The 240,968-nt window shown below is 44.0% G+C and overlaps 3 protein-coding genes across 7 annotated transcripts; all 3 read left to right on the forward strand.

The window, feature by feature from the left end:
• Positions 1-20,342: 20,342 nt before the first annotated feature.
• Positions 20,343-39,460, forward strand: LOC149440894 (class II histocompatibility antigen, M alpha chain). Its single transcript, XM_089658003.1, has 5 exons — positions 20,343-20,825; positions 25,133-25,390; positions 28,303-28,584; positions 32,656-32,784; positions 39,221-39,460. Exons 1-5 carry the CDS (start codon positions 20,738-20,740, stop codon positions 39,232-39,234), a joined length of 771 nt encoding a protein of 256 aa, XP_089514129.1. The 5' UTR covers positions 20,343-20,737; the 3' UTR covers positions 39,235-39,460.
• A 26,921-nt stretch (positions 39,461-66,381) lies between these two features.
• On the forward strand, positions 66,382-128,135 carry LOC149440895 (HLA class II histocompatibility antigen, DM beta chain). Its single transcript, XM_089658004.1, has 6 exons — positions 66,382-66,502; positions 72,960-73,247; positions 82,301-82,576; positions 86,608-86,724; positions 116,162-116,224; positions 122,632-128,135. Exons 1-5 carry the CDS (start codon positions 66,442-66,444, stop codon positions 116,194-116,196), a joined length of 777 nt encoding a protein of 258 aa, XP_089514130.1. The 5' UTR covers positions 66,382-66,441; the 3' UTR covers positions 116,197-116,224; positions 122,632-128,135.
• A 15,466-nt stretch (positions 128,136-143,601) lies between these two features.
• On the forward strand, positions 143,602-233,706 carry LOC149440896 (class I histocompatibility antigen, F10 alpha chain-like). Of its 5 annotated transcripts, none has more exons than XM_089658005.1 (8): positions 143,602-143,732; positions 160,803-161,063; positions 206,782-207,060; positions 214,303-214,581; positions 218,824-218,937; positions 220,470-220,511; positions 225,186-225,225; positions 229,921-233,706. In XM_089658005.1, the coding sequence occupies exons 1-7, from the start codon at positions 143,684-143,686 to the stop codon at positions 225,221-225,223; spliced, it is 1,062 nt and encodes a 353-aa protein (XP_089514131.1). In that variant the 5' UTR covers positions 143,602-143,683; the 3' UTR covers positions 225,224-225,225; positions 229,921-233,706. The 5 variants fall into 5 exon arrangements, with proteins under 5 accessions (XP_089514131.1, XP_089514135.1, XP_089514134.1 ...); XM_089658007.1 differs by lacking the exon at positions 143,602-143,732 and adding an exon at positions 147,151-147,287; XM_089658006.1 differs by lacking the exon at positions 143,602-143,732 and adding an exon at positions 150,279-150,416.
• The last annotated feature ends 7,262 nt before the right edge of the window (positions 233,707-240,968 follow it).

Below are 240,968 nucleotides of genomic sequence, written 5' to 3' on the forward strand. Positions count from 1 at the left end.
TTTTTGTAGTGCTGAATTAATGGACCTGGGTACCAAAGGACTTTGACTTGTTTTGTCATATGGTGTGAGACCATCTTCTAATCCAGGGGTCTCCAAACTTTCTAAACATAGGGCCAGTTTACTGCCCTCCCACACTTTAGGGGGCTGGAATGTGGCCAGTGGAAGTAGAAAATATCCTGGTGTCAGTGGGAGTAAATTGTGTCCCCTCTTTGGTAATAGGGGGAGGAATAGTGTCCCATGGTTGGTGTCAGTGGGAGGAATAGTGCCGCATATGTGTCAATAGGAGGAATAGTGCCACATCTGTGTCAATGGGAGGAATAGTGCCCCATCTGTGTCAATGGGAGGAATAGTGCCTCATCTGTGCCAATGGGAGGAATAGTGCCCCATCTGTGTCAATGACAGAAATAGTGCCCCATCTCTGTCAATGGAAAGAATAGGGCCCCATCTGTGTCAATGGGAGGAATAGTGCCTCATCTGTGCCAATGGGAGGAATAGTAACCCCATCTGTGTGAATGGGAGGGATAGTGCCCCATCTGTGTCAATGGGAGGGATAGTTCCCCATCTGTGTCAATGGGAGGGATAGTTCCCCATCTGTGTCAATGGGAGGGATAGTTCCCCATCTGTGTCAATGGGAGGAATAGTGCCCCTTCTGTGTCAATGGGAGGAATAGTGCCCCATCTTTGTCAATGGGAGGAATAGTGCCCCATCTGTGTCAATGGGAGGAATAGTGCCCCATCTGTGTCAATGGGAGGAATAGTGCCCCATCTGTGTCAATGGGAGGGATAGTGCCCCATCTGTGTCAATTGGAGGGATAGTGCACCATCTGTGTCAATGGGAGGTATGGTGCCCCATCTGTGTCAATGGGAGGTATGGTGCCCCATCTGTGTCAATGGGAGGGATAGTGCCCCATCTGTGTCAATGGGAGGTATGGTGGCCCATCTGTGTCAATGGGAGGGATAGTGCCCCATCTGGGTCAATGGGAGGAATGGTGCCCCATCTTTGTCAATGGGAGGGATGGTGGCCCATCTGTGTCAATGGGAGAAATGGTGCCCCATCTGTGTCAATGGGAGGAATGGTGTCCCATCTGTGTCAATGGGAGGAATAGTGTCCCATCTGTGTCAATGGGAGGAATAGTGTCCCATCTGTGTCAATGGGAGGAATAGTGCCCCATCTGTGTCAATGGGAGGAATAGTGCCCCATCTGTGTCAATGGGAGGAATAGTGCCACATCTCTGTCAATGGGAGGAATAGTGCCTCATCTCTGTCAATGGGAGGAATAGTGCCACATCTCTGTCAATGGGAGGTATGGTGCCCCATCTGTGTCAATGGGAGGAATAGTGCCTCATCTGTGTGCATGGGAGGAATAGTGCCCCATCTTTAGTATTGGGGGAAATATAATAACCAATCATTGGTGTCAATTGGTGAGAGGAATAGTGCCCCATTGTTGGTGTCAGTGGGAAGAATAGTGCCTCATTGTCAGTGGCAGGAACTATGTCCCACTGTTGCTGACAGTGGGGGGAATAATGACCCCCCCCCCCCAAGGGCCAGATAAAAGCAAGCAAGGGGCTGCAGTTTGGGGACCACTGTTCTAATCCAAGCATTCTGACGAAGTCTTTGAACTACACTGAATTCCAGTTCTGTTGTGTCTGATTCATACTGCAGTACCTACAGCTGCCACCAGATCGCCCTCAGTATTCGCTCATGACTCATTCCACTCCAGTAAATCCTCAATCCTCTCCTGGAAATCAGCTGATTCACTTACATATCACATCAGACACTTCAATCCGGATATACAAAACTAACTTACCAAGCATGCGTTAAAAAGTGAAACATTTGGTATTTTACAGACACACACATATCTGTAGGTTCAGCATCTTTTTTTTGTATCTATTTTCTCAACACAATCCCATCTTTTAAATACATTTGGGAATTATTTTGCCTTTTTGTGCACTAAAATTTGAGATTTGAGAGAATTTAAACTTAAAATATGGTGCTGTTGTGCTAAGACTGTGAAGCAAAAAAATAAACCCTTGCTTAAAAAAAAAAATCATATTTAAAGTCAAACTTCACTTTTATAGAAAAAAAAATATATCAAGCAAAAAAAAAATAATAATAATACAGAACATACAATTGCTGCACAAGTCATATTGTAATTGTAGGTTTTTAAAAATGACCTTTACAATCTGCAGAACTGCGATTTTCTGTAGAGAGTTTTTTTTTTTCTTGGAAGAGTACATGTGATCAGCACAGGGCCAATCAGCACTGTCCAAATGGAGGGTCAGGGGTTATGCAGCCTCATAGGACAGTCAGATCGGAATAAAAAATTCTCCTTCAAGCTTTAACCAGTGCTCTGCTGGACATCACAAGAATGCTCTAACTGCTGATCAGAAAAGGTATTTAGCAGTTTAGTATAGGAGTGAAAAAAAAAGAGGGAGGGGTTAGTGGTACAAAAGGAAATAACTGTGGGGGATGGACTGGTAGGAGGAATAGAAGATTCCATTAGCTGAGGGCAGGATAGGCTTCCCTGAAGACATATGTTTTCAGAGATCGCCTAAACGTGAGCAAAGAAGGCGATAGTCTGATAGATTGGGGTAGAGAGTTCCAGAGGATGGGGAAAGCTTTAGAGAAGTCCATGGGAGGAGAAAACAAGGGAGCTAGAGAGCAGGAGGTCGTGTGAAGAGCAGAGAGTACGGTTTGGGTCATATTTGGAGAAAATATTGGTGATGTAATTTGGGACACATGGCTGGTGGATTGAAAACGTGAATAATCCTTTTGCCTATTTGATATCATAAAGTGCATTTCCATGTGCTGTGAGGTGACAGTTCTGTGAGCACTGAGGTGGCACTATATGTCATGTGCACTATTTTACTTGATGGTGTTTGGGATATCAGCACAAGAAGAAAGCACAGGAATTATGGAAGAATCTTTATTACAAATTGATTGATTTTACATATATGGACTCATTATGGACGTTTTATTCAGCTATGTCACTCTTATTTTTTGGAGATATTATATAGCAGCACTACATCACTTATTTATGTTTAATTTTATTTAGCAGTTTATATTTACTACATTAATGTAATTTCCATGTTCTGTGTACTGTGGGAGACCAGATATAGTGAATGCAGGGTCCGGGGAGACCAGATATAGTGAATGCAGGGTCCGGGGAGACCAGATATAGTGAATGCAGGGTCCGGGGAGACCGGATATAGTGAATGCAGGGTCCGGGGAGACCAGATATAGTGAGTGCGGGGTCTGGGGAGACCAGATATAGTGAAAGCAGGGTCCGGGGAGACCAGATATAGTGAATGCAGGGTCCGGGGAGACCAGATATAGTGAATGCAGGGTCCGGGAGACCAGATATAGTGACTGCAGGGTCCGGGGAGACCAGATATAGTGAATGCAGGGTTCGGGGAGACCGGATATAGTGAATGCAGGGTCCGGGTAGACCAGATATAGTGAATGCAGGGTCCGGGGAGAGCGGATATAGTGAATGCAGGGTCAGGGGAGACCGGATATAGTGAATGCAGGGTCCTGGGAGACCGGATATAGTGAATGCAGGGTCCGGGGAGACCGGATATAGTGAGTGCAGGGTCCGGGGAGACCGGATATAGTGAATATGGGATCCAGGGAGACCGGATATAGTGAATGCAGGGTCCTGGGAGACCGGATATAGTAAATGCAGTGTCCGGGAGACCAGATATAGTGACTGCAGGGTCCGGGGAGACCAGATATAGTGAATGTAGGGTCCGGGGAGAGCACATATAGTGAATGCAGGGTCCGGGGAGACCAGATATAGTGAATGCAGGGTCCGGGGAGACTGGATATAGTGAATGCAGGGTCAGGGGAGACCGGATATAGTAAATGCAGGGTCCGGGGAGACCAGATATAGTGAATGCAGGGTCCAGGGAGACCGGATATAGTGAATGCAGGGTCCTGGGAGACTAGATATAGTGAATGCAGGGTCCAGGGAGACCGGATATAGTGAATGCAGGGTCCTGGGAGACCGGATATAGTGAATGCAGGATCCGGGGAGACCCGATATAGTAAATGCAGGGTCCGGGGAGACCGGATATAGTGAATGCAGGGTCCTGTGAGACCGGATATAGTGAATGCAGGGTCCTGTGAGACCGGATATAGTGAATGCAGGTTCCGGGGAGACCGGATATAGTGAATGCAGGGTCCGGGGAGACCGGATATAGTGAGTGCAGGGTCCTGGGAGACTAGATATAGTGAATGCAGGGTCCTGGGAGACCGGATATAGTGAATGCAGGGTCCTGGGAGACTGGATATAGTGAATGCAGGGTCCGGGGAGACCGGATATAGTGAATGCAGGGTCCTGGGAGACCGGATATAGTGAATACAGGGTCCTGGGAGACCGGATATAGTGAATGCAGGGTCCGGGGAGACCAGATATAGTGAATGCAGGGTCCTGTGAGACCGGATATAGTGAATGCAGGGTCCTGGGAGACCACATATAGGGAATGCAGGGTCCTGGGAGACCACATATAGGGAATGCAGGGTCAGGGGAGAGCAGATATAGTGAATGCAGGGTTCGGGGAGACCGGATATAGTGAATGCAGGGTCCGGGGAGACCGGATATAGTGAATGCAGGGTCCTGGGAGACCAGATATAGTGAATGCAGGGTCCTGGGAGACCGGATATAGTGAATGCAGGGTCCTGGGAGACCGGATATAGTGAATGCAGGGTCCTGGGAGACCGGATATAGTGAATGCAGGGTCCTGGGAGACCGGATATAGTGAATGCAGGGTCCGGGGAGACCACATATAGTGAATGCAGGGTCCGGGGAGACCACATATAGTGAATGCAGGGTCCGGGGAGACCACATATAGTGAATGCAGGGTCCAGTGTGTAGTAACACAATGGGCACTTTAAAATGTGTGCAAAAGAAAAAAAAGAAATTAAATAAGCAAACAGCAACATCAACAGCAAAAACAATAGTCTCCAGCAGTGAAAGGAATAATCCACATTTCATACCCATATATGTTTGCTATCTCCTATCTTGGTGTTCAGTATAATTCACCTATAGATATAGAGAACAATCTGCACACACATACATGAAACAATAGGAAGTAAATATTTACCATCAGACTGTACAATGCAGCCAATGATATAAGTACAGGGGTGTGAAGTATATTTACATATGTAATGAGATCACTCCCACAATGATCCTGGACTGCTCCAGAAAACTCTCATCAGAAAGGGGAATGGAGAGGATCTCTAGCTCCATCTAGCTGCCACCTTGAAATGCTGATTGTCTCCTTTCTCCTCCAGTCTGGCTGGATCTTTTGTGTCTATGGAGGAGCTGTGTGCTGTGTGTGCTGTGTGTGCTCTGGGCTGAGTGCAGCTGGCTCAATATCAAGAATTTCTGCATTTCAAGATTTTCAAGAAAAACCGCTCACCAGATAGTATTGGTGTAATAACAAGAGCCCCCGATGTATGTAAATGTAACCATTTATTTAGAGAGTGGAAAGGGTCAAAATAATGTCCAAATAGCTCAGGAAAATAATAAATAAAGTACGGGAAGGGAAACTGTACTAAATGGATTGTTGCACCCTCAGTACAGACTGCCCCCCTCCCCCCCAGTACAGACCCCTCAGTACAGACTGCCCCCTCCCCCCCAGTACAGACCCCTCAGTACAGACTGCCCCCTCCCCCCCAGTACAGACCCCTCAGTACAGAATGTGCCCATTAGCATGCTGCTTATTTTATGTTAAGGGGAACTCTGATGGGCATCTTTTATGTTAAGCGGGCACATACAGTGGAAAGGGGCACTCTGATGGAGAATATGATGGAAAGGGGCACTCTGATGGGGAATATGATGTAAAGGGGCACTCTGATGAGGAATATGATGTAAAGGGGCACTCTGATGAGGAATATGATGTAAAGGGGCACTCTGATGGGGAATATGATGTAAAGGGGCACTCTGATGAGGAATATGATGTAAAGGGGCACTCTGATGGGGAAATATGATGGAAAGGGGCACTCTGATGAGGAATATGATGTAAAGGGGCACTCTGATGGAGAATATGATGTAAAGGGGCACTCTGATGGAGAATATGATGTAAAGGGGCACTCTGATGAGCAATATGATATAAAGTGACACTCTGATGGGGAAATATGATGGAAAGGGGCACTCTGATGGGGAAATATGATGTAAAGGGGCACTCTGATGGGGAAATATGATGGAAAGGGGCACTCTGATGAGCAATATGATATAAAGTGACACTCTGATGGGGAAATATGATGGAAAGGGGCACTCTGATGGGGAAATATGATGTAAAGGGACACTCTGATGGGGGAAAATGATGGAAAGAGGCACTCTATTGGGGAATATAATGTAAAGGGGCACTCTTATGAGGAATATAATGTAAAGGGGCACTCTGATGGGGAAATATGATGTAAAGGGGCACTCTGATGAGGAATATGATGGAAAGGGGCACCCTGATGGGGAATTTGATGTAAAGGGGTACTCTGATAGGGAATATGATGTAAAGGGGCACTCTGATGAGGAATATGATGGAAAGGGGCACCCTGATGGGGAATATGATGTAAAGGGGAACTCTGATGGGGAAATATGATGTAAAGGGGCACTCTGAAGGGGAAATATAATGTAAAGGGGCACTCTGATGAGGGAATATGATGGAAAGAGGCACTCTGTTGGGGAATATAATGTAAAGGGTCACTCTTATGGGGAATATAATGTAAAGGGGCACTCTGATGGGGAAATATGATGTAAAGGGGCACTCTGATGGGGAAATATGATGTAAAGGGGCACCCTGATAGGGGAATATGATGGAAAGAGGCACTCTGTTGGGGAATATAATGTAAAGGGGCACTCTTATGGGGAATATAATGTAAAGGGGCACTCTGAAGGGGAAATATGATGTAAAGGGGCACTCTGATGAGGAATATGATGTAAAGGGGCACCCTGATGGGGAATATGATGTAAAGGGGCACCAAAAGAAAGCTCAATTTGTGGGGAAAAAAGGGACGTAAATTTCATTTGGGTGCAGTGTTGCATGACTGCACAAATGTCAGTTAAATACATGTCGCAGAATAAATTTTGACCTAAATAAATGACGAAATTTGATTTTTTAAATTTTTTTTTTACTGGGCATGTTTAATAGCAAAAAGTAAAAAATATATATATATTTTTTTTAAAATTGTTGGTCTTGTTTTGTTTATAGCGCAAAAAATAAAAACCGCAGAGATGATCAAACACTACTGAAAGAAAGCTCTATTTGTGGGAAAAAGGACATACATTTCATTTGGGTGCAGCGTTGCATGACCGCGCAATTGTCAGTTAAAGTAATGCAGTGCCGTAGTACAAAAAATGAAGGTGGGTAAATCCTCTGGAGGGCAAGTGGTTAAAATCGTGGCTTTCAGTGAAAAGGAGGTGTAGAGTCGGAAGAATAGCCAGATCCTCTTGTCGAAAATGTTTTACCATTACTATTGTACAAACACAAGCCCCACATGATGCAATTGGTATATATTTGTTCTTACTATCTTTGTAAAGAAGAACATTCGACCCACATGACCAGGCAGCTGCATATTGTTCCCATGATGTCATTCTGCAACCATTAATAAGTAACAGGGACGGTTCACCTTTGTATGGCGGCGTATGAAGGCGTCTCCTGGATTCCTGGCTCCTAACTGGCAGTTCTATGGAAAGCCCCTATGCTATGCTGAGGTTACACGGATATATTATAGAAGGACGCCTTGTTTTCTCTTAACCAGCCCAGTCTGGGGGAATATTCATCTTCTTTCCTTGTGGGTGAACAGAGAATTTTTTGTTTTTATTATTCTGTTTTCTGATTGGCTGCTCTGCCACTGTTCTTTACTATATACAAAAGCTTGGATCATTACGGTTAAGTCCTCCTGCACACAGGATGTTTTTACAGCGGCTGTTTTTGGCTTTTGACGTTTTTTTCTACAGCCAGTAAACCCCCCGACATGTTATCCTACGTGTCCATCCCCAGCATGTTATCCTATGTGTCCATCCCCAGCATGTTATCCTATGTGTCCATCCCCGGCATGTTATCCTATGTGTCCATCCCCGGCATGTTCTCCTATGTGTCCATCCCCGGCATGTTCTCCTATGTGTCCATCCCCGGCATGTTCTCCTATGTGTCCATCCCCGGCATGTTATCCTATGTGTCCATCCCCGGCATGTTATCCTGTGTGTCCATCCCCGGCATGTTATCCTGTGTGTCCGTCCCCGGCATGTTATCCTATGTGTCCATCCCCGGCATGTTATCCTATGTGTCCATCCCCAGCGTGTTATCCTATGTGTCCATCCCCGGCGTGTTATCCTATGTGTCCATCCCCGGCGTGTTATCCTATGTGTCCATCCCCAGCGTGTTATCCTATGTGTCCATCCCCGGCGTGTTATCCTATGTGTCCATCCCCGGCATGTTATCCTATGTGTCCATCCCCGGCATGTTATCCTATGTGTCCATCCCCTGGCATGTTATCCTATGTGTCCATCCCCGGCGTGTTATCCTATGTGTCCATCCCCGGCGTGTTATCCTATGTGTCCATCCCCGGCGTGTTATCCTATGTGTCCATCCCCGGCATGTTATCCTATGTGTCCATCCCCGGCATGTTATCCTGTGTGTCCATCCCCGGCATGTTATCCTATGTGTCCATCCCCCCCGGCATGTTATCCTGTGTGTCCATCCCCGGCATGTTATCCTATGTGTCCATCCCCGGCATGTTATCCTATGTGTCCATCCCCGGCATGTTATCCTATGTGTCCATCCCCGGCATGTTATCCTGTGTGTCCATCCCCGGCATGTTATCCTATGTGTCCGTCCCCGGCATGTTATTCTATGTGTCCGTCCCCGACATGTTCTCCTATGTGTCCGTCCCCGGCATGTTATCCTATGTGTCCGTCCCCGGCATGTTATCCTATGTGTCCGTCCCCGGCATGTTCTCCTATGTGTCCGTCCCCGGCATGTTATCCTATGTGTCCATCCCCAGCATGTTATCCTGTGTGTCCATCCCCAGCATGTTCTCCTACGTGTCCATCCCCGGCATGTTATCCTACGTGTCCATCCATCCCCGGCATGTTATCCTACATGTCCATCCCCGGCATGTTATCCTACGTGTCCATCCCCGGCATGTTATCCTATGTGTCCATCCCCGGCATGTTATCCCATGTGTCCATCCCCGGCATGTTATCCCATGTGTCCATCCCCGGCATGTTATCCTGTGTGTCCATCCCCAGCATGTTCTCCTATGTGTCCATCCCCGGCATGTTATCCTATGTGTCCATCCCCGGCATGTTATCCTACGTGTCCATCCCCGGCATGTTATCCTACGTGTCCATCCATCCCCGGCATGTTATCCTACATGTCCATCCCCGGCATGTTATCCTACATGTCCATCCCCGGCATGTTATCCTACGTGTCCATCCCCGGCATGTTATCCTATGTGTCCATCCCCAGCATGTTATCCCATGTGTCCATCCCCGGCATGTTATCCTGTGTGTCCATCCCCAGCATGTTCTCCTATGTGTCCATCCCCGGCATGTTATCCTATGTGTCCATCCCCGGCATGTTATCCTACGTGTCCATCCCCGGCATGTTATCCTATGTGTCCATCCCCGGCATGTTATCCTACGTGTCCATCCCCGGCATGTTATCCTATGTGTCCATCCCCGGCATGTTATCCTACGTGTCCATCCCCGGCATGTTATCCTACGTGTCCATCCCCGGCATGTTATCCTGTGTGTCCATCCCCGGCATGTTATCCTATGTGTCCATACACACATAGACTGGAATGAGCGTTTTTTGGCTGGAAAAAAACCCAGAACTAGTGGGTTTCTAGAGGAGTTATTTAGCGGTAAAACGCTGCAAACTGCCATTTTTGGATTTTTTTTACTCAAAAATATATATATTTTTTGGTAAAGAAATGCTAAAGTATGCAAACACAGCAAAACACAGCTAAACGCTAATGCAAAAACGCTAAAAAAAGCTTTTTTTGCTGGAAAAAAAACAGGACTAGTGGATTTCTGGAGGAGTTTCTTTAGTTGTAAAAACACTCTAGCGTTGAAAAACGTGGCAAAATGCTGCAAACCAGCATTTTTGCCAAAGACTGTTTTTGACTAAAAATAAAACTCTAGAAAACGCAAAAAAGAAAATACTGCTAAATGCTAATACAAAAATGCTAAAAAATCATTTTTAACATGATTTTACACAGCTAACATTACCAGCGTTATTAGGCTCCATGCGCACGCAACGTTTTTACAGCGGCTGTTTTTGGCTTTGATGTTTTTTTCTACAGTAGTAAACCCCCCAGCATGTTATCCTATGTGTCCAAGTACACACATAGACTGGAATCAACGTGTTTTTGGCTGAAAAAACCCCCCAGAACTAGTGGGTTTCTAGAGAAAAAACGCTCTAACACTGAAAAACGCTGCAAAATGCGGTAAAACATGGCAAACCAGCATTTTTGGACTTTTGTTCACTAAAAAAAACCCCTCTAATATATGCTATAAAACGCAAACGTGAAAAAACGAGGCAAAACGGCACTAAACGCTAATACAAAAACGCTAAAGTTGATCCAGGGAATATTCGATTGCCTCTCGGGGGATCAGGAAGGAATTTTTTTTCTCCTGCAGGAGCAAATTGGATCATGCTTTGCTGGGTGTTTTGCCTTCCTCTGGATCAACTGTGGGTGTAGGATTATAACTTTTTTTTTTTTTATGGTTGAACTGGATGAACTTGTGTCTTTTTTCAGCCAGACTAACTATGTAACTATCCTCTTCCATACAGGGCACTTTTACCCCCTTCCTGCCCAGGCCAATTTTCAGGTTTCAGCGCTCTCACACTTTGAATGACAATTGCGCGGTCATACAACATTGTACCCAAACTAAAATTTTATCATTTTCGTCACACAACTAGAGCTTTCTTTTGGTGGTATTTAATCACTGCTGGGGTTTTTATTTTTTGCTAAATTAACAAAAAAGTCAGAAAATTTTGAAAAAAAAAACACGTTTTTCTTTGTTTCTCAGCTAAGCATACTCTCCTGCCTGCATGCCTAAGCTAAGGGCAGATGGATTCCTGGAAGTAAATGCTACATGAATCCATCTGCCCTTACTCAAGATGACCAAGGCCAGAAATACTAGGGAGGTGTTTTCTAAGTTATTTCTCAGCAAAATAAAGCCTGGACACAAGGAGGGATGAGTGAGTTTGCGTTGAATGTTAAAAATGAATTAAATAGAGCTTTTGGTTTGCGGTGCTCAGATACAGTGTAGTTCCGCTTTAACAAGCATTTAACTCTTGCATTGTGGGGGTGGTACTGAATGGCTTTTGCTGTTGGGGAGCAGTAAAAATAGGTGCTTGAGCAGACCACCAACTGCTCCCACTTAAGATTCAAAGGCAGCTAGAAAGGGTTGTACACATTCCAGCTGCAATGCTTTGCTTTGGGGTATGACAAAAATGATCAGCTTTGTTGCATTCAACTGTCAGTACCTCTGCCAAAAATGATCCATTCAAGCAGGCGTGCAGTTGATGCATGATATTCCTATTCAAAACCCCATTCAGCTGTAAAAAACCCCCTAAAAAACAGGCATTCAGGAGGCAGCAACACTGACTGAGGATTGCTCTTCAGAGGGCAACACAGAGGCATGTGAGTCCCAAGGGTTTTTTTTGTGTAATTCTCAGAGTTGGTTCTAAAGCCTAAATATTATTTACTGTAGCACTACCCGCTTAGGAGTCACTGATGTTTTGGGTCCCCCTATAGTCCTGCACAGCCAGGCAACATGCATTCCTCACAGACTTGCATCCAGGAGACAGTAAACAGTCCTTGAGCTTGTTTTTTTTTAGTTTTTAGTTTTATTAGGGGATAAATAACTTGTATGGGGTAAGGGGTGTATGGGATGTCTAAGGGAATTGCAACTGAGGACAATTTCTTGGAACTATGTAGAAGTCTTTACACTGCAAAACTTCTTCTTGGAGAGCTCTCCAGCCTCTCTTGGTGTATCACCCCAGACCCCAGATAATCCTCCTCTATCCATGAACGAGGGGATCAGTGTCTGCCTCTTTAAGATAAACAGTCCTGGGTAAGGGTCTAATCAGGTTCACTACCAGAGTGTGCCTTTCCCCTTTAACCAGCCCAGGGGATGTAGAATTACTCACTCCCAGTCCTGTACCTATGAGCTGGTGGGTTGGCAGCTGCTTCAGGCCTTCCGCTGGGCTGGCTCCTTCCCCGCTGCACAGGTGGTCCTCGCTGTGGGCGCTGATGAGGTCTGAGCTTTGCTCCTTTCTAGCATCATTGCCTGGAGGTGGGCCTCTTCCCAACTGGGCCCCCTGCACCTAAGCCTTCTCATTCCATCCAAACTCTCCTGCTGCTGAACAGGCTCTATCACATTTAAGGGCTTCCCTGGCCCCATGCCAAGCCTCCTGCTTGGGCATTGTCCAGGGTCCCCTAAGTGTGCAGTTCAGTCCCTCCTCACTCTCGCCCGCTGCTTCTAGAATCTTCTCCAAGATTCTAGAGTAGGGGGAGGTATCAGAGAACTGACCTGCAGAGCCTCTCAGCTCTGACCTGAATTTAACCCTGCTAACTATTACACTGAGGCTGCTGCTCAGCCCTCCTAAATAAAAATTGAACACTAGCTCCCCCTGGGTGAATTCTCTGCATTAAGGTAAAAAATGTTTAGGTAGCAATATCTCCCCCTCATCCCCCCTTATACTTACCTGGGTCCTCACACGATCCAACACTGGTGCCTGTCCAGGGGTGGACTGACAACTCATGGGGCCCCCGGGCAATAGGGGCTCATGGGGCCCCTGTGTCCTAGCCCAAACTCAAAAAAGCCTATGAAAAAGGTACCAGAGGCATCTCATGGGTCCCCCTACTGACCCCGGGCCCTCGGGCAGTGGCCGAGTATCCAAATGGTCAGTCCGCCCCTCTGCCTGTCTGTACTGGCTCTGTCCTCTCTCCCCACTCTCACAAGCGTGGTGAGATAGCAGAAGCCATTGGCTCCCAGTGCTGGCAGTCAAATCTTGTGACGAGGGAGCTGGGAGTGGGGCTGAGCCACGGTCTGAGGATCGAGACCACAGGTGTGCCACAAGAAGAAGTGGCTTTCTGTGGTGGAACACCAAGAGGAAGAGGAGCCTGGAGAGCCAGCAGGGGACCCGAGAAGAGGAGGATTGGGGCCGTTCAGTGCAATTCCAGAGCAAGTAAGTATTTCATGTATGTATTTAAAAAAAATGACTTTACAATCACTTTCAGCTTTAAAGTATATCTAATGATTAATTTGTTTTTTACATTTTGGACAGACTAGGAAATATTTAAAAGCCGTGTTTTTTTTTTACCATCTGCATCCCATTAATTCCTGTCCTGTAGACAGAACTAGAAGGGAGAGGAAATCCCCTTTTAGACAGTGGCCACCAGAACAACCCCCCCCCCTTCCCCGGTTTAGATTTTCCTTTTATTTCTGTCTCATTGACAATGGTCACCAGAACAATTAGAATCTCCCCAACAGGGATACAGCCAGGAATAAAAGCTCAACAAGGGTTAGAACCCCTTCCTACTCTAGAAAAAATAAAGAAAAACTTTCTGGCTTTAAGAACAAGATTTTGTATTAAAGCAGTAGTAAAAGCTGTAAATAAAAAATCTTCACAATGGAATAATGTTCTAGTATGTACCACGTACTAGCACATTGTGGAAGACTTACCTTAAAATGAAGCCCTCCAGAGGCACATTGTCACCACTGATAGTGCTTCCATCTTCACCGGTCTTCCTTCTGGGTTTGCGGGCTGCGGCCATTTGAATGGCCAAGATGTGATGATGTCACTCCCTCGCATGCGCATAGGTGTCACGATCATGGCACGGTGGCTCACTATGCCATCTGTGTGGAGCGTCCTGCACATCACCAGCTGCAGCAATTGTGAAAATATCTTCTCAACGGTTTTGGAGTTATTCCTTGTACCTGCAGGTAAAGTCTTGTACGTGAGAATATCGGACAAATGATCGGTCAATTTTTTTTTTGCATGCTAGTCTCATATTGAAAACAAAGAGGTTACTAAAGTCACAAAAATTCTTGTACGACAAAATACAACTTCAGAAGTGATGTTATGTATTGTATTGTAATGTATTGTTTTGCAGTCTTGGTCACTCTTTTTTTTACGGACGAATACTATACTGATTAAAGGAAAATTGTTTGTTCTGGTATCGAAAAAAAAACATTTTCATGTATGTATCCTTCGGATAATTTTGCATGAACTGTCGTGATCCGCTTTCAAAAGCTGTGTACTAATGATCAGATTATCAAGCTATCTCTCCGAAAGCGGTGTTTATCGTGTGATTTTAAACAAAAAAAGACCAACAATTTTGAAAAACAAAACTATATTTTTGACTTTTTGCTACAAAACATATCCAATAACAAAATGTAAAAAATCAAATGTCTTCATAAATTTAGGCCAAAATGTATTCTGCTACATATCTTTGCTAAAAAAAAAAAGCCAAATAATTGTAGATTAATTGGTTTATTAGAAAGTTATAGCATCTACAAATGGTGGTATATATACTGGAATATAAAAAAAATGTTTATACTAGTAATGGCGGCGATTAGCGACTGCAGCGGGCATTCTGACACTAGGTGGGAGCTGAATAACTGTCACTGACATCCCCAGTGATACTAATAAAGTGATCAGTGCTGATGAAAAGCACTGATGCTGTACTAATGGCACTGGGCAGGAAGAGGTTAACATCTGGGGCAGGGGCGGACTGACCATTTGGAAACTCGGGCACTGCCCGAGGGCCAGGGGTCAGTAGGGGGCCCCATGAGATGTCCATGGTACCTTTCATAGGCTTTTTTGGGTGTGGTTTGAGTGTGGTTGAGGACACAGGGGCTCCATGATCCCCTGTTGCCCAGGGGCCCCATGAGTTGTCAGTCGCCCCTGATCTGGGGTGATCAAAGGGTTACCTGTGTGCTGTGTGTGTTTTACATAGTGCATTGAGGTCGGCTTGTAAATTGATAGTTACATAGTTAGTCTGGCTGAAAAAAGACAAAAGTCCATCCAGTTCAACCATAGAAAAAAAAAAGTTATAATCCTACACCCACAGTCGATCCAGAGGAAGGCAAAAAAAAACCCCCAGCAAAGCATGATCCAATTTGCTCCTGCTGGGAAAAAAATTCCTTCCTGATCCCCGAGGCAATCGGATAGTTTTACATTGTGTGCTGTTTTACTTGGGAGATATGCCACTTTGTATACAAAGCAGCATGTCCATGCTGACAGGAGAGAGATCTGTGTTGTCTACATACAAGTCTCTCCCCTGTAAGCTTTGCCAAAGATCACCAAGTGCCGGCCGTGACCCAGTGATTGACATCCTCAGCCACCAATAGCGGCGTGGGTATGGCGGCACGCGCACCCCCTACCCGGAAATGCAAATCACATATATACGTGATGCCGCCCTTTAGCAGTAGATGGCAAGTGGTTAAACTGCTATAGGAAGCAGAGAACAAGAACATGCAGATACGTAAATATCTAAAAAAAATGCTTACAATCTTCAGATATGAGTCATTCTGGCTACAAAAGCAGAAGAATATTTCCCCGGTGATTAAAGTATTAAAACTGATTAAAACAAATGTATATTGAGAAGTGTTTATTTCCTTATCACAAGGTATATGGCTCAATGACCTAATGGCTCAAGTGTTTAGACCAGCCAATTATCCCTGGATCCCTTATATATTATACAGAATTCTGAAGGTCGGATTGTTTTGAAAACCCATTGTTGAAAGTTCAGGGACTTCCCTTGGCTTCCTACTGCTTTCACTTTGAGTAAATTCCTGTGATCTGTCCTCTACGGCTGCTGAGATGGCTGCACACAGCAGTGGAGATGATCAGCAGCACCCAGCGGAGCTGTCACGCCTACAGTAGTAGCTCAGCCCAGGGGTTTGCCATCACCTCTGATATATAATGTTTCTACAGTTATGTTGTATGAGCAGACGGTGGCGCTATTTCCTGTATGTCTGCAGTTGTGAAAGGGGATTTCCACTTGTACAAGAAGTCAGGGAGGCCCCTTCTGTTATTAGTGACATGTATTGGGAATTCCCATTCTGGCAGCTCTCATGTTCTGTATATCCCGGTACGATATCCGGGATTCTGAGCTGTTAGGCTACGTTCACACTAGCCTTGTCAGCAAGCGGCAGACAGGCGTTTGGGAAGCGTTTTTACCGTTTTCCAAACGCCCTGGAAAATTCTGCACATTGCAGCACATAGTGCTGTTCACACGGGAGCGTTAGTGTCGCATCGTGGCAAAACGGATGCCTCTGGTCGAGTCAGGAGGAGTTGAAGTCTCCTATTCAAGTCTATGGTGTCGCTCCGCAAACGCCCGGCCGGAGTTTGCAGTGCAGTTGCGACGCGGTTGCGGAGCGTTAACACCATTCAAACTTCATTATAGGCGTTTGTGGGGTTTTTAACGCTTGGCAAACGCCTAGTACCCACCACTAAACCACGCATATGGCATTTTTGGAGTGTTAAAAACGATCCGCAAACGCCAGAACAAACTCTATAGGGGCGTTTGGCAAGAGTTGGAAAAAAAGTCAAGTGTGAACGAGCCCTTAGACCTTTACTTCTCATCCCTGCTAAGCAGGGCCGTGGATAAGGGGGTACTGTCAGTCCTCCTGCACGGGGCCCAGGCCAACAGGGGGGCCCAGGCAGCTGGGTGAATCAGATGTGGGTAGGGAGGCTGATCGGCATGGCGGGGGGGCAATTACTGGAATCGATCCCCTGTATGTCTCTCTGCAGCAGCTGAAAGCTGGCTTTTTCTCCTCTCCCTCCTGCTGGCTTTCAGCTGCTGCACAGAGAGTCATACAGGGGATCGGTTCCAGTAATTGCTTCCTGTTGCACCCATCACTCACCTTGTGCACCATACATTTCCCTCTGCTGCCCTGGTCCCCCTGTGTGCCCCCACCCTGCTGTCAGCTTCCCTCTTCTCCTTTTCATTGGCAGCTGCAAGCACACAGTAGGATGGAGAGTGGGGGAAGGGTCCTGCATATATGTCACATTTGCTAGCCCCTTCCTTTCCTGAATAAGAACAACGAGTGATTGGTACCAATCACTCACTGCGTTCATTCATAACTGAAGCATAGTTAACTGTGTTTATTATTGGGGGGCTGTCAGGTTGGCTGTATGGGGACCCGTAGCAGCCCTGCTGCCAAGTAGCACTGTATATAAAACTATGACATCTTCAGTAATTGGAAGAAAAACCAGACAGCCTACGGCAGCCTTTCCCATCCTTGAAATCATTTTCATGTCTTAGGGAACCCCTGCTAGAAATGTATAGTGTGATCACTAAGTCATTTATATAATACTACATAAAAAATAATGAATGATGCCCCTAGGCTTGAAACAAAGGTGGGGCGTATTTTACACTCCCCTGCTCTTTAGGCCCCTTTCACACTGACGGCCCGATCGGGTCCGCTTGTCAGTTTTTCAGGCAGACCCAATTGGACCATCCATAGCTCTCTATGGAGGGGCGGGTGTCAGCGGACACGTGTTCGATGACACCCACCGGCATACGATCCAAACAGACAGATGGGGATCCATTCCCCATCTGTCTGGTTGATTGAATCGGATGACAGTCAGATGGCCGCGATGGCTGCCCCATAGGAACCAGCAGGCTGTGTCTGCTCTGCATCAGAAGAGCGGACACAGACCTGTCATCTGCTTGCTCAGCGGGGATCAGCGAAGACAACCCCCCCCCCCCCATCTGAAAGGGGCTTTAAGGAAAATAATTAGAATTATTAACCATAAATGTTAATATAAAGGAAATAATATTAGGCAGAAAAGTTATTTTGTATTCATTGCAAACCTTACAGAGTTCCCCGCAGTTCAGATCAGATTGTTGTTCTCTTTTATTGCAATGTTTACACCTAAACTGTTGTTGTAAGGCTCCATGTACACGGGAAGTTTGGAAAACACTTCTGAATGGTGGAAACTGACTGCTGGAAAACGTAGGTTAAGAAACGTTTGTTTAGATGTGTTTGCATACTGTGTTTATGTGCGTTTGCGTTTAGAAGCATTTTTTAACCACTTGACCTCCAGAGGATTTACCCCCCTTAATGACCAGGCCTCTTTATGCTACTCGGCGCTGCACTAATTCAACTGATAATTGCGCGGTCATGCAATGCTGCACCCAAACAAAATTTACGTCCTTTTTTCACACAAATAGAGCTTTCTTTCTGTGTATTTTGATCACCTGTGCGCTTTTTATTTTTCACGCTATAAAACAAAAAAAAGGCCAAAAATTTTGAAGAAAAACAATATTTTTTACTTTCAGCTATAAAAAATATATAGTAAACTCAAAGTTGGTTATAAATTTAGGCCAAAATGTATTCTGCTCCATGTTTTTGGTAAAAAAAAATCCCAATAAGTGTATATTGATTGCTTTGTGTGGAAGTTATAGCATCTACAAACTATGGTATAGATACTGCAATTTACGCCATTTTTTTGCTATACAGCGCTGCGCTAGTTTAACGGACAATTGCGCGGTCATGCAATATGGTACATAAATGAAATTTACATCCTTTTTTTCCCACAAATTGAGCTTTCTTTCAGTGGTATTTGATCGCCTGTGCTTTTTTTTATTTTTTGCGCTATAAAAAAAAAGGCTGACAATTTTGAGGAAAAAAACACAATATTTTGGACTTTTTGCTATAAAACATGTCCAGGAAAAAAAATTTAAAAATCAAATTTAGTCATAAATTTCTGCCAAAATGCATTCTGCGACATGTTTTTGCTAAAAAAAAACCCCAATATGTGTAAATTAATTGGTTTACGTGAAAGTTATAGCGTTTACAAATGGCGGGAAAGATACTGGGATTTTTAGGGTTTTTTTTATACTAATAATGGCGGCAATCAGCGACTTATGGCGGCGATCAGGGACTTATGGCGGGTTCAGCAACTTATGGCGGGACTGCGGGACTGCGGTGGACATTCTGACACTGGGGGGGTACTGACTTGGGGTCACTGACATCCCCAGTAACACCAATACAGTGATCAGTGCAAAAAACAAAACACTGACACTGTACTAATGGCACTGGGGAGGAAGTAGTTACGTTTATTTTTCAGGGAAAGGGTTAACTGTGTGAGGGGGAGTGTTTTACTAGGGGGCGGGGGTGTGTACTGCAGGGGACACGGCTGATCGGGAGAGAGAAACTCTTCTGTCCCGATCAGCTTGTCCTGGAGCTGTCGGGGAACTGACAGAAAGTACAGCTACTGCAGCTGTGCTCTCTGTCAGCGATTGCCGCCGATCGCTGAGACATAGCCGGTAATGACCGGCTGTGACCCGGCGACTGACATCCGCGGCTGTGATTGGCGGGACAGGTAGGGCGGCGGCGCGCCTCATGCGCGCCCCCTACCTGTTTACAAAACACACGTTTTTGCCCAGCCGTGCCGCCCTGCCATCGTATTTATACAGGGGCTCGGCGGCAAGTGGTTAAAGATAACCTCAGGAGACCTTCCCAAATGCCCAGAATGCACTGAAAAATAGTAAAAATTAACTATTTCAGACATTTTGAGAGAAATAGAGAGAGCAGAAGCAGAGAGAGCAGTATGTGTTGAGATTTCCTGTCTTTTCTGATTGTATTCACTATGGATCCCATCATGAGCATAATGCGGCGCGTTCTACCATTCTTTCCTTCACGCAAAACCTGGAACTGACTGCGCTGGTGTACCAGGTCCATTTGAATACATGGAAAACGCTCTGCATGCATTTGTGACGATGTAAAAAGGCTCTGGACAGCATCTGGATATGGAACAGTTAAAAAACGCTTCTAAACGCAAACGCTTATAAACGTGGTTAACCGCGTTTACAAGCATTTGGTGTTTGAAACGCTGATAAAATCTACTCCTGAACGCAAGTTTGGTGCGTTAAAAAAAAACGACTGTAAACTCAACTGCCTGTAAATGACATAGTGTACATGGACACATAGGAAGACATTAGGGAGAGTTCAGGGGCTGCTGAAAAAAACGCAGAAAAGCTCCTAAACGTGAGTTTATCAGCTGCAGTGTACATGAGCCCTAACTCTGTTCTGAAAAAAATGGGCTTTGGCCTTTAATAAAAATTTACAATAATTAAAAAAAAAAATTAAGTAATCAAGAGGCATATGAATTTATTTCCAGCCTGGCTGCATCCCAGTTATCAATGAAGAGATTTCGTTGGGCTTTAATTCTGCACACGCTTGTTTAGTGGTAACTTCAAATAAACGTCTACCTAGCAACAAGTGACATAACAGCTAGGAGTTCTGCTATTGGCTAGAAGTTGTATAATATGTAGCAATGGGTGTTGCAGTTTGTTCCACTGTATCAGCTACAATAAAATTCTTCATTATAGAATATATCGGAGTCTGGACTGCTGAGCTCTATGAGGCCCTATGAATAACATTGGGGACTACTGCACACATGAAGGGAAGGAGAGCTGCTGCTGATCACATTGGCTACTCCATTGTTCTGGGATCTGAATGCTGGTGGTAGTTAGTCACATTCTACTGGACTTGTTCTGTAATGTTGAAGACGTTTCGTAGCTTCTCCAAGTCACTTCAGTTCTGGATGTCACCCAACCGGATGGGAAGAGACTCGTCTGATAGCAGCGCTCATCCCCGTGTTATGTCCTCCAGGATCTGAATAGAAGTTGGACTGGACCTGAAGATTCCTGCTGGAGAAGCTCCAATAATACCACTGAGCGGAACAAGTTCTGGAAACATGCTCACCCCGGGATATCGGCGACCAATCAGGATCATCTGTGCCGTGCTGCTAGCACTCCCCCTGCTGGTGGCACAGGGGCAAGAGGGTAATTACTAAACTGGGGCCATTGGAGGTACAGGCCTGCACACACAATGCACCTAAAGTTAGAATGCTAAATAGAATATTGGGGCTTATTCACCTCTTAAATTGTGTTAATCTGCCTAGATTGTGTAAATGTGTACAATATAAGGACACATAAATAACAATTGTTCTTTATGTGCCCTGTTCCCATACATGTGCGGTGGTGTGCATTGCGTAAAAATGACAGCTTGTGTGCCTTTTTTCACCAAGCAACTCAATGCGTGTTGTGCGCTGCAGCGCATTGCAATGGTGCTGTGTATAAAGTTGAATGATTTGTTTTTTTGGGACATTTCATATAAGCTGAAAAAGTATTGTTGTAAGGAAACGCTCCAACATTGCACACACCAGCATTGGTCCATTATCCGGAGCATAATCCATACCAATTGGTATGAATGAGCCCTTGGAGCAGGGGTCTCCAGACTTCAAACAAAGGGCCAGTTTACTGTCCTTCAGATTTAATGGGGTCGGACTGTGGCCAATGGAAGCTGGAAATATTGCCAATGGCTTGGTGGTCAGAGAGAGTACATAGCACACGAAGTCAGTAGGAGGGGGAATAGTGCCCCATCATTGGTATCAGTGGGAGGAATAGTGCCCCATCATTGGTATCAGTGGGTGGAATAGTGCCCCATCATTGGTATTAGTAGGAGGAATAGTACCCCATCATTGGTGTCCGTGGGAGGAATAGTACCCCATCATTGGTATCAGTGGGAGGAATAGTGCCCCATCATTGGTATTAGTTGGAGGAATAGTACCCCATCATTGGTATCAGTGGGAGGAATAGTGCCCATCATTGGTATTAGTAGGAGGAATAGTGTCCCATCATTGGTATCAGTGGGAGGAATAGTGTCCCATCGTTGGTATCAGTGGGGGGAATAGTGTCCCATCGTTGGTATCAGTGGGGGGAATAGTGTCCCATCGTTGGTATCAGTGGGAGGAATAGTGTTTCATCGTTGGTGTCAGTGGGAGGAATAGTGTTTTATCGTTGGTGTCAGTGGGAGGAATAGTACCCCATCATTGGTATCAGTGGGAGGAATAGTGCCCCATCATTGGTATTAGTAGGAGGAATGATGCCCCATCATTGGTATCAGTGGGAGGAATAGTGCCCCATCATTGGTATTAGTAGGAGGAATAGTGCCCCATCATTGGTATTAGTAAGAGGAATAGTGCCCCATCATTGGTATTAGTAAGAGGAATAGTGCCCCATCATTGGTATTAGTGGGAGGAATAGTGCCCCATCATTGGTATCAGTGGCAAGAATAGTGCCCCATCATTGGAGTCAGTGGGAGTAGTAGTGACCTATCACTGGTATCACTGGGAGGAAGAGTGCCCCACAGGGGTGTCCCTAGGCAGGTGTGGGGGGTGCGCGCCGCACCGGGTGACACCTTTTGCATGGGGGTGACACTGGACCCGCTCCACCAGGGGAGGACTGACCGAGGGCCCGGGGTCACTGCAGGGCCCCATGAGGGGCTCAGTCTGTCCCTGTAGGTACTGCTGCTGAAAAAAGCATGCATTGAGGGGACAGACAGTGAGGCAGGCACTTCGGACACCTCTCCTCCTCCGAGTTTCAGCAGAGGGGCGGGTCCTCATCCCTGCCACAGGTGCTGAAGACGGAGAGCTGGAGGGGTGGGCAGAGTATGCAGCAGGTCAGTGTGCAATCCCCCAATCCTAGTGGCAGCACTGCAGTGTCATGTAGTAGGTAGGGGGGAGAGAGAGAGGGGAGAAAGAGGGCAGAGAGAGAGGGGGTGTCACCAACCCTAAGGACTCCACTGGTGCCCCATCATTGGTGTCAGTGGAATGAATAGTGCCCCATCATTGGTGTCAGTGGGAGGAATAGTGCCCCATCATTGGTATCAGTGGGATGAATAGTGCCCCATCATTGGTATCAGTGGGATGAATAGTGCCCCTTCATTGGTGTCAGTGGGAGGAAAAGTGCCCAATCTTTTATATCAGTGGGAGGAATAGTGCCCCATCATTGGTATCTGTGGGATGAATAGTGTCCCATCATTGGTGTCAGTGGGAGGAAAAGTGCCCAATCATTTATATCAGTGGGAGGAATAGTGCCCCGTTGTTTTTGTCAGTGGGAAGAATAGTGCCTCATAGTAATGGGAGGAACAGAGCCCCAAGGGCCAGATAAAGGCAAGCAAAGGGCCCATGGGTCACAATTTGGAGTCCACTGCCTTAGAGAGTCATGTCATGGCCCATCCACATACCATTAGGTTTGTGTTATGTTTCATTGCTGTGGGTTTTGTGGGGGCAATACAATGCTGTAATACATCACATCTCTCTGTTTAATATTTAATTTTTAATACATTGAAATTACACAAATTGACATATGGTGCAAATTGGACCAGTAGGCACATTGCTTTGTCCATGCACTGTCCAATTGGGCTGGTGTGAATGAACCCTTAGTCAACAGCTTTAGGGATCAATCACGCCATACCAGGCATCATGAGCCGTGTTATTAGGCACCTTGATGCAACGCTCTGCAACACGTTGTAGATGTGCAGTGAAATGCAAAATTATATGCATCCCAGTGCATTTACAGTGCGCTGCTACACACCTGGGGTATACTGTACCCCAACACATACACACATATGCTGTGTGCATTGTTCTGTGCTGGAAAAATAGGGTAGGAACTTTTTTTCCTGCATTGATCATTTATTTTCAATGGGCCACCTAACGCAGTGCTTCTCATTGCACAAAAGGCTGTGCGTTGCAGTACGTTATAGTTAAAGCAGAACTAAATCTATGACCTAGGGATCAATCAGTGATCTAGGGATTCATCAATGATCTAGGGATTCATCAGTGACCTAGGGATCCATCAGTGACCTAGGGATCCATCAGTGATCTAGGGATCCATCAGTGGCCTAGGGATCCATCAGTGACTTAGGGATCCATCAATGACCTAGGGATCCATCAGTGATCTAGGGATCATCAGTGTTCTAGGGATTCATCAGTAATCTAGGGATCCATCAGTGGCCCTAGGGATTCATCAGTGACCTAGGGATCCATCAATGACCTAGGGTTCCATCAGTGATCTAGGGATTCATCAGTGACCTAGGGTCTCTTCAGTGAGCTAGAGACTCGTCACTAACCTAGAGACTCATCAGTGATCTAGAGACTCATCACTAACCTAGGAACTCATCAGAAACCCAGGAACTTATCAGTAACCTCTCTCATCTGTGACCTAGAGACTCATTGGTGACTCACCAGTGACATAAGGACTCATCAGTGACCTAGGGACCCATCAGGGGCCCAGGGACTCATCAGTGACCTAGAGGTCAGAGGATGAAATGACAAAGTACAGTGGGGGACACTCACAGAAGTTCTTAATGCCAAAGAGAATGATGAAACAAGGAAAGTCAGAGACACGGCCTGTTGCATAAATGTGAATAATGGCTCTTCTCTTGCAGGTCATTTCCAGTAGGATTTTTGTTTTGTGGAGACTGACAGGGTCTCTTTACCCCCTTTCCTACCAAGCCCCCACGCCCAGGGTCTTTACACCCAGGGGGCGGAAAGGACTGCCCCATCACGTGACTACTGTGATTAGCTGTCACAGTGGTCACATGATCAGGGTCAAGTTTAATAGTCAAAAGCTTACAGAGAATAATATGGTAGCTGTATGATGGTGAGCTGCAGAGACTCTTGTGAGCATGGTTGCTAGGATGAAAGTCACCAGGACAAGCACTATAATTTGTCATATTAACCCCTTTATGACTGTCCAACACATATGTACAGCAGCAAAGGGTGGGTTTGCATGTATGTATCAGTGGTCAGTCAATGTTCTCCCTGCACGCTCCCAGCACAAAGACCAAGCTGATGAAGCCAGCTCACAGTCCAGGCTAAAGGTCAGAAGCCACTCAAACACTCCCTGCACTTGGTGGCTCTGGACCATCTTTCTGATAGTGACATCAATGGTCTACATAATGTGCGTTGGTATGACCCCCTGTAGTCTCCATCAGGTGTGCATGTGACAGGGTGACAACGCAGGAGCCCAAATGAGAGTAAATGTCACCCAATAACAGGAAGTGCCTGAACCTCATGGCAGGATCATCAGGGATTATTTTAATGAAAGTTGATGTTCTAAAAAAAACTGAAAACAACTTATGAATTTATATTGACCTGCTACTGCTTATATGAGATTTATTGATTTGTTTTAGAATTGCTTTAGTTTGTAGGTTGGTTGAACTCAGAAAGTTTTTACTAATCTTAATTTTATATCACTTCATTTTTTCTTTGCCTGTGCCCCCTCCTTCTTTTTGTGTCTCCTAGCTGACCATGGGTTGAGTCAGGTGCTCTTCTGTCAGCCTAAAACATCGGCCCCGGGGCTCCTGAAGATGTTTGATGAGGACCAAATGTTCAGCTACGACTTCAGCAATCGGACCTCCTCCGCCTGGCTTCATGACTTTGACCAATGGAGCGATCAAGCCTTCCCTAGTGCAGCGAACATTTCAGCTAATTTGTTTCTTTGTAGCAACCTTCTTGATGCTTTAACTGAAGGACTAAAAGACATTATGCCGGAAGCCAGAGGTGAGTGTCCATACTGTCCTGTAGGCTGCATGTAGGCAGCATGTTCTTTGGGTCTAATAATTAGTCGTATCCAAGAGTGTATATGGGCTTCTGAAGTCAATTTTTCCTTTTATTCCTCAATACAGGCAGACAAAAAACACATAGAGGGGTAGTTATAATAGTGTCCCATAGCAATTCACACATTGAAAGTGCATGTACATTCATCCTGTGAATCGATATTTGGCCAGTTCAGCAGTAGCCATTCCTGTTTGACATAAGTCAATCCACTTTTGTTGAATGGGAATGTTGGGAAACTTTTGTAGATCAGGGGCTGCAGCCAATTGCTCGCAGCTGCTGATCAGTGCATGCTGACAGCGCCCTTTCTATCCCATCCAGGGGCGGACTGACAACTCATGGAGCCCCCAGGCAATAGGGGATCATGGGGCCCCTGTGTACTTGCCCAAACTCAAAAAAGCCTATATAAAAGGTACCAGGGGCATCTAATGGGGCCCCCTTACTGACCCCTGGCCCTCAGGCAGTGCCCGCGTTTCCAAATGGTCAGTCTGCCCCTGGTCCCATCCTTCATTTATAGAAACCATACTACAGCTTCTGTGAATAAAAAAAGAGATCTATGAATGGAGAAGGGAGACCTTTCATTCATCTGCCCATCCTCCATTTATAGATCGTATAGTATGGCTTCTATGAATGGAGTAGGTGGTCAGAAAGGATGGATGTAGTTAGCACTCTCGATGAGCGCACATGACAGGTCCCACATATCTATTAACCTCTGCGGCATTAGAAGATTAGAGCCGCATGGGTAGGGGCAGCTGGAGGAGGAAGATTTCAACTAAAGCAGGAGCCAGCAGCACAAGGGACACATCCCATTGATAGTAAGTAATGTCGCCTGTGCTGATTTTTTTTATTGCTGACTAAAATTAGGTGTTAGGCAGATCACATGAGGTGGGTCACTTGTATTATTCCTTTTATTGTTATTATTCTATTAAAGCAAAACTCCTTTTATAGGGCGATCTGCTTTAAAGTGCAACTCAAAGGTTTACCCACCCACTTTTCTACCATCACCTCCCAAAGCCCTTCTGGTATTTTTTATTAATGAAAACAAAACATACCCCTCCCTCCTAGATTGTAAGCTTCCAGGATCAGGGCCCTCCTATCCCTCTTGTATTGAACTGTATTGTTGCTGTATTGTCTCCCGTTATATTGTAAAGCGCTGAGCAAACTGTTGGCGCTATATAAATCCTGTATAATAATAATAATAACAATAAAAATAATATACAAACTTGTACCTGCCGTCATATAGCTGGTCTGGTGACGTCACCTACAGGAGCCTCCTCTTCTTTTTGCAGCAGAGGCAGGGGGTGGACATTCTTTCAGGACTGAGCAGCACTTTTTTTATTTAATACACTACGAAGAGGGTGGCTGGAATCTATAGAAGGAAAATTGTTCTACTTTAAAGTGATAATAAAGTCTTAAAAAAAAAAAATAAATAACAAACATGTCATATTTACGTCCTCTGTGCAAAGGTTTTGCACAGATCAGCCCTGATCCTCCTCTTCCCAGGTCCCCTGCTGGAGCTTCTGGCCCCTCCCTCCTGCTGAGTGCCCCAGAGCAAGCAGCTTGCTCTGGGGGCACCCAAGCAGGCACGCTCCTGAGCTGAGGCTCTGCGTATCCACACACAGAGCTGTGGCTCGGTTTCACCCTCTCCCTCTCCTGATTGGCTCACTGGTTGTGGTTGAAATCAGCGGGAGCTAATAGCTCCCGCTGCTGCCTCAGGCAATCAGGAGTGAGAGTCCCTGAAGAGCAGAGGCTCTCGTGAACATTGCTGAATTGATTGGGGGTTCAGGTAAGAATTAGGGGGGGGAGCTGCTGCACACAGGTTTTTTACTGTCATGCAGAGAATGCATGAAGGTAAAAACCCTTCAGCCTTTAGAACCACTTTAAAGGCCCAGTTTAAAAAAAAAAAAGTCATATTTACCTGCTCTGTGCAATTGTTTTGCACAGAGCAGCTCTGATCCTCTTCTTCTCGGGTCCCCTGCTGGTGCTCCTGGCCCCTCCCCTGCCAATTGTCCCCATACCACGCTACTCGCTATGGGGTCACTTGTGTGTGGTCGCTCTCTAGCCCTGCGCTCTGTGTCTATAAAACACACACAGTGCAGCTCAGCCCCACTTCCTCCTCTATAGTTGTGATTGACAGCAGTGGGAGCCAATGGTCCCCACTGCTCTGTCTCAGCCAGTGAAGAGAGAGAGAGACCCGGGAGAGCCACTGATCCTGTGCACATTGCTTTATCGAGATTGGCTCAGGTAAGTATTAGGGGTGGGGAAGCATACAGAAGGGTTTTTACGTTCATGCATAGATTGCAGGAAGGTAAAAACCCTTCGGCCTTTACAACCACTTTAACTATTAATGGCTAATCTAACTTCTCTATACATTGTTATTATTATTATACAGGATTTATATCGCACCAACAGTTTGCACAGCTTTACAAAATGAAGGCAGACATTACATTTGCAATACAATTTGGTACAAGAGGAAACAGAGGGCCCTGATCCTGGGAGCTTACAATCTAGGAGAATGTCATAGAATGTCAACAACAACTAGCTATATGTTGACACTGGATATATAGTATGTTAAGCAAAGATGACCGCTGTTAATCTGCTAGGGGAAGCATTGTGTATTGCTTGGTGCCATAAGAGCATGAAAGCCTCTTCCATCATGAAACATGATATGCTTTAGTTTTTTCATTGAGAGGGAAAAAAGAATCACTCTTGACATACGGCCAAGTTCTTACTCCTATTACTGTTCTACAACTACCCTGAATGCACCATTTTTGTAGTGGAAGAGCAGGAATTTCAGACAAAATGGATCCAAGGATGCAGAAACAAACAGCTCTTCATCTTCTATGCTTTATGTTTAGGTGGTACTCATACGATGGTGTTCACAGCACATCCCCTCCGAATCGGGAAGCCCAACACATTGATCTGTTTCATCAGTGACGTGTACCCCCCTGCACTGACCATCACTTGGAGGAAGGACGGGCAAGTTTTGTCAAGAGAGCCAGTCTCCCCTGGATACTTCGCCATGTTTGATGGGAGCTTCCAGGCCTTCTCTTACCTCAACATCACCCCTTACTATAATGATATCTATTCCTGTGCTGTGCAAGTGGCGGGTGATAACAGGACTATCGTCAAATACTGGGGTCAGTATAACAGTCATGCTATATATTATTTCAGCTTGTTGATGACGACTTACCTTTATGAAGTAATCTGTGGTCATCAGTGTCCGATTTATACTTGCTGTTCCCCTAGGTCAACTATCTTGTGCCGCTTCTCTTCTACCCCAACTGGCTAGTGTTATTATCTCACTAAAGAGATTGATGTCATAGTCACATAAATCAAGCCATGGCTGGCATGGTTGGGGGAAAGGGTGGAAAAGGACAGTTAGTGAGATAATCCTTTTTAAGTGCTCTATAGTGTACACATATAATCCTCCAAAAAATGAATAAAAATCCATAAAAAAATTCTACAATCTTTCATATATCACCTTTATGTGTCCATAAATAATAAAGTCAATCAGAAAAAAATCATCCAATAGAAAAATTCATAAATCCTTCCGCAGAGCCCTCCGTATAGGACAGGGGTGGGCAAACTTTTTGACTTGAGGGCCGCAATGGGTTCATATATTGGACCCGGGGGCCGGACCAAGAGTAGATGAATGATGTGTATGTGTCATCCATAGTAAGTATAGTAATATTCCCCCATAGTAAGCATAGTAATTAATCCCCCATATAGTAATTCATCCCCCATAGTAATTAATCCCCCATATAGTAATTCATCCCCCATAGTAATTCATCCCTCATAGTAATTCATCCCCCATAGTAATTAATCCCCCATATAGTAATTCATCCCCCATAGTAATTCATCCCCCATAGTAATACATCCCCCATATAGTAATTCATCCCCCATAGTAATTCATCCCCCATATAGTAATTCATCCCCCATATAGTAATTAATCCCCCATATAGTAATTCATCCCCCATAGTAATTCATCCCCCATAGTAATTCATCCCCCCTATAGTAATTCATCCCCCCTATAGTAATTCATTCCCCATATTAATTCATCCCCCATATTAAGTCCCCAAGTCCCCCCTGTGTCAATTTACTTACCTTTGCTCCGCGCGTTCCTCTCGCCGTGTTCCCGCTCCGTTCCGGTCTTCAGGGCGGACTGTGAGAGGAGCCTAGCTCCCCTCACGTTCGTCACGCTGCCCCGCCTACACACATCCTGACAGCCATCCTGACAGTATCACGCTCCGCGGGCCGGATTAAAAGGTCCGCCGGGCCGTATACGGCCCGCGGGCCGTAGTTTGCCCATTGCTGGTATAGGATGTGCACCTCAAAACAAAAGAGAACTCAATAGTGCATTATCCTTAAATAATAAATAATGCACTATTGAGTTCTCTTTTGTTTTGAGGTGCACGTCCTTTTTGGAGCTATACGGAGGGCTCTGCGGAAGGATTTATTAATTTTTCTATTGGATTAATTTTTTCTGATTGACTTTATTATTTAAGGATACATAAAGGTGATATATTAAAGATTGTAGAATTTTTTTTATGGACTTTTATTCATTTTTTGGAGGATTAAATGTGTACACTATAGAGCACTAAAAAGGGTTATCTCACTGATTGTTACTTTCAAGGGTGAAAGGAAGACCTTTTGGTATAGGTTTTATGGGATATGATTGTTTTGGATACCGAGTTATAATTATTTATTTGGAAAGGGACAGTTAGCCTTCTCAGTGTCAGTACATCTGGAACCTACAACTGGAAGTTCTGTTATAGGTATAAAGGACCCAATGTATCCCAACCACGGCATCACCTGCCTCTAGTTTGCATGTTCTCCCTGTACCTGCGTGGGTTTCCTCCGGATGCTCCGGTTTCCTTTCACACTCTAAAGACATGCTGGTAGGTTAATTGGCTCCTGTCTAAATTGTCCCTAGTATATCAGAACAGTAAAATAATTAACGAGCGCTTGGAGATAAATGGTAAGCAGCTGGCATAAAAGGTACAAACCCCAAACCTTCACACTATAAATAATAATAACATATGCAGCGCTAAAAAGAGATGACTCATGAATCATAAATCTGATAAAATATGAATATGAATAAAATCAAATAAGATGAGTGGTGGCTAAAGTGCTTAAAGTGAAAACAACGTCCTCAGATAATGGTTCAATTGTCCCAGTAAAAAGGTGCAAAAGTTGTCGACTCCGTGCTCAAAGGTGGGTAAATATTGTGCACTCACCAGAAAGCGCATAATGTGCGCATTTGAGTTGTTAGACCACTCCTGGTACTAGAAGGCTGAAGCAATGTGGGTCATCTAGCAGGCTGTCACTCTGGTAGGGATGCACCTTCCTCTAACCAGCAGGGGGACACCAGACATCCAGCAATAGTTGGCATAAAGCTAATCCAGACTCCTCAGACTAGGACACTCAAACAAGATATCCACCTTGAAAAGGGGGGGGCTCGACCAAACAGCCCACCCCAAAAAAGCACTGATAGTGTAGTAGGTTCATAAACTTTTATTAGAGCATAGTGAAATCAACTCACATAGGGTATCCCAGAAACAAAGATGGCCGCCGGCCTCCACGAGGTGCGGGGCGGCGTGACGTCACCGGCTAGGCTCCACTCTGACGCGTTTCGTGTGGACGAGCACTGGTCAAAAGTCACATGTTAGGATTAAGGGCTAGTGTTAGGGTGAAATGTTAGGGTTAGGATTAAGGGCTAGATGACTGCCAGAGAGTGTAAAGTTGCATCATCAAAGTTGCACTACATGAACGGAACTGTCATACTTTTCTATTAGCCCAAAAATGCGACTTTGGACACATAAAGGATCCTGCACTACTTTGATGCGACTTTGATGCTACATGAGTTCCAGAGAGTTTAAAGTCACATCAAAGTCACATTTCATGAACAGAACTGTCACACCTTGCATACCAGCTTTGAAAGCACACGTGGGCGGATGTGACGTCACAAAGGGGAATGCCTTCCGTATAATGAATGTGGACAAACCATGTCATGACAATAGCCCATGCTTTAAAGAGTAACTCCACTTTTGTCGAGAAAAAAAATTCCAAGAGACCTGTAGAAGGAGCAGTAAGCTCAGAGTGCATAAACTGCTGTAACATCGGTCCTTTTCCATTGTGACGTCACATCTGCCCATGTGTACGCTCCAAGCTGGCTCTGGAGATGTCTTCAAGGGTGTCTGTCTACACGGCATCCTGGTTCCATTCCTTCCATCCACAATGGCTAGGCGTTTCCTATAGGACGGGAAAGAGCGACGGTGTCTTTCTTTTGTGATGAGCAATTATTTCCACTACTGAGTTTTTGTTTCACTTTTTGAATAAAATTACTTTTACTACTGCACTTAGGTGGCGCTTCTCTTCTTCCTCTTATCTGCAGAAAAACAAACCGCTATTGCTTCAGAATAACGAAAGGAATCTGCAAAGTTTGTTAAAATCCCTACATTGTAGATGGATCATTCAGAGGGGAAGGCTTTTTCTCAACAAAAGAAGAGTTACTCTTTAAAGCATGGGCTATTCTTATGACATGGTGGGGTTCATTTACTAAACCTGGAGAGTGCAAAATCTGGTGCAGCTCAGCATGGTAGCCAATCAGCTTCTAATTTCAGTTTGTTCAATTAAGCTTTCACAATAAAACCTGGAAGTTGATTGGTTATTATGCAGACCTGCTGCAGATTTTGCATGCTCCAGTATTAATAAATTAACCCCGGTATGTCCACATTCAATAAACTGAAGCCATGCAAATATTTGTTGCCACCTATTCAATTGAGCAGAGAAGCAAGACATGCTAGGTGCTTCATTTGTTGTAACAAGGATTAGGATTAGATTAGAAATCCTGTAGAGTTTAATTCCTAAATAAATTAGAATTACCCCCCCCAATAATGTTTTATTGCTCTGGGGAAAACCCTTCTTTGGACTCTTCATAAAAGAAGCCATTGGCATGTCTTAGGAGCCCAAATGTCCTCACCCGAAAAATCAAATCCTTATTTTACATTTTTATTACAACTATCTTTATTAGGCGCCTGAATTTAGAGAACGTTTGACACCTTTTAAGTTCTACGTTATCCAACTGTTACACTTTTTTACAAAACGATCTTCTGTCTGTCCCTTTAAAAATCAAGGAACTCTCACTTGTACATGTAGAGTCAGATCCATCTCTATATCTGAACTTCACTTTTAATCTCTGTTTCTAGTTCCGGACTACCCCGTTCCCTCCGATGTACTGGAGAACACATTGTGTGGGTTAGGTTTCGCTCTTGGTATTGTCTTCCTCTTCCTGGGTTTCATGTTCCTCTGTCTTTCGAAAAAACTTCAGGAGACGGGTAAGTTGGGGTCTTCCCGTGCTTGTGTTCAGGAGGAAGAAATTTGTTTCATGTTTTTGAAGTACGCAAAAAATGCAGAGTTCTATCCCACATGGAAGAAAAATATATTTTAAATATATTTAAAAAATATTCTTTCCAAATATATTGACATATATTTGAAATACTATAATTTTGGCCATATTCAATATATATTTCAATAAATATATACTGAATATATATATATATATACACACACCAGGGGCAGGCTGACAACTCATGGGGCCCCCGGGCAATAGGGGATCATGGGGCCCCTGTGTCCTTGCCCAAAGTCATAAATGCCTATGAAAAAGGTACCAGGGTCATCTCATGGGGCCCCCTACTGACCCCGAGCCCTCAGGCAGTGCCCGAGTTTCCAAATGGTCAGTCCGCCCCTGATCAGGGTATAATGATCCCATGTAGCCACACGAGTAGCCACTGCTTCCACCAGAGGATCCTTGTATCTGGAGACATACCCATCCGGTTTGTTGAACCTGGAGGCCAGTTCCACATCCAGCTTCTCCAACCTGTGTCATAGATCCTTAAAAAACCTCCATCCATAGGGACCACTCTTCTGTGTCCTGGCACTGCCAGCTGAGGAAGTCCATCTGCCAATTTTCAACATCTGGAATGTACATGGGCAACAAGGCTGCAGTGTGAAGTTCTGCCCAGGACAGGATCTGATCTACCTAACTTGCCATGGCAGAATTCTAATTCCTCCTTAATGATAGATGTATGCCACTGCCATGGTGTTGTCCAACTGAATCCAGATCAGGAATGCTTCTGGTTCAGCGCAGTAGAGATGGTCAAACTGACTGAAGTTCTCCTCACCAACCCTTTTACAAATATATGTACAAATATATGTTAAAATGTTTTTTTTTTTACATGTTAAAAAAAATCTGAAGGATATATTTAAAAATATATATATTTTTAAAAATATTTTTCATATAGTTTGTAATATATAAAAAATGCATTTCAACATGCAGTGTGTATATATATATATAAATAATACAGCCAAAATTGTAGTATTTCAAATATATGTCAATATATTTGGGAAGAATATTTTTAAAATATATTTCAAATATATCTTTCTTCCATGTGGGATAGAACAGCAAATATAACCTATCAACAGTTATTGTTTTTTCTTGGATGTTGCAAGGTCTTGTTCATACTGGTCCTGTTAGCTTGTGTTCCACATTACAAACAGGGATATGTAGAAAGCAATGCTTTCAAATCAAGCGTGTTATCATATACAAGTCGCAGCACAGTGTGAAAAAAGTGTGACAGGCGTGTTCTGTGCACACCATCTAAATCCTTTCAAAATGCAGCACATACGGCAATATGGTGGCCTAATATACCTTAAAGTATAAGTAAAGGCAACATTTCTATTGTTGGTCAGAGTGGAGAGGATTAGAACACCTCATTTTTTATTGCTGTGTCCCCATTAAAGAGATTAATCGAAAGTGAAAGTAAAAGGAAATCCCAAATTTTGGGTTGATTCCAGAACAGTAATAGAGGGAGAAATCTTCCAATGGGGACCCTACTTCTAGTGACCTTGGGGTCCTCAAGGGATTCCCCTAGTTTGCAGGGATTTCCTCTCACTTCCTGTTTTGGCTGTGGGACAAAAAGTGATGCAAATCTTCCCAATGGGATGCAGATGGAACAAAAAACCCTCCCCGACTCTATTTTAAAATGAAAAGAAAAAAGTTTTGCCTATTGTTCTACTTTAACTGCTTGCCGATTGTATCACTAAGGCTCTGTTCACACCACTGCAGTTTGCTTTTTGTCAATTTTGCTGTGCTTTTCACACTTTTTTCTGCATTTTTGATGCATTTTTTTACGTGTTTTGGATGCGATTTGCATTTTGTTCAGCTCTTTTTTTTTTTTTTAGTGGAATTTTTGTTACTGGGTAGAATAGAAATCAAAATTCAGCAAAAACGCAATACCATGCATTTGAGCAGCTTCTTCATTGAACTCTTATGTAGCAAAAACGCTTCTTTTTCCTTTTAAAAAAGTCCCTGATTCTTTCCAAAAACACAGCAGCTCAAAAAAAGAATCATAGATGTGAACGTGTTCCATAGGAACCCATGTTAAATGGACTGTAGTGCGTTTCTGCAAAAAGCACTAAAAAACACATTTGTGTGAATGGAGGCTTAGATGTACAGCAGCAGCTTGGCATCCCTGCTCTGAATAACGTATCTAATATGTGATGCAGCTCTTTCGGGTAGCGGGGCATATGTGCCCTCCACCTGGCTGTGCTGTGAGTGGTTACAGCACAAGCCAGTTGGCGGGTCCTGGCCAATGATTGATTGCCGGTCGGCAAAGCAGTTGACAGGACAGAGCTCTGTAAATGTAAACACAGAGCTCTGTCCTGACAGCTAGGATGTACCGGTGTTTGCTTCCCTGCAAAGCAGGGTATAAAATCCGGCACATGCCTTAGTAAAAGCAGCACACTAAGCATTGTTAGGTACACAGTTAACCCTTTGATCGCTCCTAGATATTAACCCCTTTTCACCCAGTGTCATTAGTACAGTATCAGTGTATATTATTAGCACTGATCACCGTATTAGTGTCATTAGAGATGTCAGTGGCAGTTAGTTCCCACAAAGTGTCAGATTGCCCGCCGTACAATCACGATCCCAGTATAAGTTGCTGATCCCTGCCATTAGTATGAAAAAAAAAATAACAAAAATTCCAGTATACATCATATAGTTTGTAGACGCTATAACTTTCATGCAAAGCAATCAATATACACTTATTGCATTTTGTTTACCAAAGACATGTAGCAAAATACATTTTGGACACAATTTATAAAAGAATTAGATTTTTTAAAATGTGTTTATTGGACATGTTTTATGGCAGAAAGTAGAAAATATTGTTTGTTTTTCAAAATTTTCGGTCTTTTTTCATATAGAGTGCAAAAAAATAAAACACCCAGTGGTGATCAAATGCCACCAAAAGAAAGCTCTATTTGTGTGAGAAAAATTATATAAATTTTGTTTCTTTTCACCAGTTAAAGTAGTGCAGCGCCAAACTGCAAAAAATTGTCCTGGTCAGGAAGGGGGGTAAAATGTTCCAGAGCCAAAGTGACTAATATGTAAAATTATGTAAACTAAGGAGCCAAGATAATTTTTCTGTGTTCAGTCTGCTATGAGATCATTGGGGTTCAATGGTAGGCGTATGTTGACTATACCCACCCTCTTGACAAATATATATATATATCACAGTGGCTAAGTGGTTAGCACTTCTGCCTGGCAGTGCTAGGGTCACCGGTTCAAATCCCAACCATGGCACCACCTGCCTGGAGTTTGCATGTTCTCCCTGTGCCTGTGTGGGTTTCCTCCAGGTACTCTGGTTTCCTCCCACACTTCAAAGACATGCTGGTAGGTTAATTGGCTCCTGTCTATATTGGCCCTAGTATGTGTATGTATGAATGTGAGTTAGGGACCTTAGAGTGTATACCCCTTGAGGGTTAGGGACTGATGTGAATGTACAATATATATGTAAAGTGCTGCATAAATTGATGGTGCTATATAAGTACCTGAAATATATATATATACATACACACATGTATTTAATGTGTATGCTTAGATCTGTGTTTACCAGCCTACAGCCACATCCTGTCATTGATCTGTACAGGCAGCTGTACACAACACCTCTGACTCCCATGGCTTTCTTTGCCCGTATGAATGATCCCTAATGGTCATACTGCTGTTTTTTTTAAAAAAAAGCTTCCTGTTAGTTACAGAAGTGTACCACGCCTGCACTAAGCGTGTCAGCACCAGGGGCAGACTGACAACTCATGGGGCCCCCCGGGAAATAGGGGATCATGGGGCGCGTGTCCTTGCCCAAACTCAAAAAAGCTTATGAAAAAGGTACCAGGGGCATCTCATGGGGCCCCCTACTGACCCCGGGCCCTCGGGCAGTGCCCGAGTTTCCAAATGGTCAGTCCGCCCCTGGTCAGCATGGCTCCTTGAAGTCTTCATCAGGGTCACATGACAGGGTGACAGTGCAAAAACACAATAGGGAGACAGTTGTCACCTTCCAACAGGAAGTGCCTATACAAGGACATACATGGCAGGATCGCCTGTATTACAGTTTTGTCAAAACTGCAGATTTAAAACAACTTTTGAGATTTTTTTTTTACTGTCTGGTAAACACATGATAATGAGCCCAGAGCTCAACCAGCTTTCAGGGAAATAGTTTAATATAAAATATTTCATGTTTACCTGATGGGTAGTAAGATAAACATTTGTTATATTTTTCATTTTTTCAGTCCTGAACATAATAGGTACAACATGAAAATATATACAAAAAAATTAAATGGTTCCAAAACCAGAAACTTTTTATCTTTATTAAGGTGATAAATATCTTGTGTTTGTATAACCCCCTCATTCCCCCTATACTCACCGGAGTCCTTACTCGATCCAGCACTGTACATGCCTCTAGCGGCTCTCTTTTCTTACCCTGCATTCACAGGACAGAGAGGCAGCAGTGTCAGACATTTGCTCCTACTGGTGTCAATCAAATCCTGTGGGTGCGTGGGGCCAAGCTGGGCTGTGTGTGTCTACAGATACACATAGTCTGGCTCGGGAGCAAGCCCGCAGGTGTACCCCCATAAGAAGCTGCTTTCTGTGGTGGCACACCAAGAAGAAGAAGACTAGATCTCCTTTGGGGGACCCAGAAGAGATGGTTCGGGGCCACTCTGTGCAGTACCATTGCACAGAGCAGATATGTATAACACGTGATATTAAAAGTATTAAAAGACAGCTCTTTGGTCTTCACCATAGTGGAGTTTGGAGTGTGACTGTTTGAGGTTGTGGACAGGTGTCTTTTATACTGATAACAAGTTCAAACAGGTGCCATTGATACAGGTAATGAGTGCAGGACAGAGGAGCCTCTTAAAGAAGAAGGTACAGGTCTGTGAGAGCCAGAAATCTTGCTTGTTTGTAGGTGACCAAATACTTATTTTCCACCATAATTTGCAAATAAATTCTTTCCAAATCAGCCAGTGTGATTGTCTGGATTTTTTTTTCTAATTTTGTCTCTCATAGTTGAGGTCTACCTATGATGCCAATTACAGGCCTCTCTCATCTTTTTAAGTGGGAGAACTTGCACAATTGGTGGCTGACTAAATACTTTTTTGCCCCACTGTATGGGGGACTGTTTTACCTGCCAAAGAGTTTGCATTTCTGTCCAGCCATTCCTGAGATTTACACAGCTTTGCCATACAACACAGCCCTATTTGGCAGGGGAGGAGACCTGAGGTTTTTTTCCATTGCAGCTAAGTAACAGTTACATGTCTTGTCACTCCCCCAGCCTGGACTGGACAGTGGAAGAAGAAGCAGCACACCAATTAGCTCATCTCTCTGCCACTCTGCTCTCTCCTACTATTAGCATGCTCCTTGCACTGGGGCATAACTGAATGGCAAATTGGGCTGCTTCCCCCTGTTCTACTCTGAGCCCTGCTAGTGGCTGATGCCAAGTCGCATTCAGATATGAAACTGCTTGATATACAAAAAAAATTAACAACATATTAATAAAGAGAGAGCTTTTAATGCATGTCCTCATTTCATCCAGTACTGTGCCCATTTGCAGCACTTCTCTCCCATTACTTCCGGGTCTCACAGGCTTTGCCGAGGCAGCAAGAGGTATTGGCTCCCACTGCTGTCAATAAAAGCCAGGGCAGAACTGAGCTCCGCTGTCATTGTCTATGGACATAGGCAGCAGGGCTTGAGAGAGAGCCAGAACCAGTGCCCCCAAAGGAAGCAGCTTCCTATAGGGACACTAGCCAGAGAAGAGGAGCCAGGATCACAGGCAAGGAACCCAAGTAGAGGAGATTCAGGGCCACTCTATGCAATTTTATTGCACAGAGCAGGTAAATATGAAACTGTTTGTTATTTTTTTTAACACAATGTTTGCCTTTACAATCACAAAGAAACAGAGGAAGCCAAAAACTGTCTACATCAGGGGTCTCCAAACTTTAAAAAAAAGGGCCAGTATACTGTCCCTCAGAGTTTAGGAGGGCCGGATTAGGGCCAGTGAGGATAGAAAATGTCCTGGCCCTAGCATCAGTGAGAATAAACATGGCCTCAGGGTTGATGGCCAGTAGAAGTAGTGCCCCATCATTGGTATTAGTGGTAAGAATAGTACACCATCATTGGTTTCAATGGAAGAAGTGCTGCTCCATTGTTGGTTTCAGTGGAAGGAAGAGTGCCCCAAGGGCTGGATAATGGGTAGCAAAGGGCCATATCTGGCCCTCGGGCTGCAGTTTGGAGACCCCTGGTCTACTGGTTGACAGCCTTTTTGTGTCTTTTTGAATATACCACTCTGCTCATCTAGTTTCTAATCTTGGGAATGTTTATGATATGGATAATAAATCTACATTTCTCATAATTGTTCTCCATTCTTTTCCCTACAGATGGATCCAGTTGAATTCAGCAAAATTTCAAGTCATCTTTTTTGAAGATCAAATAGGGCTTGTGATGACTTACCTGCTGCAGTGTCATGATGTTCTCCAACCGTGATGTGGTGGATCTTTTAGTGTCAAACGTACATTTTATATTTAACAGAGAATAACTATGAATTTATGCTTTGCCTGGAGTATTCAACTGAATCGCAAGTGTTGACTCCCTGAAAATAAAAATATACATTGTTTTAATTTTTTTCCTTCCATCTCTTCTTGTTCTTATTTCCTTCACTCTGCTACAGAAGATACGTGTCGGAAGTGTACAAGACTGCAGGGAAATACTTTGTACTTTGACATCTGTGTGACTCAGCGTTTATTACAGCATATTAATACTTTGTTTTCACTCCATGTAGAAAGTGTGGGATTTAAAGAATATGCAGTTCAGTTTTGTGCACCAATTCACAAAAAGAACATTGGGGAACTGGAGAAAGTACAGAGAAGGGCAACCAAACTGATAAGAGGCATGGAGGAGCTCAGCTATGAGGAAAGATTAGAGGAACTGAATTTATTCTCTCTTAAGAAGAGGTGATTAAGGGGGGATATGATCACCATGTATAATACATAAGGGGGGATATGATCTCTATGTATAATACATAAGGGGGGATATGATCTCCATGTATAATACATAAGGGGGGATATGATCTCCATGTATAATACATAAGGGGGGATATGATCTCCATGTATTATACATAAGGGGGGATATGATCTCCATGTATAATACATAAGGGGGGATATGATCTCCATGTATAATACATAAGGGGGGATATGATCTCCATGTATAATACATAAGGGGGGATATGATCTCCATGTATAATACATAAGGGGGATATGATCTCCATGTATAATACATAAGGGGGGATATGATCACCATGTATAATACATAAGGGGGGATAGGATCTCTATGTATAATACATAAAGGGGGATATGATCACCATGTATAATACATAAGGGGGGATATGATCTCCATGTATAATACATAAGGGGGGATATGATCTCCATGTATAATACATAAGGGGGGATATGATCTCCATGTATTATACATAAGGGGGGGATATGATCTCCATGTATAATACATAGGGGGGGATATGATCTCCATGTATAATACATAAGGGGGATATGATCTCCATGTATAATACATAAGGGGGGATATGATCACCATGTATAATACATAAGGGGGGATAGGATCTCTATGTATAATACATAAAGGGGGATATGATCACCATGTATAATACATAAGGGGGGATATGATCTCCATGTATGATACAGAAGGGGGGATATGATTACCATGTATAATACATAAGGGGGGATATGATCTCCATGTATAATACATAAGGGGGGATATGATCTCCATGTATATCACATAAGGGGGGATATGATCTCCATGTATAATACGTAAGGGGGGGATATGATCTCCATGTATAATACGTAAGGGGGGATATGATCTCCATGTATAATACATAAGGGGGGATATGATCTCCATGTATAATACATAAGGGGGGATATGATCTCCATGTATAATACATAAGGGGGGATATGATCTCCATGTATAATACATAAGGGGGGATATGATCTCCATGTATAATACATAAGGGGGGATATGATCTCCATGTATAATACATAAGGGGGGATATGATCTCCATGTATAATACATCAGGGGGATATGATCTCCATGTATAATACATAAGGGGGGATATGATCTCCATGTATAATACATAAGGGGGATATGATCTCCATGTATAACACATAAGGGGGGGATATGATCTCGATGTATAATACATAAGGGGGGATATGATCACCATGCATAATACATAAGGGGGGATATGATCTCCATGTATAATACATAAGGGGGGATATGATCTCCATGTATAATACATAATGGGGGATATAATCTCCATGTATAATACATAAGGGGGGGATATGATCTCCATGTATAATACATAAGGGGGGGATATGATCACCATGTATAATACATAAGGGGGGATATGATCTCCATGCATAATACATAAGGGAGATATGATCTCCATGTATAATACATAAGGGGGGGATATGATCTCCATGTATAATACATAAGGGGGGGGATATGATCACCATGTATAATACATAAGGGGGGATATGATCTCCATGTATAATACATAAGGGGGGATATGATCTCCATGTATAATACATAAGGGGGATATGATCACCATGTATAATACATAAGGGGGATATGATCTCCATGTATAATACATAAGGGGGGATATGATCTCCATGTATAATACATAAGGGGGGGGATATGATCACCATGTATAATACATAAGGGGGGATATGATCTCCATGTATAATACATAAGGGGGGATATGATCTCCATGTAAAATACATAAGGGGGGATATGATCTCCATGTATAATACATAAGGGGGGATATGATCTCCATGTATAATACATCAGTGGTTCATATAGTGAACTCGTTGTAGAGCTATTCACCCTGAGGTCATCACAGAGGACAAGGGGGCAAGCTTTGCCTGGAGGAAAACAAATTTAATCTCCAAACACGGAAAGGTTTCTTCACAGTGAGAGCTGTGAAAATGTAGAATAGACTCCAAGAGTTGGTTCTTGCCAGCTCAGTGGATTGCTTTAAAAAAGTCCTGGATTCTTTCTTGGATACACAGAATATAACTGGATACTAACATTTATAGGTAAAGTTGATCCAGAGAATATCTGATTGCCTCTCGGGGGATCAGGAAGGAATTTTTTTCCCTGCAGGAGCAAATTGGATCGTGCTTTGCTGGGTTTTTTTTGCCTTCCTCTGGATCAACTGTGGGTATAGGATTATAACTTTTTTTTTTAAATGGTTGAACTGGATGGACTTTTGTCTTTTTTTAGCAAGACTAACTATGTAAAGCAACACTAAGCTCTGGTTTAAAAAAACCTATATGTCTGTGCTCTTAAATAAAAAAAATTCTATTGCTCTCATCCTCCTCCAAATCTCCATATCCTTTGCTACTGTGACCCTAATTCCTGTTAGAAGACGGCTACATTAAAGTGTTACTAAACCCCAGACCCTGCGTTCACTGTATCTGGTCTCCCACAGTACACGGAAATGGGATTATTTTAGTAAATATAAACTGCTAAATACCTTTTCTCATCAGCAGTTAGAGCAGTCTTGTGACTTCTATCAGTGTCCAGCAGAGCACATGTTAAAGCTTGTAGAAGGAGTTTTCATTTTGCTCTAGGAGGATGCAGAACAGGGGCGGACTGACAACTCATGGGGCCCCCGGGCGATAGGGGATCATGGGGCCCCTGTGTCCTTGCCCATACTCAAAAAAGCCTATGAAAAAGGTACCAGGGGCATCTCATGGGGCCCCCTACTGACCCCGGGCCCTCGGGCAGTGCCCGAGTTTCCAAATGGTCAGTCCGCCCCTGATGCAGAACCCCTGACCTCTGTCTGGACAGTGCTGATTGGCTTTGTGCTGATCTTATGTACTCTCTCAAGAGAAAAAAAAAAGAAAACCTCTCTAGCAATACACACCAAACTGAGTAAGTAGAGAGTGCCTCCTAGGGCTCTGTACTATCAGCAGATGGATTATGGACTGTGGAAGAAGGGGAGGATAAGAGAAGGCAGGATCACACAGCCTTTTTACGCAATGCAGAGGATTAACTCCACAGTGAGTATAACAAGCATGCTTTACTGCATATACAGACTGATTTTACCTGTTGTGGGTTTAGTAAGACTTTAATTCTCAATGGCCCCACTGTATATAGGAATGCAGCCACCCTCTCTTGCTCACTCCTGGGATGGACTATGGACTATGGGATGTGGAGTGTGCATAGAGCAGTGTACATGACCGCAACTAACATGCACTGCTCACTGCAAACAAATGGAAGTGAGGGGAAGGAGAGGTTTGGGAGCTCATGGAGGATGTTACAAGGAGACAGAAAACAACAGTAAGAAACGATTTAATGAAAGGTAGGTAACAGGGCCATTAAGAAGTAGATGTGTATGGATTATTTTTGGAGAATAAGGGTATCATTGAGCCACTTTAAGTGATGCCCTTTTACTCGTTAGCTCAGACTGTATCTATGGTAAAAAGTTAGCTCCATATATTCATTTCCACATTGTATCTCAGTATCAAAACCTTGGGCTAGCGCCAAATAGAAAATCAGAAGAACAGGATACCACGTCCTATCACTAGAAATCTAGTTTTTAATTCAAGTAGATCACAGTGTATCTCAATTATTTCTAGCCTACTCTTGGAACAAACATTTTTACTCAACTACTGTAGATGGCTGCAGTATCGATCTATTAATTTGTACCTTCATCGGCTCTACACCGAGAACTGAGCGATCAAAGACTGCTGATCGCTCAGTTCTCTGTCTTCAGTGAGCAGAGAAAAAGGAGTTTCAGGAGGCGGAGTCACTACAGGAATCACAGGCTGGCAGGCAGCAAGGTACCGTGGGGCACGTAGTCCTTAGAAATAGACAGTAAACAGCAGAGGAAAAGCTGCAAAGATTGCAGGGAATCCAGGAATTTGTGGATAGAGACAGCAACAGACAGGCAGGCAACATTCACAACATGAAACAAGATTTTTCAACTAAGCTCAGGGTTTTTTTTCTCAAAAACTCCCCCCTTCTGAGTCACTTCATGTTTCCACCCCCTACCCACCTCTGAGCACTGTCATTTAGTTCCACCCCCTACCCACCTCCCAGTACCTCTCCTTTTAGAAATACAGAGCCAAGTATCATTTTGTGGTGCTAAATAATTTGTATGGGATAACAAGTAAATCAGAAAAATAGATCCCTCGCAGCCAGCAACAATAGATTCCTCCAGCAACAATAGATTCTTCCAGCAGCAATGGACCCCAAAAACAAAATACCACCCCAGCAACAATAGACCCAACAGCAGTTACAACAGATCTCTCAGCAACCAGCATCAATAGACTATCCAGCAGCCAGCAACAGTAGACAATAGATCCCTCACTCAACAGTAGATCCCTTCCTGCGACAATTGACCCCCAACAATAGATCCCCATCCAACAACAATAGACCTCCGCAGCAACAATAGACCACCACACAATAATAGATCCCCTTCAGTGACAATAGATCCCCCAACAGCCAGCAACAATAAATCCTCCAGCAAGCCCCAGCACCCCTTGCTATTACATACATTCAGTGCTGCAGGTGTCGGAACTGCGTTCCCCCGTGTTCCCGCTTAAAAAAAGCCCTGAGTAAGTTTATTGTGGATTGTAAAATATAACTATATAACACCACAACTGTTGCATCACTAAAGAAGGGTATTCACTAACTAAGTGTGCCAAAATGTGCAATTATGCTGAATATACTATGCCATCAAAGCACCCCAAAAGCATTTGTCTGGACTCAGCTTTGAAAGTACATGGACCTTTAGAGAAGTGAAACAATATTTCTGCTTCTTAGGAAAGTATTGCAAGACCTTAATACATATTTTTAGATTTTGTTTTTAACAATTTCCTTTTGTTTGTAACAGATGTGACAGTTTTCATTTGAATGTTAGTAATACTAAATCGTTCCTTAAATTGGTACTAAGCTCTGGCAAGGCATTTATATGACCATTGATCTTTCAATTAAATGCTAAAAATGTATTCTGTGCTGCATCTGACTATTTTTATAAGACACTTAAAAGCAGAACTCTAACCAGTTAGAACCCTTGTCAGGTTTTTATTGCTATCTTCCCCAAATGGGGGGAAAGCAGGCTTACAATTTGCCACGGTCATCATAACACCAAACAGAACATGATGGGAATCCAATAAGACACCAGTTTTGATGACCACTTCTAAGGTGGCACTTGTATAGGGAACCTTATGCATTAAGCTAGCATCCGAAGAGGCCTTAACATCCACCTAGTAAAATGTAGAAAATGTGTTAACAAAAGAAGAAGACATCAATAGTTGCTCAATGCCAAAAAAGCCAAGGATCACTCACAATCCTGTAGAACATACTTCGATGGGAAAGGGTGGAACCTGATCCTTGAGACAATAAGCTGAGATGATGGTTTGCCTGAGCCACCTAAAAATAGTAGGGTTCATCCATTATTACCAAAAGTGAATCAATCTTTCTAAAAGAAGCAGTGGCTGAGAAATAGACCCTCATAGAATAAACCACATCCAGACAATGGCCAGAAATTACTTTTTGGTGAACTGGATTCAGAGAGAGTGACTGAAGAAGAACCTGGTTGAGGTGAAAGGCAGAAACTACCTTAGACAAAAAGGATGACCTGCATCTCAACTTGTCTTTATGCAAAACAAGAAATGGTTCCTTGTGTTGTTAGGCTACCATTTACGATACTCACCTTGCAGAGGTGATGGTTACATGGAAAACCACTTTGTGGGTGAGAATAGAGAGAGGTATATCTTTAATGAGTTCAAGCAGCAGTTTCTGAAGTGCAGGGAGAACCTGATTCAGATCCTACTAAATCACAGGGAGCTAAATGGGAAACCCCCTGTACAAAAGTCTTAATCAGAAAGTAAGAGGCCAGCAGTTTCTGAAACAGAGAAAATTGGTGCCATGGATAAACTCTTGAGTGGAAGCCCTGAGACCCATACCAAGTTTGCCTTCCATGTCCATGATAGACCTAGGAAGAAGTACAAGAAGTATATTTTCTAGCTTTTAGCATTGCAGGAATCATACTCAGAAATACTCCTCCACCTCAGAACCTGAGCTTCAATAGCAATGCCGTTTATGTGACTGCATGGTAAACAGATGCTTGGGACAAAAAATTCAAACAATTTGGTAGAGCCCAAAAAGCATCTGCTAAGAGTCATACCAGTTCAGTGCATCACATTAGTCTTGGTCAGTCTAGTGAAATGAGGATCACAAGAATGCCCTCCAATTCAATTATATGAAGTAGACAAGGATGAAGTTTCAGGAAAGGCATAGATCAGGGTCAGGGGCGGACTGACAACTCATGGGGCCCCCGGGCAATAGGGGATCATGGGGCCCCTGTGTCCTTGCCCAAACTCAAAAAAGCCTATGAAAAAGGTACCAGAGGCATCTCATGGGGCCCCCTACTGACCCCGGGCCCTTGGGCAGTACCTGAGTTTCCAAATGGTCAGTCCGCCCCTGATCAGGGTATAATGATCCCATGTATCCACACGAGTAGCCACTGCTTCCACCAGAGGATCCTTGTATCTGGAGACATACCCATCCGGTTTGTTGAACCTGGAGGCCAGTTCCACATCCAGCTTCTCCAACCTGTGTCATAGATCCTTAAAAAACCTCCATCCATAGGGACCACTCCTCTGTGTCCTGGCACTGCCAGCTGAGGAAGTCCATCTGCCAATTTTCAACATCTGGAATGTACATGGGAAACAAGGCTGCAGTGTGAAGTTCTGCCCAGGACAGGATCTGATCTACCTAACTTACTATGGCAGAATTCTAATTCCTCCTAATGATAGATGTATGCCACTGTCATGGTGTTGTCCAGCTGAATCCAGATCAGGAATCCTTCTGGTTCAGTGCAGTAGAGATGGTCAAACTGACTGAAGTTCTCTTCACCAATGCCAACCAAGTTCCCTGCACCAACACAGTATCCGGGACTTCTCCCTAGTTCGACAGACTGGTGTCCATCATAAGGGCCCTCCAAAAAACAGGGAAGGAAGACTTCCCTGATTCTAGAGCTGGATTCCTGTGCCACCAGGCATTGGAAACCTGGTGCTAGGTGAAAGACAAATCAGTTTGTCCAAAGATATTGTGATGTAGAGCTCTGGATTAAAACTGGTCAAATGGAACTGTTTCTAAAGAAGTTACCAACAGACCTAAAACTCACACAAAAGCAAAGAATGGGATGTCTCCTGGACTAGAGTATTCAGTTCTGAGACCGGAGTGTCTGAAGTTTCTCGTCTGGAAGGAAAACTCTGTCTTGCGCTGCATCCAGGACTAGATCTAAATATTGCCAAAGATTAGTTGGTTCCCTCAGCAATTTCAAATGATCCATCCAAATCACTGTAATGTCTGGATGGTCAACTTGAGGTTGTCCAGAAGAGCCCACAATGGGGATACTACAAGAATGCAGAATGCAGTACAACCAGTACAGGGGCCAGCATCTTGGTGAATACCCAGGGTGCAACTAGAGGCCATGATCATGGCTGGGACATGAACTGGTAATGCAGGAGCCACACAGCAAAGTGTAGAATTGTTTGATGCTCTGGAAAGTTTTGGACATGTAAGAAAGCCTCTTTGACATCCACAGAGGCCTGGTGAAATGAGGTGATTTTATAGACCGACTGGACTCAAATGAAGACATGCAGAGCTTTGATATCCACAATGGAGCAAAGGCCCTATTTGGGCTTGCTTATGGTGAACAGGTTGGAGCCATTCTATTACAGGAACTGAGGCAATGACTTCCTGATCCTGAATAACCTTCAGGGCTTGGTGGAGATCTGCTAATATGTATGGTAACACAGGAAGGTTGTGGGTGAGAAACTGAGGAGAAGCAGGGAGCTAAACACCAGTTTGTAGCCCTGAGAAACTACATTCAAAGTGTCTGAGGAGCATGCTGTCCAAGTGTCCACAAATGTTAACAAACATCCCTACACTATGGAAAGTGGAGCCAAACATTCAAGTAAAGGAAGGCTTGTCTGAAGATATGGCAGATTTTGAATAATGGACCTTGTGAGCGGATGAACTAAGCAAAGGATCAACCTCAGCAGCAGTCAGATCTGTTTTAAGGGACTTTGACCAGATACACATGGTTTGACAAAGTAGGGTCACAGCCAAAAACTGGTGAAGGGCTTTGTGGTTGACCATTTCTACACAAAAACCCTCTCTAAAGAGATACAAGCCTAATAAGCATATATAGGAAGCAACAGGTTGTCAGAATGTTTCCAATCTCCAAGGAGAAATAATCTGGAAAAAGGAAAGTCTTTGTGACCTTCAGAGTTTTAAATGACCCAATGCTGGAGTCAGTCTGCTTTAATTTGTGAGTATTAGCAGTAGACTGTAGCTTTTTAGGGGCAAGCTCATCAGTCAAGGACTGAAGTGACTCAGAATAGACAGATTATTATCTGTGGCTGATAGCTTGGAACCTGCTAAGGCCACAGGCCTGTGGCAAATCATATACAGTATAGAATCTGCAAGAGAGGGCAAGGGAGTATGTGTGTGGCCTCTGAAATCAGAATCAGCAAATAACTGGGTTATCTGGGTCATAAAATGTTGTATGACTGCAATATAAAGCTCAGCCAAGAAAGAAGAGGGCATAGCCACATCCGATGGAGCCAAGGAGGATTGCAAATATAGAAAAATCTCTAAGAGCAGAGTATGACATGATTTCAAGTTGGAGTCATTGGCACAGTCAGAAGACATGCTGCATTCTGCCCCAGAACCATTAGTAAACTGATCTGGGGGCCCAGTAAAATGGGACTGTTCCCTTATGTCTAAAATCAGACATGTTTGTGATCACTTGGTGGTAAGGCAATGTATAGGCTTGGGCAGCGCAAAGCCTCAGGTACTCACAAAACACAGACAGCTGGTGAGGGTCAGATGACTGGAGGCAGGGCTGCTGTTAGAAACCATGGGGCCCCATACAGCCAACCTGACCAGGGCCCACCCCCAAAAAAAAAATCAGTTTACTATGCTTCAGTTATGAATGAACACAGTGTTCATCGATACCAGTCACTCACTGTGTTTATTCAGGAAAGGAAGGGGCTTGTAAATGTGAAATATTTACTGGACCCTTCCTATTGTGTGTTTTCAGCTGCTGGTGGGAAGGAGAGGAGAGAAACACTGTGGGGGTTGCGATCACACAGGGATATGATGCACAGGGAGGGTGTTGTGTGCAGCGGAGGGGACAATTACTGGAACCGACCCCTTGTATGGCTCTCTCTGCAGCAGCTGCAAGCCAGTGGCATGGACAGGAGAAGAAGCCAGCTTTCAGCAGCTGCGGAGAGAGTCATACAGGGGATCAGTTGGAGGAATTGCAAATTGCTGTGCCAATCACCCTCCCTGCCCACATCTGATTCACCCAGCTGCCTGGGCCCCCCTGCTGTCCTGGGCCCCGTACAGGAGGACTGGTGGTACCCCCTTATCCACAGCCCTGGCCAGAGGTGACCAAATATCACTGTTGATGGGCAGCTGGAACAGATCAAAGCTTCATATGGTTCTTATTAGGCAGGAGCAGCAGCAGCAGGAAGATGCTTCCTCAATTATATATGGTGGAAAAAACAGTGCAGAGCATGAGCAACACTTTACGCAGTGGATAATGGCAGCTCTCAGTGCTTGGCGTTAATGCCTTCCATGGCAAAGCCAGTGGAGACAAAGATTAATGGTGTCCAACAACCTAAAGAATTGCATTAGCTACTGGTTCTTGGCCCGATGGCCTACTCACTAAGTGGGTCTTCAGATCAAGGTGAGGCATTGCCAAACGGTCTGGACCTGAAAAGCCTCCACAGCTAAAGTTTACCAGAACAGAGTCCGGAAAATGCCCTTTGCAGTACCCAAAAGTCACTTCCAGGCTACTCTAGCAATGGCCAGTATAGTGGGACCAGATGCAGTATAGTGGGACCAGATGCAGATGCAGTATACCAGATGCAAAGGCCAGGATAGCTGCAATCGAAGAAGCAAACCTCCAGCAGCAAATTAGAGCTGAGTCTAAAAAAATCCCAAAAAAACAAAAAAAGGAACAATGAAGAAAAATCAAAGTGCTAACAAAAAAAAAGTTAGTTTTTACACAGCAGGATTGTAGAAAATACATCTCCTGCTGAGGCATGCTGGTTGTGGAAGTAGTTATCCTGTTCTGGACTACAGTTTTTCTATTATTTACTAATGTCCAATCCCTTTGTAGGTAGCAATATAACCCAAAGGTTAAGTCTTCCTGTGTCTCTCAAAGGATGAGAAAGAAATAGAGATTTATCATGAAGAATACATTTTTGTTTCAAAAATCAGTTACACTAAATGGGCACTAAATTTCAGAAATAAATGATTGTCATTGAAAAGGAAAAAAAATCTTCTAGAATTTGACCAGATCAATCTTTTCCTTTGTGTCAAATGCTCGCTTTAAATGGAAAAAAATCATTTGATCGTTGTTACATTCATGGCCGGAATAAAAATATTGAGTTTCTGGAATACTAAGCTATAGGCCTGTTATCTGGTATCCAGAACACATTAGTAAAAGACGCATGTAGAATAAAGTGCACCTTACACTTTTAGTGACACTAAATGATATGCTAAGGCTGGCCATACATTATACAATTGTCTTGAGAATTTTGCTTTATATTTACCAAAAACTATATAATATGAGGTCAAACCTAAACAACAATTTCAATAGTATCCAATCAGGCAGGCCCTTGCACTACATAGTTGAAGTTAAATGTCATGTTTCACATGACTGTCATATGCCTTTAAGTGTTCTTTGTATTTTGTCTCTGCTCCTCCCTTTCCTTTGGTTTAGTTCATGCTGTATAGATAGCCCCACCCTTTTGATCATTTCCCAGTAATGCATTTCAGCTTCATGCCTCATGTCCTTTGGAAGTAGATCACATTATGATCTTTTGATCTATCTGATGTTCATTGTTGTAAGATTCTCTCAGTTTATGGAATAAACTTCACAAGATCTACAAGGTGTCCTCTGGATCGAGTCACTGCCTGTGATATTCAACTAAGATTGGAGTCATCGCTATGTCATCACAACTGCAAGTTACAGAGATCACATTTTCAATGCTTAGATTAGAGAGACAGAACAGTAAATCTATAGGAAATTGGGCAGAAATTGGAAAGAAAATTGTATAGTGTATGGTCAGCCTTAGTCTCCAAAAATGATTTATAATCATCAACGACTAAATGGCCCTGTAATCTATTTTTTATGAAATTATGTTTTTTCTGCCTCCTTTTAACAACCTTTGTGAGCGTCTGAACCTCTCCTTTCCTCTCTCACTTCTGTTTGTTTGGAAGAAGTAGTGCACTTTAGTTCATGTACACCAGTCCCTAGTCTAAATGAGCAGCAAGCAAGAGAGAGTGACTACGCTCCTACATACAGGGGGACCACAGAGAAAGAACATAGCCGCCCTCTAACAGGAAGTTGGATCACACCAGCAAAAAAAAAAAGGAATTTGGAGATTTAGAGGTGGTTGCGAGACATAGAAGGGACTTTTTTTAATTCAATGTAGCACTACCCCCTCAGGGGTTGCAGAATTTTTGGGTTCCCCTATAGTCCTGCATAGCCAGGCAACACGTATTTTGCAATAACTTGCATCCAGGAGACAGTAATCAGTCCTTGAGCTTGTTTTGAAGTTTTATTAGGGGATTTGAACTGCTTTTATGAACCCCTTACTCATTCACATAAGTAGGGTGCTGTATCTGCAGCCCCCTTTCTTCATTTTAAAAGAGGGCTTCTGGATTCCGATAAGCCCTCCAACTGCAGACCCCAAAACCACCAGGCTGGGGTTTTGAAGAAGAGGCCCTTGTCCTCAACAACATGGGGACAAGGTGCTTTGCCAGGTACCCCTTCCCCATGTTGAGAGCATGCGGCCTGGTATGGTTTGGGGGGGGGGCACATGCTTGCCCCTCTTAACTGGTCTGTCAGGTGCATGCTCCTATGTGCGTCTGGTATGGATTTTGGGGGACTGCTTACTTTGTTTTCTGTTTTTTTTGTGCGGGTTCCCCCTTAAAATTTATACCAAGCCAAGAGTCTTGAAAGCTTTTTTTTTTTTTTTTTGCGGGGTCACCCCTGACATGCATGCCAGACCTTCATCAAGGATAAGGATCTGGTATGTATTTTCAGGGGGAAACCTATATCATTTTTTTTTTTTTTTTTGTGGTGGTCGCACATTAACATCTATATCACACTATATCAGCCGGGGCCCAGTGATTGACAGCCGCAGCCGCAAATGGCCATACCCGGAAATGCAAAATCATGTATATATTTGAATATTTATATATTATCAGTATTTCTGCTATAGGGTGGTGGTAAAGCGGTTAAAAACTGCAACAAAAAAGGAGAACTTTCCCTCACCAGATCAAGAGTCCCCATTTAGAAGATTTACCCCCGCCTTCTGGTAACAACCCCAATATTTTGGATTTCCTGGCTTGGTCGCCAGGACAAATTGCGAGAGGACAAAGACAGAAATTAAAACCTGACAAAGTTTTTAACCTTTCCCACACCACCCAAAATTTTAATAAAATTGTTTTAGCTATAGGTGCACTTTATATACATTATAAAGAATGCAGTCGATTCAATTTTGTAATCTTTCCTGGTGCCGTAGCAAACTATGGGAGGTGGTTTCCTTCTAACCCCAGCCTCTACTTATTTCTCATTGTAGAAGGACTCATTCACATAGGCGTACTGATCCGCGCACCCATACAAAGGAGTCATCTTTACCTGTGTGGGGTGCACAGGTGTTCTGTGCAGGGCTGGTACTAGGCTATTGCACCCTGGGCAAGACCAGCTACTTGCGCCCCTCCAAAAAAAAGAATACAAATTTTAAAAACAGTAGAAAATATTAAATCAACAAAACATGAAACTGCTACATTTCTTTAAATTCGCAAAAATAAGTGCCATAAGATGCCACCAGCACCAATGTTAAAGATACAATCAGTGTCCCGGATGGACTGTATCTGTGGCTGGCAGTGGCAGGGTGAGAGCTGCAGTGAGTGAAGGATGATGGAGCCACACGCTGACAGATCCCACGCTGGAATTCCCCGGGCAATGGGGGGAGGTAAAACACTGACAGCAGGCAGCCCCAGGGGCGGACTGACCATTTGGAAACTCGGGCACTGCTCGAGGGCCCAGGGTCAGTAGGGGGCCCCATGAGATGCCCCTGGTACCTTTTTCATAGGCTTTTTTGAGTTTGGGCAAGGACACAGGGGCCCCATGATCCCCTATTGCCCGGGGGCCCCATGAGTTGTCAGTCCGCCCCTGGGCAGCCCAGTCCACACACCTGAACTGAGTGATCCCACACAGTGACAGATCCGACACAACAAACCACACCAACACTGACACAGATCAGCAGGCGCTAGAAGAGCATGCTGTGGGATCGTCATGATGTCATCACTCACTGCCACATTGCACATGGGATGGATGGCCGGTTGGCCGGGTCACATTCACACAGACACGAGATATCAGACATTACCTTCCTCCGTAGGCGCAGCTTCGTCTCCGCTGATGGATGGGAAGAGAAGGGCTTGAACTCCACAGTGATCAGCAGCAGTCAGCCGACTTGCTGTAAGAGACTGAGTCTGAGAGGAACACTGGAAGGACCAGCAGCTCAGCTGCTACACTGGCGCCAGACACCCGACATCTTCCTCAACTCTGCCACCCCTCCCCTCAGCTGAAAGATCATTCATGATGTGGCGGCATCCCACATAGAGAGTGACAGCCTGTGCTGCGCCCAGGTTGCAGTATGCCCTAGGCGGCTGCCTAGTTTGCCTAGTGGAAGCATCAGCCCTAGTTGTGTTCAGCCCATGCGGGTCACCTGTTCAACTAAATGATAAGCCGCACAAACCTGCATGGATTTCCACGCACATCACAGAGTCTACATCCATGTGGGTCCAATCCATGGATCAGAACGCAGTCTGTCTTTGTTCTGATGGTTGCAATGCACCCGCATGGATATACACTCCATGATGCCCATGGACACGTGTGCAACAGGCTGCCTGCAAGGGGCTGCTGGATTCATCTGTGCATCCCATGCGGGTGAAGATGGCCCTGCGCACAGATGTACAAATGGGTACGGTGGTGTGAATGAGGCCTTAGGGTACAACGTTTCCCATACAGGGGTAAAACTCTCAGTGTGTCTTATCTGCCTGCCACCTCTAGCTGGTTAGTAGCCTGGCAGTGCATAATTCCGATGACAAACCACGCCTAGATCCCTTTGGCAGTCTTCCATTTAGTGTCACCAACAGTTTACAAACTCTTCTTGAAGCAAACTAAAACCAGTTGGTCCAGATCCTCAATTTCCCCCACTCCGGTTATAACTTGTGATTTTATTGCAGAAGAGGAAGCAGAGAGCCATGTGCGATGAATAGACCGAACTCGCTTCCTCCTTTATACATAAGGTCCTAACCTACTTTATCACATTTTATTTAACCCCTTCCCTACCCTCCCTACTTTCACCCCCTTTCTGCCCAGGACAATTTTCAGCTTTCAATGCTGTCACACTTTGAATGACAATTGCGCGGTCATGCAACATTTTACCCATATGAAGTTTTTATCTTTTTTTGAGAGATAGAGCTTTCTTTTGGTGGTATTTAATCACCACTGGGGGGTTTATTTTATGCTAACAAATGAAAAAATACAGAAAATGTTAGTTTCTGTTATAAAGTTTTGCGAAAAAGTAATTTTTCTTCTTCACTGATGTGCGTTGATGAGGCTGCACTTATGGGCACTAATAGCCTTCACTGATGTGCACTGATGAGGTTGCAATGATGTGCACTGATGAGGTTGCACTGATGTGCACTAATGAGGCTGCACTGATGTGCGTTGATGAGGCTGCACTGATGAGCACTAATAGGCTTTACTGATGTGCGCTGATGAGGCTGCACTGATGGGCACTAATAGGCTGCAATGATGTGCGCTGATAAGGCTGCACTGATGGGCGCTAATAGGCTGCAATGATGTGCGCTGATGAGGCTGCACTGATGGCCACTAATAGGCTTTACTGATGTGCGCTGATGAGGCTGCACTGATGGGCACTAATAGGCTGCAATGATGTGCGCTGATAAGGCTGCACTGATGGGCGCTAATAGGCTGCAATGATGTGCGCTGATGAGGCTGCACTGATGGCCACTAATAGACTGCACTGATGAGGCTGCACTGATGAGCATTAATAGGCTTTACTGATGTGCGCTGATGAGGCTGCACTGATGGGCACTATTAGGCTGCAATGTTGTGCGCTGATGAGGCTGCACTGATGGGCGCTAATAGGCTGCAATGATGTGCGCTGATGAGGCTGCACTGATGGGCGCTAATAGGCTGCAATGATGTGCGCTGATGAGGCTGCACTGATGGGCGCTAATAGGCTGCAATGATGTGCGCTGATGAGGCTGCACTGATGGGCGCTAATAGGCTGCAATGATGTGCGCTTATGAGGCTGCACTGATGGGCGCTATTAGGCTGCAATGTTGTGCGCTGATGAGGCTGCACTGATGGGCGCTAATAGGCTGCAATGATGTGCGCTGATGAGGCTGCACTGATGGGCGCTAATAGGCTGCAATGAAGTGCGCTGATGAGGCTGCACTGATGGGCACTAATAGGCTGCAATGATGGGCGATAATGAGGCTGCACTGATGGGCGCTAATAGACTGCAATGATGTGCGCTGAGGAGGCTGCACTGATGGGCGCTAATGGGCTGCACTGATGTGCACTGATGAGGCTGCACTGATGGGCACTAATGGGCTGCAATGATGTGCGCTGATGAGGCTGCACTGATGGGCGCTAATAGGCTGCAATGATGTGCGCTGATGAGGCTGCACTGAAGGGCGCTAATAGGCTACAATAATGTGCGTTGATGAGGTTGCACTGATGGGCGCTAATAGACTGCAATAATGTGCGCTGATGAGGCTGCACTGATGGGCGCTAATAGGCTGCAATGATGTGCGTGGTGATGCTGCACTGATAGGCGCTAATAGGCTGCAATGATGTGCGCTGATGAGGCTGCACTGATGGGCGCTAATAGGCTACATTGTTGTGTGTTGATGAGGCTGCACTGATGGCCACTGATAGGCTTCACAGATGTGCTCTGATGAGCACTAATAGATTACACTGTTGTGTGTTGATGAAAGTGAATGTCTTGTGACACACCCAATAAACCTCCCTCCTGTGCTTGATTAGATTCTGAAAGACCGGTGGCACCCCGCATTACAAAAATATATTTTGTGGCACTGCAAGGGATGATTTCTTTATTTGCCCAGAGTTGGGCTTTTAAAGTGTTACTAAACCCACAACAGTATAATCAGTCTGTATATGAAGTAAAGCATGCTTGTTATACTCACTGCGGAACCTAAGGGGTTAATCCTCCACATTGTGTACAAAAGGCTGTTTGATCCTGACTTCTCTGATCCTCCCCTTCTTCCAGTGTCTCCTAAATATGTCCCGATAGAGCAGAGTCTCGAGGGAAAGCTGCACATGCTCAGTTTGGTGTGTATTGCTAGAGAGTTTGTTTTTTTTCTTGGGAGAGTGCATGCAATCAGCACATGGCCAATCAGCACTGTCCGGACAGAGGTAAGGGGTCCTGCATCCTCCTATAGGAGAATGAAAACTCCTCCTACAAGCTGTAACCAGTGCTCTGTGGACACTGATAGAAGTCACAAGACTGCTCTAACTGCTGATGAGAAAAGGTATTTAGCAGTTTATATTTACTAAAATAATTACATTTCCATGTTCTGTGTTCTGTGGAAGACCAGATATAGTGAATGCAGGGTCCGGGGAGACCAGATATAGTGAATGCAGGGTCTGGGGAGACCAAATATAGTGAATGCAGGGTCCCGGGAGAGCGGATATAGTGAATGCAGGGTCCGGGGAGAGCGGATATAGTGAATGCGGGGTCCGGGGAGACCAGATTTAGTGAATGCAGGGTCATGGAAGAGCAGATATAGTGAATGCAGGGTCCGGGGAGAGTGGATATAGTGAATGCAGGGTCTGGGGAGAGCGGATATAGTGAATGCAGGGTCTGGGGAGACCAGATATAGTGAATGCAGGGTCCGGGGAGAACAGATATAGTGAATGCAGGGTCCGGGGAGACCAGATATAGTGAATGCTGGGTCCGGGGAGACCAGATATAGTGAATGCCGGGTCATGGGAGACAGGATATAGTGAATGCAGGGTCTGGGGAGACTAGATATAGTGAATGCAGGGTCCGGGGAGAGCGGATATAGTGAATGCAGGGTCCGAGCAGAGCGGATATAGTGAATGCAGGGTACAGGGAGACCGGATATAGTGAATGCAGGGTCCGGGTAGACCAGATATAGTGAATGCAGGGTCCGGGGAGACCGGATATAGTGAATGGAGGGTCCGGGGAGACCAGATATAGTGAATGCAGGGTCCGGGGAGACCGGATATAGTGAATGCAGGGTCCGGGGAGAGCGGATATAGTGAATGCAGGGTCCGAGGAGAGCGGATATAGTGAATGCGGGGTCCGGGGAGACCAGATATAGTGAATGCAGGGTCCGGGGAGAGCGGATATAGTGAATGCAGGGTCCGAGGAGAGCGGATATAGTGAACGCGGGGTCCGGGGAGACCCCTGTCAAAGCATTTTCACTGTGACTGATTCTCTTTAATGAGATATCGGGGGTTTATTAGACCCTTGATGACTCCCTTGCACTCTACTGAAGCTAATCAAGCACAGAACATGCTCAGTTACATTCCTCCTTGACCAAAGCAGCTGGGGAAAGTGACTGCTGAGACTGGAAGTGATGAAATCTAGTCACCTCCGGGTTCTTACTAGCTAACGGAGATCAGCGAACTGATGTTCACTGGTCTCCCTACCCTCTGCCTGGCGCCACCCACCATCCTAAGGCCGCCATTTGTGACATCTCCTTCTGAAAATGCAGCATGCCTGTGAACTCAGAGCTCCTGATCCAGTGACCCAGGTCACTCATTCAATGTACTAAAATTACAAACCAGCATGAAAGCCAGGCAACCAACATTTTGGAAAGGAAAGTCCTCCCAGTACAGGGAATACGATATGGAAGCTGACATTGCTGACTGACGTTGGCTTTTGATACTTTTGGTTGCTAACCCTTTTTGGAGGAAAGTTCAGCAACGGCAGCCTCCATATGTTCAGCATCTCTTCATGTTTGTCCTCAGCTGCCCGTGTCGTCCACAGCCAGGTACATACAGTACATGTATGGCCAGATTTCTGGGAACAGAAGCAGACAACATCCAGTGAATGAATACACAGAAATATGTACATGTCTAGTATAGTGTGTAGAAATATACACCGATCAGCCATAACATTATGATGACCCCCCTAATATAGAGTAGGCCCCCCTTCTGCTGCCGGCCGAGGCATGGACACCACTAGACCTCTGGAGGTACGCTGTGATATCCGGCACCAAGACATTGACAGCAGATCCTTTAGGTTGAAGCATCCATGGATTGGACTAGACATGTGCAGAACAAAAGCATTCGCTTTGTTTCGTTTCGATTTGTCATTCAAATTTATTCTATTCAAAATTCAAATTTGGAAGACCGTTATATTCTTCCTATTTTGTTCTATTGTTGTTTTTTTCTATTCTATTCTTTTCATTTCTATTCTATTCTTTCCTGTTCTATGCTATTCTATTATTTTCTATTTTATGCTATTCTATTCTTTTCTATTCTATGCTATTCTATTTTTTTCTATTCTATGCTATTCTATTCTTTTCTATTCAAATCTATTTTATTAGAATTTATTCTATTTGAAATTTTAATTTTGGAAGACAGTTATAGTCTTTCAATTTATTCTATTCTAATGTTTTTATTTTTTTATTTTCTATCCCATTCTAATCTTTAATTGTCTATTCTAATATTATCTATTCTAATCTAGTTTATTCTTTTATTTTCTATTCTATGTTATTTTATTCTTTATTTTATGTTCTATTCTGTTTACTCTCTTGTATTCCATTCTGTTTTATTCTTTTCTATTCTTATTTAAATTTCAGAAGGCGACTATATTCTATTCTATTCTTTTCTATTGTATTCTTTTCTATTCTATTGTAATATATTCTTTTAGTTTCTATTCTATTATTTAATTTCTATAATATGCTATTCTATTCTATACTATTTGAAATTTGAATTTTGGAAGACAGTTATATTTTTTCAATTTTATTCTATACTCGTTTTTTTAAATTGAATTTTGAATTTTGGAAGATTATTATATTCTATTTTATTCTATTCTATTCTTTGTTCTATTCTATCCTATTCTTTTATTTCTATTCTATTATTTTCTATTTTATTCCTTTATTTTCTATTTTATGTTATTTTATTCTTTATTTTCTATTCTATTCTGTTTTACTCTATTTTTTCTATTCTATTCTGTTTTATTATTTTCTAAATTTGAATTTCAGAAGGCGTCTATATTCTATTCTTTTCTATTCTAGCTTATTCTCTTCTTTTATTTTCTATTCTATTATTTTTAGTTCTATTCTATTCCTTTATTTTCTATTCTATTTCATTCTATTCTATTATTTTCTATTCTATTCTGTTCTGTTTTGTGCTATTCTATTCTTTTATACTCTATTCTATTCTTTTCTTTTCTATTCCTTTATTTTCTATTCTCTTTTATTCTATTCTTGTTTTCGAATTAGGTTTTGCTTTCAAATTCGAATTTGATTCGAATTTCGGACAAATTTTGTTTCATTATTTCGGATTTGTTTAAAATTGTTACTATTGTTATTCGGGAATTTGGATACATCCGAATCTCTGAATAACAAAAAAAATGTCCGAATTTTGATTTGGAACGAAACGAACCTCACATGTCTAGATTGGACTTGTTTTTCCAGTACATCCCACAGATGCTCAATTGGATTGAACTCTGGAGAATTTGGAGGCAAAGTCAGCATCTTCAATTTATGGTTGTCCCCCTCAAACCATTTTTGAACCATTTTTGCAGTGTGGCAGGGCACATGGTCCTGCTGAAAGAGGCCACTGCCATCAGGGAATACCATTTCCATGATGGGGGTGTACTTGGTCACCAACAATGTTTAGATAGGTGGTATAAGTCCAGGGCGATCTTTAACCAATGCAATACCGGGCACTTTTTCCCCCTTCCTGCCCAGGCCATTTTTCAGGTTTCAGCGCTCTCACACTTTGAATGACAATTGCGCGGTCATACAACATTGTACCCAAACTAAAATGTTATCATTTTCTTCACACAACTAGAGCTTTCTTTTGGTGGTATTTAATCACCGCTGGGGTTTTTATTTTTTGCTAAATTAACAAAAAAAGACCAAAAATTTTGAAAAAAACACACGTTTTTCTTTGTTTCTGTTATAAAAGTTTGCAAATAAATAATTGTTCTTCATAAATTTAGGCCGAGATGTATTCTGCTACATGTCTTTGGTGAAAATATCCCAAATTAGGATGTATTATTTAGTTTGTAGGAAAGTTATAGAGTTCACAAACTATGGTATAGATCTGAATATTGATCAATCCTGAAGTACTGACAGCCAATCTAATTTCTTGAGGTCCAAGAATGTCAGGACAGTACAGATATCCCCCAAATGTCAGAACAGTACAGATATCCCCCAAATGACCCCTTTTTGCAGAGTAGACAGTCCGACGTACTTCATAAGAGGCATGGCGAGTTTTTTGAAGTTGTATTTTTTCGGAAAATGAAAAAATTAAAAAAATTAGTTTCACTATTTTTCTTTACATATTGTCACCAGTGCAGTACAGCGTCATCATATAACTGGCATGGCGGTGATCAGGGACACTGACTGGTGACAGTATGAAAAAAATAGATATATATATATTTTTTTTTTCATTATTTTTTATTAAATTTTTTTTCTTTTTTTTAAGATTTTTTTTTCATATTTCACTATGACTAAAGTAGTACAATGTTACCATAGTAACATTGTACTACTTTGGGGAAGTGATCAGTATTTTGTGTTTTTTTTTTTACACAATTTGCTTATAGCAATATAGCAAAGAATTACTTTGCTATAAGCAAGCATTTACCTGAATGACATCGATTCATTCAGGGTTTTTTTTTTTTTTCGTGCTTAGCTGTGATTTGGCCACAGCTAATCACATGACATGTGCATGTGATCGCTGTGACCATTCACAGCTAGACACTAGTATACAATGGATGGCATGAATGAAGCCATCCATTGTATACAACTGTCATGTGACCTGCTGTGATTGGTCACAGCAGGTCACATGGTACCGGCAACGGGGGCCGATACTCAGAACTGTCATTGGCCGTGTCCGAGGTACACGGCCGGTGACAGATTGCGCCGCTTCGCGGCTCTGCAGGAGCACAATCTGCGCATGTGCGGGAGGACGCCATATGGCATCCACCCAGAACGCTGATGACATTTGCCAGCCGCCATTCGGACATAGGGCGGGCGGCAAATGGTTAATATTGATGGGACCCTGAGCAAACATTTTCTTGGGCCCCCCTTCATGAAATTTCACTCTGCACCTGCTGTGAGACATACAATAAATAACAGCTAAAATGTACATCAGTGTACTCCGGCAGATCAGGCAGCAATTGCAATTGATTGCCGGAGGTTACAGCATATCATTACCGCTCACTGATTGGTTATTAGAGGTTACAGCACACATTACGACTCACTGACTCCTTGGTAGAGGTTACAGCGCATGATTCAGGGACAACATGTTCACTTGCCGTCTAATATATCCCACTGACTTTCAGATGCCATTGTAACAAGAATTGTAGAATGTAGAATTGTAATTCACTTTACCTGTCAGTGGTCATAAAACAGTTGTAAGCACAAAAGAAAACATTTATTATATTTCAGCATACCAGTTCTTCGATGTGGCGTCTGCATTAATTTTCTTTTTTTAGGGATTCTTTCTTTTGTTTTCATCTGGCGATCTGGCCTGTAAGTCTGTTGCTTTTCAAAAGAACAAGCTCTCCAGCAAATGTATCACTTAGGCTGGCCATACACTATACAATTTTCTGCCCAATTTCCTTTAGATGTACCTTCAACCATGTAGTGCAAGGGCCTGCCTAGTTGGATACAATTGAAAGTGTTGTTTAGGTTTGACCTCCTATTAGATGGCTTTTGGTAAATCTAAAGCATCCAAGGCTTAGGCTGGCCTTACATTATACAATTTTATTGAGATTTTTGGTTGATTTACCGAAAACCATATAATGGGAGGTCAAACCTAACAACACTTTCAATTGTATTCAATTAGGCAGGTTACAGGGTTTATTTATTTCAGGTACTTATATAGTGCCATCAATTTATGCAGCACTTTACATATATATTGTACATTCACATCAGTCCCTAACCCTCAAGGGGTGTACAATCTAAGGTCCCTAACTCACATTCATACATACACATACTAGGGACAATATAGACAGGAGCCAATTAACCTAGCAGCATGTCTTTGGAGTGTGGGAGGAAACCAGAGTACCCGGAGGAAACCCACACAGGCACAGGAAGAACTTACGAACTCCAGGCAGGAGGTGCCATGGTTCGGATTCAAACCAACAACCGGAGTACTGCCAGGTGGAAGTGCTAACCACTAAGCTACTGTGCCGCCCATAGTTGAAGGTATGTCTAAAGGAAATTGGGTAGAAATTGGAGAGAAAATTGTATAGTGCCTTACAGAGATGAGAGAAACCATTTACCACTGACAGGGGTGCTTACAATGATTACCTTTTATTTATTGATGTAAAACCTTTATCCCAAAAAAAAAAAAAAAACAGTTTGCTGTCCCTGATTTATAAAGTGTGAACTGGAGCTCAGGTTTAATTTGTTAGTGTATCTAAATCTGCTGTTACATTTAACACTCCACTCCCCCCAGACTGACAATGCTGCTGTCCAGAGGTGCCCATCTGTACTTCTTCATCCAGAGTGAAAGCCCTCTAAGACTGGCCATACACTATTCAATTTTCTGCCCAATCTCCTTTAGATTTACCTTCCACTATGTAGTGCAAGGGCCTGACTAATTTGATACAATTGAAAGTGTTGTTAGGTTTGACCTCCTATTATATGGTTTTTGGTAAATCTAAACCAAAAATCTCCAGACAATTGTATAATGTATGGCCAGCCTAATACAGGAGATGTGTTATTGGCCAGATCACCAGGTGAAAACAGAGGGGAAAAGAGCCTAAAAAAGAAAAACTAATGCAGCCACCACATCTAATGACTGGTAAGCTGCAATATATTACATTTTTGTAAATGTGATTCTTGTGAGCTACTATGGTGTATTTATTTTTAATGCTAGGTGAATGAAATAAATTAAATATAAATAATAAGTGACTAAATTAAAATTATTGGAGTAAATAAATTAATTACAATTAATTTAAAATTAAATAAGTGTGTTGCCTACACTGTACACATGCCCACGCCACTGTGTCTTAATCAAATAAAAAAACACTTTGTGTCGCGCTCCACTATCAATATACATACAAATCAATTAGTGCAAAACAATAAAATGAGTCCTAATATAATCTCACAATCACACTAGTGCTGCATGCATATCTTCACACAGAAAATCCTCCGAAGAAATCCTCAAAAACAGTCCGTGGTCCTATAGTGTCTTCTATAATGTATTACAAAATTAATAAAATACTGTCCACCAAATATATACAGTGGGGATCGAAAGTTTGGGCACCCCAGCTGAAAATTTGTATTAACATGCATAAAGAAGCCAAGGAAAGATGGAAAAATCTCCAAAAGGCATCAAATTACAGATTAGACATTCTTATAATATGTTAACAAAAGTTAGATTTTATTTCCATCATTTACACTTTCAAAATAACAGAAAACAAAAAAATGGCGTCTGCAAAAGTTTGGGCACCCTGCAGAGTTAATATCTTGTACTGCCCCCTTTGGCAAGTATCACAGCTTGTAAACGCTTTTTGTAGCCAGTCAAGAGTCTTTCAATTCTTGTTTGAGGTATCTTTGCCCATTCTTCCTTACAAAAGTCTTCCAGTTCTTTGAGATTTCTGGGCTGTCTGTCACGCACTGCTCTTTTAAGGTCTATCCATACATTTTCAATTATGTTGAGGTCAGGAGATTGTGAAGGCCATGGCAAAACCTTCAGTTTACGCCTCTTGATGTAATCCCCCGTGGATTTCGAGGTGTGTTTAGGATCATTATCCATTTGTAGAAGCCATCCTCTCTTTAACTTCAGCTTTTTCACAGATGGCATCAAGTTACCATCCAAAATTTGCTGAAATTTTATTGCATCCATTTTTCCTTCTACTCGTGAGATGTTCCCTGTGCCACTGGCTGCAACACAACCCCAAAGCATGATTGATCCAACCCCATGCTTAACAGTTGGACAGAGGTTCTTTTCATTAAATTCTGTGCCCCTTCTTCTTGAGAACAATCCATGACACTGGTAGGTCTCAGCTTTGCAAAGGGGGCAGTGCATGCTATAAATTCTGCAGGGTGCCCAAACTTTTGCAGACGCCATTTTTTTGTTTTCTGTTATTTTGAAACTGTAAATGATGGAAATAAAATCTAACTTTTGTTGACATATTATAAGAATATCTAATCTGTAATTTGATGCCTTTTGGAGATTTTTCCATCTTTCCTTGGCTTCTTTATGCACATTAATACAAATTTTTAGCTGGGGTGCCCAAACTTTCGATCCCCACTGTATGTGATGGGAGTTACTTTGGGTGGGGGGCCCATGGAAGCCAGCTCACTTTAGAGAGGTGTGGAGACCCCTGTCTCAGCTCCCCATATCCCTCTTATGTGCAAGTCACCCTGCGCCTGTTAGGGGTACAGGGTGATCTGTCCTAATAATCGGGTGGGGGGTTGTTGATTGTTTAATGCCATGTGGTTGCATCCCATTGTTCTATTGTGTGTCTTGCTTGGGAGCAAACTATTATAGGAGGTATGTGTTTGTGTTTTAGCTTAGTGGGGGGTGTCTCCAGCAGCCCTCCCTCCTGATGGGACTGTCTGCTAATGTGAAGTTTGAATAGCTGTGTGTCTCTTGTTGCTAAGTGTAGATTGCCCCGCCCTGTATCATTATCAGGGGGGGGGGGGATTGTCCCTGAGTGTATAAAAAGCCAGTTCGAGTTTCAAATAAAGAGTTCCATGTTCCGACAGACTGGTGTCGTCTAGTCTTGTATGGTCTGCTATGGTGCCTGTGATCGGTGTTCGGACGGAGAAGCGGTAGTCTAACGGAAGTACCTAAGTGCAGTCCGGGGTCGGTTCCGTTACAATATGCTGTGCTCCTTCACCAGTTGTGCTCTCACCTGATGTATCTGACCAAACCTTTAAGTGAGGTCATGCAAGCTTGTGTCCCTTTATTTTGCTCAGGATTTGGACAGATGGATGACTCCCTGTATCCCAAATGGATGGATGGATGAATGGAGTTTTTCCTTTTTCCAGCAGGGGGTCTCATCGTTATCAAGAGATCCTTTTCCTGGATGTGGATGGATGGATGGATGGAGTTATCCCTCTTCCCACTAGGGGGTCTCTTGGCTCCTTTCAGACTTTTTCCTCCATGTGTATATGTTACATGTAATTGAAAAGAAAATATAGTGCCTTATCCTCTTTTTTAAAAGATTTATTAGAAAAATATAATGAGCTTACATGTAAAACAAATAAAAATCGCCTTTGGTACAATTTTGCTTGGTTTTTAGTAAGTTTTCCACACTCCCATATACTTGCTGTGTGGTTTGCCTTTCAGCATCAGAGCCCCTCCCCAACGTGTTACGCCACCAGATCATGTGGCTTCCCCCTGATGATATTTTGATATTACATTTTTGGTTTTGGGTTAAACCCTGCTTTAAAGTTCTGACTGATCGGTGTATACATCGAAAATATGGTGCAGGTATAAATAAATACACAGACCTATAAATTCACGGCCTGACCACCCCAGAACATGGCGCAGGAAACCTGTGTTCCATGCCTGCATTTAAAATTGCGATCTGCGTTTGCAGTTGCGATCTGCAGCGGGTGTCAGTATTGAATTCAGTCAATATTGAGTCGCTGTGCACATGCCCACACCGAGTCACATGGTACAAAAGTAGCACGCGACAGGCTTTGCAGTGAATTCGCAAAAGTAGTGCATGCATTTCTATTGTGGCAGTGCGGTGCGATTTCCCCCCATGCAAAATGAATGGGCTGAAATCGCACCGCACATGCCTGCATATGAATCTCACACAGGGGCGGACTGACAACTCATGGGGCCCCCGGGCAATAGGGGATCATGGGGCCCCTGTGTCCTTGCCCAAACTCAAAAAAGCCTATGAAAAAGGTACCGGGGGCATCTCATGGGGCCCCCTACTGACCCCGGGCCCTCGGGCAGTGCCCGAGTTTCCAAATGGTCAGTCCGCCCCTGATCGCACAGAAACGCATTTCCCAGTGAGAACCGGCCCTGAAATATAATAATTCCCCGAACACACCTTTGGTTTGTCACTCATAATTGTGACATCTGAAACAAAAATTCCCTTACCAGTAGGAGAAAGCCTCTACCTAGTAACAGGCGATGTCACCTCCGCCTGATTTTCCATTGGCTGTCGCTTTCAGGATTGAGACGCAAACTTCTGGGTTTCAGTTCACCCCGAGGACTGAATTGGACGACTGTGCAGAGATGAGCGCAGCTTTCACCGCTCTGCTCCTGATATACGGCTCGGTATGGCCATCCATAACAGGTATGTATTTATTTATCTGGATTACCATCTGTGTAGAAGGAATACGTAAAGAAGAACGGGAATTTTCTATTTAATTCTGCCTTGCAAGTTACCCGTGTCCCTGAGTATTGTTGTGGCCGAGTCTAACCCCTTCCTGCCGCCGTAATGCAATGAGAAAAGTGAGATTAACCCCTTCACGCCTAAGGGTAAAACAAATCTTAATGCCTAAGTACAATTTTGCAACTTTGACATGTGTTAGTAAAACCGGCCATATCATCACAACTACTTTGTACACCCAGGAGGATTATACCGCGTTTTGTTTCAGGACAAATTGGGCTTTCATTTGGTGGTAAATGGTCATGAATATCCCTTTAATTTTTTTTTAATCAAAGGAAAACTGGCCCAAAATAGTAAAAAAAATATTTTTTTTTATTTAGCTGTGTGTTTCTTGTTATTACCATAACCTACCACCAAAGAACAACCCAAAATGCATTTTCTAGCTCTTGACGATCGCAGCGATACCATATATGTGTATGTTATTTGTTGTTTGTACCCGGAGTACGGCCCAGAAACAATAGAGCACATTTTGGGTTTTTTTTTTTACCTAAAACACACTGACACTGAGCCCTGGTTCACACTGATGCGGTGCGGAATTTGCAACATTTTCTGTGCGAATACAGCACTGCATCACAGTCGCACAATTGAGAACCGCTGTTAAGTTAACAACACCCCAAAAACGGTCCGCAAAACGCGGTGCGATGTGCAGAAATCGGATCGCATAGGTGTGACTACCCATGCGATCCGATTCTAGTGCAAACCCAAAAAAAGGGTCCTGCACCTTTTCGGTGCGGGTGCGGAGCGATTAGAGCCATACAAAATGTACGGCTCCGATCGCACCGCATACAAATTGTATGTTATTTGCACAGGAATGCGGTGCGGTTCCTGTGCGAATCACATGCAATATACCGCACTGCACATATGTGAACTGATACCAATTAAAAAAAAAAAAAACTGACCTTTGACCCTGACCTTGAGCCAAACACTAACCCTAGCACTGAACTAAATCAAACCCTGATCTTGGTATTTTTTCTTTATTTTTTCTTGTATATTTTAATATTTATTTCTTTTTTTAAACAGTTTTTTTTTCTCTATGCAAGGAGGGGGAGAGAGAGAGAGAGAGAGAAAGAGGAGAAAAAGAGAGGGGGGAGAGAGGGGGGAGAGAGGGGGGGGAGAGAGGGGGGAGAAAGAGAAAGGGAGGAACAAAGAGGGGGGGGGAGAGGGGGAGAGAGAGGAGAAAGAGAGAGGGGGGGGGAGAGAGGGGGGGGTGAGGGGGGAGAGAGAGAGGGGAACAAAGAGAGAGAGAGGGGGGGGGTAAAGAGAGAGGGGGGAACAAAGAGGGGGGGAGAGGGAGAGAGAGGAGAAAGAGAGAGGGGGGAGAGAAGGGGGAACAAAGAGAGAGAGGGGGGATAAAGAGAGAGGGGTGAGAGAGAGGGGGGAGAAAGAGAAAGGGGGGGGAACAAAGAGAGGGGGGAGAGAGAAAGATGGAGAGATAGAGGGGGGGAGGAGGAGAGAGAGTGAGAGGGGGCAGAGAGAGAGAGGGGGGGGGGAGAAAGAGAGAGACAGACAGACAATGTATCTCTCTCCTCCATTCAGAGAGAAAAAAAGCCAAGGGGGGCGGGCTTCACAACGACTGATCACTGTGATAGCCAATCAGAGGATATCACAGCAATCATGTGACCCAGAATCGGGGGGTCCTGATCATTAGAACAGGACCCAGGGACTCTCAGTGACCCCCTGGTGTTTGTGCTGGTAGTGCGATGTACGACGCGCTCCCAGCACAAAGACAGTTACGCAAATATGTTGCCCCACGGAAGAAAGCCCAGTTCTGTGAGGCCGCATATCTGTGTGACGTCGGCATTAAGGGGTTAGAGTGGTTGTAAACCTCAGATATGGAATATGAACAAAGCATATCCCTCTATAGTGGGGGTCAGCAACCAGTAGATGGCGGCCCGGTGACTAGTAGACCGTGATCTGAGCTTGCTGACCCGCCATCCCAGAGCATCAAGCAGAGGAAGGGTAGGCCCAATGCAAGGGGTTTTTTTCCTTCCAGCCTGGAGTTGAGCTTTAACTGCAGTGCACAAAAAAATGAGGCCTCCTCTCCTGCCAGACTGTGCTGTGTGATAGGGCTGTGTAAATCTCAGAACTGGATGGACAGAAATACAAGTTCTGTAGCATGTGAACCAGTTGCCTTATGGGTATTTTGTTCATGAATTTAAAGTCTATGTTAACCTGATTATTTTCTCATGTGTGTTTGTTCACATATGTGTATTTTATAAATCATAGTCCCTCATTTTCATGTTCTTCTTCCATTTGAAGTACCTGATTGATCCTGCCAGTCACCTTTCTTCCTTATATTAGATTGTATCATGGTTGTAGTATTAGATTGCACCATGATTGTAGTAATAGATTGCACCTTGACTGTAGTATTAGATTGTATCATGATTGTAGTATTAGATTGTACCATCATTGTAGTATTAGATTGCACCATGATTGTAGTATTAGATTGTACCATGATTGTAGTATTAGATTGTACCATGATTGTAGTATTAGATTGTATCATGATTGTAGTATTAGATTGTACCATGATTGTAGTATTAGATTGTATCATGATTGTAGTATTAGATTGTACCATGATTGTAGTATTAGATTGTATCATGATTGTAGTATTAGATTGTACCATGATTGTAGTATTAGATTGTATCATGATTTTAGTATTAGATTGCACCCTGATTGTAGTATTAGATTGTATCATGATTGTAGTATTAGATTGCTCCATGATTGTAGTATTAGATTGTATCATGATTGTAGTATTATATTGTATTATGATTGTAGTATTAGATTGTATCATGATTGTAGTATTAGATTGTATCATGATTGTAGTATTAGATTGTATCATGATTGTAGTATTGGATTGTATCATGATTGTAGCATTATATTGTATCATGATTGTAGTATTGGATTGCACCATGATTGTAGTATTAGATTGTATCATGATTGTAGTATTATATTGTATCATGATTGTAGTATTAGATTGCACCCTGATTGTAGTATTAGATTGTATCATGATTGTAGTATTAGATTGCACCCTGATTGTAGCATTATATTGTATCATGATTGTAGTATTGGATTGCACCATGATTGTAGTATTAGATTGTACCATGATTGTAGTATTAGATTGTATCATGATTTTAGTATTAGATTGCACCCTGATTGTAGTATTAGATTGTATCATGATTGTAGTATTAGATTGCTCCATGATTGTAGTATTAGATCGTATTATGATTGTAGTATTAGATTGCTCCATGATTGTAGTATTAGATTGTATCATGATTGTAGTATTATATTGTATTATGATTGTAGTATTAGATTGTATCATGATTGTAGTATTAGATTGTATCATGATTGTAGTATTAGATTGTATCATGATTGTAGTATTGGATTGTATCATGATTGTAGCATTATATTGTATCATGATTGTAGTATTGGATTGCACCATGATTGTAGTATTAGATCGTATTATGATTGTAGTATTAGATTGCTCCATGATTGTAGTATTAGATTGTATCATGATTGTAGTATTATATTGTATTATGATTGTAGTATTAGATTGTATCATGATTGTAGTATTATATTGTATTATGATTGTAGTATTGGATTGTATCATGATTGTAGTATTAGATTGCACCCTGATTGTAGTATTAGATTGCACCCTGATTGTAGTATTAGATTGTATCATGATTGTAGTATTAGATTGCACCCTGATTGTAGCATTATATTGTATCATGATTGTAGTATTGGATTGCACCATGATTGTAGTATTAGATTGTATCGTGATTGTAGTATTGGATTGCACCATGATTGTAGTATTATATTGTATCGTGATTGTAGTATTGGATTGCACCATAATTGTAGCATTATATTGTATCATGATTGTAGTATTAGATTGTATCATGATTTCAGTATTAGATTGCACCATGATTGTAGCATTATATTGTATCATGATTGTAGCATTATATTGTATCATGATTGTAGTATTGGATTGCACCATGATTGTAGCATTATATTGTATCATGATTGTAGTATTGGATTGTATCATGATTGTAGTATTAGATTGCACCCTGATTGTAGTATTAGATTGCACCATGATTGTAGCATTATATTGTATCATGATTGTAGTATTAGATTGTACCATGATTGTAGTATTAGATTGTACCATGATTGTAGTATTAGATTGTATCATGATTGTAGTATTAGATTGCACCCTGATTGTAGTATTGGATTGCACCATGATTGTAGTATTAGATTGTATCATGATTGTAGCATTATATTGTATCATGATTGTAGTATTAGATTGCACCCTGATTGTAGTATTAGATTGTATCATGATTGTAGTATTAGATTGCACCCTGATTGTAGTATTAGATTGTATCATGATTGTAGTATTAGATTGCACCCTGATTGTAGCATTATATTGTATCATGATTGTAGTATTGGATTGCACCATGATTGTAGTATTAGATTGTACCATGATTGTAGTATTAGATTGTATCATGATTTTAGTATTAGATTGCACCCTGATTGTAGTATTAGATTGTATCATGATTGTAGTATTAGATTGCTCCATGATTGTAGTATTAGATCGTATTATGATTGTAGTATTAGATTGCTCCATGATTGTAGTATTAGATTGTATCATGATTGTAGTATTATATTGTATTATGATTGTAGTATTAGATTGTATCATGATTGTAGTATTAGATTGTATCATGATTGTAGTATTAGATTGTATCATGATTGTAGTATTGGATTGTATCATGATTGTAGCATTATATTGTATCATGATTGTAGTATTGGATTGCACCATGATTGTAGTATTAGATCGTATTATGATTGTAGTATTAGATTGCTCCATGATTGTAGTATTAGATTGTATCATGATTGTAGTATTATATTGTATTATGATTGTAGTATTAGATTGTATCATGATTGTAGTATTATATTGTATTATGATTGTAGTATTGGATTGTATCATGATTGTAGTATTAGATTGCACCCTGATTGTAGTATTAGATTGCACCCTGATTGTAGTATTAGATTGTATCATGATTGTAGTATTAGATTGCACCCTGATTGTAGCATTATATTGTATCATGATTGTAGTATTGGATTGCACCATGATTGTAGTATTAGATTGTATCGTGATTGTAGTATTGGATTGCACCATGATTGTAGTATTATATTGTATCGTGATTGTAGTATTGGATTGCACCATAATTGTAGCATTATATTGTATCATGATTGTAGTATTAGATTGTATCATGATTTCAGTATTAGATTGCACCATGATTGTAGCATTATATTGTATCATGATTGTAGCATTATATTGTATCATGATTGTAGTATTGGATTGCACCATGATTGTAGCATTATATTGTATCATGATTGTAGTATTGGATTGTATCATGATTGTAGTATTAGATTGCACCCTGATTGTAGTATTAGATTGCACCATGATTGTAGCATTATATTGTATCATGATTGTAGTATTAGATTGTACCATGATTGTAGTATTAGATTGTACCATGATTGTAGTATTAGATTGTATCATGATTGTAGTATTAGATTGCACCCTGATTGTAGTATTGGATTGCACCATGATTGTAGTATTAGATTGTATCATGATTGTAGCATTATATTGTATCATGATTGTAGTATTAGATTGCACCCTGATTGTAGTATTAGATTGTATCATGATTGTAGTATTAGATTGCACCCTGATTGTAGTATTAGATTGTATCATGATTGTAGTATTAGATTGCACCATGATTGTAGTATTGGATTGCACCGTGATTGTAGCATTAAAGTATATGTAAGCTCTCACTTTGTAAAACAACTCATTCAGTTTAAAAAAGAAATGCAAGATAAAACATTTCTGTATAGATATAAAAGGAATGATAAACACCTTTCTCCCCCTTATAAGTGATCACATTCCCTCTGTTCTCAGCTACATAGAGAGCTAGGGGAGGATAAACAGCAATACACTGTTCTTCCCAGGGACTGTTCTTCCCAGTGAATGGCTGCACAGGGGGAAGCATGTCAGGACGAGCCTGATCATTGGAAGAGAGCGGGTTGAGTTCCCAGAACAGCTAGACAACTGACCACGCTGTGCTCTCATGCCTAGTGGGGTCAGTTTTTAATAGGAAAACAAGAGGGACTGGCAGGAACACCAAGGATTTCACCCAAAGGAAGCAATACAAAGTGAACAGGATAATGTTTTAAAAATAGGTACAACAGGCACATATCGGGAACATGAAATGTTGGGTTTCCATATTCTCTAAATGAGGAAAGTTATTCTTCTGTGACAATGCAATGGTTGTATCACTTGTTAGCACAGTCATTTGATACATTTCTCTTGCAGGTTACGTGATGCAGGAGATTTCGATGTGTGCATTCAGTGATAACAAAGAAGGAAACATTAACTTTTTTTATCGGTTTACTTTCAATCGACAAACGATTCTGGAGTATGATGAGGGACAAAAACAATTTCATGGGTGTACAAATTGCATTCCCCAACTGTCGTATTTCGCAGAACAAGTTGCTCAGCTGATTAATTCCAGTCCAAGGTTGATGGGCCTAGTTAGAAGAGATGAAGAACGGTGCAAGCAGGAGGTTGGGACCTTCTGGAACAAGACAGTGGAAAGGAAAGGTGAGTTCCTTTGGTAGCTGCTTGGAGACTGGGATCACTATATCCCTCTACATGGGAGCACATGTTATTATCAGAGCGGGATTTCGATTGTCTACCCCTGTGCCCCCCTGTACTTCTGCATGCAGTTCATGTTTTCTGCAAATCGGGCCTGTCAGTTGCTGATATCCATTCCTACAGCAAGTTCCCCTGATGAAGCAGACTTGATCCATGGAACGCGTTGAGAAATATTCATTATCACACCATATAGATGTAATGAAATTAGACACATAACTAACGTACGTGAATAAGATGATTATGGGCTAGCAGATCCAGATATAAAGTATATACTGGAATACAGAACACATGCTATGGGGATGCTATCATGCTGCTGTTACTCTTGTGCTTTTAACACCATAATAAAAAACACATTTAGGAACAGGGGCGGACTGACCATTTGGAAACTCAGGCACTGCCCGAGGGCCCGGGGTCAGTAGGGGGCCCCATGAGATGCCCCTGGTACCTTTTTCAAAGGCTTTTTTGAGTTTGGGCAAGGATACAGGTGCCCCATGATCCCCTATTGCCCGGGGGGCCCCATGAGTTGTCAGTCTGCCCTTGTTTAGGAATATGGAGCTGAATATAGTGTGCGCTACAGATAAACGGCAACCGATCACACACAGGACGCCGACTCACAGGCCAAAACTGAAGCAGGTAGTGTAAGATGGCTTCAGCTGTGCTCTCCACCTGCAGGAGAGATCCCTCAGACGCGTTTCACCCCCTAGTGGGCTTAATTGTTGAGGCAGACTAGGGGGCAAAATGCGTCTAAAGCAGGCCATAGACAGGTCGAAAGCCAGCCGCTTTTTAAAAAAAAAAAAACGAAAAATCGGCCGACGTTACCACCAACAGTACAAAAATAGTCTGATTTTCGTCCGATCTACGGCCGGCATTAAACCCCATCATTACATCTGTCCCTTGCAGAGAGCTCGGCTATTGTATTTTACATGAAAAAGTCTTGCGGTTGCAACAATGTATCCATTTGTATCCAAATAAAACCATCTGTATCTGAAATGGATACAAATGGATACATTGTTGCAACCAGGGGCGGACTGACCATTTGGAAACTCGGGCACTGCCCGAGGGCCCGGAGTCAGTAGGGGGCCCCTTAAGATGCCCCTGGTACCTTTTTCATAGGTTTTTTTGAGTTTGGGCAAGGACACAGGGGCCCCATGATCCCCTATTGCCTGGGGGCCCCATGAGTTGTCAGTCCGCCCCTAGTTGCAACCGCAAGACTTTTTCATGTAAAATATAATAGCAGAGCTCTCTGCAAGGGACTGGAATTCTTCTTCTTTTTCTTCTTATTATTTTTCTTATTTTTCTTCATCTCTTCTTCTTCTTCTTCTTTTTCTTTTTATTTTTCTTCTTTTTCTTTTCTTCTTCTTTCAGGTCACAGCTCATGCACATTTTTTTTTATTGATAAAACAATCGGCCGATTTGCCCATCATTGCCGGGCAATCGTCAAAATCGGCTGCGAATTTTCCAACATGCCCGATTAAAAAAAATGTGCAAAAACCCCGAAAAACGGACGACCAATTAACCCACTAACGGTGCGAAAATCGGCCGGTTTTTTTTTCGGCTGAAAAATCGGCCGATTTTCGACCCGTCTATGGCCGGCATAAAGCAGCCCATAGATGACTTGATTTTCATTCTTTCAATTTTCAAGAAAATCACTTGATTCCCCCAACAACACTGAGTGCCTCCTGCAGCTCTATTGTGTTCTGCCAGTGGGAGGGGGGTTCCCGGCTGGCAGAACACAATGATTACTGCTAGCGGCTATAGCTGCTGTCAGTAATCAAATGTATCAAAAGTAAAAACAAACGACAGCCTGGTTGTATCCGAATTAATTGATGGATGAGCCTGCCGATACATGGATCAAATCTCGCTTGTCCCTGCTTAACCGGCCGAATTTCGATCCATGTATGGCTGGCTTAAGTGGCCTCTCCTGCGGGTGGAGACAAGCTAAAGCCATCTTGCACTGCCTGGTTTAGTTTTGCTCACAGTGAGTCGGCATCCTATGTGCGATCAGTTGTCATTTTTCTGTAGAACACTGTAACATGACAAGCTGATTTACAGTTGCAAGAAAAAGTATGTGAGCCCCTTGGGATTTAGTGGAGTTTTGCATGAATTGGGCATAAAATGTACTCTGAACGTCATCTAAGTCACAACAATAGAACACAGTCTGCTGAACATAATACTACACAAACATCAGATGTTGCCATGGTTTAATTGCACATAACATGTAAACATTCACAGTGCAGGGAGGAAAAAGTATGTGAGGCCCTAGCTTAATGACTTCTCCCAGAGCTAATTGGAGCCAGGAGTGAGCCAACCTTGACTCCAATCAGTGTGATGATATTGGATGTGTTGCTGACAGCTGTCCTGCCCTTAAAAAACACACACCTGTTTTGGGTTTACTGGTTTCAAGAAGCACTGTCTGATGTGAACCATGCCTCAAAGAAAAGAGCTCTCAGAAGACCTACGATCAAGAATTGTTGACTTGCATGAAGCTGGAAAGGGTTACAAAAGTATCTCCAAAAGCCTTGATGTTCATGTGTCCACGGTAAGACAGACTGTCTACAAATGGAGAAAGTTTAGCACTGTTTGTGTAGTATTATGTTCAGCAGACTGTGTTCTTCTATTGTTGTGACTTAGATGATGTTCAGAGCACATTTTATGCCCAATTCATGCAAAACTCCACGTAATCCCAAGGGGTTCACATACTTTTTCTTGCAACTGTATATGATCTGTAACAGCTGATTACAAGGCATGTTGGCTGATATCAGTAATAGGAGCATGAGCATTACTTTTCTTTTTGTTTGAGATAATATGTAGTTTGATGAAGTAGCATCACTGGGGAAATTTCTCTTCACTTCCTGTCCCAGAGACACAACAGGAAGTTGGAAGAAACCCCCCAAAATGAAGAAACTTCCCCTCTTTGACAGTTATCCCCAGAACAGGTGTCCCCACTGGGCGATTTCCCCTTACCTCTTGTTCTGGGGACAATTCTAAAATTATGCATTTTCCCATCACTTTCATTCTTGGTAACAATGTGTGTGATATAAATGTTCCCTCACACAGGGCTGTAGATACACTATATTGCCAAAAGTATTGGGCCAGCCCTCCAAATCACTGGATTCAGATGTTCCACTCCATGGCCACAGGTGTATACTATCAAGCCCCTAGGCATGCAGACTGCTTCTACAAACATTGGTGAACGAATGGGTCGCTCTCAGGAGCTCAGTGACTCCAAGCGTGGTCCCGTGATAGGTTGTCACCTGTGCAATAAGTCCATCCGTGACATTTCCTGGCTACTAAATATTCCACGTTCAACTGTTAGTGGGATTATAACAAAGTGGAAGCAACTGGGAACAACAGCAACTCAGCCACCAAGTGGGTGGCTGGGAAGGGACATAAATAGTTGGAGGCCTGGATTAGATGGGTTTCTTGTCCCCGTCGCACCCCGATCGAGCGGTATTGCAAGATCATTTAACCCCGTATAGGTTGTAAGCCAACGATCCCCGCAATATTGATCGGATCTGCGGATTGGAGAGCATAATGGATTGGACTCCGATCCATTATGCTCCCCAATCCGCTGATCTGATCCATCTTGTGGGGATCGTCGGCTTGCAACCTATACGAGGTTAACTAATCTTGCAACACCGGCCCGGGGGGTGCGACGTGGACACAGGGAGGGGAAGAGCCGTGTGTGCACGACAGGGACCGCCCACCTCTGGAGGGGTGACACCACGTGTTACAGCAGATCAGATCCATCTTGCGGGGATCGTCGGCTTTACTTTTTAGTGTCACCTCATGAAATAGGTGTCACCCGGTGTGGTGCGCACCCCCCGCACCCATCTAGGGAGCCACTGAGTGGAATTCAACATTTTTAATAAAATTGTCCATATGGTCTTACTTGATGTTTGCTCTCCTGTTTCTTCCGGTCTAATTGAATACATACATTGGAGAGATAAAATAAGATGGGGATAGTCTGAAGGGATCCTTTCTGCTCATTATGATTGTCCAGCATCATTTCTCTGCTTGAGAGTTATGGTGGATATGCATCTTCAGGCCATTACATTCATGCGTTTCTGAATCCTATTACTTTAAGGGTCCACATGTTCCAGTAAGAGTCCTGCCATTACTTGGTGGTGGTGCACTCGGTTGATTTGAAGACACACAGTGTTTGATTACACATTAACAGAATATTGGGACTTTTTTTCTACAGTTTTTTCAGTTGGGACTTGATTATATTGATTTGATTGATTTCAGGTACTTATATGGCACCATCAATTTATGCAGTGCTTTTACATATATATATTGTACATTCATATCAGTCCCTAACCCTCAAGGGGCATACAATCTAAGGTCCCTAACTCACATTCATACATACACATACTAGGGACAATTTAGACAGGATCCAATTAACCTACCAGCATGTCTTTGGAGTGTGGGAGGAAACTGGAGTACCCAGAGGAGACCCACACAGGAACAGGGAGATCATGCAAACTCCAGGCAGGTGGTCTCATGGTTGGGATTTGAACCAACGACCCTAGTACTGCCAGGCGGAAGTGCTAACCATTTAGCCAGTGTGCTGCCCGTTGATATGTTGATGTTTTTTTCACACAACTTTCATTATTTATGTACTTATTTGTTAATAATGATGGTGAAGTGCAGCAATTTATTTATGTTGATCTGTACACAATTGATTGTTTTGCCAGCAACTTTTTTTTCATTTCATTTTTATTTCATTTTATTTTGCACTTTTTGCGTGACTTTTTTGCCATTTTCTTGCTATTCCACCAACTGGGGAAAGAACCTTGGGACCAAAAGAGCGGGCCCTTTAGGGGGTGAGTGCTATCATATTAATGAACGCTGTAGATGTAATACTGAAAACAACTTCTAAAATATGGGCAGAACAGTGGCAAAATGGTTAGCACTTCAGTCTGGCAGTACTAGGGTTGTCGGTTCTCCCCGTGCCAGTGAGGGTTTCCTCCAGGTGCTCTAGTTTCCTCCCACACTCCAAAAGACATGCTGGTAGGTGAATTGTCTCCTGTCTATATTTTCCATAGTATGTGTATGTATGAATATGAGTTAGGGACCTTAGATTGTACACTCCTTGAGGGTTAGGGACTGATGTGAATGTACAATATACAGTGGGGATCGAAAGTTTGGGCACCCCAGCTAAAAATTTGTATTAATGTGCATAAAGAAGCCAAGGAAAGATGGAAAAATCTCCAAAAGGCATCAAATTACAGATTAGACATTCTTATAATATGTCAACATAAGTTAGATATTATTTCCATCATTTACACTTTCAAAATAACAGAAAACAAAAAAATGGCGTCTGCAAAAGTTTGGGCACCCTGCAGAATTTATAGCATGCACTGCCCTCTTTGCCAAGCTGAGACCTGCCAGTGTCATGGATTGTTCTCAATCATCGTCTGGGAAGACCAGGTGATGTCAATCTCAAAGGTTTTAAATGCCCAGACTCATCTGACCTTGCCCCAACAATCAGCACCATGGGTTCTTCTAAGCAGTTGTCTAGAAAACTGAAACTGAAAATAGTTGACGCTCACAAAGCTGGAGAAGGCTATAAGAAGATAGCAAAGCATTTTCAGATGTCAATATCCTCTGTTCGGAATGTAATTAAGAAATGGCAGTCATCAGGAACAGTGGAAGTTAAAGCAAGATCTGGAAGACCAAGAAAAATATCAGACAGAACAGCTCGCAGGATTGTGAGAAAAACAATTCAAAACCCACGTTTGACTGCACGATCCCTCCAGAAAGATCTGGCAGACACTGGAGTTGTGGTACACTATTCCACTATAAAGAGATACTTGTACAAATATGGTCTTCATGGAAGAGTCATCAGAAGAAAACCTCTTCTACGTCCTCACCACAAAAATCATCGTTTGAACTTTGCAAATGAACATATAGACAAGCCTGATGCATTTTGGAAACAAGTTCTGTGGACCGATGAGGTTAAAATTGAACTTTTTGGCCGGAATGAGCAAAGGTACATTTGGAGAAGAAGGGGCACAGAATTTAATGAAAAGAACCTCTGTCCAACTGTTAAGCATGGGGTTGGATCAATCATGCTTTGGGGTTGTGTTGCAGCCAGTGGCACAGGGAACATCTCACGAGTAGAAGGAAAAATGGATTCAATAAAATTTCAGCAAATTTTGGATGGTAACTTGATGACATCTGTGAAAAAGCTGAAGTTAAAGAGAGGATGGCTTCTACAAATGGATAATGATCCTAAACACACCTCGAAATCCACGGGGGATTACATCAACAGGCGTAAACTGAAGGTTTTGCCATGGCCTTCACAATCTCCTGACCTCAACATAATTGAAAATCTATGGATAGACCTTAAAAGAGCAGTGCGTGACAGACAGCCCAGAAATCTCAAAGAACTGGAAGACTTTTGTAAGGAGGAATGGGCAAAGATACCTCAAACAAGAATTGAAAGACTCTTGGCTGGCTACAAAAAGCGTTTACAAGCTGTGATACTTGCCAAAGGGGGCAGTACAAGGTATTAACTCTGCAGGGTGCCCAAACTTTTGCAGACGCCATTTTTTTGTTTTCTGTTATTTTGAAAGTGTAAATGATGGAAATAAAATCTAACTTTTGTTGACATATTATAAGAATGTCTAATCTGTAATTTGATGCCTTTTGGAGATTTTTCCATCTTTCCTTGGCTTCTTTATGCACATTAATACAAATTTTTAGCTGGGGTGCCCAAACTTTCGATCCCCACTGTATGTATGTATGTAAAGCCCTGCATAAATTGACAGTGCTATAGAAGTACCTGAAATAACTATTAAAGATGATATATTTTAGTGGGTTTACATCTACTTTACTGGTTTTGTTTTATATAGTCAGGTCCATAAATATTGGGACATCAACACGATTCTAACATTTTTGGCTCTATACACCACCACAATGGATTTGAAATGAAACGAACAAAATGTGCTTTAACTGCAGACTGTCAGCTTTAATTTGATGGTATTTACATCCAAATCAGGTGAACGGTGTAGGAATTACAACAGTTTGCATATGTGCCTCCCACTTCTTAAGGGACCAAAAGTAATGGGACAATTGGCTTCTCAGCTGTTCCATGGCCAGGTGTGTGTTATTCCTTCATTATCCCAATTACAATGAGCAGATAAAAGGTCCAGAGTTAATTTCGAGTGTGCTATTTGCACTTGGAATCTGTTGCTGTCAACTCTGAAGATGAGATCCAAAGAGCTGTCACTATCAGTGAAGCAAGCCATCATTAGGCTGAAAAAACAAATCAAACCCATCAGAGAGATAGCAAAAACATTAGGCGTGGCCAAAACAACTGTTTGGAACATTCTTAAAAAGAAGGAACGCACCAGTGAGCTCAGCAACACCAAAAGACCCGGAAGACCACGGAAAACAACTGTGGTGGATGACCGAAGAATTCTTTCCCTGGTAAAGAAAACACCCTTCACAACAGTTGGCCAGATCAAGAACACTCTCCAGGAGGTAGGTGTATGTGTGTCAAAGTCAACAATCAAGAGAAGACTTCACCAGAGTGAATACAGAGGGTTCACCACAAGATGGAAACCATTGGTGAGCCTCAAAAACAGGAAGGCCAGATTAGAGTTTGCCAAACGACATCTAAAACAGCCTTCACAGTTCTGGAACAACATCCTATGGACAGATGAGACCGACATCAACTTGTACCAGAGTGATGGGAAGAGAAGAGTATGGAGAAGGAAAGGAACTGCTCATGATCCTAAGCATACCACCTCATCAGTGAAGCATGGTGGTGGTAGTGTCATGGCGTGGGCATGTATGGCTGCCAATGGAACTGGTTCTCTTGTATTTATTGATGATGTGACTGCTGACAAAAGCAGCCGGATGAATTCTGAAGTGTTTCAGGCAATATTATCTGCTCCTATTCAGCCAAATGCTTCACAACTCATTGGACGCCGCTTCACAGTGCAGATGGACAATGACCCAAAGCATACTGCAAAAGCAACCAAAGAGTTTTTTAAGGGAAAGAAGTGGAATGTTATGCAATGGCCAAGTCAATCACCTGACCTGAATCCGATTGAGCATGCATTTCACTTGCTGAAGACAAAACTGAAGGGAAAATGCCCCAAGAACAAGCAGGAACTGAAGACAGTTGCAGTAGAGGCCTGGCAGAGCATCACCAGGGATGAAACCCAGCGTCTGGTGATGTCTATGCGTTCCAGACTTCAGGCTGTAATTGACTGCAAAGGATTTGCAACCAAGTATTAAAAAGTGAAAGTTTGATTTATGATTATTATTCTGTCCCATTACTTTTGGTCCCTTAAGAAGTGGGAGGCACATATGCAAACTGTTGTAATTCCTACACCGTTCACCTGATTTGGATGTAAATACCCTCAAATTAAAGCTGACAGTCTGCAGTTAAAGCACATCTTGTTTGTTTCATTTCAAATCCATTGTGGTGGTGTATAGAGCAACAAATGTTAGAATTGTGTTGATGTCCCAATACTTATGGACCTGACTGTATCTGTTCTTATATGGTGGCATGACTCCTCTGTAGATTCTTTCGTCACATCACAGTACAGTCACCTAAAATAATGTAACACCATATAAAATATCCGTGAATATAAATATGCTAATACCAATATTCCCAAAAGTATATATCACACAAATATAAATAAATAAATAAAAAAAATTTAAAAAATAAAAAATATAATATTTTATTTAATTTTATTTTTTTAATTTATTTTTTATTTTATTTATTTTTTTATTTTTTTATATTTGTGTGATATATACTTTTGGGAATATTGGTATTAGCATATTTATATTCACAGTTTTTACACTTTTTGGGGAAAAGTGTATCTTCATGCTATTTATAGCCTTATTGTACTGAATTATTGAAGGGATACCGTAAAATTCACATATATCATATAAAATATCCAGTGAACTGAGCGTAGAAGTCTTTATTATTTTTATAAACATTTTATGCTATGTGTAATGTCTCTGCTTGTTTCCAGTAAAACCATCTGTGGAGGTCTTTTCACCAGTTCAAGTCCATTCTGAGAGCCTCCCGGTTCTGGTCTGCTATGTGTGGGGCTTTTACCCCCCAGACATTACTGTCGCCTGGTTTAAAAATGATGTTTTGGTCAGGAACTACACAGAGGCTGTGCGGACCGGAGACTGGACCTACAGTATCATGGCGGTCCTGGACATGAGGAATTCCCTCTCTGAGGACAACTACACCTGCCTGGTCGATTACCCGAGCCTGAACGTGACCATAGCCAAGCACTGGAGTGAGTGTGACAACCCCATTGATAGGAGCTTTCTGCATTGCATTCCCCACATATTTCTGTTCTCCACCTTATTAAAAGCTGAACTCCGGGAAGAATAAGCGAGTTTGCTATGTAACATTTGGGGGGTTGCTTGAGAGGCTCAAATTGTCAATGGTAGTCAATGCTACATACAGTCTGAGCTCTGAGCTTCCAGGCAGTGCTGCAACCAGTTCCTGCCTCTTTCAGGGAGTATAGAAGGTTCATAAATAAAGGTGCAGCGCTAATATAAATGACAAATTATTATTATTATACAGTATTTATAAAGCGCCAACAGTTCGCTCAGTGCTGTACATTACAAAGGGGGACAACACATGTGACAGTACAGTAACAATACAATGCAATACATGAGGGGATTGAGGGCCCTGCTCCTTGGAGCTTACAATCTAGGAGGGAGGGGATGGTGGCACAGGAGGAGATAGCTGTGGGGGATGGAGTGGTAGGAAGAGTGAAGGAGGTCGGCAGGTTAGCAGGGGGTGGGGTAGGCTTCCCTGAAGAGGTGGGTTTTCAGGGTGCGCCTAAAGGAGAGGAGAGTAGCTGATAATCTGATGGGTTGGGGCAGGGAGTTCCAGAGGATGGGTGACACCCTGGAGAAGTCCTGGAGGCGGGCATGGGAGGAGGAGACCAGGGAAATAGAGAGAAGGAGGTCTTGTGAGGAGCGGAGTGTGCGTGTTGGGCGGTACTTGGATATTAGGTCGGTGATGTAGTTCGGGGCAGTATAGTGGACAGCTTTGTACGTCAGTGTTAGGATTGTGAATTTGATCCGTTGCGCAATCGGAAGCCAGTGGAGGGATTGGCAGAGGGGGGTGGCGGAGATGGAGCGGTTGGAAAGGTGAATGAGTCTGGCAGCCGTATTCAGGATGGACTGAAGCGGGGATAGCCAGCGGTGAGGCAGGCCAGTGAGGAGGGAGTTGCAGTAGTCGAGTCGTGATATGATGAGGGAGTGGATGAGCTGTTTAGTGGTTTCTGGGGTTAGGAACGTGCGGATTTTGGTGATGTTGCGGAGGTGGAGTCTGCACGAGTTTGTTAAAGATTGGACTTGGGGCTGGAAGGATAGGTTGGAGTCCAGAATGACACCAAGTACTCTGGCCTGCGGGGCGGGTTTGATGGTGGCGTTGTTGGATGTGATGGAGAAGTCAATGGGGGGTGGTGTCTGGGCTGGGGGGAAGACAAGAAACTCGGTTTTGGAGAGGACAAATGTTTGGATATTATTCACTTTCATGCAATATTATAGTGTCCCAAAATGCATCTATGTATCAATGATGACCAGCAATGGAATTGTCTAAGGCATTATAAAAATCAAGTAGCAAATATGTGAATATTATTCACTTTCATGCAATATTACAGTGTCCCTAAAATAATCTGTGTGCCAATGATGACCAAAAATGAAAATGTCCAACGTATTATGTGAACCAGTAGTGATCAGTAATAAAAAGTGATTTCTGCGATAATCCTCCAGCACTATGCGCTCACTAGGAGCAAGAAGCAAACCAGCATTGAATGGAAATGACTCCTAAGAACACATCCATCCACTTGTCATCGCCAGTCACTGATCCATTAATCCCGGGTTCACACTGTAGTGGTGCGGCAAATCCCATGTGAGTTGCACAGGAACCGCTCCGCATGCCTGTACAAAGTACATGCAATTTTTGTGCGGTGCAATTGTGCATTTTGTATGGCTCTATTCGCACCGCACCAGCACCGGCACCAAAAAGGTGCAGGACCCTTTTTTGGCCTGCACTAGAATCGGATTGCATGGGTATTCACACCCATGTGATCCGATTCTGCACATCGCACCGCGTTTTGCAGACCGATGTAGGGGTGTCGTTAACTTAACATACACACCCGCATCTGTTTGTGTGAGCGGGGTGCGATTGTGATGCGGTGCGGAATTCGCACTGAAAACACTGCAAATTCCGCACCAAATCAGTGTGAACCAGGGCTAAAAGTGGAATGCCTCGGCACACTCCATGCAGTCAGCAGTCCTCTGTACTCCTGTACCGTGAGGAGTACAGAGGACTGCTGACTGCATGGAGTGTGCTGAGGCACTGCACTTTTAATGGATCAGTGACTGGCGATGACAGTGGACAAGTTAATTCAGTTTGTTTGCAGGCTGGTTGGCAAGCTGAGCTGGGAATTTTTCTTTTCTGAGTCTGAAATAAAGGGTGCAATGTAATTGGGAAAGTTTTATTTAAAAATGTCATTAGTGTGTTGATAGGGGAGGGAAGAACAACAGGAGGCAATGTAAGGCTGGCCATACACTATACAATGTTCTTACAATTTTCTGTCCAATTTCTGCCCAATTTCCTTTAGATTTACCCTCAACTATGTAGTGCAAGGGCCTGACTAATTGGATACAATTGAAAGTGTTTTGGTTTGATCTCCTATTACATGGTTTTTGGTAAATCTAAACTAAACATCTCAAGAAATTGTACAATGTATGGCAGCTTCATTACCCAACCAGCTATCAGGTGTGAGGAGCTCTGACGTGTAAAGTGGACAGACCCAAGCCATGATGTGCAGGTATGAACAGCATATTTCCACAGTACTGGTCCTCTTTAGGCCTAAATGTAGCTTTCCAATGGTTGCCTGGTGCATAATGGGCTTGTTTTAACCCTTTTGCTGCCACAGACATATAAGTCCTACACACTTCTGTAAATCTGACAAGACAACCGTCAGCCGTGATACAGCCGCTCAATATCTTCCACACACGCCAGAAACATTGCCATCCCCGCAGTGCTTCCCAGGTTCTGCACTCCTAAAAGACTAATAGGTGTCTAATAGACCTCCGATGTCTTGGTAAAGAGAACCTGTCTCAAGAAAGTATCACAAATGAAACGTTTTGCCCCCTATGGGATAAAAAATACTCTAGTGTAAAAAAAAACATAAAGGTATAACCAAGTATTTAAATCCCCCCCCAAAAAAATGATACACACACACCCCCCTCCCCCTGTGAAAATGTGGAATAGACTCCCTCAAGAGTTGGTTCTGGCCAGCTCAGTGCATTGCTTTAAAAAAGTCCTGGATTCTTTCTTGGATACACAGAATATAACTGGATATAACATTTATAGGTAAAGTTGATCCAGGGAATATCCGATTGCCTCTCGGAGGATCAGGGAGGAATTTTTCTCCCCAGCAGGAGAAAATTGGATCATGCTTTGCTGGGTTTTTTTGCCTTCCTCTGGATCAACTGTGGGTGTAGGATTATAACTTTTTTTCTATGGTTGAACTGGATGGACTTTTGTCTTTTTTCAGCCAAACTAACTGTAACTATGTAACACATGTGTTGGGTGAGCCTATGCATGAAACATTGATTGCGCATGATATCAGTCAGCACTTTTAAGCTGAACTCCAAGCAAGCAGCAAAATACATGAAATACATATCATGCGCAATCAGCGTTTCATGCATAGGCTCACCCAACACATGTGTTACATAGTTACAGTTAGTTTGGCTGAAAAAAGACAAAAGTTCATCCAGTTCAACCATAGAAAAAAAGGAGCTGTTTTGCCTGTCAGTGGATTTGTTTTTCTGTCCATCCAGTTCTGACATTTACACAGCTCTGTCTGACAGGAGAGGAGACCTACTTCAGTTCCGTAACACTTACAGGTCTTGCCCTTCCCTGCGCCTGTGATTGGACAGGGAAGAAAGAAGCAGCAGACTGATGAGCACATCTCTCTGTCACTCTGCTATCTCCTCCAAACCAGTATGCTCATTGCTAGCATATGAGCATGGCAACACTACTGATTTGCTCCTTTTCCTGCTTCTCCCTGTCCTAGTCTGAGCTCTGCTGTACAGGGGATTGCAAGAGGCTGACGCCAAGTCAGTTAGTTTGTTCTAAGAATGTATTATTGAATAGAGAGCTAAATGATGTCTGTCATGTCTGCCTGGAGCTCGGCTTTCACTTTCTCTGTCTTGTGTTGTTGAAGTTTCTCAGGAATGTATTCCAGCTTCATCTCCTCCTTTTTGTTTTGTGTTCTCATACTTGTCTGGGCAGAACCCGGCTTGACCAGCATGCAGATTATCAAGATCAGTGTCGCTTCGGTGGTCTTCGCGTTGGGACTCGTCTGCCTTATTATAGGAATAGCTTGTTGGATGAACGCCAGGAGAAGAGGTAAGAGATCCGACAAAGGGGTCCCTAAGGGCTCACCCTAAAGTGCATCCCAGCATGTGTTTTGTTTGCTCACTCCCATGCAGGGGCGGACTAACAACTCATGGGGCCCCCGGGCAATAGGGGATCATGGGGCCCCTGTGTCGTTGCCCAAACTCAAAAAAGCCTATGAAAAAGGTACCAGGGGCATCTCATGGGTCCCCCTACTGACCCCGGGCCCTCGGGCAGTGCCCGAGTTTCCAAATGGTCAGTCTGCCCCTGCTCCCATGCATTCACACACGGTGCATTTAGGGCGACCCATTCATTTCAGTGCACTGCTCTATGTGCGGGTAACACGCAAGAATCGCGCAGACACAATTTTTAAAATCATACCAGAGCAAACTGCAAGTTACTGCTGGGCCATGCATTTTGGCATGCGCATGTTTTTCTGATGCTTGGGGGTGCCATTAGGGATGAATAGGGCTCATGCGTATCTGCAGAAGGCAGTGTGTTTTTGTGCGGTGAAGGAAAATGCGCAGTTTTGTAACTTGTTTTAACAAGCCTTGAACCCGGGTCCACACTGATGCGGTGCGGAATTTGCAGCGGTTTCTGTGCGAAATCCTCATCGCATCAGAATTATTATTAGTATACAGGATTTATATGGCGCCAACAGTTTGCTCAGCGCTGTACAATATAACGGGAGACAATACAGCAACAATACAGTTCAATACAAGAGGGTTAGGAGGGCCCTGATCCTTGGAGCTTGCAATCTAAGAGGGAGGGGCTAGTGGTACAAAAGGTAATAACTGTGGGGGATGGACTGGTTGGAAGAGTAGAAGATTCCAGTATTAGCTGAGGGCGGGATAGGCTTCCCTGAAGAGATAGGTTTTCAGAGATCGCCTAAAAGTGAGCAGAATAGGCGATAGTCTGATCAATTGGGGTAGAGAGTTCCAGAGGATGGGGAAAGCTCTGGAGAAGTCCTGGAGACGAGCATGGGAGGAGGAGAGAAGGGAGCTAGAGAGTAGGAGGTCTTGCGAGGAGCGGAAAGGACGGTTTGGGTGATATTTGGGGACAAGATCGGTGATGTAATTTGGGGCAGAGTTATAAATGGCTTTATATGTTATTGTTAATGTTTTGAATTTTATCCATTGTGCAATGGGAAGCCCGTGGAGGGATTGGCAGAGAGGGGTGGAGGACACTGATTGGAGGCCAGTGGAGGGATTGGCAGAGAGGGGTGGAGGACACTGAGTGGAGGCCAGTGGAGGGATTGGCAGAGAGGGGTGGAGGACACTGAGTGGAGGCCAGTGGAGGGATTGGCAGAGAGGGGTGGAGGACACTGGGTGGAGGCCAGTGGAGGGATTGGCAGAGAGGGGTGGAGGACACTGATTGTAGGCCAGTGGAGGGATTGGCAGAGAGGGGTGGAGGACACTGAGTGGAGGCCAGTGGAGGGATTGGCAGAGAGGGGTGGAGGACACTGATTGGAGGCCAGTGGAGGGATTGGCAGAGAGGGGTGGAGGACACTGAGTGGAGGCCAGTGGAGGGATTGGCAGAGAGGGGTGGAGGACACTGAGTGGAGGCCAGTGGAGGGATTGGCAGAGAGGGGTGGAGGACACTGATTGGAGGCCAGTGGAGGGATTGGCAGAGAGGGGTGGAGGACACTGAGTGGAGGCCAGTGGAGGGATTGGCAGAGAGGGGTGGAGGACACTGGGTGGAGGCCAGTGGAGGGATTGGCAGAGAGGGGTGGAGGACACTGGGTGGAGGCCAGTGGAGGGATTGGCAGAGAGGGGTGGAGGACACTGAGTGGAGGCCAGTGGAGAGATTGGCAGAGTGGGGTGGAGGCCAGTGGAGGGATTGGCAGAGAGGGGTGGAGGACACTGAGTGGAGGCCAGTGGAGGGATTGGCAGAGAGGGGTGGAGGACACTGAGTGGAGGCCAGTGGAGAGATTGGCAGAGTGGGGTGGAGGCCAGTGGAGGGATTGGCAGAGAGGGGTGGAGGACACTGAGTGGAGGCCAGTGGAGGGATTGGCAGAGAGGTGTGGAGGACACTGAGTGGAGGCCAGTGGAGGGATTGGTAGAGAGGGGTGGAGGACACTGAGTGGAGGCCAGTGGAGGGATTGGCAGAGAGGTGTGGAGGCCAGTGGAGGGATTGGCAGAGAGGGTGGAGGACACTGAGTGGAGGCCAGTGGAGGGATTGGCAGAGAGGGGTGGAGGACACTGAGTGGAGGCCAGTAGAGGGATTGGCAGAGAGGAGTGGAGGACACTGAGTGGAGGCCAGTGGAGGGATTGGCAGAGAGGACAGATACAGAACGGTTAGTAAGGTGGATGAGTCTGTCAGCAGCATTCATGATAGACTGAAGAGGGGATAGCCTGCGATGAAGTCGGCCAATGAGGAGGGAGTTACAATAGTCAAGGCGAGATATAACAAGGGAGGGAATAAGTTGCTCAGTGGTTTCCGAAGTTAGGAACGGGCGTATCTTGGAGATGTCGCACCCCGTTCATGCGAATCACTGCGGGTGTGTATGTTAAGTTAACAACACCCCGAAATCAGTTCGCAAAACGCAGTGCGATATGCAGAATCTGATCATATAGGTGTGAATACCCATGTGATCCAAATCTAGTGCGGACAAAAAAGAAGGGTCCTGCACCTTTTTGGTGCGGATGCGGTGCGATTTGAGCCATACAAAATGTACGGCTTCAATTGCGCCGCACAGAATTCTCATGTGATTGGCACAGGAATGCGGTGCGGTTCCTGTGTGAATCACATGCGATGTGCCGCACTGCAGAAGTGTGAACCCGGGCTTAATCAAAGAATTAATTTTCCACCATCTAAGCCCAGCTCCTCCAGAAAAAAAAATAGCAGAGCATTTAAAAATCAGTTTACACACCCAGAATACCTGCGATATTCATCCCTGATCCCATGGGGGGAGATTTAGCTAGTTCCGGATTACATATATGCAGCCATATGGGCCACATTTTGCGCAGGCATGAGAGCCCATTCATGTGAATGGACTCCTGTGCCCCGTGACACACAGAAAAGAAGTCCCTGCACTTCTTCTGAAAACACAGCCCGGAACCTCGGTTCCCAGTACGGTTTCATTTTCCAGTGCGGGCAGCGTGCCATTAGAACTAATGACACCCACTCGCGGGTCCACATTCTTCAGTGCAGGTAGTGCGGCTGCACGGATTTTTTTGCGGATCCGCAGCGGCACCACCCGCACAGATGTGAACCCAGCCTTATGAAAACTGGAGCAGCTGTGCATAGTAACCAATCAGCTTCTAACTTCAGCTTGTTCGATTAAAACTGTATTAAACCCCCCAAAAAAACATTTATTATATTGCAGCTTATCAATTCTTAGATGTGATGGCTGCATTAGTTTTCTTTTTTAGGCTTTCTTTCTTTCATTTTCATCTGTGATATGGCTGTCTTTAGCTTTTCAAATGAACAAGCTCTCTTTCAGATGTAGCAGTTAGGCTCCATGCACACTAGCATTTTTTTAAGCTCAAAAAACACTGGAAAAAACGCTGGTGATAGTGTTTTTTTAGTGGCATGTAGAAGCCTTTAGAAACTTTTGGAGCGTTAGTGTTTTATTAGCAGTTTTATAGTACATGTGGAAAAAAGCTGTTAGGAGCATTTTAATAGTGCTTAGGAGCAGGGGTGGAATGACAACTCATGGGGCCCCCGGGCAATAGGGGATCATGGGGCCCCTGTGTCCTTGCCCAAACTCAAAAACGCCTATGAAAAAGGTACCAGGGGCATCTCATGGGCCCCCTACTGACCCCGGGCCCTCGGGCAGTGCCCAAGTTTCCAAATGGTCAGTCCGCCCCTGGTTAGGAGCATTTAGCATTTTTTTCAGCTGGAAAAACGCTCCAAAACAATGTTTTTTCTGCTCCTAGACGCTGAAGCTCAAAAAACGCTAATAGCCTAAAGTGGTGTACATGGACACACAGGGTGACACTATTTAGCTTCTAGAAGCAGAAAAAAAATGCTAATAACAGCTTCTAGGAGCTTAAAAAAACGCTAGTGTGTATGGAGCCTTACAGGGATGAGACAAACTGTTTACCACTGACAGGGGTGCTTACAATGATCAGCTTTTATTTATTTATAAATAAAGAACAATTTGGTATCCAAAAATTACAATAAATCATATACCCCACTCACTGACACTCCAAAAAAGTCCCACTTTCACCCCTGAAAGTTAAATTTATTTATTTCAGGTACTTATGTAGCGCCGTCCATTTACGCAGCACTTTACATATATATTGTACATTCACATCAGTCCCTAACCCTCAAGGGGTGTACAATCTAAGGTCCCTAACTCACATTCATACATACACATACCAGGGACAATATAGACAGGAGACAATTCACCTACCTGCATGTCTTTGGAGTGTGGGAGGAAACCGGAGTACCTGGAGGAATCCCACACTGGCACAGGGAGAACATGCAAACTCTATGCAGGAGACGCCATGGTTGGGAACCAAACCCATTTACTGCAAGGCAGATGTGCTAACCACTAAGCCACTACAAAACCTTTTGGTATCAAAAATGTGCCACATAAGTCCAAATAAATGATTCCTCCGTGTTCAACCTCAACGTCCCAAAATATCCAGATAAGTTGGGGACTTCATAAAACAGAAACACTGCATAGTGTATTACCCCAATGAAATCAATTGATAAATATATACTTCAAAAAATCAGCAATATTGTGAAGTATACATTTCCTGAATTTTTGAAGTATATATTTATTAATTAATTAAAAAATTGACACAAAAAGGTTTTGTATGTTTTATTTATTTATGTAAAACCTTTAGGGCCGGTTCACACTCCATGCGTTTCAGTTGCTTTTTTTCTGCATCCAAAATGCACAGAAAGTAGGTGATACGGTTGTCAGTGTCATAGTTCACATCAGTGCTTGCAGTTCCAGCGCGTTCCTGATGCAAAAAAAGAAGTAGAAGGGGCTGCATTGTTTCTGCACAGAACTGTACTGGAACGCGGTAAAACGCATCAAAAACACATTACAACACACATGTCCCTGTTTGAATTGAAGAAAAGGAGAGGGGAAAAAATTAACTGGAATGCTTAAAAAAACGCACTGGAATGCATCAAAAACACACCAAAAACACACTGGAATGCACTGGACCGCATCAAAAACACATCAAAAACACACCGGAATGCACTGGAGCGCATCAAAAACACATCGGAATGCACTGGAACGCATCAAAAACACATCAAAAACACCGGAATGCACTGGATTGCATCAAAAACACATCTAAACCACTGGAATGCACTGGAGCGCATCAAAAACACATCAAAAACCACCAGAATGCACTGGAGCGCATCAAAAACACACCGGAATGCACTGGAACGCATCAAAAACACATCAAAAACACCGGAATGCACTGGAACGCATCAAAAACACATCAAAAACACCGGAATGCACTGGACCGCATCAAAAACACATCTAAACCACTGGAATGCACTGGACCGCATCAAAAACACATCAAAAACTCACCGGAATGCACTGGAGCGCATCAAAAACACACCGGAATGCACTGGAGCGCATCAAAAACACACCGGAATGCACTGGAACGCATCAAAAACACACCAAAAACACCGGAATGCACTGGAATGCATCAAAAACACATCTAAACCACTGGAATGCACTGGAACGCATCAAAAACGCACCAAAAACACCGGAATGCACTGGAATGCATCAAAAACGCATCAAAAACACACGGGAATGCACTGTAACGCATCAAAACCACACTGGAACACACATACACATGTCCTTATTTAATTTGAAGAGAAAGAGAGGGGAAAAAATGCACTGGAACACATCAAAAATGCATAAAAAAAGAACGCACCAAAAACATGCCAAAAAAATGCATGTGGAAACGCATCCAGAATGCATCTGGACTGCGTTTCTATAGTGTGACCAAAAAAACAAAAAAACCTGTGTGCTGTAACGGCTTCAACATGTTAGTGTATTGAAATCTGCTAGTACATCTAACACTCCCTTATCCCCCCAGGTTGACAATGCTGCTGTGCCCCCTGTGCTCCTTCATCCAGAGTGGTGGCGCTCTAATACAGGAGGTGTGTTACTGGCCAGATCACCAGGTGAAAACAGAGGGGGAAAAGACTAAAAAAAAAAAAGAAATAAAACTAATGCAGCCACCACTGCTACTGATTGGTAAGCTGCAATATATTACATGTTGTTTTGGGGTTAATACCGCTTTCATCTTTGACAATAAAACCGAGAAGCTGATTGGCTCCCATGTACAGATGCTCCAGATTCTGTGCTCTCCAGGTAATCTCCCCATAGAGTCCTAAACAGACGTACCGCCTGTTCCTCCCGGGTGCTGAAATGCCGGAACTGGACACACACATGCTGAACGCCTGGCGCAAGGGGCGGTCTTACAGAAAGGTCTTGAATTTTCTGGTTTTTGACATTATATAGGAAACAGTTTCAGAGAATCTAAAGGCTCCATCCACATAGATGCATTTTGCGTGTTTGCAGTTTGTTTTTTTTATGCATTTTTACTGCGTTTTGTTCAGCTCTTTTTTTCTTTTTGTTAAAGTTGAATTTTTATTTTTGTTGCTATACAGAAGAAAAATGTAAAACGCGGCAAAAACACACTACTGTGCATTCCAGCAGATTCTCCGTTGTAAATACAAAACGCTGCTTTTTGCTTTTAAAATAGTCCCTGACCTTTTCCAGAAACGCAGCAGCTCAAAAAAGCATCGATGTTCCATAGGAAACCATGCTAAATGGACTGTAGTGCGTTTCTGTAAAAAGCACTAAAAACGCATTGGTGTGAATGGAGCCTAAAGCGAGGTTCAAACCTATGCAGTTTGTGTTTGATCCATTTCTGCAGTGCGTTTTGCACATGTGTTTTTGCCACATTTTTGATGAGTTTTGCATTTTTTCTACTTGTTGCTGGGCAGATTAAAATGCAAAATGCATCAAAAACGCACTACATGTTTTCTGCAGTGTCTCCATTGAAGTCTATAGAACAAAAAACGCAACGTTTTGCGTTTAACCCACCTATGCAGTTGCGTTTGATCCATTTATGCTGTGCTTTTCGGGGTGTGTTTTGTGGTTTTTCACGCGTTTTATGCATTTTTGATGCGTTTTTTATTTGTTTCTACAACATTTGGCATTTTTTTGTCAAGTTTTTCAGTTGTCAAGGAGAGGTGTTAGTAGTGAAGCATGTTGAAAATGCATAAAAAACGCATGCAAAATTTGCATTTTAGATGCAGTTCCATTGAAGTCTATTGTCCAAAAAACGCAAACCGCAGCGGGAAAAGAAGTCCCCAACCCTAAAAAAACGCACCAGCAAAAACTGCACAGATGTGAACGTGATCCATAGAAAATAATGTTAAATGGCATGCACTGCGTTCCAGCAAAACGCATAAAAAAAGCAGATATGTGAACCAGGCGTCAAAAAAGTCACCGTTTCCAAAAAACGCACTGTGTGAAAACGCGTAGATGTGAACCTGTCCCATAGGAAATCATGTTAAATGGACTGCTGTGTGTTTCCGCAAAACACAGCAGAAAATGCATAGGTGTGAATCTAGATTTAGCCGGGTTCACACTGATGCGGTGCAACATATCGCATGTCATTGGCACAGAAACTGTGCATTCCTGTACAGATCACATGCGATTTGTGTGCGGCACAATTTGAGACATACATTTTGTATGGCTGAAATCACACTGCATCCGCACCAAAAAGGCGCAGGACCCTTTTTGTGTCTGCACTAGAATCAGGTTGCACGGGTATTCACACCCATGTGATCCGATTCTGCATTTTGCAAACCGATTTTGGGGTGTGGTTAACATACACACCCGCAGTGGTTCGCATTAAATGCATAGGTGTGAACCGAGCCTAATGCAGGCCATAGACGGGTCGAAAACCGGCCTTTTTTAAAAAAAAAAAAAGCAAAAAATCGGTCGTTCGATCAGCCGACGTTACCACCAACGGTAAAATAATCGGCCAATTTTCGTCCCATCTATGGCCGGCATTTAACTCCATAATTACTTCTGTCCCTTGCAGAGCTATTATATTTGACATGAAAAAGTATTGCGGTTGCAACAATGCATCCATTTGTATCCAAATAAAACTATCTGTATCCGAAATGGATACATTGTTGCAACCGCAATACTTTTTCATGTCAAATATAATAGTGGAGCTCTCTGCAAGGGACTGGACTTCTTTTCTTCTTTTTTTTCTTCTTTTTCTTCTTTTTTCTTCTTTTCTTCTTTTTCTTTTTCTTCTTTTTTTCTTCTTTTACTTTTTCTTTTTCTTCTTTTCTTCTTTTTCTTAATCTTTTTCTTCTACTTTCTTTTTCTTCTTTTTCTTCTACTTTTCTTTTTCTCTTCTTCTTTTTCCTCTTCTTTTCTTCTCCTTTTTCTTCTCCTTTTTCTTCTTTTTCTTCTTCTTTTTCTTCTGCTTTTTCTTCTTTTTTCTTTTCTTCTTTTCTTCTTTTTTCTTCTTTTTCTTCTTTTACTTTTTCTTTTTCTTCTTCTTTTTCTTAATCTTTCTCTTCTTTTTCTTCTTCTTCTTCTTTTACTTCTTTTTCATCTTCTTCTATTTTCTTCTTTTTCTTCTTCTTTTTCTTTCTCTTTCTCTTCTTCTTTCTCTTCTTCTTCTTTTTCTTCTTTTTTTTCTTCTTTTTCTGCTTTTTTCTTCTTCTTTTTCTTTTCTTCTTTTTCTACTTCTTTTGCTTCGTCACGGCTCATGCACATTTTTTTTATCGGTAAAACGATCAGCCGATCGTCAAAATTGGCCATGGATTTTCCAACAAAAAAAAGTGCAAAAACCCTGAAAAACGGCCAACCAATTAACCCACTAACAGTGAGAAAATTGGCTGATTTTTTTTTCCGACGATTTTCGACCCGTCTATGGCCGTCATAAAGCAGCCCACTTGATTTTCATTCTTTCAGTTTTCAAGAAAATCACTTGATTCCCCCAACAACACTGAGTGCCTCCTGCAGCTCTATTGTGTTCTGCCAGTGGGGGGGGTGTTCCCGGCTGGCAGAACACAATGATTACTGCTAGCGGCTATAGTTGCCGGCAGTAATCAAATGTATCAAAAGTAAAAAAATCTGACAGGCTGGTTGTATCCGAATTGATTGGTAGATGAACCTGCCGATACATGGATCAAATCTCGGCTGTCCCTGCTTAACCGGCCGAATCTCGATCCATGTATGGCTGGCTTCAGTGGCCTCTCCTGCGGGTAGAGAGCAAAGCTGGAGCCATCTTGCACTGCCTGGTTTAGTTTTGCTCACAGTGAGTCGGCGTTCTCTGTGCAATCAGTTGTCATTTTTCTGTAGCAGAAATCGGCCGTTTTTCGACCCGCCGGCATTAGCTATGCAGTTTTCGTTTGATCCGTTTCTGCAGTGCTTTTTTGCACATGCGTTTTTGACGCATTTTTGTTGCATTTTTGATGCACTTTGTATGTTTTTTTTTATTTTTTTAATTGTTGCTGGGCAGATTTAAACACAAAATGCATCAAAAACGCATCAAAAACGCACTACATGCTTTTCTGCAGCATCTCCATTGAAGAATATAGAACCAAAAACGCAACATTTGGCATTTAAAAAAGTCCCTGACCCTTTCCAAAAAAATGCCCTGGGTGAAAACATGAGATGTGGACCTGCCCCATAGGGAATCATGTTAAATTAATTGTTGTGCGTTTCCACAAAATGCTGCAGAAAACGCTTAGGTGTGAACCCAGACTGGATCCTAAATGCTGCACTGACACCAAGTGGCGATTGTTGACTATTGCAGGCTTATGCAATGAAAGGTAATTGTGTGAACTGAAGCAATCGTATGAAATCCCTTCCCATTGAGGACATCAGGAAGGATGTAGAGAGGGAGCACAATACGGCTGTGGTTTTATGAATATATAAAGTAAACCCGCTGTAAGAGAAATCGGTGACCTTTCCTGGCTGCTACGCTGTTAAATGCTGAAAACGCTTGCCAAGGCTGCAACTTTCAGGCAGGCTTTCCCCGTATCTGCCTGTGGAGGAGGTCCAGGCTTCCGTTAATAACAAATCACTGCACAAGCTGAACTCTAGACAAATGGCTGAACACACAGCTTCAACCACATGACCTGTTTTACCTAGCAATACATTTTTAATTCTGTTCAGCCAGTCTTGTGATTCAGGCACCCCCTGCCAGGCAGCGTCCTTATATTTCTTTAATGCAGTTAAGCAGTACAGTTTGGTCAAGGGTCTACATCCAGCCTTCTGATTGGACAGTGAAAAAGCAGTAGCGTGGTGATTAACACCTTTTCTATCTCCTCCTGTAAGGATGTTCACACAGTTAGACTGACAGCCCGTTCCGATGCAGTACAGCTCTGACAAGTATAGATTACTGACATTCCATCCCCCAGTGCAAGGTCTGCTGTGCATAGACTCACAGGCCAGTATAAAAAAACATACTCAAGTACAGGGGCGGACTGACCATTTGGAAACTCGGGCACTGCCCGAGGGCCCGGGGTCAGTAGGGGGCCCCATGAGATGCCCCTGGTACCTTTTTCATAGGCTTTTTTGAGTTTGGGCAAGGACACAGGGGCCCCATGATCCCCTATTGCTCGGGGGCCCCATGAGTTGTCAGTCCGCCCCTGCTCAAGTACTTATAATAGTTGCTAACCAAACATTTTGGGGTTGATTTACTAAATATTTGCACCAAAGCCGCACACACGGAAATGGCGTGACTGCGCAAAAACTGCAAACAACTGAATTTATTAATGGTGTTGCTGCAAAAATGAGCGCCAAACAATACTGATTAACATAAGCCCAATTGCACTCCTAGACCGACAATTGCGCCTGCATAAAGTAGGTGCAAAAACCATAAAATTCTTTGTGGTTTTTTTTTAACCGCTTTCCCGCCGCCTCTTAGCAGATATACTGCTACAGGGCGGCAGGGGTGTGCAAAATCACGTATGTATATAAATATATATGTGATTTGGCATTACCAGGTAGGGGGCACATGTGAGCCATGCGCATGCCCTACCCTCACCACTGTTCGTGGCCTCAGCTGTTAATCACCAGGTCCCAGCCGGTGATTGCTCGCTGGCACCCGGTGATCATGGAGCATTACTGACGGGGGGAGTGAACTGTATGAAACAGGGGCGGACTGACCATTTGGAAACTCGGGCACTGCCCGAGGGCCCGGGGTCAGTAGGGGGCCCCATGAGATGCCCCTGGTACCTTTTTCATAGGCTTTTTTGAGTTTGGGCAAGGACACAGGGGCCCTATGATCCCCTATTGCCCGGGGGGCCCCATGAGTTGTCAGTCCGCCTCTGGTATGTAAACAATACAGATCTCTCCCCTGTCAGCTCCAGCACTCTGCTTTGTATGGCTCTGCATAGCAGTGTGCTTATAGTTGAAAGCTCACACACAGCACACAGTAAAACACCACACAGTTAACCCTTTGATCGCTCCTCATGTTACCCCTTCCTTCCCAGTGTCATTAGTACAATGTCAGAGCTTTTTATTAGCACTGAACATTTTATTGGTGACACTGGAGATGTCAGTGACACCAAGTCAGTTCCCCCCCAGTGTCAGAATGCCCGCCGCAGTCCTTCTAGTAGCTGATTGCCGCCATTACTAGTGAAAAAAAAAAATCCCAGTATCTATACCACCATTTGTAAACGCTATAACTTTCACATAAACCAATTAATTTGCACATATTGAGATTTTTTTTTAGCAAAGACATGTCGCAGAATACATTTTGGCCTAAATTTATGATGAAATTTAATTTTGTAAATTTTTTTACTGGACATTTTTAATAGCAAAAAGTAAAAAATATTGTTTTTTTTTTTTGAAGATTGTTGGCCTTTTTTTGTTTACAGCGCAAAAAAAAAAAACGCACATCAAATACGGTTACTGGAATTGGTACTGTTACTGTAATTACTGGTGGAGGTGACACCAATAAAGAGGCCAAACAGATGACATTATTCAAGTGACTGTAAACGCACATTTTTGTTTTCTTTAAAGGAGAAGTACAGGCAAAGCTCTTCTTGCTGTACTTCTCCTGTGGATCACTAGAGTGCAGTTCATTCTGCACTCCTGTGACCCAACTCAGCTAACTGAAGTCCACTGTCGGCTGACGTCACTCAGCTGCTCCAGGCTGGGGAAAGATCCCGACTTCAAAGTCAGGATCCACCCCAGAGTCTGGAGAGGTAACTGCCTCAGCAAGGTGCTGAGAACCTGAGCCAGTCGCTCCCTCCTCCCATCACAGCCCAGTGCTCCAGTGAGCGCTGGGGGGGCAGAGCAGAGAGCGGTGACTGTCAGTCACTGCTCTTTGCTCAGAGTGGAGAGGAGAATTCATTGGTGATGTGATCACCCTTAGAGCCAGCAGGGGACAGATGCAGAATTCACCTAGGTAAGTATGTCTGGGGGGGGGGGGAGCCCTACTTTTGTTTTAAATTAAAACAGATTATACCTACCTGCTCAGCTTATTGGTTTTGCACAGAGCAGCCTCAAGCCATTTCTTCTGGGGTCCCCAGCTACTGCTCCTGGTTTCTCACCCCAAAAAAGTGCGCCTATAGCAAGCTGCTTTCTATGGGGGCACTCATGTGGGCTCACTCCTGAGCCAGCTCCATAGACACACAGAGCATGGCTTGGCTCGGCCCCACCCCCCCTGGCTGTGATTGATAGCAGTAGAAGCCAATGGCTCCTGCTGCTGTCTCTGAGCCTATGAGGAGGGCGAGAGCTGAGGGAACCGCTGCTCTCATGCACATCACTGGATCGAGATTGGGTTCAGGTAAGTATACTGGCAGCGGTTGAGGAGCTGCACTTTTATTTTTCCTTTATGCAGAGAATGTATTGGGGTCACAACCACTTTCATATTAATGTGACCCTACAATCTGTGACCACACGCTGGGATCTCACTCACATCTCTGCACCTTCTTTCAGAGGTTTCTGTATTCCATGAAGGATGGAATGTGTCCACGTCTCCCCTGCTTCCTTGTCCCTCACAGTCACTAGTGGAAGAAGATATGGATCTCGGGGAGGAGAGTGAGACACGCTCAGTGCAGGGGGAGCTGTCGATGGGGGATCTATCAAGCCTCAGCTCCTGGGGGGGATCCGCAGTCCCCTTCTACCAGGGGTGTGCACTGAAGGATGGGGATGATGACAGACGCTGTGTCCCCATTTAATATCACCATCTGGACACAGGAAACCTCAGCATCCTTTACTGCCCCGTAGCAACTAAATCCATTTTTTTAAATTTCAAGAGATGAAAATAAGAATACAGGTGTACCTCAGTTTACGAATTTAATGCGTTCTCCGGGATGTTTCGTATTGTGAAAAATCCATAAACGCGGTTTCCCATAGGAATCCATTGAAAACCAATCAATCCGTTCCAGAGGTCAGAAAAAAGTTTTTAAAAAGTCTTTTATCTGTTCAAAACTCTTTATAAGGTGCACTTTAAAGGCATAAATACTGTACAGGGACATGATTAACCCCTTGGTTCCGGCGCCTCCCAGCCCTTTAAGGGTTTTGGGAGGCGGGGCAGGGTTTAGGGTCATGTGACCACCGTGACACACGGTCACATGATCAGGAATGGTCCCGATCGAAAGAGATCAGGACCTTTCCGTGAGTACCAGACACGTGTGCTGGGAGCGCACAGAGCGCGCACTCTCAGCACATATATTTTTTTTAATAGAACGCAAATGTGCGGCCGCTCGGCGTCTAGGCCCAGACTCCGGGAAGCCACACATTTTGTTCGGCCGGCGTGAAGAGGTTAATCAAGCAATATCTCAATGCAAAAACCGCTCCAACACCTCCACACTCAAGGTCAAGTGCTACCACAGACTCCAGCATGCACGGGGCCGGCGCTATAAACCTCCCAGGCGCAATGCATCCTGAAGAAACTTACTTTGTATTGCGAAACAAAACTCGTAAAGTATTGGTAAATCGAGGCATTATTTTCAATGGATCTTTATTCGTAAACCGAAAATTCGTTATCCGAGGTGTTCGTAAACTGAAGTACGCCTGTACTCTGGGTGGTGGGGGGCAGCAAGGCTTCCCTTAGACTCTTTGGAAAATGAGACCCTGAAATCTTTATTGTTGTCTGATGTAAAGTCCAATTGTAGTTTTTGTATATAAATTTGATTCAATGAGCCGCCAAAGATATAATATAAAATCCCTTCATTCGTAATGAGGCTAAATCCCATAGTGAGTCCAAAGTGCTATTGGCTGTCATGAGGCTGCAGACAGGAACTTGTCTTTCTGTGTGGAAGCAGTGGTCTCTCTGCAGCATTCCAGTAGCCTCCTGCTGAGTCAGAGAAGGCACTCTTCAATATGAAGGCAACATGACCATTTCTGATTATAGAGCTCTACCTTCGACCAGGGGCAGACTGACCATTTGGAAACTCGGGTCAGTAGGGGGCCCCATGAGATGCCCCTGGTACCTTTTTCATAGGCTTTTTTGAGTTTGGGCAAGGACACAGGGGCCCCATGATCCCCTATTGCCTGGGGGCCCCATGAGTTGTCAGTCCGCCCCTGCCTTTGACTCAGCTGGGGGTATGTTGGGTTGCTGCAGGAAGACTGCTGTTTCCATATGGAGAGCAAAAGTCTCTGCAGCCTTATGACAGGACAGCACTTTGGACTCATTATAGGGATCCATCAGCCTCATTGCAAACAGGGGAATATCTATTTTCTTTGCTATAAGCAAGCATTTAACTGAATGAAAGTGATTCATTCAGGTGTTTTTGTTGTGATTAGCTGTGATTGTACTACTTTGGAGAAGTGATCAGTATTTTTTTTTTACACATTATGATAGCTTATAGGAAAGAATTTATTTGCCACAAACAAGCATTTAACTGAATGAAATCGATTCATTCCGTTTTTTTTTGTTGTGATTGGCCACAGCTAATCACATGACACAGACAGGCTGTGATCGGCCCAGTCTGTACCATGTGATCACTGTGACCAATCACAGCTAGTGACACAATTGTATACAATGGATGACATGAAAAGAAGCCATCCATTCCTTACAATTGTCATGTGACCTGCTGTGATTGGTACTGGCAACAGACTGGTACACAAATATGTCATCGGCTGTGTCCGAAGTACACAGCAAGTGACAGATCTCGCCACAGCGTGACCAATGGGCACTCGTGAGACGTGATCTGGGAAGGGCATCATATGACGCCCACCCGGATCGACGAGTGTCCCGCCCGGCCGCCATTCTGGTATTAGCCGGGCAGGAACAGGTTAAACAGTATAGACATTTATTTTTAATGTTTTACATAGCTATACCTGCAAAAGGGGCCAGCCTGAAGTGATCGACCAGGACTGCAGTTCCCGGTCACACTGGTGCGATTGCAGGTGTGATTTAGGAATTAAAATCGCAGCGGAAATCACATCTAATGAATGTGGATGTCAGTGTCTTAACATATGCGATTTGCTGCAAAGTAGTTCTTGCATTACTTTTTCTGCAGTTTTGTTGCAATTTCATATATATATATATAGAATAATTATACTGCAAATTGCAAGACATCGTTGAAAATCTTCACAAGTAGCAATAAGACCCCGGTCACACTGGGTGCAGCTTGGCATTCGATTTGCATGCCATATAACTTGCAAATCGCATGCCAAGTTGTACCCTATTGTCAAATCTAAAAAAGTGCATGCATACTTTTGGTGCGATTTGCATAGATATATGTGTCAGATGTCTTGCAAACCACACCTGAAATCGGCATGACATCCGACTTTGAAGTCGTGCGACTTCCCAAAGTAGGGATCTGTGTGATCGGGGTGTAAAGTCTTCAGAAATCGTGCTGAAATGGCACACAGATCACGTAATTTTAAATTGGGGTGTGACCGGTGACTAAAGTTCCAGTTTAAGCCGGAGTTTTGTGGGAAGAAGAGGAAATATCTTTAAAGCAAGTATTTTAGAACACAGAATTCTAGAACACTTCTGATGTTCTCTTTCTGTATAACTGACAGTTAGACGTACTGTACCGTGGTTGTCATGGTGACCTACATACAGGAGAAAAGTATTCTGTAAAATGAATAAGCCGAGTTCAATGCCAATGTAGGGCGGTAAAATCATCAAATATGGTTAGGTGTGACATGTGCCCCAGTATTACTATATACTGTATATATATATATATATATATATATATCACCCTCAGTACTATGTTAGTGGTCGGCTATCTCCCATATGTACAGTATATTCTGCCCGCAGTACCAGGTTAGAGGATGGATATCTCCCATATGTACAGTATATACCGCCCTCAGTACCAGGTTAGAGGATGGATATCTCCCATATGTACAGTATATACCACCCTCAGTACCAGGTTAGTGGTCGGATATCTCCCATATGTACAGTATATACCACCCTCAGTACCAAGTTAGTGGTCGGATATCTCCCGTATGTACAGTATATACCGCCCTCAGTACCAGGCTAGTGGTCAGATATCTCCCATATGTACAGTATATACCACCCTCAGTACCAGGTTAGAGGATGGATATCTCCCATATGTACAGTATATACCGCCCTCAGTACCAGGTTAGTGGTGGGATGTCTCCCATATGTACAGTATATACCGCCCTCAGTACCAGGTTCGTGGTGGGATATCTCCCATATGTACAGTATATACCGCCCTCAGTACCAGGTTAGTGGTCGGATGTCTCCCATGTGTACAGTATATACCGCCCTCAGTACCAGGTTAGTGGTGGGATGTCTCCCATATGTACAGTATATACCGCCCTCAGTACCAGGTTCGTGGTGGGATATCTCCCATATGTACAGTATACACCGCCCTCAGTACCAGGTTCGTGGTCGGATATCTCCCATATGTACAGTATATACCACCCTCAGTACCAGGTTAGTGTCGGATATCTCCCATATGTACAGTATATACCGCCCTCAGTACCAGGTTAGTGTCGGATATCTCCCATATGTACAGTATATACCACCCTCAGTACCAGGTTAGTGGTCGGATGTCTCCCATATGTACAGTATATACCACCCTCAGTACCAGGTTAGTGGTCGGATGTCTCCCATATGTACAGTATATACCACCCTCAGTACCAGGTTAGTGGTCGGATGTCTCCCATATGTACAGTATATACCGCCCTCAGTACCAGGTTAGTGGTCGGATATCTCCCATATGTACAGTATATACCGCCCTCAGTACCAGGTTAGTGTCGGATATCTCCCATATGTACAGTATATACCGCCCTCAGTACCAGGTTCGTGGTGGGATATCTCCCATATGTACAGTATACACCACCCTCAGTACCAGGTTCGTGGTCGGATATCTCCCATATGTACAGTATATACCACCCTCAGTACCAGGTTAGTGTCGGATATGTCCCATATGTACAGTATATACCACCCTCAGTACCAGGTTAGTGTCGGATATCTCCCATATGTACAGTATATACCGCCCTCAGTACCAGGTTCATGTTGGATATCTCCCATATGTACAGTACACACCATCCTCAGTACCAGGTTCATGTTGGATATCTCCCATATGTACAGTATATACCACCCTCAGTACCAGGCTAGTGGTCAGATATCTCCCATATGTACAGTATATACCGCCCTCAGTACCAGGTTAGTGGTCGGATGTCTCCAATATGTACAGTATATACCACCCTCAGTACCAGGTTAGTGGTCGGATATCTCCCATATGTACAGTATATACCACCCTCAGTACCAGGTTAGTGTCGGATATCTCCCATATGTACAGTATATACCACCGTCAGTACCAGGTTAGTGGTCGGATATCTCCCATATGTACAGTATATACCGCCCTCAGTACCAGGTTCGTGGTCGGATATCTCCCATATGTACAGTATATACCGCCCTCAGTACCAGGTTAGTGTCGGATATCTCCCATATGTACAGTATATACCACCCTCAGTACCAGGTTAGTGGTCGGATATCTCCCATATGTACAGTATATACCGCCCTCAGTACCAGGTTAGTGGTTAGATATCTCACCGCAACACAATGTACCTACAGCTGTGCATCTGATGAGGTGGAATCCAGCCCCACATTGGTGTGCCCAGGGAACAAAATTAAAGATGTTGCATTAACACCGCATTCACATCACTGAGATTTGCATGCCTTGCGTCTTGCAAATCGCATACCAAGTCGCACCCTATTGCACCCTACTGGAAGCAGTCATATCATTGTGATTTGCAGTTCATGCACTTCTTCTTGCAAGTTCAGGTGTGACTTGAATGGACATCTGTGCATGAAGTGGCACCAATGTCTCGCAAGTCGCACCTTTAGTCGCACTGACCTCCAACTTTGAAATCATGCGACTTCAAGTGAAGTCGCATGATTTCAAAGTTGGATTCGGTGACTTAATGAATGATTCGGTGACTTAACCGAAGACTTAATTAATTTTGAAACAAGCCCAGGCTGAGCTCTGTAGATGCAGGGTCTGTGCCGTCCATGTCTGTCTATGTATCTCTCTTTGTATTGTCGCACTAACCTGTTTTTTGTACTTGGCATGCTTCATGTATTTTCTGTAACACTGTACATGTTTTATGTCTGTATTGTATGTGTACGGAGCACTTCTGTATGTCTTCATTTTGATTTGTATATGTCTGTATATGTATTCTTTATTTGTTGTTTTTTGATTCTAACATGAATTGCATTTGTCTGTAAACAGTAAATCTATCACTTTGTGTGTTTGTGTTATTGTGTCAGATGTTTGTCTCTGTCCTTGTCATTCAGACCTGGTCCACACTGATGCTGTGCGGGAAACGCTGCGAATCTTGTGTGTTTCCTGCACCGCATTGCAGTTGGAAGGTGTTCATGTGATCTGGTGCAGGTGTCATTATTAAATTAATGACACCCTGAAACAGATGCATAGTGATTGCCAGAAATCGCATCACATGGTTGAGAAGACTCGATGCGATTTGAGCCATAAAATGTATGACTCAAATCGCACTGCACAGACATCATATGTAATGCACACAGGATTGCAGAGCAATTCCGGTGCAAATTATACGCGATCTCCAGCACCACATTAGTGTGAACCTAGTCTCAATCTGTATTTCATAACTAATCCGCTATAATATTCCTGTTAGAAAAGTGAAGGTTGGCCCTGTGCTGGGAGATGTTTCTGTCCAATCACAGTGCCTGAGATGAACACTTTAAAGTGTTACTAAACCCCAGACCCTGCATTCGCTATATCCGGTCTCCCCGGACCCTGCATTCGCTATATCCGGTCTCCCCGGACCCTGCATTCACTATATCTGGTCTCCCCGGACCTTGCATTCACTATATCCGGTCTCCCTGGACCCTGCATTCACTATATCCGGTCTCCCAGGACCCTGCATTCACTGTATCCGTTCTCCCCGGACCCTGCATTCACTAGATTCGCTCTCCCCGGACCCTGCATTCACTAGATTCGCTCTCCCCGGACCCTGCATTCACTAGATCCGGTCTCCCCAGACCCTGCATTCACTAGATACGGTCTCCACAGACCCTGCATTCACTAGATCCGGTCTCCCCAGACCTTGCATTCACTATATCTGGTTTCCCCGGACCCTGCATTCACTATATCCGGTCTCCCCGGACGCCGCATTCACTATATCCGGTCTCCCCGGACCCCGCATTCACTATATCCGGTCTCCCCGGACCCCGCATTCACTATATCCGGTCTCCCCGGACCCTGCATTCACTATATCCGCTCTCCATGGACTCTGCATTCACTATATCCAGCCTCCCCGGACCCTGCATTCACTATATCTGCTCTCCACAGACTCTGCATTCACTATATTCAGTCTCTCCGGACCCTGCATTCACTATATCTGGTCTCCCCGGACCCTGCATTCGCTATATCTGGTCTCCCTGGACCCTGCATTCACTATATCCGGTCTCCCCGGACCCTGCATCACTATATTCGGTCTCCCCGCACCCCGCATTCACTATATCTGGTTTCCCCGGACCCTGCATTCACTATATCCGCTCTCCATGGACTCTGCATTCACTATATCCAGTCTCCCCGGACCCTGCATTCACTATATCCGCTCTCCTCGGACCCTGCATTGCAGTGAATGCGGTCCTGGGAGACCGGCTATAGTCAATGCAGGGTCTGGGGAGAGCGGATATAGTGAATGCTTGGTCCAGGGAGACCAGATTTAGTGAATGCTGGGTCCGGGGAGACCAGATATAGCGAATGCAAGGTCCAGGAGACCAGATATAGTGAATGCAGGGTCCTGGGAGACCAGATATAGTGAATACAGGGTCCGGGGAGACCGGATATAGTGAATGCAGGGTCCGGGGAGACCAGATATAGTGAATGCAGGGTCTGGAGAGAGCGGATACAGTGAATGCAGGGTCCGGGGAGACCAGATATAGTGAATGGAGGGTCCGGGGAGACCAGATATAGTGAATGCAGGGTCTGGAGAGAGCGGATACAGTGAATGCAGGGTCCGGAGAGACCGGATATAGTGAATGCAGGGTCCGGGGAGACCATATATAGTGAATGGAGGGTCCAGGGAGACCAGATATAGTGAATGCGGGGTCCGGGGAGACCAGATATAGTGAATGCAGGGTCTGGAGAGAGCGGATACAGTGAATGCAGGGTCCGGAGAGACCGGATATAGTGAATGCAGGGTCCGGGGAGACCATATATAGTGAATGGAGGGTCCAGGGAGACCAGATATAGTGAATGCGGGGTCCGGGGAGACCAGATATAGGGAATGCAGGGTCCAGAGAGACCGGATATAGTGAATGCGGGGTCCGGGGAGACCAGATATAGGTTATGAGCCTGTTCACACCAGAATGTGGTGCAGGAAACCCCCATTCAAAACGCACTGTGATTGCGATCTGCAGCAGGTATAATGACACCCCAAATGCAGGACACAGATGCAGTGCATTTTCCTGCACCACTTTGCATGGTATAGTAGTATGCAATCTGGTTCCTGTCTATTTTCTCATGTAGTGCATGTACTATATTTGGTACATCCCAGTGCAAAACTCAGCCCGTTGAAATGAAAGGGTTGAAATTGCACTGCACCTGGATCACATGTGAATCGCACAGGAATACACAGCATGTTCCTGTGCAATTCATGTTATGAACGGCCCTAAGTGTTTAAATGTGTTAAAGCGGTATTAAACCTAAAACCAAAAATGTAATATATTGCAGCTTACCAATACGTACGTGTTGGCTGCATTTTTCTTTTTTTTTTAGGCTTTTTCTCCTTTATTTTAAAGCCATATTAAACCCAAAAGTAAACACTTATTATATTGCAACTTACCAATTCTTAGACATGATGGCTGCAGTCATTTTCTTTTTAGGCTTTCTTCTATTTTCATCTGGAGATCTGGCTAGTAAGTCTGTTGTTTTTCAAAAGAACAAGCTCTCCAGAAGATGTATCAGTCACAGAGATGAGACATGGGTGCTTACAATGTTCAGCTTTATTTATTTATGTAACACCTTTATACCAAATGTGGAAAAAATTGTTTGCTGTAACTGCTTATAAAGTATTAGCTGGAATTCAGCTTCAATTTGTTAGTGTATCTAAATCTGCTAGTCCATCTAACACTCCCTTTCTCCTAGACCAGTGGTCGGCAAGCCGCGGCTCGCGAGCCTCATGCGGCTCTTTACACGTTTTAATGCGGCTCTTGTGTGCCGGGCGCCCGCTCCCCTCCCTCCTCTCGGGCGGCAGGGACTCTGCAGCGTGAGCCAAAAAAAAAACAGCCAGGGCAGCGCGCTCAAATGCAATGATTGGCCAGTCTCGCTGCCACTCACATCCTGATAGCCAGTGATTGGCTGTCAGGATGTGTGTAGGCGGGGCAGCATGACGAACGTGAGAGGAGCTAGGCTCCTCTCACAGTCCGCCCTGAAGACCGGAACGGCGCGGGAACACGGCGAGAGGAACGCGCGGAGCAAAGGTAAGTGAATTGACACAGGGGGGACTTGGCTTGCTACTTGCTACTTACTTACTACTACTATATGAGGGATGAATTACTATGGGGGATGAATTACTATGGGGGATGAATTACTATATGGGGGATGAATTACTATATGGGGGATGAATTACTATGGGGGATGAATTACTATATGGGGGATGAATTACTATAGGGGGGATGAATTACTATATGGGGGATGAATTACTATATGAGGGATGAATTACTATGGGGGATGAATTACTATGGGGGATGAATTACTATATGGGGGATGAATTACTATATGGGGGATGAATTACTATGGGGGATGAATTACTATATGGGGGATGAATTACTATAGGGGGGATGAATTACTATATGGGGGATGAATTACTATATGGGGGATGAATTACTATGGGGGATGAATTACTATATGGGGGATGAATTACTATATGGGGGATGAATTACTATGGGGGATGAATTACTATGGGGGATGAATTACTATATGGGGGATGAATTACTATGGGGGATGAATTACTATAGGGGGAATGAATTACTATAGGGGGGATGAATTACTATGGGGGATGAATTACTATATGGGGGATTAATTACTATGGGGGATGAATTACTATATGGGGGATTAATTAGTATATGGGGGAGGAATTACTATATGGGGGATGAATTACTATGGGGGATGAATTACTATATGGGGGATTAATTACTATATGGGGGATGAATTACTATATGGGGGATGAATTACTATGGGGGATGAATTACTATATGGGGGATGAATTACTATATGGGGGATGAATTACTATAGGGGGGATGAATTACTATATGGGGGATGAATTACTATATGGGGGATGAATTACTATGGGGGATGAATTACTATATGGGGGATGAATTACTATATGGGGGATGAATTACTATGGGGGATGAATTACTATGGGGGATGAATTACTATATGGGGGATGAATTACTATAGGTGGGATGAATTACTATGGGGGATGAATTACTATATGGGGGATTAATTACTATGGGGGATGAATTACTATATGGGGGATTAATTAGTATATGGGGGAGGAATTACTATATGGGGGATGAATTACTATCGGGGATGAATTACTATATGGGGGATTAATTACTATATGGGGGATGAATTACTATATGGGGGATGAATTACTATGGGGGATGAATTACTATATGGGGGATGAATTACTATATGGGGGATTAATTACTATATGGGGGATGAATTACTATGGGGGATTAATTACTATGGGGGATGAATTACTATAGGGGGGATGAATTACTATATGGGGGATGAATTACTATATGGGGGATGAATTACTATGGGGGATTAATTACTATATGGGGGATGAATTACTATGGGGGATGAATTACTATAAAAACTTATTGAAACTAAAAACAGTGTACCATCCTATGTATTTTCAGTTTTAAAAATGTGGCTCTCAAAATAAATTTCAATCGTGGTTTTGGCGAGATTTGGCTCAGTTGAAAAAAAAGGTTGCCCACCACTGTCCTAGACCACAGATGTCAAACTGGTGGCCCTCCAGCTGTTGCCAAACTGCAAGTCCCATGAGGCATTGCAAGAGTGACAGTTACAAGCATGACTCCCAAAGGCAGAGGCATGATGGGACTTGCAGTTTTGCAACAGCTGGAGGGCCACCAGTTTGACCCCCTTGCCCTAGACTAGGGGTGGGCAACTGTGGCCCTCCAGCTGTTGGTGAACTACAAGTCCCATCATGCCTCTGCTTTTGGGAGTCATGCTTGTAATTGTCAGTTTTGCAATGCCTCATGGGACTTATTTATTTCAGGTACTTATATAGCGCCATCAATTTATGCAGTGCTTTACATATATATTGTACATTCACATCAGTCCCTAACCCTCAAGGGGCGTACAATCTAAGGTTCCTAACTCACATTCATACATACACATACTAGGGACAATTTAGACAGGAGCCAATTAACCTACCAGCATGTCTTTGGAGTGTGGGAGGAAACCGGAGTACCCAGAGGAAACTCAAGCAGGCACAGGGAGAACATGCAAACTCCAGGCAGGTGGTGCCGTGGTTGGGATTCGAACCAGCAATCCTAGTACTGCCAGGTGGAAGCACTAACCATTTAGCCACTGTGCTGCCCACCCCTGCCCTAGACTGACAATACTGCTGTTCAAAGGTGCTCCTCCATCCAGAGTGGGGGCGCTCTATTGCAGGAGGTGTGATACTGGCCAGATCACCAGGTGAAAACAGAGGGAGAAAAAGAAAACTAATGCAGCCACCAGATCTAATGATTGCTAAGCTGCAATATAGGACATTTTTGGTTTTGGGTGAAGATTAAATTATTATATTTATGTCCCGGTCTTCCTACATAAGGATCAGATCCTCCAGTCACGATCTCACTCTTACAGATATTATACTCCTAGGAAGGCCATCCCACTGATACACAGTATATAGTATAGGGAGGGACATTGCAGTATATATCGTCTTTGTATAACGCACATCAGGCTGAAATCACGTCTCGTCCCTCCCGCTCTTCTCTCTATTGTGTGGCGGAGAATACCATGTACCTCAGCAGCCTTGAACCCCTTCATTGTGCTTTCAGATTTCTATGGCACACGTCATGGAATTCTGTGGCTGTTAACCATTTCAGTCATGTTACGCTGCAAGCGTAGAGCAAGCCAAAGCAGCCATGGCGTGAGAATATAATAGAACCTTCTAAAAACAGAAAGTATCCTGCCTTTGGTGTCATTGGAAGAAATAGTACCTCATATCAGTGGAAGAAATAGTACCCCATTGATGGTGTCAGTGGGAGGAATAGTGCCCTGCCTTTGGTGTCATTGGAATAAATAGTACCTCATATCAGTAGAAGAAATAGTACCCCATTGATGGTGTCAGTGGGAGAAATAGTGCCCTGCCTTTGGTGTCATTGGAAGAAATAATACCTCATATCAGTAGAAGAAATAGTACCCCGTTGATGGTGTCAGTGGGAGGAATAGTACCCTGCCTTTGGTGTCATTGGAAGAAATAGTACCTCATATCAGTAGAAGAAATAGTACCCCATTGATTGTGTCAGTGGGAGGAATAGTGCCCTGCCTTTGGTGTCATTGGAATAAATAGTACCTCATATCAGTAGAAGAAATAGTACCCCATTGATGGTGTCAGTGGGAGAAATAGTGCCCTGCCTTTGGTGTCATTGGAAGAAATAATACCTCATATCAGTAGAAGAAATAGTACCCCGTTGATGGTGTCAGTGGGAGGAATAGTGCCCTGCCTTTGGTGTCATTGGAAGAAATAGTACCTCATATCAGTAGAAGAAATAGTACCCCATTGATTGTGTCAGTGGGAGGAATAGTGCCCTGCCTTTGGTGTCATTGGAAGAAATAGTACCTCATATCAGTAGAAGAAATAGTACCCCATTGATTGTGTCAGTGGGAGGAATAGTGCCCTGCCTTTGGTGTCATTGGAAGAAATAGTACCTCATATCAGTAGAAGAAATAGTACCCCATTGATTGTGTCAGTGGGAGGAATAGTGCCCTGCCTTTGGTGTCATTGGAATAAATAGTACCTCATATCAGTAGAAGAAATAGTACCCCATTGATGGTATCAGTGGTAGGAATAGTGCCCTGCCTTTCGTGTCATTGGAAGAAATAGTACCTCATATCAGTGGAAGAAATAGCACCCAATTGATGTTGTCAGTGGCAGGAATAGTGCCCTGCCTTTGGTGTCATTGGAAGAAATAGTACCTCATATCAGTAGAAGAAATAGTACCCCATTGATGGTATCAGTGGGAGGAATAGTGCCCTGCCTTTGTTGTCATTGGAAGAAATAATACCTCATATCAGTAGAAGAAATAGTACCCCATTAATGGTGTCAGTGGGAGGAATAGTGCCCTGCCTTTGGTGTCATTGGAAGAAATAGTACCTAATATCAGTAGAAGAAATAGCACCCAATTGATGGTGTCAGTGGGAGGAATAGTGCCCTGCCCTTCGTGTCATTGGAAGAAATAGTACCTCATATCAGTAGAAGAAATAGCACCCCGTTGATGGTGTCCGTGGGAGGAATAGTGCCCTGCCTTTGGTGTCATTGGAAGCAATAGTACCTCATATCAGAGTTAGAAATAGTTCCTGAAGGGCTGGATAAAGGCAAGCAAAGGGCCACATCTGGCCCTCAGGCCGCAGTTTGGAGACCCCTGGCATACAGTATAGAAGGGTTAGACCTTTTGTCTGTGTCCCCGCTGGGGAGAGTCACCTTCTCTATCCCCCTGGTTCCCAACTTGCGTCCCTTTGGTATATGATGTGCGATAGCGGTCTGTAGAGGGAACATTGATTGGGGTAATAACACTGATGTCTTCTACCCCCATGTATCATGTTCCCAGTTTGGTATTGTCTTCTGCAGGATATCGCCGCCAACAATGTATCCTGTCTCTGACCCTCATTGCCTCTATTGCAGTCTCTGACAGTCCTCCAAAGCATTACATATAGACATGTGCAAAACAACGAAATTAGTTTAGTTTTGAAATCTAACAAATTTCGCGTAATTGGATGAAATTTTTGACTTTTTTTGTGACAGATAGAGCTTTCGTTTGGTGGTATTTAATCACCTCGGGGATTTTTATTTTTTCTTAAACACACCAAAAACTGAAAATTTAGAAAAAAAAGTTTTTTCTTAGTGTTTGTTATAAAATTTTGTAAATAAGTGATTTTATTCCTTCACTGATGTGCACTAATGAGGCTGCACTGATTGACACTGATAGGCTGCACTGATGGACACTGATAGGTGGCACTGATGGGCACTGATGAGGAGGCACTGGTAGGTGGCACTGAAGGGCATTGACAGGCATCACTGATGGGCACTGAAAGGCAGCACTCATATATGGCACTGATAGGCGGCACTGACTGGCACTGTTAGGTTGCACTGATAGGCAGCACTGACGGGCACTGATGCACCCTGATATGCAGCACTGACTGGCACTGATAGGTGGCACTGATTGGCAGCACTGATAGGTGGCACTGATTGGCAGCACTGATGGGCGGCTCAGATGGGCACTGATATGTGGCATTGATGTGCTCTGATGATCAGTGTATATGTCCCCTCCGCGGAAAGCCGATTACCGGCTCTCCTCTCCTCTGTCAGCGTGACAGCTCTTGAGGAGCGAAATGCAGATAACCGGCATTTCCCTGTTTACATGTGATCAGTTGTGATTGGACACAGCTGATCACATGACCGAGCCGACATCTTCGGCTCTTTCCATTGATCGGCGATCTGCTGTGTCCGAGGGACACAGCGCACCACTGATCGCCATGCTGCGCACTCCCGGAGCCGCACATGGGTGGTTAGAATGGGACGTCATATGACGTCGTCCCAGAACGAGAAAACCGCCTTATGCCTGTCATTGTACCAGGGGCGGACTGACAACTCATGGGGCCCCCGGGCAATAGGGGATCATGGGGCTCCTGTGTCCTTGCCCAAACTCAAAAAAGCCTATGAAAAAGGTACCAGGGGAATCTCATGGGGCCCCCTACTGACCCCGGGCCCTCGTGTTTAATTAAAGTGATTCTAAAGGCTTTTTTTTTTTTTTTAGAAAAAATAACACACGTCTATACTTCCCTGCTGTGTCCAGTGGTTTTGCACAGAGCAGCCTGGATTTCAGGTCCCGCGTTGGCTCTCCTGGCCCCTCCGTCTTGTTGGGTGCCCCCACAGCAAGTAACTTGCTATGGGGGGCACCCGCTGCTCTGTGTGTCCATTCACACGGAGCCGAAGCTTGGCCCTGCCCCCTCTCTCTTTTCATTGGCTCACTGGCTATGATTGACAGCAGTGGGAGCCAGTGGCTCCCACTTCTGTATCAACCAATGAGGAGAGGGAGTCTCGGGATAGCCGAGACTCCAGTGCACATCAGTGGATGGAGAGGGGGCTTAGGTGAGTATTAGGGGGGTCTGGGGAAAATGCTGCACACAAAAGCTTTTTTTCTTGAGCCATTACATCCGCTAATTTGAGTATTTTTCACTGAAAATATAGTTTTGATAAATAATAGTGTAATATTGTGTGACATAAAAAAATTACAATCGCTATCATTTTTCTATATATATATGCTATCATATACATTTCTATAGGGTCCCTGCTTTCACAAAACGTATAATATTTTTGGGGAGTTTTAGGTAATCTTCAGACCTAAATGTGCATTTTAAAGTCCTTTCACCCTGACCAGTTTTTCTTTAATTTTTTGCCTTACAAAAAGCAGAGGAAAATGCATGACCATTAAATCCTATGGAACTCCTCACACCAGGCAGTTGGGGGTCAGTTGCGTTTTTAAAGGGTCTGCATGCTGCATTTTTGGTGCATGTTTGCTGTTATAAAAAAAGCACCTCCCTAAAATGAATAGAAAAAAACATAAAAAATGAGGCAAAAACGCACTCGCAGTTGTGTCTTTGGTGTTTTTGAGCCACATATCCTTTGTCACAGGTACAGGCTGATGTGAGGCAACCACCAAACACACCAGAAAAGTGGCAAAACCGCACGTGCATTTTACCACATTTTACAATCGATTTTACAAGTGCAATAAGCAACCTAACAGGTGGAATTTTTTTTAAGTAATTAGGACAGGGACAAGAATATAGCTAGCCATACACTTTTAGATTCATGAATAGATACCTCCATCCACGCTAAACAGCTTCGAGGGAGGAATCTCAATTGCCGGCTATTGTATTCAGACAGCCACAGCTCCTGCAGCTGCCTGCATTCCCTAGGATACAATCACTGTTCTGCCATTAATTTGCAAAACTAGCTAATCTGATTTTTAGATTTGCTTTTGTTGAGCCAGGTAGTGCCATCAGAGAAACCAAGTTTCGGCCAATTCAGCAGAAATCAGCAGAAATTCAGGCTGTGCATGGCTAGTTCAAAGTGGAACTTAATGTGGTAGTAAACTCTTTTTTTTATACTTTTACCTACAGGCAGAAACCATGGGACCCCATACAGCCAACCTGACAGGGCCCCCTGACAGTTCACTATGCTTTAGTTATGAATGAACACAGTGAGTGATCAATACCAATCACGCATTGTGTTCATTCAGGAAAGGAAGGGGCTGGTAAATGTGACATATTTACTGAACCCTTTCCCTACTCTCCATCCTGAAGGATCCTATTGTGTGCTTGTAGCTACCGGTGGGAAGGAGAAGAGGGAAGTAGGCAGCATTGCGGGGTTTGGGGCACTCAGGGGAGCCTGGGCAGCAGGAGGGAAACATATGGTGCACAGGGTGGGTTTTGGGTGTGGGGGGGCTATTACTGAAACCAGAGCCCTGTATGGCTCTCTCTGCAGCAGCTAAAAACCAGTGGGAGGGAGAGGAGGAGGAGAATCCGGCTTCCAGCTGCTGCAGAGAGAGCCATACAGAGGATTGGTTCCAGTAATAGCCCCACCGCCACATCCATCACCCTCCTTGCCCATATTTATTTCACCCAGCTGCCTGGGCCCCCCAGCTGGCCTGGGCCCCTTACAGGAGGACTGGTGGTTACCCCCTTATCCACAGCCCTTCTCACAGGTAATAATGTCATTTTTCTCTTTCAGATTACTCTCCAATTCCAGGAGTCAATGTCCAATAAGTACGATTGTCAACTGAATCCTCAGCAGGTATGTACACAGGTAACAATTCCATCCAAAAAACAGGAATGAACAAAAATGAAGTAAAAACTGTTCCCATGAAAGCGATAAGAAACCCAAGAGCAAACATTTGTTATATTGCAGCTTTCCAGTTCTTAGATGTGATGGCTCCGTTTGTTTTTTTTTTCGGCTCTATTTTTTTTTTTTTTTTCACCTGGTGATCCAGCCAGTAAGTCTGTAGTTTTTCAACAGAACAAGCTGCCATGCAAATGTATCAGTTTAGAGTGCTGAGACAAATCATTTACCACTGCCAGGGGTGCTTATAATCATCATCTTTCATTTATTTATGTAAAGCCTTTATCCCACAATTTAAAATAATGTTGCTGTAACTGCAATGTGAGCTGGAGGTTGGCTTCAATTTGTTAGTGTATTTAAATCTGCTAGTACAGCTAACACTCCTCTCCCCCAGACTGACAATGCTGCTGTCTGCTGTGCCCCCTGTGCTCCTTCATTCAGAGTGGGGGTGCTCTAATACAGGAGGTGTGTTACTGGTCAGATCACCAAGTGAGAGGGAAAAAAAGCTGCAATATATTACATTTTTGGATTTAGGTTTAATACCGCTTTAGAATGTGAAATAAAAACAACATAGCTGAGGGTATTTACCATTGCTACCAGTCCAAGTGACATTTTCTTCTAGAGGTAAGAGTACGAAAGTGGAACTTTCTGGATCTGTGAATCAAAAGTCCTGAGGTCTGACACAACCAGGCAACAAGCATTTTCTAAAGGACAAAAGCAATGGGAGGGCTTTTCTCACTAAAGTATCAGTTTAAAAATATAAAAAATTACTTGAAACATTTAATATGTTACAGTGTTACTAAACCCAGGACCCTGCATTCACTATATCTGGTCTCCCCGGACCCTGCATTCACTATATCTGGTCTCCCCGGACCCTGCATTCACTATATCTGGTCTCCCCGGACCCTGCATTCACTATATCCGGTCTCCCTGGATCCTGAATTCACTATATCCAGTCTCCCCGGACCTTGCATTCACTATGTCCGGTCTCCCCGGACCCTGCATTCACTATATCCGGTCTCTCCGGACCCTGCATTCACTATGTCCACTCTCCCCGGACCCTGCATTCACTATATCCGGTATCCCCGGACCCCCTGCATTCACTATATCCGGTATCCCCGGACCCTGCATTCACTATATCTGGTCTTCCTGGACCCTGCATTCCCTATATCTGGTCTTCCCGGACCCTGCATTCACTATATCCACTCTCCCTGGATCCTACATTCACTATATCTGGTCTCCCAGGACCCTGCATTCACTATATCCTCTCTCCCCGGAACCTGCATTCACTATATCCGGTCTCCCCAGACCTTGCATTCACTATATCCGGTCTCCCTGGACCCTGCATTCACTATATCCACTCTCCCCGGATCCTGCATTCACTATATCTGGTCTCCCAGGACCCTGCATTTACTATATCCGCTCTCCCCGGACCCTGCATTCACTATATCCGGTCTCCCCGGACCTTGCATTCACTATATCCGGTCTCCCTGGACCCTGCATTCACTATATCTGGTCTCCCTGGACCCTGCATTCACTATATCCAGTCCCCCCGGACCCTGCATTCACTATATCCACTCTCCCAGGGCCCTGCATTCACTATATCTGGTCTCCCCGGACTTTGCATTCACTATACCTGGTCTCCCACAGTACACAGAACATGGAAATGCAATTATTTTATTAAATAAAAACTGCTAAATACCTTTTCTCATCAGCAGTTAGAGTAGTCTTGTGACTTCAGCAGAGCACTGGTTAAAGCTTGTAGGAGGAGTCCCCTGTACTAGCTGTCACTTTTTAAAAGCAGCACAGCCAAGCGGGGCTCTGCCCACGCAGCTACGTCATTCATTCACAATATTCTGTGAATGAATGAACTACAAGTCCCGACTTAGCGTCTGTCGGCTTGTAGTTCTCAATGAACTACCACAACTCTGTGGAGCACCACTACTTGCTCAGTGCATTAAAGGGACATTACCCAAGTCAAGTGCCACCTAATGGGTTAGTACTTGTCCATTTCTTCCTTTCATTGCATTAACCCTTTGAGGGACTGTCACCTTCATCTCTTCCTAAATGTGCACCAACTGGATCCCAACAAGCGTGCAGAAGATTCCTCACTGCACGTTAAGAGACATTGACTACCCTAATTAAAGAGCTCTTTCCTATCTCAGATTTAAATCTTACATCAGATTCTGAGGATCCAAAGTAAGCTAGTTCAACCTTTGGTAGTTTTCCTTGCTTACTGGGGACTAGAAACACCTCAGATTGGAGATATTGGGTTAAGTTCTGAAAAGCAGGCCTGCTAACAGGAATTGAGATTCTGCTGTCTGTGTTGTTTCTTTGCTTAGAGTTGCTAAGAGTATTAACTACCATTACACACACCAAGACCATGTTGTGCTGTTCAGCCAAGCGTACATTGAAGCTTGATATAAACCTCATATCAGTTTACTGTAACCTGTGTGTGAGTCGGCTTTCTGGGGGTAATTTACTGTGGTCAAAGGAATCCTGTGGTGTTGGCAGGGCTTTCAGAAAGGGGTCCAGAATGACAGGGAGCCCAAAAATAACTTAGTGACTCCTAAGGGGTAGTGCTACAGTATGGTGGAATTTAATCACCACTGGGTTTTTTTTTTTTTGCTAAACAAATGAAAAGAAAAGACTGGAAATTCGGAATTTTGGCAAAGACCAAAAATTTAAAAAAAACAAAACTTTGTTTTTTAGTTTCTGTTATAAAAGTTAGCAAATAAGTAATTTTTCTTCTTCACTGATGTGCTCTGATTAGACTGCACCGATGGGTGCTGGTGAGGCTGCACTGATGGGCACTAGTGAGGCTGCACCGATGGGCACTGGTGAGGCTGCACTGATGGGCGCTGGTGAGGCTCCACCGATGGGCGCTGGTGAGGCTGCACCGATGTCACGAACATGTGGTAGTGAGCCCTTGTAGACAGCCAACTCGGGGTTCCCCAGGGCGTGGAGTCTAAGCCCCAGCCTACTTCTTCACCAGAGCCTCTGATGGTGGGGATGGACTTGCAGCAAGCTGGAACCAGGTCGCGGCCCCCAGGTACACCCAGCTGAGGACGCGGAGAACAATCGCGTGAGCAGAATGTAATCCAGGAGACAACAGGGAAGCCGATAGACAAGCCGAGGTCAGAACAGGTGGAGATCAGCACAGTCAGTGGACGAAGCCAGGGATACAACCGTAGACACAACCAGGAACTCAGAGAACTAAGAAGTTGCTCAGGCAAAGTGGGCTAGACTGAGCATGTCTTATATAGACAGGCAAACAAGGAGGCGGACCAGGAAGTGATGGAAGGGAAGAAAATAAAACCCAGAGGATAGCAGACGATGCCCATAGGTGAGCACAGACAAATCACACGTGAAAGTAATCAGGAGCAGCACTGCAGCAAGGAGGTAAGGATACACAAACAAGAAGGTGCAGGCTAACTTGTGACACCAATGGGTACTGGTGAGGCTGCACTAATGGGCGCTGATGAGGCTGCACTGATGAGCAATGATAAGCTGCACTGGTGGGCACTGATAAGGAGGTACTGACGAGGCTGCACTGATAGGCAGCACTGATGATGGCATTGATGGGCACTGATTGCCAGCACTGAGGGGCAATGATAAGATGCACTAATGGGCCTTCTCTGATTCTCAGTGCCCTGATTATCAGTGTAAATGTGTGCTGTCAGGATTGCCTCTTACTCCTCGACCTCTCCGCGGCCTTTGACACAGTTGACCACCCCTTCCTCCTTAACAAATTACACTCCTTTGGCATCAGGGACTCTGCTCTCTCCTGGCTCTCCTCCTATTTATCCCAATGCTCCTTCAGCGTTACCTATAACGCTGCCACCTCCCCCTCTCTCCCCCTCTCTGTTGGGGTCCCCCAAGGCTCTGTCCTCAGGCCCCTTCTCTTCTCCATCTACACCTCCTCCCTCGGCAAACTGATACACTCCCATGGCTTCAACTATCACCTCTATGCCGACGATACGCAAATTTACCTCTCCACCCCTCACCTCATTCCTTCATTCTCCGCCTGTATCACCCACCCACTGAATGACATATCGAACTGGATGTCGCTCCACTTCTTCAAACTAAACCTCTCCAAAATCCAGATCCTAATTTTTCCCCCTGCCTGTACCACCCCCCCCCCCCCCCACCCTCTCCATCACGTCCCACGACGCAAGCCAAGGTCCTAGGTGTCATCCTAGACTCTAACCTGTCCTTCCAACCCCATGCCCAATCGCTGACTACCGCATGCAGGTTCCACCTCTGCAACATCTCCAAAATACGCTCGTTCCTCACCCCATACACTACTAAACAACTCATTCATTCCCTTATTATCTCACGCCTGGACTACTGCAACTCCCTTCTCACCGGCCTACCCCAAAACAAGCTATCCCCGCTCCAGTCTATCCTGAACTCAGCGGCCAGACTCATCCACCTTACCAGCCGATTCACTTCTGCCACCCCCCTCTGTCATTCCCTCCACTGGCTCCCGATTGCCCAACGCATCAAATTCAAACTACTAACACTGACATACAAAGCCATTCATAACGCTGCCCCAAACTACCTCACCGACCTGATACCCAAATACCACCCAACCCGTAATCTTCGCTCCTTACAAGACCTCCTACTCTCTAGCTCCCTGGTCTCCACCTCCCACGCCCGACTGCAGGACTTCTCCAGAGCTTCCCCCATCCTCTGCAACTCACTTCCCCAATCCATCAGATTGTCCCCTACCCTCCTCACCTTTAGGCGCACCCTAAAAAACCCATCTCTTCAGGGAAGCCTACCCCACCCTCACCTAACAGCCGATCCCCTCCACTCCTCACTCCATTCCATCCCCCACAGCCATCTCCTCCTGTACCACCATCCCCTCCCTCCTAGACTTTAAGCTCGAAAGGGCAGGGCCCTCTAACCCTCATGTTTTGTATATTGTATTGTTACTGTATTGTCTCATGTCTTGTCCCCCATTCTAATGTAGAGCGCTGAGCAAACCCTTTGGCACTATATAAATACTCTATAATAATAATAATTGCCAGTTATCAGCTCTCCTTTGGACTGGACACAGTTAATCACATGGTAAAGAATTGCTGTGATTGGCCCTTTAACTCGATCTGTGATCAGCTGTGTCCAAAGGACACAATGATCACAGAACGCGCCTGATGCGTGTTCCAGGGGGCATGCGGGAGGTGCATTCTGGGAGGATGTTTAAAGACACTCTCCCAGCACAAGAGAGCAGTGCTGTAGCTGTCTTTCGACTTTTTCGACTTTCAAAAAAACATTTTTTTTCTTCTATTTATGAATACCTTTTTTTCCCACTTTTTGAGTGAGTGAGGCACTGGTGATGTAACCCTGGGCTCACTGATGCATCCTGCGAAGTCCCTGTCATGTTCTAGGAGGCCAACTCAGAGCTCCACAAAGTAAAAGGAGACGGATTCAGCTGCCTTTAGTGAAAACGGCCAACATAAGAGGAACATGGAGGAAAATAAAGTATGAATAGAATAAAAAGCTGCAATGATCTAAAAGTATCTGTCTGTAGATTGTTACTTCTAAACATTTCTAATGTTACCTCTGCTGTCATTTTTATGATAGAGGTGAAGTTCCTCTTTAAAATGCTTTAAAAATAATGACTGTCCTGTTCTGGTATAATGGGATCAGGGGCGGACTGACCATTTGGAAACTCGGGCACTGCCCGAGGGCCCGGGGTCAGTAGGGGGCCCCATGAGATGCCCCTGGTACCTTTTTCATAGGCTTTTTTGAGTTTGGGCAAGGACACAGGGGCCCCATGATCCCCTATTGCCCGGGGGCCCCATGAGTTGTCAGTCCGCCCCTGAATGGGATACATACCGGTAGTTACATAGTTAGTCTGTCTGAAAAAAGACAAAAGTCCATCCAGTTCAACCATTCAAAAAAAAGTTATATTCCTACACCCACAGTTGATCCAGAGGAAGGCAAAAAAAAACCCAGCAAAGCATGATCCGAAAATTAGCTCAGAGAATAATCTGACAGGGTAGTTGTACAGAAGTCAGTGGAATGACTTCTGTACAACCACAGTACCCATACTTGAATCGAAGTTTGTGCCCTGCTGAACCCACCGAATTTCGGTCCATGTAAGTCACATAGTCAATCTTACACCAATTTTATGACCTTTAATAACATGATTGTATGGTGTGTCTTTGCTTGTTCAGCAAGTACAATGATATGTAAGAGTGCTTCATTTACTCTGCTGTTCTATGTATACGTTTGACAAGGGGATACTGTATATATCTTGGAGACAAAGAAAAAAAAAAGAAAGTAAATGGGCTCAGAAGGCAATTTCTAGGCTGGACTGAATATTGAAATAATTTTCCTTCTACTTCCTGCAGGTCTCGGCAGAGATGTTTCTCTTGTCACTAAGGAAGAACTCCGCACAGACTACACCTAGTTCCTGGTGTGACCGAGGCTTTTCTTGTGTCTCCGGAGACAATCACTGTTTGAGATCTGTCAAAAAAGTTCTCCAACAAACCCGTTTCTTCATACACCCTGTCAGTGCGGATAACTTGTGTGTAGTTTAGAAGGTTAAGACTCCCACCATCCATGGATCCACCAATGAAGCTCTATCTATAAGGACATTAATGGATCACCTTAGACACCCAGCATGTCCCAAGCTACATTCTACTCCTAAATACTTAATACATTGGGATGATATTAGAGTCTGAAATTCAAACTGTCTGAGATACCCAGCCAATCAGATACTCACTTTCATTTTTCAAAACTGCTAGAATTATGAAGGAGCTGATAAGTTGTTATGGAACAATACGGACAGTTCTTCTTTCAGGCACTGTCATATATGAAGGCCATTATAGGATGTTTACTATTCACTTTATGTTGTTTTAGCTCTTCTGCAGCATCTTTGTCTTATCTCTGTGTATTTGTCTCTATCTAACACTCCTTTCAGCTTTGTGTGACTGGGGCTTATGCTTTAGTTACAGATTTATTTGGTCCACACTTGATCTTTTTTTTCATTATGACAGATACAAACATTGCACAGTTCTGGTTTTCATGGTATCACTAACCCTAAATGAAAGTCTCTTTCCCAGGTCCTTTTTTTAACCACTTGCCTACAGGGCACTTAGACCCCCTTCCCGCCCAGGCCAATTTTCAGCTTTCAGTGCTGTCTCACTTTGAATGACAATTGTGCAGTCATGCAACACTGTACCCATATGACATTTTTTTCTTTTTTTTTGAGACAGATAGAGCTTTTTTTGGTGGTATTTAATCACCTCTGGGGTTTTACTGTTTGCTAAACAAATGAAAAAATTCAGAACATTTTGAAAAAAAAGATTTTTTTCTTAGTTTCTGTTATAAAATTTTGTAAATAAGTAATTTTTTTCCTTCATTGATGTGTGTTAATGAGGCTGCAGTGATGGGCACTGATAGGTGGCACTGGTGGGCATTGACAGGCATCACTGGTGGGCATTGAAAGGCATCACTGGTGGGCATTGACAGGCATCACTGGTGGGCACTGATAGGCAGCACTGATGGGCGCTGATAGGTGGCACTGACTGGCACTGATCAGCGTCACTGACTGGCACTGAAAGGCATCTCTGATGCGCACTGGTATGTGGCATTGATGGGCACTGACAGGTGGCACTGATGGGGCTACACTGATCATCAGGGCACTGTTCATCAGTGCCCTGATAATCAGTGTAGATGTCCCCTCTGAGTTACCGGCTCTCCTCTCCTCAAGCACTGTCAGTGTGAGGAGAGGACTGCCGATAACTGGCATTTCTTATTTACATGTGATCAGCTGTGATTGGACACAGCTGATCACATGATAGAGCCAGGGACAGAGCGCCCACCAATCGCCGCGCCACCTGCCCCCGGGGACGTGCATGCACAGCTATAGATATCATATGACGTCCTCCCAGAACTAGAGAGCAGCCGCCCACCTGTCATTTCTTTATATGGTGGGCGGGAGGCAGTTAAATAGTGGTGGGTTGGTAGCTTCAACCCAGCACTTCATTCATTTTTGGCAATCCAGAGGACTGCCTTATTTTTTATTTTACCAGAAACACATAGACTTTTATTAAAGGAATTGCAATTATGGTGCAAAAAATGAGTCTCTGTTAAAATGGGACTCGCTCATTTAAAAGTCTGATGTAAATAGTCACTCTTATGTGGTTGCAGTTCCCCCAGGGGGATCCTCCAATAACAGCCCTATAAACAGACAAGCAGAGGGCGCAACCACCTGAGTGTAGCAATTGCTGCAATCAAATGGGCGCTCCCTTTGCCTGTCTGTTTATAGTGACATTACTTTTTATTGCATCTATGAAATGAGCTCTCACATATGTCAACTTTAAGTGGAGTTCCAGTGCAAATGTACAAAAATAAAAGTCAGCAGCTACAAAAACTGTAGCTGCTGACTTTAAAAAACAGCCACTTACCTGTCCTATGTTCCCGCGGTGTCCCCCCACAGCCCATTTTACCGGCCATCCTGTGGTTCCCAACGCCGGCATCTTCAGTGTGGGCACCCGGCTGTGACAGCTTGCAGCTTTACAGCCGGGTGCCCACTGCACATGTGCGAGAAGCGCTGCACTTTGTGAATGGCCCCATAGTCTTCTGGGACCTGTCACGTGTCCCAGAAGACTACGGGGAGGGAGAGCACAAATTCCATTTCTGGTTGCCTAGGTGATCACAGCGGAAGTGGGAGCGGGTACCTGTCAAATTCGGATACGTTTTTATACACGTATATGGCACAGCAGGCACATATCAATAATATAAATTGTTGGGTTTACATATTCTTTAACTCTAGTATACTGCGAAAAACATGAGTACCCCTTGGGGTACACATAACAGCTACTGAAATCCAATAATATGAATCATGTAAATAGAATCGATTAGTAGCAGACTTCAATTTACGAGGTGGAGGAAAAAGCAGTCACAGCACAGCTACCCGTGGGGAGCACACATGCCCCGATCCCACAATCAACAATTGTGTGGGTGACAGCAGGGCCATTTGGAGCTACCATGGAGGGTGACAACAAACTGTTATGACATATTGAAAAATGCCACTTGGCCAATTCTTTCTTCCTCAGTGAGGGAATGGAGTAATAAATGATGTATGTGTAGCTTTAGTACATAGGATGAATCGTAAAGAAACAGTGTCAGGTTGCAGCTCTATTGAGGTCAGGTAGTTGCCTCCCAGCCTGTTGAAATCCAGAACTCTGTCTGTCTTTGACCAGCTTTGAAATATAAGACTACTAATCGTATTTTAGGTGTATATAGTATTTTTTTATTCATTTCATTTTTATTAGAAAATTAAATTATTTCCATGAAAATGGAGTCATTTAAAGCAGAACTTCACCCAAAGAGGAAGTTCCACTTTATGTCCTCCTCCCCCCTCCTCTACCGCATTAGGCACATTATTTCCTCCCTCTTAGATTGTAAGCTCCCAGGATCAGGGCCCTCCTAACCCTCTTGTACTGAACTGCATTGTTGCTGTATTGTCTTCCTTTATATTGTAAAGCGCTGAGCAAACTGTTGGCGCTATATAAATCCTGTATAATAATAATTTTTTTGGGAGGGGGTGGGCACCTATTTTTGATAGACGATCCGAGCGAAAGTTCGACCCCCCTCTTTGCCTGCAGCCTTCTGGGATACATCACAGGTCCCAGAAGGCTGCGGAACTGTTCACAAAGTGCAGCCCGGCTCGCACATGTGCAGTGGGAAGCTGGCTGTGCAGCCGCAAGGAGTCACAGCCATCACCGGAAACCCAAAGACCAGTGAAGAAAAGGCTCGGGTGAGGATGGCGCTGGATCCCTGGACAGGTAAGTGTCCTTTATTTAAAAGTTAGCAGCTACAGTATTTGTAGCTGCTGACTTTTAATTTTTTTCTTTCTAGGGGGAGGATTCTCTTTAATTTGTTTATTGTGATGCTCAATTTGTATGCCGCAGGGGCGGACTGACAACTCATGGGGCCCCCGGGCAATAGGGGATCATGGGGCCCATGTGTCCTTACCCACACTCAAACCACACCCAAAAAAGCCTATGAAATGTACCAGGGGCATGTCATGGGGCCCCCTACTGACCCCGGGCCCTCGGGTAGTGCCTGAGTTCCCGAATGGTCCCCCTGGTTTGTCATATGGGTGACTCCGGTACATAAAGACATAGCCCACCTTTTGCAAAAGTTTAATACATGAACCCACATTATTAAAATAAAAAAGTGGAATTATAAAATTTTTGCCTGAAGATCACTGGAACCGCGATCAGTATGTCACAGGGTGCAATGCACAGGCTCCTGCATTGTTTGCCCCAGCCCCGGGATCATACAGAGCTTCTGTTATGGAGCTTGGGTTCACACTTGTGCGGTGCGGCATATCGCATGTGATTCGCACAGGAACCGCACCGCATTCCTGTGCAAATCAAATGCGAATTCTGTGCGGTGCGATTTGAGCCATACATTTTGTATGGCTCAAATCGCACCTCATCTGCACCAAAAAGGTGCAGGACCCTTTTTTTTGGTGCGCACTAGAATCAGATTGCATTGGGTATTCACCCCTATGTGATTCGATTCTGCACATTGCTCCACGTTTTGCGGACTGATTTCGGGGTGTTGTAAACATACACACCCGCAGCGGTTCGCGGGAACGGGGTGCAAATGTGATGCGGTGCGGAATTCGCACAGAAACCGCTGCGAATTCTGCACCGAATCAGTGTGAACCCAAATAATGGACTACAAGTTCTGTGACTTCACCACGATCTGTATGTCGTTTGCTGTGGCAGCAGATGGGACTTCCTATTCATAAATCACTGATCTGCCTGCACAGCCACGCTAAATTCACATATCAACAGATGCCTGCAGGGAGAATCACCCCAGGATTCAGGTAAGTGGGGGAAGGTTTAGGGTGATAGGTTGGGAAATTGACCACATTTCATTGTAAAATGAAATCTGGTAATAAAGGTGGACTATACCTTTAATAACACTGTGCAGAGTCCACTCACAATATATATGTACGTGTCTCAGATCTATAATTTGATTGGTCGCTCATGCACAATACTGTATATTTTATTTGATAATCATTTTTTTAAATATTTTTAAAATCATATTTTTGTTAGAATGCAGTTGACAATGAAGGTGGTCCAGGGGGCGGACTGACCATTTGGAAACTCGGGCACTGCCCGAGGGCCCAGGGTCAGTAGGGGGCCCCATGAGATGCCCCTGGTACCTTTTTCATAGGCTTCTTTGAGTTTGGGCAAGGATACAGGGGCCCCATGATCCCCTATTGCCCCGGGGCCCCATGAGTTGTCAGTCCGCCCCTGAGGTGGTCACAACATTTGGCTAATATAGCAAAACAAGGATAAACGTGTTATTTTTGATGGTATAGTTTACGATTTTTCAGATCGAACTGGTGGTCCTGGTAGGCACTAAACAGTACGTGTTGGATGGATGACGGCCATCATAATCATTTGGTAATTTAGCCTGCTGATTTTAAGATGTAAAATTGATTTTTGGTATTTTTAAAAAAAATACATTGACTGTATATTTGACTGCATTCAAATGCAATTGTACCTCAAATGTGGCAGGAAGATCTCCTCCTCACATTCACTAGTCAAATCACAATATGGAAATTATAATAGGGTCTCTTCTGCTGCAGCAGAAGTGAGACTCCACGGTGCAGGCAGTAAAGCCTGGTACACATGATGAGAATATCAGACGAATGATTGTTTTTTTTGTTTTTTTGCATGCTAGTCTTCATATCATATTAATAAAGTTATGACAAAACTTGTACGACAGAATAAAAATTTGAAAGTGATGGAATGTATTGTTTTGTATTGTATTTTCACACAAAAACAGTACTAATAATAAAAAAAAAAAAAATACGATTTGATATCATCTGAAAAAAAATGTGTTTTTCCCTTCGGATAATTTTGCATGAACTGTCATGATCAGCTCTCAAAAGTAATGTACCAACAATCAGATTATTGGACGACAGCTTCGAAAGCGATATTTTTTGTACGATTTTCGGATCGTGTGTACGGGCTTTAAGTGTGGAAGGCATATTTTGCTTCTAGAGTTCCTGAGAGAAATGAGAAGATATTAATGGACCTAGCCTGCCAGTGTCTACCCATAGCCAAAATCAGTGCAGGGGCAAGCTCCTGTGATACGCAAGGCCAAAATGTGAAAATGCAAACGCCATTCCCCCTGAGCTCTATTCAACGTTACAAAACTCAAAAATACAATTTTTTAAAAATAAATAAATAAGGCAAGCGAATGAAGGAATTAATAGAAAAAAATTAGAAGTTCACAAATTATGGGGTAAAAAAATGAGTTGGGGTTAAAGCAGTAGTAAACTGCAGGTGAAAAAAAAAATCCCCTGCAAGGTAATGTCATAATGTGCTGGTATGCAATGCATACTAGCGCATTATGAAGGACTTACCTTTAGTCCAGGGTTCTCCAAGCTTTCTAAACAAAGGGACAAGTTTTCTGTCCTTCAGACTTAAGGGGGCCAGAGTGTGGCCAGCAGAAGTAGAAAATATCTTGATACCAGTGGGAGTAAACCATGCCCCTTTGATATTAGAGGGAGGAATAGTGTCCCATTGTTGTCAATGGGAGGAATAGTGCCCCATCGTTGGTGCCAATGGCAGGAATAGTACGCCGTCATTGGTGCCAGTAGGAGTAATAGTGCCCCTTCATTAGTACCAGTGGGAGGAATAGTGCCCCATCATTAGTGTCAGTGGGAGGAATAGTGCCCCATCATTGGTGTCAGTGGGAGGAATAGTGCCCCATCATTAGTGCCAGTGGGAGGAATAGTACCCCATCATTGGTGTCAGTGGCAGGAATAGTACGCCGTCATTGGTGCCAGTAGGAGTAATAGTGCCCCATCATTAGTGTCAGTGGGAGGAATAGTGCCCCATCATTGGTGTCAGTGGGAGGAATAGTGCCCCATCATTAGTGCCAGTGGGAGGAATAGTACCCCATCATTGGTGTCAGTGGGAGGAATAGTGCCCCATCATTGGTGCCAGTGGGAAGAATAGTGTCACATCATTGGTGCCAGTGGGAGGAATAGTGTCACATCATTGGTGCCAGTGGGAGGAATAGTGTCACATCATTGGTATCAGTGGGAGGAATAGTGCCCCATCATTGGTGTCAGTAGGGGGAATAGTGCCCCATCATTGGTGTCAGTGGGAGGAATAGTGCTCCATCATTGGTATCAGTGGGAGGAATAGTGCCCCATCATTGGTGTCAGTGGGGGGAATAGTGCCCCATCATTAGTGTCAGTGGGAGGAATAATGTCCCATCATTGGTGTCAGTGGGAGGAATAGTGCCCCATCATTGGTGCCAGTGGGAGGAATAGTGTCACATCATTGTAAATTGTGGTGCTGCGCTAATAAACTATATGTGAACCCCAATACGTGATATTCAGTGAATGGGTAAACAATATCCCCTTATAAATCAATTAAATCAAAATATGACATATACCCCAAAATATACCTCTACATCACCTATACTAAGTGAGTACATAAACAAAATATTCCACACATACATACACATTAATTATACACATATATTAAATGCCGTGATGTTGAATGAACTCCTGAATGGCAATACCAGTGAATAAATAAAGTGACATAAACGCATGTAAACTTTACATTCCCTGGATAAGCAGGTTGAAAGAAATAATAGTGATCCCACTAGGGCAGTGGTTCTCAACCTTTCTAATGCCGCGACCCCTTAATACAGTTCCTCATGTTGTGGTGACCCCCAACCATAAAATTATTTTCGTTGCTACTTCATAACTGTAATTTTGCAGTGGGAGGAGTAGTGCCCCATCACTGGTGTCAGTGGGAGGAATAGTGCCACATCATTGGTGTCAGTGGGAGGAATAGTGCCCCATCATTGGTGTCAGTGGGAGGAATAGTGCCCCATCATTGATGTCAGTGTGGTGGAGGGGAGAATCGTGCCCCATCATTGGGGTCAGGGGGGAAATAGTGTCCCATCGTTGGTGTCAGTGGGGGGAGGAATAGTGCCCCATCATTGGTGTCAGTGGGAGGAATAGTGCCCCATCATTGATGTCAGTGTGGTGGAGGGGAGAATAGTGCCCCATCATTGGGGTCAGGGGGGGGGGGAAATAGTGCCCCATCGTTGGTGTCAGTGGGGGGAGGAATAGTGCCCCATCGTTGGTGTCAGTGGGGGGAGGAATAGTGCCCCATCGTTGGTGTCAGTGGGGGGAGGAATAGTGCCCCATCGTTGGTGTCAGTGGGGGGAGGAATAGTGCCCCATCGTTGGTGTCAGTGGAGGGAGGAATAGTGCCCCATCGTTGGTGTCAGTGGGGGGAGGAATAGTGCCCCATCGTTGGTGTCAGTGGGGGGAGGAATAGTGCCCCATCGTTGGTGTCAGTGGGGGGAGGAATAGTGCCCCATCGTTGGTGTCAGTGGGGGGGAGGAATAGTGCCCCATCGTTGGTATTAGTGGCACAAATGATGGGGCACTATTCCTCCCACTGACACCAATGATACTTACTTTGCTGACCCCTGCTCCAGCCTGGGCTCGCTCTCTCACTTACCTGTCAGCTGTCTTCCTTCTCTGGCCGCTCTCCTCTTCACTCGCTCCGGCAGCTCCCTCGATCTTCTTTGATGTACGCGCGCTGCCGCTCGGCTCCTCCTCTCCAAGCTCCACCTCCTCGCCGGTGATTGGCCGCCTGTGTGCCTCTCCTGAGCTACAGTTCCGGTGGCCAATCAGCGGCGAGGAGGCGGAGCAGCTGAGCGATCCCGGAGGTGTGGCCAGGTGACAGGAGCAGCGTATCATCCCGCCCACACATCGCCTGAGACGGAGGAGCGGTGTCTCGGTTCCTAAGACCATCGGAAATATGTGTTTTCCGATGGTCTTAGGCGACCCCTGGGAAATGGTCGTTCGACCCCCAAAGGGGTCGCGACCCCCAGGTTGAGAACCGCTGCACTAGGGGATAAAAATCAAAGTGAATCAGTGAAACCACTCCTTGTGGTAAACATGAGAAAAAAAAAAGGAAAACCAAAAAGGTAAACGCATGTATATGCTCAAAATGATTTGTGAATCTAAACAATGCCAGTGATCCCACTATGGGATAAATACAGTGGATCCGTGAAACCACAAATGGTGGTAATTGTGAAAGAAAGAGAAAATCAGGCTCACCGCCTGTAAATCATTAACAATCACTTAAATAAATGATAGTGACCCCCTACTGGGGATAAGTGAACACTAAAAAAATAGGCTAAATGCCTATAGATACTGATGTGATTCGTAACCCTAAATGGGGGTTCTGAATAAGGAGGATAAGGCCCCAAGGGCCAGATAAAGACAAGCAAAGGGCCACGTCTGGCCTCTGGGCCACAGTTTGGAGACCTCTGCTTTAAACGAAGCCTTCAAGTCACTGCTTCAGAGACTTCCACCTTTACCCGGTCTTCCTTCCATCTGACTGGCCATGCCGCGATGACGTCACTCCCACACATGTGCGCAGGAGTCACGGCTGTGGCACAGTACTCTGAAGGAACATCATGGGTATGCCATTCCTTCAGCACGCATGCACTGGCTCTACAAAAGAGCGAATGTCTCCTAAATTTCGCAAGTTTGAGAGATATTAATTTTACGTACAGGGTAAGCTTTATTATAGGCTTACGTGTAGCTAAAAGTAAAAAAAAAGAGTTTACTATCCCTTTAACTACAAATGTTGTTCTGTAATTTGTCCTTTTTTATAAGAGCTAGATTACTAGATAATCACTCTGAGGAGTTTGTCAAGCGTTTTTGCATTAACAAAAGTGCCTGAAAAGCTCAAGAAAACTGCTTCCCTGCGTATGTGAATGTCTATCTATGCATGTGACTGTACAGGGGCGGACTGACCATTTGGAAACTTGGGCACTGCCCGAGGGCCCGGGGTCAGTAGGGGGCCCCATGAGATGCCCCTGGTACCTTTTTCATAGGTTATTTGAGTTTGGGCAAGGACACAGGGGCCCCATGATCCCCTATTGCCCGGGGGCCCCATGAGTTGTCAGTCCGCCCCTGTGACTGTATATCTATGTACGTGAATGTACATCTATGTACGTGAATGTACATCTATGTATGTGAATGTCTATCTATGTATGTGAATGTCTATCTATGTATGTGAATGTCTATCTATGTATGTGAATGTCTATCTATGCATGTTTCAACACTGAGGCGTTATGATGCTTGCGGTGCAATGTAAAAACTCCAGCTTGCAGCATCTTTGGGGCATGTTTGGGGAGTTAAAAAAAAATGCCACAAAAATGCCTCTTCCCATTGAAATCAATGGCAAATGCCTTAAAAATGCCTCAAAAACTCCTCTAAAAAGCGTTTTTGGTGCAGTTTTTAAGTCACATGTCCTTTAAAAAATGCTCATAAAGCGCCTATGCGTTTTTACTGTGTTTTTGCGGCTAATCAGTGTGAAAGTGGCCTTATTGTATGTTTCTGGCACAAAGTATTATTTTTTTTATTTGGTGCTACAAACATGAAGGAATGCAGTTTTAAAAAAATTACATACAAATGAGTTCATTAAAACTAATTAACATAGGGCTAATAAGGGGCTGAGATGTATTTGTTTTCACACATAACAGCAATTCATGACGGAAAGCTACAATACAATCTTTCAGGCCACAGTAAGGTGCAGTTCGCATATATGTGAAATGGATGTGGTTTGAACCGCATCCGAGTCATATATGATTAACATCATTAACATGTATAAATACATCAGTGGTTCATATAGTGAACTCGGTGTAGTTATTCACCCTGAGGTCATCACAGAGGACAAGGGGGCACTCTTTACATCTGGAGGAAAAGAAATGTAATCTCCAAACACGGAAAGGTTTCTTCACAGTAAGAGCTGAGAAAATGTGGCATAGACTCCCTCAAGAGTTGGTTCTGGCCAGCTCAGTGCATTGCTTTAAAAAACAAGTCCTGGATTCTTTCTTGGATACACAGAATATAACTGGATATAACATTTATAGGTAAAGTTGATCCAGGGAATATCCGATTGCCTCTCGGGGGATCAGGAAGGAATTTTTTCCCAGCAGGAGCAAATTGGATCATGTTTTGCTGGGTTTTTTCCTTCCTCTGGATCAACTGTGGGTATAGGATTATAACTTTTTTTTTAATGGTTGAACGGGATGGAGTTTTGTCTTTTTTCAGCCAGACTAACTATGTAACTATGTATTTGATCACCTGTGCGTTTTTTATCTTTTATAAACAAAAAAGACCTACAATTTTGAAAAAAAACTTATATTTTTGACTTTTTGCTATTAAACATGTCCAGTAACAAAATTTAAAAAATCAAATTTCGTCATAGATTTAGGTCAATTTGCATTCCGCTACATGTCTTTGCTAAAACAAAATCCCAATACGTGTAAATTAATTGATTTACCTGACAGTTATAGCGTTAACAAATGGTAGTATATTAACTGGAATTTTATTTTTTTTTTACTAGTAATGGCGGTGATCAGCGACTTATAGCGGGACTGTAGCGGGCATTCTAACACTGGGGGGAGGGAACTGACTTGGTGTCACTGATATCCCCAGTGACACCAATACAGTGATCAGTGCTAATAAAAAGCCCTGACACTGTACTAATGGCACTGGGCAGGAAGGGGTTAACATCTGGTGCAATCAAAGGGTTAACTGTGCTGTTTTACTGTGTGCTTCACTGTAAGCACACTGCCTTGTATGGCTCTGCTATGCAGAGTCATACAAAGCAGTGTGGCAAGAGCTGACAGGGGAGAGATATGTATTGTTTACATACAGGTCTCTCCCCCATCGGTAATGCTTGGAGATCATCGGGTGCTGGTGGGGAATCACCGGCTAGGACCCGGTGATTGACAGCTGAGGCCGCGAATGGCGGTAGTATACATACGTGATTTTGCCCACCCGTGTCACCCTGTAGCAGTATTTCTGCTATAGCGTGGTGTGGAAGCACTTAAGGTAGAAGAATCATCCCTCTCTAATTCAAGGGGAACATTTAGGGAATTAGAGCCCACTATCCCAGAGAGTGCCTACCATGCCCCAATTTGTGGATGTTATCTGTGACAACCTATTTGCTGCATTTCATGATGCTACGAAGATCACCCACACTGGATGCATATCTGCAGGGGAAACCTATGGCCATAGACTGCACTCATTCCCATTTATCAAAAAACTTTAGTCATGCCTAAAGTAACAGTCAGATGTTTTGCATATGGTGGTAGTAGTTTTTATACACAGCATTTTATATGTAGAGATGTATTGGTTTTTCAATTACCTTGTTAAGTGCACACAGGCAGGGATGGCAATACAGACCAGAAACGGTCTTTATAAAAGTAGGAAGCAGGGGCGGACTGACAACTCATGGGGCCCCCGGGCAATAGGGGATCATGGAGTCCCTGTGTCCTTGCCCAAACTCAAAAAAGCCTATGAAAAAGGTACCAGGGGCATCTCATGAGGCCCCCTACTGACCCCGGGCCCTCGGGCAGTGCCCGAGTTTCCAAATGGTCAGTCCACCCCTGGTAGGAAGTCCTAGGCCTAATCCTTACCTTGTCCTTATGGAAAAGTAAAAAATGGGTTCCTTGCAAGACAAGACTACCAGCTCAAACACTCGCCTTGTAGAGGTGCTATATAAATTGTTGGCACTATAGAAATGTAAAGCGCTGCGCAAACTGTTGGCACTATATAAATGTAAAGCGCTGCGCAAACTGTTGGCACTATATAAAACTTATATAATAATAATAATTGTAGAGGTCATGGCTACAATCAGTTCTCTTGATGTTATTTGCACCTGACTCTCTGATGTAAACAGCTTTTCAATTTGCCTCTAACTGCATTCTGGCAATGTGGAAGGTACTGATAGCATAATGGAAAAGGTGGACACTGACATTTCAAGGAGTTGGAAGTCTCGGTCGAGTAAGCCATTGAAGGAGAAAAAGGAAAAAATGAATTTTGACTTATCTGTAAAATCCATATCTTGGAGTATAGTATATAATGCTGGCAATTCTTTTGTTTTCATTCTGTGAGCACCACACCAGTGCTCCCATTCTTCTTTCCTTTTGGGCCTCCAGGATGGAAAAGTGATTCCAATTAGTGAACGTGTCACATGGCAGCAGCTGACCAATCAGAATAACTCTGATCCACCCTGGAAGCCCAAAGGAAAGAAGGATGAGAGCACTGGTGTGGGCTCCCATACTTTCAAAGCTTTAGAAAACTTCAGTAAACTCCTCTGGGGGTCCAGAAAGATGGCACAGTTTGTGGGGAGGAGCCTCTAGGACTGCAAACCACCCATTATGTTATAATGCATCTCCATAAGGTTCAATCCACCTTCATCACAAAGATTACCAAGGAAATAAGGGGAAGAAGAGTGAGGCTTTAAAATTTTCAGACCACTGCACTAGCTATGTAGGGTTTCCATCTGTCCGGAAATCGAAACATGTGTCCGGGTTTCAGTCCGCCTGAAACTCGGACACATTCAGATCAGACTGTGCCTCCCTCTATGCAGGTTTCCGGGAGAGTCAGAGCTGATTCACACGTTTGGTGCGGATTGAGGCTCAGGTTTCAAAGCTAATTGACACAGTAGTTGTTCGGGGATTCAGGTCAGGTTTAGACCAGGTTCAGGTCATGTTTAGATCAGGTTCAGGACAGGTTTAGATCAGGTTCAGGACAGGTTTAGATCAGGTTCAGGTCAGGTTTAGAGTAGATTCAGAATAGGTTTATGAAACAATATAAACAGCGGAAATCAAAACCCACAAAAATTAAAAATCAAACCGATAAATCATATAATAACAATAAATATTATAAATAAAAATAAAAATGAAAAAATATATAAAATATGTCCAAATAACACACAAATAAAGTCCTTAATCCCAAATTCCTTAGTGCTCCAACCAGAAAAAATCCTTCTCCTTTTAATATGTACTTCCACCATCCACCAGTGCTGTAACCAACATAAACCGCACTCACCAGATATTGGTGAATTAGGACTTTTAGGGATCCTATACCCCCTCTACAGCCTGAAGGACTCCATTTCACCATGTAGAGTTTAAGGTTCTCCTTCCAATCACTCTTGATATATCATTTCACAAGATAAGTAAAAGCATTGTTTATTTTGCCTCCAACCGGCCAAACTTAATTCCCATAACATCCAAGGACAGCTTCAGAAACCTCACAGCCTTTTTGCAGAGGATGACAGAGTTTATCTCAAACCAACATCAAAGATGGTCGCAATGAACGCTCCGCTCAGCGTGCGTTCCACTCTTCCGGTCTGCCATCTAACGTCCTGCGCAACTTCCGGTGAGTGGAACGCACGTTGAGCAGTGCGTTCCAAGCGGCCATCTTTGATGTTGGTTTGAGATACACTCTGTCATCCTCTGCAAAAAGGCTGTGGGGTTTCTGAAGCTGTCCTTGGATGTTATGGGAATTAAGTTTGGCCGGTTGGAGGCAAAATAAACAATGCTTTTACTTATCTTGTGAAATGATATATCAAGAGTGATTGGAAGGAGAACCTTAAACTCTACATGGTGAAATGGAGTCCTGGAGGCTGTAGAGGGGGTATAGGATCCCTAAAAGTCCTAAAAGGCGTGTAATTCACCAATATCTGGTGAGTGCGGTTTATGTTGGTTACAGCACTGGTGGATGGTGGAAGTACTTATTAAAAGGAGAAGGATTTGTTCTGGTTGGAGCACTAAGGAATTTGGGATTAAAGACTTTATTTGTGTGTTATTTGGACATGTTTTTATACATATTTTATATATATTTTTATTTATAATATTTATTATTACAGTTGCAAGAAAAAGTATGTGAACCCCTTGGGATTACGTGGAGTTTTGCGTGAATTGTGCATAAAATGTGCTCTGAACGTCATCTAAGTCACAGCAATAGAAGAACACAGTCTGCTGAACATAATACTACACAAACATTAGATGTTGCCATGGTTTAATTTCACATAACATGTAAACATTCACAGTGCAGGGAGGAAAAAGTATGTGAACCTTTGGACTTAATAACTGGTTGACCCTCCTTTGGCAGCAATAACCTCAACCAAAAGTTTCCTGTAGTTGCAGATCAGACCTGCACAACGATCTGGAGTCATTTTGGATCACTCCTCTTCACAAAACTGTTTCAGTGTAGCAATATTCTTGGGATGTCTGGTGTGAATCGCTCTCTTAAGGTCATGCCACAGCATTTCAATGGGGTTGAGGTCAGGACTCTGACTGGGCCACTCCAGAAGGCGTATTCTGTGCTGTTGTAGCCATTGTTTTGTTGAATTACTTGTATGCTTTGGGTCATTGTCCTGTTGCATCACCCATCCTCTGCGGTGCTTCAGTTGGCGGACAGATGGTCGTATGTTTTCCTGCAAAATGTCTTGATAAACTCTGGAATTCATTTTCCCATCAATGACAACAATCCGTCCAGGCCCTGAGGCAGCAAAGCAGCCCCAAACCCTGATGCTCCCTGCGCCATGTTTTACAGTGGGGATGAGGTTTTGATGTTGGTGTGCTGTGCCTTTTTTTCTCCACACATAGTGTTGTGTGTTCTTCCCAAACAACTCAATCTTGGTTTCATCTGTCCACAGTATATTTTGCCAGTAGTGCTGTGGAACATCCAGGTGCTCTTTTGCAAACTTCAAACGTGCTGCAATATTCTTTTTGGACAGCAATGGCTTCCTCCGTGGTGTCCTCCCATGTACTCCATTCTTGTTTAATGTTTTCCTTATTGTAGATGTGTCAACAAAAATGTTAGCATGTGCCAGAGATTTCTGTAGGTCTTTAGCTGACACTCTGGGATTCTTCTTTACCTCATGCAGCATTCTGCGCTGTGCTCTTGCAGTCATTTTTACAGGACGACCACGCCTAGGGAGAGTAGCAACAGTGCTAAACTTTCTCCATTTGTAGACAGTCTGTCTTACCATGGACACATGAACATCAAGGCTTTTGGAGATACTTTTGTAACCCTTTCCAGCTTCATGCAAGTCAACAATTCTTGATCGTAGGTCTTCTGAGAGCTCTTTTCTGCGAGGCATGGTTCACATCAGACAGTGCTTCTTGAAACCAGTAAACCCAAAACAGGTGTGTGTTTTTTAAGGGCAGGACAGCTGTCAGCAACACATCAAATATCATCACACTGATTGGAGTCAAGGTTGGCTCACTCCTGGCTCCAATTAGCTCTGGGAGAAGTCATTAAGCTAGGGCCTCACATACTTTTTCCTCCCTGCACTGTGAATGTTTACATGTTATGTGCAATTAAACCATGGCAACATCTAATGTTTGTGCAGTATTATGTTCAGCAGACTGCGTTCTTCTATTGTTGTGACTTAGATGACGTTCAGAGCACATTTTATGCCCAATTCATGCAAAACTCCACGGAATCCCAAGGGGTTCACATACTTTTTCTTGCAACTGTATATGATTTATTGGTTTGATATTTATTTTTTGTGGGTTTTGATTTGCGCTGTTTATATTGTTTCATATTGTTTGGTGTATTACACTAGTGTACAGCAGCAGCTCATACCTTTTTGGGGGTGTGTTTCTTCTGTGGCGCTGGAGTTTATAATTTATAATTTCTAGTACAGGATAGGTTTAGATCAGGTTCTGGACGGGTTTAGATCTGGTTCAGGACAGGTTTAGAACAGGTTCAGGTCAGATTTACAACAGGTTCAGGATAGGCTTAGGTCTGGTTCAGGACAGGTTTAGATCAGGTTCAGTTCAAGTTTAGATCTGGTTCAGGACAGATTTAGATCAGGTTCAGGTCGAGTTTACATCACGTTCAAGATAGGTTTAGATCAGGTTCAGGATAGGTTTAGATCAGGTTCAGGACAGGGGCAGACTGACCATGTGGAAACTCAGGCACTGCCCGAGGGCCCGGGGTCAGTAGGGGGCCCCATGAGATGCCCCTGGTACCTCTTTCATAGGCTTTTCTGAATTTGGGCAAGGACACAGGGGCCCCATGATCCCCTATTGCCCGGGGGCCCCATGAGTTGTCAGTCCACCCCTGGTTCAGGATAGGTTTAGATCAGGTTCAGGATAGGTTTAGATCAGGGTCAGATCAGGATTTTATCCTGTTCACACATATGCGGTTTAGAAACCGCTCCCATAGAAGTCGATAGCCTGTAATCCGCACCTGAACCAGACCGCACAGAAATCGGACAGGACTCTTTCAATCCACACTGCCAATGCACCGGACATATGTGAACAGGCACCATAGGAAGCTATGTTACTTCACATGTCATGCAGATTGGATGTGATTCAAACTGCATCCAATCCGCATTTATGTGAACCAGCACTTAGTCTATTACAGAGCAATGAGGATGACAGGCCAGTATGGTGTACAGACTTCTGCCTCGACAACATGGGCTGCTCACCACGAAGGCTCCCCCCGCACAGTCTCTGCACACGGTCCCTCTGCCCTGTTTACACCCATACCAGCATACTGAGCGGTGCAGACCCTGCCCCTATCCCTGTCCCACTCTCATTATCTCATTGTGGGGATACTGCTGGGCCTGGGTTGCCCCTGGATATGAGTGTGCGGTGCGTGTTCGCTCCTGGTGAAGTGTCCTTCCCATCGCCCGCCATCGTACAAGGATGTGGCTCTATCAGAGGATGAGTTCCTGCAGATGCAGGGAGGGGGACCCCAGGGAGTGACATCACTCCTAGTAGTGTGGCTGATGTCATACTGTGCCTGCAGACTGAAATTTCAGCTGTTATGACCATCTGTCATCCCCTTCCTGATAAGTGCGGAGGAGCCCTGGGAACCCAGAGGACACATTACAGGCAAGGAGACCTGTGCTGGATGTGCCAAGATCCCCTGTGCTATGGTGTCACAGAAGCATCAGGTTTTGTGTGTCATTGTGCCGGTGTTGTCACTGCACCTAGTAATAGTGTTGTCATTGCACTGTTATATACTGTATATATATATTCCACAGATGGTTCACAGCCAGGGGTGTCAGGGATGTACCGGGGGTCACAGTGCTCATTGTGTGTGAGCGGCTTGTATGTTTGGCAGTGCCGGGCCGAGGCTTAGCAGAGGGCTATGCCGCTTAGGGAGGCTGCAGAGGCAGTTCATGACTATGTTATTGAAGGTCCTCTATAACCTCTTCCTGACCACGCTATAGCCAACAGACGCCTACAGAGTGATCAGCTGGTCCTGGGAGAGCATCCATGGATGTCCTCCCAGAATCACCTCCCCCCCCCCCCCCCCATGTGCCATCTGCAATCATGTGCCCAAGTAGGGGGCCAATCAGAGCTGACTTTTACATGTGACCAGCTGTGTCCAATCACAGCTGATCACATATGTTGGAAGGCAACATGTTTCTATATCAGACATTTGTAGATTCTGCCTGGCTGGTTGTCAAAGAACTATTTGGCTTATTAAATGTTATCTTGTCAAGAGAAGCAATTATTTATGACAGGATGGGTGTAACAAAAGTCTGAATACCAAAACCCTTGTCCTGGGTGTTCACACATACCCCCTAGTGGTGGGGCATGGAGATAAGAGAGCCTCAGCCTAGCCCTAGACTCACCAGCCACAGGAGTAACAAAAGGACATATTATATGGCTTCTAGCCAGAAGTGATTGACCTGGGACTGAGCATGGTTGGCAATACAACAGTGCCCCCTGGTGGAGTATTGTTGGCAATACAGCAGTGCCCCCTGGTGGAGTGTTGTTGGCAATACAACAGTGCCCCCTGGTGGAGTATTGTTGGCAATACAGCAGTGCCCCCTGGTAGAGACGACCTACTTCCGGAAGTAATCTTACACTTCCTAATGAATAAGGAGGGCAGCCCCTTATGAGTTATGGATGTTTGCTCATTGGATGGAGAACTACACCAGGCGGTTCAAGGGTATGTGTGTGGGTAGTGCTTGAGAGGGCCTTTAAATCTAGTGTTGGTCATGTTTCTGGCCTTTTTCCGCTCTGACTTAGGACTAGCTAAAAGATACTCAGCTTTGAGGTCGAACTTACGTAACGTATCATCTTTACTATTATTTCTATATACTCTGTAATATTGGTTTAGATTTCTCTGTTAGGGTTTTACTTTTTTTTATAAATAAATAAGACTTTGCTTCTTTGAGTTTGTGTTTGTTATTATAGCTAATATTGCAGTGTATTCCTTCCTTCAATATTGTCAAAGCTTATATATATAATAACTAATTATAGGAATAATAGTACATAATTGTATAATAAATAGAGGGATTCCAAGAAACCACCCCCTTATTGTTTACTTCAACATGTAAACAGGAAATGCCAATTATCGGTAGTCCTCTCCTCTGACAGCGAGTGAGGAGAGCCGGTAAGTGGCATTTATTAGGGGGACATCCACACTGATCATCAGTGTAGCCCCATCAGTGCGGACAATAGTACCCATCTGTGCTGGATTTCAGTGCCCATCTGTGCTGGATTTCAGTGCCCATCTGTGCTGGATTTCAGTGTCCATCAGTGCTGGCTTTCAGTGCCCATCTGTGCTGCCTTTCAGTGTCCATCAGTGCCCATCTTTGCTGCTTTTCAGTGCCCATCTGTGCTGGCTTTCAATGCCCATCTGTGCTGGCTTTCAGTGCCTCCTCAGTGATGCCTATTAGTGTCCATCAGTGATGCATGTCAGTGCCCATCAGTGGCGCCTCATCAGTGCCGCCTAAAATACAGCCACTTCCCTGTTCCTCGGTCCGGCGGTGTCCTCACCACAGCTGGTTTCACTCTTCGTCTTCCCTGGATCCGGCATCTTCAGTGTGGGCAGCCGGCTTACAGCTTGCGGATTCACAGCCGGGTGCCCGCTGTGCATGCGCACGAAACGCTGCGCTTTGTGAATGGCCCTGTTGTCTTCTGGGACCTGTCACGTGTCCCACAAGACTATGGGGGGGGGGGAATAATTTCCGCTTGCCTAGGTGATCGCAGTGGGAGTGGGTACCTGTCAAATTCGGGTACCTGCTACTCTCCCTCCCACTCCCCAAAGGTGCCGATCCTTAATGGGGAGCGGGGGACAAAGGCTTAAAGCGGAACTTCCCATTTTGGGTGGAGCTCCACTTTAATAATAAACTCCCGCCCACTTTTGTATCCCTCCGCCCGAGCAATATAGAAGAGGCCAGGACCTGTCACTGGATGGCCTAAGCTGCCGGCAGGAGGAGACACAGAACAGTGTTGGAGACCCACCCCTCCCCCTACCTCCTCCCCAGCAGCTCGGTCCAGGAGATGACAGTGAGGACTCCGACATCCCCAGCACCCCCCAGGCAGTGGGAGTTGGGGGGAGGGGGTGCAGCCAGCCTCAGCCCCCCTTCATTCTACTAGTGAAGTGTCAGCAATGGATGTGAGCGCTGTGCTGGGGTCGGGGATTTCCACACCTGCTGGGCTATTATAGAAGGGAATAAAGTCTGCAATGGGCACATCTCCCTGGATTTCTGGCAGCACTGACTGTGAGATATCGGGATTAAATCTACACTGTCCAATGTCTCCCAGTCAGGACCCGGCCAATGAAAACAGAGACACTTCTACTTCTATCTACAATGTTAGAACAAAGTGCTGTGTGCCGACAAAGATGGCGTCTCTGTATTCATGTGGCATTGTCCTGACTGCCAGAAATTACACAATGTCGTTGTAGACCCAATGTGTCCCAGTCAGTGCTTGCTGACACCATCATCCATCATCGCATCGCACGCCGCATTTTTCACAATTAATGTTGAGCCACACCCATAACTGAATGCCCCACCCCCAAATAAAATGATACTCCGTCCACACCACCTTTCTGCACATACAAGGAAAAAAGCGTCCCTAAAAAGTTTTTGGGAAATGTTGGCAACAATGCCATTAGAGCAGCCTATCAGTGCCCATCAGTGCAGCCTCATCAGTACCCATCAGTGCCGCCTCATCAGTGCCCATCAGTGTCGCCTCATCAATGCCCATAAGTGCAGCCTCATTACAGTGATGGTGCGGTGGTCCTCTTTCAGTGCCAATCTGTGCTGGTTTTCAGTGCCTTCTCAGTGATGCCTGTCAGTGCCACCTATCAATGCCCATCAGTGCCACATATCAGAGCAGTCTCATCAGTGCCCCCTCATGAATTCCCATCAGTGCCCATCAGAGTGATGTTGCAGTGTCAGTGGGCGGGATGGCATCAGTGGGCGGTGCGCTGTCCACTAGTGGGTGGGGCGGTGTTAGTGGGCGGGGCGGTGGTCCTCTGGTGGGAGGAGATTGGACATTTGTGTTCACATCACATTTCTCTTTCACTTTCCCCTTCTAAACATTGCATTGAGCCATCCTGAGCACACTGCCTCTACCCGGCAACTGATGATCAGCTCTGAGTTCATTTTCCTATTGGACAGGAAGCCAAAATCATCCAATCAGCACACAGCTCCGCCCTCCTGTATACAGAGTCGTGACTCACCGTGTGACTCTCCCCGAGCTGTGTGCGGTGGACGGAGCTGAGCTTTGGGGTCTCTGTGAGGAGGAAGAAGATGATCCCCCTCATCCTGATTATTATCGGGGTCTCCGGGGTGTATGGAGGTGAGTCTGGGGGGGAGGGGCTGTTATTTATAAATATGATGTCATTTATTTCCTGATATTAGGAGAGACAATGTTCTATATTAGTGATGTCACAGCTGTACGGATATCTCCTGTATATGGAGAGTAGTGATGTCACACCTGTACAGATATCTCCTGTATATGGGGAGCGGTGATGTCACACCTGTACAGATATCTCCTGTATATGGAGAGTAGTGATGTCACACCTGTACGGATATCTCCTGTATATGGGGAGTGGTGATGTCACACCTCTACAGATATCTCCTGTATATGGAGAGTGGTGATGTCACACCTGTACGGATATCTCCTGTATATGGAGAGTAGTGATGTCACACCTGTACAGATATCACTTGTATATGGAGAGTGGTGATGTCACGCCTGTACAATTATCTCCTCTATATTGAGAGTGGTGATGTCACACCTGTACGGATATCTCCTGTATATGGAGAGTAGTGATGTCACAACTGTACAGATATCTCCTGTATATGGAGAGTGGATGATGTCACAACTGTACAGATATCTCCTGTATATGGAGAGTGGTGATGTCACAACTGTACAGATATCTCCTGTATATGGAGAGTGGTGATGTCACACCTGTACGGATATCCCCTGTATATGGAGAGTGATGATGTCACACCTGTACGGCTATCCCCTGTATATGGAGAGTGGTGATGTCACACCTGTACGGATATCCCCTGTATATGGAGAGTGGTGATGTCACAACTGTACAGATATCTCCTGTATATGGAGAGTGGTTGATGTCACAACTGTACAGATATCTCCTGTATATGGAGAGTGGTGATGTCACAACTGTACAGATATCTCCTGTATATGGAGAGTGGTGATGTCACACCTGTACGGATATCCCCTGTATATGGGGAGTGATGATGTCACACCTGTACGGATATCCCTTGTATATGGAGAGTGGTGATGTCACACCTGTACGGATATCCCCTGTATATGGAGAGTGGTGATGTCACACCTGTATAGATATAGATATAAATGTACAGGGGTGTACAGCCCTCCCCCCCCCCCTCTATGACCAGCTATATGCTCTACCAGGAAATGCTGCAGTTTTCCTCTAGACATATCACACGCTCGCTCAGCATTCTTCCGCTCAGCCGGAATCCTCACAAAGCCGTATTTTCTGCGTTACAATTTGATATAAAATACCTCGTAGCGTTTTTCTAACATTTGTTTGCAATTCACAAAACCCCCCAATACTAAAACACGGCGTGCGGCATTTATCTCAGGACGTGATATCCAGGGGGATGGATACAGTGGGGAAGGATTAGAACCCCGGTCAGTTTTTATTGGTAATAAAGAGGTAAAATAATTTAGGGACAGTTCCCACTACATGCATTTCTGCCGGGGTCACACTACATGCGTTTTTGCCGGGTTCACACTACATGCGTTTCTGCCGGGTTCACACTACATCCGTTTTTGCCGGGTTCACACTGATGCGGTGCGACACATTGCATGGGATCCACACAGGAACCACACTGCATTCCTGTGCAAATCACATGCGGTCTCTGTGGGGTGCAGTTTGAGCCGTACATTTTTTATGGCTCAGATCGCTCCGCATCCGCACCAAAATAGTGCAGGACCCTTTTTTGTCCGCACTAGAATCGGATTGCAGGATATTCACACCCATGTGATCCGATTCTGCACATCGCACCGCGTTTTGTGATACGATTTTGGGTGTTATCTTAACATTCACACCTGCCGGGGTCACATGAATGGGGTGCGATCAAGATGTGGTGCGGGAATCTCACGGAAAGTGGAGTGAATCCCACACACCGCATCAGTGTGAACTTGAGCTCAGGGTGCTTTTTTTCTGCATTCAAAACGCACAGAAAGTAGGTTATATGGTTGTCAATGTCTGTTCTGCTCTGTGATTGGACGATCTGTGCCACTCTGTAATTGGGGGATCTGTGCCGACCTGTGATTGGACGGTCTGTGCCGACCTGTGGTTGGGGGGGTCTGTTCCGACCTGTGATTGGACGGTCTGTGCCGCTCTGTGATTGTGGGGCCTGTGCTGCTCTGTGATTGGTTTGTGAATGGCCCCGTAGTCTTCTGGAACCTGTCACATGTTCCAGAAGACTACAGGGAGGGAGGGAGGGGGGAAGACAACTTCCGCTTTCAATCGCCTAGGTGATCACAGCAGAATTGGGAGCGGGTACCTGTCACATTTGGGTATCTGCTCCCCCCCCCCCCGCCCCGCCCAATCCTTAATGGGGAGTGGAGGGACAAAGGCTTACAGCAGAACTTCCCGTTGTGGGTGGAGCTCTGCTTTAATAATAAACTCCCGACCACTTTTGTATCCCTCCGCCAGAGCAATGTAGACGAGACCGGGACCTGTCACTGGATGGCCTAAGCTGCCGGCAAGAGGAGACCCATCCCTCCTCCTACCTCCTCCCCAGGAGATGACAGTGAGGACTCCAACATCCCCAGCACCCCCGAGGCAGTGGCAGTTGGGGGGGGGGGGTGCAGCCAGCCTCAGCCCCCCTTCATTCTACTAGTGAAGTGTCAGCAATGGAGGTGAGCGCTGTGCTGGGGCCGGGGATTTCCACACCTGCTGGGCTATTCTAGAAGGGAATGAAGTCTGCAATGGGCACATCTCTCCGGATTTCTGGCAGCACTGACTGTGAGATATCGGGATTAAATCTACACGGTCCAATGTCTCCCAGTCAGGACACGGCCAATGAAAATGGAGACACTTCCACTTCTATCTACAATGTTAGAACAAAGTGCTGTGTGCCGACAAAGATGGCGTCTCTGTATTCATGTGGCATTGTCCTGACTGCCAGAAATTACACAGTGTGCTTGTAAACCCAATGTGTCCCAGTCAGTGCTTGCTGACGCCATCATCCATCATCGCACGCCGCATTTTTCACAACTGATGTTGATCCACACCCACAACTGAATGCCCCACCCCCAATTAAAATGATACTCCGCCCACACCGCCTTTCTGGACATACAGGGGGAAAAAAGTGTCCCTAAAAATTTTTGGGAAATGTTGGCAACAATGCCATTACAGCAGCCCATCAGTGTCGCCTCATCAGAGTGACAGTGCGGTGGACCTCTTTCAGTGCCCATCTGTGCTGCATATCGGTGCAATCTCATCAGTGTCTTCTCATGAGTGCCCATTAGTGCGGCCTATCAGTGCCCATCAGATTGATGTTGCAGTGTCAGTGGGCGGGGCGGTGGCCCTCTGGTGGGAGGAGATTGGACATTTGTGTACATCACATTTCTCTTTCACTCTCCTCTTCTATACATTGCATTGAGCCATCCTGAGCACACTCCCTCTACCCGGCAACTGGTGACAGCCCTGAGTTAATTTTCTTATTGGTCAGAGAGCCAAAATCATCCAATCAGCACACAGCTCCGCCCTCCTCTACACAGAGTCCTCACTCATCGTGTGACTCTCCCCGGGCTGTGTGAGGTGGGTGGAGCTGAGTTTTGGGGTCTCTGTGAGGAGGAAGAAGATGATCCCCCTCATCCTGATTATTATCGGGGTGTCCGTGGTGTATGGAGGTGAGTCTGGGGGGGAGGGGCTGTTATTTATAAATATGATGTCATAAATTTCCTGATATTAGGAGAGAATGTTATATATTAGTGATGTCACACCTGTACGGATATCCCCTGTATATGGGGAGTGGTGATGTCACACCTGTACGGATATCTCCTGTATATGGGGAGTGGTGATGTCACACCTGTACAGATATCTCCTGTATATGGGGAGTGGTGATGTCACACCTGTACAGATATCCCCTGTATATGGGGAGTAGTGATGTCACACCTGTACGGATATCTCCTGTATATGGGGAGTAGTGATGTCACACCTGTACTGATATCTCCTGTATATGGGGAGTGGTGATGTCACACCTGTACGGATATCTCCTGTATATGGGGAGTAGTGATGTCACACCTGTACAGATATCTCCTGTATATGGGGAGCGGTGATGTCACACCTGTACGGATATCTCCTGTATATGGAGAGCGGTGATGTCACACCTGTACGGATATCTCCTGTATATGGAGAGTGGTGATGTCACACCTGTATGGATATCTCCTGTATGTGGGGAGTGGTGATGTCACACCTGTACGGACATCTCCCGTATATGGAGAGCGGTGATGTCACACCTGTACGGATATTTCCTGTATATGGGGAGTAGTGTGATGTCACACACAGATATAAATGTACAGGGGTGTACAGCCCCCCCCCCCCCCCTCTATGACCAGCTGTATGCTCTATCAGGAAATGCTGCAGGTTTCCTCTAGACATATCACACGCTCGCTCAGCATTCTACCGCTCAGCCGGAATCCTCACAAAGCCGTATTTTCTGCATTAGAATTTGATATAAAATACCTCGTAGTGTTTTTCTAACATTCTTTTGCAATTCACAAAACCCCCCAATACTAAAACAAGGCATGCGGCATTTATCTCAGGACGTGATATCCAGGGGGATGGATACAGTGGAGAAGGATTAGAACCCCTGTCAGTTTTTATTGCTAATAAAGAGGTAAAATAGTTTAGGGCCAGTTCACACTGCATGCGTTTCTGCCGGGGTCCCACTACATGCGTTTCTGCCGGGTTCACACTACATGCGTTTCTGCCGGGTTCACACTGATGCGGTGCGACACATCGCATGGGATCCACACAGGAACCACACTGCATTCCTGTGCAAATCACATGCGGTCTCTGTGGGGTGCAGTTTGAGCCGTACATTTTTTATGGCTCAGATCGCTCCGCATCCGCACCAAAATAGTACAGGACCCTTTTTTTGTCCGCACTAGAATCGGATTGCAGAATATTCACACCCATGTGATCCGATTCTGCACATCGCACCGCGTTTTGTGATACGATTTTGGGTGTTATCTTAACATTCACACCTGCCGGGGTCACATGAATGGGGTGCGATCAAGATGTGGTGCGGGAATCTCACGGAAAGTGGAGTGAATCCCACACACCGCATCAGTGTGAACTTGAGCTCAGGGTGCTTTTTTTCTGCATTCAAAACGCACAGAAAGTAGGTTATATGGTTGTCAATGTCTGTACTGCTCTGTGATTGGACGATCTGTGCCGACCTGTGATTGGACGGTCTGTGCCGACCTGTGATTGTGGGGCCTGTGCCGCTCTGTGATTGGTTTGTGAATGGCCCCGTAGTCTTCTGGAACCTGTCACATGTCCCAGAAGACTACGGGGAGGGAGGGGGGAAGACAACTTCCGCTTCCAATCGCCTAGGTGATCACAGCAGAATTGGGAGTGGGTACATGTCACATTTGGGTATCCGCTCCCCCCCCAATCCTTAATGGGGAGTGGGGGGACAAAGGCTTAAAGCGGAACTTCCCTTTTGGGTGGAGCTCTACTTTAATAATAAACTCCCGACCACTTTTGTATCCCTCCGCCGGAGCAATGTAGACGAGACCGGGACCTGTCACTGGATGGCATAAGCTGCCGGCAAGAGGAGACACAGAACGGTGTTGGAGACCCATCCCTCCCCCTATCTCCTCCCCAGAAGCTCGGTCCAGGAGATGACAGGGAGGACTCCGACATCCCCAGCACCCCCGAGGCAGTGGGAGTTGGGGGGAGGGGGTACAGCCAGCCTCAGCCCCCCTTCATTCTACTAGTGAAGTGTCAGCAATGGAGGTGAGCGCTGTGCTGGGGCCGGGGATTTCCACACCTGCTGGGCTATTATAGAAGGGAATAAAGTCTGCAATGGGCACATCTCTCCGGATTTCTGGCAGCACTGACTGGGAGATATCGGGATTAAATCTACACGGTCCAATGTCTCCCAGTCAGGACACGGCCAATGAAAATGGAGACACTTCTACTTCTATCTACAATGTTAGAACAAAGTGCTGTGTGCCAACAAAGATGGCGTCTCTGTATTCATGTGGCATTGTCCTGACTGCCAGAAATTACACAGTGTGCTTGTAAACCCAATGTGTCCCAGTCAGTGCTTGCTGACGCCATCATCCATCATCGCACGCCGCGTTTTTCACAACTGATGTTGATCCACACCCACAACTGAATGCCCCACCCTCAATTAAAATGATACTCCGCCCACACCACCTTTCTGGACATACAGGGGAAAAAAAGTGTCCCTAAAAATTTGTGGGAAATGTTGGCAACAATGCCATTAGAGCAGCCTATCAGTGCCCATCAGTGCAGCCTCATCAGTGCCCATCAGAGTGACGGTGCGGTGGACCTCTTTCAGTGCCCATCTGAGCTGCATATCAGTGCAACCTCATCAGTGCCTTCTCATGAGTGCCCATTAGTGCGGCCTATCAGTGCCCATCAGATTGATGTTGCAGTGTCGGTGGGCGGGGCGGTGGTCCTCTGGTGGGAGGAGATTGGACATTTGTGTACATCACATTTCTCTTTCATTTTCCTCTTCTATACATTGCATTGAGCCATCCTGAGCACACTCCCTCTACCCGGCAACTGGTGACAGCCCTGAGTTAATTTTCTTATTGGTCAGAGCCAAAATCATCCAATCAGCACACAGTTCCGCCCTCCTGTTCAAGAGTCCTGACTCACCATGTGACTCTCCCCGGGCTGTGTGAGGTGTACGGAGCTGAGTTTTGGGGTCTCTGTGAGGAGGAAGAAGATGATCCCCCTCATCCTGATTATTATGGGGGTCTCTGGGGTGTTTGGAGGTGAGTCGGGGGGGAGGGGCTGTTATTTATAAATAGGATGTCATATATTTCCTGATATTAGGAGAGACAATGTTATATAATTGTGATGTCACACCTGTACGGATATCTCCTGTATATGGGGAGTAGTGATGTCACACCTGTACAGATATCTCCTGTATATGGGGAGCAGTGATGTCACACCTGTACAGATATCCCCTGTATATGGGGAGTAGTGATGTCACACCTGTACAGATATCCCCTGTATATGGGGAGTAGTGATGTCACACCTGTACGGATATCCCCTGTATATGGGGAGTAGTGATGTCACACCTGTACAGATATCCCCTGTATATGGGGAGTAGTGATGTCACACCTGTACGGATATCCCCTGTATATGGGGAGTAGTGATGTCACACCTGTACGGATATCTCCTGTATATGGAGAGTGGTGATGTCACACCTGTACGGATATCACCTTTATATGGGGAGTAGTGATGTCACACCTGTACAGATATCTCCTGTATATGGGGAGTGGTGAGGTCACACCTGTACGGATATCTCCTGTATATGGGGAGTGGTGATGTCACACCTGTACGGATATCTCCTGTATATGGGGAGTAGTGATGTCACACCTGTACTGATATTTCCTGTATATGGGGAGTAGTGATGTTACACCTGCACAGATATAAATGTACAGGGGTGTACAGCCCCCCCCTATGACCAGCTGTATGCTGTACCAGGAAATGCTGCAGGTTTCCTCTAGACATATCACACGCTCGCTCAGCATTCTACCGCTCAGCCGGAATCCTCGCAAAACCGTATTTTCTGCTTTACAATTTGATATAAAATACCTCGTAGCATTTTTCTAACATTTTTTTGCAATTCACAAAAAAAAACCCCAATACTAAAACAAGGCGTGCGGCATTTATCTCAGGACGTGATATCCAGGGGGATGGATACAGTGGAGGAGGATTAGAACCCCTGTCAGGTTTTATTGCTAATAAAGAGGTAATGTTGTTGGATTGGATGGTGACAATAGTGGATCTGCACGGCATCTGAGCACCCAAACCAAACACAATATTTCATTCATTTTTATCATACAGAGCAAGCTCCCTGTAACGGACATGTAAGATTTGAGTGAAAATATGGTATCATAGCCATAACAGGTTGAGTAGATTAGATTATGTCAGGCCCTTTCATTGCAAAGGTGTGTTCAGGAACAGTTTGCTAATTAGGATGTATATTGAGCCCCTGGGCAGTAGGGAAATGAATAGATGGTACAAACAAGAGGTCATCAATTGATCTGGGATCAGATGTGTATGTAAACACAATTACACAATAGGCCTTACAGACTCAATCATCAATTAGCATTAATTAGCATTAATTAGCCTAAAGCCAGGTTCCTGGAGGTGACACCTTTGTGTTAATGAGATTATCACTTGCTGGGAAAACCTGTTTAGGAACTTGTTATAGGAGACAGGAGGGCTAGGTTTGTGCATTCATCAAAGGGGTATGTTTAATCTCTTATAAAAGATGAAATATTAGTTGGAGAGAGATGGAAATGCTTCCGTTGCGCAGGGCCTGCTGTACGCTGCATTTGCATATGAAAATCATATTTGTGGCTTGGGGAGAAAGCCAGGAAAAGGCATGGAATGGTTAGATGACGTGGGGGTGCGACAGTCTGATGGTGTTTGGTACTGTTGCGATCGGGCTGACGCGCTGGTGTCAGAAATCCAATCCCCGACTTGGTGTTCAGGCCAGTCTTGGCCCAATTGAACTTAGGCAGGTCCATGCACAGTACCTCTTGTGGGCAGGTCAGGACCACCTCCCCAGGGTCAATTGGCTGAAGACTAATGTCCCGCCCATGTCCTAATCCCAATAAATTGGGTACACGGACATTTGGACATTTGTGATTCGTACGGAGCTGGTTCGATTGACCAATGGATTGCTAAGTTTCTGGCTTGCTCCAGCCGCAGGGTAAAGTGTTATTCTGTCTTTTTATTCCCTTTTATTTTATAGTAATTAGTCATTTGGGTGTCTTCTTATATCTTTTGTATTTTCTGTAACTTTTTATCTTTTGTACATATTTTATGCACTGCCCACTTTGGGAAATTAAATCTTAAAATTAATTAGTGAACTTCTGTGTATTTAAGCACGGGCTCATATCTTCGGAGAGATTAGATTGTATTGTATTTAGTGCCTTTAAAACGCTCGGTTAAGCTCATTGCCAATCTATATGCAATTGCTCTGTGTGTGGGCAGATTGTAAAAGATAACAGATCGGCCAGACAGAGATCTGTGTGTGTGGGGTGTCTCAACAGACCATTCTGCGGATAAACTGTTGGGTGGTGGCAGGCTACCTTTTGTGGTGTGTCTGGTGTGGGGTGTGTGGACAGTGGAAGGGTTATCAACACCCGGGTTCAAGCTAGGATAACTGAAGGGACCTTAGAAGGGTGTGTGATTACTAAGCTGGTCCTCAACTCTAATCAGGGCACCAGGTTGTATGTAAGATCGTATCTGCCAGTGTCTGGTCGACCAGCTGGATTGGAGTGGAGTCTCCATCTGGTGGTGGCCAGAGGTAGTGCGGGCTGTGAAATTGTATCACGGCTGATCTTATATACGGTTTGAGATATTCTAGTGTAAATCCCCTTTATTCCCCCTCTTTACCACCCTGTCGCAGCCGCATGTGTGCGTCACGGTTAGCTAGTCGCTGTGGGCGTGGCGTGTGGTGGACACGTGACAGGGTGATCGTTAACGGATCCTTGACACTCCCCCATCCCTCTATGTCTCCATGCTTTATTTTGCTGAGAAATCACTTAGAAAAACATACCGAAGGCTTTTCTGGCCGTGGCCATTTTGAGTAAGGGCAAATAATATAATTCATGTAGCATATACAGGTGAAACTCGAAAAATTAGAATATGGTGCAAAAGTTCATTTATTTCAGTAATGCAACTTAAAAGGTGAAACTAATATATGAGATAGACTCATTACATGCAAAGCAAGATAGTTCAAGCCGTGATTTGCCATCATTGTGATGATTATGGCTTACAGTTCATGAAAACCCCAAATCCACAATCTCAGAAAATGAGAATATTGTGAAAAGGTGCAATATTCTCGGCTCAAAGTGTCCCACTCTAATCAGATAATTAAGCCATAACACCTGCAAAGGGTTCCTGAGCCTTTAAATGGTCTCTCAGTCTGGTTCAGTAGGAATCACAATCATGGGAAAGACTACTGAGCTGACAGTTGTGCAGAAAACCATCATTGACACCCTCCATAAGGAGGGAAAGCCTCAAAAGGTAATTGCAAAAGAAGTTGGATGTTCCCAAAGTGCTGTATCAAAGCACATTAATAGAAAGTTATGTGGAAGGGAAAAGTGCGGAAGAAAAAGGTGCACAAGCAGCAGGGAAGACCACAGTCTGTAGAGGTTTGTTAGGAAAAGGCCATTCAAAAGTGTTGGGGAGTTTCACAAGGAGTGGACTGAGGCTGGAGTCAGTGCATCAAGAGCCACCACACACAGACGGATTCTGGACATGGGCTTCAAATGTCGTATTCCTCTTGTCAAGCAGCTCCTGAACAACAAACAGCATCAGAAGCGTCTTACCTGGGCTAAAGAAAAACAGACCTGGTCTGTTGCTCAGTGGTCCAAAGTCCTCTTTTCTGATGAGAGTAACTTTTGCATCTCATTTGGAAACCAAGGACCCCGAGTATGGAGGAAGAATGGAGAGGCACAAGGACCCCGAGTATGGAGGAAGAATGGAGAGGTCCAAGGACCCCGAGTATGGAGGAAGAATGGAGAGGCACAAGGACCCCGAGTATGGAGGAAGAATGGAGAGGCACACACTGCAAGATGCTTGAAGTCATGTGTGAAGTTTCCACAGTCTGTGTTGATTTGGGGAGCCATGTCATCTGCTGGTGTTGGTCCACTGTGCTTCATTAAGTCCAGGGTCAATGCAGCCGTATACCAGGAGATTTTGGAGCACTTCATGCTTCCTTCCACAGACGAGCTTTATGGGGATGCTGACTTCATTTTCCAGCAGGACTTGGCTCCGCCCACACTGCCAAAAGCACCAAAACCTGGTTCAATGACCGTGGGATTACTGTGCTTGATTGGCCAGCAAATTCGCCTGGCCTGAACCTCACAGAGAATCTATGGGGCATTGCCAAGAGAAAGATGAGAGACATGAGACCGAACAATGCAGAAGAGCTGAAGGCCGCTATTGAAGCATCCTGGTCTTCCATAACACCTCAGCAGTGCCACAGGCTGATAGCTTCCATACCACGCCACATTGAGGCAGTAATTGCTGCAAAAGGGGCCCAAACCAAGTACTGAGTACATATGCATGCTTCTACTTTTCAGAGGTCCGATATTATTCTATGTACAATCCTTGTTTTATTGATTGCATGTAATATTCTCATTTTCTGAGATTGTGAATTTGGGGTTTTCATGAGCTGTAAGCCATAATCATCACAATGATGACAAATCACGGCTTGAACTATCTTGCTTTGCATGTAATGAGTCTATCTCATATATTAGTTTCACCTTTTAAGTTGCTGCACTGAAATAAATGAAATTTTGCACCATATTCTAATTTTTCGAGTTTCACCTGTACTTCCTGAAATCCATCTGCCCTTAGCTCAGGCATGCATAGGGTGCTTAGCTGAGAACTCCTCCTCTCCTCCCCTCCTGAAGACTTCTGGGATGTATTACATCATTTGCCTAGGCATGGTAACCAGGAAGTAACTGAAGAAATTAAAAAAAAAAAGTTTACAAGGAGTAAATATGATTTACCTTCCTATCTATTTACTAATGCTGGCAGCATAAAGATGAAATATAATCAATGTTGATTGGAGAGTGAAGATCCTCTTTAATACAAGGTTTGCCACCATTTGGACTAATGACTTCCTTACAGAATTAACCAAATTTCAGGGTCTCACTCCTGGAGAATGTTGGGGTTCTCCACCTTTTCACAGCCATATTGGGAAATGTCTGAAATCCATTAGGACGGCAATCTGACTTCTTGCTGATTAATCAGACCTTTGTGCGGTGCCTGTAATGGTGCCGTGCACTTCAGGTGGAATGTATCTCTCCATATCTGACATTTGTGGATCTCGGGGTGTTGGACGGCCCGCTTCGGTCTGACTGTATGAAGGGTCTGGTAATGTCCTCCCAATACCTCAATCCATCACACCTTTTGTTGGGTTCTCTTCTATTACTCTCTAGAGCCCGGTGGGGGTCAGACCTGGGGGAATAATGGATGAAGTTTTATGGGTCCAAACTAGCGTTTCTTTGTCTGCTAGTCACAAATTGCCACAACTTTTACTTTCCATCATTTTTATTGTTTTAGTAGAAAAGAAAAAAGAGTTACAAACATTTGATAAGACAGAGGACTGAGTAAGGCAGAAGGAATCGCCAACTAGGTACAAGTATACAGAGAACACGGCTCAGTGTCATAGAACTGAACTCTGCATAGATGGAATAGTTGGAGCCCCTCGTCTCTACAGAGAAATAGTCCGTGTCATGATTTGTAATAGTCCACATGGCTTATCAACCCCCTGGAATTCCTCCACAGGACAGGTATACATGACTCCCCTAATTGCTGTAAATGTGGGCTTCCCCCAAGTGACCTTATCCACCTGATATGCCAATGCCCAAAACTATTTAGATTCGTTTTTAGAAATGCGTCAGACAGAGGCTCCTTTGTGACGTCATCGCGTAAGAATTGCCATTTTTACTGTTCCTTGCTGCTTGAGGATTTTATGATCCCTATAAAGTTCATGATGGTTGTAAGTTCGGTTCTTTTTGTTCAATAAATGATCTTTTAAGTTATCTGCACTAAGAGGCGCCTTTTTTATTTTTACATGAGTTCATGTCAACCCTACGAGATCGGGACGGTCTGAGGAGTCTTTGATGATGTATGCGGTCTGACTTGAGTTAGATCTGGTAAGCCCCCAATTTGTCATCACGGTGGTGCAGGACTCACCTTGGTGGTTATATTGCAATGAAGATTTTTGGCTATTCATCACAAAACACGGGGACTGTTCTATAGACCCTCTAGGGACTGTTACACTTATGTCAGCCCTATTCACACCACAACTTCTGGCATTGGTTCACCATTGAGCACTTTCCCTGTTTATCGTTGGTTATGTAATAATTGTACACTATTTCTGTATTAATTCGTTTTTGTTTTTTATTTAGCGCAACACTAGAGATTTATTTGTATTTGTGATTTAGAGAGGATTTCTTCTTGGTGTGTTTGCTGGATTGTACATAATTTGGTTGGAGTATTTGCGTGGATTTATTATATTAAACTCAGTTAAAGTAACGCAGCGCCGTATCGCAAAAAATGGCCTGGTCAGGAAGGGGGGTAAATCCTCTGGAGGGAAAGTGGTTAAGGGGTCTCTTCTCTGGAGGGGGTGAGTTAGGCAGCAGGGCTGCATGTGCAGAAGGTTATGAATTCTGAGTACAATGTGGGGGTGATTTACTAAAACTGGAACGTGCAAAATCTGGAGCATCTCTGCATAGAAACCGATCAGCTTCCAGGTTGTATTGTCAAAGCTTAAGCCCTCGTGCACACTGGACGTTTGTACAGCGGCCTTTTTGTTGGCATTTGACCTTTTTTTTTCTACAGTCCATAAACTCCCCAGCATGTTATCCTAATCAACGTTTTTTAGCTGGAAAATAAAAACAAAACTAGTGGGCTTCTATAGGAGTTTTTTAGCTGTAAAAACGCAGCAAAATGCGATAAAACATGATAAACCGCCACAAACCTGCTTTTCTAGTCTTTTTTTTTACCCAAAAAATAACGCTAAAAACGCATACACAATAAACATGGGAAAACCCTGCTAATTGCGGAAAAACGCAGCTAAACGCTAATGCAAAAACGCTAAAAAAAAAGCTGAAAAACTTAACACAGCTAACATTACCAGCGTTATCAAAACGTCTAGTGTTCATGAGGGCTTCACTGCACCCGGCCAGTTCTGTGAGGGTGTCATGACGTCCTCCCAGACTGCGCCCTCCTGCGTGCCCCTGGGGCATGCACCCGGCGATCTCCGTGATTGTTGTGTCCTACGGACACAGCTGGTCCAATGACACAGCAGATCACCGGAAAATGCAGTTGCCTGATGATCAGCGCCCAGTAGTGCCACCCACCTGTGCCCATCAGTGCCGCCGGTAAGTGCCCAGCATTGCCGCCAGTCAGTGCCACCCATCAGTGCCCAGCAGTACTGCCCAACAGGGCTGCCTATCAGTGCCGCCTATCAGTGCTGCCTATCAGTGCCGCCTATGAGTGTCCATCATTGTTGCATATTAGTGCGCATCATCAGTGCCGCCTATCAGTGCTGCCTATCCATGCCGCCTATCAGTGCCCATAAGTGTTGCCTATCAGTGCAGCCTCATGAGCGCAATCAGTGAAGGAGAAAAATTACCTGTTTGCAAAATTTTATAATAGAAACTAAGAAAAACTTATTTTTTTCAATTTTTTTTTGCTGTTATTTTTATGTTTATAACGCAAAAATTAAAACACCCAGCGGCGAGTAAATACCACCAAAAGAAAGCTCTATTTGTGTGGAAAAAATGATACAAATTTCATATGGGTACAGTGTTGCATGACTGCACAATTGTCATTCAAAGTGCGACAGCGCTGAAAGCTTAAAATTGGTCTTGACAGGAAGGGGGTATAAGTGCCCGGTAGGCGAGGGGTTAAACAAGCTGAAGTTAGGAGCTGATTGGCTCCCATGCACAGCTGCACCAGATTCTGAGCGCTCCAGGTTTTAGTAAATACCTCCCTGTGTATTCGGTACAAATTGCACCTTTGAGGACTCTGGTTGCTTGGCTGTCATGTACATCCACAGGCTTCGGTGCTGGCTGAGTGATCAGAGGAGTGCAGCAAGTAAAGCTCGGACTTGTCATCGTCTTACTTGCACCCAGCAGTGAGTAGCAGGAACTCCAGCTTTGTCTTGTATACAGAATATTGATCTGTGATGTGGCAATGTTCTAGGGGTGTGCCAAGAATAATCCTGAGCCTAGGCTGCCCCCCCTCATTGACCTCACAGTTACTGCGGGGAAGGTCTTTGCTGCCGACACTTACATAGACTATTCTGCCTGGCAGGGGACAGTTTAGGCCTCATGTACACTGGGCATGTATCCGGGGGGGGGGCATGACACTCCAGCATATAGGTACAGACAGAAGGCACTGGTGCACCATTCAGCCCCATTGCTGGCCGCCTGTACAACTCCATAGGATTCTGACAGCTGCTGGATGGTGCACCGAGCACTACCAATGTTTAGAGCGGTCAGTCTGTCTGCAGTCGCAGCAAAACGCACCAAAAACACACTGGAATGCACATGTCCCTATGTAGATTGAAGGAAAAGAGAGGGAAAAAATGAACCAGAAAGCATCAAAAACTCTCCGGAACACATCTGGACTGCGTTTCTATAGTGTGAACCGGCCCTCAGAAAAGTCCATTCTCTTGCTCTCAGCCTCCTCCAAATCTTCAGATTCCTTTTTTTTGCTGCTGTGATCCAACTTCCCATTAGAGGGTAGCCATGTTTATTATCTATGGTCCCACTGGATGTAGGGACTACCCAGCTTTGCTTGCACTAAGATGAACTAGGGACTATGGACAATGGAAGTTGTAGTGTGCAGAGAGCAGTGTACATGACTGCCACTAACATGCACTGCTCATTCCAAACATGAAATGGAAGGGAGGAGGAAAAGGAGAGGTGTGGGAGCTCACAGAGGACATTATACAGAGGAAGAAAAATAACAGAAAAAAAATCATGACAAATAGATTACAGGACTTGTAAGTAGTGGATGTAAAAGGTTTATTTTTGGAGTAAAAGATACATTTTAGTGTCACTTTAATGGTTCGATGATCTGTCAGACCTCTGCTGCTTCCTGGGTCCCTGTTGGAGGGCCAGTTCACTCTCCATGCGTTTCAGTTGCTTTTTTCCTGCATCCAAAATACACAGAAAGTAGGTTATATGGCTGTCTATGTCATAGTTCACATCAGTGCTTGCAGTTCCAGTGCGTTCCAGTTGCAGAAAAAAAGTAGAACAGGCTGCATTTTTCTGCACAGAACTGTACTGGAACGCGGTAAAATGCACCAGCATGAACCAAAATGCACCAAAGACATATGGAACCCATATGTCTCTATTTGAATTGAAGAAAAAGGGGAAAATTAACTGGAATGTGCCCAAAAACATTCAGGTAGAAACGCAATCAGAACACATCTGGACTGCGTTTCTATGGTGTGAACGGGTCCGGGTAGTTTTGCCTTCACAGGTGCAGAGAAATCTCTCCAATAAGGACTCAGCAGGATTGTAAATTGTGAAATAAAACCTCCCATCTGTCATCATTCCAGACTCTGTAGGCTCTGTAGGTTTTGATAACGCTGGTAACGTTAGCTGTGTAAAGTTTTTCAGCAGTTTTATAGCATTTTTGAATTAGCATTTATCAACGTTTTGTGCGTTTTTTCACGTTTGTGTTTCTTAGTGGGTTTTTGGGTCATAAAGTCCAAAAACATCAGTTTGCCGCGATTTACCACATTTTACTGAGTTTTGCCGCATTTTTCAGCATTAGAGCGTTTTTACAGCTAAAAAACTCCTCTAGGAACCCACTAGTCTTGGGTTTTTCCAGCCAAAAAACATTGATTACAGTCTATGTGTGTATGGACACATATTATAACATGCTGGGGAGTTTACTGGCTGTAGAAAAAAACGTCAAAAGCCAAAAACAGCCGCTGTAAAAACATCCCGTGTGCATGAGGACTTACCGCATTTAAAAATAACAATCATTGGCTGAGATTATAACGCAAGTAAAAAAAAATAATTTGCTGAGAATAAAAAAATCTTCTCCCTTGTTTTCCCCAAAGCCTGGGCAGCCTAGATCCCATGGTGTGCTCTGTGTACATGACACACTCCTGACCCCTGCACTATGGATGCTACCTGGTTGTCACTATGCTTGCTGCCTTTTTCTTCTCCTCTGGGTACCCAAGAGGGCCCCTGTCAGATCGGTTGTATAGGGCCACCCTGATTGTGATTCATTGACTGTACAGGTAGCGCAGTCAGCATATGTTTGGAAATCTTCTCAGTCTGATAGTTTGCTGGGTGATCACACTGATCCTCATAGCACTCCTGCAGGTGATGTCCTGGAAATGTGTGTTGGGATTTGTATTTCCTCTCCCATGATGACGTCGGTCTAGGCTGAATATATACAGTGCTGTGTAATGGAAAGTTGTCTATTCCTTTTATTATTGCTAAGTGCAGTAACCCATGGCAACCAATCTGATTTCACTTTACAGCTGTCAGGTGACTGAGAGAGGAAATCTGATTGGTTACTATGGATTGTTATATTCAGAACTTGGCTATTTGTGTTACTGAACACCCTCCATGTCTCTCTATCAGACAGTCACTCTATGCGGTATTATTACACTGGAGTCTCCTCTCCGGGATCCGGGCTCCCTGTGTTCTCTATGATCGGATATGTGGATGATAAGGAGACAGAGAATTATAACAGCGACACTCGGCAGTATCTTCCCAAGGCTGAGTGGATGAGGAAAGTGGAACCTGACTACTGGGAGAGGTGCACACAAATAGGTCGGGGCAGTGAGGCTGTTTTCAAGCACGGTGTACAGATATTGATGGACCGATTCAACCAGACTGGAGGTGAGACAATTCTTACATTTCTATTTCTTTATTACACCAAATACAAACATGGAATAAAATGTATACAAATGTGCCAGAAATGTGTCTGATGTATGAAAAGATTGGGGGCCGTTTACTGAATGCTCAGTGAGTATGGTATACATCGGGGGTCGCAAGCCGTCAATCGTGATTGACTGCAGGGATCTGAAAGGTCGATTGTGACTGCGGTTCTGCCTCCCCCCAGCCTCCACCGCTCTCATATTATCGGCAGAGCGGAGAGCAGGAGGCAGCATAGTGCTGGATGGAGGGCGGGGTCAGGGGCGGAAGGTGCTCATTGATTGGTTGCTAGGCTGTCCTAGCAACCAATCACCATCTTGGTATTATGAACTCTGGCAGCTTCTGCTCCCGCCTTCCACCCAGCACTGTGTTGTCTTCTGATCTCCGCTCCGCTCTACACATGCTGACAGGTAGGCAGTGCTACCCGTGTGATATGGGGGAGACACTGGGGGGGGGGGGGGACATAGGAGACACTGTGGGAGGGGGGACACAGGAGACACTGTGGGAGGGGGGACACAGGAGACACTGTGGGAGGGGGGGACACGGGATACTCTGTGGTGGTGGGGGCTCACAGGATACTCTGTGGTGGTGGGGGCTTAGGAGACACTGGGGGGGGGGGGGGGCCTTAGGTGACACTGTGGGAGGGGAGCTTAGGAGACACTGTGGGAAGGAGGACACAGGAGACTCTGTGGGAGGGGTGGTTTAGGAGACTCTGTGGGAGGGGTGGTTTAGGAGACTCTGTGGGAAGACGGCATAGGAGACACTGGGAGGGGGGGACAGAGTAAACTACAGTGGGGGGGATTTTGATGAGAAAAGGACAGGGGACACTGCACTGGGGAATGTGGACGCAGAGGACACTTTGTCTGTGGGGGGGATACTGCTATGGGGCAGGGTATAGAACACTACACAGTGTGGGGGGTGATGTGAAGGACGGCAGAGGACACTGGTTTGGGAGGAGGAGGTACAGGACACTACCGGGGGGAAGGGGACAGAGTGCACGACAGTGGGGGGATGTGTGAAGGGGGGCAGTGGACACTGCTTTGGGGTGTACAGGACACTACTGTGGGGGGAGGGGGGCAAAGGACACAGCATTGGGGGGGTACAAAACACTACTGTGGGGAGAGGGGGGCAAAGGGCAGTACAGGGGGGGGGGGGTGATGTAAAGGGGACAGAGGACACTACATTGGGGGATACAGGACACTACAGTGGAGGGTGATTTAAAGAGGGGACAGAGGACACTACTGTGGGGAGGGTGATGTTTTGTTTTTTTTAAGGGCGCCGCCTAGTAACACCCCCCTCCCCCCCCAAGGGGATCTTTGCTTTGCTCTATGTTGTCCAGGTAGACCTCATCCTACCCCGGTATACATGGTGAAGTTGTGTTCATTCCAATTATCAAAACCAATGTGACAGCAAACAATCCCGTCTTTCCTCTCCCTTGTACATGATTGGGTATATACAATGAACAGAGATCTGTCTTATTACTAAGCTCAGTGAATGTTCCCTTTGCATTGTGATCTGTCTTTTCCTTTAGTAGATGAACCCCATTGCTGTGACTTCACAAAACAGCTAAAGTTGGAGAGATGACATGAACAGCGATCCCAGAGAAATGTCTTGTAGCAATGCTGTCTGTGTCGGGGCTGGAGAGCTGTGACCCCCACCGTTTTAGGATTCTTATAAAGACAGTAATGATCTGAATTCAGAGAACGTCACTAGATAAGATGTTACCCCCAGAGTCCTGTATGTGGTCCCCAAAAACTAGATTTGTCTGGTCCTGTATTTATATGATTACCAGGGACATGTCTAGTACTCTGTATGTACACCGACATTCCATGTGAACTCAGATCATGAAATCAGAGGATGCTACAAAGATTACTACTGTACAGAAAGTGTGCAGAACCTCTGTATTGCAGGCCATAGATGGGGAGAAAAACGGCAGATTTTTCTTTTAAAAAACGAAAATTCGGTCGTTCAAGCGGCCGACGTTACCATCAATGGTAAAAAAAATCGGCCGATTTTCATCCCTTCTACAGCCGGCAAAAAGTGTCCCTGAAGAGAGCTCTGCTATTTCTGACAGTTCTCTGACAGTTCCTTGACATTTACAGCGGTTGAAACATTGTATCTATTTGTTTCCATTTAGGATACAGATGTTTTTATTCGGAAACAAATAAGATACAATGTTTCAACCGCTGTAAATGTCAAGGAACTGTCAGAGAACTGTCAGAAATAGCGGAGCTCTCTGCAGAGACACTTTTTGCTGGACTGGAATTCTTCTTATTTTCATCCTACTTCTTCTTCTTCATCCTCATCCTCCTCTTCTTCTTCTTCATCCTCATCCTCTTCTTCTTCTTCATCCTCATCCTCTTCTTCATCCTCTTCTTCTTCTTCCTCATCCTCTTCTTCTTCTTCTTCTTCTTCTTCATCCTCCTCCTCATCCTCTTCTTCCTCATCCTCATCTTCTTCTTCTTCATCCTCTTCTTCTTCTTCATCCTCTTCTTCTTCTTCTTCTTCATCCTCTTCTTCATCCTCATCCTCTTCTTCATCCTCACCCTCTTCTTCATCCTCATCTTCTTCATCATCTTCTTCTTCTTCTTCTTCATCCTCTTCTTCTTCTTCATCCTCTTCTTCTTCTTCTTCTTCATCCTCATCCTCTTCTTCTTCTTCATCCTCATCCTCTTCTTCTTCTTCATCCTCATCCTCTTCTTCTTCATCATCCTCATCCTCTTCTTCTTCATCCTCTTCTTCTTCATCATCCTCTTCTTCTTCTTCATCCTCTTCCTCGTCTTCTTCTTCTTCTTCTTCCTCATCCTCATCCTCTTCTTCTTCTTCTTCTTCTTCCTTATCCTCATCCTCTTCTTCTTCATCATCCTCATCCTCCTCTTCTTCTTCTTCTTCATCCTCTTCATCCTCATCCTCTTCTTCTTCATCATCCTCTTCTTCATCCTCTTCTTCTTCATCCTCATCCTCTTCTTCTTCATCCTCATCCTCTTCTTCTTCATCCTCTTCTTCATCCTCTTCTTCTTTTTCTTCTTTTTGTCTTCCTCTTGCAGGTCACTGCTCATGCGCAGATTTTTTTATCGGTAAAAAATCGGCCGATTCGCCCACTAATTGCCGCGAAAATCGGCCGATCGGCAAAATTGGCCGATTTTTTTCCAACTTTACCGGAAAAAAAAACCGGCCAAAATACCGAAAATCGGCCGACCAAATCGCCCACTAACGATCCGAAAATCGGCCGATTTTCGACCCATCTATGGCCTGCATAAGGCTACGTTCACACCTATGAAGGTTGTGTTTGACCCATTTCTGTGTTGCGTTTTTGCTTTTTTCTTCTTGTTGCTAGGCATATTTAAAATGCAGCAAAAACACAATACATGCTTTTCTGCAGCGTTTCCATTGAAGTTTATAGAACAAAAAAACGTAACTTTTTGCATTCAAAAAAGTCCCTGACCCTTTCCAGAAAACGCATTTCCCATAAGAAATCATGTTAAATGGACTGTACTGGGTTTCTGCAAAACACTGCGGAAAACGCTTAGGTGTGAACAAACATTCTTACCCAACAAATTCTAAAGAGAACTTGGAGTATGAGGCCCTATTCACATCGTGTAGCAGAAATGCGATTATCATGCAATTTTGAGTGTTGCATAGGGTAACCCATTCACTTGAATAGGCTGCGCTATGCATGTTTGTCACCTAAAAAAGCTCCTGCTCCTTTTCTGGTGACAAGCTTCACACAATTTTGAAGGGGGCAGTTTGCCACAATAGCCGCGCAACAGTCATGTCAGAGTCGCATCCCATTTGGGGTGTCATTGAAGGATAATATTTTTATGTTGTGCTGCGGCTGCCGCACGATTTGGGATCACAGGAGGAATCACAGCGATTCGTCTCACAATCCCAAATCGCGAGATGTGATCGGGCCTAAAATCTCATAGTCCCTGTGGAGCTGGTTGTGGTCACATGGTTCTGTGCAAACATAATGATGTCACACTTGTGCGATATAATTGGAGCTTTCAGTGGGTGGGTGGAGCCTGCAGGCTGATTTAGAGTTCCTGTTCTGATTGGTGGATCAGGTGAGATGGGAGCCAGAAAATAAATGTTGGTTGGCTTACAGATATCACTGCAGTGCAAAATTGTATATAAACACAGAAATCACACAGACAGTCTATTCATGTGAGATCAAACTACAATAAAAATCCCAGAATTCCAAACTGAATGACGCTCACCAGACATTTATCTTTCTGGTATAGAAAGGTAAAAGACATTTTATCAGACCTCCATGGCAGCACACCTCCAGCTTGGTCCACTCCACCCTCCGCTGTACTTCTCCAACATCCAGGTAAACAATAAAAGGCACAAAGAACAAAACCGCAATAGTGCAAAATCATGTTTATTATTTAAAATGCACAAAATGGTCCATATAGACTCCCATTTGTCTTGTGCAGCAAAGCACTATGTAATAAAGCGCTAGTAAAGGTGCCAACCAGTCCGCCTAGTCAGCTCCCCATCTATCATGCTGCAGATCATCCGCCAGATACATCGAGCTGCCAATCTACACCATGACTCTGCCCTTCTGTGATGTCACCAGGCTCCGCCCCCATGCGTTTTGTTCCAAATGAAGTTTGAAGAGTACAGTCTGGTCATGCATCCCGCTGCTTATACTGTATAACCCATTATGGTGAATTAGACTCCAGATGGCAGCAATCTCCTTCTAGTTAGATGTTGAACAAGAATATTATTGTACTATTAACCCTTCCATACCAGCGGTATTAATACAAAGGTGAACAGAAGTGGATTCATGGAAACCTACAAATAAAAACAATTATTAATTTCAAAATGAAGAATTCCAAGTACATTATAATGGGATATAAATCAATAGATTAAGCATGCGCAATATAATAAATATCCTTAAAGAGGAACCTAACTGAGTCTGTGTCTGAGCACCACAATCTGAAAATGCTATTTAATTCATTTTTAATATTAAAAAAAAAAACTCCCCCATCCATCCTTGTCTCCATGCTTTATTTTAGTAAGACACACCCCCTAGCATTTCTAGCCACAGCCATCCTGAGTAAGGGCAGATGATTCATGTATCATTTACTTCCTGATATCCGTCTGCCCATAGTTTAGACATGCAGGCAGGAGTGTGCTTAGCTGAGAAAGTCCCTCCTCCAGATAAAAAAAATGTCCATGAAGACTCCAGGGATGTATGACATCATTTTGACCTAGGCTAGAAACCAGGAAGCAACTGAAAGAATGTAAAAAAAAAAAAAAGCTTTAAAAAAGTAAATCTAATGTACCTTCCCGTCTATTTACTAATGTCAGCAGCATAAAGATTTAAAATAATATTGATTGAGTGATTTGAATTCTCCTTTAATGGCAAACAACTCTGTATAATTACAACTCTACAATGCAGAAACGTAACAACACGGAGTTAATGGCCCACTTGGGACAGCTCACTGAGTCTAGGTTCACGCTGCTGTGCTGCAGTAATCATTGATGTGCCTTATTCTGGGCGTTATTCTGCATTACATGAAAGCAGCCGATTCATTTACAACTACTTTCTGCATCAAATGGCAATGATGTGTACATGTTATTTTATGTTCTGTATTATGGTATTATATGTAACATAGATTTTGTAGCACAGCACAGTGCATGGTGGTGCATTAGTTGTGTTCTGATGCATTTCTTTGGCAAAGTGCATTGAGATGCCATTAAAGGAGAAGTATAACCAAAGCTTTTTTGGCTGCACTTCTGTGGACCAGAGGAGTGCAGATAGTTCTACACTTATGTGATCCGGACTGAAGCCCGCTGTCAGATGACGTCATAGAGCTGGTCCAGGCTCTGGAAAGATCCCAACCATTTGGACATGATCTTCCCAAAAGCCTGGACCAGCAGCTAGCTCAGCCTCTCTGCGATCTGCTGAGAGTCTGAGCCAGCCGTTCCCTCCCTCTCCACAGTCCAGCACACCAGTGAGCGCTGGAGGGGAGAGCAGAGAGCCAGAGACTGACAGTCCCCACTCTTTGCTCACAGTGGAGGAGGAGAACTGAGCAATCAGCGGTGTTCGATCATTCAGTTCTCACTACAGAGACAGTGGGGGACAGATGCAGCATTGGATCAATGTTACATTCACCAGCTGAGTATAATTTTTTTTCCCTAAACACATACTTATTGTAAGAACAGATTTCCAATGTGCAAAATGTTTTTCCACTAGTTGTGGCAATGCGTGTGATACCCCGGCACAAAAGTGTGAACTAAATCTAATAGTTGAAAAGAGAAGTATGGGGCTATTTTTCCCCCCATTATACTTACCTAGGTGGATGCAGCATCAGTCCGATGCTTCATCTGTCCTCTGCCGGCTCTAAGGGTGAGAACTCAGCGATCACATGATCACTGTCACTGAGAGCTCCTCTCTGCTTTGAGCAGAGAGCAGGACTATCAGTCACCACTCTCTGCTCAGCCCCCCCAGTGTTCATTGGAGGTCAGGGCTGTGGAGGGGGAGGGAGCGACTTGCTGAGGCTCGCGGTGTTTCACTGAGACGCTGAGGTAGGTGCTGCTCCAGATTCTGGGGTGGATCCTGACTGTGAAGTCGCCATCTTTCCCCAGTCTGGACCGGCTGAGTGATGTCAGCCAACAACAGGCTTCAGTCCGCTGTCAGCTGAGAACGGGTCACAGGAGTGCAGAACGAACTGCACTTCTGTGATCCACATGAGGAGTGCAGCCAGGAGAGCTTTGTATGTAGTTCTTTAATTCACATTTGCTCGGGACTTCTCACTGAGGGGTAAATGTACACAGACCACTGATATTACAGCCAATCAGTGAGTTCTGTGTGCTGTGGAGACCATCTCACTACCGGGATGGATGCTGGGAAGTGATGTGTATGGGGGGGGGGGGGGGGAGTACAGGGAACCACCAATGTGTCTGCTGGGTTTGTACGAACTTTCTCTGTTCAGCTAAATTCAAGAATGGAGGCAGAATCCCCCGAGAGAAAACAAAAGTGGCAGTTAGGCTTTAAAATGTTTGTAACCAGAAATCATTGATGTGTGGATGTTCTGGCAGAAATGATAAGTGTCAGTATGGGGGTGATTTACTAAAACCAGAGAGTGCAAAATCTGGTGCAGCTCTGCATAGAAACCAATCAGCATCTAACTTCAGCTTGTTCTGTTAAGCCTTGACAATAAATCCTGGAAGCTGATTGGCTTCTGTGCAGATCTGCACCAGATTTTACACTGTCCAGTTTTAGTACATCAACCCCAATGTGTCTGTAACTGGAAATAATTCTGTGACTTCATTGCTTACCTAAATATTTATTATATATTTGTAAAGCACATATATGCCTTTTATTTGGTACTTTCGAGTAGAGTTTTACTAGAAATATATAGAAATATATATATATATATATATATATATATATATATATATTTTATTTTTTTTTTAAATAGGCTGACATTCAAAAATGTTTTTTACGTTAACTTTTTTGTTTTTGTTTTTTTTTTTTTTGTGTGTTAATCAGATTTTTTATGTCATGTTTCAAACATTTTGTCATACTGAAAAACAGAGACTTGCATGGTTAGGATTACCTTATTAACAAGAACAGAGAAAATATAGCGGTAGAGCTTCTTGTTTTGATAATATAAGTACAGTTTCTCTCAGATATTAGAGATGGGATCAGTCATTACAAAGTTTTTTTAACCACTTCAGAAGGCTTTACCCCCTTCATGACCAGGTCATGTTTTGCAATTCAGCACTTCGCTACTTTAACTGGCAATTGCTTGGTCAAGCAACACTGTATATTGTTTTTTTTTCTCACAGGGTTTTTGATTTTTGTATTCTATAAACGAAAAAAGACCAAAAAATAAAAAAAAAAAGACATTTTCTACCTCCTGTTATAAGGTATATCCAATGAAATCAAATTCCTTCATAAGTTTAGGCCAAAATGTATTCTGCTACATGTCACAAGTGCTGGCATAAGCTAGGCTGATCTTGCTAACAGTACAATTTTGGGGATACTATACTATTGGAGCCACCAATATAGTTCTGGCTGTGCCCAGGATACTGATCTGTACAAGCACTATACTAGTGATAGTGTGGCGGGCAATCAGGGACTGCTGCTAACTGACATTGGCTGGGAGGGATGCTAATTGACTCCAACTGACACTATCTGATGTTGCTAGTGATGCTAATAAAGTGATAATACCTTACACTGACACCGTGCTACTAATGACACTGGCTGGGTGATGGGGGAGATCAGGAGGACAATCAAAGGGTTAACTGTGTGGCTAATAAGTCTATGTGTGCTTCTTTTACTCACAGACTGGCTGACTTTTCTTCCTGATTTTAGCTCTGAACGGTAAGTGAAATAGGGGAGAAAAAAAACACACATATCTGTGCTGTGATTGCCCACAGCAATGAGCAGGTTCACAGCCAAAATCATTGACTGCAAGCCTGCTAATGAACTGCAGCATGAGAGACACCGCACAGGTGAGCACAAACCTGTAAACCTGAAAGTTCGGCATGACACACCCGTACGTTGTGTTGCTCGGGGGAGCCGACTGTCAGCAGTAAAATTACTACTGACCAGTCAGCAAGAGGTTAACCACTTGCCGTCCTGCCACTGTATATATACGTGTGCAGGGCGGCAGTGGAGCGCAAAAGTACGTTTTAAAACGGGCTCCGCTCTCCCGACACTTTCATGGGTAGGGGGCGCGCGCGCGCGCTCCCGCCGACCCGCGGATGACACAATTCGATCCAGGAGGAATCAATCATTAGATTTCAGCCAGTGATTTCTGGCTGAAATCAGATGATCGGTCCCTGTCCTATCCTGTCCTGTGTTGACATTTACACAGGGCAGGATATGATGTCATTCTTCTCTGCCTGGACACATTCTGTTCCAGACAGAGAAGAAGACACAGTAAAAGTGAGTAAAACACTACACTGACAGTTAGAACACACCTAGGTCACATTTAATCCCCAGATTGCCCCCCCCCAGTTAACCCCTTCACTGCCCTGTCACCAGTGTCACTGATCAGTGAAGCAATTTTTACTGATCACTGTATCAGTGTCGCTGGCGACTTCCGATAGTGTTAGCGCCCCTCCCAGATAGCGCCAGATTGCCCGCCAGTACACCAGTAATCCCGTTTAACCCCTTGATCGCCCCCCCCCCCCCCCAGTTAACCCATTCACTGCCCTGTCACCAGTGTCACTGATCAGTGAACCAATTTTTACTGATCACTGTATCAGTGTCGCTGGCGACTTCCGATAGTGTTAGTGCCCCTCCCAGATAGCGCCAGATTGCCCGCTAGTACAACAGTAATCCCATTTAACCCCTTAATCTCCCCCCCCCCCCCCAGTTAACCCCTTCACTGCCCTGTCACCAGTGTCACTGATCAGTGAACCGATTTTTACTGATCACTGTATCAGTGTCGCTGGCGACTTCCGATAGTGTTAGCGCCCCTCCCAGATAGCGCCAGATTGCCCGCTAATACACCAATAATCCCGTCTAACCCCTTGATCGCCCCCCCCCCCCGAGTTGACCCCTTCACTGCCCTGTCACCAGTGTCATTGATCAGTGAACAGATTTTTACTGATCACTGTATCAGTGTCGCTGGCGACTTCCGATAGTGTTAGCGCCCCTCCCAGATAGTGCCAGTTTGCCCGCTAGTGCACCAGAAATCCCATTTAACCCCTTGATCGCCCCCCTCCCCCCCAGTTAACCCCTTCACTGCCCTGTCACCAGTGTCATTGATTACAGTGAACAGATTTTTACTGATCACTGTATTAGTGTCACTGGTGACTTCCGATAGTGTTAGCGCCCCTCCTAGATAGCGCCAGTTTGCCCGCTAATGCACAGGATTTTTTTTACCAAAAACATGTAGCAGAATACATTTTGGCTTAAATTTATGACTAACTTTGAGTTTATGATATATTTTTTATAGCTGAAAGTAGAAAATATTGTTTTTTTTCAAAATTTTCATGTTTTTTTTGTTTATAGCGCAAAAAATAAAAAGCACACAGGTGATCAAATACCACCAAAAGAAAGCTCTATTGGTGTGAAAAAAAGGACGTAAATTTTGTTTGGGTGCAGCATTGCATGACCGCGCAATTATCATTTGAATTAGTGCAGTGCTGTATAGCAAAAAAAGGCATAAATTACAGTATCTATACCATAGTTTGTAGACGCTATAACGTTCACACAAAGCAATCAATATACACTTATTGGGATTTTTTTTACCAAAAACATGGAGCAGAATACATTTTGACTTAAATTTATGACTAACTTTGAGTTTAGGATATATTTTGTAAAGCTGAAAGTAGAAAATATTATTTTTTTTCAAAATTTTCGTGGTTTTTTTGTTTATAGCGCAAAAAATAAAAAGCACACAGGTGATCAAATACCACCAAAAGAAAGCTCTATTTGTGTGAAAAAAAGGATGTAAATTTCGTTTGGGTACGGCATTGCATGACCGCGCAATTATCATTTGAATTAGTGCAGCGCCAAACAGCAAAAAAAGGCCTGGTCATTAAGGGGGGTAAATCCTCTGGAGGTCAAGTGGTTAAATAGAACAATTTATAACCCCAAAGGACCAATAAGACCTTTTATGTCATTCCTGCATGGCATTGTGTAGGTAATGAGTGTGCCTCTCAAAGGCAATACATCTGTTCAGTTCACATATCCGTTCTTCCACCAAAGGAGGTGTTAAAGCAGGGGTGTCCAAACTTTTTTCAAAGAGGGCCAGATTGGATGAAGTGAACATGGTGGAGGGCCGAACATTTTTCCGAACATTCTTTGAACCATTACAATTAAATGCAAATTATTTTATGCCAAGTTAATTGCAAACGACATACTTTTCATTTCATAACATTAAGATCAACTGACAGCTGAGTTTTCACAATGTATTGAAAATAAATAAAAAAAAAAAACTTACCTGCACTAATGTGAAGGGTGAAACTGAGATCTGGACTGCAGCAAATCGGTTAGATCAGGTACAAAGGCCGTGGTTTTGATGCGCAAAATGTCACGCAGATGAGAGTCACTTAGTCTTGTCCTCACACGGTTCTTGTTAAAGTTCATAGCAGAGAATGTCTTCTCACACAAATATGTTGAGCCAAACAAGCTCAGCATTTTCTTAGCCAATGTCCGAATCTCTTGAAACCGGCCCTTATCTAGTTGGCGGTAAAAGTTCACAAGAGAGAGCTGTTGGTGACGACTGCGTAACTCGCTGTCACAATGCAGCTCAATGAGCTCAAGCTGCAGCTGATCTGGAGCATCATCGGGGTCAACAGAGAATGGAGAGGAGAAAACGCTGATCTCATTTTCAATAGCTGCAAAATCTTGAAAGCGCTGTTTAAACTCTTCAGCCAGAGATGCGATGTCTGCTGCATACCTGCTCATTTGCGCACTGATATTGTCCTGCGAAAAACTGTTCATTACTTCCTGCAATGCTGAAAAATGTATGGTATTGGGCTGTGTTTGTGACAAATGCCTTTGGAAAAGTTGCAGCTTTGTTTCAAAGGCCTTGAGGTGTGAATAAAGCTGGTTTACCACGGCATCTTTTCCCTGAAGACTCGTGTTTAGTACATTCAGATGCTTTATGTCAACTAAAAACCCCAAATCAGCCAGCCAAATAGGATCAGATAGTTCTCGCATCGGTTGCCCCTTTGTTTCCAGGAATTCTTTGATTTCCTATCTGAGAGAGTAAAAACTCTGCAGTGCAGACCCTCGACTGAGCCATCTTACATCATTATGATATAAAACATCTTCATATTCAGCCTGGATGTCCAGTAGAAACTGTTTAAACTGGCGGTGGCACAGAGCTTTAGCGCGAATAAAATTAATATTCTTTACAACCGGTTTCATAACATGATCATATTTGAGATATTTAGCACAGAGAACTTGCTGATGAATGAAACAATGGAGTTTAATAGCTTCGCCTCCTTCTTCAATCACCTTGTTACAGATTAGGGTTGATAATCCACTTCTTTCACCAACCATAGCAGGTGCCCCATCAGTAATAATCCCAGTAACTTTGTTCCAGGGCAGTTTCATGTCATCTATTGCGGAACTAACAGCAACAAATCTTTTCCTCTTGTTTGATCCGTAAGGCTTTGGAGGTCAAGTAGCTCTTCAGTCACATTTATTTCATTGTCCACCCCTCTCAAAAAAATCAGCAACTGAGCTGTGTCAGATAGGTCTGTGCTTTCATCACAGGCTATTGTAAAGAAGTCAAAATCCTGTCCTTTGGACATCAACTGTCTCTTAATATCTGATGAAATATCTTCAATTCTCCGTGCTACAGTGTTACGAGCCAGGCAAATGTTGGCAAACTCTTGCTTCTTCTCGGAATATTCTCAACCATTTTCATAATGCACTCTTTAATAAATTCACCCTCAACAAAAGACTTGCAATTTTTAGCAATTAACGTTGCCACCTCATAGCTTGCCTTTGTGGCATTTTCATTTGACTCACGGGCTCTTGTGAAAAATCGCTGTTGTGACATTAAAACCGCTTCAAGTTGCTTCAACTTTTTACTGCGGTCGCGCCCTGTTAGTTTGTCGTATGTGCTATGTCTCGTCTGGTAGTGTCTCTTGGCATTAAATTCTTTATAAACGGCCACAGTCTCTTGACATATCAGACAAACACAGTGAAAAAAAAATCCACTTTCCACCTTTCCTGGAAACGGCGGCCCTCACTGTCAACTTTCCTTTTTTTATTTATAGTCGCCATTTTATAAATTGGCCAGAAGGGGAAGAGTGAATGGTGCAGTGCCAGAGTAAAAATGTGGCCCTTCTGGAAATACGTTTATGAGAGTAATATGGCAGGAATTACATTTTGGAGATCTGTTCCTTGTTCATATTTAGCAAGCATAATTCTGCATGATTCTGCTTCTGTTTGACCTTGGCAGGTGTAAGCTGAGTTATTTGACACGGTCAGAGTCTCTGATAGCAGCTCACACACTTCCACCACTCCACAGCGTCACAGATTCTGCTAGGGCCCTACCTACCTCTGTCCAGCTCCCCGCATCCCAGCCCATGAAATGGCGGTCTGTCTCACACCCCAAATACAGCAGTCCCGCGGAGGAGGTAGCTGGAGCTGAAGTCTCTGCTCGGCAGCCGGGAGGGGAAGAGAAACACACTTCACGCTGGAAGCCCGGCCCTGACGTCACCGCCCTCTGTCGCTCCCAGCGCGGCGCAGTCACGCATGCGCACTGCTCTCAAGCAGAAGACTGTCTGCCACAGAAGGGAGGGCCGTGCGACAGCCGCATTTACACAGACCAGGGAGAACGCGCCGCAGTCAGGCATGCGCACTGCCCTCTGCTCTCAAGCAGAAGACTGTCTGCCGTAGAAGGGAGGGCCACATTACACAGAGCAGGGAGGGCTGTTGGAGGGCCGTATTAAACCGACCCCCGGGCCGTAAATGGCCCGCGGGCCGGACTTTGGACATGCCTGTGTTAAAGCGATATTAAACCCAAAACCAAAAATGTAATCAATTGCAACTTACCAATCATTAGATACGTTGGGTGCGCTAAAGTGTTACTAAACCCACAACAGTACAATCAGTCTGTATATGCAGATAAACATGCTTGTTATACTCACTGGGGAACCTAAGGGGTTAATCCTCTGCATTGTGTAAAAAGACTGCTTGATCCTGTGTTCTCTGATCCTCCCCTTCTTCCAGTGTCCCCCTCTTATCTCCTGATAAGACATATCCTGTGGAGACACTCTGCACATGCTCAGTTTGGTGTGTATTGCTAGAAAGGCTTTTTTTTTGTTAGAGTTCATGTGATCCGCACAGGACCAGTCAGTACTGTCCAGACAGAGTTTAGGGGTTCTGCATCCTCCTAGAGCAAAATGAAAACTCCTTCTACAAGCATCAACATGTGCTGAGTTGGACACTGATAGAAGTCATAAGACTGCTCTAACTGCTGATGAGAAAAAGTATTTAGGAGTTTATATTTACTAAAATAATTGCACTTCCATGTTCTGTGTACTGTGGGAGACCAGATATAGTGAATGCAGGGTCCGGGGAGACCAGATATAGTGAATGCAGGGTCCGGGGTTTAGCAACACTATAATTTGGCCAATAACACACCTCCTGTGGATGAATGAGCACAGGATGCATAGCAGACATCAGCCTTGTCAGTCTATGGGGAGGGGAGTGTTAGATGTTCTGGCAGATTTAGATACCCAAGCAATTACAGCAACAGCTTTTTTCCTTTTGGGATAAAAGTTTTACCTAAAGCTGACCATTGCAAACATCCCTGCCATTGGTAAATGGTTTGTCTCAACCCTCTAAACTGCTACATCTGCAGGAGAGCTTGTTTTGTTGTAAAACAAGAGAGTTAGTTGCAAGAAAAAGTATGTGAACCCCTTGGGATTACGTGGAGTTTTGCATGAATTGGGCATAAAATGTGCTCTGAACGTCATCTAAGTCACAACAATAGAAGAACACAGTCTGCTGAACATAATACTACACAAACATTAGATGTTGCCATGGTTTAATTGCACCTAACATGTAAACATTCACAGTGCAGGGAGGAAAAACTATGTGAGGCCCTAGCTTAATGACTTCTCCCAGAGCTAATTGGAGCCAGGAGTGAGCCAACCTTGACTCCAATCAGTGTGATGATATTGGATGTGTTGCTGACAGCTGTCCTGCCCTTAAACACACACCTGTTTTGGGTTTACTGGTTTCAAGAAGCACTGTCTGATGTGAACCATGCCTCACAGAAAAGAGCTCTCAGAAGACCTATAAACAAAGAATTGTTGACTTGCATGAAGCTGGAAAGGGTTACAAAAGTATCTCCAAAAGCCTTGATGTTCATGTGTCCACGGTAAGACAGACTGTCTACAAATGGAGAAAGTTTAGCACTGTTGCTACTCTCCCTAGGAGTGGTCGTCCTGTAAAAATGACTGCAAGAGCACAGCGCAGAATGCTGCATGAGGTAAAGAAGAATCCCAGAGTGTCAGCTAAAGACCTACAGAAATCTCTGGCACATGCTAACATTTTTGTTGACACATCTACAATAAGGAAAACATTAAACAAGAATGGAGTACATGGGAGGACACCATGGAGGAAGCCATTGCTGTCCAAATAGAATATTGCAGCACGTTTGAAGTTTGCAAAAGAGCACCTGGATGTTCCACAGCACTACTGGCAAAATATACTGTGGACAGATGAAACCAAGATTGAGTTGTTTGGGAAGAACACACAACACTATGTGTGGAGAAAAAAAGGCACAGCACACCAACATCAAAACCTCATCCCCACTGTAAAACATGGCGGAGGGAGCATCATGGTTTGGGGCTGCTTTGCTGCCTCAGGGCCTGGACGGATTGTTGTCATTGATGGGAAAATGAATTCCAGAGTTTATCAAGACATTTTGCAGGAAAACGTACGACCATCTGTCCGCCAACTGAAGTTCCGCAGAGGATGGGTGATGCAACAGGACAATGACCCAAAGCATACAAGTAATTCAACAAAACAATGGCTGCAACAGCACAGAATACGCCTTCTGGAGTGGTCCAGTCAGAGTCCTGACCTCAACCCGATTGAAATGCTGTGGCATGACCTTAAGAGAGCGATTCACACCAGACATCCCAAGAATATTGCTACACTGAAACAGTTTTGTGAAGAGGAGTGGTCCAAAATGACTCCAGATTGTTGTGCAGGTCTGATCTGCAACTACAGGAAACGTTTGGTTGAGGTTATTGCTGCCAAAGGAGGGTCAACCAGTTATTAAGTCCAAAGGTTCACATACTTTTTCCTCCCTGCACTGTGAATGTTTACATGTTATGTGCAATTAAACCATGGCAACATCTAATGTTTGTGTAGTATTATGTTCAGCAGACTGTGTTCTTCTATTGTTGTGACTTAGATGACGTTCAGAGCACATTTTATGCCCAATTCATGCAAAACTCCACGTAATCCCAAGGGGTTCACGTACTTTTTCTTGCAACTGTACTGGCCAGATCACCAGTGAAAATAAAGGAAAGAAAACCTAAAAAAGAAAACTAATGCAGCCATCACATCTAAGAATTGGGATGCTGGTATGCTGCAACATAATAAATGTTTTCTTTTGTGTTTAATACCACTTTATCCCCTTCACTGCCTGAGACAGTTTTTTGCACATTTGTTTAACCACTTGCCCTCCAGAGGATTTACCCCCTTTCCTGACCAGGAAACAGACAATTGCGCGGTCATGCAACGCTGCACCCATATGAAATTTACATCCTTTTTTTCCCCACGAATAGAGCTTTCTTTTGGTGGTATTTGATCGCCTGTGCGTTATTTTTTGCGCTATAAAAAAGAACGACAGTTTTGAGAAAAAACAATGTTTTTGACTTTTTGCTATTAAACATGTCCAGTAAAAAAAATTTTGAACATCAAATTTCATCATAATTTTAGGCCAAAATGTATTCTGCTCCATGTCTTTGCTAAAAGAAAAAAAACCCAATATGTGTAAATTAATTGGTTTATGTGGAAGTTTTATAGCGTTTACAATCGGCGGTATATATACTGGGATTTTTTAAAAATGATTTTTACTAGTAATGGCAGCAATCAGCGACTTATAGCGGGACTGCGGCAGGCATTCTGAAACTGGGGGAAACTGACTTGGCATCACTGACATCCCCAGTGACACCAATACAGTGATCAGCGGTAATAAAAAGCACTGACACTGTACTAATGGCACTTTGCAGGAAGGGGTTAACATGGGGAGATCAAAGGATTAACTGTGTGCTGTGTGCCCTTTGTAACTGCTTCACAGTGTTTGTGCTTCACAGTGTGCAGGAGCTGACAGGGGAGAGAACTGTTTTGTTTACAAACAGTTCTCCCCCACCCCCTCGTCGGAGATGCTCAGCAATCACCAGGCGATGGCGAGTAATCACTGGCTGGGACCCGGTGATTGACAGCCGCGGTTGTGAATGGTGGCGTGGGCGCGCCCCGTACCTGGTAATGTGAAATCCGTATATATACGTGATTTTGCGCACCGCTGCCGCCCTTTAGCAGTATTTATGCTATGGAGTGGCACTAAAGCGGTTAAAATAATCACTTTAGCCCTGAATATTGCATAAAACCCCAAATATTATATATTTTCTTAAACCAGACTCACTAGAGAATACAATAGTGGTAGTTCCAATTCCATATGTTACCCAATATTGCCACAAAATGTCAGTAAACAATAAACTAAAGTTAATTTTAGGTCACACCTTAAAATTTCGAGTCTAGACCTACTAGCCAGGCACAAACCTTACTCTCCACCAGTTGCCCCACCCAACCTTGCCCAGGTCCGCCCCCAGCCCCAGCCTTGCCCCAACCACGCCCCCTTCAAGCTTATGAAATTACATTTTTCCAAAATATAAAAAACTGCAATTATAACATAGTTTTATTATTTCAATTTAAACATAACAGCAATAGCTTAATAGCAATAGGGTGCAATCAAAATATCGAGTTTTACAGCTTTAAACCTGCAGTAAACATTTTGTATTTTTTTTATCTCCTGCATCTTTAGTAACTAAAGTCTCTTTTAAAAGATGTAAGTTTAGTTTACAGAATTATATATAATATTATGTTTCTTTTATATCCTTGTATATAATTATATATTAGGTATGATATTATGTCTCTTTTATATATAATTAGATAAATATATAATATTATGTTTCTTTTATATCTTTCTATATAATTAGATATTAGGCATATTATTATGTCTCTTTTATATATATATATATATATATATATAATATATAATTATATATAAAAGAGACATAATAATGTCTCATGTCTCCTGCGGCGGGGGAGAGCGGGTGTCTCCACTCAGCAGAGGAGAGCGGACCTCTCCTGCACCTGTCCCCTCAGCGGCGCTGCCAGTGTAATGGTGGTGCCGAAGAAGAAGTCGGAAACCGGAAGTTGAAAACTGGAACTCTGCTTCACAATGAGGCTTGAAGCGCAGGTGGAGCCGCTCCATCTGTGCTCGCCACACAAGGATTTCTCCTCGCATTAGGCGAGCGGACGAGCAGCTTTTTCAAGCCCTGCCCTATAGTACCCTGTATTTGCCGTAAGCAATTCTTTAAAAACTCACTATAGGTCATCAGTTCAGAGTTACACAGAAGCTCCAGTACAAAAATGGTTTTTCTCAGTCCGGCGTGCACAGCGATATGTACTGTAATGTGTATTGCAATCAATGTTTTTGCGCATAGGCGCCCGACACGTCTGTATGTGGGGGTGGGGGGCTCAAAAATTTGAGGGGATTTATGATCTTGGGTGTAACTTTAATTTTTTTACCTTTTTTTTCTTTTTTTTTACATTTATTCATCACATAGGGGACAAAAAGTCCCCTATGTGGTGATTATTTTGTGGTAGGTTCTTTTTAATGAGATTCTAAAGGTCTAAAAGACGCAGGATGTCTCGTGTCCTCCAGTAAAGTGCAGATCACACTGTATTAGATTCTTCCTCAGCCATACTGGCCAGTGAAAGTGAAAGGGGGACCAAGAAGTGACATTATACATGGGGGGGCAGCCATTACAAGGGGGGTTGGAAGCAATCACACAGCTGCCCAGCCACCAGATCTCTTCCATCTGACAGCCAGCAGTCTCCTTGTTAGATATACAATCTGACAAGTGTGTAGAATCCCCCGCTGTCAGGTCCGTACGATGGATGGAAGAGGCTGAAGAGGAAGCTTTGTGTGCTATGGGGGTTTATTATATATCAGAACAACAGCTAACCCTTTGTGGAGGTTATTAGTGGAGTGAAGGTGGTAGGAGAGGGGCTAAGAAGGATGGTTCTGGTACACATGTTGGAACTAGAAGCATATATCACATGGTGTGTATGAAGGATATTCACAGCAGATAAAAGTCTGAGAATTCATAATTGGTAAATAAGAGATGTGTGATGTCTGATTCCAGATGTCTGAGGTGTGCAGGTCTAGTTAGATGGGATACAAGCAATAGTTGGCAGATATTAGAGCGGCACACAGGGATATGTTGGAGATGTATCAGGGAGAAGTGCGCAGTGTGTGGCCAGTCAGCATGGGGTACATGGAAAGATATCAGGACAGAGCAGATCATCCACAAGTCACATTAAGCAGAAGCCTGGGACCCGATGTATCTCCAGGGGGCCCAGCTACTGTTCATCCTCCATGCTCCAGCAGAACACCAGTAGGATAATGCAGATGCTCCATGCTGTGTACCTCTCTGCTACTCGGTGAGGCCTCGTTCACACGGTCAGACTTCAGAGTACACCCGTGTGCAGGGCTGTTTTTGCCCACATGGGATGCACAGGTAGTATGTACATCTACATACAGGCAGTCTCGTTCATGCCTATATGGACACCGTCACGGCTCACAATTGGACATCCATGCAGGAGCGTGTCCCCAAATGCAGACAGTGGGAGTGTGAGGACATACAGCTGCTCATTAATGGGACTGCCTGCACACGTATGGAAGGAACACGTGTGTATCCTGTGCGGACAAACACAGCCCTCTGCACGGAAGTACACTTTAGTATGTCCATGTGAATGAGGCCTGAGGGAGGATGTACTTGTAAGTAACTGGATCATGTCAGTACAACCCAAATAGTGCGGATTCATTGCGCCTATTGAAATCCTTATCAATGCCAATTGAAGGGCTGGGTAAGAACAAAGCTGCTGCCTTGCCTCGGGCCTCTTTGTGACTTCATTCATCATTATGTAGGGGAGACGTGTGCAATGTGTGGATGGGAAGCAGAGTGTTGATGGGTATTAGGGCAGTACAGGGCACAGGGATCATTCACAGACATGTCAGGGAGATAGGAGTGAGGTGCGGGTAAAGGGCTGATTTAGAGGTGTCAGGGACCGGCGCACCCACTGTGGGCAAGCGGCAGAACATTGATGAGAAGTGAGTGAGGGATAGAAAATGAGCACAACTATACATACAAAGGTCAGCTCCCCCCAATATGTTCCATCTACATCCACAGGACTCTGCCCTGCCGTAACACAAATGGGAGGCTGTTCAGTGAGCCGCAAATATAAATCAGAACAATGGAGTATTAAAGATCATCATTTGAGTAACAGCTCTGAGCCTGCCCTGGGCTTCTGACTTCTCATCCAAGATGGCAACAACCAGCAGCAGTCCCAGGCCTGTTCAGTGTCATAATATCACCAATCATTACAGGGAGACAAAACAAAGTCATCTGACATGTGATCTTATAGGAAGATTGTTGCTGATACTAATATTATGGGAACAGGATCTCTAACTTCAGCCGTAATCTATGCTTCATGGTACACTTATTATGCAGAACTTCACCCAAAAGGGGAAGGTCCGCTTGTTTGCATTACCCCTCCCCCCACCTTGACTGCCATATTTGCAGGTACCCAGTTTTGAGAAGTACCCGCTCCCACTTCCGGTCCGATGTGCCGCAGCGATCAGAGCCAGAAGTTTGCGCCCCACCTTTTCCCACAGCCTTCTGGGACACATCACAGGTCCCAGAAGACTGCGGGACCATTCACAAAGTGCAGCACAGGAAAAAAATGGCTGTGAAGGTACAAGGGTTCACTGACAGATTCCCTTACTTAGACTAAGTTAACACTAGCTTTGTTAGCAGGTGTTTCGGAAGTGTTTTTAACACTCCTGAAACGCCTATGAAAATTCTACACATGGCAGTACATAATGCTGTTCACACTAAAGCATTAGCGTCGCGTCACGGCAAAATCAGGAGGAAATGAAGCTTCCCATCCCTGGCAGGCGTTTGCAGAGCATTTGCGAGGCAGTTGCGGAGCATTAATACCATTAAACTTCATTATAGGCATTTGTGGTGCGGTTTTAATGCTTATCAAATGCCTCAAAAACATGTATAGGGCGTTTGGCGAGCGTTAAAAATGCTTCCCAAACGCCTGTCAAATGCTTTAGGGGCATTTGGCAAGCGTTAGAAATTTGTCACATGTGAACGAGCCTTTAAGATGCAGGAAGAAGAATGGGCTCGGGGGAGGACATCGCTGAATCTCTGGACAGGTAAGTGTCCTGTATATTAAGTGAAATATTTTAATTTTTTCGGGGAAGCCTGGAGCTCCTCTTTAACCGCTTCCCATCCGCCCCATAGCAGAAGTACTGCTACAGGGCAGCACCGGTGCGCAAAATCACACATATATATATATGTGTGTTTGATTTTGCATTTCCGGGTAGGGGGGCACACGCCCTACCCAGGTCGCCATTCGCAGCCACGGCTGTCAATCTCCGGGTCTGGGCCTGTTCCCGATGATTGACGAGCATCTCAGCCGGGGTGGGGTGGAGGAGAACTGTTTGTAAACAAAACAATTCTCTCTCCTGTCAGCTCCTGCGCACTTCTTTGCATGGCTATGCACAAACACACAACCTCATAGTAAAACACACACAGCACACAGTTAACCCTTTGATCACCCCACATGTTAACCCCTTCCTGCCCAGTGCCATTAGTACAGTGTCAGTGCTTTTCTTTAGCACTGATCACTGTATTGGTGTCACTGGGGATGTCAGTGACACCAAGTCAGTTCCCCTCAATGTCAGAATGCGCGCCACAGTCCCGCTATAAGTTGCTGATCGCCGCCATTACTAGTAAAAATTAAAATAAAAATCCCAGTGTATATAAACCACCATTTGTAAACGCTATAAACTTCATGTAAACAAATTAATTTACATGTATTGGGATTTTATTTAGCAGAATATAATTTGACCTAAATGTATGACAAAATTTGATTTTAAAATTTTTTACTGAACATGTTTAATAGCAAAAAGTCAAAAATATTTTTTTCTCAAAATTGTCAGTCTTTTTTTTATAGGGCAAAAAATAAAAAACCCTCAGGCAATCAAAACCACCGAAAGAAAGCTCAATTCATGGGAAAAAAGGACGTAAATTTAATTTTTATTTGCAGCGTGCAATTGTCAGTTAAAGTAACACTGGTCCGTAACGCAAAAAATGGCCTGGTCAGGAAGGGGGGCAAATCCTCTGGAGGGCAAGTGGTTAATGGATCAGGGGCCAGTGGGTGGGGCTTAGTGTCAGGGGGTGGGGTTTATGCCAGCAGTCCAGGTAAGACCTCAATAACAAAGTGAAATCCATCTCAGGCAGGACACTGAAGACACACTGGGCTCTGGATCTTAGACAGATCTTTATGCCTCAGAATGGTACATAGTAAATACACAAAATACCTGATGCAAAATAAAGAAATTGTTCGCCAATTGCACTATAGAGATATAGACAAAGGGGATTTTTTTAATACAAAAATGTTTTTTTAATTTGTAATCTATAAATAAATATATACAGTTAGGCCCATATATATTTGGACACGGCACAATTTTAGTTTTTTTTCAGGTATTTACCAAAACATATTCAAGCTATAGTTATATAATGAATTTGGGCTGAAAGTGCACACTCTCAGGTTTAATTTGAGGGTAAGTACATCCAAATTGGAGGAAGGGTTTAGGAATTACTGCCCTTAAGAGTAGCCATCCCCCATTTTTCAAGGGACACACAGTAATTGGACAATTGAATCAAAAGCTGTTTCATGGCCAAGTGTGGGCTACTCCATTATTATGTCTTCATCAGTTAAGCAGGTAAAAGGTCTGGAGTTGATTCTAAGTGTGGTATTTGCATTTGAAATCTATTGCTGCAAACTTACATCATGCGTTCAAAGGAGATGTCCATGCAAGTGAAACAGGAGTGGCCAAATCAACAGTTTGCTACATTCTGAGGAAAGAAGAACATACTGGTGAGGTGAGCAACATAAAAAAGCATGGATGTCCATGGAAGACAACAGTGGTGGATGATCGCAGGATCCTCTGTGGTAAAGAAAAACCCATTCACAATACCCAGACAAGTGAAGGACATTCTCCAGGAGGTGGGGGTATCATTGTCAAAGTCTACAATCAAGAGAAGACTTCACAAGAGCAAATACAGAGGGTTCACCACAAGGTACAAACCATTCATAAGCCTGAAGAATAGAAAAGCCAGATTAGACTTTGCCAAAATAACATAAAAAAGCCAGACCAGTTCTGGAAAAGCATTCTGTGGACGGATGAAACTAAGATTAATCTGTATCAGAATGACGGGAAGATAAAAGTGTGGAGAAGGCTTGGAACAGCTGATTATCCAAAGCACACAACATCATCTGTAAAACATGGTGGAGGCAGTATGATGGCATGGGCATGCATGGCTTCCTGTGGCACTGGGTCATTGGTGTTTATTGATGATGTGACAGAAGCAGCCGGATGAATTCTGCAGTGTTTACAGATATACTGTCAGCCCAGATTCCCCAAATGCAGCAAAGTTGATTGGACGGCGCTTCGCAGTACAGATGGACAATGATCCAAAACACACTGCAAAAGCAACCCATGAGCATTTGAAAGAAATGAATTGGAATATTCTGCAATGGCCGAGTCAATCACCTGATCTCAACCCAATTGAGCATGCATTTCACTTGCTGAATGCAAAACTAAAGACAGAAAGACCCACAAACAAAGAACAACTGAAGACAGCTGCAGTTAGAGCCTGACAAAGCATCAGCAAGGAGGAAGCCCAGTCTTTGGTAATGTCCATGGGTTCCAGACTTCAGGCAGTCATTGCCAGTAAAGGATTCTCAACAAAATATTAAAAATGAACATTTTATTTGTGATTATATTCATTTGTCCAATTATTTTTGAGCCCCTGAAAATGGAGGGATTGTGTATAAAAATGGTTGCAGTTCCTAAAATTTGTACTTTGATAGTTATGTTCAACCCCTTGAATTAAAGCTGAAAGTCTGCACTTCAGATTCATTTGGATTGTTTCATTTTAATTTATTCTGGTGGCCAAAAGTATGAAAATTGTGTCTGTGTCCAAATATATATGACCTAACTGTATAAAAATTACAAGGACAATACTGTACATAAAGGACAAACATTCTGTATCCTGAAATCAAAGATGTTAAAAATAGTCTCTAATTACTAATTGTCCTTATATACATGAGATACAATTTGTACAATACTGAGCCTCACATATGAAGCCGTTTATTAAAGTTGTTTGATAAAAGTATCTGATATCTATTAGCACCGTCTGGCCTCATGTACATGGGCAGAAAAACGCAGATAGAATGAGTTTAGGTCAATATACTTCTAAACCCCTTATGCCTGTAAATGTCAGGGGTATGGACAATTTTTAAAAAACTGCTTGTCCAGGGACTAAATCGGGGGCCCAAATCTACTTGTCTCTCATGACAATCTACTTGTCCTGATAAAAAAATCTTTTTTTAACCAAAACTTTATTTAAATTGGAGGTGATTTTAGGCTTTTAAAAGCAAAAGGGGCTTTATTGCGACTTAAATGTGTAATATTAACATTGCGCTGTTTATCTCCTCCTCTCCTCCTTCGCTGTCTCCAGCACCGCACCTGAGGACTAGCATAGAGGGGAGAGACCTTGCAGTGTAATGAGCACCGATTGGCTGCTCGACAGGAAAGGGGGGGAGGGGCTTATACTTTATCCCTTTCACTGCCAGAGTAATTTTTGCGTTTTCACTGCCAGAGCCATGTTTGCATTTTTTGCACACGTTTAAAAAATCATTTTAGGCCTGAAGCTTGCATAAAACCCCCAAATATGATATATTTTCTGAAAGCAAAGACCCTGGAGAATACAATAGTGGTAGTTTCAATTTTTTATGTTGCATGATTTTACCAGAGAAATTTAGTAAAAAATACAAGCAAGTTAATTTTAGGGCACAAACAAGCAATTACCCTATTTTTTTGTAAAATATAAAAGATGAGGCTGCAGTGAGTAAGTAGATATCCAACTTGTCAAACATTAAATTTGTGCACGCTCGTGAAATGGTGACAAACTTCGGTACCCTGTATTTTCTATAGGTCAACACTTTTAAGGCTCCTTATAGGTCACCAGTATAGTAAACAGAGGAGGTCTGGTGCTAGAATTATCGCTCTCATCCTGGTGTGTCTGGCAATATGTGACATGAGTATCGCAATCAGTGGTTTCATGTGTAGGTGCCCCAGTATGTGCTTTTACGTTTGTACGTGCATATATGTGGAGGTGGGGGCCTCAATATTTTTTTTTTGGGGGGGGGGGATGGTATGTGCCTGGGTGTAACTTTCATTTTTTACAATAAAAATAAACAAAAAAAATTTTTTTTTTTTTCACATCACATAGGGGACAAAGTCCCCTATGTGATGTTTTTTGGTAACAGGTTCTCTTTGAGACATCCACGGTCTAAACAACCCTGCATGTCTCCCCTCTGCTCCATTGAATGTAATGTGGTGCACATCACACCATATTACATTCTTTTCCAGGGATTGTATTGCAATCTCCCATCGGGGACCTGGAAGTGACATTGTAACGTCACTTCCCGGTCAGCACAAGAAGGGGAGGGGAGCGGACTTGTCTTTTCCTTCCCCTCTAGCTGACGGCAAGCCGGGCCCGCAGATGGGTAAGCGGAGCCCGAGAAACCTCATGCTGGGAATGCGGAAAGGCTGATACTGTGTGAAGCAATTGGCGGCAGTGCCGCCGCCGATTGCTTCACCTGACAGGTGAGCCCACTGCTTGCCTGTAGCAGGGCTAAAGGAGGAAAAAAAATACCTGTCCGGCACCCGGAACTAAATGTTGAGTGATAGGAATCAAACATCCCTAAAATGTGCACAAATTACACACCAAAATGAGCATTTTTCATGCTGGCAGCTCCTGGCAGAAAGATCCAGCGTAGATCAGAGTATTTTAGTACACCCGTGTGAATGAGGCCTAATAGAGTATTGTGCATGCAGAAGGAAATAAAGCACTAATCATGTAAAAGATTGAATCTGTGTTGAATAAAGTCACTTGGTTCCTGTGACAGATTATACTGAAAGTCATATATTAATGTAGTACCCTCCTAGATAGCTAGGGGGAGCTAGAGGTTATTTTTAGATAGGGACTGAGTAGCAGCCCAGGTGTAAGGGCTCATGTACACTGCAGATGATAAACTCAAGTTTAGGAGCTGTTCAGTGTTCTTTTAGCAGCTGCTGAACTCTCCCTAATGTTTTCCTATGTGTCCATGTACACATCTTCGTTTACAGGTAGTTGAGTTTACAGTCGTTTTTTTGAACACGTTCAGGAGTAGATTTTATAAGCGCTTAAAACGCTAAATGCAGCTAACTGCATTTATAAGCGTTTGAAACAATTTTTTAACTCTTCCATTTCCAGATGCTGTCCAGAGCCTTTTTTCATCATGAAAAATGCATGTAAAGCGTTTCCCGGTACCCAAATGTACATAGCACACCATACTTTGAGGTTTTGCATGAAAGAAAATATGTTAGACACTGCTGCAATCATTTCTGCACAGAAATGAGCTGGAACACATCCAAACACCACTAAGAAAAAAAAAAAAAAAAAAGACAGCTAATCTCAACACATACTGCTCTCTCTGCTTCTGTTCTATTTATCTCAAAATGTCTGAAACAGTTAATTTTTTACTGTTTTTCAGTGCATTCTGGGCATTTTGGAAGGTCTCTTGAGATTATCTTTAAAAACTGCTTCTAAACGCAAACGCTCATAAATGCAGCTAAACAAACGTTTTTTAACCTACGTTTTCCAACAGTCAGTTTCCATCGTTCAGAAGTGTCCTGTGTACATGTGGCCTAATAATCAGAAGGGGTCAAATTTCAAGGCTGAGAGGCTCTGCAGACTAACTGTCTGTGACTTCCCTCTGTTCTAGAATTTTGGAGAAAGTTCTAGAAGCAGGGGGTGGGAGTACGAAGTGGCCGGTCTGCACTCTCAATGGATCCTGGCTAATCCCCTACAGGAGGCTTGGCAAGGGGCCAGGACAGCTCTTAAGAATGTTTGAGCCTGCTCAGCAGCATGGAGAGTTTGGGTGGAAGATGGAGAAGTGAGGCTGGAGAGCAGAAGCTTGGGAGGGAGCCCAGATGGGAAGGGGCTCATTGACATGCAAGCTTAGAAAGAGGTAAGCTTGGGACCTCACCGGCCCCCAGAGAGGACCACCTGTGTAGTTGGGAAGGAGTGGCCCAGCTAGAAGGCCTGAGAGCAGCCACCGACCAATCAGCCCCCAGACTGAGGACTGAGTAAGTAGACCTGCACCCCCTGGGCCAGTAAGGGGAAGGAGCACTGTCACGGATCCAACCCACACGCACACGCCCACAGCTAACCGAGGCGCGGATGTGCGGCCGTGACTTGGGATAAGAGGGAATAAGGGGGACTTAACTTGAATATATATACGTATATAAGATCGTCCCTGATATACTTTCACAGTCTGTGCTACCTCTGGACACCACTAGAGGGAGACTCCACTCCAATCTAGCTGGCTGACCACACACACAGGTAGACCCAAATCTTACATACAATCTGGTGCACTAATTAGGGTTGAGGAGCAGCCTAGCAAATCGACACACCCTTCTAGGATTCCTCCAGCTGTCCTACAAGCTAGAACCCTGTGGTTAATCAGTCTTCCACTGTCCATACACCCCCACACCAGACACACCACAAACGGTAGCTTGCCACCACCCAACAGTTTATCCGCAGAACGGTCTGCTGGGATCTCTCTCTCTCTCTCTCTCTCTCTCTCTCTCTCTCTCTCTCTCCTGTCACCCTTACAATCTGCCAACACGCAGTGCAATTGCATGCAAAGACCGAGCATATAAAGAAACTAAAATACAATACAATCTAATCTCTCCGGAGATATAAGCCCGAGCTTAAGTACCCAGAAGTCACTGATTAATTTTATGATTTTAATATTCCGAAAGTGGGCAGTACATAAAATATGTACAAAGTATAAAAAGTTACAGAAAATACAAGACACACAATTGACCTATTCACTATAAAATAAAAGGGAATAAAAAACAGAAATAAAACTTTTACCAAGATTTATCCTGCGACTGGAGGAAGTCAGAGAAAGTCCGCAGTCAGTCAGTCAATAGGACGGGCTCCATGCGAATTATGACGTCCATATCCCAGGTCCTCAATTTATGGGAATATGGTCGTAGGCTGGACACTAGACCTTGGCCAGTTGACTCTGGGGGGTGTTCCTGTACCAGCCCACAGGACACTCTGGGTCCTGAAATGCCCAAAGTCGATTGGACCAGGAACAGTTTGAATCACCAAGTCAGGGATTGAATTACCGACACCAGCGCATCAGTCCGATCGTTCAGCTGTCGCCATCAGGCACAATATAACCATTTTCTGCCTTTCTCTGGGACCCCACATAGGTCACAAATACAGTTTTACATGCAGTTGTAGCCTACAGAGTGTCCAATCAGAAGGAAGTATTTTCATCTCTCTGCAACTAATATTTTAGCTTTTATGAGAGATGAAACATTCCTTTGATCTACTGATATAATTTGTAGCTCCCAGACAGATCGGAGCCCTCCTGGTCTCCTGCAGCCGAAATGTCGTCTCGCGTCCCTCTTTCAAGCTTCAAGAAGGTGGCAAAGTCTGATTATATATAGGTGACAATCCTACTTTGGTCAATGCTCGAGAGTAGATTTCGGTTAATGAGGTACCACAAGTGCCTGGTGCAGATCAAAGGTTTCCTCATTTTGCGTTGAATGGGGACTTGCTTTATCGAGTAGTTGAAAGTCGAGGGGAAACTAGAGCAATTGCTAGTTCCCCACCCTTACAGGCAGATGCTCCTTGATATAGCCCATAACAATGCACTGGGAGGTCACCTGGGGGCTGAAAAAACAGGGACCAGAATAACCGAATGGTTTTACTGGCCAGGGGTGAAGACTTAGGGGAAAAGGTACTGTGTATTCTGCCCCGGTGTCACACTACAGAAACCCCCTGGTACCTTTGCCCATAATTGAGGTGACATTTGAACGGATCGCTATGGATGTTGTGGGACCCTTAGTGAAGTCAGCAAGGGGACACCAATATATATTAGTAGTCCTGGATTACGCAGTTAGGTATCCAGTAGCAGTCCCTCTGGGTTTTTTATTTTTTCTTAAACAAACCAAAAACCACTGAAAATTTTGGGGAAAAAAATTTTTTTCTTAGTTTTTGTTATAAAATTTTATACATAAGTGATTTTTCTCCTTCATTGATGTGCACTAATGAGGCTGCAGTGATAGGCACTGATGGACACTGATAGGTGGTACTGATGGGCACTGATGAGGAGGCACTGGTAGGTGGCACTGATGGGCATTGACAGGCATCACTGATGGGCACTGAAAGGCAGCACTGATACATGGCACTGTTAGTTGGCACTGACTGGCACTGTTAGTTGGCACTGACTGGCACTGTTAGTTGGCACTGACTGGCACTGATAGGCAGCACTAACTGGCACTGATAGGTGGCACTGATTGGCATTGATAGGTGGCACTGACAGACACTGATGAGTGACACTGAAAGGCAGCTCAGATGGGCACTGATATGTGGCATTGATGTGCACTGGTAGGCACTGATATGTGGTATTGATGTGGCACTGATGGGCACTGGCAGATGGCACTGATGAGCCCTGACACAAGGCACTGATGGACACTGACAGGTGGCACTGCTGGGGCTACACTGATCATCAGTGCCCTGATGATCAGTGTAGATGTCCCCTCCACGGAAAGCCGATTACCGGCTCTCCTCTCCTCACGAGCTGTCAGCGTGACAGCTCGAGAGGAGAGAAATTCCGATAACCGGCATTTCCCTGTTTACATGTGATCAGCTGTGATTGGACACAGCTGATCACATGACCGAGCCGAAATCTTCGGCTCTTTCTGTGATCGGTGATCCGCTGTGTCCGAGGCACACAGCGCACTGCCGATTGCCACACTGCGCGCTCCCTGAGCCGCGCATGCACGGTGAGTATGGGAGGACGTCATATGCCGTCCTCCCAGAACGAGAAAACCACCTTGCGTCCGTCATATTACTATATGGCGGGCGGGAGCTGGTTAAGGAAAACTTATTCTAAAGCCATTGCCCAGGTATTTCAAATGCTTTCACGAACTGGGTTCCCCAAAGATATAACAGACCAGGGTACCTATTCTGACTCAGATTGTTGTGATAGCGATTTATCCCTTGTGAGACCTCTCTGCCTAGCCTGTATAAGCAGATATAATCACTGTGGACAATCCTTATCAGATAGCTTGAACTCACCAATACTGTGTTCATCCAGAAGTTGCTTGATTCTGTACATGTGACAACAGGATACAGCAGAATGAATGATTTCCAGTATTATGCGGTCAAAGGATGATACTTTCTGTAGCGTACTATGCAGAATACATGTGTCCCTGTTACATGTGCACTGTTAGCTGCCTCCATAACACAGGAAGTGCTGAACTCAAGAAGAAGGGAGGAGCTTCATGTACAAAGGAATTGTGTCATAGATCTCAGGGAGGTAATATAAAACAAATGCATTACCAAATAAGGCTACTGGATGGCAGCATAACTAACTATAGAAATGTCCATAGGAAATGGTACAAAGAATAAACTATATGAATTCTCATGTACATTAACATAAATATTAACTGTGTAACAGCATACTCCCCGTCTGGCATTGTAAATGTCACTATTTAAACCATAACGGTAGTTATACAATTGCAAATAAACAACAGCGCAATTTTCTTGATGTCTTGAAGACCTGAAAGACATAAAAAAGAGAACATGCATATAGTGCAACAATTATAACATAAGGCTTCAAGTTGTTCAAATTAAAGTTCAAGACACTTCCTTCTTGAAGTCACAGGTTGAATCCAGCAGCATATGCAAGCAAGGTCATTCTCCAAAGGGCAAGAGCAGAACAAGTTCCGTGATAGGTCTGCTGAAAGTCTTTACAGTCCATTGTCTTGCAACTTTCACCTCCACCTTGCGTACCTTGCCATCATCACTAGGAATGCTCTTTATAATGAGTCCCATAGGCCACTCGATTCTTTCAGCTTGCTGGTCCTTCAGCAGAACGAGATCTCCAACTTTAATGTTAGGGTTCGGGCGTTGCCACTTTCTGCGTCCTTGCAGAGTAGAAATATACTCCATTCTCCAACGATTCCAGAAGCGGTTGGAGAGGTGTTGTACTCGCTTCCACTGGTCATAGCACAGATTTCCTGCTTTAAAGTTTCCAGGTGGAACAGGAACGGACCCAAGCTTCTGGGTAAGTAGAGTAGCTGGGGTAAGGATAGTTGGGGTCTCTGGATCTGTAGAAACTGGAACAAGTGGTCTTGAATTGATTATGGCAGATGCTTCTGCCAGGAAGGTGGTTAGAATCTCATGGGTAAGTCTTGTGGAGTTCAAGTCCATAAGCATAGAGTCCAGTATTTTTCGTGTGATGCCTATCATTCTCTGACTTGTAGCAAGGGAAGCTGAGGTGTAACAGCGTGGTATACTGATTCCATCTAAGGCATGTAGAGATTGTTTCCAGGACTCCCACTTTGGAAGCGTGTCTGTAGGCAGCGGAGCATCCCAATCTTTAATAGACTCTGAGAACTGTCTAAGTAAGGCTTTACCTTGTATGGTGATGGGAGCCACAAATCCCAATGGATCGTATAAGCTGTTCACCACTGACAGAACACCACGCTTGGTAAATGGTTTGTCTGCAGAGCCGACTTGAAAGCCGAAGGTATCTTTTAATAAGTCCCACCGTAGGCCCAGACTTCTCTGTACAGGTGGCATGTCCATCCCAAGATTTATATCTTTAAACCCAGTGGCATGATCGCCAGGTTGAAAGGCTTTCATAACAGCGACACTATTCGAGGCAATCTTGTGTAGTCTGAGGTTAGCCTCGGAAAGCATACCTTGTGTCCTTTGGAGCAGGTCTATGGCTTCTTCGTCTGTAGGTAAAGACTTAAGTCCATCGTCAACATAAAAGTCTCTTTCAACGAAGTGTCGAGCATCCGCACCATATTCCTTTTCTCCATCAAGGGCAGTCCTTCGTAAACCATATGTTGCAACAGCGGGTGACTGACTATTTCCAAAAACATGTACCTTCATGCGGTATTCAATGATCTCATTGTCCATGTTGTTGCTACGGTGCCACAGAAACCTTAGGAGGTTCCTATGGTCTTCACGTACAATGAAGCAATGAAACATTTGCTCAATATCAGCAGTTATGGCAACTGGTTCTCTTCTAAATCTCATAAGTATACCTACAAGGTTGTTGGTTAGATTCGGGCCAGTGAGAAGAACATCGTTCAGGGATACGCCTTGATGCTTGGCACTGGAGTCAAATATTACCCTGATTTGTTTTGGCTTACGTGGATGATACACTCCAAAGAAAGGCAGGTACCAGCACTCATTGTGTCTTTGAAGTGGTGGCGGTGGTTCGGCGTGATCATTGTCAAAGATCCTTTTCATAAAAGCGATGAAATGTTCCTTCATTTCAGACTTGTTCTTTAGTGTTCGTTGAAGTGAGTTGAATCTGGATAGAGCCTGTTCAGGATTGGTTGGGAGTGTGGCCCTTGCAGCACGAAGAGGTAATGGTGCGATCCAGCTGTTAGACTCATCCTGAAAGAATTCTTCGTCCATTATTTTGATGAACTCTCTATCTTCGACTGACAAGGCTATTTTGTTGTCATCACTTGTAGTACAAAACACTGTGGTACCTAGGTTGTCATCACAAAGAACAGGAGTAACATCAGGTACTTGGATGATGTCAAGAGGCTTCTCCTTTACTTCATAATGGTGAGGGCACTGTTTGAAGTGGGATGCACGTCCATTTCCCAACATGTAAGTTTTGAAGGAGTGGATCTCAGATGACGTTCTGTCCAGGCATACATCACCCACTATTACCCAGCCTAGGTCGAGTCTTTGTGCATAAGGGGCATTGTTAGGTCCATCGCATTGGTCGCGTACTTTATGTACTCTGAGAATGTCTCTTCCTAGCAGGACCAAGATTTCAGCACTCTTGTCCATCGCCGGAATCTCATCAGCAAGGTGCCTTAAGTGAGGATGATGATATGCAGCTTCTGGAGTAGGAATCTCTCCTCTTTCGTCTGGTATCTGATCACACTCAACTAATGTTGGGAGGGGTATGCCTTCTCCATCCTTGATATGAGAGACCATGAATCCATCGACCCTTCTGCCAAAGGTCTCTACATGACCAGAACAGGTTCTGAGAGTATACGGTGTGGCGTGACCTTCTAATCCAAAGATCTCAAAGAATTTAGGCTTAACCAGGGATCTGTTGCTCTGTTCATCTATTATGGCATACATCCTAGCAGCTTCCTCAGGATGATCCTTTGGGTATATCTTGACTAGGCATATCTTGGCACAGCATTTGTGATCCAGTCCCTCTCCACAGACTTCTGTGCATGAAGAAGAAACATTTCTTTTGGCTAGAGCATGACTTTGTTGCTCCCCGCCATAATTTGAGACAGGGGTTGAGGTAGGTAGCTGCTGCGGGTTGTCTGGAAGTGGAGTAGGATGCATGGCTGTAACATGTCCGTCGCTGCCGCATTCTGTGCACTTGATGACAACTTTACAGTCTTTAGCAAAGTGGTTATAAGAAGCACAGCACTTGTAGCATATTCCAAGTTTCTGGAGAATCTCCCTGCGCTCTTGTAAAGTCTTTGCCCTAAGCCCACGACATTTCTTAAGAGGGTGAGGCTTCTTGTGAATAGGACACTGACGATTAGGGTCTTTATCTCTGGCATCCACAATGCCTTGGTCAGTAGGTGAGGTTGTGGAGGGTGAGATGTCTGTCCTTTTAACAGATATTGCTCTAGTACAGTCTCTACGTTTAGCTGCTGTGTTATCATACCTTGATGATGATGAGGATGAAGCAGGCAAGTTTGGTTCACTGAAGCTGAAGCTGGGATCGTTTCTCGTCCAGGCTTGATCACTAATGAACCTGCAAAAGTATGAGAATGGAGGAAAGGATACGTTATAGTCTCTTTTGTACCTTGAGCCCTGTTGTGCCCATTTCTCTTGCAGGCCGTATGGCAGTTTAGACACCACTGGGTTGAACCATGAGCGGTGTCCAGGAAGCTTAGTCCAGATAGATGTGGGTCTGTCTTTGCCAACTCTAGCTCCACGAGGAGGTCACTTAGATCTTGGAGCTTGCGATAGTCTGTTTCCTATTTTTGGGAAGTTTTGCAGTCTCTTAACCACTTGCCGACCGGCCGTTGTATATAAACGGCCGGAAGGTGGCACTGCAGGGTCGGGTGGCCGTCAATAAACGGCCTCCCCGCACCCTGCTTGTGCGCGCTCCCTGGGAGCGCGCAGCACCGCGATCCGGTGCCCACTGTGTCCTCCGGACACAGTGAAACACCGATCGTCGGCCGGGACCTCTGTACGAGGTCCCGATCATGTGATCACTGATTGGCCAATCAGTGATCACATGCAAAGTAGTAAGCAAGATGTCACTTGTGACATCATTGCTTACTACGTGTGAAATCTGTGAATGATCACAGAGGTCACATGGTACAAGGCTATTCACAAAAGCCTTGTACCATGTGACAGGATGTGACCAATCACAGCTCACTCAGTTCTTCTCAATGAGTGCATGAATGCACACAGAGAGAAAGAGAAATGATTGCTTTTACATCCTATATGGGTGTAAAAGCAATCAGTGTAAAAAAAAAAAAAAAAATCTTCATCACCCCTCACAAGTAGTACAGTGTCACCATGGTGACACTGTACTGCTAGGGTGACAGTATGTAAAAAATAAAAATAAAAAATAATAATATAAAAAAATAAAATAAAAATGTAAAAAAAAATGTTTAAAAATTATAATTTTTGCTTATAAACTAATTTGGATTTTTTTTTTTTACTAAAAAGATAACGGAATAAATTTTGGCTAAGATTTATGATGAAATATTATTTATTTGCAAAATTTTATAAAAAAAACACTTTTTTTCAAAATTTTTGGACATTTCATTTACATAGCAAAAAAAATACAAATCCCAGTGGTGAATAAATACCACCAAAATAAAGCTTTATCTATCTCAAAAGTGTGATAGCGCTAAAAGCTGAAAATTGCCCTGGTCAGGAAGTGGTTAAATAGAGCGCTCTCTATGGCTTCAGAGCTACCATAGGCCCATGCAGCAACAAGACCTGCGTCTGGGTGGTCAACATGTACTGTTCTCAGTCTTTTAACACGATCTGCAGACTCTGGTCCCAGCCACTTTATGAGCAAATCAAGTTCTTCCTTAGTAGTAAGGTTGAGATCAGCAATAGCAGCCTTGAAGGTTGATCTCCAGGCCCTGTAGCTCTCTGGACAGTCGTCAAACCTTGAGAGGCTGGTGTTAATGAGCTCACGGCGAATCATATATCTGGCAAAGTCATTCAAGTCTGATCTCTCACTCTTTGGTGCCAAAGTAACTTGTGGAACCCCTTGGGTGTGAAAGTTCTCTGGTGATGTAGGGTGAGGTTTACCAGGGTAAAATGATGTTGCATGAGCGTTTAACTGTGGTGTAGTGTCTAAGGCTTGTGCTGGCTGTGGCTTGAGCTGCGACTTGTCACTGGAAGTCACCTTGTTGGCAGGAGTTGATGTGGTTTGCTGCATAGATGTACTTGTGTTGTAGATTTGAAGAGGCTTAGGCATATGGAGCTGAGAGGTCTCTGTGTTGAGAGTCAGAACAGTATTGTTAGTAGGAGGTAGAGGAGATGACTCTGTATCTTCGCACATGTTATGCTTTAATACGTATTCACTGGTGCGTTCAACTGGATCTTCCAGTTCTGCTGGGATAAGGCAATCTGAATTAGGACTTTGTCCCATTGCTTGTTCAAGGACTTTCAGCCTTGCTAGGGAAGCTGCTTCCTCCCCTTCCATCTGCAGAATCTTTATTTGGGAATCTGCCTCTGCTTGTTGAGCTTTGCTTTTAGCTTCCATCTCTGCTTGCTGAGCTACCTTGCGTGCTTCTATCTCTGCTTGCTGAGCTATCATCTCTGCTTGTTGCGCTATCTTGCGTGCTTCTACCTCTGCTTCCTTTCTGGTAAAAGAGCTTTGCGCCTTTTTTGATTCAGCATCAACGCGGGCCTCTATTAGCTTATCGCTTAACGTGGAACTTCTGGAGCAAGAGGATCTAGAAGAAAGTGCAGTGCGCTTGGTTGAGGTGGATCTGTGAGATCTGGTCTCCTGCAGTTGAGTAATGCGGAGTTCTGCTTTAAACTTAGCATTTTGCACTGCAAGATCCCTTTGTTGGTTTAGTGCATCAGTCCTGGTCAGTTCTGCTGAAGAATCCTCTATATTAGAGTCCTGCAAGAAAGCTGAGTATTTTACAGACAGCCGCTGGTAGCGTTCATACGCAGCAGATAGGCGATTTATAGAGACTCTTAATTCAGCTGGTTGATCATTAAAGTGTGACAAAACTGACATGCATTGTGAAGTTCGGTCCCAGAGGTCTGACAGATTACTGGAGAACTCATCTCTAGTGGCTTCATAGTTTTCCCTGAGTTTCTGTGTCGGTTTTATTGTACGTTTAGGTTTTACGCTCTGTTCGGGAATGTCTGCAGAATCTGTTCCCTGTACGTCTGCTGGTTCAGAGGAATGATGTTTCTGCGTTGGTTCGGCCATAAAGAAGTGTTCAGAGCCTTGTCTAGACATTTTTTACTGTTCTGCAAAAATTGGTACTGTCTCTTTAAGAAGACGAACAGCAGCTTAGACAGGTGGGGTAACACAGTTCAATGCAGAGAAACAGTTTTCAACATTCACATGAAGTGCCGTAAGCTTGTGCGACCATGTGCTTTGCAAGATGGCGGATGGCACTGAGCTTGATTGCAGATTAGGCACACACATATACACAGCAGGCTGTAGGGATTCTATGCATCTTTTGACTATTCTGACTCAGATTGTTGCGATAGCAATTTATCCCTTGTGAGACCTCTCTGCCTGGTCTGTATAAGCAGATATAATCACTGTGGACAATCCTTATCAGATAGCTGAACTCACCAATACTGTGTTCATCCAGAAGTCGCTTTATTCTGTACATGTGACAACAGGATACAGCAGAATGAATGATTTCCAGTATTATGCGGTCAAAAGATGATACTTTCTGTAGCGTACTATGCAGAATACATGTGTCCCTGTTACATGTGCACTGTTAGCTGCCTCCATGACACAGGAAGTGCTGAACTCAAGAAGAAGGGAGGAGCTTCATATACAAAGGAACTGTGTCACAGATCTCAGGGAGGTAATATAAAACAAATGCATTACCAAATAAGGCCACTGGATGGCAGCATAACTAACAATAGAAATGTCCATAGGAAATGGTACAAAAAATAAACTATATGAATTCTCATGTACATTAACATAAATATTAACTGTGTAACAGCATAGTACCCCTTTTATGTCGGAGGTGATGGTGGACTTGTGCAGACTGTTTCAGATTAAGCAGTTGCAGACGTCCGTTTATCATCCGCAGACAGATGGCCTCATTGAGAGGTTTAATAAAACCCTGAAATCAATGGTAAAAAGAGTGGTTCAGAAGGATGGGAAGGATTGGAATATGTTGCTCCCTGCCCTGTTTGCCATTTGGGAGGTTCCACTAGCATCCACGGGATTCTCACTGTTCGAGATAGTGTACGGGTGAAGACCCTGGGGGCTGCTTGATCTAGTAAAGGAAACGAGGGAAAGTGAAATCTCACCACACAAAACAGTAGTAGAGCATATCCCCCAAATACAAGAGAGAGTGGGTAGAGTGATGCAGTTAGTGAGGGAACATCTCCAGAAGGCTCAGGATGTCCAAAGGAGGGTGTATAAATGGTCATCTAAAGTCACAGTTTCAAATAGGAGACCGGGTGGCTTTTTTGATACCAACGGTGGAGAGCAAGTTTTTTGCCAATTTTCAGGGGCCGTTTGATATAGTGGAAAATGTGGGTGATGTGAACTACAAGGTACACCCGGCAGGGAAAAGAGAGCCAAACCAAATGTATCATGTAAACTTGTTAAAACTCTGGAGAGATAGAGAACAGTTGTCCGCTGGGGTAAGTGTCAATTCAGGGGAACCTGCGGGAGTTGACTTGGGTGCAGGTAGCTGGTACCCTGTCTAGTTCACAAACCCAACAAGCAAAAGCGTTTTTGCAGAAAAATAGAGAAATGTTTTCAGGATTGCCTGTCTCCCCAACGTCACTGAGCATGACATTGTAACAGAGCCCAATGTAAAGATCTGTTTAACCACTTGCCAACCGTGCTATAGCCGAATGATGGCTACAGCGCGGTTGCCCAGTTCTGGGAGGGCGTCATATGATGTTCTTCCAGAATGCGCCCTCCTACGTGCCCCAGGGGGCGCGCACCCAGCGATCTCCGTGATCGCTATGTCCTAGGGCCAATCACAGCAGCCTTTTACCACGTGATCAGCTGTGTCCAAATACAAAGCAGATCACCGGTAAATGCAGTTGCCGGTTATCGGCTGCAATCGTGAGGAAAGTATTGCCGATAACCGGCATTTGTCAGAGGACAGATCAGCACCGATCATCAGGGCATTGATGATCAGTGCCCTGATGATCAGTGCCCAGCAGTGCCAAACACCTGTGCCCATCAGCGCTGCCTATCAGTGCCTCCTCATCAACGCACATCAGTGAAGGACAAAAATTACCTGTTTGCAAAATTTTATAATAGAAACAAACTTTTTTTTTTCAAATTTTTTTGCTCAGTTTTTTTGTTTATAGCGCAAAAAAAATAAAACAACCAGCGGTGATTAAATACCACCAAAAGAAAGCTTTATTTGTGTGAAAAAAAAGGATACAAATTTCATATGGGTACAGTGTTGCATGACCGCGCAATTGTCATTCAAAGTGCAACAGCGCTGAAAATTGGCCTGGGCAGGAAGGGGGTATAAGTGCCCAGTAGGCAAGTAGTTAAAGCCATATTGTATCCCAGAAGCCCATAGAAATGTAGTGTCCGAAGAAGTGAAAAGAATGCTTGAGCTTGATGTCATTGAAGAGTCTCTGTACCAAAGCCCAACAGCTCCCTGCGCTTCTGCAATGGCTTTAGGAAACTTAGTTAGATGAGCACATTTAACCCTTTAATCACCCCGTCACCCAGCCAGTGCCATTAGTACAGTGTCAGTATATAGAATTTTTCAGTGATTGTATTACTGTCACTAGCGACATCAGATAGCGTCAGGGTCAGATAGCGCCCCACCCAGCTAGAGTCAGCTAGCATTAGATTGCCCGCACACTATCGCACTCACACTATAGGTCGCTGATCACCGCCATTACTAGTATAGTGTTTGTACGGATCAATATATTGATCACTAATAGAGCTATACTAGTGCCTTCTTTGTATAGTGTCCCCGGAAACGCAGAGTTAGCAGGATCAGCCCCGTTCGCTGCCAGCACTAGCGTTTAGCCCCTCCGCTGTTTTTCATGGAAGATTTGTACCAATTGATTGTGGGCTAAAGCAATTTATACGCACAATACATCGCCGCCCTGCCAAATTCAGCTCGTGCCAGACAATTTGGATGGAAACCTATCAGTTTCTGAGTTTAAAACTTTTTTTTGGGCCTAACCCTCAACATGGGCATTACATAAAATAATGATTTGTGGTCACTCATCATATGGCCATGTTCTCTGCTGTTCCATATATGCCCAACATGGACCAGCAATGTACTGGTACATCGCTGGACTTTGAGTGTTTTTTTTTTTTTTGCTCTCCCGTCCCACAGGAGGATCCGAGAATTCAGTTTGCAATTCTGCCTGCTGACCATAGAGCTGATCAGAGACCGGGATGTCTCCAATCATGTCTATGGTCTAAGAAACTGGAAGCTACAGTATGAGCATTTCATTATTTCCATTTTGCCTGATATCAGTGCCATTTTTAAATTGGGAAAGCATCTGATCACACCGATTTTGGTGTCATCAGATGCTGTAAGGGCAGAGGAGAGGTCTAATGTCGAAAAGACCCCGGATTTCTCAGAAAAGAATACCTGTAACAGGATATTTATATTCCCTGTAATAACAAAAAATAGGGACAGTGTAAAAATAAAAAATTGTTCTTCAAGTGGTTATAGGAGTGGGTGGTGTGTGGCATAAGCTTTTATGTTGGCCCTGAAATGCCAGGATAGTAGAAGTGCCATCCCCCCCCATGACCCCTTTTTGAAAAGTAGATAGTCCAAGGTATTCGCTAAGGTACATGGTGAGTATTTTTGGAAAATGAAGAAAGAAAACAAAAATGTTTCAAAACCCTGTGATAAAAAATGAGATCTGCAAAATACTCACCATACCTCTTATCAAATTTCTTGGGGTGTCTGCTTTCTAAAAAGGGGTCATTTGGAGGGGAGGAGGTGTTTGCACTATCCTGGCATTTTAGGGCCTCAAACTTTGATAGGTAGTGAGGAATTAAATATGCCCTTTGAAAGCCTGAAGGTGGTCATTGGGTTTTGGGGGCCTGTATGTGGGTAGGCTGCCAAAAAGTCTCTCAGAAATGGTATCCCCATAACTCGGGAGAAGTAGCAGAATGTGTTTTGGGGTGTTATTCCGCAAATAGCCATGGCATACGTCAGCAATATATCAATATATAATTTGTGACAACTTTGTGTGTAAAAACAAATTTAAAAAAATATAAAAACTTGTGGCCAAAAAAAAAAAACTTCCATGAACTTAACATGCTTCTCAACCAATTCCTTGGGGTGTCTACTTTCCAAAAAGGGGCCATTTGTGGGGGTTTTGTACTGCCCTGGTACCTCCAAGAAATGTGATACACAGACAGTAAAAGCTGCATAAATTCCGGTATATACAGTTGTGACCAAAATTATTCAACCCCCAATGCTGTAAAGGGGTTTAGGGACTATAGTGTACATTTGGAATTGTATTCAGAATCAAATCCTACAAGGACGTTGTAACTACCCAAATGCAACTAAAATGACATCAATTGTTTATGTAATACAGTAGTAAATGGTTCTTATGTGGTTTCTTCATTGCCACAATTATTCAACCCCTTAAAGACTACCACTCTGAAGAACAGAGGTTCATACAGGTGCTTTCCATCAGGTATTGAAAACACCTGTGGATGTCACCGAGCAGCAATCAAGCATAATAAGCACCAATTAGGCAGCTTTAAAATGACTGTGATACTCAGCTCCTTCTAGACATTTACTGGTGTGGTTACAAACATGGTGAAGGCAAGAGAATGGTCCAGGAAGACAAGAGAAGAGGTGATTTCTCTTCACAGGAAGGGCAATGGCTATAAGAAGATTGCAAAGATGTTAAACATACCAAGAGACACCTTAGGAAGCATCATTCGCAAATTCAAGGCAAAGGGCACTGTTGAAACGCTACCTGGTCGTGGCAGAAAGAAGATGCTGACTTCGACTGCTGTGCGCTACCTGAAGCGTAGAGTGGAGAGAAGTCCCCGTGTGACTGCTGAGGAACTGAGAAAAGATTTGTCAGATGTGGGTACAGAAGTTTCAGCCCAGACAATAAGACGCACACTGCGTAATGAAGGCCTCCGTGCCAGAACTCCCAGGCGTACCCCCTTGCTGTCTCCAAAGAATAAGAAGAGTCGACTGCAGTATGCCAAAAGCCATGTGGACAAACCACAAAAGTTGTGGGATAGTGTTCTGTGGACTGATGAAACAAAATTAGAACTGTTTGGGCCCATGGATCAACGCTATGTTTGGAGGAGGAAGAACAAGGCCTATGATGAAAAGAACACCTTGCCTACTGTGAAGCATGGTGGAGGGTCAATCATGCTTTGGGGCTGTTTTGCTTCTGCAGGTACAGGGAAGCTTCAGCGTGTGCAAGGTACCATGAATTCTCTTCAGTACCAGGAGATATTGGATGGAAACGTGATGCAGTCCGTCACACACCTGAGGCTTGGGAGACGTTGGACCTTTCAACAGGACAATGATCCCAAGCATACCTCCAAGTCCACTAGAGCATGGTTGCAGAGGAAAGGCTGGAACATTTTGGAGTGGCCATCGCAGTCACCAGACTTAAATCCGATTGAGAACCTCTGGTGGGACTTAAAGAAAGCAGTTGCAGTGCGCAAGCCTAAGAATGTGACTGAACTGGAGGCCTTTGCCCATGAAGAATGGGCGAAGATACCCGTAGATCGCTGCAAGACACTTGTGTCAAGCTATGCTTCACGTTTAAAAGCTGTTATAACTGTAAAAGGATGCTGTACTAAGTACTAAGATTGAATGTCACTTGGGGGTTGAATAAAACTGATAATGCTGTGAGCACAGAAAAGACATTTGTGGTTATTTCATTATAACTGTTATGTTATATTTGTCTGACCTACAAGTGCCTCTTTAATGTAAATGTAAGCAAGATGACTGAATGATCAAAAGCAATGTCAAACTGGCCAAAACACTCAATTTCAGTGGGGGTTGAATAATTTTGGTCACAACTGTATACCATAGTTTGTAGACTAACTTTCACAGAAAACCATTTTTTTATACACGTACTGGGATTTTTTTTTTCACCAAAGACATGTAGCAGAATACATTTTGTCATAAATTTATGACTGAATTTGAGTTTATTTGGATATTTTTCATATCAGAATGTAGAAAACATTGTGAGGTTTTTTTTCTTCGAAAATTCTGTAATTTGTTGTGATTTAAAAAAAAATAAATGATCAAATACCACCAAAAGAGAGCTCTGTTTGTGTGGAAACAAAGGACATAAATTTAGTTTGGGTACAGTGTTGCATGACTGCGCAATTACCAGTTGAAATAGTGCAGTGCTGAATAGAAAACAATGGCTTGGTCAGGAAGGGGGGGGGGGGTAAATCTTCTGGAGGACAAGTGGATAAATATAGGATAAAGCCAGTTACTCCATGAAAACCTCTCAATTATAAGTGATGATGGTGAGTCGTGTACAATGGACTGATCCAGGGAGGAGCGCAGTACAAGGCTCCTATCCTCAGCTGGCCATACATGTAAAGATCTCTTTAGTTCAGCCTTCGGGTTGATTTCTCTACCAGAATCACCTGCTGGGGGCCCCGAATATACACCAACAATGCCTTCATCTGATTGGCTGCAGGATGGACGGATGTTCAGCCAACAATTCTCCACGTGGCTTCTTTGATAAATACAGGTTGAAAAATTCAGCTTTTGTCAGTCCGGGTGGTTCTGAGCAGAACACCCAGGAAATGTACTTTGCCCAGTTTAGTGGATGGACCCCCTTCTCCCTCCCCCCCCAGGTGCTACACAATAAAGAGGAACACTGCAACCAGCGTACTGTGTATAGAGGGGGAGGGGAGGATGATGGGTTATGGGTGTCATGGTGGAATGGGCGCTTCTCAGGAGCTTGTCCGGGGAACACAGACTTTCAACTCCCTCCAAAGGTTTTCTATGGGGTTGAGATCTGGAGACTGGCTAGGCCACTCCAGGACCTTGAAATGCTTCTTACGAAGCCACTCTTTCTTTGCTCGGGCGGTATGTTTGGGATCATTGTCATGTTGGAAGACCCAGCCACGTTTCATCTTCAATGCCCTTGCTGATGGAAGGAGGTTTGCACTCAAAATCTCACGATACATGGCCCCATTCATTCTGTCCTGTACATGGATCAGTCGTCCTGGTCCCTTTGTGGAGAAACAGCCCCAAAGCATGATGTTGCCACCCCCATGCTTCACAGTAGGTACGGTGTTCTTTGGATGCAACTCAGCATTCTCTCTCCTCCAAACATGGCGAGTTGTGTTTCTACCAAACAGTTCTATTTTGGTTTCATCTGACCATATGACATTCTCCCAATCCTCTTCTGGATCATCCAAATGCTCTCTAGCAAACTTCAGACGGGCCCGGACATATACTGGCTTAAGCAGGGGGACACGTCTGGCACTGCAGGATCTGAGTCCCTGGCGGCGTAGTGTGTTACTGATGGTAGCCTTTGTTACGTTAGTCCCAGCTCTCTGCAGGTCATTCACTAGGTCCCCCCATGTGGTCCTGGGTTTTATGCTCACCGTTCTTGTGATCATTTTGACCCCACGGGGTGAGATCTTGCGTGGAGCCCCAGATCGAGGGAGATTATCAGTGGTCTTGTATGTCTTCCATTTTCTAATTATTGCTCCCACAGTTGATTTGTTCACATCAAGCTGCTTGCCTATTGCAGATTCAGTCTTCCCAGCCTGGTGCACGTCTACAATTTTGTTTCTGGTGTCCTTCGACAGCTCTTTGGTCTTCACCATAGTGGAGTTTGGAGTGTGACTGTTTGAGGTTGTGGACAGGTGTCTTTTATACTGATAACAAGTTCAAACAGGTGCCATTGATACAGGTAATGAGTGCAGGACAGAGGAACCTCTTAACCACTTGCCTACCGGGCACTTATACCCCCTTCCTTACCAGGCCAATTTTCAGCTTTCAGCGCTGCCGCACTTTGATTGACAATTGCGCGGTCATGCAACATTGTACCCATATGAAATTTTGATCTTTTTTTTCTCACAAATAGAGCTTTCTTTTGGTGGTATTTAATTGCCACTGGGCGCTTTACTTTTTGCGCTATAAATAAAAAAAGTGCAAAAAATTTGAAAAAAAAAAAAAATTTCTTTGTTTCTATTATAAAATTTTTCAAACAGGTATTTTTTCTCCTTCACTGATGTGTGTTGATGAGGCAGCACTGATGGGCACTGATAGGCGGCACTGATGGGCACTGATAGGCAGCACTAAAGGACACTGATAGGCAGTACTAATGAGGTGGCACGGATAGGCGGCACTGATAGACAGCACTAATGAGGTGTCACGGATAGGCGGCACTAATATGCAGCACTGATAGGTGACACTGATGATGGGTACTGATAGACGGCACTGACTGGCATCACTGCTGGGCACTGACTGGCGGCACTGACTGGCACAACCCCTGGGCACTGACTGGTGGCACTGACTGGCAGCACTGCTGGGCTGCACTGGTGGGCAGCACTGGTGGGTGGGCACAGGTGGGTGGCACTTCTGGGCACAGGTAGGTGGCACTTCTGGGCACAGGTGTGTGACACTGCAGAGTGGCACAGGTGGGTGCACTGCTGGGCACAAGTGGGTGCACTGCTGGGCACAGGTGGGTGATCTGCTGGGCACAGGTGGGCGGAGCTAGTGGGCGCACTGCTGGGCACAGGTGGGCGGAACTTGCGGGTGGCACTGCTGGGCACCGATCATCAGGGCACTGATCATCAGTGTCCTGATGATCGGTGCCGATCCCCGCTCTGACAACTGCCGGTTCTCGGCAGTACTTTCCTCACGATCTGACAGCGTGAGGAAAGTGCAGCCGAGAACCGGCACTTGCATTTCCCTGTGATCAGCGTGTCATTGGACACCGCTGATCACGTGGTAAAAGGCCGCTGGGATCGGCCTTTTACCACATCACGTGATCAGCTGTGTCCGTAGGACACAGCGATCACGGAGATCGCCGGGTGTGCGCCCCCTGGGGCGCGCAGGAGAGCGCGTTCTGGGGGGACGTCATATGACGTCCACCCAGAACTGGCCGGCCGCAGTGAAGCCGTCATTCGGCTATCTGCGGTCGGCAACTAGTTAAAGAAGAAAGTACAGGTCTGTGAGAGCCAGAAATCTTGCTTGTTTGTAGGTGACCAAATACTTATTTTCCACCATAATTTGCAAATAAATTCTTTCCAAATCAGCCAATGTGATTGTCTGGATTTGTTTTCTCATTTTGTCTCTCATAGTTGAGGTCTACCTATGATGCCAATTACAGGCCTCTCTCATCTTTTTAAGTGGGAGAACTTGCACAATTGGTGGCTGACTAAATACTTTTTTGCCCCACTGTACATCCCCCACCCCTCCATACTGTCACCTCCTACATCATCACGTATCACACACCTCCATCCCTGTACATATCTCCTCCCTATACCGTCACCTCCTACATATCACACACATGACACCCTCTGATCCCACCTCACATCTCCCTCTTCTCTCTGCAGGGATCCATATCTACCAGTTGATGTACGGCTGTGAGCTGAGAGATGACGGCACCACTGCGGGGTATATGCAGTACGGATATGATGGGAGAGAATTTGTGTCTCTGGACACACAGAGATGGATCTGGATCCCGACCATGAATGGGGCTCAGATCACCTCACAGAGATGGAACAGTCCGGAGGTCAGAGAGGGGGAGAGACAGAAGAATTATCTGGAGAATCTCTGTCTGGAGGGGCTCAAGCAATTCATAGAGTACGGGAGAGAAGATCTGGAGAGGAGAGGTGACTGTATACATGTTTATTATCCACACGCAATGTGTACACCCTATGTACACACTACACCCTATACCAGGGATGCACCAATATACCAGCGGCCAAAATGTATCAGCTGCAAATATTGTTAACATTTTGCCGATAAGAAAAAGGAGCCGATAATGGCCACTGAAAACGTGCAATTTTACAGCGATTAGGGTGGGTTTTTCATAGTCATGTGACTCAAAAAAAGCATCAAAATGCAACACGTGTGCGTTTTCAATGCATTTCAGGCCTGGTTCACACCAGCAGTTTGCCTTTTTTTTCTGTTTTGCATATGCGTTTTTTACACTTTTTTTAAATGCATTTTGCATTTTTTTATTTATTTATTTTGACCAACTTGTTTCTGGGCAGATTAAATACACAAAATGCATCAAAAACTAAATACATGAGTGTTTTCCATTTTTGCTGTTTTCAGTGCATTTCTGGTTTCACACCAATGCACTTTGTGTTTTTGTCCTTTTTGCAGTGCGTTTTGTGTTTTACATGCATGTTTTTGACACATTTTTTGATGCGGTTTATGTTTTTTGTATGTTTTTTTTTTTTTTTTGGCCAACTTGTCGCTGGACAGATTAAAAACGTATCAAAAAGGCAACACGTGTTCGTTTTTGATATATGCTTTCAATGCATTTCAGGCTACACCCTATATACCCTGTATACACGCTACACACTGTATACACTCTACACCCTATATATCCTGTATGAACTACACCCTATATACCCTGTATACACTCTACACCCTATATACCCTGTATACACTCTACACCCTATATACCCTGTATACACACTACACCCTATATACCCTGTATACACTCTACACCCTATATACCCTGTATACACTCTACACCCTATATACCCTGTATACACTCTACACCCTATATACCCTGTATACACTCTACACCCTATATACCCTGTATACACTCTACACCCTATATACCCTGTATACACTCTACACCCTATATACCCTGTATACACTCTACACCCTATATACCCTGTATACACTCTACACCCTATATACCCTGTATACACTCTACACCCTATATACCCTGTATACACTCTACACCCTATATACCCTGTATACACTCTACACCCTATATACCCTGTATACACTCTACACCCTATATACCCTGTATACACTCTACACCCTATATACCCTGTATACACTCTACACCCTGTATACCCTGTATACACTCTACACCCTATATACCCTGTATACACTCTACACCCTATATACCCTGTATACACTCTACACCCTATATACCCTGTATACACGCAACACCCTATATACCCTGTATACACTCTACACCCTATATATCCTGTATACACTCTACACCCTATATACCCTGTATACACTCTACACCCTGTATACACTCTACACCCTATATACCCTGTATACACTCTACACCCTATATATCCTGTATACACTCTACACCCTATATAACCTGTATACACTCTACACCCTGTATACACTCTACACCCTATATACCCTGTATACACTCTACACCCTATATATCCTGTATACACTCTACACCCTATATAACCTGTATACACTCTACACCCTATATACCCTGTATACACTCTACACTCTATATACCCTGTATACACTCTACACCCTATATACCCTGTATACACTCTACACCCCATATACCCTGTATACACTCTACACCCTATATACCCTGTATACACTCTACACCCTATATACCCTGTATACACTCTACGCCCTGTACACATGGTGTACGCACTATACACTGTATACCTGGGATGCACCAATATACCAGCGGTCAAAATGTATCAGCCGAAAATATTGTTAGCACTTTGCCAATAGGAAAAAAGGAGCCGATAATGGCTGCTGAAAATGTGCAATTTTGCCACGATTTTACCATGATTTTGGTGCGGTTTACATAGTCATGTGACTCAAAAACCATCAAATTGCAACACGTGCATTTTTTATGCATTTTCAATGCATTTCAGGCTTGGTTCACACCAGCAGTTTGTGTTTTGTCTGTTCTGCATGTGCGTTTTTTGACTTTTTTTTGTGCGTTTTGTAAATTTGTTTTCTTTTTTTTGGCCAACATGTTGCCGGGCAGATTAAAAATGTAAAATGCATCAAAAACTAAACACATGAGTTTTTGACGCTTTTTTGCAGTTTGCAGTTCATTTCAGCGCTGTTTCATACCAATACAGGTTGCGTTTTGTCTGTTTTTCAGTTCTTTTTCAGCGCATTTTGTTTTCAGGTGTGTTTTTGATGTTCTTTTTTTTTTGGGGGGGGGGGGGGGGGGAACTTGTTGCTAGGCAGATTAAAAATGCATCAAAAACTAAACACATGAGTTTTTTACACATTATTGCTGTTTTCAGTGCATTTCCAGCCTGCTTCACACCAGTGCAGTTTGCGTTTTGTCCTTTTTGCAGTTCATATTGTGTTTTATGCACGCACATTTTTGACACCTTTTTTGTGCGGTTTAAGGTTTTTTATTTTTTATTTAATTTTTTTTGGCCAATTTGTTGCAGGGCAGATTAAAAAGCAAAACTTGTGAAAATGCGTCAAAAACGCACTACATGCGGTTTTTTCATCTATTGATTTCTGTTGCACCAAAACCGCACTGTTTTGCATTTAAAAAATGTCCCTGACCCTTTCCAAAAATGCAGCAGCTCAAAAAAGCATAGATGTGAATGTGTCCCATAGAAAGTCATGTTTAATGGACTGTAGTGCGTTTCTGCAAAAAAAGCTGTAAAAAACGCATTGATGGTAGTCAGGCCTCAATGGGGAGGTGCATTTTTGGTGCGCCCAAAATGCGGCAAGCAGGATTTAACACCAAGTACAACACAAGGGAAGCGCAACAGACCAGTGTGAAGACATACATTGAATTTAAAGAGATGCATTTTTCTTTTTTTTTATTCTTGAGCTTTTCTTGTGCCTTTTTTTTTTATCTTTCTTTACTCAAAAGTGCTGCAAAAACTGCTGAGTGTGAAAGCAGCCTATTGCTATGGAGGCCCCCACTGCTCCATTTTTCTATTCGCACATTGAGCTGTGGCTTGGCCCCGCCCCCTCTGCTCATTGGCTCACTGGCTGTGATTGACAGCATTGGGAGCTAATAGCTCCTGCTTCTGTCTCAGCCAATAAGAAGAGGGAGACCCGGGATAGCCGAGACTCCAGTGCACATCACTGAAGCGAGAGGGGGCTTAGGTGAGTATTGGGGGGGGGCTGGGGGGGTGCTGCACACAGGTTTTTTTTTACCTTCATACATAGAATGCATGAAGGTAAAAAACCTTGAGCCTTTACAACCACTCTAAGTACACCCATGTGAACAAGGCCTAAGAATCTAAGGTCACAGAAAAGCTCGATCTGTGCAATAGTGTCATGAAAAAACTTAAATTTATTTGTGGAGCTTTATTTTGGTGGTATTTGATCATCACTGAATTTATTTTTTATTCTGTAAATGAAAAAGACCAAACCTTAGAAAAAAAACAATATTTTCTACTTTCTGTTATAGGACATATCCAATAAAATCAAATTTCTTCATAAATTATAAAACAAAAAAAATCTCAACATGTATAATAATTGGTTATAGCGTCTACAACCCATGGTACATACAGTGGGTATAGAAAATAATCAACCCCCCCCCCCTTTAAAATAATTACATTTTGTGGCTTTGCAGCCTGAAATGAAGACACACAGTTTTTGTTTTATCCAGCTGGATTCACTCAGTGCAACTTATAACATCCGGGTGAAAGATATAACACCAACATGTTTTGTTTTTTTTTGTTCAAAAACCGAATCACTGAGTTGGAAAAAGGATCACCCCCCCCCCCCTCCTAAACATGACTTGTAAACTCAATCAGGTGTAGCTAATCACCTTCTCAATGGCACACAAAGCCATTTTATTTTCTACTGTGATCAGCTGTGGTCATTTTGATTAGCTCAGCATAAAAAGAGCTTTCCTGGAGCATTTCAGTCCCTGGTAGTGCAACTGTAGAAAACTATCAATTACGGGTGGCAAGGCACTGTCTAAGATCTCTGGGATAAAGTTGTGGATAGGCACAAGTCAGGATAAGGATACAAACGAAAATGTCAAATGATTTATCAATGCCTAGAAGCACAGTGAAGTCTATTATTTAGGAGTGGAAGGTATTTGGTACAACACAGACCCTCCCTGGATCAGTCATCCCTCCAAACTGGATGAAAGAGCCAAGAGGAAACTGGTCAGAGAGGCTACCAAGAGGCCTCCAGCAATTCTGAAGCTGTTGCAGGAATCTATGACAAAGAGTGGTCATTGTGTGCATGTGACAACAATATCACAAATCCTCCACAAATGTGGCTTGTATGGGAGGGTGGCAAGAAAAAAGCTGCTCCTCAAGAAAGTCCACATGTAGTCATGACTGAGATTTGCCAAAACACACCTTGAAGATTCTGAGGCCACATGGAAAAAGGTGTTCTGGTCAGATGGGACTAAAATGGAATGATTTGGCCTCAACACTAAATTATATGTCTGGAATCCAATCCATCTCACCATCCAAATCCCACCATTCCTGCAGTAAAGCATGGAGGGGGGAATATCCTGGTATGGGGGGGTTCTCTGCAGCAGGGACTGGAGCACTTGTCAGGATAGAAGGAAAAATGCCATCAAAATTCTGAGGAAACTCATCTGCCCTCTGCCAGAAAGTCCAACATGGCAATGACCCAAAGCACATAGCAAAAAAGACCCCACAGAGGTTGGGGGAGAAATGGGTGACAGTCCTTGCATGGCCGGGTCAGAGCCCAGACTTATCCACTTCAATACCGGGGACTGTCACCCCCTTCCTGCCCAGGCCAATTTTCAGCTTTCAGCTCTCTGGCACTTTGAATGACAATTGCGCAGTCATGCAACTCTGTACCCAAACTAAATTTTTAGCATTTTGTTCACACAACTAGAGCTTTCATGAGGTGGTACTCGATCACCACTGGGGTTTTTATTTTTTGCTAAATAAACGAAAAAAGACCAAAAGGTTTGAAAAAAAAAACATTTTTCTTTGTTTCTGTTATAAAAATTTGCAAATAAATAAATGTTCTTTGTAAATTTAGGGCAAGATGTATTCTGCTACATTTCTTTGGTGAAAATAACCCAAATCAGTGTTTATTATTGTTCTGGACATTAATACTGAAAATGTTATAGGGAACTCCTAACCTCCTATTGATTGGTGGGTCCAAATTACTAACTACTGCAGTGGGGAACAGACACAAACCTTACACTCGGCATCTTTCCAAATAACTGTTCTGTTTATTTGTATTTGAAGTATTTTATACACATGATTATGTAGGGATCACATTAATATTACAGTTGTACTTTATGGTAACGAGGGGCGTTACATAGGCAGGCTGATTTCTAATCAGGACATGAGAGAATGGAAACATGTAATGAGAACATTATTAGTGCCGTGTGCACAATGAGTGCCGTGTACAATACATAGGCAAAGCACACAAAATAAAATGCAGAATTTACAAATTTCCTTTACAATTATTTAGTCTGTAGGAAAGTTCAAGTTATCAATTCCACAAACTATGTTCTTTATCTGAAAATCGATCAGTCCTGATGTACTGATGGCCAATCTAATTTCTTGAGACTCAATAATGTCAACAGTACAGATGACCCTTTTTTTGAAAGTAGACAGTCCGAGGTTTTTAGTAAGAGGCATGGCGAGTGTTGTTTAAGTTGTAATTTTTTTTTTCATAATTTTTTGGAAAATAAAGAAATTTAAATTTTTTTTTCACAAATGTGGGTTTTTTACATACTGTCACCAATGCAGTACAGCATCATCATATAACTGGTGTGGCCGTTATTGGGGACACTGCCTGGTGACAGTACGAAGAAAAAATAATGTGTTTCAGTGTTTTTTTTCTTACATTTTTTTTTTTTTTTAAGATTTTTTTTTTCATATTACACATAATACACCTGATTTAATTCAGGTTTTTTTGTTGTCATTGGCCACAGCTAATCACATGACACAGATGGGCTGTGATTGGCCCAGTCTGTACATGTCACCAATCACAGCTAGTGACACAATTGTGTATAATGGATGGCATGAATGGAAGCCATCCATTGTTTACAATTATCATGTGACCTGCTGTGATTGGTCACAGGGTACTGGCAATGGACTGGTATACAGATCTGTCATTGGCTGGGTCGAAGGTACACAGTGCAGCACGATCTCGGAAGGACATCATGACGCCCACTCGGATCGATGAGAGTCCCGCTCGGCCATCATTCTGCTATTGGCTGGACGGGAACAGGTTAAAGACGGCCCTAATCATGTCTCTCTGCAGAACTGAGAACACGATCCATCACTTCACCTAGTAAAAGCACCACCTAGTGTACACCAAGCACATAGCTAGGCACACACTTAACCCTTTGATCACCCTAGATGTTAACCCCTTCCCAGCCAGTGTCGTCAGTACAGTGTTGGTGCATATTTTTAGCACTGATCACTGTATTAGTGTCACTGGTTCCCACAAAATGTCAGTTAGTGTAAAAATGTCCACCGCAATATCGCAGTCCCGCTATAATCTGCTGATCACCGCCATTACTAGTATGAAAAAAAAATTCCATTATATGTACCATAGTTTGTAGATGCTATAACTTTTGTGCAAACTAATCACTATACACTTGTTGGGATTTTTTTTACAAAACTATGTAGCAGAATAAATTTTGGTCTAAATTTTATGAAGAAATTTGATTTTTTATTAGATATGTTTTATAGCAGAAAATAATTTTTTTTTCAAAATTGTCACTCTTTTTTTGTTTGTAGCGCAAAAAGTACATACATTTCATTTTGGTGCAGTGTTGCATGACCGCGCAATTGTCAGTTAAAGTAAAGCAGCTCCATATCGCAAATAATGGCCTGGTCAGGAAGGGGGGTAAATCCTCCAGAGGACAAGTGGATAAAAGACAAAAGTGCTGATCAGTGTGAGCCATCCTGGGAGTCAGACAGGCCGCTTCCTGTCAATGAGATGCATGATGGATCGTCTTCTGAAGGGATGTCCTCAGGACTGCTCTGTGTTGATGGATCTACACCCCACTGACATCACTGACAGCTCACCTTCTATTAGAGTGAATGGGGGGGACTGTGACCTCATAATTCTATGCTGGAGATCATCATACTGTATGTGTCCACATTCATCTCATATTAGAACATAGATTACATTTGTCAGCAGATCACATACCTTGTTTTCTCTCTCAGTGCGTCCAGAGGTGAAGGTGTGGGGCCGCCGTCAGTCGGATGATGTGACCAGACTTCAGTGCCTGGTGTACGGGTTTCACCCCCGACCTGTGGATGTGAAGTGGATGAGGAATGGGGAGGACCATGTTCCTTCAGATGAAATGACTTCAATTCTCCCCCATCCTGATGGCACCTATCAGACCAGAGTCAGTGTGGAAGTCCCAACCAAGGAGGGAGACACTTACTTCTGTCATGTGGACCACACCAGCCTGGGGGATGAGACTCTCCGTGTGAAATGGGGTGAGTAAGTAGGACTTCTGCTATCTGTCCATACACCACGGGGTTATTTACTAAAACTGGTGCAGCTCTGTATAGAAACCAATCAGCTTCCAGGTTTTATTGTCAAAGCTTCATTGAACAAGCTGAAGTTAGAAGCTGATTGGCTGCCATGCACAGCTGCACCAGATTCTGAGTGCTCCGGTTTTAGTAAATCTCCCCCTGTGTGTTTATCACAAGTAATGCTAAAATGGAAACATCCTTTGTAATAAGCCGGCTGTGTTTGTGTCACTAAATGAATGAGAACGAGTGCAACCGAGGAACAAAACAAAGTACTGAAATACATAAATAGCATTCAGACCTACACAGCAGTATCTGGGGTAGTATTTCCTGCACTGTGGCTGGTCAGTGATTTGTTGAGATTTGAAATCCATTTACAATGAAAAATCTGCCTTTGTATGGTTATCTGTAGAAAATTCCAGAATCTCCATGTCATTGGCATGTCATCATTTCATATTGTACCAATGATCACTGTCACATATATAAGATATATTGTTCTTGATATGTTGGTAGATGAATCATTCGCAACACTATTTCTCCCATGTTCTATTCTGTAACATTGCCAATGGAGGTATTTGTTCTTCTTTTGTACCTCGGTAACTCTGGATTTAAAGGGTTAGTTCATACATAACTGAGAATTTACAGATAAAGTGTTACTAAACCCACAACAGTAAAATCAGTCTGTATATGTTGTAAATCATACTTATTATACTCACTGTGGAACTTAAGAGGGTAATGCTCTGCCTTGTGTAAAAAAAGGTGTTTGATCCTGTCTTGTCCTGATCCTGCCCTTCTTTTGCTGTCCCCAATCTATCAGCCATAGTTAGAGCAGCAGTGGCACGTCTACACATGCTCTGTTTACTGTGTATTGATAGAGAGGTGCGTTTTTTCATTTTTGTTTTTTCTTTTGGGAGAGTGCATGTGATCAGCACAGGGCCAATCAGCGCTGTCCAGACAGAGGGTCAGGGGTTATGCAGCCTTGTAGGATAGTCAGAGGAGAATGAAAACTCCTCCTACAAGAGTAGCCAGTGCTCGGCCAGACACTGATAGAAGTCACAAGACTGCTACATACTGCTGGTGAGAAAAGGTATTAAGCAATTTATATTTCCTAAAATAATTGCATTTCCATGTTCTGTGTACTGTGGGAGACCAGATTTAGTGAATGCAGGGTCCGGGGAGACCAGATATAGTGAATGCAGGATCCGGGGAGACCAGATATAGTGAATGCAGGGTCCGGGGAGACCAGATATAGTGAATGCAGGATCCGGGGAGACCAGATATAGTGAATGCAGGGTCCGGGGAGACCAGATATAGTGAATGCAGGGTCCTGGGAGACCAGATATATAGTGAATGCAGGGTCTGGGGAGACCAGATATAGTGAATGCCGGGTCCTGGGTTTAGTAACACTTTAAAGGAGGTCATAGAGGCTACAGTTGCTGACTGGTTGATAATTGCCTGTTTGTCACACTGACCCTTTTGGCTTCACAAACCTAGAACAGGTATACAAATAAAGACTCCAAATTTTACTCTCTTAGTTGATTTGCATATTTGTTCTAGGTCAATAACATAGAAAATAATGAAAGCAGAGGGTCAGCATGACAGCCAAGTAAATGTCGGACACATTGGCTGGTCCCGAGAGAGCTGTGGAAGGCAATGGGGGGGGGGGGGTGTTCCCCTCCTGCTTGTGCAAGCAATCAAGCTGCTAGTTAGCCGGGCTCCAGCTGTAAAAAAACGGTATCGGGGTGATGCCTGTAGCTGCATCACTCCGGTACAACCAACAGAAACTCCAGAAGTGGCTAAGCTGCTCATGGCCGTGGTTGCACTCTTGCCCCCTCTATGAAGAGTTAATAGTGAAAGGACCACACATAGGCTGGAGGTTTGGGTGGAGAAGAGGACAACACTGGACTGGGGGTGAGGGGTAATTATATTGTTTGATTCTACCCCCTAGACCTACCCCCACTACAAGGGTAGATGTTGACTAACTCCTGTAGCTGGGCTGTATAGTAATGGGGCAGGACCTTTTTTTGTGCAATGAGGTGCATTTATGGTCCATTCAGAAAGCTCTGTTACAGTGAGAATGGGCCCCAGTTATCTGCTTCTACTATTAGTTGCTGTACCATACCAGTGCACTGTGCTGTACACAAACATACTATATATACAGGTGAAACTCGAAAAATTAGAATATCGTGCAAAAGTTCATTTATTTCAGTAATGCAGCTTAAAAGGTGAATCTAGTATATAAGATAGACTCATTACATGCAAAGCAAGATAGTTCAAGCCGTGATTTGTCATAATTGTGATGATTATGGCTTACCCCAAATCCACAATCTCATAAAATTAGAATATTCCATGCAATCAATAAAACAAGGATTGTACATAGAATAATATTGGACCTCTGAAAAGTATGCGCATGCATATGTACTCAGTACTTGGTTTGGGCCCCTTTTGCAGCAATTACTGCCTCAGTGCGGCGTGGCATGGAAGCTATCAGCCTGTGGCACTGCTGAGGTGTTATGGAAGACCAGGATGCTTCAATAGCGGCCTTCAGCTCTTCTGCATTGTTCGGTCTCCTGTCTCTCATCTTTCTCTTGGCAATGCCCCATAAATTCTCTATGGGGTTCAGGTCAGGCGAGTTTGCTCGCCAATCAAGCACAGTAATCCCATGGTCATTGAACCAGGTTTTGGTGCTTTTGGCAGTGTGGGCAGCTGCCAAGTCCTGCTGGAAAATTAAGTTAGCATCCCCATAAAACTCATTTGTGGAAGGAAGCATGAAGTGCTCCAAAATCTCCTGGTAGACGGCTGCGTTGACCCTGGACTTAATGAAGCACAGTGGACCAACACCAGCAGATGACATGGCTCCCCAAATCAACACAGACTGTGGAAACTTCACACTGGACTTCAAGCATCTTGCAATGTGTGCCTCTCCATTCTTCCTCCATACTCGGGGTCCTTGGTTTCCAAATGAGATGCAAAAGTTGCTCTCATCAGAAAAGAGGACTTTGGACCACTGAGCAACAGACCAGGCCTGTTTTTCTTTAGCCCAGGTAAGACGCTTCTGATGTTGTTTGTTGTTCAGGAGCGGCTTGACAAGAGGAATACGACATTTGAAGCCCATGTCCAGGATCCATCTGTGTGTGGTGGCTCTTGATGCACTGACTCCAGCCTCAGTCCACTCCTTGTGAAAGTCCCCAACACTTTTGAATGGCCTTTTCCTGACAATCCTCTCCAGGCTGCGGTCATCCCTTGTGCATCTTTTTCTTCCACACTTTTCCCTTCCACATAACTTTCTATTAATGTGCTTTGATACAGCACTTTGGGAACATCCAACTTCTTTTGCAATTCCCTTTTGAGGCTTTCCCTCCCTATGGAGGGTGACAATGATGGTTTTCTGCACAACTGTCAGGTCAGCAGTCTTTCCCATGATTGTGATTCCTACTGAACCAGACTGAGAGACCATTTAAAGGCTCAGGAACCCTTTGCAGGTGTTATGGCTTAATTAGCTGATTAGAGTGGGACACTTTGAGCCGAGAATATTGCACCTTTTCACAATATTCTCATTTTCTGAGATTGTGGAATTGGGGTTTTCATGAGCTGTAAACCTTAATCATCACAATTATGACAAATCTCGGCTTGAACTATCTTGCTTTGCATGTAATGAGTCTATCTCATATATTAGTTTCACCTTTTAAGTTGCATTACTGAAATAAATGAACTTTTGCACCATATTCTAATTTTTTGAGTTTCACCTGTAGAACTTCTTTATCACACCTTCTCTTTGCAAATGATTTGGAAGAATTTGCACCCTTCCCGAGGTGTTCCTTCCACAATGATCACACTAATGTCTGCTGACTGCACTGTGTTATTTATGGTGGACTGGTGATTGTTATCCTTCATGTTCCCCCCCAACACCGCACACATGTTTATGAAGTGTCAGGTCTGTTCTACACATTCCAGAAACCCAAATCTCTGTGGACCTGGCTGTGCTGAAATCCATCCTCCTGGCACTGACATCATCCATGTGTGAGTCTGTTTCTTCATTATAGACCATTATATCTCATTTAGTGAATTATAATGTGCACTTGTAATGATATGATGGAACAATGCAGGAACAATGTGCTTCTATGACCTGCAATCAGCTGATTCTGGGACTAAATACACAAGACTGTCAGTAGATCTCACATCATGTTACTTCTGTGTTTCCCCCAGATCCCCCTAAGGACAATACTCCTATAATTATCGGGGTTGTTGTGGTCGTTGTTGTAGCACTGATTATCGGGGCCGTTATTGGAGTCGTCATATACAGGAAACGCTCCGTTTCAGGTGAGATTACTGCACATTACACACCAGAGCTCTATTCATCATATAGGAGAACCAGACATGAGTCCTACATACTGATCAGCAGGAAGCCCTTGTATACGGACAACGAAGAAAATGATATGTCAGCACAGAGGGATATTTATAATGGTTGTAAAGGCTCAAGTTTTTTTTTACCTTCATGCATTCTATGCATGAAGGGAAAAAACCTGTGTGCAGCAATGCCCCCAGCCCCCTCATTACTTACCTGAACCCATCGAGATCCAGCGATGTACACAACAGCCTTGGCTGTCCCTGGTCTCTACCTCCCCATTGGCTGAGACATCAAGCGGGAGCCATTGGCTCCTACTGCTGGCAATCATAGCCAGTCAGCCAATAAGGGGGGGGAGGGGAGGCGCAAGCCGCAGCTCCATGTGTGAATGGACACACAGAGCAACGGCTTGGGAACACACTTGCTCAGGTGCCCCCATAGCAATCTGCATGCTATGGGGGCACCTGACAGAAAGAAGGAGCGCCGGCAGGGGACTCCAGAAGAGGAAGATCCAGGTTGCTCTGTGCAAAACCACTACACACAGCAGGTAAGTATAACATGTTTGTTATTTTATAAAGAAAAAAAAAAGAACCTTTTTAGTATCCCTTTTAAAGGCCTTCATATGGTTCTGTTATAAAACATTTCTAAAAGCAAGCTCTCCAATTACAGTCCCTAGTTCAATATGTTAGATTTTAAAGTTGTCACAGAATTGGTAATTGGCCAGACGGTGGCTGTAACTTGCAGTTCACTAAATCTCACCATACATTATACAATTTTCTTGTTCAATTTCCTTTGGATCTACCTATAGCTATGTAGTGCAAGGGCCTGCCTGATTGCATACAAATTGAAAGTGTTTAGGTTTGACCTCATATGATATGGTTTTGGTAAATCTAAAGGAAAATTGTATAATGTATGGCCAGCCTAAACAGGTACAATGTTAGAATCTATAATGCAAGACAGGTCCAGAATGGGGGAAAGCATGAATACACTGCAGAATAATACACAATAGATGATGAAAGCTGCACTAACATGGAGTCCTCCCAGCAATGTCTATGTGGCTCAGTCATGGTAACATGTGGCTGTATAGTATAGTCTCTATTAGAAGTCTGGCTGAGAATCATCACTTCAGTAAACAGTTCACAACAAGAACAGCTTCTTGCTATTATCCTCATAAACCGCGTCCCTCACAGTGAAGTCCAGGGTGGCTCCGGTAACACAGGCAAACGGCTGGAACAGATATTGTACAGATATTGGTCAGGATTATCTCCAAACGTTTAGGGCAATTTGTGAAGACCATTGATGTCATTTGGAACAGGAAATCTCACCGACCAGCATCAGTGAAAACCATCCAAAGGTCTCCACTTCATTAAAAACAATGTACCAGCAAATACAGAATAGAGATGTATACTTTTCAAATGGTGAAATTAGTTGGATATTTGTGTGACTTATTATATATGAAGGTTTCAAAAAACAATTTTCTAATGTATCAAATTCTGGTTTACTTTAGGAAAGACGCCTGCTGATCGCAATATTTATGTTCCGGCTCCCAGTAAGTAACATTATTATGTGTTCTGTCCCCTCTGCAGTGTTATATTATGGGGGCTGAGCTGTAGAGTGATGCATATTGATCTGATATTGAGGCTATGGGGGATGTATGGTTGATATTCCTCCTATAAAGTAAGATTTTATTTTAATTAAAGAGGCAGTAAAGCCAAATTATGAAACTAGAGGCAACAGTGTCTACAGAGATCGCACTGGGGACAGGAGTGAAAAGGATCTAGAAACATGCTGCAAATTCATTCTGTGATGATCTATTTTCCAGTTCATTAAAGTATATGTGAACCCTCCCTTGTAAAACAGCCCATTCAGTTTAAAATAGAAATGAAAGGCAAAACATTTGTGTATAGATATAAAGATCATGATAAATACAGTTTTGTGGGGCTTTTTTTTCTCCTTTTGTTATAAGGCCTCATGCACACAAGTTGTTTTTACAGCCACGTTCAGGGGCGTCAGGCTTTTTTTTTTTCTTTTTTTTTTTTACGTCTTCAAAACAGCCCTCCATGTTATCCTATGTGTCCATGCACACATAGACTTTTAGTAGCAGTAGCGTTTAGCAGCAGGAAAAAGAAACCCAGGACCAGTGCATCCAGGAGCAGCAGCGTTTTGGCAGAAAGAACGCTTGACGCGGGTAAACGTGTCTTAATGCTAGGCGCTTTTAACACTTGAGTGTTAATTTATTCTGGCCGTTGAAATGAATTCTCATTCTGGCCAATGAAATGAATTAATGCCCAAGCGCTTAATGCTTGTAAAAGCGTTAGATACTTTTACAAGCGTCAGGTGTTTTTTCCTGCAAAAACGCTACAGAAGGACAGCTTCTAGAAGAGTTTTCTTCTTTTTTTTTTTTTTGTCCTGTGTGCATGAGGCCATAGTGATTCCGTCACATTCGGTATGTTCTCAGCTGCATAAGGAGCTCAGTGAGCTGGGGAGGAGAAACAGCAGAACACTGAACTTCCCAGTGGGGAGGGGGGGGGGGACATGTCAGGACAAATCTGATCATTAGAGGAGAGCAGGCTGAGTTCCCAGCACAGCTATAGAACTGACTACACTGTGCTCTCATGCCTAGTGTGGTCAATTTTTGATAGGAAAGCAGAGGGACTGGCAGGAACACCAGGGATTTCACACAAAGGAAGCAATACAAAGAGAACCAGATCCTCATTCATGCAAGTACATGGTACAGCAGGCACATATCAGGAATATGAGATTCTGGGTTTTCAATTTTTTTTAAAGGCTAACGGAATGTTCAGTTTTAACCCCTGGTTCACATATCCGCGTTTCTGCGGGCCGCGTTTTGCGCGGGCACAAGAGCCCATTCATTTGAATGGACTCCTGTAGCCCGTGACACGCGGGGAAGAAGTCCCTGCACTTCTTCGGAAAACGCAGCCCGCACGGGAACCTCAGTTCCCTGTACGATTGCGATTTGCAGTGCGGGCGGCGTGCCATTAGAATTAATGGCACCCACCCGCGGGTCCACCTTCCTCTGTGTGGGTGGCGAGGCTACATGGATTTTTGTGCAGATCTGCAGCGGGACCACCCGTACAGATGTGAACTTAGTCTAAATCCAACTTGTTGAGTCACCCCCAGAGCTCTCCAATCAGCAGAGGAACTTGAGCGTTACTGATTGCAGACTAATAGGTCTGACTCAGTAGGGGTTTATCATACTAATGAAGAGTGCTGACTATGCCCATCCTTTATAAAAGACATATTATGGCTTCTGTGAATGAAGTGTGATATGTGAATAGACGACAGGCTGGTGATCGAATGGTCTGCTCCCTCCATTCATACATCTTTTTCATTCATATAAGCTGCAGTACAGATAGAAATAGCCAGGTGGGCATAGTGGGGCACTTCTGATGTCCTACAAATCCTATTGGAAGCTCTTTACAAAGTGAGTCCCTTCTTGGTACCCCCCATGTAGGAACACACAGAGATCTCCATCCACCAGAGGTTTCCTATACATTCCAATTCACTGGGACCTGCAGTGTGGATAGAAGTGAGATCCATTTATTCTTCATTGTCTTTCATTCATCCTTCTCTATTTGTGCTCTGTGAATGATATTTTGTACATACAGTGGGGATTGAAAGTTTGGGCACCCCAGCTAAAAATTTTTATTAATGTGCATAAAGAAGCCAAGGAAAGATGGAAAAATCTCCAAAAGGCATCAAATTACAGATTAGACATTCTTATAATATGTCAACAAAAGTTAGATTTTATTTCCATCATTTCCACTTTCAAAATAACAGAAAACAAAAAAATGGCGTCTGCAAAAGTTTGGGCACCCTGCAGAGTTAATATCTTGTACTGCCCCCTTTGGCAAGTATCACAGCTTGTAAATGCTTTTTGTAGCCAGCCAAGAGTCTTTCAATTCTTGTTTGAGGTATCTTTGCCCATTCTTCCTTACAAAAGTCTTCCAGTTCTTTGAGATTTCTGGGCTGTCTGTCACGCACTGCTCTTTTAAGGTCTATCCATAGATTTTCAATTATGTTGAGGTCAGGAGATTGTGAAGGCCATGGCAAAACCTTCAGTTTACGCCTCTTGATGTAATCCCCCGTGGATTTTGAGGTGTGTTTAGGATCATTATCCATTTGTAGAAGCCATCCTCTCTTTAACTTCAGCTTTTTCACAGATGGCATCAAGTTACCATCCAAAATTTGCTGAAATTTTATTGAATCCATTTTTCCTTCTACTCGTGAGATGTCCCCTGTGCCACTGGCTGCAACACAACCCCAAAGCATGATTGATCCAACCCCATGCTTAACAGTTGGACAGAGGTTCTTTTCATTAAATTCTGTGCCCCTTCTTCTCCAAACGCACCTTTGCTCATTCCGGCCAAAAAGTTCAATTTTAACCTCATCGGTCCACAGAACTTGTTTCCAAAATGCATCAGGCTTGTCTATATGTTCATTTGCAAAGTTCAAACGATGCTTTTTGTGGTGATGACGTAGAAGAGGTTTTCTTCTGATGACTCTTCCATGAAGACCATATTTGTACAAGTATCTCTTTATAGTGGAATAGTGTACCACAACTCCAGTGTCTGCCAGATCTTTCTGGAGGGATCGTGCAGTCAAACGTGGATTTTGAATTGTTTTTCTCACAATCCTGCGAGCTGTTCTGTCTGATATTTTTCTTGGTCTTCCAGATCTTGCTTTAACTTCCACTGTTCCTGATGACTGCCATTTCTTAATTACATTCCGAACAGAGGATATTGACATCTGAAAACGCTTTGCTATCTTCTTATAGCCTTCTCCAGCTTTGTGAGCGTCAACTATTTTCAGTTTCAGTTTTCTAGACAACTGCTTAGAAGAACCCATGGTGCTGATTGTTGGGGCAAGGTCAGATGAGTCTGGGCATTTAAAACCTTTGAGATTGACATCACCTGGTCTTCCCAGATGATGATTGAGAACAATCCATGACACTGGCAGGTCTCAGCTTTGCAAAGGGGGCAGTGCATGCTATAAATTCTGCAGGGTGCCCAAACTTTTGCAGACGCCATTTTTTTGTTTTCTGTTATTTTGAAAGTGTAAATGATGGAAATAAAATCTAACTTTTGTTGACATATTATAAGAATGTCTAATCTGTAATTTGATGCCTTTTGGAGATTTTTCCATCTTTCCTTGGCTTCTTTATGAACATTAATACAAATTTTTAGCTGGGGTGCCCAAACGTTCGATCCCCACTGTACATGTAGATGGACTGATCACCTCGGGGCGTAAAGGGATTTTGTTTACACAAAGTATCATTACAAATGCCATACCTGCAGAAAAGAAAGGAACACTTACCTCTTCTACTCATTACAGTATACAGCAGTGATGTTTGTGATCATCAGGAGGAAACAGGGAAAGCTGCAGGTAGTAGGAGAGTTACTGTGAACCTTCCTTGGCTTCTCTGCAGGTTTGGCATCTTTAAAGATACTATGAGTAATGCTGAGCATTGTCGGTTCAAATCTCAGCCAGTCCCTGCTAAACCAGCCGAGATTTGAACCATGTATGAGCGTGCAGAATGTACCCAAGTTATTCGATCGATCAACCTGAGTACAATCCAGCTGTCAGATTTTAGCAGTAACCACTGTGTTCTTCTGGCAGGGATGGCTTCCCCCGCAACAACCCCCCAGCAGAATCAAGCGACTTTCTTTGCAGGAAAGAAAATCGCTCCGTCCATGGCCAGGTTCAGTGACAGTAACTGTTGTAAAAGGTAGAGTGATGGGTGAGATAGACATTGTGGGGGAAGACAGGGAATGTTTCATTCAGCATGAAGTAGTGCAAATGTGATTTTGGCCGTCCCATCACCTGTTTTGATATATATTTCTTAATTGCCAATTCATACATACATGGTGTGATAGAGGTCAATGACTTACCTGCTTTCTTCAGAATTTTCTCTGTTTGGTCAGGCTACATGCACACGGGTGCTTTGGTCCATCAGCATCAGATCTGTGTTTTGGACTACCGGGAGGCATAGGTGCAGCATCCTCCTCTGCTGCCAGCAGCCGGTCAGATCTATGACAGGTAAAATGACATGGCGGGTGGACGTATGCCCCGATCACAGGATTCCTGTGGGAATTGGTACTGATGGGTCAAACTATCTGTGTGCAAGAGACTGTCTGAGGGCAGGCATTCATATTTCTGTAGGCTGAAACTAACCATAGTTACCAACACATTCTATCTGCAGACAATGAAGAGAATGCTCCTAACTCCTCCAGCAACTGAATGTGAGTCCCTGAATGTCATTACCCAGCTGTCTGCTTTGTATTACTATTATACGTTTGTCTCCTGTCTAGTTATGTACAGTAGTACGCATGTTTGTATTCTATGTCACTGATTATCACATTGCTGTGACATCTTTCTTTATCCTCATGAATTGATCATTACCTGTTTATTTATTTACCACCCTATATTATTTCATATGTTCCCTTATCACCACCTTGAACAGCTTTTCTCCCTGCTCTTCTCAGTAGACATCTCATTGAAACTCACATCTATTGCCAACCTGTATGATATTTTGCCTACATACAAGTAGGCAAGATGGCGCCCGGAGCAGCATGACCCGGGCCCCTGAGCTGCTGCCGAGGTCCCCACCAAAACCCTGAAGGGGCCCTGGACACTCTGTCCCTCCGACGGAGCTCCGGCGGGTCAAAGCAGTTCGAGGCCTACCACGGCACCCGAAGCCACAGTGTTTCCTGCCGGCCACGGCCGGAATCGTGGCGAGGATCGTGGGCGTGGTGGGTCGCCTCCGCTCCTCCCCAAATGTCAGGGAAAGCTGCCACCATCCCTACCGGCCCTACCAACACCCAGGAGGGGTCCACTGCCATCCTGACGAACCGGGACACCAGGTACACAATCAGGGGCACCTACTACCCACCAGGGAGCCCAGCCGCCAAAACGCCGCTAGCCACCAGGGACACTAACGGGCACCCACTACCCACCAGGGACTGCAAACCACCACCAGGGACTATAGACCACCATCCCACCAGGGATCGCTAGCCCACCATCCCACCAGGGATCGCTAGCCCACCATCCCACCAGGGATCGCTAGCCCACCATCCCACCAAGGATCGCAAGCCCACCACCCCACCAGGGACCGTAAGCCCACCACCCCACCAGGGACCGTAAGTCCACCACCCCGCCCTCCTGCGTGCCGTCCCTCCGGCAGAGACCCGACGACTCGCGGCCTACCACAACCTCTGATGCCGTGGCAGACTGGCATGGAGAGGGTAAGCCGCCATCGGCCCCGTGTGGGTAAACCACCGCTGCCACATCTGCTCCCCACCGTGCTCCACTCAGCCGTGCCCCTGCCACCACGCAGCTCTGAGCCCCGCTCCATCTGGCGGAGGCACCAACGCCTAGCCCACTCCACCTCCGGACATCGGCCCACACCACCTCCAGATGTCGGCCTACACCACCTCCTGCCGCCAGGCCTCTAGCACCTCCCGATGCCGGGCCTTCAGCACCCCTGATGCCAGGCCCTCAGCACCCTATGACGCCGGACCCTCAGCTCCTCCCGACGCCGGGCCCTCAGCTCCTCCCGACGCCGGGCCTCCAGCACCCCCAAACACCACGGCTCTTCTAGTCGCCAAACCACTGTACCCACCGATGCCGGCCTACAGCACCCACAGACTGCAACCAGCCAGCTGCGGCCCCAGCCGCCCACTACTCTCACTCCCTTCCTACAATTGGACACTGATGAACTCCGTCATGGCATAAGGAGTCTCCCCACCCTCACTCCCTGACTGAAACCTCCCTCCTCCCTGACCCAACCAGCATTCCACTCACCCTAGCATGCCACCCGCACTCCTCCTCCTCGTTCTCCTCTCCTCCATTCCCAAACTTGCCTCCCTCTACCCCCCTACTCCCCCAAAACAGCTCTACATTGCACCCTCACTTCTTCCTTCTCCCCTCTACGGCTCTCACCACCTCCTCCTGATACTCCACTCCCCCGCCGACCCACACGCTACCACCAACAGACCCACATGCTCCTGCACATCCCGTTCCCATGCCACCTTCCTCACCCTTCTCCTTCTCCTAACCGCCGGATACATCTCCCCGAACCCTGGCCCCCCACCTCCCCACTCCCCCTCTCGGCACCCCCCACACAAAAACACTCGGTAAATACCGCATAAAAGACCTTTAAAGTCAATTCAAAAAAGGAAATAATTAAATGCATGCGGTAATTTAGTAGTGGTCCAGGCATGCGGTATGTACTGGTATCTGTCAGTACTGTCATGGGTTGTTGAGGACTCCATGGCCACCCATTCCTTAACAACCTAAGAGTCATCAGCTGTCAGCGAGGTTCCCCATTGACAGCTGAATGTAAAAAAAAAAAAATTTGCCGGCAATTAATAATTATACATCCATACCCAGCCCTTCTGGTCAGGTATGGGTTTTGAGGGGAACCCCCATGCCAAAGATAACATCCCCCACACCCCTCCTTAACCATACCAGGCCATATTCCCTCAACAAGGGCCTCTTCCCCACAACCCTGCCCGGTGGTTGTGGGGGTCTGGCTTGACAGATCTTAAATATGTAAGGGGTGGATGATGTTGCAAAGGGGCGGGATCATATACATGTCACTAGGTGGCCCCACCCCTTACATATTTAAGAACTGTCAAGCCAGCGGAGCAGTCAGACGCAGGAGCAAAACTTTTTTTTTTTTTTTTTTCATTTTTCGGGTAGCGGCGGTGGGCATTGTGATTGACCTTGAATCTACTTAGGGGGACATTCTTTTATTTTTCTTTGTATAATAAATGACTTGTCAAAGACTCTCTCTTGTCATTTTTCACTCTAGTGTTTTTTTTGTTTGTTTGTATTTTGTGAATGGGTAGTGATATCATGCACTGCATACTCATTCACATTGCTAAAGGGGGCTTCCAGATTCCGATAAGCCCCCTGCCTGCAGACCACCACAACCACCGGCCAGGGTTGTGGAAAAAGATCCTTGTCCCTTTGACAAGGTGCTTTGGGGGGGCACCACCCATATTGAGGGCACGTGGCCTGGTATGGTTCAAGGGGGGGGGGGGGCGCTCGCTCGTCCCCCACCCCCCTTTTTTTCTGATGTTTCAAGCTGCATGCTCGGATACGTGTCTGTTATGGATTTTGGGGGGACCCCATGCCGTTTTTTTACAAATGTCATGGGGGTTCCCCTCAAATTCCATACCAGACCAGCAATTCTTTTTTTTACATTCAGCTGTCATTGGGGAACCTCTCTGACAGCTGAAACATTAACTGACTTGATAAAATAACTCATGCAGTATTTTAGTAGCGTTTTTTTTTTTTGTGAATTCAAACTTTTTTTTTTTTTTAAATGCTATGCGGTATCCTACTGCATACTCGGATGATGTAAGATACCGCTTAGTGAATTGTGCCGTGTTCAGTACATTTTCATGTCTGTAGTAAGTTTTGTGATGTATGAACTAAACAAAATACTATCAAAATAAGCAAAATACATAAAATCTAGCTCTAGTGTTACACCTTTTTTGATTTGAGTCTAATACCATTTTCATGTGAAGGAGAACAATATTTTATCAATGGCTGCCAGAGGGTCACTCCACCCAGATGTGATTGGTGGACTGGAGCTCACAGCTTCACCTCCCTTCACGTAAAGTCTGAGAGCTGCATGAACATATATATAGGATCCTACAGCGGGGTTTCCCAACAAAGGTTCCTCCAGAGGTGGTTAGGGGTTCCTTGATCAATGACCAATGTGCCTCTCAGATAAGTTCCCACTGACACCATTGATCTTCATAGCGATCTATAAGGGGCTAATTCCTCCCAATGACCACAAATGTAAGGATCATTCTTCCCACTGACCATCACACGAATGTATCATGAGTTGTGTATATATAGAATTTTTAGCAGGGGTTCCCTGAGATTGAAGAGTTATGTCAGGGGTTCCTCTGTGTTGAAAGGATTGAGAAGGTCTGTCCTACAGGGAGAATTGAGACCTTTCTATTAGATACACCAGGTGTGAGGACCCGTCCACCTACTGTATGCCACCAGATCAGGAATTAGTAGTTTGACATCTTCCCATATCTAATACTGAAACATCCATTTGGGGGGATCTCATACTGTAATAGAAGATGTCAGATAATATAATGGAATCATCAGATCTAGATGAGTTCTATAGTCACAACGTTCATTTTATACCATCAGCATTGTAATAACAATACAACCAACTGTTATTCTTCACAATCCAATATAAGTGTACTTCAAACATCTCCTTTCTTGTTATGAGTGTTTCCTGTCTGGGGCCCTCAATTTCCACAATTTCCTGGATTCCCAGCATGCTTTGCAGCTTCTCCTCTGCTGTTTGCTTTCCATTTCTAAGGACTACATATCCAATGGTACCTTGTTGCCTGCAAGCAGTGATTCTTGTACTGACTCCGCCTCCTGAGACTCCTCCTCCCAGCACCCAGTTCAGAAGGCAGGCTCTGTGAAATGTGTGACACAGCAGTGCCTATGAACAGGGCAGAGTGAACATGTGTGACAATAGAACTTATTTTAAGATCTGAGAAAACCAGTTTGTTTTCTTCATATTAAACACAAATCCTGGAGCCCCTCACCATGTGTAGGTGAAAACCCAACGTGACACATACTGTATCCACCGTCTACAAGCCTGCCACCCAGGGACTTACTGTACAATATACAGTATATTGCAGCGCTGGAAATATGGTGCAGCAAACAGAAAAATGTGAAATGTTAAAGGGATATAAAATTATTTACATAAATATTACAATAACTAATATTATAAGCTCACATATTCTTCTTTACATTGGTGACATTGGGCCCCATCACAAGAAAGGTGACAAAGTGTCAGATCAGAGGTCCTGGTTAGTACAAAGACTTCTGTCATTTATATTTTAGCATTTACATTGGAGTACAACCAAAAATAAAAATCTCTGTCTTTACAGGATGACAATTGTCTGAAGATCATCAACAAGGAGACGGAAGATATTGATCCCGTTCTGCTTTCAATCCGCCGGCTTGTTTTAGCGTTTATTCTCTACTTTCAGGTGGACCCGTCTTCTATTGAATAATGAGCACTTTGTTCAAGATTTGTGGATTTAAGAATCATCTTTAGATATAAATTTATTTTTAGCATTCTGTTTAAGGACCTCCCCTTCCTGTATTAATTTTGGATGGATGAATTGTTATTGGTGTCTATTACCTGATTGAACGATTTTATCATACTTCCTGTTCTGTCTGACACTCCTCAAAAGAAAGGAATTGGAGGGAAATTTCCCAGACAGGGTCCACACACAGCAATAACAATTTTATAGTCCCAACTCTTCCCTACTTTGTCTATAATAAAAAAAGTGTTTAATGAAAGTATTTCTGTTAAACTGATCTTGCCATATGTGAAATCAGATCTGTGTATTGCAGAGTAGATGGGAAGAATGAACAAATCCTATTTTATTATTAAGTTGAATACTAGGTTTGCTGTTTCTTGCACAGTTACATTGGCCTGGCTTAGATCAATGTATGTATGTATATCACATACCTCACCGCTCCCTGTATAACACTGGAAATTGCTGTAGTAGTTGCTGTTGCTGCTACTACAGTGATATCAGCAGTCTTCTGGGTCCAGTGCTGAGTGTCTCCCTTCTGTGTACTAACCTCAGGGGGTCATTCGCTCAGCACTGGTGCCAGTTAGAGAATGCCCTGCATGGAAGATTTGGGTCTACCCCGTGTAGCCAGACAATTGCATTTTGGTAAAGTCTTCCTCTAGTGGTTGCCAAAGATATTACAGGCTGTGAAATCTGTATTCTAGCTGCCCAAATCAAGTTCTGCTCTCATTCCTTCCCACAACAAGCAAGGTCCTCCCCTCAGTTACTAGTCCTAGCAGGTTGGTGTCTGACATCTGGTGTCAGCTGAGGGATATTAGAGCATGCTTGTGTTTGTTCAGCTACCACTCCTGTCTGGACTGGAGAACGTGAGGTTCTTGCAGCAATCTTCCAGCCTATTGGTTGGTTTTCAGAGATGTGTGATGGACGGCGATACTTTGCATGTCGGCCGTCCTCCCTCATTGCTGTACTTGTGGAACCCAGGTCTGTGACACTAACAATTGAGAAAAATCTATGCAGATGACCTGTGAGCGCTGAACTTCAGAAACATCTGTTAAATGCCTGTTCTGACTATAAGATGTGCAACTGACCAAAGGCCCAGAGGGTATAAAACACACAACATTGGCAAGGTAAAACGTCATCAATGTAGCTGTGACAAACAAAATATGGAGGATGGGTGGGAAATGTCGGAGGACTGCAGAGGAGCTCAGAATATAACAGATCCCACCCCTTTCAGCGGAAAAGAGACCCTTCATTTAATATGTTTTAGATTTCTGCTCATAATGACAGGTTCCCTTTAAGGGTTCAGCTGATACAGTATGGTGTTGGTTTTGTTCAAGATCTCTGATTTCTATTCTACAAGCATTTTGCTATCAATAATTTCTTTTGCAATGGGGTTGTGTTTGTCCTTTACTGTGTCCACATTTATACTCAGTTTATCTTTTAAGTCATTTTATGTGATAATGAAACATTTATATTACAAAGCAAAACTCTAGTGGAATAAACATTGCAGATAGGGAGAGTTCAGGCAATGCCTGCTGGGAAATATCGGGAGATAATATGAGCATGGCCAATATTCTGTACGGTCAGGCCTGTTGCTTGGGTGAGGTTCACCACCCAATGAGAGTACAGGAGTGGAGTATGTACAGTTAGGGCTGCAGAGATGGAAATGATCATGCTCAGTATGTGACTGTATGGGGGGATTTGCTGGGGGTGCAGATTGCAAAATACAAGGTGGACAGTTAAAGTGGTTGTAAACCTCAGACATGAAATATGTACAAAGCACATCCCTCTATAGTGTGTGCTTGTCTCAGTTAATAGCACTAAGTGTCATTTCTGTCTGCTGCCTCCTTGTCATCCTGACAAGTTTTCCTGACACCAAGAGAAAAATGGTGATGGGGAGGGATCTTCATCAGATTGATAGCCTCAGCTCTGTACCTATATGCTGTCTGGAGGGGGGGGTGTCCGTTTCCTCCAATCAACTCTCAGAACTCTCGTCACTGAGCTCTGCAGTGTGTAATTTCTGTTTTCTGTCCCAGTTTTCTGAACTCTCAGACAAGCTTTATAAATTCAGAACTGTGAATAGATGTAGAGAATACCACAGATAAACAGGTACAACTTATGTAGGAGGATTTGTTTAATCTTTGTGTATCACCCGAAGCCAGTCACTTCACTAGGTATATGTAAAGGTTTATGACCACTTTCAATGTGTACTGATCCTGCAATCCATACAGCAGCAGGCTTGGTGAGGACATGTCACTTTAATGAACTGCTACATGTTTCAGCACTTTGATTGCCAAAAGGATCCCTATATAGAGAATCTGACTTTGCCCACTCAGAACAAAGTAACAGTCTATTTAAAGGCCACCCAACCTACTGCTAGTCATGTCACCCTCCTCTCTCACTTGTCAGGGTTCTGGCTGGTCGCTCATCCCCAAGCACTGCATTCTGGGAAGATATCACATCCTGTCCCACACCCAGGTATTTTTGGGGGGCTTCAACAGAGTGGGGTATCACTGCAAAAGGAAGTGTAAATGAGTTGGGGGAGTGAGCTTTAAAGAGACCCTGTCACTTCGCCCTGAACTCTGGAAGTAGCAGTCTATATCATATCTGATAGCAGGGTGTTTGAGACCCCAAATATAAAAATGTGTCAGCATTATATGTATTGTGATTGGATGAAGACGTACATCCCCCCCCCAGCCTAACATCCTTCTGCCCTGAATATATTAAACCCTCATATTGTTCAGCAGGTTTTCTCTTCTATGATGACACCCGTTAGACAAGGGGGGGCATCCTTTCCATCATCACTGTTCGTGTTACAGGACACCTAAGGAGATGGGGAAATGCTGCATTTACTTTGTCTCATCAGGAACTCGTTAGTATAAAAAAGTGATAAATTCTTCTTTAAGTTACATTTTGCTGAACGTAAGAAGCTGCTTGGATGGCTGTGAAATGTAAACATTACAGAACAAGTCCGGTTACATGTGACTAAGGCCCGGTTCACACTAGAATACGGTGCAGGAAATCAGAGATCAATGTGGGTTCCCCACACCGCATTCTAACTGCACTGCCCTTGTGATCTGCAGGGGGGTTAGTGCAATGATAACGACACCACAAACACAGGTCACAAATGCAGTGCGTATCCTGCGCCAGATTGCGGGGTACAAAATGACCATGTGATCTGGTTGCAGTGCATTTCCAGACTTGGTGCAGAACTTGGGTGCCATTTGAGTGGATTCAAAATGAATTGGTCAGCTTGCACTGCAGTGAATCACGTGTGAATTGTACAGAATGCAGTGTGCATCCCTGTGTGATCCATAGTGGGAACCTAGGCTAACCCCCGCTAGATATACCATGACCTGGATACATTTCACCCTTCACAGATATATTGCCAAATCTGCATGAACAAGTTACAAGTACAGATTTCGATAAAATAATTTGAGTCTTTATTTGTAAACATCGTTACTGTCCTGCAAAAATTAAAAAAAAAACAGTTTTGTGAATCTGGCAGTTATCTATGCAGAAGTTTGTAATGTAATCAAGATAAATTGTATTTCAATACATTGATATGTTTAGATGATTGCAAATTTCCTTTTTACATATTTGCACTGTCAATAAATCTTTTCTAAACAAGTTTCTATATTTTTCTGCTTCGTGGGATGGGGTCCCTGGTGGCACAAATAACTACACTGGGTTTGTTCAGTAAGGCACCACATAGAGAAAGGATGCCATGCAGTGATCTCTATCGACCAATCACATTCCAGTATAGTCAGTCTGTGCTGAGAAGTGTTCTATAGTGGGGCAGTGGAAGGACCGATGTGTGAAATCTGTGCGAGTCTTCAAGTGAACTTGTCTGCCATGGTATTAGGGAAGGTGAGTCTTATTTAGAAAAAAACAATATTTATGACTTTTTGTTATTAAACATGTCCAGTAAGAAAATTTGAAAAATCTAATTTCTTCATAAATTTAGGCCAAAATGTATTCGGTTCCATGTCTTTGCTAAAGAAAAAATTCCAATACGTGTAAATTAATTGGTTATGTGAAAGGTATAGAATCTACAAATGGCGGTGTATATATACTGGAATTTTTTTTTTTTTAATATATATACTAGTAATGGCAGTGATCAGCGACTTGTAGCGGGACTGCGGCGGGCATTCTGACACTGGGGGGGGGGACTGACTAACTGCCACTGACATCCCAAGTGACACTAATAGAGTGATCAGTGCTAATAAAAAGCACTAACACTGTACTAATGACACTGGGCAGGAAGGGGTTAACATGAGGGGTGATCAAAGGGTTAACTGTGCGCTGTTTTACAGTGTGCTGTGTGTGTGCTTTACTATGTCAGCAATGCAATGCAGAGCCATACAAAGCAATGTGCAGGAGCTGACGGGAGAGATCTGTATTGTTTACATACAGGTCTCTCCCCCGTCAGTGATACTCGGCGATCGCCGGGCGCGAGCCGGGATCCAGTGATCGATAGCTGAGGCCGTCAATGGCGGCACGGGTAGGGCACACGCTTCTTCTACCCAAAAATGCAAAAGCATATATATATATATATAAATATGATTTTGCGCAGCCCTGTAGTAGTATTTCTGCTATAGGGAGGCGAGAAATCGGTTAATTTACCATTTAAGTCGAGAATATTAAAGCACAACTTTTTTAAAAGGGAACCTGAACTTAGAGGAATCTTGAGGCTACCAAACCTTGTTCAGTGAATTCCGTTTGCATTGTTTTCATGGGGATCCGGTAGCTTTTGGTGTTTTCATTGAGTCATGGATCCAAAATAATTATGCAGAATTGAGAAGTGAAATTTAGGGGATCTATACAGAAAACAATTTCTGTGCAAATGTTTCAGCATTCAACAGCCGCCACAAATAATCCCTGAAATGTGACTAATATGTGTATTTTCTGTGATTGGCAGCTCCATGCAGCGGAGCTTACAATCACATGACTCTAAACCAGGGGTGGGCAAACTTTTTGACTTGAGGGCCACAATGGGTTCATATATTGGACCCGGGGGCCGGACCAAGAGTAGATGAATGATGTGTATGTGTCATCCATAGTAAGTATAGTAATATTCCCCCATAGTAAGCATAGTAATTCATCCCCCATATAGTAATTCATCCCCCATATAGTAATTCATCCCCCATATAGTAATTCATCCCCCATATAGTAATTCATCCCCCATATAGTAATTCATCCCCCATGGTAATTCATCCCCCATGGTAATTCATCCCCCATATAGTAATTCATCCCCCATATTAATTCATCCCCCATATTAAGCCCCCCCCGTGTCAATTCACTTACCTTTGCTCCGCGCGTTCCTCTCGCCGTGTTCCCGCCGTTCCGGTGTAGCATGAAAATCTGTCTCCTATGAGGATCTGTCCCCCTCGACGTATCTGCGCATGTGCCAGTTTCAGGCATTAGCAGCCGATCGGCGATCTCCGGCACATGCGCAGATACGTCGAGGGGGACAGATGCTCATAGGAGACAGATTTTCATGCTACACCGGTCTTCAGGGCGGACTGTGAGAGGAGCCTAGCGGGAGCCTAGCTCCGCGGGCCGGAGTTTGCCCATTGCTGCTCTAAACCCTAGGTCAGGGTTAGATTTGGGGGTCTAAGGTCAGGGTCAGTGTATTGTAAGTAGGATTAGAAAGAAAAATGTGCGCTAATGTTTCTGGGCTGTACTACAGATACAAACTAATAACATACATATATGTGATATCACTGCGATCATCAGGAGCCGGAACATTTATTTTGGGTTCTTTGTTGGTTGGTGAAAATATTGCATTTGTTACTAGTTTGTGCCAGTTTTCTTTTAATAAAAATAAGTCAGGTGATATCATTACAATTTAGCACCAAATGAAAGCCCAACTTGTGCTGGAAAAAATACAATATAATTCACTTGAATACAATAAGTAGTTGCAATGATATGTAGAGATTTACTAACACATGACAAAGTTGCAGAACTGTGATCAGGCATTAACCCCTTCCCGCCCCTCAGAGGTTCTAAATGCCATTCTGATCATATGACCGCTGTGATTGTCAGTTACAGCAGTCACATGATCAGAAGGTATGCATCAGGAGCTTTGCGGTACCCATCAGTTACAGGGCTGGGTGCACGCAGGGAGCACACACTCAGCACAGCAATGTATGTACATAGGGCCATATATATATGCGGACAGTCAGATGGAAGAGGCTAAGATTTGTTTTATCCTCCGTCATGAAGGTGATAACCACTTTCCCTCCAGAGGAGTTACCCCCCTTCCTGACCAGGTCATTTTTTGCGATACAGCGCTCAGTTAATTTAACTGACAATTGCACGGTCATGCAACGCTGCACCCAAATTAAATTTACTTCCCTCTTTTCTCACAAATGGAGCTTTCTTTTGTTGGTATTTGATCACCTGTGCATTTTTTATTTTTGTGCTATAAACAAAAAACCGTCAATTTTGAGAAAAAAACCTATATTTTTGACTTTTTGCTATTAAACGTGTCCCGTAAAAAATCGAATTTCGCCATAAATTTAGGCCAAAATGTATTCTGCAACATGTCTGCTAAAAAAAAAAAAAAACCCAATATGTGTAAATTAATTGGTTTACATGAAATTTATAGCATTTACAAATGGCGGTTTACATACTGGAATTTTTTTTATACTAGTAATAGCGGCGATCAGGGACTGCGCGGGTTGTCTGGCACTGGGAGGGGGGAGGGGGGGGGGGGAATGATTTGGTGTCACTGACATCCCCCGTGACACCAGTACAGTGATCAGTGCTAATAAAAAGCACTGACACTGTACTAAAGGCACTGGGCAGGATGGGGTTAACATGTGGGGCGATCAAAGGGTTAATTGTGCTTTTTTTTACTATGTGTGCTGTGTGTGTGTTTCACTGTAAGCACACTGCTTTGTATGGATGTGCTATGAGAAGACATACAAAGCAGTGTGCAGGAGCTAACTGGAGAGATCTGTATTGTTTACATACAGGTCTCTCCCCTGCCAGAAATCCTCGGAGATCGCTGGGTGCCGGCAGTGAATCACTGGCTGGGACCCGGTGATTGACAGCCAAGGCCACAAATGGCGGCATGGCTAGGGTGCGCGCACCCCCTACCCAGAACTGCAAAATCACATATATATATATATACACACGTGATTTTGTGCACCCGTGCCGCCCTGTAGCAGTATTTCTGCTACAGGGCGGCTCAGAAGCAGTTAAACAAGTTCCAAATCCATTTACTGCGTGATGCACTAACCACGTAAAGTAAACAAACTTCCTTCACCCTCCCAGACTGATCCAAGCCCTCCTTCATTTGTGTCTCACACGCTCCCCCTCCCTGACACTGCAGCTCACAATGGGAGGGTTCAGTAAGAGAGGCAGTGCGACCAATCCAGGGAGCAGTGGGCGGGACTAGTGCTGACTGACAAACTGCCAGCTTGTACAGCCTTGGCAATGCTGACAGTCGGGCCCCTTGCTGCATCTTCCATCCCACTGCTGTGTAAGCAGCATAGTCTACATTGTAGTGACAACTCGGCTCTGAATTCAGGATCAGTGCAGCACTGCGGGGAAGGGGGTGTCCTCGTGTGGTTGTGTGAGGTGCCTGGGGGGAGGGGAGGGGTGTTATGGTTGTGTGAGGTGCGGGGGGGGGGGGTTATAGTTGTGTGAGGTATCGGGGTGAGGAGTGTTACGGTTGTGTGAGGTGCCGGGGGGGTGTTATGGTTGTGTGAGGTGCGTGCGCGGGGGGGAGGGTTATGGTTGTGTGAGGTGCGGGGGGGTTATGGTTGTGTGAGGTGTCGGGGGGAGGGGTGTTATGGTTGTGTGGGGGGGGGGGAGTTAGGTCATGGTTTGTCTTTGCTCTGCACACATTGAGTGTAATAAGTTGGTATAATCTAAGCTCTGGTTGTACACGAGTCCTAGCAGGGAATAATACCGGCCATAAACGGGTTGAATTCCGAATGAATTCTCTTTAGAAAATCGGAAATTTTGTGCATTTTGTAACCCGATGGCGCCACCATTGATTTCGAAATTCAACCAACCAAGCCTTCCAATTTCACGTGTTGCTACAGAAAAGAATTTTCATGGACAAGAATTTCCTCTTCTTTCCAGGTCACAGCTCACCCTCATTTCTTTTTGGTTTATATTTCCCGCAGGATTCTCCCATCATTGATTCAAAATTCATTCATTTTTCAAAAAATTTCCAACATGCCCGATCACTCAAATTCGATGTTCACACGAAAATCGGCCATTTCTGTGACCCACTAATGGTGCAAAATTTGAACGAAAATTCTTAGAAAAGATTTTCGAAAGACAATTCTTTTGGAGTTGGACCCGTGTATGGCTGGCTTCAGTCATGTGTTGGGGCTGTATGAGTTTGCAGAGTTCCCCTCTCACTCGGACTCGGTCCCTTGTCTTCATATAGAGCCTCCCAATGATGACTGCCCTCTGTCTCTCTCCTGCGTACTTTGATGTCAGGTAGGTTCCTGCTGACTATATAGGCTGGCAGCATCTCTAGGTAAGTAGGTACAGAGTGGTCTACAGGGAGGGACAGCACCGATGGAGCCGCTCCGATGTATCCTCAAGCCTGACTACGCTGCAGCATCCCGGCACTATTTCCATGAGAGGAGATCTAGTTGCAGGTGAAATGTAGGAGCACATAGGGGGGGGTCTGGGTGGGACATGGCTGCTGATGAGCACCAGGACTGGAGGGAACAGTCAAAGGAGCCAGGAGCAGTTTTCAGGGGAGCTCGGGGCCCGGATCCACACTCATGGCCACAAACCCACTCACCCCACCATCAGAACAGAACCTCACAAACCCTGCCAGGCCCAGCAGACATTATCTTTATGTCCAATACAAAAATCTATTTTTATTTTCAAAGTAACAATTGTGTTTGGAATGCAACACCCCCCATGTATCTCTAATCTTCTAACCAGAGAATCCTGAACTCAACAAACAAACTATAGAAATATAACAATTTACATAATTTATTACAAGGATACTAAGAGTCACTATCATGATTCACAAATAAAAAACGGAACAATCTGATGACACAATATAAACTACCAATACCTGATATAGGCAGAGAAACTGCGCTCACGTAATATTTTAAAGCTGACGTGTTTTGTAGACATGTGCATTTCATTTAGATCGGAATCAAAATTCAGATGAATTTTCTGGTATTCGGAGATTCGGATGTATCCAAATTACAATAGTAACGAATCTGAAATAAGGTAATGAAATTCGGCCTAAATTCAAATTGGAAAACACATTCAAAAACCAATTTGAATCTGAAAACAAGAACAGAATAAAATAGAACAGAAAATAAAGAAACTGAAAAAGAATAGTAAAAAAAGAACAGAATAGAAAAAAGAATAGCAAATAATATAGTAGAAAATAATAGTGTAAAACAGAACAAAATATAATAGAAAATAAATGAATAGAAAAGAATAGAATCCATTGGAATAGAATAGAAAATCAAAGAATAGAACATAAAATAATAGAGTAAAACTGAGCCAAACAGAACAAAACAAAAAAAGGTACAGAATAGAATCAGATAGAATAGAAAAGATTAGAATAAAAAAAAATTTAAAAGATTAGAAAATTAAAGAATAGAATAGTACAGAAAAACAATAGAAAAGCATTAAATAGAAAGAATATAACTGCCTTCTGAAATTCAAATTTTGAATAGAATGAATTTAAATTCTAACATAATATATTCAAATAGAATATACAATAATATAAAAGAATATAATAGATTAGAAAAGACTAAAATACTTTATAAAAAATTGTGAGCTGCACTGTTGACGTAACTAGTGATCAACAACGGCACTGAAAATTTTGCTGCAATTTTCAGTATGGTCACCCAACTCTTCATTCAGCCCATATACCATCAAAAACACATATGGATTGTGAATTGTAATGTTAGAATTATTATTGAATCTGTTAGAATTACTTCAGAACATTGCATCCAATTGTGGATTGTAATGTTATAATTATTTTTGAATCCGTTCCAAGTTTAGAATTTGGTTGAATTCGAATAAATTAAACTAATTCAGAAAAATTAATTGAACAAAACAAAAATTAGTCAAATAATGAACTGGAATCAAACAAAACTAATTTTTTCCTTTTGCACATGTCTAGCGTTTTGATTCTCAACTTGTACAATCTTCATCAGGGAGTCAATATGGCGGTGAGCTCTGAAATATAAATATAAAAGTCATAAAAAACAACAACAACACTGAAAACAGACAAATGACTTCCAATCATCAGAACCATTAGTAGAGGGGGGGTGTTCCCCCCCAGCGCGGGTCTCGCAGTGAAATCTCAGCGAGGTACAAATGACCCCAATATAGGTCTTCCAGCTAGATGGAGACCCAACAATGTCAGCCCAGATAAACAGACAAATAGTATTCTAAAGAAGGTTTTACTCCACAATATATAAACACTTACAATGGGGGAAGGGAGGGAGCAGGAAGGTGCCGGAAGGAATCTATAGAGTGTAAAACAAGAAAGGAGCCTCTGCCTCACATTTGGTTCTAAAAATATAAATGTATAAAAAGGAACCAAATTTGTACTCCACATAAAATTCCTGAAAGTTACTTGAAGTGGCTGTGATAGATTTACCTCTCCAAAGATTGACCGTGTGCCAGAATGGATCAGTCTAGGGCAGGGGTGTCCAAACTTTTTTCAAAGAGGGCCAGATTGGATGAAGTGAACATGGTGGAGGGCCGAACATTTTTCCGAACATTCTTTGAACCATTACAATTAAATGCAAATAAATCATTTTATGCCAAGTTAATTGCAAACGACATACTTTTCATTTCATAACATTAAGATCAACTGACAGCTGAGTTTTCACAATGTATTGAAAATAAATTTAAAAAAACTTACCTGCACTAAT

The sequence above is a fragment of the Staurois parvus genome, unplaced genomic scaffold (assembly GCF_062004578.1).
Source record: "Staurois parvus isolate SC_StPar_1 unplaced genomic scaffold, SC_StPar_1.0 ptg001049l, whole genome shotgun sequence".
Classification (NCBI taxonomy): domain Eukaryota; kingdom Metazoa; phylum Chordata; class Amphibia; order Anura; family Ranidae; genus Staurois; species Staurois parvus.

Bases quoted from the DNA above. Each gene is read 5' to 3' on its own strand.
- LOC149440896 (XM_089658005.1), top strand. From the start codon at position 143,684: ATGATCCCCCTCATCCTGATTATTATCGGGGTCTCCGGGGTGTATGGA. The intron at 143,733-160,802 runs GTGAGTCTGGGG...TCTCTCTATCAG, and splicing joins GGTCTCCGGGGTGTATGGAG to ACAGTCACTCTATGCGGTAT. The intron at 161,064-206,781 runs GTGAGACAATTC...TTCTCTCTGCAG, and splicing joins CCGATTCAACCAGACTGGAG to GGATCCATATCTACCAGTTG.
- LOC149440894 (XM_089658003.1), top strand. From the start codon at position 20,738: ATGCTCACCCCGGGATATCGGCGACCAATCAGGATCATCTGTGCCGTG. The intron at 20,826-25,132 runs GTAATTACTAAA...TGTGTCTCCTAG, and splicing joins GGTGGCACAGGGGCAAGAGG to CTGACCATGGGTTGAGTCAG. The intron at 25,391-28,302 runs GTGAGTGTCCAT...CTTTATGTTTAG, and splicing joins CATTATGCCGGAAGCCAGAG to GTGGTACTCATACGATGGTG.
- LOC149440895 (XM_089658004.1), top strand. From the start codon at position 66,442: ATGAGCGCAGCTTTCACCGCTCTGCTCCTGATATACGGCTCGGTATGG. The intron at 73,248-82,300 runs GTGAGTTCCTTT...GCTTGTTTCCAG, and splicing joins CAAGACAGTGGAAAGGAAAG to TAAAACCATCTGTGGAGGTC. The intron at 86,725-116,161 runs GTAAGAGATCCG...TTTCTCTTTCAG, and splicing joins GATGAACGCCAGGAGAAGAG to ATTACTCTCCAATTCCAGGA.